Here is a 282,895-nt window from a genome sequence, read left to right on the forward strand (position 1 = left end):
AATCTTTGGTGAGTACCACTGACTTTGAACTCTTGAAGTGCCTTGTTCCAAATGAAGGCAATGGATCACTCATCTGAATGTCTTTGAAGCCAGCTATTTGAAACATTTGACAGGCCTTGCAAATGGTCACTTGCTCAGGGCAATAAACTAATTATTAGAGGCACATATAAAAGGATATTAATTTCACTTGTTATGTGTACTTGTCCCTGTAGTGCAAAGAGAGATCTAATTTTGAAAGAAAGAAAGAAAGAAAGAAGGAAGGAAGGAAGGAAGGAAGGAAGAAAGAAAAAGAAGGAAAGAAAGAAAGGAAGGAAGAAAGAAAGAAAGAAAGAAAGAAAGAAAGAAAGAAAGAAAGAAAGAAAGAAAGAAAGAAAGAAAGAAAGAAAGAAAGAAAGAAAGAAAGAAAGAAAGAAAAGAAAGAAAGGAAGAAAGAAAGAAAGGAAAGAAAGAAAGAAGGAAGAAAAAGGAAGAGGGAGAAAGAGAGAAATCTATTGTAGGCTAAAAGGAATTTATACATTTTTAAGAATGCTGTTTTAAGGATCTGTTCAGTTCGAATTTGATAAATGCATGTTCTGATTGTCTAACTTCCCCATTTCCTAATAGAGAACCACTTGAAATTGTGAGAGATCCCAAATAATGAAGGAAAACAAGTCATGTCCATTTGTCATAGCTCATGCTGGAGACAGGCTAATGAAATTGGCTTGCAAAGTGTCATTTATACTTTGCTCTTAAGGTTATCTAGAGCATTTTATTTCCCTTCATTTTTCTGCCCTTTAAATGTTTTCTAGCACTTTGTCTTGTAAAAATCACCTTTGCAAGTAGTGGCACAATTGAACATAGACTTGTGCTCCCTTGTTTCAGTTCAGAATCCGCCACTCCCCCCCAAACACACACAGTTATTTGGTGACTTTTCCATGATAGATGCATGGCAAGGGGTGCCATCACACAATTATTTTTCTTCTGCAAACTAATGATGTTGTTCATGTCTCTGTCTAAATAAGTGTTTTTGACTTCTCTATTAAAGTGTATTATCTTAAATGGGTTGTCAGTCAGATTATCCTCATTAAGCATTCAAAACTCCAAGTTCATCAGAGAATAGATTCAGAGTGGCTAATGATGTTATAAAGCTGCCAATCCTTATTCATAAGAAAAATTAGCTCTGTGATATCTCAAGAATTTATCTCTTCCTTTTTTCTCCCACAAAACTTACTTGAATTGTGACCCTCCCTATATCTGGAGCAAACAAAAGCCTTCCTCCTCCTCCGTCTCCACCCTCTTCTCTAGCCCCCTTTTCTCCACCACCACACACATAGATTTGCTCTTCCTTCTGCCATTTAAAGCATCAAATTATCTTTTTGGCTTTATCCTCACTCTCATCTTCCTACCAACACCCCCATGACCACTATCAAATTGATGTTCCAACCACATCCCACAGTTACCATGCCCTAAACAGATTTAGTATGCATCCCCTTCCACATCTTCCTGCCCACATCTGCACCTGCTAGATATCTACCAATTGTTCAATAATTTGCTCACATCGTCCACTTTTAGGCAGATCTGCCAAATAGAATTAATCTCCTCTTCCTAGGTTCACTCATTTAACTCTGCTTACACCATTCTGATAGCACACCAAGAGTCTATATGTTTATAATTTTTCAGGTACATACCTTCTCCTCTACCAGAATGTGGGAGACAGAGGCCTGTCATGTCCAACTTTGCTTACCAGGCAACACCTACCTGACACATGGTAGACGTTCCAAGTGTTTGGGGGTTATAATAAAATGCTAGGCAGCCATTCAAAAAAATATATGAAACTATGAACAAGATATAACATTAAAAAGCAAAGGCAGAAAAGTGTTTATACTATGCTGCTATTTATATACAATAAAATCAGACAGGGATAGGTACATAGAAAGATATAAATAGATTGGCCTCTGATATATCTCTCAAAAGATACACATACACACACCAAAAAAAAAATTTTTTTTTAAACTCTGATAACAGTGGTTGCCACTGAGGAGGTGTCAGATACACAGGGTTAGTTGATGGGACAGAGCCTTACTTTCTCCATATCATTTTATACTCTTTGAATTTTATTACTATTGCATGTATTACCTTGTACATAAATTACAAAGTTAACAATTCAATTCAATTAAATCGAAAGTAATAAATGTTTGATTTTAATAGAAACTGAACTGAACAACCCTGAAATTAATAATAAAACCAGCTGGAGTAGTCACATTACCCGTTGCCAATGAGTTCAGCATTCAAAAAGAGAATTTTATTTCTCTAATTATATGGCGATCCAATGCCAAGTTGAATTCATTTCTTTTAATAATAGTAATAACAATGAATATGCTTATAAAATTAATAGATCAGATATAATTTTTATATTGAGAAGAATATCCATGAGTGTTTAAATTCTATCAGATTAGAAAATCAGTTCACTGACAATGTGGGCTCTCAGCAGTCATTCTTTTTACCCAGTATTGGCTTTTTCCCTTTTTTTTTTTTAGGGTCTCACCCATGGCATTTGGAGGTTCCCAGGCTAGGGATCAAATTGAAGCTACAGCTGCCGGCCTACTCCACAGCCACAGCAATGCCAGATCTGAGCTGTGACTGCAAACTACACCACAGCTCACAGCAATGCCAGATCCTTAACCCACTGAGCAAGGCCAGGGATCAAACTGGCAACCTCATGGTTCCTAGTCAGATTCGTTTCTGCTGTGCCACGATGGGAACTCCTTTTTTTTTTTTTTTTTTTCCTTTTTACCCAATATTGTTGTTGAAAAGTGTTGCCAAACAGCAAAAGCTAAAGCATTACAATAAATATATCATTAAATCTTACAACTGTGTAAATTATTTCAGTAAAGACTTCCTGGAAATAGTGCATAGAGGGATAAAAGCTGTCCTGATCAAAGTATGATATAGCCTGAGAAAAGTCTTCCATGAAGAACTGGAGTGTGATATTTGTAACAAACTGGGCTGTGTGGTCAGGTTTGCACAGGTCTATAGAAAAAGTCGACCCTCTTCCAGTTTCCTTCAACCAGAAAAAGCACCCATTCATCATACCAATTCAAAATACCATGGTTCCGTCTTTAGCCACTTCTGTATCTTTCCTTCCCTCATGATCTATTAGCAAATACATGAACATTCAAGGGAAGATCAAAAAAGAATCTACAGCATGCATGGATTGCCCTCTTCACGCTATCTGACGAAAAGACCCTGCTCTAGACCACAAGGTTTCATTGCTTTCATCATTATCATAGCCTCTGGAGCTACAAATGTTACTTGTGGCCATTAAATTATCCTGCCATCTCTAAGATCTCTTTTTAAAGAGTCACCTATGATGTATGAGCAGCAGTGAAACCCCACTCCTGTAGGCTCTCAGTGGAATGTTGGGGGCAGAATGGAGACCCATGTGGCAGCTGCAGATCCTGCAGGATGCTAATGAGAGGCAGGCCACTACTTATTATTAACATATTAGCCCTTCAGGGCACACTGCCAATTTTAATAAGCAACCAATCTGGCAAGTCCGCTCAGCTATGAAAGATCGAGAAACTCAGGAAAAAAATATCCAGCTATACTGTAACACCTCATTTCCAGCAGTGCCAGGAAAAGCACTTTTCATAACAACAAAATTCTTGGGCACCGAAGAATCTTAAGATTAATATAGTGACTAGCAGTAATAATGACTATTATGACTGTTATTACTCTCGACAACCAGTATGGTTATTATAGAGTATATAAACTAAATATTCTACCATAGGATTCATGCTAACAATAATAAACTATCATAATATATTTTGTTCATCATTATATCTCCAAGGACTAGCCTACAATATGGCAGGTGCCTAATATTTGTTGAATCTAATTGATAGATAATATACTAGCTCATTTATAAGAAAAGAGACACTATTTCTTGAAAAGTGATTTCTGGCTCCCATATGATTTTATCTACAGATACCATCACTTACTTGAAAATTACACTATAAAAGGAGACAGTAAAGAAGTCAGAGATGGGATATACCAGAAGAAAGGCTAAAGAGAAGAAATGGCCTCAGAGCAGCTATACAAGGATAGTGGTGAATCACCCTGTCCCTCCTTCCTGCATTCAGTCTTCCCTGAAAAGCATGAGGAGCAGTCATCTCCTTGAAACAAGAAACCTTGTAATATTTAAGCCTCTGACCCTTCTCTTTAGTACCCATCTCCTCTCTGTGTCCTCCGGTCCATGACAGGCTCTGAATTGCTTATAGAAAATATTTGGAACCACTCCTCCAGAATCTGGAAAAGCTGTCAGCAATGCCCTTCAAGTTTCAGGTTCTAATTATACACTGCTTGTTGGCAAGAATATCAGCACTGGCCTTTTGAAGAGCAATTTGGCTATGTACTAGGAAGAGCTCTTGAATAGTGCATCCCATCTGGCCCAATAATTCATCTTCTGGAAAGCCAACCTAAAGAAGTCATCCCAAACACATAAAAGACTTTCTAGTGAAATTTATTCAGACCTCATCTGTAGCAGTGAAAATCTGGATGCAACCTGAATTTCTAACAATGGCAGAATGTTTTATTCCATTCACATGATGAAACATTATACAACCATTAGAGATTATTTATGAAAAAGATTTAATAAAGAGAAATCCTATGTCTTAATTATAAGTGGGAAAATATGTGTATATAGGATGATCTTAACCATATTAAAATGTATGCCTAAAAACAAGGGACTCAATTTCACTAAAGGAAACACAAATAAAAATTACAATGAGATACTATCTTACACCATCAGATCAGCAGAATTAAAGTTTAATAATAGTGTTGATGACGCTGTGGGATAAAGGGAACTGGTACTACACGTTGGCAATATCTAATAAAATTGAAGAATTTCCTCTCCTGGGTATATATCCAAGAGAAACTTATTACATGTACATAAAGAGACAACCATGGAAACTTTATTACTTACAATAGTGAACCATAAAGACAACTTCATCACTGATAAGAGAATGGATGAATAAGTGGTAGTCAAGTCCTATAAAGGGATACTATACAAGAATTAAAATGAAGGAACCAGGGCTACATCAACATAGCTAACTCTCACAAGCATAATATTAAGTATCGAGTACAAATTGCCAAAAAAATAATTACGTAAACCTTAAAACCATATAAAGCAACATTTTACATTACTTAATAATAGATTATATAAAAACGAGAATGCAAAGAGATGCAGCATAACAAATATTTCTTAGAGACAGGGAAAGGGACATTACAGAAAAGTGGTGCTAAGGGAGATTCAAACAAATGGATGAATGTTTTATTTATTTATTTTTTTGGCCCCACCCATGGCACGTGGAAGCTCCCAGGCCGGAGATTGAACACATAACCTCAGCAGTAACCCCTAGCCGCTGCACTGACAACACCAGATCCTTAACACACTGAGCCACAAGGGAACGCCCAAACATTTTATTTCTTAAGCAAGGTGGTGGGTACCTGAGTGTTGGATTTATCTTTTATATTTTTTGTTATATTTTAAAATACTAATGACAATTTTAAAATATGTGAGAAATAAATATATGACATAAAAAAGAAGGGAATTAACCACACCCAAACAATACAATGGCTACCTCTCTATGGTGGAATAGAGATGAGATACTTCTTTCCACTTTTCATTTTTTGCTAGGCAATTATAACCTGGAAAATGTGAAATTTATTCACAAATAAGAAGGCACCAGTCAGAGCCAAGAATTACAGAGACACCTGGTATATAGGGGATGTGGCCAAAGTGACAACAAAAAGGCATATTTTCTGGATCCCCACTGGTGAATCCCTTGCTTTTGAGGAATCCCTATGTTTAGTCAGCTCAGATTGACTGGACTTAGAATACCACAGCCATTTCCCGCAGCTCCTGTCAGCCAATTCAGCTGGTCAAACATACACAGAAGGCCTACAATGCACCTGACACAGTAGAAAAACCTTGTCTGGATGCTTCTCTATGCCTACTCACTCTAAACTCAAAGCTTGGTTCTAACCACTAGCAATATGCCCATGTGCCTTCCAAAACTAACCTGTCCTGAGATGGAATCTAGTGAATCAAGATGTACTTGACTCTACTTAGCGGTGTAGTGCATGTAAGGCACATGAGGGCTCCCTTTCATACCCATCTACTCTGGGCCCTTTTGCAAAACAAATATAAAAATAAGAAGCACCATCTGTTCATCTCCATTGGCATTCATGTTTAGATCTGTCCCTTGATGTCAGTGGGGTATTAAAGTCTCGTACTCTTATTGTATTCCTGTCAGTTTCTCCCTTTAAGTCTATTAAGATTTGTTTCATACATTTAGGTTCTCCTCTATTTGGTGTGTATATGTTAATGAGTATAATATCCTCTTCTTGTATTGATCCCTTTGTTAATACATAATGTCCTTATTTGTCTTCCCTTAGGGCCTTTATTTTTTTTTTTTATTTAACTGTAGTTTATTTAAATATTGTATTAGTTTCAAGTGTCCAGCTTCAGATTCTTTTCCATTATAAGTTATTGCAAGATATTGAATGAAGTTCTACATGCTATGTGGTAAATTCTTATTGTTCATCTATCTTATATAGGTATATGTCTATTAGTCCCACACTCCTAATTTACCCCTCCCCTCCTCTTTCTGCTTTGGTAACCATAATTTTTTTTTTTTTTTTTTGTCTTTTTGCCTTTTTCTAGGGCTGCTCCTGTGGCATGTGAAGGTTCCAAGGCTAGGGGTGTAATCAGAGCTGCAGCCGCCGGCCTATGCCAGAGCCACAGCAACACGGGATCCAAGCCGCATCTGCGACCACAGCTCACGGCAATGCCGGATTCTCAACCCACTGAGCAAGGCCAGGGATTGAACCCGCAACCTCATGGTTCCTAGTCGGATTCGTTTTCCGCTGTGCCATGACGGGAACTCCCAAAATTTGTTTTCTATGTCTGTATATTTCTACTTTGGAAATAATCTGATTTGTATTTTTTTTTTGCACTATCCCTTTAAGTTATATCATATATTTCTCAATCTCCTGCCTGACTTACTTCACTTAATACGATACTCTCTAGGTCCACCCATGTTGCCACAAATGGCAATATTTCATTTTTGTTTTATAGTTGAGAAATATTCCATTATAAATATATACCACATCTTCTTTATTCATTCATCTGTTGATAGACATTTAGATTGCATCCATGTTTTGGCTATTGTGAATAGTGCTGCTATGAATATTTGGGTGCATGTATCTTTTTGAGTTTTCATATTTTCCAGATACATGCGCAGGAGTGGAATTGCTGGATCATCTGGTAGTTCTATTTTTAATTTTGTGAGGAACCTCCCTACTGTTTTCCATAGTAGCTGCACCAATTTAGATGTCCACTAACAGCGTAGGAAGCTTCCCTTTTCTCTCTGTCCTCACCAACACTTGTTATCACTTGCCTTTTTTATAGTAGTCACTCTGTGCTTCTGACCAACTACAGATTGGAACTTCCCATGATCAATTCCTCAGACTTTTCAATGCCAGTCGCAAGTCCAGGTTGTTAGCTGTACTTCTGACTGACTTGTTATAAATCAAAGGTTCCCACCACCCTCTCCTTTGGTAAGATTAATTTGCTAGAATGGCTCAGAGAACTCAGAGAAACATCATTTACTATATCAGTAGTCTATTATAGAAGGATATAACTCAATAACATCCAGATGGAAGATACTGGGGAAAAAAAAAGACAATTTCAGGTTGTTAATACATCTTAAATATCTTCCTTTCCTTTTTACTTGATGCTAACTAGTCTTCAAATGTGGGTTTTTCTACTTCTGAAATAAATGGGCAAAGGATTTAAACAGACATTTCTCCAAGGAGGATACATAAAAATGTCCAATAAGCACATGAAAAGATGCTCAACATTACTAGTCATTAAGGAATGTAATTTCAAACCACAATGAGGTACCAGATGGAAGAGATACATAGGGCTAGGTATGGGGAAAGGGCATGGAGCTTCCATGCCCTCTCATAGTATACCACTCTCCCCAAATCTCCATGTGTTCACCAACCTGAAAGCTCTCCAAACCCTGCCCATTTGAGTTTTTATGGAGGCTTCATTACATAGGCATGATTGATTAAGATCTTGGTCATTATCTATTGATTCAACCTCCAGCCCTCTCCCTTCCCCAGAGGTCAAGGGGTGGGACTGAAAGTTCCAACCCTCTAATTACATGGTTGGTTCTCTCGGCAAACAGCCCTCATCCTTAGGTGCCACCCAAAAGTTGTCTTATTTTTTTTTTTTTTTTTTTTTTTTTTTTTTTTTTTTTTTTTTGTCTTTTGTTGTTGTTGTTGTTGCTATTTCTTGGGCCGCTCCCGCGGCATATGGAGGTTCCCAGGCTAGGGGTTGAATCGGAGCTGTAGCCACCGGCCTACGCCAGAGCCACAGCAACGCGGGATCCGAGCCGCGTCTGCAACCTACACCACAGCTCACGGCAACGCCGGATCGTTAACCCACTGAGCAAGGGCAGGGACCGAACCCGCAACCTCATGGTTCCTAGTCGGATTCGTTAACCACTGCACCACGACGGGAACTCCCCAAAAGTTGTCTTATTAACATAACAAGAAAATCTTTATAGCTCTCACCACTTAGGAAATTCCAAGGATTTTAAGAACTCTGTAGCATAAATAGAGACGAAGACCAAATACATGTTTTTTATTATAAATCACATCACAATGTTCATCAGGGATATTGGCCTGTAGTTTTCTTTTCTTTTGGTATCTTTGTCTGGATTTGGTATCAGGGTAATTTGGGCCTCAGAAAATGAGTTTGGAAGTGTTCCCTCCTCTTCAAGTTTTGTAAGAGTTTGAGAAGGACTGGCATTCAAAAGTTCCATTTTCTCTCTCTCCATAGCTGCTATCTTAATTCAAACCATCATTCTCACCTGAAACTGCAATTGCCCCCTAGCATTCACCACTTCCATGCTTGAACCTCTATTAATTCCTCATATAGAAGCCAGAGGAAATTTTCCAAACACAAATTAGATCATGTCACTCTGTTAAAAATTCTTCAATGGCTTTCCACTGCATTTGGAATACAAGGCAAATGTCTTTATCATGGCCAACGAGGCTCTGTGTGATCCAGTCTCTACCCAGGTCTCCAATCTTCTGCCACTCTGCCAAATGTTTCTTGATTTGAGACAATATATATATATATATATATATATATATGTCTCAAATCAAGACACATGAATTGATTTGAGCAAATATATGTCAACTTTGTTGGGGTCAGCAGAAGGAAGGTAGCATATCATCTATATCACCAACCAAAATAAATGACTATCCTTGTTTTAAAAATCTAACATTTGCATCGCCTTATTTATGCCTCTTGAGTAAAATCTGAAACAAGTAGGCAGATACTATAATTCTCCTTTGACAACTGGAAAACTGAAACTCGCAGGAAAAGTCATAATGCATAAAATAATCATATCTATCTCAACCTAAATGTAAATTAAATGTTAATAGAACTTCAGACTATAACTCATCCTGCAGAGTAATATTAAGTCAGCATCAAATATATTCCCTAAATTGCAAAAGTCTTAGGGACTATAATGTTACATCTCTTATATTCATTTTTAAATAACCTTGTTTTAAATATCTGCATCATTCTCCATCTCTGAAAATTGTGATATTATTACAATTTGGAATATCTCTATGGAGCAAAACTGCATTTGCATTGTCATTATAGCAAAAGAAAGTCTTGAAATACATAAACCACTGATGTTAATAAGGGACTATCTTTAATTTTCTAATGTCAAAAATCTAGTTATGTCTCTTCAACATTTCAAAACAAACTAAAAACTCAGGAGAACAAGTGGGATATTTTTATCAATATAAGGTTTTTTTTGAGTGCTAATATTAATTTAAAAGAGAATTTTTCATTTTATTTGCTCATTTGTTAGTAATCTCTAAGAATGAAGAGAACTAAATTATCCAGAGGTGCTGAAAATACTAATTATATATGCCAACTTGAGGTCAACAAAACCTACTAAACAATGCCTTCTCATTGGAGATAAATTCTTTACACAAACTAATTCTTGCTCAAAATATTTTATAAAGTGGAGCTTCTCTGAATGAGGATAAAAACCCAGAGCTCCACTGGCAGAACCATCCCCTCACTCAAGTTTCTCTAAGAGCCTAAGGTATGTAAGTCCTGCTTTATAATCCACAGATGTTACTGAAATTTTATTTTGGTCTAAATGAAAATAATGAATTTTATAACAAATTTAAGAAGCATCACAATTGCTTTTGTTTTTTTACTCAAAGTATTTTCCTATTTCTATTCTCATTTCAAATTGCCTATTGCTCTCTTTTTCTTTATCTGATTCACTCTACTTTTATTTCTTCCAGACACTGCAGTTGCAGTGACTATAAGTTTTAAATTTCTAAAGCACAAAAGGCAAGGAAAAATACATCTCAAGAGATAGAGTCAGCATTTTCATGTATTAGTATTTTTTTAGAAGCTTTAGATCCAGCAAGTCATAAGACACTGGCCATTGTAAGGTGTAATCAAGCACCATGCTCGGAAGTAACAACAAAAGTCAGTAGATGAAGCCAAATCACCAGTGCTGAAATAAAAACAATAATAGAAAGAGGCGTATGAACACAGATTTCTACAGATTTGAAGATTTTGCTATTTTTACCAACAAATCCAAATGGAAGAGGGTATATCATAACAGAAAAAAATAATAATGCTGTAAGTTTCAAAGGAGACAGGAATAGATATAGCAAGTTCAAGCACAAGAGAAAACCCTTAATTGCATGCCATGTTAACAAAATCACTTAGGGCAGCCTTTCTCTAATGAATGTTTTGTTCTTTTCAGTAAATGCATAATAGTATCCATCCCTTTAAGTCTCACCTGGATGTAGGCCTGCCTCAGGAACCAGCCCAGGGTAAACAGATGTTTTATGTAGCATAGGTCTGGGTCTCCCCATTGCTCAATCCAGTCAGAACCAATACCCCTTTATTAACAAATATTTTGATATGTCTCCTTTAAAGTAAAATTAATTAATAATATAACCTACTTATGTACATATTTCTTGTTTCCAATAATGATGTAAAGAAGAAATAAAGTAATTTCTCAGTTAAGAATAAATATTTCAAAATGTAAATGTTCAGACATCATTAAAGAACTAATGAAGTAATTGGAAGCTTACCACTATAAATAATGAATAAATTTAGTTTAAGAAATATAAAAAAATCCAGAGTGATTTTACATGAGAAACAGAGATAAATAAAATAGGACATATGAAAGGGCAGACATAGAATAAAATCAAGTGTTAGGACAAGTAACAAGAAGTCAAAATGTACCTGTAGGAGCTCCTGTTGTGGCTCAGTGGTAACAAACCTAACTAGTATCCATGAGGATGTGGGTTTGATCCCTTGCCTTGCTCAGTGAGTTAAGGATCTGGCATTGCCATGAGCTGTGGTGTAGGTCACAGACATGACTCAGATCAAATGTTGCTGTGGCTGTGGGGTACTCTGGAAGCTTTAGCTCCCATTTGACCCCTAGACAGGGAACTTCCATATGCCGTGGGTGCAGCCCTAAAAAAAACACCCCAAAAATGCACCTGTAAAAAAAATTTTTAATGCACCTGTATGCAACAAGACAAAAGGAAATAATCAATATGCTATAAATTACAGACTGTGATAATGAAGAACATTAGATATGATATTGTCTTGATTGAGAATATACCTCTACCAGGATTTCCAGATTTTAGAATCTACTTTCAAAGTCTATCAGTTAGAATTACATTCAGCTGCTAGTAACACATCTGAAACAACCTTGACCTGGATATGATAAAGACCCATTTCTCTCTCATAAGAAAAATTCAAGGCTGGAATGATCATCAGGAACCAGGCTCCTTCTGTATATCTGCCACTCCATCTTTAATATATAGCTTTTATCCTCAAAATTGCCTCATGGTTGCAAAGTGTTTACTGTAGTTCCAACCATTAAGTCTATGATCCAGGCATCAGGAAAGAGAAAAGAGCAAGACCCAAAGGTCATACACCCCAACTGATTCAGCCTCCTTTTAAGTACATTTCTGGAAGTCTCATCATAAGGCACCTAAGAAGGACTTAAGGCACCTCTCATGGACAACTACCCTTTACTGCAAGAGAGACTGGAGATACAACGGCATGTCTGTGCACATTTTTACATTCAACAATATAGGAATTTTATTACTAAGAGGAAAAGGGAGGAATTTGGGGGGAAAAATAAAGAAATATTCAAAGATGAATGAACTTTAGTAAGTTCTGTATGTAGACTGCAATATAAGAAAAGGAAGTGAGGATTCTAAGACAGCCTCAAGAAGACAAATAATGAAGATGCATTTTATTTTTCAAGGCTTTTTGACTTGCTTTATGTTTCATTTGAACATGACCAGCTCACACTGCCACTGAAGACAATCTTCCTGTCCAGGGAAAATGGGTGTCCACCCAAAACATACAAATAAAATTCAGCTGAGAACGACACAACTCAAAGGCAAAGCTATGGGTACTTACTGTAATAGGAAAGAAAAATAACCAAAGATAATAGTAAACAGAAAAAATTACACATGCTTCACAGATGAATTCAATACTGGGATTTCTCTGTGATTGTATCAGAAAAAATGGAGATCTGAGAAATTAGTTGATGAATTAGAGTTTTATATATATACACCAAGATTATGGGTACCAGTTTTGTTTTGGTTTGCTGTTTTGTCATTTTTATACTGGCCTTCCTGGCCTCAGTCTCCTCATTCTGCCACAAATTAGTTTCCTAGGCAATGAATCTGGTCACCTCACTTGCCTGCTTCAAAATGTCTGTTGGTTCCCTGTTGATTAAATGATCAAATCCAAATCCAACTTGGCATTAAGACCCCTCACAAGTCCTAGCTGACTTTCTTCATGAGCTGTACAATCTCACATCTGCCAGGTTGAACACCAAGACCTTAGCGGCCTTGCACATGTTATTCATTCTCTTTGCCTCAACATCCTTCCCAGATCCTCATCATCACCTGCCCAACCCCATCTCTCCTCCTGAGTTTGAGGGGTTGCTTCCTTGGGAAAAGTCGTCAGTGGAGTTCCTGTCGTAGTGTGCCGGAAACGAATCCGACTAGGAACCACGAGGTTGAGGGTTTGATCCCTGGCCTCCCTGAGGCATAGGCCAGCAGCAGCAGCTCCGATTAGACCCCTAGCCTGAGAACCTCCATATGCCACAGTTGCGGCCCTAAAAAGACAAAAGACAGGAAAAAAAAAAAAGCCATTAGTGACAAACTCCCTGCCCAGGCAGCTACCGATTCTTTCTACTCTCGTAGCTTTCTTCAGGTCTCTGAAATAGCACCTAAATATCTGTCATATCCCACTTCTTGCTTCCTCTTAACCCCTGTGCCAAGTAAGGTGCCTGGCACACAGTGGGCAGTAGATTACAAAGCAAACATGAAGTTTTCCATATGGCAAATCACTTTCGATCCTGTTCTTAAGAGCTCCAGGAGCATCTCCAAGAGGCCCATTGCCCTCACTCAGGAGGCCCAAGAAGTGGGTAATTAGAGTTCTGTAGCCCATTCCTACAGACTTCTTAATGGAATTCCTATAGAATGATTGGTGTCCTCAGAAAGTAACACTCTGGGAGACACCCCTGAGAGCTACCTGTCAAAAACATTTCCCATGGAAATCTCAAAACAAAAAGTTGGAGGGAGGAGACAACACCAAAATGTTTCCCTTTCTGTTTAATGGATCATCACAGAACAGAAAGATAAACGAGAGAGGAAAAGACAGAGAGCAGGGCAGTGGAAGAACAATAAAAAGAAGAGAGAATGAGCTGTCCTGTGTCAGACTCTGCTGTTTTTTTGCCTATACCTCCTACTACTGCCTCCTCCTTGGGAAATCATCCCAGCCAGTGCCTTGCCCCTTCCCCATTCATCTTTCTATATGGAATTTTCCACTGCTAACCAAAAAAAAAAAAGATGTGATTTTACTAGCATATTTACTGTATCTAGATAAATATCTATCTTATCAATATCAATGCCTATATTACATTAAGTAGTATTTATTTTGTGCTGGCAAATAAGAATAATTCAGGGTTTCTATTGTCTCTGTAACCAGCAACATCCAATAAGGCAATTTAGTTTTCCCTCAAATGCTTTGAAAAATATTCTCAGAATAAGATGGATTATCTTTCTAATGCTTTAAATTTAAATTGTCTGAAGCTTCTTTTCCTTTCTTCATCTACGTACTCTAATGTTTGGCTTCCGCTGATTTTAATCCCAGAGTTAGATCAGCCTGGAGAGTTTCTAATTTCTAGAACTCTCAGTTCTGGCCCGATTCCTGGCCCCTGGGAAATATAATGCAACTTCTGGAATCTTTCTAAATCACACAAGGATTGTTGTGTAAGAACATTTTAGTGATTGGAGTTTATGATTAAGAGCTTTCGAAAGTCTAAATTCTAGTATCTGTTCTTACATTGTCTCCTGGTCAGTTTAGACCTCCCAGTTTTTCCCCGCTTCATATTATAGAAACTAGATCCAAGAACTGATGAGACAAACATTTGCAAATAGATTAGATTATGATCAGAATATTTTAGAGAAAATAGAAATAAATATAAGGGGAGAAAAGAGTTCATGAATTTTTGGCAGTCATTTAGGAATTAACTCAATATTAATTGTGCATCTACAATATGCCAAGTAATTTCACATATGTTCTCCCACTTAATCATTAAAGTAACCTCATGGCATAGGCATTAATTGTCTCCACATTAAAAGAGAAAACTGAGGTGTGGGGGGTTAAATGCCTTGCCCAGGAATCCCACTGCTAGTGAATGTTACAGGATTTGAACTTGGGTTCTTTGACTCCCAGTTCAGCATCCTTTTCACTGCACCACTCTTTTGAAAAGACTAGTACATTGTACAGTTGGAAAATTGTCACCTATTACCTATGATCCACTTTTTAATATGTTTTATTAAAATAAATTCATTTTTATTCTAGTATAAACTCCAAAGATCACCTTGTCCAGAAGAATGAAATTGACAGGTCACCTCTAAGAACCTTCTCAGCAAGAACTGAAAAGGTGGAATTTGTAGAGTTGATACTGTTTTCCCCATCCTTTACAAACAAGAATAAACACCTATCTAATGCAGACTACTCAATGCTGCCTCCTTTTAGACTAAGTGGGGTCCTTTTACCCAGGAAGCTGCTAATATGGCATCAGGCTATTAATGGGAAAAGCATTTACTTTAGATTAAGAACAGTGTAAAGTAGAGTGGGGCCCTCTATGACTGGCTATTAGGGATGTTAATTAAATATTTATAACATCTAAATTAGCATAGTGAAAGCTCAATTCATCAATTTGTTCTGGTCTGTTTGTAAGGGGGAAAAAAATAACTCCAAATGCCCCTGAAGAAAGATGCTACGTGAGTCAATAAGAAGATGACTGAACAATTTATTATGATTGTGGTAAACTTTTATTTTGATTTTATTTAAAGGTACTTGTTGCAGCACCTTACCTTAAAGACCATTTACCACAGTCAATATACTGGAGGGCCATGCATTATTCATTGTTATCCAATAAAAAATTTGCTAAGGTGCTTCAATGCTGAATATCTGATTGATTAATTGATTTCTTGATAGTTACCTCCAAAAAGTAAGGACTAGGTTCAATGTTGAGAAATAGGGCTGGAAGCCAGAAGCCCCAGTTTCCTCCTCTATTACTAACTAGCCTATTGTAGGACCTAGTTTTCCAAGCCTTGAAATGATATCTTCCTAATAGAATTGTTTTCAGGCTTCATGGTTAATAATTGAGAGGAATAGTTGGATCTGCCACTGAAAACTGCTAAGTATGTGGCCGCTTCTCCTTCTCTCTAGTGTAGGGAAGCCAAGAATATTAACACCTAAATGCCCACAGCCTGTGGATGTTTAATGCATGTATTTATGATTCCATTAATTAAAATTATTTTTAAGCTCATTTTATTAGGAGAAAGTCCCCAAAGGGAAAAGCGAACTGTCCAATCTATTTTCAACTGTAGATGAGGCTGGCTGCAATGGAGACTTCATCACCAACACTTATAAATGAAGTTGTAACTGGCCTAAGCTCATCACTACTCACATAAGTTGGGGTAAACAAAATTTGAGGAGGAAAGTTTGGAATTTTGTACAAATCTATTAATTTCCCTGATCATATTTAATGACTGTACTTCTCCAAAACTAAAAATGAAAAAATAAAACTTTACGAAAATCTTTTAGTTTGTTTTGGATATAACGACCTGGGTTTTTTTATTTTTATTTTTTTTCCTATCTTGTAGGTTTTCTTCTCCTATGAAGAAGCGACCCGAAAGACAATTTGACCCCTCTTTATATGGGTGCATCTGATCTCCCTCTTTCTTTCCTCTATCAGAGAAGCTGCCCTTCCCTAGAGGGCGGGCTAGTGTGAAAGGGTTAAAGGTTCTCTGGTCAAAATGACCCAACAGAAGGAGCCCGGCCCAGAGCTGAAATCTAAGTGCTAATGACCGCTGCCCTTCACCCCGCTGCTGTCCACCGGCCGGACCTGAGGCCGGGTGGGGGACGGCACTGGGAGAGGGCACAATGTTCCGCATTTAACATTTGAACTTCTCCTATCCGAGGCAGCAGGCCGTTTTGTCCTGAGGTCGCTGACCCTGGCTCCCCCATCAGCTGCCCTGAAACCTTAATTGAATGACAGATGGTCATCTTCGGGGGCGCCAGAAGCTGCGGGCTGCCAGCCGCGCGGGGGCTGCGGCCTCAGGCCCCAGCGGTCCTGCCCCGGCTCTGCCAGCAAGGGGCGGGCGACAAGGGAGGAGGTGGCCCGCGGGCGCAGCGGGCTCGGTGGGCCTAGGCCAAACGCGCAGCCCCGAGCCCCCTGAGGAAACAAGAGTCCAAGAGGCCGCGCGAGCGAAAAATCGCGTCATCCTAGCGCCCCTCCAGCCTCCCAGGCACAGCGTCCGGCGCAGTGCAGGCCCAAACTAGGGCGGCAGCGGGGGCTGGCCGGAAGCCTTGCCCGGCCTCAGGCCCTGGAAGGCAGCCGGAAGGGGACAAAACTTCTCGCCTTCTACGCCAGAAGGCCCAAATTCCACCAACCAGGGGCCCGGGGCGGGGGCTCGAGGTCTGGAATCCGTGCGGCCTCAGACCAACAGGCCAGCGTGCAAACCCAAGATGCCTATCCCCAGTTCTGGCCTACCCGCCTCGGCCGGCGAGCAGGCCCGAAAAAGGCCGGATACCGCGCTGCACGCCCTGCCACACGCGGCCTGCCCTGGGCAGCCAAGAGCGCCTTTGTGCGAGCGCAATTCCCTGCCTGAGGCGCGCTGGAGTCCCGAAACCACCCCACTGCGGGGAGATTTCAGGGCTCAAGGGGGAAGGATGGGCGCCCCAAAAGGCGCCTTGAGGCACCGCTGTCCAGCCGCGCTGCCTCAGCCGTCCACTCGCGCCCCAGTGTCCTATTTCTTTAAAATAAAAGCTGCAAGCCCTACAATTACTGGGATTACAGTGAGCGGGTATTGATCTGCAGCCGGCATTGTAGGATCAAGCAGGCGGGCGGAGGTAGACATCGCCGCCCCCACCCCCTTGCCTCCGCCTAGTCCTGCAAAATGCTAAAACAAACAAACAAACAAACAAAAACTACCGTTTCTAAATGTTTGATTTCAAACGCACCATCGACACCTGCTGCAAAAGAATGACCGCCCCGTCCTCCTCCCTGCGTGCGCCTCCTCCCCTCCGCCGGTGGGCCTCCCAGGCCTGACCCAACTACACAGCGACCTTAAGCCCTTTTTTTCTCTTCTCTCTCTCTCTCTCTCTTTTTTTTTTTTTTTTTTTTTTTAATTACTGAGAGAAAATATACACATAAGCCAAAAAAAAAAAAAAAATTCCTCCCTGGCAGGCGCGAGCGGGGGGTGTTGAGGAGGCTGGCGAAGGCGGTAATGCAACCCTAATGCACAGATAGCTGACATCAACTTCCGTCAGGCAGCTCCTGGAGATCGAACCTTTCGATTGTAACTGGGACAATTTGCATAGTGATTCCCTTTCAGAGCTTTCCCAGGTCCATAACAAGCCCAGGCAGCTATTCAAATGCAAGTTGCAACCCCAAATGCAATGCAAGGCTAGCCTGATCAAAAAGCCATTCCGGAGCCCAGGAGAAGAGAGACCCGGGCTCTGGATTTCATCCTTCTCTCTTCTTCTTTCTCTTCGGTTCCTGATTTAGCTGGGAGCTGTTTATTTATGGCTGCAAATGTGTGCGTGCGAGAGAGAGGGAGAATTGATCTTTGCCTGGACTTAAAGATGGAGACGAAGGCGCTGGAGGGAATTTGGGTTTGTGCATCTAGCTCAGACCCCAGGCGCCGAAGGGGGCCTTTTGGCACGAAACCCGAGGTTTCTCTTTTTCGCACCCCTCACCTCGCGACCTTGCAGGAATACACGGGCCCCGAAGCGGCCTGGCTGACCCGCCTGCCCGGGGACGGGTTGCTGAGAAAGGCTTCATGGAGGGAGCCATCCCCGTCCCTTTCTTTAAAATGAGCGCAATAAAAGGTATCACCTGCGACGTGTGTGGATTACTTTTTCTTACCGTGCATTGGCGGCGGGGGGCGAGGGGGGGTTACTTATAGATGTAGGGGAGGGGGGACTTAAAGGTTTCGGGGGAGGAGGCAATTAGAAATTAGGCTCCCTCGTTTTCCGGATTCTTTCTCATTTCAAATTATGCAGATTGACTTTCGTTTCCCTCCCTCCTAGGGGGCAAATCCTCAAGCGCGAACCTGATCGCTTGTCACAGAAGCAACTTGCCATGAAATCCGCTAATGCGCCGCGACTCGCCCACCAGGGTAAGCCAGTCTCACAGGCGCGTGCGGGGGTAGTGATGGGGGGTAGGCCCGGGCAGGGGCTCCAGGGGCCCGGCGTCGCTGGTCCATTGCTGGGCCGGTAGCCAAGCTATCAGGGTAGGAGCCGAGGGTGGAGGGCTGCAGCCGCGTCATGGCCGGGGAGCCGAGCAAGGGCGCCCCCCTCCAGCCTGCCCTCACAGCCAAGGCCGCTAACAGGTCCCCCTGGCGAGCTCAAAGTAGCAAATGAGGGCGGGGAGGAGGCCTCCCAAACAGTGTGTAAATATCCGAGCGTGACCAGCGTGGTGGCGGGTACGCGAGTGCGCGTCTGCGGTTTGTGCGCGGTTCTCCCAAGAAGTCGCGAGCGGCGGCAGAACCGCACCTGCATTCGTGCGTGTTATAGAAAAGGAGCTAACTAGAATGACTGACCCACGGAAATCCCCAAATTTCAACTTGTCTACACTTCCCTGGGCTAGTTTCCGCTTTCTAAATCTCCCAGGTTGCTTGGCTGTCTCTCCAAATCAAACCCAAACCTGCTAAAGATGATCACAGGCCACTGTCCTTGCAACACTGACCGTTATCTCAGTGGCAGAACCAGCTCCTCTGATCAGAGAATACAAAGCGGCGGCTAAATTCGTGTCCTTTCTTTTTCTTTCTTTTTTTTTTTTTATTGTAAGAAAATGTAGGCTTCTCAAATCCACAGAAGCAGCAAAACACAAATTTCCCAGTGTTCTTTGTTTATATTTGTTGGTCTGCTGGAAGATGTCTGACCACGAGCTTTTTCGTTGGGCTCACTTCATGCAGAGCACTCCGGATTTTTTTTTTTTTTCGTTTTTTCATCATGTATCTTAAAAAATACATAGAATGCTTTCCGGACCGTTTCGCAATAGATTTCTTAAGGATCAGATATGTAGAGAAGCGTTGGGATTGAAGGGTGAGAAAAGCAGACTGGAAGGTACAAATAAACCCACTGCAAATTGAAAACACACTGAACAGAAGAAATGATTATGAAAGAAGATGAGGGAATTAACTAGTCTAGAAAGACTGGTTTTAAGATCTGAATTTTCCAGATTTAATGACTACACATAACAAATCAAAAGGAATTAAATCTATTCTTTTACTTGTGTTTTCTTGATGCACAACCAGAGAACACAGGCCCACTTGGGTATGTTGGTCAAGTGCACATTTCCAGGCTTTTCAAAGGACAAATCAGCTTTGGGATGCTTTCCTATTTTTTCCATAAACTACAACCATTTTAGTTCTGATGAAAAACAATTTAAAATTTATTTCTGGCTGTAGAAAAAAAAAAGAAAAATTTAAAACTCTGGCAGTAAAATGATTACCGTTTTCTAAGGGGTTAATTTGATGTAAATAACCTACTTGCCTAGGAGCACAGAAGGGAGAACTTAGAGGTCCTGGCAGCAAAAAAAGACTGATGGTGAGTTTTTAGAGTCTGAGAGCCTGGAGAGGCTCTGAATCTAGCTTTGGGTTTGTTGCATCCCTCTTGCTCTCTTAAAACAGTAACTCAAGATGTAAGTAAAAGTGTTTTCATTTTTTATTGATCCCACTAACATCTTTCATTATCCAGCATGTAGCCACAGCAAATTATTGCTCATTTGATACTGAGAATTCTATTGACTATCACTTTCGTTGGAGAGAGAATTCTAACTACTGGGCTGCTCTGTAGTCAGAGCTAAGGCTGAGGACATTCCTCAGCTAAAACCCAAGTAAATTGAGCCCTCTGCCTCCAGGAATTGATGGAGATGTGTTCATTACACTGGGCCACGTGAACATGCATAGAGATCTGCTTTTTATTCTGCCTACCTTGCCCCACTCATGAGAAAGGTCGGCCCCTTTGGAACAGATCTGCCTATTTGGAGGGCTGAGCATTCGTTTGCCTCTCCTGGATCCCTTCTGGAGACCTCCTTCCAGCTCTGGCCAGTGTTAGGACAAGGGAAATGATGCAATGGAAGCCTGCTCTTGTGGTCAATCCTCTGCTCAAAACCACCCCAATTTGGACACCTACAGAAATCATTAACACTCTCCCTAAAACAAACAAAAACCTCCTAAAATATCCAGATATGTGACTTAACTGTCAAGATGTAATTTCCTAAATTAAACTGCCCTCCCGTTCAAGACCCTATGTCATCAGAGAGGGCTAAGTACAGGTAGAGGGAGCTCTGAGTTCCTCATGTGTTCTCTCTTTGGTTGGCAATGGGCGTCCAACTCCGAATGACAGGTGGGGCGACTCCCTTGCTTGAGCCAGTGAATGAGTGAGGAAGAACCCCGAGCCTAGTGAAGGTCTGACCTTTGACCCTACCTAGCAGCTCTGGCACTCAAGAAGAGGCCAGGTTTATTTCCCGTGAAGCTAGAGGCTGAATTTGCCTTCACGCCAAAAGGAGAGAAAGGAGCCCCGGAGCAGCTCTGTACCAGGAGCTACCCAACGCCTCAACCCTGGGGCCGCTTTCTCCCTCCCCAAGGTGGCATTCTCAGCTGCCTGTCGGGACCCACGCGCCCTTGCTGCCTCCCTTCGGGCGTGTCCGTGAAAAGTTCCCGGGTTCGAGGATGCGTCGGCCTGGCACTCCCGGGGCGAAGGAAGACGTCGAGCATGACAGCTTTCCCCATAATAAGTAATTCACCGCAGCTAAACCATAAACCCCCAACCCCAAGACCTTGGAAAATTGGGCATTCTGTGGAGGAGATGCTTTAGTTAGGTTTCATTTCCGCAACCACCAGGAGATAAGCCCTCTGGTTTCCAGAACAAAAGGAGAACCAGCTAACGACTTAAAACAAATGAGTCGGCGCGTGCAGCCGGAGGACAGCTCCAACTCCAAATCGGAAGGCGCCCTTAGGACTCTAAGAGATCTGGCTTGGCCGTTATTTTCCTAAGAGTGCTGAGACCGCGTGAAGCTGCTCGCACTCTCTCGAGGATCGCACTCCACCCTCTCACGCGTTTGGGAGCCACTTTATTCTAGAACAAGGCAGTAATGCTGGGAGAGTGTTCTGCGCACGCTGGGACTCTCACCCAAGAGCGGCAACCTAGAGATGGGAGTAGATTGTAAATCGGCTTTTGAGGGTAGAGGAATTTGGGAGGAGAGTTTAAGCTGAGATTCACATGGTGGACTCTTTCGGTTTTCCTTTTTGTTTTTAATGTAGATAGGCAAACCCCAGCGTTGGTGTAACCAGCGCAAGCGCGCGTCCTATTCCTCAAATGCTCGATCTACCGGCCACACTACAGCCCACAGTGCTTTCTGGAAACCCCATTTTCCTGATTGCAGCCCACACTCTGGAACCTCGCAACCCATCCGGGGTAAGGAGTCAGATCTGGGCCAAGTAGTGGGTCGGACACAGACACAGATACACACACACACACACACACACACACACACACACACACACACACACGGAGGTGGGGGTGGGGGGAGAAAGAGAGAGAGAGAGAAAGGCAGTGCTTCGTTGGATGAGGATCCAGGGTGGCTGGATAGAGATCTGAAAGGCCCTAGCTGGCAGGAGTCTTGCAGCCCTTAAAGCAGCTTAATCCTGATAGTTATTTTGAGAAACAAGACCTGGAACCTAGGTTTGAGCTTAACAGGGCAGTGGCAAGGAATAAATGTCCCAGCATTTATTTGGAATGAGGGACAACTGCCCAGCTGACCTGGTGTTGTGGCAAACTGGACATTAGGAAATGTTTTCTCTTCGCGCACACAGTAGCACACATTTCCTTGGATGGAGAGCTCACCCATGTGCAGGGAGCCTCTGGCTGGGCCAGTGCACCTCCCAACCACTCTTGCCGACTTCTTCAGGTTTTGCCAGGCAAATGAAACAAGAAGAACTGGATCATAAATTATTTTGTTCAGACCTCTGTCTTTTCATGAAAATAAAAGACAATACTTTGTCATTTTTAATCATATAAGCAGACAATAAACCTAATTTTGATATTGATTTTTTCCAGAATCAAGTGATTTTGTGCAGTGTCTGTTGTATTTCCTTTTCAAGGAATGTCCATTTGTTGGTAGATTGTGTGGTTCTAAGACTGAACTATAGCAGGCAGGTGCTTATCTGAAACATGTAGTTGCTTACGGACTTGAAGCCAGATAGCTGAGAAGGGGCTCTTCCTAGGTGGCAGGAAGTTTGGGTTTTGTCTAATTATCTAGATAATTGTTTCAACTGGGTCACCACAGTTGCCCTAGGATAGATTTACCACTCAGTTTATGCTGTTAGGGGTTATGGCCTCAGAGATTCACTCCCCCCCCAAATAAAATCAAATAACAATAAAAACAAACCCAAAATCTTGATGATTTCAGGCACCCTGAGGAGTGTTAGTGAGGAGAGTGCACTCTCCCAGCGGGCCCCAGGAAAGGTGTATGACCCTGAGCTGGCTGGCCTTGGACCACTTGGAAGAAAAGAAGGGAAGGAATGGGGGAGAAAGCTCAGAAAAGAATGAATTGGAGACAGGAAGAAAGGAGAAAAAAAGAAGAGGTGGAGAGAAAAGAAAAAAGGAAGGAAGGGGGAATAGAAATAAAAGAGAAAAGGAGAAGTGAAAGCAACGGTGAAGGAGAGGAAGAAAGGAAAAGAAGGAAAAACAAATTTTAAAATAACTAATAAAAAACAAAATTACCCCGTTCTTGGAAGGGGAACTCTTTGCTTTGGTGGACTACCTGGGACTTTCCCCGCAGCTCCGGGTGATTTCTCCTCCCTCCTGAAACGCAGAACAAATGACAGTCCAATCCCGAAGATTAGAGTCAGTCCACGCAGGGACTGCAGGGACCCATCCACTAGGTCTGCCAATGTCCCCACACTCCCGAGGTGAAAGGCAGAGGTCACCCTCCCCCATTCCCCTGCTTCCAAGGGCATGGGACCCTGGCTGGGGAGACACCTTGGCAATTTTTTGCCCTGAAGAGGGGGATGGAACCTCGAGCCTTCGAGTGATCCTAGGGCTCTGAGCTTTTCCGCCTTTCTCTAGGGTCAGTAGTTAACCTTTTGCTCCCTGGCCCCCTTGCTCCTCCCCCGCCCACCACCACTCAGTGTCCCTCGGCTTGGGAGAGTGGGTCGATACTCCGGACCAGCGTGGGAGAAGGTGCAGCGCACAGGCAGAACTGTATGAAGATGGGGCCCAAACCAGCCCACTCTTTCCGCTCCCAGGCCCAAAAAACCCAGCCTCAATGATCCCTTGCTTGCCCGACGCCGGATGCCAAGACCCAGTTAAGACCCAAGCCTAGTAAGGAACCCAACGAGGCTCACAGGAGGAATGTGGGCATTTTTCCCAGTTTTCCTGCCCTGTCTAGAGCAATTTCTCTTCATTCAAAGTGTCACCACCCCTCAGACACCAGCCACCAGTTTGAATCTGGGGGATTAGAAAGCCTCTGTCAGGTGGGTGGTAGGCAGTAGTGCAGTCAGACTTGTGCTCCCTCAACCCCAAAGCACTTGACTTCTCTCTGGAGCGGGTGCCAACAGAACCAGTGAAGAAATCCGGCCAAAGTCCGTGCTGCCGAACCCTGTTGACTGCCTCACTATGCCCGCCGGGGCAGCAGAAACGAGCCTAGCGCTTGCCCCGTTCCAATAACTTCCAAAAGCCCCTGCAACCGGCGTCCCGGGAGGGCTCTCCCGGTGGGGACGAGGGGAAGGAGGGCGGCAAACCGGAGGCTGCCGAGGCGGGAGGAGAGCCCCCCCACCCCCAACTCCCCGCGGCTTGGGGTTTCGCGGTCTCCTCAGCTGGAGCCGGGGCCGCCAGGAGCCGAGAGCGTTAGGTTCAAATGCATCAAGGCTCTGAAGTCATTTATCCGGTTTCATAAATAATTTTCTTATTACACTTAAGCCCGATTCCTGCCCCCTTCCCATTTTTATTGCGGGGTTTCAGCGGCTAAAAACTTTCTAAGTCGGGCGGGCCGTTGTTTCCCTTTTTCCATCATTAACATCATTAATATAAGCTATCAATAACCCTGTCGTTCGGAGCCGAGTTTCACGGTATTGATCCACGCGGCTATTCATCTCTGCCATGCAAGACACGGAATAATTTTCGCATTACAGTAGCTTGGATTTGCTTTTAATTCATATTTAAAGCTGCAACCGGCTCGGTGGAGCGCTCTGCGAAAGACTAGAGGCGCCTAATTAATAATAAGTTAGAAACGAAGGAAGGCACCGGCGAATAAATAATTAATACAGACATCTATGTCTCTTTGAATATTGCTCCTTTAAAAATTTAGACTTACCAGGACCATACTGTAAGTCTGCAATTTATATTGCAGGGATGATTTAAGAAAGCTATTTTTTTTCCTTGAAATACAATACTAAATTATTTACAGTGTTTTTGCAAACCTAATTTCCTTCATTAGCCAGCTTCTCTGGTTTGTTCCTTCCAGGTGGAAAACACCAAATTTAAAAAATAATCATAATAAACTCCACCAAAGAATCGCTGCTTCGATTAGCTAATGGTGGCAAGAGTGGGGGTGGATTGGCTAGGAGAAGGGTATACCTGGTCTTCAGCACCCTGGGGCCCTTCGGCTAAGAGTTGCCTCATGGAGGAGGGCGGTAGTTGTGGAAAAGGAAAACAACAAAATCCAAAGTCATTGGGCAATGACTCTGGGCATTTTCTGGCCCCAGAAGGGACAAAGTTTTAGGTAAACTTGGAGTCCTCAAGGAGCCTTGGGGGAGGGAGGAGGCTACAATTGAGAGGGTCCCAGGTCCTTCCCCCAACATCCCTAGGGGAAATAATTATAATCTTTAACGAAAGGCAATTAAAAAGCCAGGACTGGATTCCAGGTTAGACAGGAGCTACATTGGGCTAGGAGAGATAAAAAAGTTGAAGTGGCTAGGAGTGACTGAAAATCAGATGAGGTTTTTGTGTGAGAGAGACTAGGATTTGTTTGCAATATTGTTAGCAATATTGATTTTTTTGTTACTTGGATTAATGTATGTTAAACAGGGAAATACAGGCATTAGTCAAGTACATTATAATCATTTATTGTTGAGAGTGATGTATCTCAGGTGAGTGCCAGAGACTCAGGACTGTGAAGCCCCTCTTCTGCACTCCTCAAGCCCAGGTTGCGGCAGTCAGGAGTCCTGGGAGCTGGCATTGTAGAGAGAAGTCAGCCTCAACTCCAGCCCACACTCCCTCTCCACCCCCCCCCCAGTAGAATTTCAGCCATATTTAACCAACCCACAACCCAGGTATGTCAGGCTCAACTTCTGCTGGGTTAAATGATGATCAGAGAAATTGAGAGGTGGGGTGTTATTGACCCCCAAAATTCCTCACTGTGCCCTGCCTACACATCCTATCCAAAGCCTCCTAATCCTGCTTTCAGGTCGCTTTGGCCCTGGTGACCATCCCTACTACCCTCATTGAATATCTCTCCACCTAAGGCTGGGGACTCCCACATCCCAGCATTAGTGGCCTGAGGCTAGGTGGGGAGCACAGTCAGTGTGCCTACATGAATATAGAAACAAGTGTAAACACTGCACCCACACCTTTCAGGCTTGAAAAAAGATAGGAGATGGGGAAGGAAACACCAGGAGCAGCTCTTCACAAGCACCTGGAGACCCTCCTGGCCTGGACCCTGGACCAAGGGTGCTGGCCCAGCCCATGGAAGGGTGCCTCTGAGACAACACAAATCCCCAAATATTGGTCCCTGGTGATGTCCAACTCCCACCCCTGCCGGGCGGGCCATGCTACTTCGCCTGGCGTTGGGGAGGGGGCTCTAAGGCTACACACTACGCTTTTCTTCTCAACACCCCCCCTCCTGCGACAGGGGCTACCTTATTTATGGGGCAAGACACTACGGCACAGGCAGGTCCTACTGCTCGAAGGTGAAGGTTTTTTCCCATAGCCACTGAAGCTAAAGGGCACGTACAGAACTCCTTGGGCCTTGAACAGTTCAGAAGGGGGTTAGGGGGTGAGCTTCAGGGTTAGAGGGCAGGGATCAGAGAAAAGACTTCTAAGCACCTGACAACTCCATAATCCTTCACCTGGACGGCTCTTGGGCCAGAGGGCAGATGTTTGCCCAGAGCCCAAGGGTCCCTCAGTTGGAAGCTGGTTCCCGTGCCAGCCATGGGGGCAAAGGAATGAGGATGCTGATATGGGTAAGGTGGACAAGGCTGTGTAGGCAATAAAGGAAGGAAACACATGGAGAGTGTGAAAGGGAAAGGAGAGGCAAAGTTTGGAAGCGAATAAAGGAGACTCGGCAGGAGAAAACCCGAGGTTCGGCAGCGCAGCCCGGGGTGGAGGCACAGGCAAGCAACGGGGAGCCCAGAATACCGGCGTTTCATTTTTAAATCTTCCAGGTGTCTGCGGGTCAAATAAAGACAAGGGCGCTAACGATTATTCTGTTAAATCTATGGTACTTGACTTCGCAAACACTAATTGATTAGACACCAAAATGATTTGTTTAAAGAGTTTTCCTTCCCGAGTGCAGCTGTTCGCGGACGTTATCCTGCGAGGCTGCGGAGGAGCTCGCCAAGTGGGCCGCGCGCCCGGCCACAGAGGCAACACTCCGCCCAGAGCTGTGGGGGCTGGTTCACGCCCTGCCCGCCTCAGGCTCCGGCTAACACGCAACCTGCGACATCCTTTGTTCCTGTCCTCCAGGTCTGGAGCTTGGTGCACCCACAGATCATCGTGAACCACTTTGCCCTCTGCCCGCCCCTGAGTTGTCCTCACTTCGGGTTGCTTTGACCTGCTTCAGCGCGAGGACCCCATCTCCATTGCCCCAGTCCTTCCCCAGACCTCAGCTCTGGCATTCTCTACCCCGGGACTAACCCAAGGTAGAGTCCCAGAAGGGAGGCACTGGAAGAGCATTAATCACCGCTCCAAATCTGGCAAATTCGTTGCCCCATCCTACCCCGAAGCCCAGATAGGTCTCCTTTGTAATATACTTTAATGATACAAAGATCATTAAAGAGAGAAAAGATCTGCCAAGAGAGAAAATCCACTGAAGAGCTGATGAGAGAATGTCACTTGCCCCAGAATCTAGCTGGCTGGGTCCACAGCAGGGTCATAAAGCCAGTGTCTTTCACCTGGGAGCCTCGGACCCCACTCTAAGGCCTAGGGTATCAGGTCACCCCTTCTTCAGAGTTCTCAGACCTCAGCCAGAGGCCTTGAAGAGCCCAAAGCCCTCACCGAAATTGGCGACTGTTGGAATTAATTTAAGCTCAAGAGAAACTGCCTCTAGATTATCGAATGGTCTAAGAAAGGAAGTAACCAGAGATGTTCAGGGGTCTGAGGTCCTGGAACCACTGCTGTGGCTGCCCTCTGCATCTCCTAGAACCTGGAGTCAGCTGGATTTGTAAAGAGCTGTCAAAAAGCCCTTTACCAGAGCATATTCGCTTTGGTTTTGGAAAGTGTTGGTGGGAGATGGAACAAAGGAGAGTGCAAAACAAAGTAAAAAAATATATATTGTCATAAGCAAAAATCAAAATTTATGTTAAGAAGGAAAACAGTTAACCAAACAGATGACTAAAACCCATATGAAGATTAAAGGTTGATGAAGAGGGATAGAATAGAATAATTGGTTACTATTTCCTTGGGGCCCAGAAGTGGAGAGAAGTCATTGACCTTTTTTTTTTTTTTTTTTTTTTTTTTTTTTTATTGTTGTCAATAGAGAATCACCAGGCTAACCTCCTCTGAACTTTTTTTTTTTTTTTTTTTTTTGGTGTTATATTTTAAGCCAAGAGAAAATTTCTGAATAAAATTTCTGCAAAGGTAGGAAGAAGACAGGAAGTAGAACCTGGCCAGAAGCAAGCACCCAGGACCAAATCCTTTACACATAGTTATCAAGTGCCCTTCTATGCCAGACAGCACAGATACAGTTCTTCACCAAGTGTTTAATTCTAGACTTGCTATATCGGAAATGCTGGTGAGTTCCATAATGAGGCTCTAGCCAAGGAGTCAGCCTCTCCCTAGAGCCCTGGGGAAAATCTGCCCTGACACTCAGGTTTGCTTTTGTGTGGTTAACGAACAGGAAGTAAATAGTTGATGGCTCAGAGGGGATAGAAACCCTTCTGTGGAATGGTCCTGAAAACTGGGACTGGACCATATGTTACATCTGTGACTCACAAAAAAAGAACTAAAGCAGTAACTCTGAATTTGACAGAAGGTTCTCAGAGAACTTTGTGGCCAGCATTTTAATCTCATTCTCTGTTCTAAGCTCTAGCCCACCCAGCAAGGGAAGAATTGTGCTTGCCTGACCACTACCAGCAGCATCCCAACATTTACAAAAAAGATAAGCATTCTGAAATCCTTATTTCCACACTAAAACTATTGTCAGCCACAGGCATCCAGTCCATTGTCTTATTTCACTTTTTCTTAAATGTATACGTGTATGAAATGTGGTAATTGACACTTTTTTTTTCCTTTATGTTCCCTGCAGCTTCTCAAATCTAACCAGCTGACAACAAGTCCTCCCTTCAAACTTCTTGGCTATTATAAGAAACTATACAGCATCCTGTAATTGCATACACTAGATTCATCAAGTAATTTCAAAGGACCCCTCCTTGGACTCTTTAATCTTCCATAGTGCACTTGATAGGTGCAAGGCATTCTGCTAGGCAGTGGAAGAGGGAAGGGAAAAGAAGGACAAAATAATAAATAGTTATTCCATCCCTCTTGTCCCCTACACCTTCATACATGCACATTCACTAACTAGACCTAAGAGGAGCATTCACCCCACCCATCACACCTTGTTAATGATAGGAATGTTTTCTAAGACATTGAGTAAGGATAAAATGTTTCTGAGAAATCACTGCAATTCAGTCAACTATAGGAAAACAAAGGTTAAATAAAAGGCATGAAGAGCCAAGAAAGATTAGGGAGATTTGCAAACTCCTAAACTCCCATTTTCATGAGGAGGAGGCAGCTGAGCTCACTTGATCCCAGCTCTCTTCAGGTAGACTCCAGGGGCTCAGCTGGGAGCCTCACATGAAGGAGGGTTTCCAGGATCAAGTCCCTAATTAGTTACACAAAGAGAAAACCATGAACAATTTGTGCACTTGGTGGTATTTACTTCTTTTTTTCTTTTAACAAATTCCCTTTTGGGAAAAGAGTTGTCATAAGGGCAAATCAATCTTTTGGGGGGAATTAAATGTAGGGGGTAACAGTTTAGCTCAAAGACTGCCTTCTGCTTTAACCCATTGTTTGGTCTCATGAAATCTACATGCTCTATGTTATAAGAAAAGAGAATGAAAACAATAAGGAACCAAGGATTCAGCTTCTCACCAACATATTTTGATCCACTAGGCAGAAAATATGTTTTATGCTTATGTGTGTGTGTGTATGAAGAGATAGATGTAAATACAAGTTTAAATAGAATAATTTTGTTTTCTGAGTTCCTTTATGTCAGTGTATTTTTCCCAAAGACTTTTTATTCTAAGAAGGTTTTAAATTCCTAAATATTCACTATGCAGGTTGATGCTAAGTCCATTGAGGTGGAGCCCCCCCCCCACATTTTCAGGGCATTGTTTGGACAAAATAGGGTGTCTGTGGTGATGAAATCAACCTGGTTAACCACTCTCAGATCATGACTACTTTCAAAGAATTTGGGTAGAGTGAACCCACCAGCCTTGACCTGCTTTGATCATGGTGTTGCTGAGGTTGTGGCAGGGACATGGGCAAAGAGATTGGCCTGCTCATGACTTAGCTGGTGGGAAGTTCCCCCAAGGGTTGGCTGGCCCAAGCTTTTGTTTAATGGACTCAGCTACCACTATCACTACCATCCCACCACCCTGACTTCTCCTAGGATCTGGGAACATTTCCAGCAAAAACACCTTGTGGGCTCCAACCCTGTGCCCCAGGAAAAGAACCTAAGCTCTGAGTTTGGTGCAGTGTAGGCCACACATACTTTGCTCCATATCTGAGCCCAGATACCCAGGCTCTGAGAAGCTGTCCCCCATTGTGACCACCGCTCGCCTGGGGCTGAGGCTTGGCGCTGACCCGGTTGTAACTGCCAAGGGCCGGACAATGAGCACATCTGTCCTTTCTCTGAGGGATGAAAGCACCTAAGCGGACACGCTCTGCCTTTTGTTACGGATTTTTTTTTCTCTTTCTTTTGTAAATGAAAGAAAGCCGGCGGCATGTGGCCACCGGGTGTACGTCCCACGCTGGGGGCCTCCCCACGCGTACCCAACAGGCCTAAGGACCAGGTTCGATTCCGGATTGGTGCTTGATTGTGGGAAGCGAACAATTACGCCCAAAGCTGAATTGATTTTCAAATCTGGAGGCTTCTCACAGGGACGCCGGGAAGAGGGCGTCCCTACGGGCCAAGCAGAGACCGGCGCGCCTAGTCCACCCTGCCGGCGTCAGTTCTTCCCACAAGCAGCGGCCTCTGGGTGCTTTAGCAGTAGGGCCATGAAGAAACCGTAGGAACAGCTCGAGTCTCGGCAGCACCATCAGATACCACGAGTTAATATGGGAACCCACCAGGGCACTCATAAAACACACACGCACACGCACACACACACACACACTCATGCACGAAGCGGCGCGCCACTTTAATTATCAGCTAAGCCCGGGAAGGATCCAGGCGGTGGAGGACTGCGAGGTATGGCCGGTGCCGGGTCTCTTGGCACTAAGTGCTCCTCTTCGCGGAGCTTGGAAGGGTAGGCAGAGAATTACTAGGGATGGATGACAGAGGTTGTCCGGTCAACAGTGGCAAGATTGACCAAGGCCTTTGAGATATTTGCTCCCCTCCCCCCGCAAAAGGCCAAACATCTGAAGATGGGGAGAGCGTGGACTCCTAGAAGCCCTCCCATGAAATAGGCCAGGGTGCAAAGAGTGATGACACAAGCTGAGGCTCCCCAGGCAACCCCAACCGGGAGACAGCGACTGGTAAGAGGGGCGATGGCTCTCTAGGCATAGTGCGCCACCAGGGATGCTAGCCCAGCAAGTGCGGGCGGGGGCTGGGAGGAGAGCCCACACAGGCGAGGGATCCTAGAGTAATCCAAGTTTCCCGGGGTTGCGGTGGCAGTCCCAGGTCGCGCTCTACGTTAGGCACTCGCACGTGCGCGTCGCTCCCTCCGCCCCCGGCTGGGCACCTCTGGTAAGGCCCCCCCCCCGCCCAACTTCATTTGTTAGGGGACGTCACCGGTTGTTGGCTCTGGGACTGAGGGGGCGGGGCCGATCCGTGCGCCTGCGCGCTGCGCCCAGCTGGCGGGAGGGCGGGCCGCGGCGGCTGTGGCGGCGGCGGCGGCGGCGGCGGCGGAACAGCGGCCACAGAGTCTGCAACAGTAACCGAGCCATGGCTGGAGCTGGCCAGCGGTGCGGGCAGGCAGCAGCCGCGGAAGGCGCGCGGGCTGCGTCAGGGGAGCCGGGGGCTTCACAATTCTAAGAAGGAGAGGGGTGAGAGGGGGCCGGGGCGGGTGGGCTGGGGGCACTGAGCTCGCCCAACTGCGCGGATCCTTTTTGGAAATTAATATTTTTTTAAAAAAATAAAAAAAACCGCGGAGGACGCAGAGGGGAAGGTGGGGGCAAGAGGGACGGCGAGACTCACTGAGAGGGAAACAGCCCCACAGTGAGAGGAAAGAAGGAAGGCAACAGTCGCTAGCAGCCGATGTGAAGACCGGACTGCGTGCCCCTTCGCCGCCTCTGCCCGGCCTCATCGATGTTGTGTCCGCAGCCCGCTCGCCGGGATCACGATGAACGCGCAGCTGACCATGGAGGCGATCGGGGAGCTGCACGGGGTGAGCCATGAGCCGGTGCCTGCCCCAGCCGACTTGCTGGGCGGTAGCCCCCACGCGCGAAGCTCTGTGGCGCACCGTGGCAGCCACCTGCCCCCCGCGCACCCACGCTCCATGGGCATGGCGTCCTTGCTGGACGGCGGCGGCGGCAGCGGCGATTACCACCACCACCATCGGGCCCCCGAGCACAGCCTGGCCGGCCCCCTGCACCCCACCATGACCATGGCCTGCGAGACTCCCCCAGGTATGAGCATGCCCACCACCTACACCACCTTAACCCCTCTGCAGCCGCTGCCGCCCATCTCCACCGTCTCGGACAAGTTCCCCCACCATCACCACCATCACCATCATCACCACCACCCGCACCACCACCAGCGCCTGGCAGGCAACGTGAGCGGTAGCTTCACGCTCATGCGGGACGAGCGCGGGCTGGCCTCCATGAATAACCTCTATACCCCCTACCACAAGGACGTGGCCGGCATGGGTCAGAGCCTCTCGCCCCTCTCTGGGTCTGGTCTGGGTGGCATCCACAACTCCCAGCAAGGGCTCCCGCACTATGCCCACCCAGGCGCCGCCATGCCCACCGACAAGATGCTCACCCCCAACGGCTTCGAAGCCCACCACCCGGCCATGCTCGGCCGTCACGGGGAGCAGCACCTCACGCCCACCTCGGCCGGCATGGTTCCCATCAACGGCCTTCCTCCACACCACCCCCACGCCCACCTGAACGCCCAGGGCCACGGGCAACTCTTGGGCACCGCCCGGGAGCCCAACCCTTCGGTAACCGGTGCGCAGGTCAGCAATGGAAGTAATTCAGGGCAAATGGAAGAGATCAATACCAAAGAGGTGGCGCAGCGTATCACCACCGAGCTCAAGCGCTACAGCATCCCACAGGCCATCTTCGCGCAGAGGGTGCTCTGCCGCTCCCAAGGGACCCTCTCAGACCTGCTGCGCAACCCCAAACCCTGGAGCAAACTCAAGTCTGGCCGTGAGACCTTTCGGAGAATGTGGAAGTGGCTGCAGGAGCCGGAGTTCCAGCGCATGTCTGCGCTCCGCTTAGCAGGTGAGCTGGCCAAGGAGCTGGGCACATGGGGGGATAAGGTATTGGGGAAGCTGAAGGCACCTAAGGAGGCAGGGAAAGAGAGAGATCTGTGCATGCTTCACTCCCCGAGAGGGGGTCCCTGGGGCTGGAAGAGCCAGAGCATGGCTTCTGGGAGCAGACATCTTCTTCCAGATTTCAGTGCATTGGGGTGTAGAAGGGTCCAGGAGCTGAGTGGCACTACGTGTCTGATTCTGGGGGCGCATTTGTGCTGGAGATAGCGCAGGAAGCTCTCTCACGACAGGCGAGAAATCCCCGCACCTGGCTAGTCACGGTCTGTGTATCCCTTCTGGGTTGAGCACTCCAGGTTTGGGGAGAGGGAGGCGATGCTTGCGTGGAAATGTGCATAGGTGCTACTAATCAGTATTCCTGGCAAATAACCGGGCGCTGGGTTGAAGCGCGCAGGAGCTGCCCGCAAATATTTGGCTGAACTCGCTGCAGTGACCGCCACCCCCTCCCGGGGTCACTTTAGCGGCGCCGGGTTAGAGTTGGAGGAGCTGGCGGTGGGTACTCTGGGAGTTCCAGCAAAATATTCCAAAGCCGCGCGGCTGTGGGTGTATGGAGCGGACGCTTTGTAAGGGTTAGAACACACTCTGCGTTTGTGACCCGCTGTAGAGAGCGAGGCGGACCGTGTCAAGGTCCAGGTGAGGGCGGCGAAGCAACAAGGGAACTTCCAGCTGAGCCCAGGGACCGCCTTCGCTACCGACTCGCCTAGCACGTCGCATCTTGTTTTATTTCTCTGCATGAATTCTTGTCTGAATCCCCATGCAGGGGGTAGAGTGTGGGGAAAGAAAAAAGTCTGCGAACCGAAGTCTCCAGTGCCCCAAACTCCGAGGCCCTGACATTTCCGAGTTGGGCGGGAAGGTAACGGCGGCGCTGCATAGACACAGCGCTCAGCTCCCCCAGCCTCTCTGGTACTGGGAAGCTCCCAGACTAAGGTACTGGAAAGGTTCTGGCCCGCCGACTGACGGAGGGGACAAATGAGCCCAGCCTGAATCACACTGGGGATTTTAAGCAGATTCGGCGACTCCCTAGAGTGGAGGACAAGCGGAAAGGTAGAGCCAAGGGCAACCCAGGTGTACTCGGTTTGATGATATCCGAGCTGAGTTGATTGACTCCTGAATACATGCAGCCGCCTTCCCGCCACTGTCGTCCACCCCCCACCCTCGCCCCAGCCCCAACCCAATCTCAACTCGGCGCCCTAGACTGAGTCCTGGCAAAGAGAAAGGTAAAAGCCGGAATGAGGGTTTGTTAATTAACTGATCGTTCTCCATTAATTCGTCCCTAGAGAACGAGAGACAGTCAATCCGCTCAGAGCCGGGGGCACTGAGCCGTTTCACAGTCTAAAATCAAAGCGAGAGTCCAGGGTCCCCTCCCCCACCTCGTGCTGGCCAATGAGAAACCAGAGGGAGGCAGGTGCCGGCGTGCCTGCGAGCCTGCGACTCCAAGCCCGCTAAGACCCAAACCACTCCTGGGGTCTGGGTTCCTGTGGCCTCCCTGCCCAAGCGCCGCACTCGCTGAATCTCTTCCTCGCCAGGTTTTCTAGCCCAGCCCCGAGCTTGATGGCTCCAAGCGAAGTCTCCATGCGGACTCTTGCAGCCTGCGCCTAGAAGCCAGGAGAAGCAGGGATAAGGAGACAGCAGGGGAAAGGAAGAGGTTAACGGTGTACCCTCTGGGGCTCCCGCAATTCCACTCTAGCTCTGTGCACGGCCACCAGATCGTGCCCTACCCTAAGGGTTGACTAAGACCCGAAAACAGCTGAAGCTCTAGAAAGGATGGCTGAAACGACTATACCTCTCCCTGGCTGCTCCGCCTCTACCAGCACCCAAGGTAGTCGACACCTTTTCACAAGCCCACACCAGCCTCGAGTTCTGCTGCAGGACACTTTTTACCAGGCAGTGCTCACACAGGCGGGTTAGTAGGGCTAGGGGGATGCAAGGAAGAGGTGCAAATGGAGAGCCCTACCCCAAGGAAGTCCCTCTCCCCCTCCGTGAAGGCACTGGCCCAGGGCTCCAATGACGCTCCTTCCCCAAGGCCTATCAACCCCTGGAAAGACAGACTGACAAATTAGGTTCAGAGACGACTCCCAGAGCCCTAGAAACCTGCTTAGCGCCCTGCCCTATAAGAGCGCCCTCTGACCTCCTCGTGAGGGCAGCCCTAATACTGCAACCTGCACTCGGCGGCATGCGAGCCTGGGCTTAAGCGATCCGGAGGTTATTGAAGGGGCCGCTGCCTGGCACCCAGCAGCCAGTGGCGAATCATGCCCAGCCTTTGGACGGAGGCACGTGGGCTTTTCATCAGAAAAAGAAAAAGAAAAAAGAAAAATTGGAGACTATGCCGGGATATGTGTTTGGCGCCAAAGCCTAAAACCCGGATGGAGCGTCGCCTCTTCCATCTTCCTTTCTTTAACTTCATTAAAGGGGTGGGGCAGGCTGGGATGCGGGCGCGTGCGGAGCCAGTTTGGATCAATTCCATTAGGCAGTAAGGATCGCGACTTATTTTTAAGTCTCTGAACAACAACGAGCAGCCCCATTAACATTTTCATTTAGAAAAAAAAAAAAAAAGTGAGGCCGTTTCCTGAACCTTTCGAATGATCTCGGGTAAGCCCTGACTGCGGGTGACTTAAAATGGATTGCAGGGCATGTTGGCTGCAGCTATGGAACGTTGCCGCCGCCTCCCCATCGCCAGCTCCCGTTCACCGAGGTGCCATTTACAGCTTTGCTTGCTGTGGCACTCAGAGACCCCTCAAACTAGTTTCTACCCCATGCGAGGCAGAACCTTTGAGATCGGTTCCTTCTCTGGGTGGCGGGAGAATGGCTTCTTCCAACCCCTCCCAGTACTCCAGGTTCTAGCAGGCTGTTGTAGAGGGTCAAAACCTTCCTCATATGGCAGCATGTTTGGAGAGATGTTTTCTCTTTACGAAATTACATTGGCTGGTGGAAGACGGGAGACAGAAGGAAATTCTCACCAAATTAACTACCTTTAAAAAAATCAATATACGTTCCCTCAATGTAATACTTGCTGCTGCCCCATTAAAGTGCAGAGCAACCAGGCTTGCGCCGCGTTCTCATCCCAGGTGAGGAGGGTGGGCTGCCGCTGTGTGGGTAGGTGGGTGCATGGTGCCCCGCCTCTGATGTCGGTGTCTATTTAGATGCAAGGAGATTAGTTTCCAATTAAAGATTCCAGGAGGCTCTAGCCACACCAAGGGAGCTGCCAGTGCAGGAAGAGGCTGCTATGCACGCCCACCAGCTGGTGCTGAACCAAAGACTCAGAAGACTGAACAGGCTGCGGCGTCTGGCAGGGGTGATGCTGGGCCACTCCTACCTGTGCTACCTGGAAGCAAAGAACCTCCAGATGGCAGCGCTGGGGAGCCAGGCAGGTCTCTAGCACCTGGGACTGCGCCTCTTTCATGTCTAGGACTTGGCTCCAGAGCTAGCTGGAGAAGAGCCTGGGCCTGGAAGGAAAGGGCCAGAGTGAAAGAGGGGGGGCAGTGACAGTCTGTCCAGGAGGTGACCATGAGAAAGTCTCGCCTGGGCCAACCTGGGCCATGTTTGCCATAAGTGGCCTTGCAGCCTGGTTGATTGATAACTGGCCCCCGCACAAGTCCATTTGCTTTTTGTTAATATTTATCCCAGTGGCTGACATTTCAACTATCCCCTTGCTTTCCTGGGCCACCAGAAGGAGTGTGATGCTGAGACCTGGGAACCCCACTCCCCCAATCATTGAAGACTCTGGACAAGGCCAGGAGAAAAGCCAGGCCTGGGCATGTGGGATATAGGAACTTGAAGGGTTCCTGGGCCAGAGTAGGAGGAGAAGGTGCCAAGCTGACTGGTTTCCCTGCCCCACGCCCCCAAGTTTTGGCCCTGCAGGCCTTGGACAGTGCAGCTGCTCCCAGCCATCTGTAGCCCAGACAAAGAGCCAGTGGGGCGAGGCCTAACTTGACGCCCTCACAGCCCCAGGGCGAGGGGGTCTGTCTGCCCAGGAAGAGCACCACCTCCAAAGCTTTGTGGTATTCTCCCAGCAAGACCTGGAGGCTAAGCAGTTTTCAGGCAGAGGCCTAGGAGTCTAGAGCTCCCCCCCACCACCGCCACCTCAGGCTTAATGGTGACCATGTTCCCAAGGAGTTGGCTAGGGACCCCTCACACACCAGCTGAACTGGTCTCTCTTTGAGGGACAATTCCCAGAAGGCTCTGTGTGGGCTTTCTCACAGCCCATCCCTGACCCCTTGAGGTTGTGGGACAATAGTTCTCTCTTGCAGTCCCCACTGGGGAGCACAAACTACAGGGAGGAGAAGAAAGAGCCTGTGGGGTTAAGTGTGCATGTGGTGCAGACTGAGGCTGATCGTTTGGAGTGGAGGAGACCTGCTGCTGGGGCTTGAGGAGGCCTGACGGTTATTGTATGGTGACGTAGTGTCAGTGCATCGAGCTTGGCTGCCTGAGACAATAAACTCTACTCCCTGTTCCAAGGACGGCTGGCTCTCCTGTCAGCCAGTGTAGCCCTGAGACCTTTAGAAGCGCCTGAAAGGCAAACGGGTCTGCGCAGAGCAACTCTCCTGTCCCTGGGCTGCAGCAGTCCCTAGAGACCCAGCCCTGCCATACTGTTTTGCAACTGGCGCTGGGGACGGTCTATGTCAACAATAGCACGATTGTGTTGTAGCAGCAAAGGGACTCAAAGCCAAGGCTGCGTCTTTCTTTAAGCTTTGGGCGCTCAGCGCGCCGCGTGGAGCTAAACTCCTGACCTCTCTGATGCTCTCCTTTCGGACTCACCTTCCCCCGGTAGCGCGTTGAGTGGTGCTGCAGCAGCTGCGTGCGCCCCCTGCGGGCCACGGGGCCAGGCACTCAAGCAAGCGTAGGTGATTCAACCCGCTGCGGAAAGGAGAGGCTTTGTTTTTAAAACAAAGATGTCCTAGTGATTTTCAAAACGATAACTGTTTTGATAGGAAGAAAGTGTAGAGGAAGAAGAAAAAGATACCTAGTGGATCGATCTTGGCCCTAAACAGTGACTGGGTATCGCCCTGCTAATGAGACAAAAAGTAAACTCCAACTGTAACCTCTCCAAACATGAAGCATATTTGGAATATGTATCCAAATTATACTTTTGCTGGTATGTTTTTTTTTTTTTTTTTTTGAGACTATCAGGGTCATAGTAGAGAAGTCTGAAATCAGAGGTTGGAGCTGGAGGTATAGTGATGGGAGGGTGTATTAGCGTTCCTTTGTTTTGCTGTTTCCCCCTCCAGCTAACTGATGGGAGTTAGAAGGCTGCCCTGAGGCTCTGAGCTTGAAGGTCTTTGTTTGCTCTCTAGTGGGGTGGGTGAAACGGCACTCTTAGGCCTAGAGGCCTGGAGGCCCCGAGCACTGTCAGGACCCTGGACAGGGCCCAGCCAGCGTGTTGCCTAGGTTTTTCTTCTGCCCCTGGAAGCTGGCTAGGACGGCGTTGAAGAGCTGTAGTGAGGAAAGGAGAGGTTTGTGAGAAACTGTGAGACACTGCACAATCAAGTAGTAGAAAAGGTCAAACCTACCCTCCTTGATCAGGTGGTTGATTTTTTCCTCCCTCCTCAGCAGCTTTCTGTGTGCGTCTGAGCGCATGTGCACACCTGCTTATACAATCGGAATTCAAGTCCCTATGGGTGTGACAGGGGTTGGATCATTAAGCTAAAACGTTCAATTCAGTCCCTTTGATCCGTGCTGGGGAAAATCTATAGTCATCTCTAATCTACGAGGTCTTTAAGGAGGTTGTTACATGAGCTGTTTTGATGTCATCATTTCCACATTCCTGGCAGATTCAGCTAATCAAACAGATGCTGTTACCCAAAGTTCTCAGAAGAAAAATTTCTCACAGAGTATATAGGTAAATTTTATTCTTGATTTCCTTGTATGAAAGAAAATCCTCGAGTCTGATGAAGGTGGGTAATTAAAAAGGAGGTTCTCAGGTATCTTGCTCCTCAAAATTTGTGGCTAGGAGCCTTGCCCTTCAAGTAACAGTGCTCAGTGCTCTTTGTCAGCCCCATATTTTGGAATGAACACCAATTTAATATTTTAAGTCAACCAAGGAACTTGGAAGGATTGGATGAGAAACGACTAGTTTCATTTCAGTCCCTGTGAAAAAAGAGTTTCCACATTCTTGGTAAAATTGAATGGTCCCCAAGCTAGGGTAACAAGAGAAGAAGAGTCTTACTGAAGTCCTGGTAGTTAGAGGTAGATTTCCTATAATTCTGGATAAAACAATTCAACACGTATGCATTAAATGCTGTTTTCATTATGCCTCTATTTACATAAGAGGGATAAGCACTTTGGGAAGAAGAAAGCCGCATTATTTCTACATGGAAAATGTCAGCCTCATAGAGCTCAGTAAAAGGAGAAAAACTGATTTCTAATGTGAATGAATTTAGTGCACAATCCTGTCTTCTGTCAATTGATTTTCCCAGATTTTTATTTTAACACAAGTGTGTGAATATCTATGAAGCTTAATCTTCTTCTGAAATGCTAGGATTGCCTTAAATGACTAAATACAGGACAATCTGATTGTTTTGATGCAATCAGATGACTCTATGTTTTATCACAGGGTCTTGATATAGAATCGCCCACATTACGTTCCTTTCAAAAGATGTTACATGATCATAAAGTTGGAACAAATTAGCTTCTATAAATTTTCTTCTCCTTTATGTGAAACAAGTTGATAATAGCTGAGCAGAAGCAGACCCAAAAGTACAACCCATAGATTTGTCTTGGCAAGTGATAAGAAAGTCAACTGATAAAGAAGGAGCTTGTATCCATTGTGTACATTTTATTGGGTCCTATGCTAGGCACATAGATGTTCTCATTTAATACAGTGCCAGTGGCTCCTAAATTTTTCTATGCACTGGAATCATTTAGGGATCCTTTTAAAAAAGTATTCCTGGCTAAAACCTCAAAATTTCTGGTGTAAGTGATATAGGGCATGACCTGGGCATTGGAATTTTTTTAAAAGCTCTTAGGTGATTTTAATGTGCAGCAAAGTTTGGGAGCCCTTAATTTATAAGGTACTTACCATTATTTTCCTTCTTTCTCTGTTCACTGAGGTTTAAGAACTTACTGTGGTAACACAGCTGGAAATCACTGAGGCCCTGATCTCAGCTTTCTCACCTCAAAGGCCAGAACCCCCTTACCCTTCACCCAGTGCCTCGATTACAGGCTCAAGTCCACCAAGTCAGTGGACCCAGAATTTAGAAATGTCTGATACACTGTCATAAACATCAATCTAGAAAGTTTCTGCATAGTAAAGTTCTTAAGATTGGAGAATTCCCTCTGGGATTCTCAAAGAGAGTTGCTTGTGGAAACTTATTTCTTTTTTACTCAAGACTTATAAGAGAGACTCTTTATTGCTCTTTTGAAGAAGCAGCCAGAGGGAATGTGAGGCAGTAACAGAGCTAGATGTGGAACAAAGTCTCTCTATCCATTTGTTCACTTAAACAATTATTGACAGGCAAGACCCATCTCATTAAATGTGTTCTGTGGGTAGGACTGGTCCATTGGGACCCATGCCTGGAGGAGGGCCCAAAGGCCCAAACCTCCCATACTTTCAGGCATTGGTGTTCTGATCTGCACTTGCACAGCAATTACATTTCTTGGCTTCACATCAGTGTCTGTCTTGCTATTCCAAGCTTGCCTGTTACTCATGTTTTAGGACTCTGCACTAAAAAATAATAAATTGACTTAAACTCTGTATGTATGTTGGCAATCATCCAGAGGGAAACTTACAATTTCCCTCAAAGCAAGGGAGGCTTCCAGTTATCCATGTTTCTCATCTCCCTTTGCAAATGCCGCAGGGTACTCAGAATCGACACTTTCTGAAATCGCTGCTTTCGTTTCGCATCTGGTGATGATCTCATAGTCCCAAAGAGAGGTTATCAAAGGAACATAATAAACTATGTGCTTTTCGCTTTCTTTCCTGATGTCTTCTAAAACAAATCAATGGAGGAAATTAAATAAATAAACAAGCGAAGCGCGCCACCTAGTGACCCCCGTGCTCACTGCAGGTGAAGTGCGTGAGAGGAGTGGCTAACGCGATTCAAGTATTGATGGAGTCACAAAAATCGTTCATTAAGGCAATTTAATCTTTGCTATTAAATGTCCTTTCAATTCATTTGGGGTAATTAAGATGCAGTTAAAGTGATTAAATTCTAATTACTTATGCTAGACAAAGACATATTTGTCACACTAATGCGGTTAACTAAGGACTCAGAAAGAAAGTTAACATTTACTTCAAATGATGCAACTGGAAAAATCAGTTCCTCTTTTCATCATTAATCCAGTGAGCTGGGTGATTATGTAATGGCACTACAAGCTCATTAAATAGGGGAAGTGCTGATTAAAATGACTGCTGGGAGGAAAACCTGAACCAGGAGTACCTCCATACCGTGTAGTCAGCATTCCTAGCAAAATTACTAGATGTCCTTTCTTTCCCTCCAAGCCCGCCCCCACCCCAAAGTAATAAACAGCTCCTGAGTTTTATCCTGACATTAAAAGAGGATGCCTCTTGGAAAGCTTTTATTGCCAGCCTGCAGACATTGTTAAAACAAAAGATATTTTCAAATAGCAAAGGGATTCTCAGGGTAGAGAGGAGCAGGCACTTGGGCAAGGGAGGGGAGAAGAGAGAGTCCCTGAAGTAAACAGCTCCAGAATGAAAATTTCTCCTGCAGTCTTTGGAAGCCACTGTCCTTCACACAAACACCTTTCCTATTAAGCTGTCCTTCTCCCCTTCCCAGTTGCAATTTTACTGCCTTTGATGCCTGGGGACAGAGTTATGCTTGTTGTGAACACTCTCAAGAGCGCTAAGTACCTCAGGTGCAAATCGGTCTCACTTTAGAGTTTTTCTACATTTGCATGTAAAGGCTTCTGAGATTATACACCATCAGATTACTGAGGCTATGTTGTCATAATGTCCACAAACATTTCCCAGCCTCTTATGATAGCTTAATTTTGAGTACTCAGAAGAGAAGGATGGATTGAAATTTTATTGCATTTGAATTTTGCCTTCCTTCCAAAATATCTTTCTTATATAAGGCCATGCCTATTATTTGCCCAGGGGGATATTCCAAGGATGAGGATGATCAGTCAGAAAATGGGAGATTATTTTCTCCAGGAGATTGGTGTCTTTTAATACTGTTAAATTTGCCTGTTGAAAACCATAATTGTGGAAATTGCACCTTTCCCCTAGTTATCCTATTGACATTCCATATTACCTCTGTTCATTAGGAAAGAAGCTGAAGTTATCAAATTCATCAGTCATTTAAACAACTACCTTTTAAAAATAAATTGGTGGTTATTTGAATATTTACAGTCATTTTTAATTTAGTAGATTGTGTTATAGCATTTTAAATTACTAAACCAAACATACACATTTTTTAAAAAAAGAACCCTAGTCTAAGAATTGAGAGCCCCAGAGACAGGTTCTTGCACTAATTAGCTCTGAGAACTTGTCAAGTCATTTAACCTTTCTGAGCCTTGGTCTCCTTGAATGTAGAGTGAAGGGTTTGACCTTAGGGTCCTTCTGGATCCCACATTCTGTGATTGATTGCCTTCTGTGATGACTGTGTATCCATGACAGGGTCTCTTATCTCAATCTGGTGTTCTGTCCCAAAGTCAGGATTCAACAAGGTGTAAGGCCCAGGGGCCCATCTCTTGGGCACAGTCTCGGATCAAACTCTCCTGTCAGATGGCCAGGAGGAAACGGCCTGTCCAGTTAGGAGTGCTGAAATCTAGCCAGAAATGCTGCATCTTGAGGTTGCAATTCCTGAATCCTAATAATACAAGTTGTTGGTGAGGATATGGATCATCAAGGATTCAGGCACTGCTTCTGGGAATTTAAATTAGCACCATTGCTTTAAAAGATAATTTTATATTATCTTATAAACCTGAAACTACACCTGAACCAAGTCTATTCCTTGTTATGGAGCCTAAATACTCATAGGTGCTCCTATAGACAAGTACAGGGATGTTTGGGGCAGCACTTCTTCTAAGAGCAAAAAACCAGAAACATCCCCAAGGTCCACTGACAAGGACTGCCAAAATAAATTGTGATGTAGTCATATAATGCTGTAGTATATTGTGATGAAAAGTAATGAGGCACAGCTACACACAACAACATAGTTGATTCTTAGGAACAATGTTGAATTTTAAAAAGAGAGAGCAAGCTATAGAAGATCACACCAGAACAATATCATTTCTACAAGGCTCAAAAGTAAGCAATGCTAAACAACTTACTGTTTAGAGAGACATAAGTAGGCTGTTAGAAACAAAGGTATAACAAACTCAAGTTCCTAAGAATGGTTACCTCTGCTGGGGGGAGGCCGGAAAGAAAAAGAGAGAGTACCCTCATAGCTCTATAGTCAGCTGAAGCTCTAATTCTTGTTGGTTCTAGTCAGGTGCTACCTTCACCGGTGCTCATTTTGTTACTGTGCTTCCTAGACACATTTTATAAGAGGTAAATATTGTTTAATTTTAACACTGGGGAGAAACAAGGTTGGACCAAACAAACCCCAGGACATATGAGTTGTCATTTACCCAGTAGCCTAGCCCTGTGCTAAATGTCAGCCCTCTTAGGAATTATATTTGACTAATTGTGGACAGGGCATAAGATGTGAAGGAGGAAGATTCATCAGATGGGGAAAGAATAGTTCCCTCTTTATTCATTTGAGTACCAGCCTCAGCAGGTTGTGCTCAGTACTAGGGATGGCAGGTACAACAGACTTACCTTTTGGAACTCATAGTCAAGGGGGAGAGAAGAACAAATAGCTGTTTCTTGGTTGCTTTTTTGTGCCAAGAAAGAACAGTTTGGGGTGTGATGAAGGGACACTTTTGAAGATCTAGAAAAAGAACAGGACTTGTTCAGAAATAAAGAAAGAGGTTTTCAGGCAGAGGGAACAAACAATAGAACATGTGGGCTGAAACCTCTTGGCAAAAGATTTCTTGGATCTGCATTATTATATAGCTGGAAGATTTTTTCTTCCGCAGCACAGCTGAGTGACACTACATATATATATATATATTTTTTTTTTTAACTTTTTAGTGTTGTACCCTTGGCATATGGAGATTCCCAGGCTAGGGGTCTAATCGGAGCTACAGCTGCCTGCCTATGCCACAGCCATTATGGGATCTGAGCTGTGCCTGCAGCCTCTACCACAATTCATGGCAACACCAGATCCTTAACCCACTGAGCGAGGTCAGGGATAGAACCCGAAACCCCATGGTTACTAGATGATTTGTTTCTGCTGTGCTATGACAGGAACTCCACAACATCTTCTCATCAATAATAAAAGCGTTCTCCAAGGCTCTAGTTTTTGTAATGGGACAGGATTGACAGAGGGTTTCATATTCCTCTAAGGGAGCAAATCAGGTGATGGAGAGGTGGGGAGAAAATGTATGCTGGTTAAAAAGTATCCCAGGTAGGAGTTTCCGTCGTGGCGCAGTGGTTAACGAATCCGACTAGGAACCATGAGGTTGCGGGTTCGGTCCCTGCCCTTGCTCAGTGGGTTAACGATCCGGCGTTGCCGTGAGCTGTGGTGTAGGTTGCAGACGCGGCTCGGATCCTGCGTTGCTGTGGCTCTGGTGTAGGCCGGTGGCTACAGCTCCAATTCAACCCCTAGCCTGGGAACCTCCATATGCCGCGGGAGCGGCCCAAGAAATAGCAACAACAACAACAAAAGACAAAAAGACAAAAAGACCAAAAAAAAAAAAAAAAAGTCTCCCAGGTAGGAGTTCCTGTTGTGGCTCAGTGGGTTAAGAACCCAACTAGTAACCATGAGAATGCGGGTTTGATCCCTGGCCTCACTCAATGGGATAAGGATCTGGCATTGCTGCAAGCTGCTATGTAGGTCACAGATCTGGTTGAGATCTGGCGTGGCTGTGGCTGTGGTGTAGGCTGACAGCTACAGCTCTGATTTGACCCCTAGCCTGGGAACATCAATTAAAAAAAAAAAAAAGCCTACCAGGTGATTGTAATCTATCTAACTCCATGCTGACAATTAGAATATTGATATTGAGAAGTACTATATATAAAATATATAGACAACACCTTCCATATAGCACAGGGAACTATATTCAATATCTTGTAATAACCTATAATGGAAAAGAATATGAAAAATATAGATATATGTATGTATTACTGAATCACTTTGCTGTACACCTGAAACTAACACAACGTTGTAAATCAACTCTAATAAAAAAAAGGAATATTGATATTGAGAATTTAAGAGCAAATTACTTATATTTTGCCCCTTTATTATTGATATATATCTTTATATAACATATATAAAGATTATATCATGATACAATATTTTACTTTTTATCTCTTTTGAAATCAAAAGTTCACTCAAAAATTCAAGATTCCTATAGGAATAATTGTGTCCATACTCTCTTCCATCTGAAAAATTATCACTGTTCTCTAAGTCCTTTCTATTCAGTGTGCCCCAGGCCAGCAGCAGAACTGGTAAGAAATGCAGACTCTCAGACCTACTGAATCTGAATCTTGACAAGATCCCCAGGAAGCTCTTGTGCACATTCAAATCACCAAGGGTTCTATTACATCATTCAGAAGGTCCGTTTTCCTTCCTTCTCCCACATGCAGGTGGGGCGCCTCCTACAGGGCTAAGTGCTGGGGCTCAAAAGAGGCATGATGTGTCCCTGTGTGGTATCTTGCAGGAGCTCATGGGAGGGTGTGTGCAGGTAAATAAACACTTACAGTGTCGATGAGGACTCAGATAGGTAGGAATACCATTATGTGGTGGCAGGAAGGAAACCGAAAGAAGACTGAAAAGAGAGTACATAGGACCTTGTATATCTGTGCCACACAAGGAGCTGGGGTCTGTGGAAGCAGGAGCTGAAAGAAGTGGTGATGTCTAGCGGACTGAAATTGTCAGACTTATGCATTTGAAAGCAGGCCTAGTGTGAAACAATAGAAGTAGCAGCAGCAGGAGACTAGCTTGGAGGGGTAGCAATAGATGATGTGGGTCTGACTGTATGCCGTTGTCAGCAGAGGTGGAGAAAATGAGCGGGCAAAATTGGAGAGATATTTCTAAAGTAAAATTGAGAAGTCAGTAGAAAGCAAAAAGGAAAGCAGACCTGGCCCCTGTGGTTCTGACTTGGGAAGCTGGGTGCTTGGATACACCTTTAGTCATAGGGAGCCATGTGGATGTAAATATAAAGCTATAACATTTCAGGAGAGCCCATACTCTCAAGCATGTGCTGAAGAGAGGTGGGTTCTCAAGTCACTGCATGGGTTTGAGATGTGAAATCAGGTAGATTGTCTCTGCCTCCTAAGAACACGTCACTTTATGGGGTAACATGATGTTAGCATGATGCTCCTGAGGTGAAGATTGTGGGTTCAGCCCCTTGAGTTTGGCTTTTACTTTCCAGTGTTCATGGGCGGTAATGGGCCCCCTCATTCCAGCCTACTGCCTGGGACTGGGCACAGAGGATCCATGAAGAACCAGTGCAAAGGGCTAGCCCAGATCTCTTCCTGCCAGCTGAGAAACAAAAGTAATCCCCAGTGGCGGTGAGTCAGGCACCTTCTGTCTATAACCAAGGACAATAGGAGAGGAGGGTAAGCATAGATCTGTTGGAGGGACAGACAGGTGTTGGCAAGTCTTGTTAATCACTTTCAAGTCATTTGGGGATGGAAACTAACCATTCTAAGGTCAAGAATATTTACATAAGAAAACAAGTTTTGCTTTTCTCTAATTTAGTTTTCATAGTTTCAATGCCCATGAGACCCCCCTTTTTTTTTTTTTTTTTTTTTTTTTTACGGCTGCACCTGTGGCATTTGAAAGTTCCCAGACTAGGGGTTGAACTGAAGCTGCAACTGAGGCCACAGCCACAGCCACAGCCACATCAGATCCAAGCCAAATCTGTGATTTTCCCCACAGCTTGCAGCAACATCAGATCCTTAACCCACTGAGCAAGGCCAGGGAAGGAACCCACATCCTCACGGAGACAATGTCAGGTTCTTAACCTGCTGAGCCACAGCAGCAAACAGCACCCCCTGATTTTTTTTTTTTTTTTGTCTTTTGTCTTTTTGTTGTTGTTGCTATTTCTTGGGCCGCTCCCGCGGCATATGGAGGTTCCCAGGCTAGGGGTTGAATCGGAGCTGTAGCCACCGGCCTACACCAGAGCCACAGCAACGTGGGATCCGAGCCGCGTCTGCAACCTACACCACAGCTCACGGCAATGCCGGATCGTTAACCCACTGAGCAAGGGCAGGGACCGAACCCGCAACCTCATGGTTCCTAGTTGGATTCGTTAACCACTGCGCCACGACGGGAACTCCCCCCTGATTTTTTTTTAAAGCATTGTTTTTAATAAATGTTTATCTTTGAAAATTTACTGTGTGCACATCATTTTTAAAAGTTGGACATAAAAATGTATACAGAGAAAACCAAGTTTTGCTCCTAACCTATCCCGTAGTCACCCAGCCCCTAGAAGCAACCCCTGTTACCAGTTTCTCATGTATGCTGCAGAAATAGCCTATGGCTTTTCCTCTGTGTGTGTGTGTGTGTGTGTGTATAAATTGTCAAGGGCCCCTTTCATTTCCCAGACAATAACTTTCTAGGGAAAACAGTGAATACCTCTTGCTTCCTTTAATTCTGCTCTTTGACTGACAACTCCTTCCTAGAAATATATTTTCATGCCTAGCAAGGTGCTGTCTGGTGCAATTATCTGAGCAATGAAGGGTGACCACCCTTCTGGGTATATTGAAAACGGTCTTATGTGCTTCATTGGCGGTCCCCTTAATCCAACTCAATGAAGGAAAACTCAATGAATGAATGTAGTTCAAAATTTAAGCTTATAGAAATATATTTTATCTCCCACCCAGCCTCCCTATTTTAAAGTAATACAACATCCAGACACAATTACTATATTACTTTAGAGCACTGCCTTCAACCCAAAGACAGACATTTTTCCCAACTAGTTAACTATTGTACTGTGTATATATAATTTTGGATCAGGCTTTTGTCATCATATAACTTTTTTTTTTTCTTACCATTTGTTGCATACTTATCACGTACAAGCACCTTTTATCTTATTTTTATAATTTACTTTATAATTCCAGTGCTTTTCAAAAATAACTTCTTTGTAAAACTATTACTAGTAATCAAGAAAATAAATAGCGAGAGTCATCTGTAACACCCCCGCCCATGGCAGAGATAACCTTCCTTTTGTGAACATTTTTCCAATCTTTTCTGTTAGTTGATACATACATACTATGTTAAACCTTTTAAATTAAAAATCTCATGTTATTAAATTTGATATAATATTTGAAAATACATAAAAAAATAATGGGGACAATAAAACCCCCTGGTAATTCCATCATCCCTGCCCTCTTCCAACACCTAGGGAATAGCATTTATTCTTTCAGCAGATATGTATAGGTAGGGTGTTTACAGTGTACGAGACAGCAAAGAGGTAAAAGCCTGCCCTTTGCTCCTGGAGCAATCTGTGTCAGAAAACATTCTGTGCATTTTATGTTTTGCAGCTATGTTATAATTCAACCAATGCTCTATTTCTGGACACTAGGTTGGTCCATAAATTCATTGGATAGACGTAAATTTTTATGACTATATAATATTTTAGAAGTATCATAGTTTACATAACCTTCCCAATAACCTTTCTTGTCATTGGACATTTCAATGGTTTCAGGTTTTTTGTTTAGTTTTGTTTTTGCTAGTATTAATCAATGACATGGCAGTTGGCAACACTATACATAAATTTACTGAATATTTATTTTCCTCCTGAAAATAATTTTTCTCTAATTATTAAAGCAATACATGCTTAATGTAGAAACCTTGAAATATATGAAACACTATAAACAGTACTATGGAATCAAATCATCCATAAACCCAGAAACCAGAAATGATACCTATTTATATTGTCAATTTGCTTCCTTTAAGATATATTTAAAATTTTTATTTTCCACAAATTGAACTCATAATTTACTATCAAACGTATTTGTCATTAAATTTTATTCAAAAGCATGATTAAAATTGTATTTAGAGATTTTTTCAACTTTTTCAAAAGATACAAAAATAAAATAGTACAAAGAACATCCATATACCATTTACCCACCAGTTGACCAATTGTTAACATTTTGTCCTATTTGCTTTATCATTTGTGCACCATGCAAACCCTCTCATATGCACAGAATTTTTTTCATGCACCATTTCAGATTACCTTACATACACCATGGCTCCTCACCCTTCTCCCTTTAGAATGTATTTCCAAGAGGAGAGATAGCCCCTTCTGTAGCCAGATAGCTCACTTTTGTCCATAGACCCAGTAATGCTCTTCACAGCATTGTTCTTCAGTACAGGATCCGACCTGGGTTTAAGATGTCGTATCTCCTTTTTTCTTTAATCTTAAACATTTCCACCCTTTTTTTTTTTTTTTTTTTTTTTTTTTACCTTTTATAACATTGACATGTTTGAAGAATACAGTCCCCACTTTTGAAAAAAGGTGTTTCTCATTTTATCTGATGTTTCCCTGTGATGAGATTGAGGTGGTGCTTTCTTGCACAGAAAGCTGATGGGTGAGATATGTCCTCAGGGGAGTACGTCTGGAGGCCCAGAAGTCTGTCTGTCTCTCACTTAACTGCTGAGTTAATTTTGATCACCCGGTTGAGGGGCTGCCTAATTTCGCTACTGTATAATCACTTTCTCTCTCTCTCTCACAACTAATAAGCAATCTGTGGGGAGATACTTTAAAATCATGCAAACATTCTACGCCTCATCAAAATTCCCCATGGATTTAGCATCTATTGATTCTTTCCTGACCTACTCTTTATCATGACGGCTTCAAAATGATTTTCCATCTCCAGTACTCCTCCTTGTTTGACAGTCAGCTCTCAGCTACCTTCTGTGAGCAAAAGTCCCCTCCTCTCTCATTTACTTATTCATTTGTTATTGGTGGAGATTCATGCATTCCTTTTTTCCCAGTGGTTTCTAACTCCATCCTCTACTTACCTATTTTGGTGCTTTAACGGTGTCAGATTTGACCAGTGGGAACCACTTTAATCTGGCTCCGTGTTCTCGTGACCAGTTTCCATCTTCTCCTTTTTCTCTTCGACTTCTTCTGCGTCTGCTTCCACTTCCCCTTCTCCTCCTCCTCCTCCTCCTTCACCCCTCCCCTTCCCCTCCCCCTTTTCCTCCTCCACCTCTCCCCATCCTCCTCCTCCTTCTTCCCATCTTCTCCTTCTTCTTCTTTTTTACTTGCTGTCATAATAAGATGTTCTAAGATCATCTGTTACCTACCCTTTCCCAGGCCTAGAATCTGCCCTTTCTGTGACAAGCCCTGATTCATTCTGGCGGGGAATGGAATTAGAGATTAAGAAGGCCTGGGCACTAGATGTGGTCCTGGCTACTAAGGTGGCTTTTTTTTTTGGACCCCTAAGAAAAAAACAGGAAAAACATACATATATTTACACATGCAAACAGAAATATACATAAGTACTCATACATACATAATATACATGTGCACATAAGCATGCTTACATACTTATTTTTAAAATCACGATTTTAGGAGTTCCCGTCGTGGCGCAGTGGTTAACGAATCCGACTAGGAACCATGAGGTTGCGGGTTCGATCCCTGCCCTTGCTCAGTGGGTCAAGGTTTCGGCGTTGCCGTGGGCTGTGGTGAAGGTTGCAGATGCGGCTCGGATCCTGCGTTGCTGTGGTTCTGGCGTAGGCTGGCAGCTACAGCTCCGATTCGACCCCTAGCCCGGGAACCTCCATATGCCGCGAGAGCGGCCCAAGAAATGGCAAAAAGACGAAAAAAAAAAAAAATCACGAGTTTACTCAAGTACCTCCACATCTAACTGCAATATATCCCCATGGGATTTTTTCCTTGCCCACCCTCATTCTGTAATTTTATGACCCTTCCTCTATAGTGAAAACCCAGCACCCAATAACATATCTACCCCAAATATACAGACACACACACACTTACCCATTTGCTCAATCGTGTAATATATCCAAAATAATTCTAAAATTGTTTCACTCATACCATAAAATAAACAAACATGCTAAAATTTTTTTCTGTAGTTTCCATTTGCAATTCTTTCCCTCTCCATATACCCTAACATCACTTGAGAACTTGTGGAGCTCCCATTGTGGCTCAGTGGATTAAGAAACTGACTAGTATCCAAGAAGATGAGGGTTCAATCCCTGACCTTGTTCAGTGGGTTAAGGATCCGGTGCTTCCATGAGCTGTAGTGTAGGTTGCAGACAAGTCATGGTTCTGTACAGGCTGGCAGCTGATTCAACCACTAGCCTGAGAATTTCCAAATGCCTGGGATGCGGCCCTAAAAAGAAAAAAAAGAAAAGAAAAAATAATTGAAAACTTTTTAGAAATCCTACCGATTCAGAAACTCTGGAGAAGAGCCCAGTCATCTGTGTTCTTACAGGCTCTCAAGTGATTCTAAAGGCATGGTAAAATTTGAGAAGCACAGCCTGAAATATGTAGCACAGGCTTGTGATATGTGGATGGTTGTGTGCCTCTGTGCCCACATGTTGTTATGTAAAATAATACTTTAAAGGAGTTCCCATCGTGGCACAGTGGTTAACAAATCCGACTAGGAACCATGAGGTGGCGGGTTCGGTCCCTGGCCTTGCTCAGTGGGTTAAGGATCCGGCGTGGCCGTGAGCTGTGGTGTAGGTTGCAGACTCAGCTCAGATCCTGCGTTGCTGTGGCTCTGGTATAGGCTGGCGGCTACAGCTCCGTTTGGACCCCTAGCCTGGGAACCTCCATATGCCACGGGAGCGGCCCTAGAAGAGGCAAAAAGACAAAAATAAATAAATAAATAAATAAAATAAAATAATACTTTAAAAATATCTTAAATGTAATTAGCCATTAAACAGGTCCAGTGCAGACTAATCAGGGTCCTTTTGTCAGCATGGGTAGGGAGGAGGGATGTAAAAGAAGCTAAGCCCCCAGTTGTTAGTTTCTGCCCCTGTGCCAGCCTGGTGGATAACCAGGAGGAAAAGGGAGGCATGGTGTGAAGGACCCTCATTTGCCAGAGGGGGTGCTCTCCAGCTCCACAGCTGCTGCCCCTCTGTCCCTCTGCCCCTCTGCCCCTTGGGATTAGGAGGTTCTATCAGTTAATGACAGAACTTCCTCCAACTTTATTCTAGATTACCTGAGAAGCTTCATTAAAATATGTGCTTGTGAATCCCACTTTCTCAGAGAATCTAATTCAATAGGGAAAGGATAGAGTTCTGGAATGTACTTTTTTTTTCTTTTTATGGCCGTACCAGCAGCACATGTAGTGTCCAGGCTAGGGATGAATCAGAGCTGCAGCAGCCCCTGCAACACCATATCCTATGCCTTGGCTTGTAGCAATGCCAGGTCCTTAGCTCTCTGCTCGAGGCCAGGGATTGAACCCAGATCCTCAGAGAGACAGTGTCAGGGTCTAAACCTGCTGAGTCACAGCGGGAACTCCTTGGAATGTACATCTTGAATAAGCCTCTCCTTCATGCTCCCAGATGATGTTGATGTATTTGATCCACACCTTAAAATTCCTACTCTGGACTCTAGACCCTGGTTACTCAGAGTGCCATCCTGGACCAGCAACCAAGCATCACCTCAGAAAGCTTGTTCAATGTGCAGAATCTCAGGCTCTGCCCAGACCTGCTGGATCAGGATCTTCATCTTAACAAGGTGTTCAAATGACTCAAGCTTGTACACTCAATACTGTTTCTCAGTTTTGAGAACCATGGTGTTAGAGTCACCTGGGGACTTTAAAAGGACTTGTGTCTTGGATGTCTCCCCATTTTCTAAGGGGTCAAATCCAACTTATTTATTCAACAAGGATGCAGACTATACTAAAGAAATACTGCGTGGTCTATTCTTTCAGAACTCATGGGCTAGTGAGAAAGATGAGTAGGTAATAGCTCATTGTCTGGGGAACTCTGCGGACATAGGAGACAACATTTTTCCCTGGATGAGAGGGGGGTGGAGAAACCTTAATAGAAAATGAGATGCGGAGTTCCTGTCGTGGTGCAGGAGTTAACGAATCCGACTAGGAACCATAAGGTTGTGGGTTCGATCCCTGGCCTTGCTTAGTGGGTTAAGGATCTGGCATTGCCGTAAGCTGTGGTGTAGGTTCCAGACGAGGCTCAAATCCCTCATTGCTGTGGCTCTGGTGTAGGCTGGCAGCTACAGCTCCGATTAGACCCCTAGCCTGGGAATCTCCATGTGCCACGAGAGCGAGAGCGGCCCTAGAAAAGGCAAAAAGACCAAAAAAAAAAGGAAAGAAAGAAAGAAAGAAAGAAAGAAAGAAAGAAAGAAAGAAAGAAAGAAAGAAAGAAAGAAAGAAAGAAAGAAAAAGAAAAGAAAGAAAAGAAAATGAGATGCTTGTTGTTCCCATCGTGGCTCAGCGATTAGCAAACCCCACTAGCTTCCATGAGGACACGGGTTCGATCCCTGGCCTAGCTCAGTGGGTTAAGGATCTGGCGTTGTGGTGAGCAGTGGTGTAGGTCGCAGATGAGGCTCAGATCTGATGTTGCTGTTCCTGTGGTATAGGTGGGCAGCTACAGCTCCAATTGGACCCCTAGCCTGGGAACTTCCTTATGCCGAGGGTGCAGCCCTAAAAAGACAACAAAAAGAAAATGAGATGCTTGAACTAGGCCTTGATTGCATAGGGAAAAGAAAGAGAAGAAAGTATATTTTGGGTGAGGGAACGGCTGGAGCAAAGGAATAGAGGTGTGAATGTTTATAGTGCATTTAGGACTGACTTCTGAGCAGTGTAGCTCATTGTGGTTGGTGGGTGGGTATCTGTGAAAGCGAGATGGGAACAGTGGTTGGGGTCAGAGGGCTGAGGTTCTTGAATGTCATGATGGAGCAGCCACCAAGGGCTTTCCTCTCAGGCTTTCTGAAGATGCTGGTGAGGCCAATTCTATAATGCATGTGAAACTGACAACACTATGACTTGAACCTAGCCAGAACCCAGATTGGGACTTGAACCCATAGTTTTTAAATTAGAATCACTCACCCAGTGCCTGGACTTACTGAGGTTCAGGGTCTTTGTGTCTCAGCGCAGAATTAATTCAGTGAGGGACAAAGTGATAGGCAAGATAAGACACTTATTAGATAAGACACTTGTGAGAGTTGCAAGCAGGCAGGCAAAGAGGCCCTGCCCTGAGGATTAGGTGGGCTACATTTTTATCATCTAAGGGAAGTGGGAAGTGGGAAAAGACCACCTCGTCCTCTTTTTTGAGTAGTAGCTCCTCCTTTGTATCCAGTAGTTGACCCTGTAAGGTCAAATTAGGACTGTCATGGTGCTTATTCAAATCAACAGAAGGGTGGTACTGAAACTCCTGCCCTTAATCTAAACCTGAATGCAGGCCTCACCCCATCCCCTATCCAATGACCTGAGACATGTCTCGTACCTCCACTAGTCAAGCAAGGCTGCCTCGTTCTGATGGCCCCCCCAACCCACAGTGATCTCTCAAAGCTCCCTAGGCTTCCCCCTCTATCTATCTTCCCTTATTGGGACTTCTACCACTACCTGTGTAACTATCTTACTCCATCCCTATCATATGTGTTGTTGGGAGAATAGCATTTTACAATTGACTCTACAGACAACCCTCCAGAAATGCAAACGAAGAAAACCATTCATTTGAAATTAACTGTGAAAAGTGTCTGATGACTTAGCAGAAAGTCAAAATTATAGGTTATATTTGAAGGAATTCAATTTTATAACTTTCAATTACTGTGACTATTATAAAGTGTTATATATGGCTATTAATTACAGAAATAGGATCAATAAACTAAGACTTACAATTCACAATAGGCCTGCATGAGATAATAATGCATAATAAGCATGTAATTCATCAGGGCTGCCATTTGTTTTGACTGTTTTGCAGAATCACCATCATAACTAGGGCATCAATATCACATATTTCCAGTTATTGGGGCCCAAACTATTGAGGGGCTCTTTAAGATGAGGGAGACTGATGTAATAAAACCCCAACAGATCAGGCATTAACAGAAGTTTAAGAATTTAAAAATCAGAATTCCTGAGCCAGTCTTTCATTAAAGAGCCGCATGACCAGAATTCCCTGGTGGCTTGGTGGGTTAAAGATCTGGCATTGTCACTGCTGTGGCATGGATTTCATCCCCAGCCCAGCAACTTCCTCATGCCGTGGGTGCAGCCAAAAAAAAAAAAAGGAGCCATGTTACCTTTCATTACCTACTGATGGAGCCAGCACAAGGCTGAACTTTTCTTTCCATGGGTTCTTTTGAAGCTGCAATGCAGGGGAAATGCTTGGAGGAGGGAAGGGACAGGTGGTTGTGTTTCTTGCGGTGAGTCTCAAAAAGCTTGGGCTTGTACCCAGGAAAATGTGTATATGTGAGCATAAATAGCCAGTGAGAAGATAATACAAGTATCACAGGGGTATGAAAATGCATTTATTCAACAGGATTCTCAGATCACCTTTCCATCTCAGGTTCAGCATGTACCAGAGGGAACACAGAAGAAATGAGAGAGAACAAAGCTTATGGGGAGAAGAACTAAATCTAGAATCACATGAAAACAGCTGTTTCAGGGGCCATGGACCATGAAAGCTGGTGTGATTTCTCTGATGTCCTTCCAGTCTGTGCCTGAAGAATCTCCAAGAACCACCTTCTCCACACCACCACCCCCTCCACACCATCACCTCTTCCACACCATCACCCCCCCTACGCTGTCACCTGCAGCACACCACCACCAGGCCCTGCCCTGGCTCTGATCCCAGCTCCATCATTTACAGGCCGGGTGACCTTGGGCCAATCCCTTTGAGCCTCAAAGTTTTGATAAACTAGAGATATAATAGCACCTGCTTCCCATTGTTGTTGAAAGACATTGTTAGGTGATACAGGTGTGGGGCTCCATCCCTCCCAGGCCCATCCTTCCTTTGATCGCAAAGTCCAATAACCCTACCTCTTTGGCTATAGCTATGGAGCTTTCCCTAGGGAAGAGAAGTTGATGTAAATATTTTATTCACTGTTTCTAGAAGGCCTCCAGGCAGCAGAGTATGAGAAGGCATGTTTCTGCTCTGGACAGCTCAGTTATAGAAGTAAATGGGGTGAGGGGTGAGGGGTTTGAGTGAATTTTCCAGCCTGAGGTTAATGGAGCAGACCTCTCTTGCTTTAGCTGCTCCTCATCTTTCTTTTCCTTCGGGTTGGCTCAGTTTCCTTCAGCTTCCTCTCAAAGCCAACATCCACATGGAGACAGAGTCCAGTGCTCCTCTGCAGCCCTACTGAAATGAGACTCACTCTGGTCTGTCTCCCAGGGATGCCTGGGTCTTCCCTCCCCTTCACTGCCTTAACTCCCTACATCTCAACTTCATGGCAGCCCACTTTCCTGTGTGGGCCAACTGTGGTCTTTTCGCCCATAGCCAGGCAGTTCTGGCTGGCCAACTGTTCCACTTACCGTGGCTGTGGGTTCCCCCAGGCTCCCCTCACAAGATGCCCCTATTTAATCATGATGTGTCCACCATGCTGCCTCCAAGACATAGTGAAGTTGCAGGTCCCCCAATTAACCAGCTATGTGCCATGAGGCAAGTCACCTAACCTCTCTGACATTCCTTTATCTATAGAAAAAGACATAAAACCATTTCTACCCCACCTGAGTTCTGTGGGGATCACATGGGATGTTTTAATGGAGGTGTTTAACCACCTTAAAGCAAGATAAAGGAATGAGTTATAGTCATCATTCTTGACTTAGAATGTCTGCTCTTTTTGTGTTTTTACTAGGTGTTCCATGCCTGTACCCAGAAGACTTTCCATAGGTGCTTGAGCTACCCACAAACATCACACAGCTAGGTTGTGCCCAACAGTTTGTATCGGCCCCACCCCCTTCTCCTGGGCATCATAGTTCCCAATCAGTGCCAGAGCACCCTCCCTGTGTAAAGGCTACCCTTGGTTATCTCAGTGAGAACTCACTGGAGTTGCTTTTCAAATTATACTTTGTACTATGTCCTCTAAATTTGTCACTTGAAAGCTGCCTTATCCCTCCAACAACTGGAGGCCTGGCTTATAAAAATATGCATAGGACAGCAAAATTACTCAAGGCAAAGCAGGTAACATTATGACCCAGCATTCTGGGAGTTTGAGCTCTAATCCTGAAGCCGTGGGAATTCCCTGGTATCTCAATGGGTTAAGAATCTGGCATTGTCACTGCTGTGGCGTGGATTCGATCCCTGGCCCAGGAACTTTCTCATGCTGTGGGCACAGCCAAAAAAAAAGAGAAATCCTAAAGCTGTGGAGGCCCACCTACCAGCTCTTTGATCACCACAGGGTGGGTCCTGGGCTGTAAAATGGGCTCAGGGACCTGCTGTGTTCACTCCCATGGTTCCCCTATTCTTGTCTTAGTGAAATCTGTTTTATTCACATGCTTTCTCCTCCACATACATGTGCTGTCTTGGAGAGTTTACTTTGAAAACTAGCCCCAGCTGTCAGGAGGGGGCTCAGCAGACATGAACAGCAACCCTCTCCTGTCCACAGTCCAGAGGTGGTTTCTTCTCAGTGGCAAGTGGGGAGTGAGAGTAGAGGCTTACCCTGGAAGTGTGCCCCACAATGTTGTTCTTGAACATGTTTATTAACATATAATTTACATACACATATTTTATTATTTAAAATGTATAAGTAGGAGTTCCCATTGTGGCTCAGCAGGTTAAGAACCCAACATAGCGTCCGTGAGGATGAAGGTTCAGCTCCTGGCTTCGCTCAGTGGGTTAAGGATCAGGAATTGCAGCTCAGATCTAGTGTTGCTATGGCTGTGGCGTAGGCCAGCAGCTGCAGCTCCGATTCGACCCCTAGCGTGGGCACTTCCGTATGCTGCAGGTGCAGCTGTAAAAAGAAAAAAGTGTATAAGTGGTTTTTAGTATACTCACAGAGCTGTGTAGCCATCACCACAATCAATTTTAGAACTTTTTATCTCCTCCCCTAAAAAGGAACCCTAAACCCATTAGCGGTCACCCCCATTTCCCCCACTACCTACTCAGTCATGGGCAACCACCAACTACTTTCCATCCCTATGGTTTTGCCTCTCCTGGCCCAGCTGTTTTTTCATCCTTTTCCTCTACCCCTGAAGCCCCAGGCTCTCCTGAGCAGAATATGCAGGGATGTCCCTGCCAAGTTGGTCAAGAGTCAGGCTAGAACCTCAGGGTGTGCTTTTGCCTTCTCAGTGTACCCTACCGGCCTCTGAGGCACTGGAGCAGCAGAGGAGCTGAGGGAGGGTCCCAGCATTTGCCTGGACCTTCCTCTCTCAAAGCCAGGCTGGACCTCCCCTGCATGACTTGGGACATCACAGGCACTAGGCCCTACAGGTTGCAGTTCTCAACACTGGCCTCTGACTTTACCGGGAGACACTGGGTCTCCATCAGGCGCCCTTTAAAATGCAACAGTCTTTAGATGACAAGGCAGTTTCACTGTGCCCTGGAATCCCAGCCTTCCCCTTACTGCTTCCTGGCCCCGCTCCCGGGCAATCTCGTCAGAACAGCAGACCCTCCGGCAGTTGTGTGGAGGGAGAAAGAATCTGGCCTCAGTGTAAGGACTCTCAGGGTGAAAGCCACGTGTGATTGTTGAATCTGTGAGGCATACAGTCTCCTTCCTCATTCTGTTAGAGTCAGACCACCAAATAAATCTAATTTGAATCACCCACACCTGGTCCTTCCTCAGAGGACTGCATTCCTTTCATCCTGCTTCCTTTTTTTGTTTGTTTGTTTTTGTTTTTTTGGCCACACTTGCAGCATGCAGAAGTTCCCAAGCCAAAAGTTAAACGCATGCCACAGGGGTGACAATGCTGGATCCTTAACCTGCTGAACCACCAGAGAACTCCTCATCCACCTACTTTATTCTGACTTTGAGACCAAAACTGTCCTCTCCTCAGGTTAAATTCCCAAATTTCCTACTAAATGTGATATCTCACTGAGCTGTTGCTAAAATTAAATAAGGTTTCTAAAGTGACAGACCTATGGCTTACCATCCATCTGGCTCCATCCCTATCTTATTCTAGCAGATTCTGTGGGTTCCCTGGAAGTGTGCCAGTCCCTGATTTTCACTTCTCTGTCTCTGCTGCCAGCCACCTCCCCAAAACACACACACTTCTCCACATTCCTCTTTAGAGGAACTAAAATAAGCTAGAATTTTCTAAAGGACCTTTACAAATTGTGATTGCAATTTATAAAGTTCAATTTTCTGAACTTACCTGGGAATATTGTTTACTAAGCTCACCCCTTTCCCAACTCCTCTGCAGGTGCTCTGCTCCAAAGGTCTTCTCTCCCCAGCACCTGCCAGAAGCGAGATGGAGGTGATGGCACAGGAATACTCTGACAAAAGAGGGAGTGTGGCCTGGAGGGGGGGCCCAGCTCTACCTAGAATGAACAGTTCAGCCCTCACACTTCTTCAGGTGCCCGTTTATGATGTAGAAACCAATAGTGCTGCCTGACCTGTACATTCTCCCCCTGGAGTGAGGTTGAAAGCTCTTTATACACATTAAGTTGTAGGGCAGTGCCTAAAAGGGACAATAAGTTATTTAGTCAAATCCCTTCATTATATAATTAAGGAACCTGGACCTAGGATTGGTTAAGGGATTTAACCCAGCCATTCACCTAGTTAATGACAGAGCTAGATCCAAAACCCCAAATTTCTGACAACTAGAGCAATGCTTTTTACAGAAACTTCCTTCCACATAGACTGGGAATATCTAGTACACCTTCATTGTACCTAGCCCCCCTGGTGTACTTTCCATAAGGACATGCCAAAACAAATACTACTGCCCCCCAACAAGACACCCTCCTCTAATCCACGATCTGTTCTATGTGAAGCAACCCACTCTGGGGCAAATATTGCTTCAAGAAACTCAGGAAGCAAGTTAAGGAAATTTTCCTACAATTTTAATGAAAAAGTAGAAACTAGTAAAAATATAAAGTACCTATTCTTTAATGATGCAAAGACCTAGGCGGGTCTTCGGTTGCTGCTATTGTTATTGTTTTAATCTCTAACACTCACAAGATTGGAGCAATTGTGAAGAATGCGAATTTATATTTGATCCACTTCATTCAGATAAACATGGATCTGGACTATTTGCAGATCTGGCTGGTGTCCCTGCAGAGCCATTACCTGATTTTTTTGAGAAGCTGTAAGGATGCAGAAGATGCTATGAACGAGTCAACATAGTGGCTATATATTCTAAAATACAGAGTAAGGATACCCTGGAAAATTTTTAACTGAGATAATATTAGACTTTGGAAACCAGAAGAGCCACTGCAGGGGAGTATTCATTGACTCACGGGGCTTTCAATCCCCCAGGGGCCTTAGAACACAGCCTGCTTATTGAAAGAATGCAGACAAAGAGATCAAGTGATGTGTCCAAGTTTATACCACAAGCTAGAGATAGAGCAAAGCCTCGAGCTTGTGGTGTAAATTCAATGTTTATACTTGCACCTTGACCAAAAAAGAAAGAAAGGATCAGAAAATTAATTTTCAAACATCTGGATCATTTCTTAAGGGCTTATAGTTTTAACAATCACTTCAACATATCTTCTATTATTTAATACTTATTATAATCCTGTGAGGAGAGAAAGCTATTATTCTCTGTTTTCTCAGATGAGTAAACTAAAGCTCCAGAAGGTGAGGAACTTGCCCAAGATCACACATCTGTCAGTGACCACAGAGCTGGGACTTGAGCTTGTGTCCTGCGAGCCCAAGTTCATCTAAGAAGTTGTATTATACATCCATTTGGCCTTATAAATGTCTCCCAGGCCCACATGTCTGTGCCTGTTTATTTGTAGACTAATTCTTGGCAGACTTTTGCATGGTCGATAGGCAGCCCTTTGTGTCATTAAATCAGGAGAATGGATATAAGTTGATAGACCAGTGCTTAGCTGACTGCTAATTCTAGGATGTTGCTATATCCATATTTTATAAAATGTTTTCTTTTTTCTTCTTTTTTTTTTTTCCTTTTTAGGGCCACACCAGCAGCACAAGGAGGTCCCCAGGCTAGGGGTCCAATCAGTGCTACTACAGCTACCAGCTTACGCCACAGCCACAGCAATGCAGGATCCGAGCCACATCTGCAACCTACACCACAGTCCACGTCAAAGCCAGATCCTTAACCCACTGGGGGATTGAACCTGCAACCTCATGGTTCCTAGTTGGATTCATTTCTGCTGGGACACAATGGGAACTCCTAAAATGTTTTCTAAAATAAGCCTTCTTGAATTCTATGTGGTAAAGGACTAGTTTTTTGTTTCTAATTTCCATGTGTCCTGGACCAATAGTTTTGATAATACAATAAAAATATATCACTAGAACAATACTCACAGAATGTTGCAGCAATATCAAATTGCAATAATATTTTCTAGTTGCTTATTCTCAATTTTCTGAACTTGCTTCAGGTCAATACCAATTTATAGACCAGGATGGGTCTGGCAACCTCATTTTGAGAGATGCTTTTCTAAGCAATGCCATTTCTGAGAGAAAATCCCCTGAATAAAGAGTTGCTTAATCAAATAAGTTTGGGAGATCCTATAAGCTAGAAAGTATCAGTGCACATTAGCATATTAAAGGCTCTGAGAAGTCCTGCATTAAAGAAGTTTGTTTAATCATTAGTTAACATGTCCCAAACTGCCTGACCTCACAACTCATTGTTCATGGAATGCCTTTCAACATTCTGCAGAATTCATATTTCTTCTAATACTCTTGGCTCTATATTGCCAAGTATAGAGAACAAAGCAAAGGCCCCAGTCCTGCCCGAAATGAGAGCTTGTCCTTTTACCCACATCCTCATGCATTGTCTTTAAAAAAAAATTCTTTATAATCTTTCATTCTTGTGGTGCGCAAAATCGTGCTTTGCCTTTTACCGTCTTCCATACCTGCTTCCATTTCCCATGTCGTACTGACTATAGGTGACCTCACTCCCAGAGAAGATCGAAATCACTTGAGACAGCCCCACTACACTTTGCCACTGCATCCTGCAAATGTATCGTCACACCTTCATGGGGGTGACTCATGACAAGTCTTCTTCCTCTTTAGTACTACCCTTCACATGCAAGTTGAGTCTTCTTCCTTTTAATCCAGTTCTATGATAACTACCTCTGTATTTTTTTTTTTTTTCGGTCCTTTCTGGGGCCGCACCCACAGCATATAGAGGTTCCAGGCTAGGGGTCCAATCTGGCCTACACCAGAGCCACAGCAACTCAGGATCCAAGCCGCGTCTGCGACCTACGCCATAGCCCATGGCAAGGCCGGATCCTCAACCCACTGAACAAGGCCAGGAATTGAACCTGCAACCTCATGGTTCCTAGTCAGATTCGTTAACCACTGAGCCATGACGGGAACTCCAACTACCTCTATATTTTTTATGAAAACTGTACACCTTAGAGTTCCCGTTGTGGCTCAGTGAGTTAAGAACTTGACATAGTGTCCATGAGGTTGCAGGTTTGATCCCTGGCCTCCCTCCATGGGTTAAGGATCCAATGTTGCCAAAAACTGCAGTGTACATCGCAGACATGGTTCAGAACTGGTGTTGCCCTGATTGTAGTGTAGGTTGGCAGCTGCAGCTCCAGTTCGGCCCCTAGCCCAGGAACTTCCATATGCTGCAAGTGCGGCTGTAAAAACAAACAAACAAACAAAAAAAACAACCAAAAAACCGTACATCCACACAAAAAGTATAACTTTTGCATAAAATACATGCAATGCTGTTTCCTATGTAGCAGTTCCTATTGTCAGTCTCCACTCCTACTCCCTTACATACTCAATCTCTCTCGATTTTGCACACTTGTGTGGATTCTTACAACACCCAATTGGTGGTTTCCTAACCTTATAGTGAGTAATCTCTACCCTGAAATAGATTCCATGGAAATGCCACAGCATCGCTCTCATTCATGTTCTCTTAACAGGTCTCACAATGATAATTCTGTACAAGCTTCCAGAAGCATGGAATTTTGTTTGTGTGGGTTGCTTCAGCTAGCTGCCTTGCTGAGGTTACCCAATGATCACATCTAGTGATACATCTAGTCATAGACACCCCATCTAGTAAATATGTAAGTACTGAGCTCCCCATATGGCCAGGCACTATGCCAAGCATGTCCTGAAGAGACAGATGAGTCGGCTAGTCTCCTTGCTCCAGGAAAATCCCACTTTCCAGGTTTCAACATTTGATGTCTGCAATGCTTGAGAGTTCAGGGCAGGAACTTCTAAACTGCACTTCCCCAGCAGAAGTATTATACAAGACATTAATAGACAGTCTCTACCATATGGGTTTTGGAATTAAATAAATTTGGGAAGCATAAATTTATGTGCTAACACATATTATGCATTTTGAGGAGAAGGTTATATAGAGTAGGTTTTTCTCTTTTTTTTCTTTTTTGTCTTTTGTCCTTCTAGGGCTGCACCCGTGGCATATGGAGGTTTCCAGGCTAGGGGTCTAATTGGAGCTGGTGCTGCCAGCCTATACCAGAGCCACAGCAACACCAGATCTGAGCCATGTCTGCGACCTAAACCACAGCTCACGGCAATGCTGGATCCTTAATCCACTGAGCAAGGCCAGGGATCGAACCAGAAACCTCATAGTCCCTAGTCAGATTTGTTTCTGCTGTGGAACTCCAGAGTAGGTTTTTCTAAATGTACTTACCCTGTAAATCATCTTTTCAAGTAACTCCTATTTGAGACAATATCATGTCTCTTGGTTTGGGAAATGCTGGCTCTGGAGTAGCTTCAGCTCACCCAGTCCTGCCAAATACTAAGGACCACAATAAAGTTATTTAAATATCCTGATTAGGTAGAAAATGGGTATCTCTTTGTAATTTCCCTTAGTTCTGCCTTTGGAATGATAAATAAGTTAAGTCTGCACCTGATGCTCAGCTATTTATTTTTCCATAGGTATGCATTCTTTGTAATTTACCATCTAGAGTCCTAATGGCTTCCCAGTCTATATTCCCAACCCAGACCTCTCCCCTGAGCTCCAGGCCCCATATATCCTGCTGTCTGCTGGACAACCACCTATTGGAGATCTTTAACAGAATGTCCAACAAGCACTTCAAATGCAATTTGTCCCACATAGAAGTGATTACTGCTCTCATAAAACTCTCTTCTCCATCTGCATTCCCTAATGGCCCCATTACTATTATCCAATCAGAAACCTGAGAGAGGATCTGAACTCTATCCTCCCAGCCAGGTCATGGTTATTAATTCCTCTTGATCCTCCCTTCCAAGAAGCTCTTAAATTTGCTCCCTATTTTCCATCTTCAACTGCTATTTTCTAGTTTAGGGTCCTCATTACGCTGGTTTTCTAACTGCTTTCTGTCTTAGCTTAGATTTTTCTGAGAAACAGACTCTGAGTTTCTGAGACTGGCATGCAGGAAGGTTATCCTGGAGAACTATGGGGATTAACCCCTGTTGGGGGACATGAAGGAAGTAAGACCAGGTAGATAGAGATGATGAACTTTGATATAGTTGCAAAACAGCCTCAACCAATCCTATAGGGTGCTCTGGAACTGGATAACCCTTCAGAGTTATTCCAACTTGATGCAATGTGTTGGGACAGGGGAGTCTTAAACTAATATATTCCCACTGTCTTTAGCCTCTACCCTCCATGCCCCCATCCTCTACTCCATCCACTGCTCCTAGATGTAGCCAGTCCTCCACCCCACCCCAGGGTGGCATACCCTTTAAACCAAGGGTAGTTCCCAGGGACCTCACCTGAGAGTCACTAGCCTCCTCTGGTGGGTGCAAGAATGAGTGCCTTAGTCCTGAGGGCAGGTGATGGGTGGAAGGTCAGGGTGAAATACCACAGCATCCTTGTCCCTAACCCTGGGTTAGGGTTAGGGTTAGGGTTAGGGTTAGGGTTAGGGTTAGGGTTAGGGCTTTCCAATTCATCCCCTACACCACCACCAAAGGGTTTTTTCTAATGCCAAATTTAATCACACAACACCCTTACTCAAAACCATAACTACAAATCTCATCTGTACCTGTGAAGGCTTGTCCCCCACAGATTTCCTCCTTGCATGCACTCTTGCCCCACCCCCAATCTCCTCATACTTATCAGTCCTTCATGAATGCTGCTCCCCCTGCTGGAGCGAGTTTTTCCACTTCTCTCACTAGCAAACTCCTGCTCAACACTTAGCTCCTGGCAGCAGCGCCCCTCCTCTGTGACGCCTTTCTTAACATCCTCAAGCAGAGCCAATATCCTGTATGCTCTTTTTATATTTTTGCATTTATTTGCTTATGTAACCTCCTAAGACTGACCTCTTTAAGAAAAAAGCGTGTTATATTTATTTTTGAATGTAACTGAATGAATCAGTCAGCCATGGGCATCAATATTATGTAAAGCTGTGTCTACATGGACTGACTCAAACTAACTAGACTTAGTCTAGCAGAATTTTTTTTTAATTTGATCTAGCCGCCCTGTGAGGGCCATGAGTCCCTGGGGGAGGGACTCTACTTAGGGACTCTCATCTAGTTCAGTATGTATAGCTCAGTGCTCTGAGGGACCTGGGTGTTTAATAAATCTTACCCATTATGTTGACGCCGTCCATCATGGTGGGCAAAGGACATAGCTAGTGATCTACAAGATGTTATAAAATGTACCAGAAGAGCTGACTGGCTTAAAAATCTCTCTTATGACAGAGGTCTCCCCTTGTGTCCATTCTTAAATTCCTATTCTTATATTTCCTAATATTTTGGACCTGTGGTCCCTGGAGTGAGGTAAATGCACGCTGGGGCTTGGGCAAGCTAATGCACCTGTAGAAGAGAATTTCTATGTCTATTTATTGTATTTTACCCCTTTAACAATTTCTATATTTTGCCTATGCTTTATAACATTTGTAATATAGTAGTATGATAACACATCCATATCATTTATAAAGAAATAATATAAAGGGGTGTAATACTCAAAACATGTTTCACTAAGTAGCACATGTTTTAAAAAATTTGGAGACCCCTAGATTGGATTCTGAAAGCTGGAGGTTTCTTCAGCCTTTACCCATTGGCTCTTTAGCTGCTCTGATTGCTGAGCTAATTTGTGCTAATGGGCACCAAAATTCTTTAGGGGAACTCAGGAATCCAAGTTGTGGAGCAACTAGGAATGAAAGGCAGTGGCAAGCAGAAGAGCGGCGCTACCTGGGGAGAGCATAGAGGCTGCTTCTAGCCAGAGCTGGTGAACCATCTGGAAAGGAATTGAGAAGCTGCAATACCAAAGGACAGGAGGGGGAGCAGGAGATAGCAACAGGCAGGGCAGCCAGCTGGAGGCCATATGAAAGAGCAGCAGTCCCTACCTTCACCAGAAAGATGTCCTGTCTGCCTTTCACTGGAGCTGGTGTACCTGTCAGAGCAAATCCAGCCAGATGGGAAGATAGCAATGGCAGCTCCAGAACAACTACCCGGGGCGGTGGAGGGCAGAAGTCTGACTGGAATTAGGGCCCAGGAGCCTTGTCTTACCATTGAATTAGTATAACCAGAGCACTGTTTTTACTTGAGTTGCCTGCTTATTTGGGGATGGCTGCAGGGATTCACCAATGGAGGGGACAGTGAAGGAGAGAGGAGGGAGAAGTTAGCAATTCAACCCTCCTTTGGCAGATGGAAGCCAGTGAGACACATTAGGCTAGAAAGAGGAGTCCAGCATCTGAGATGAGGAGGCCCTGATCCTGCAGCAAACCCTGGAGACGGAAGGGCCAGCCTGGGAAGAGCTCTAGCAGCCAGGAGGCAGCATCATGATACAGACCAAAAGCCATGTGCAGGGAATGCACCCTCTCAGTGGGAGATGAAAGGGAAGAGGGGGACTTCGAGAGCAAGACTTTCGTGAAGAAGAAAAAGGAGGCAGAGGGAGACTCCGAAGGTGAACACGGCTAACGTGACAGGTTTAGTCCAAGTGGGAGGAACCAGGTTTCACCACAGCTCCATAAGTCCTGGTTCCTCCAAAGAACCAGTGGAAGGCCTTTTGAAGTGCATAGCAGGACACTCCATACAGAGTTATCTTATAGATACAGAGTTCCCCAGGAGACAAAAAAAAAGATCATTAGGGGAAAAATACAATTCCTTTTTATTTGGTTTCCAGACACTCAGTTGGGCTCATAGTATTCTACCAGCAGCAGACCATAAATTCTTGGAGCACTACAACCTCTTCTAGGTGATAGAACTTTTCATTTGCAATTTTTTTTTTTTCTTTGCTGGGGCCACACCTGCAGCATATGTAAATTCCAAGGCTAGGGGTCTAATCGGAGCTGTAGCTGCCAGACTACACCAGAGCCACAGTTGGATCTGAGCTGCATCTGCAACCTACACCACAGCTCACAGCAATGCCGGATCCTTAACCCACTGAGCGAGGCCAGGGATCAAACCCTCAACCTCATGGTTCCTAGTCGGACTCGTTAACCACTGAGCCACTATGGGAACTCTGACTTTTCATTTGTAAAGCATTCCAGTTAATATCAATGTTTACATGTACTATTTCATACAGACTTACCACAACCCAGCAAGGTAGCTACTCTTATTTCCACTTTGTAGATAGTGATACAAAAATTCAAACAATAAGTTCATTTAGGAGTTCCTGGCATGGCTCACTGGAAACGAATCTGACTAGTAACAATGAGGATGTAGGTTCGATCCCTGGCCTCGCTGGCATTGCCACGAGCTGTGGTGTAGGTCGCAGACGTGGCTCGGATCTGGCGTTGCTGTGTCAGTGGCGTAGGAGGGCAGCTACAGCTCTGATTGGACTGCTAGCCTGAGAACCTCCATATGCCACAAGTGTGGCCCTAAAAAGATGACAACAACAACAACAACAAAACCAATAAGTTCATTTAGCTAGAATCTAGCATTCTGAAGATGAGGACTCTGAAACCCAGATGGTAGGTTAATTGATTTACCAAAGCAAAATTCCCATATTTGTCAAGGAGAGGACCCAAGCCAGGACTCAGAACCCCACCTCCTCCTCATTCTCCAGGCTTTTGTTAGGCTTCCTTCCCAGCCCATGATGGTGCTAAAAACAGAGGTCAGCAAACAGAAAGTGGCCATGGGGAAGGCCTGTCAGTTTTATGGGCTGTGCCTTTCTATTCTCAATTCTACCAGGCATCCTGTTCTAACACCCTCTGTGTTTCTTTACAGCATGCAAAAGGAAAGAGCAAGAACATGGGAAGGATAGAGGCAACACCCCCAAAAAGCCCAGGTTGGTCTTCACAGATGTCCAGCGTCGAACTCTACATGCAATATTCAAGGAAAATAAACGTCCATCCAAAGAATTGCAAATCACCATTTCCCAGCAGCTGGGGTTGGAGCTGAGCACCGTCAGCAACTTCTTCATGAATGCGAGGAGGAGGAGTCTGGACAAGTGGCAGGACGAGGGCAGCTCCAATTCAGGCAACTCATCTTCTTCATCAAGCACTTGTACCAAAGCATGAAGGAATAACCACAAACTGAAACCTCGGTGGAAAAGCTTTAAATAAAGAAAAAAATTTTTAAAGACCAGGACCTCAAGATAGCAGGTTTATACTTAGAAATATTTGAAGAAAAAAAAAAAGTGTTATTTATAGTCCAAAGAAACCAAAGACTTAGCTCACTGCATTCTGACTTTGTTCGGAGACACACACTTCGGCCAGGCGATGACTTGGCAAGAAAAATTATGAGCGGGAAAACACCACTGGATCGTACACCTTCAGTCCATGATCATCCTCGCTGTGCTTGGCTGTTTCGTGGTTTGGAGCATAGTGATTTTGAGCCATTGAGTGGACATCTTTAAGATCAGACGTTCTCATCTGTTCCACCGCGCCATGAAGGTGTTATGGTGTCTCTGTACTGTGTATGGGTCTGTGCGTGAATATACATATACACCCACCCACACACACACCACCACCACCACCACCACCACCACCACCACCACCACCACCAGTGGTTAGGAACTTAGGCAGGGCTGGTCTTCAGGAAGGGTTGTGCTGTAGGAGTGCAACCAGCATAGTGTGGGGTTGTCTGAGTTCATTGGATTAGGAGTGTGATTTTGCTCGTCTAGCCTAGCGTTTGAACCTGCCAGGTCTGCAACCTAAATGCAGATTCAAACCCAGCAAAGAAATTTGAATGACACCTAAACCAGTGCATTCTCTTTGTTTGTTAAGGAATGTTCAGATATTTTGTAAGAAATGAAACAAGAGTCCATCCATGAAAAAAGAAAATCATCTAGGTACCAAAGAACACACTTAATATTATAGTGCAGGTATTTTATTGCAATGATTTTAATAACCAAAGCTATTTTTACACAAGATACTATGTAAAGTTATACATATGAACTGATCTAGCTGTAATCCACATGCCACGTAGAATCACAACTATTATTTATGACTCTTGAAGCATTTGAAATATTAGTTTTCAGAACTGGCAAGAAAGAATGTAGCTTCAGGGAAGCAATTAATATCACAACGGAGAGGTCCATGCAGGATACATGTTCATCCAGATGGCACACTCCCTTTTGGGACACATAAATGTCACTTAAGTAGACATGTAGACATAATTTCATAATCTGTTCATAGCTGAGAAAACCTGGGGATTCTCCCAAAGCAGGACTCATTTGTAAACTTAGAAAACTAAATTTAACAGGACAGTTAACCAAATTAGAAAATGTGTTCAAAGTCATGATTTTGAGTTAAAGGCCACTGAATAAAGGACCTCCTACTGAGGTTAATTTGACTTATATTTACTTTGAGCATTTGACACCAAATACCTCTTTAAAATATAAATACACAAAATAAGCAGACCAACATTATTATTAAAATGAACTATCCAGTATTTATAATCATCTTGAAAATACAATCAAACTGATTTAATTGCCAATCCTAGACATTTTGTAACATGGACATGAATAAAAATAGCAGGTGTAACCGAGAAATTGTAGAACTGCTTAGAAAAAGCAAGAGTTCTAGTGGAAAACAAGACCTTGGGGAGTTCCTGTCATGGTGCAGCGGAAACAAATCCAACTAGGAACCAAGAGGTTATGGGTTTGATCCCTGGCTTCACTCAGTGGGTTAAGGATCTGGCATTGCCTTGAGCTGTGGTGTAGGTTGCAGATGCGGCTCAGATCCCCACGTTGCTGGGCTGTGGTGTAGGCTGGTGGCTACAGCTCCAATTCGACCGCTACCCTGGGAACCTTCTTATGCTGTGGGTGGGGCCCTAAAAGGCAAAAAAAGGAAAGAAAGAAAGACAGACAGACAGAAAGACAGACCAGCCTTGGGTTCCATAGGTATTAAGCTATTTATTTTACTAAGCATAGCCTCCAAAGCATACTACATTCTTTCTTGCTACTACATTAAGCTGGAAATTCTATAATTCCACTCGCTGAAAGGGACAGATAAAAACTAGACCTGAACTTCCAAATGAAAATTTTAAATTTCTACTTTTCCAAATCATTTAACCAGGGCTCTAGAAATCAAGGCAAAAAAAAAAAATAATATGGTTGTACTGATAGTACCCAAGTGAATAACTTGATTCCCAGAAAAATTCTCTCTGGATTCAATTGAACTGTAACTCATGTAGGTGGATGCCTTTTGTACTAGTAGGTAAAGAACTGGGTACACTTCATCACCACACCTAACTAGAAATCTAAAATTCAATGGTATCTCAACAATAAGTTGTTTGTTGAGATTCCTTAAAATGCTAGAGAAAAAATTAAACTATTTTGACACAAGACCTAACTCCTTAGGATCAAATCTCAGCATCCTGTCCAGGACTCAAAGAGGCAGGCATCTGGGAAGATCAGGCTAACCTGGCAAACCACCTGTCTCCTTCATGTCTGCTGTGGAATGAGAAAAGGAAACCAAGACCTACTCCTCGTTTGATGAAATGGGCATTTGCCTTGATATATTTTGTCTTAGTATTTCTTTTCATCTCACCCCAAATTCCAGCTTTAAATTTTCCCTTCTAAATATGGCACAATTATAGTTCAGCTATTAAAAGAGACCATTTAAATGGCCACCCTTCGAGATTTGCTAAAAGTGTAATCTTGTCAATGACATAAACGAGAAGGAAAAAACTGATGAACTTTTTCTCTCTCTCTCCAGGAAAGGAGGGGGCTGAAGTACAACTATATAATGTATTGATAATTTAGGAGGGAGGAAAGCCTTACTTATTTGAAACATGAGAATTTTAAATGCAGGGAAATTCAAGCTGTGTCTACACACAATCTTACCAAATTCAATACCCCAGGAAAAACAAAAGTTGAATCTAGACAACCATATCTTTTGCTTTGTATTTCCTGTATAGCCCCAGCAGAGTGATCCAACTGTGACTTATATTTTCAACCAATTATTTTGGTACTGTGTAGACACAGTCTCAAAAACTATTACTACGATTTAATATTCCTACCATAATGATTTTTTGAAAAAATAACCAGTGATCCTATTTGCTAACACCAAAGATAAGTTTCATACCAGCATTGAATTTGCACCCATTATGCAATTTCAGGGCCTAGAGATATATTTTCTCATTAACAGATGCACAAATCAGAGCCTGAAAAGCAATTTTTTTACTTGACTGTTTAACTCACAACCTTTGCTTTTTAGAAATCCTAATGGACAAACTCAGCTTCTCACAAGCAATACGTGTTATTACATAATGTAGGACTGATTTTTTTATTGCTTCTGCTTTGACACATAAAATGCTTCCATTCTTGTGTAGTTTAGCATTAATTTATGGCTCAGGTTTCTTAACCTACCACACTCAACAGAGCAGACCCGTGCCATTTGTCCATCCATCATTTCTCAATTCTTTAGCAAAATTCACCTGAAAAGATATCTCACTCTTCTCCTTGTATGCTTGTTTATTCCCAAACTTCAAATAATGTGTTTTGTTTTTCCTTTGTTTGTTTTTTTGATAGAATGGAAGTTAGATTGTTTGGGGTCATAAGTCATTCAGGTCCTCTCGTGACTGGAAGCTTCCCTGAAAGGGGGCCAAGAGAAAGACTGGGAAGTGTGATGTCTGGACACCCTCAAAGCCCAGACATCATTAATTGTTCAGGTAAAAGAATTCTGCATGTCAGGACCTGAGTATTGCAGTCCCTGGATGCAGCTGGAATAGATGCCCCCGAACCAAAGAAAATGTGTGGGGAAATTTAGAAGTTCTAACTGAATATGTCATTCACTCTGCCCCCCAAAAGCATACTTAATTTTCCAAGAAAATAAGTCAAAGTCCTATGCTACTTTTGGACTCATGCCACTCCCATTGCTACCCCAGGCGAACGACCGGTCTTTGCAGGTTAAATGCAAACTTTGCTATACCAAAGAGTCCTAGGACATTTTCACACAAGCTATAAAGGTATTTTCCCTAAGAAAGGTCCTCCCTTCTTTGTACATAAAGGATGAAAACTATGCATTTAGCAAACAAAGAGAAAGCACTTCTCCCTTTCCTATCTAGTTGTTTAGGGTGCATTCAAACACCAGAGGCTCTTTTGAGATGCGATTGGCCTTCTGGATTACTCTTGTGGTGTGGTTAGATTTACAGTACATTCGGTAACTATTTCCTAAATAGTAAGGACAAAGGAGCAGAAGGTAAGAAATAGCTACTTCCAAGTGTAAAAAAAAAAAAAAAAAAAAAAAAAAAAAAAAAAAAAAAAAAAAAGTGTAAAGATCTACTATTTATAGTGTGAACCAAAGACGCTACCTCACTCGATTTCCATTGGTGATTTTAATCACATTGATGATACCAAAGAATACCAAAGATATTTTCATGCACGGCCTTGGTCTGCAGAGGGAACTCTACCCCATCCCCTCTCCCACCTCCTCTCTCCTCCTCACTCTTCACTCAGTGTATAAACTTGTCTTCATTCTTAATAATAATGATACGATAATGATAACAACATTAGGAAATACTACTCTTATTACTGCTAGTTCTACTTGTAAATCTCTAGGCAAACATGTTGCAAACTTTGTAAACTCCTAGGACGAGTGCCTTGCTTGAACCAAAGTGTTAAACCGCTGTTGACCTCTCTCACCTTATACTCTTTGAATACCTCAGCCTCTTAGAAAGGCCACTAATGAAAAAAAAAAAAAGGAATAATTATTCACCGTGGTGCTTTTTCCGTGCAACCATGCAATGAAACTTTCTTTGATACCAAAGGATGACTTCTTTTTCCCAATTTCTTGCTGATAAACCAAAGCTCCTTTTCCTGTTCCCTCTCAAATTCCCCCCCACTTCACCGAGTCCCTTCACCAGGCAGGCCGTGCATCACTTTTACCAATTCCTCCAAATACCTCATAGTAATAAAGTTTTAGGGTTATGTTGTATAGAGAGTCTATGTGATAAGGCAGAACTTACTAGTTTGATAATTGTTAAGGTTACTTTTGAAAAAAAAACTTTATAATTCTTATTTATTTTGTAGTTTGTATGTTTGGGATGTCCCCACCCCCACCCCCACTTCAGTTTGGGGTTTATTTTCTTGGCAGAACTGCTCTGTTGCTCAAGGAAGACTTCATTTCTGGAAATGTTCCCCAGGTGGGTTAAGAGTTGTGTAAAAAATGCAAGAATGAAATAAGAAATGATTTTCGTTTTGATGGTTGCTTATGAAGTTTTTGTGTTTCATAGTAAATTTGTTTCCACAGGGTAAAAAAAGTATATATAATCTCTTTTTTGTGAAACTGGTTCCTATTTTTCTCTATAATGTGCTGTGATTTTTTTCTTAATTTAAATTACATTTTATATGAGCTTATTTAATCACTGTGTTAATTTATGACTGTGTAGTTTTTAAAATGTATATAGTAGAATGGAAATGGCCAAAGCTTTATGTTACAATCTTTTTTGTTTGATGCTAAGATAAGCTGAAAGCAAGAACTTCTCTTAACTGCAGGGTGTATCTTTAGCTTTTCTTAGCAGGCACTTCAGTGTGTGTTGTAAACACTGCCAGGTTCCCCCCCTCAAAAAATCTGTACATGCCAAAATGGGTGTTTCAAGGTAGTCTTTTTTATCACTTAAAAGAAAGGTATTATCCGTGTTCTTCCTTTAATTTATTAAGTTTTTTTTTAAAGATTATTTTGCAGGTTAGACCTGAAATTCCAAAGAATTTGTCTTGTTTCATGTTTCAAAGCACCGGCATTTGTGAGATACTTTGCTACTTTTTTTTTTAAACCATTGGCCCGGGCGTGAGAAGTGAAAAATACAAAAACTCAATGAGACAAGCTAACTTGAATTTGGAAATCCTCTTAAGTTCACCAAGTTTCTGAACTGCTTCAAGGCAGGGCACAGGGCGTGGAGACACAGTTCCTCTGGCAGAACTAAGAGGGTATCATGACCTTTACAGAGGAAGTCAAGGCTCAGGGCCAGCTGAAGGGGCTGACCCAGCCCCTGCCTCTCTAGCCTACCCACGGAAGACGCAAAACACAATGCTGAGTCCTGATTCACAATCAAATTTAAGAAAATATTGCAAGACTGTATATTCTTCCCCACTTTTTTCTTGTAACCTACTACGCACAATTACCCCCTCCCCTACCCCAAACACCCTACCTTCTACCCCCTTCCCAACCAGAGTTGGAAGAATTCTCAAATTTCAGAGTTCCAGGGGTGAATGAACTTCAGACCTATTTTAGTGTGTTTCTTCTCACTCTTTGTCTTCCCATGAGTTTTCTTGTCCACACTAAAGATGGTCCCTGCCCCAGGCTGGTAATCAAGGCTGTTCAGAGACTTGGCCCTGTTTCACATCAGCGCACATGTAGAATTCTCAGCTGACTAGGGCATCCTCAGAAGACCCGGTGCCCACTCTTTTGTTTTATTTTGCTAAAATAAGTTGCTTCAATTACATGGCATAAATCCATAGATGTAAATATCTTTTCTCCCAGTACAAGAATTTTACCTTATTTTCTTTTGCAGGGGTGTTTGGGGTGGGCAAGGAAAGGGAGGGCTTAGTCTTTTGGGTCAAATGTTACATTTTCTTAGAGACTTTTTTATACTCGCTATGTATTTTAAATAGGGCAATAAATCTGGTCTGAGTTGCAGGACCATTCAGTGCTCTGTGGAAAAGCATTGATTAATTCTTTGTTTTTAATACAAATGCTGTGCAGTGAGTTCTAGAAGGCCCAGGAAAACGGTTGAGGGAGGACATTTACCATCAGCAATGAAACGCTGAACAGAGTTGTATTCACAATGTTGTGTTTTCTGTTTTCGTGTCAGTCTCGATTTTTTTTGTGGTATGTTCTGCATTTATTACATAATCATTGTGGGCTCATTTTACATTTGCCGTCTGAACCAAGTGACAAGTATTTTAAAAAAAAAAAATAAACTTAAAACATTGTCTTCCACTTGCTTCGGTAGTTGTCTTCATATCTCCCTGTGTTTCTTGTCCCTTCTGAAGTCAGCCCATCTGTCACTCACTGATACCTGTCCCTTCCCCATCTTCTATTTTCAGTACACCTTTGACCTTAGCTGTAGTTTGAGTGTGACTCAGTTTCCCTGTTCAAGTTAGCTTGATGGTTTATTATGTAAGGAGGGTGCCTAAGACAATCATCAGGTTAAAAAAAATAAATTAAAAAAAAAAAAAAAAAGATCAGTAGAGTAGAAAATCTTCCAAGAGCAGAGGGAGTTCTTCCTTAGCAATGAAAAAAAAAAAAAAAAAAAAAAAAGCTAAATACATAATTAAATAATTAATTTTAAAACCTAACCATGAGGGGCTTAGAAGATTTTTGATAAAAGACAAATGTTGCTGTCATTTTCTTTGTCAATTAGAAAGCAGTGGTAGTTTCTATGTTGCATCTACATTTCAGACTAAATGATTATTGTACCCAGTTATGGTTGTTTGCTAATATTTTGTCTCTCTTTCTCTCTGTCCAATGCTTCTTCTGTATTTTTGTGTGTAGCAACAAAAAGTGTAATGCATTAGGCATTATTCTGGTTTGTTTATGAGTATCTCCTGTACTGCATTAAGGTTTCTTTCTTTTTTTTCAAAGCTTCGCTACTGTTCTCACTTTATGCCGTGCAATATCATCTGCTGTGTTTGCTAAGCAAAAAAGAAAAAAGAAAAAAAGAAAAAAAGCAAGTGATGATGCCATCATGCTTTTCAGTGTTAAAATGTTTCAGCATTTATGTAGTCACCAAAATGTAGTAAATAAAATGTTGGATTTTCCAGCACTTTAAATTTAGACAATTCTTGCCTCCTTTTGTTTTTATTCTCTCTACAATCCTCAGTGAGTACTTGTGATTTTCTTTGGATGAAGGATGAAGTTAAGACAACAGGTTTGAGAACTCAGGCCAGTGCCATGGTTTAAAGAAAAATTAATTAAGTTGGAACAAGAGAAAGAGATGTTCTCTAGTGGAGCAGGAGGATGTTTCTAAATGGAAGTGGGACATTCTATTTGTAGATGTTAGCTATTTATATTAACCTGATTGACTCTCAGAAGAAATTAAAATTATTTTTAGAGAGGATGGCCTTTAAAAGTTCTCTGCAATAAAATAACTTGTGCGTGTGTGTGTGTGTTTGTGTTGTATGTGTGTGGAGCTAGGAAATTGCTAATAGGCTGAGAAATTAGGATCCTCTAGACTGATCAATTAAGATGCCTGGCTCAGGGAAAATGGAAACTGGATTTGGAAGTCCTGCTGTGCTGATTACTAGCTATGTGACTTTGGACAAATAATTTAATTATTTAATGTCCCTAAATCTCAGTTTCCTCATCTGTAAAATGGAGATAAATATCTATATTACAGGGTTGCTGTAAGCATTAGAAATTAAAAGGAAAGCTTAGCACAGTGTCTGGAATATGACAAATCTTTAATAAATCTTAGCTATTTTACAATGATTGGTAAATATCTTAAAAGGCAGATATTTTACAATTTAAGAAAAATGGTAATTTCTAAATCAGGCTTTTGATGTTTTAAATGTAAGAGCAGGGCTATTTTCTTGACATAATTCTAGTAATTACATTATATCCTCCAAAAGAAGGGAGGAAAAAAGCTGTAGAATAAAATGTGAATGGGACCCTCTCTAGTGGTCCAGAGGGTTGACCCTGAAGAGGATCTCCATTTAATTTAATTAATTAATGTATTTATTTTGCCTTTTCATGCTGAACCTGCAGCTTAGGGAGGTTCCCAGGCTAGGGCTTAAATTGGAGCTTTTGCCACTGGCCTACGCCAGAGCTACAGCAATGCCAGATGAGAGTCAAATCTGCAACCTACACTACAGCTCACGGCAATGCCAGATCCTTAACTCACTGAGTGAGGCCAGGGATCAAACCTGAAATCTCATGGTTCCTAGTCGGATTCGTTTCCACTCGCCATGATGGGAACTCTCATTTTATTTATTTTTATTTTTATTTTTATTTTTTAGGGCTGCACCCATGGCATATGGAGTTTCTCAGGCTAGGGGTCGAATCTGAGCTGTAGCCTCCGGCCTATACCACAGCTCACAGCAATGCCAGATCCTTAACCCAGTGAGTGAAGCCAGGGGTCGAACCTGCGTCCTCATGGATACTGCTCCTGTTCGCTAACTCCTGAGCCACAACAGGAACTCCGGGGTCTCCATTTTAATGCCTAAGTACTAGGACACCAGAAAGGAAAAAACAATTATCTGTTGGGTATAATTTGTTGAAAAGGGCAAGTTGCTTTTGAACCTTACAAAGGAGGGGGCACTCCTAGGAGTGTCTCAAACCCCGCCCCCTAAAGGCTTCAACTGGGGAGTCCAGGAGAGTGGTGCTGCTTTGGTAGATTTGGAAAGCTCCACAGGGAAGGCCTAGAGGGACTAGGAATCACTAAGGAAAGAGATATAAACAAGTGCCTGTTGTGCCTCAGTAGTGACAACAGTTAATATCCATGAGAATGCAGGTTCCATCCCTGGACCCACTCAGTGGGTTAAGAGCTGTAGTGTGTCTCACAGGTGTGGCTTGGATCCGGCATTGCTGTGGCTGTGGCTGGCTAGCCTGAGAACTTCCATACACTGCAACTGCAGCCCTAAAAAGAAAAAAAAAAAAGAAGAAAAGCAAAAAAAAAAAAGAAACCCCAGGAGTTCCTGTTGTGGTGCAATGGTTAACGAATCCTACTGGGAACCATGAGGTTGTGGGTTTGATCCCTGGCCTTGCTCAGTGGGTTAAGGATCCGGTGTTGCCGTGAGCTGTGGTGTAGGTTGCAGACGCGGCTCGGATCCCACATTGCTGTGGCTCTGGCGTAGGCTGGCAGCTACAGCTCCAATTAGACCCCTAGCCTGGGAACCTCCATATGCCAGGGGAGTGACCCAAGAAATGGCAAAAAGACAAAAAAAAAAAAAAAAAAAAAAAAAAAAAAAGAAAGCCCAGGAGACGGGAGCCAAAAGAAACATGAAATCCTCCAGATGGGGTCAGTATTTCTCTTCCATTTCATTACAGTGCTGAAAATAGCATATACACCTACTGCCTGCAGATGGCAAACACATAATTATAAAATGTAATTGGTTTCAGTTCCTTCCAAAGCAGTTTTTCCTATTTCTCCTCTCTTGGGCAGGGTCTTCACTTCCGGTGATAACATATGTGAAGAGTATGGTACACTCAATATATGGGTTCATGGGCATGAAGCAGTGATGGGAGAGAATATGACTTGCTCTTTGTCAGTTGTTTAAATTTTACCCCCACCTCCAACCCTCTGATGTGTTACTGAAGCAGTGGGTAATTATTAGTCAAATCCATTTCATCTGCCTTCACTAATCAAGGGCATTTTAATTGTTGCTACAAAAGATTTGCATATCCTCCAAGGGTACATACCCTAAACAATAAGATGTTTGTGGGAGTTGTTTTCTAGCTATGTCTAGTTCAAGCTGAGCTGGTTAAGACTAGATAGGACCACTGACCCTCCAACTGAGTACGTGAGTGTCCATTCAGTGACCTTTGACATCAGAAGACCAAAAACTCCACCTTCAATTGTGTCAAGCACCTTCATTTGCAAAGGTGCTGAGACCTGTAGCTTAGTTACACCTGCACAGAACCACAATTCCGCCAGCTTTTCTCACTTTTCCCCATGCTTCCTACACTCTCCACACCTTAGACTGCCCTGCTTCTTGATTCTTTATCCTTTCAGTACCCTGAGCCCCTTGCTTTTAGGGAATAGGTCTGGAGTTTGTTTTCCAGTCTCCTAGCTTGGCAGTCCTATGAATAAACTCTCTTCTTGCTGCAAATTCTGGCATCTTGGTGCCCCAAGCAAAATGAACTTGGCTCCATACCATGACCGAAAGAAGTCTTCATGACCAGGTAGTTCACGTTCCTCCACTTGAATTTTAGTTAAGTTGCTATGGTCAGGACAAAGTGTTTATTACATCAGCCAGTTTCTTAGAAAACATTAAGCAGGAGTAGTTTTGCCTTTAGCTTCTGTTTAAGGGTTTTTTTGGGTTTGTTTGTTTGTTTTTTATTTGGAGTGGGAGAGACAGGATTAGGTCTCAAAAGCCATGTCTCTAAGACAACAAGAATTTTGGTCATAGGAGATGGCATCCTTTTTCAACCAGCAACCTAAGAAAACAGCTAGTGAAACCAACATCTGGGGAGTGACATCAGCAAGATGGCCAAATAAGTTCCTCACTCATATATCCTCTTCAGCAATTACAGTTTGGCATCCATCCATGGGGAAAAGTGCCTTTGTAGGAGCTCTGGGGTCCAGCACCACACACCAAGGAACCTAGAAGAATCTCTCCCACTTGTGCATTGGGTAATAGGCATATAGATCTTGATTGCAGCTGTGGACCCTGCAGCAGACTATGCGCTGATTCTACCCACTTTTGGCTATGGTCGAGGAGCCCCTGAAGGATACAGTCTTAGATAATTACCCATGGACAGGAGAGCTTTTGTGGAAGTCCAAGGGTCCAGCAGAGAAGTTCCAACACAACATTAGAGCAAAAATAATTGAGATTGAATGCACTAGGAAAGGTAAGAAGAACAGTTTGACTTAAACTGTATTACCCCAAGGTGGCACAGCTTAGGGCCAAGAGAGATTTTCTCAGCCCATGATTTCTGTCAAAAGGGAAAATCAAAGTGTATGAGGGAGAACACATCTTCCCCAGCTGTGTAGGATGCTTCCAAAGAGGTCCATTTCTCTCTCACCCCAACCAGAGTACAGAATTGTGAGCTCACACCTGGGGTACGAAGAGGCTGGGGGAGTGGCAAACAGGACTCTCAGAGGGCACTGAAAATATGAAAGTCCTGGAGTTCCCATCGTGGCACAGTGGTTAACGAATCTGACTAGGAACCATGAGGTTGCAGGTTCGGTCCCTGGCCCTCCTCAGTGGGTTAAGGATCTGGCGTTGCCGTGAGCTGTGGTATAGGTTGCAGACACGGCTCAGATCCCACGTTGCTGTGGCTGTGGTGTAGGCCAGCAGCTGCAGCTCCGATTCGACCCCTAGCCTGGGAACCTCCACATGCCACAGGAGCAGCCCTAGAAAAGGCAAAAAATAAAAATAAAAAATAAATTAAAGTCCTACCAACTATGTCAGACTCCATCAAGAAGCTCAACCATGATCTACTCAGGATGCCTTTCCCACAGATCCCCCAAAATGGCTGTGGGTACCCATAACATTCTTCAAGCTAAAATGAAAGGATGCTAAATGGTAACATGAAAATACACAACACAGTAGAAAAGCTAATTATATTCTCAAATTCAGAATACTATAATATTTAATATGGTGGTAGTTTACCTCTAGACTAACCAATTACCTCTAGTATAAAGGTTAAAAGACAAAGTTATTAGAAATAACTTTAGCTATAATAATTTGTTAATGAATAGACAATATAAAAAGAGATAGATTGTGATATCAGAAATGTAAAAGATGGGGTGTGAAAATAGCTGGGGGCAAATAAGAAGCTGACCAAAAAACTTACAAGGAAAAGCTGGGGAATGACTATATCCATAAAGGGTTTTGAAAAGCTCTTAAGTATTGCTGGGAATCTGGACATCTATTCTTATCAATGTGGGATAATCTCCTAGAGTCAAATTATGAACAGTAATGAAACAGGATGGGTAGAGCAATAATCACATTCACAAAATACCTTCAGGGCAACACGTAGATTAGTGTTTGATTGACTTACTGGAGACCGGAGACCAGAAACATAAAACTGATCATCATAGGAGAGAATAAAGCTACTGAGGAGCAAAGTTTTTATACACTATTGAAATAAAGTTGGTATTAATCATCCTGGACGCAGAGTTCAGCACACCTCCAACTGTTCTACTGGTAGATCCAAAGTCTGCTTATGACTACAACATGTGGAAATACTAAGAGAAAAGTGGGTCGGATGTATGTAATCTGTTCTTCAAAAGTTCAGGGGATAAAATAATATAAGCATATACCTAAGAAATGATAAAACAGAGTTCCCACTGTGGTGCAGGGGGTTAAGGATCTGGTGTTGTGGCAACTGTGGCATTAGGTCACAGCTTAGCCTTGGATTCAATCCCTGACCTGGGAACTTCCACATGCCATGGGTGCAGCCAGGAAAAAAAAAAAAAATGATAAAGCAGATGTAACAAAGTGTTAAACATTGGGGAGTCTGGCTAATAAGTATACAGCAATTCTTTATACAATCCTTTATAACTCTTCTTTAAATTTGAGATTATTTCCAAATAAAATAATCTCAAAGTTCCTGTCATGGCGCAGCAGAAACGAATCTGACTAGAAACTGTGAGGTTGCGGGTTTGATCCCTGGCTTCGCTCAGTGGGTTAAGGATCCGGCATTGCCATGAGCTGTGGTGTAGGTCACAGACATGGCTGGAATCTGATGTTGCTGCAGCTGTGGCATAGGCCAGCAGCTGTAGCTCCAATTTAAACCCTAGCTTGGGAACCTCCATATGTCATAGGTATGGCCCTAAAAAGCAAAAACAGAAACAAAAACAATCCAAAGAATAAAACATTTTCAGATAACTTTACAGGATACCCTTTGTACACAAACATTCATATCACCTTTATTAAAAATAGCCAAAAAATCTCACGTATTCATCAATAGGAAAATGGCTGACAAACCATGCTATAGCTGCACAATGGACTAGTACTCATCACTAAAAAAGGCAAAATAGTGATAGAATATTTTGTTGAGTAAAGTAAGTCACACACCTAAAAAAGAACAGACTGCATGATTCTATTTATGTGATGTTCTAAAATAGATAAAACTAGTCCTTGCTGATAGAAGTCTTATCAGTGGTTCATTCCTGGGGTGTTGATTAGGGAAGGGCATAAGAGAGTTTTCTAGGGGGATAGAAATATCCAGTTTCTTGCTAGGAGTGTGGGTTACAAGAGTGTATGCATTTGTCAAAACTAATTAAGCTATATACTTAATATAGGTGAATTTTACTATGTATAAATTGTATCTCCACAAAAAATAATGATAAAAACTGGCCTATTGAAACATCTTCCTACTGACCTACACACAGATATGCAAACATAAATACAGATATTCAACAATATAGATAAATGGATTTGAACATATATATGCATGTACCTTAGTAACTATACATCTACACACATGTATGTCACACTGTGCTATTCTCTTTCCTTATTGCATAAATGATATTGTATTTTAATTTTTTGTTGGCTACATCTGTTTCTCCTGCAACCCTGTGAGCCTCTTGCTTTTCCATTAGCACCAGCACACTGTATACCTAGGAGGCTTTTAGTACACTTTTGAGGGTTTAATTAAATCCACAATTGCTACCCACAAACAACACACACAGACAAATACACTCACATAAATACATAGTAGATAGGAGTCAGGATCTATAGGTCCCACTTTTGGCTTTTTTGTCTCTATGATCTTCAACAAGGTTCTCAATCCAGTGCTTTGCAGACCAATGTATATAAAATCACCTGGGATTCTTGTTAAAATGAATATTTCAATTCAGTGTCTGAGGTGGGTCCCGAGATTTAACATTTCCAGCTCCCAGGTGATACAAACATTTGATTGCCTCCTAAGATGCTGCCTGACTCAAGGATTTCCTCAGTTCCATAGTGCATAGGGCTGCTACATATAGCCATGCCCACCAGGAGAGGCTGGAAAGACTTTTTCTTCATATGAAGCCTACTTCCATCAGGCCAAGGCATCGGCTACATCCTCTTAGATTTCCTCCTTACATAGGCATTCACTATAAAGAGAAACGAGGGCGTTCCCATCGTGGCTGGGTGATAATGAATCTGACTAGCATCCATGAGGATGCAGGTTTGATTCCTGACCTCTCTCAAAAGGTTAAGGATCCAGTGTTGGAGTGAGCTGTGGTGCAGTTCGCAGAGGTGGCTTGGATCTGGCGTTGCTGTGGTTGTGGTGTAGGCCAGCAGCTGTAGCTCCACTTGCCTGGGAACCTCCATATGCCACAGGTCCAGCCCTAAAAAGACAAAAAAAAAAAAAAAAAAAAAAAGATAAAAGAAAGAAAGATAGTTTAGTTTTTCCCTCAGCAGTGATTTTTAACCAGGGATGATTTTGCACACCATGGCAAACCAGCAAACCAAATTCAGCAAACTATAAAAAGGATGATATGCCATGATTGAGTGGGGTTTATCCTGAGCATGCAAGGTTGATTTAACATCTGAATATCGATTAATGTAATATACCATATTCACACAATAAGGAACAAAATCCACACGAGCATCTTAATGGTCGTGCAAAAGCATTTGATAAAATCCAACACCTTCTCATGATAAAAACTCTCAAGAAGGTAGAAATAGAAGGGAACTTCCTCAACCTAACAAAATGCATCTGTGAAAAACTCATAGCTAACATACTTGATAGCAAAAGACTGAATGTTTTCCTCCTCCTAAGATCAGGGACAAGACAAGGACATACACTATCATCACTTCTATTCAAAATTGTACTAGAGGTTCTAGCTAGAGCAATTAAGGAAGAAAAAGAAATAAAAAGGCATCCAGACTGGAAAGGAAGAAGTAAAACTATATTCACTGATGACATGATTTGTATTTAGAAAATTCTAAAGGATCTACAAAAAATTAGTAGAAGTAATAAGCAAATTCAGCAAGTTTGCAGGGTACAAGGTCATTATACAAAAATCAATTGTATTTCTATGCACTAGCAATGAATAGTCTAAAAATGAAATTAAGAAAAGAGTTCCATTTATATTAACATCAAAAAGAATAAAATACTTAGGAATAAATTTAACAAAAGTGCGAGACTTGTACATTGAAAACTGCAACTCATCATTGAAAGAAATTAAATATGATCTAATTAAAATATGATCTACAAATGGCAGAGCAGATAAGCACATGAAAATATTCTCAGCATCATTTAGTCATTAGGGAAAGGCAAATCTCACCTACAAAGAACTGTTATTTCATGCCCACTAGGATGGCTATAATAAAAAAAGACAATAACACGGAGTTCCTTCATGCCTGAGCGGGTTAAGGGAGCTCCCTGCTTGGTTAGTTTTGTATAGTGTTCTTCAGTTTGTCTAATACTTTCTCATGATTAGATTGAAGAAATATATTTTGGGTGGGGTATTTGATGTTATATGTTTTACTTACAGTGATGCTAATGTTGATCTCATAGTTGTCAGGTTTCTCTGCTATAAAGTTACTATTTTCCCCTTTGGGGAGATACTTTGAGATTTTTGCACACGTCCTATTTCTCCTCATTCTTTCACCTACTGATTTTAGCCTTCACCAGTTGTTGCCTACAACACTTATTACTGAGGCATTTCCTTAAAGGAAATTATCTATTTCCATCTCCCCCTCCATATATTTTAATTGGAATTCTACTATAGGGAAGGGTTGTCCTTTCCTCCCATTTATTTATTTATTCATTTTTGCCTTTATATTACTATGAAATCATGGATATTTATTTTATTATATGGATTATAATCCAATAATCTCATTATTTATTTTATAGTTTCCATTGTCCCACTTGAGGCCTTTGGGAGCTTTCATTAAGTCTGTTCTTGTGCCCTTCGACACGCCTCATTATTTAAAAAATAAACAATTATTGATATGTCACATAAAATTTATCCTTTTATATAATATAATTCAGTGGGGTTTTTTTTTGCATATTCACAGGGTTGTACAACCACCACCAGTATCTAATTTTAGAACATTTTTATCACCCCCCCCAAAGAAATCCCATACCCATTAGTAGTCACTGCCATTTCCCCTTTCCCCTGGGCCCTGGCAACCACTAACCCACTTTCTCTTTCTGTAGACTTACCTGTTCTGGACATTTTATATAAGTAGAATTATACAATATTTGGCCTTTTGTGTCTGGTTTTACCACTTAGTATACCATTTTTTAAGTCTGTCCATGTCATAGCATGTATCAATTCTTTTTATATCTGCATGCTGAATAACAGTTCAATATATGGACATACCACAGGTTGTTTATCCATTTATTCAGTTACTGAATATTTGGGTTCTTCCCACTTTTTGGCTGTTATGATTAATGCTACTATGAGCACTTGTGTAAAGGCTTTCGTGTGAACATATGTCTTCAGTTCTTCTGAATATATACCTACTAATAGAATTGCTGGATCAAATGGTAACTCTATGACTTACAGTTTGAGGAATTGCCAAATTGTTCTCTAAGGAGGGTGTCCTGGAGTTCCTGTTATGGCTCAACAAGTCAAGAACATGACATAGTCTCCATGAGGATGCAGGTTCAATCCCTGGCTTCGCTTAGTGGGGTTAAGGATCTGGCATTGCTGAAAGCTACGGTGTAGGCTATAAATGCTGCTCAGATCTGGTGTTGCTTTGGCTGTGGTGTAGACCGGCAGCTGCAGCTCTGATTCAACCCCTAGCATAGGAACTTCCATATGCTGCAGATACGGCCATATAAGGAAAAAATAAATAAACAAGTAAATAAAGTAAGGATAACAAACTCACCATATGCTAACATGAAACCAAAGTTAAAAAAATTAATTGAGCAGTATCTTCAAGAGAGTTAAGGTCAAGAAAGACTGAAGAATTTTCACTATTGGAGGATACTCAGGAGGCATGACAATGTGAGCTGGATTCTGGACAAGAAAAATATTAGTGGGAAAATACTCAAAATTCAATTGAGGTCTGTAGAGTAGCTTAAAGTATTGTATGAATGTTAATTTCCTGCTTTCAATAATTGCACTATGGTTATGTAAAATGTGTAAATTAGGGGCAGATGGGTAAAGGGTAAACAGAACCCCCTGTACTATTTGTGCAACTCTTCTCCGAGTCTAAAATTATTTCAACATAAAAACTTTTAAATATTTGATTTAAAAAACTATATCCAGATTCAATTTTCTTTGAAAGTAAATTGTGGGCCCCTTTGCTTTATAGGTTGCGAAAGGAATAATGTGAAAGGCAGCAAGCAGCCCAGTGATTTACAACAAAGCACCTTGTCTTGGAAATCCTAGGTTTTAACATTTTCCATGCCACAGTTCTTCCAGTGGGTGGCAGCACTTGACCAGTTTCTCATCAGCAAAACCCAGGAAGAAAGAGGAGATTGAGAAGAGGGAGGTGAAACAATGAGAAATTCTGCACATGGGGATAAAGGTGACATTGTCATTATTTAATGTACAGTCACTATAGGGTGATGCCATTTTTATGGGCACTTAAGTGATGAGGCATGGAGGAAAGAACTTGTAAACAGTGATGTAAGGCTTGGAGGCAAAATAACCTACCCCACCCTATCCCCACCCTTCTCCCACCACAGCCTAGGGCCTCAGGAAGGAGCACTGTTTCCACCAGGTGCCAATGCCACACTCTTGAAAGGATAACAATGGGTGACTTTTGTGAGACTTTTAAAGAATGATACAAAGAAGCTATAAATCATTAATAGTATAAAAGTTTAATAAAATAAGACTGTTATCTAATTTCTTATTGGTTTTTCTGAGAATGGGCAGCCTGGAAAGAACACTCATTTCTCTTTTTTTCTGCTGTCTTCTCTCCCAAACCCAAGAATTTCTCCCATGTAAGTCTAATACCTGACCTCAGTATCTCAGCCATCTTTGGTAGTTGCTGAAACCCAGTCCATCAGGAGATTTATTTAAAAGACCAGAGCCAGGAAGTTCCCGTCATGGCTCAGCAGTAATGAACCTGACTAGTATCCATGAGAATGCAGGTTTGATCCCTGACCTTTCTCAGTGGGTTAAGGATCCAGCGTTGCCATGAGCTGTGGTGTGGGTCACAGACGCAGCTTGGACCTGGTGTTGCTGTAGCTGTGGCATAGGCTGGCAGCTGTAGCTTTGATTAAACCCCTAGCCTGGGAACTTCCATATGCCTCGGATGCAGCATATGGAATATATGGCATATAAGACAAAAAATAAATAAAAATAAAAAATAAAAAACCATAGCCAGCAAGCATCAGAACTTCAAGCCAAGACTTTGAGGAGACCAAGTCCTCCCTCCACAGGGCAGAAACCTGTCCTAAGCCCCTGCCTTTTGTGAAGGAGTTGACTCCAGTGACAGGGAGGGGATGATTTCTGGCCCTGGGCACCAAGGATTCCACAGTGAAGCTGAGTTGTGCCAGCTAAGGTGAACCCTCCCCATAGTAGTTAAGACATAATATGTGTATTTTAATAATGTTATATTCTGGAGTTCCCTTATGGTGCGTTGTCACTGCCGTGGTTTGGGTTGCTGCTGTAGTGCCAGTTCAGTCCCTGGCCAGACATCCACAATGCCCCAGGCATAGCTAAAAACAAATAGAAAAACAAAAACAAAACTTGTGGTTACTGAAGGGGACAGGTGGGTTGAAAGATGGGTTGGGGGTTTGGGATTGGCATATGCACACTATTGTGTATTGAATGGATGGTCATTGGAGACCCACTGTATAGCACAGTGAACTTTACTCAATATTCTGGGATAACCTATATGAAAATGGCTATATGTATGTGTGTAACTGAATCACTTCTCTGTAAGGCAGAAATTAACACATTATAAATCAACTATACTTTAATAAAATTAAAATAAAAAGAATCATTTCCAATAGGAGCTGTTCTTGAGTTTCTGGTCCAGCCCCTGTGGGGGCCACTGAGGGCTGCTATCTCTGCGGACATCTCAAGGTCTAGTCCAAATCAGCCTTGAGGGAGCTGGAGGGCCCAGTACACAGGCGGCTCTTCTCCTCGGCTCCTCCTGAGAAAGGTCAGACATGATCCCATGGTCTGTCTGCTTTGGGTATACTGAAGTCCCACACAACTTGCCTTCCCTCCAACACTGAGTCCCCGAAGTTCACTTTTACCCAGAATACACTGAGGCCCAAAGCACAGGTTACAGTCCCAGACCTTTTGTGCTGCCTTGGAGCCTCTTGCCACATCTGCAGCTGAATGTGACAGGATGTGGGTAAGAGGGCCTGACGACTGTGATGCAAGAATCCCTGGCTTTACATAACACATGGTGCTCTGCTGACCATGCAAAACTTAATACAAGGACTCAACCCCCACAAAGAGGCAACTCAGGAAAGAGCCATGCATGGCTGCAAACACACCCCACTCTCAGTTGCCAAAACACTTGTTTTAACCAGAACGAAAATGAAAATATAGCCCAGCCCTGTTACCCTACCCTCATCTGGTAACCTTCATTTTAAGAACTCCAAGTTCTGGGAGAAACAAACAGAAAACACAGTTTGTTTTTTAACTTCAGTTGACATTAAAAAAAATTTTTTTAAACATAGAGTTGGTTTATAATGTTGTGCCAATTTCTGCTATACAGCAAAGTGACCCAGTTATACATATATATGCATTACTTTTCTTATATTACCTTCCATTAAGGGCTATCCCAAGACTTTTTTTTTTTTTTTTTTTTTTTTTTTTTTGCTGCCCTGTGGCATATGACAGATCCTGGACCAGGGGTAATATCCAAGCCAGAGCTGCAACCTACACCACAGCTATGGCAATGACGGATCCTTAACTCACTGCCCTGGCCCAGGATTGAACTGGTGCCTCCACAGAGAGAAAGCAGAATCATTAACCCACTGCACCACAGACTTTTTTTTTTTTTTTTAATCTTTTTGTCTTTTTAGCACCACACCCGGGGCATATGTAGGTTCCCAAGGTAGGGGTCCAATCGGAGCTGTAGTCACTGGCCTACACCACAGCCACAGCCAACTACGAGAGATCCCAGCCGTGTCTTTGACCCACACCCCAGCTCATGGCAATGCCGGATCCTTAACCCATTGAGCAAGGCAAGGGATCCAACATGCATCCTCATTAATGCTAGTCGGGTTTGTTAACCACTGAGCCAGGACTGGAACTCCCATAGACATCTTTTAAAAATAACTTTTTAGGAAGTTCCTGTTGTGGCACAGTGGAAACAAATCTGACTAGTATCCATGAGGATGTAGGTCCAATCTCTGGCCTCACTCAGTGGGTTAAGGATCTGGCGTTGGCATGAGCTGTGGTGTAGGTTGCAGACATGGCTTGAATCTGGCATTGCTGTGGCTGTGGCACAGGCCAATAGCTGCAGCTCAGATTCAACCCCTAGGCTGGGAACTTCCATAAGCCTAGTGTGTGGCCCCAAGAAGCAAAAAAAAAAAAAAAAAAACCCACAACTTTTATATAATCAGAAGAACAGTTTCACATTTAACCAAAAAAATTAAATTATGTAATTATTTTCCTTAATAGATAATTCCCAGTTAAAATTCAATTTCTCAGGAATCTGAAAAGTAATATATACATAAAAATAAATCACCACGTGCTAACACAACATTGTAAAGCAACTATACTTCAAATAAAATGATAAAATTAAAAAAATTAAATGTCCTTTGTAGTGGATTGTCTAAATTAGGATCCAGTAATAAGATCCCACATTGCACTTGCTTTTGTGTCCCTATTATCTTTTTTTTAATTGATCTTTTTTATCATTTATTTATATATATATTTTTTCTATTGTACAGCATGGTGACTCAGTTACACGTACATGCATACATTCTTTTTTCTCACATTATGTGTTCCATCATAATTGACTACACAGAGTTCCCAGTGCTACACACCAGGATCCCATTGCTAATCCATCCCGAAGGCAACATTCTGCACCTATTTACCCCAAGCTCCCAGTCCCTCCCACTCCCTCCCTTTCCCCCTTGGCAACCACAAGTCTGTTCTCCAAGTCCATGATTTTCTTTTCTGTGGAAAGGTTCATTTGTGCCCTATATTAGATTCCAGATATAAGTGATATCATATGGTATTTGTCTTTCTCTTTCTGAATTACTTCACTCAGTATGAGAGTCTCTAGTTCCATCCATGTTGCTGCAAATGGCATTATGTCATTCTTTTTTATGGCTGAGTAGTATTCATTGTGTATATATACACCACATCTTCTTTATCCAATCATCTATCTGTAGACATTTAGGTTGATTCCATGTCTTGGTTATTGTGAATAGTGCTGCAATGAACATGCGGGTGTATGTGTCTTTTTTAATTAGAGTTTTGTCTGGATATATGCCTATTGTCTTTTGATCTACGGCGTTCCATTTTCTCTGCTACTGACTGACTGGAGCCTGGGGTCAGGTGACCTGAAGAAAGCCTGCCTCCTTGGTGTGTCTGATGACTTCCTCTGGTTGTAGTTTGGCTTGTTTGTTCATCCCTTGACTTTCCTGTAACCTGGAAGTTATATCTAAAAGTTAGAGATTCAGGTTAAACCTGAGTCCATATGTATTTTTATAACGTGCATAGAAAAGCTGAATGGGAAAAATGACAACCATATATTCATAATGTATCATACATATATCAGCTGGTACTGCTCAATTAAGGCACATTTATCTTAATCTCATGAATCACAAAACCTACTTACTTAACCAGTTAATTTTATGGATGGGAGTCTCCTTATAATTCTATCTTTAAAATCTTGAAAGTCAGAAATGTGTGGTCTAAAATGGCATAGAAGAAATTGACATAAAAGAACTCAAGAAACACCCCTGCTTTCTCTTGAGAAATGAATCTGTTTCCAGTTTTTGACTCACAGTCCTACCCTGACCCCACTCCTGGTTCTGGTCCCCATCCAGCCCCGTCTACTTCACACCTGCTCTGCTTGGTCCATACCTCAGCCCTAACCCCATAAGGGACAAATCAAGAGCAGTGATGACAAATCCAGGTTGAAGTTCTACTTTGTTTCTCACAGTTGACAAATGCTCCTAATTTACTCCAAATGCTAAATAATTTCCTGCATTTTATAGAATAAATTATTTGTTCTGTGAGCTTGTGTCTTACAGGAAGGAGTCACCTTAAAGTGGTCTTGACCATTTCTTCTGTTCTAGGAAAGGTGGAGCCTTTGCACCATTCTTAACACAGTCAGCTCTGCCCCCTGTCATGGTGATCATGGGACACTGGGCAGCTGCTGGCAAGGATAAGCTCCTTCCTCAAGTGCTAAGTTACCTCAGAGTAAATCAGGCTGTTAAAAAAAAAGTAAGGGGCCAAAAAAAGGTGGAGGATGAGGCAAGGAGGCAGAATTCTGTGCTCATATGCAGGTAAAAAACAAGGCGGGGGGCAATAAGGGTACATCTATTTACACATCCCTGAATATATATGGGCTATTTCTTTTTTTTTCTTTCTAGGGCCACACCTGCGGCATATGGATGTTCCCAGGCTAGGGGTCAAATTGGAGCAGCAGCTGCTGGCCTACACCACAGCCACAGCAATGCCAGATCTGAGCTGCATCTGTGAGCTATGCCCAACCTGTGCTGCAGCTTGTGGTAAGACCGTATCCTTAACCTGCTGAGCGAGGGCAGGAATGGAATCCGCATCCTCTTGGACACTATGTTGAGTTCATAACCTGCTGAGCTACAAGGGGAACTCCTATATAGGCTATTTCTGGAAGGTTATATAAGAGTCTGATGGGTATAATTGTAGGGAGACTGAGGGTATGGGGTGGGAGGAAGACTAATTTAACTGTATAAGCTTTTGTATTGTTTGAATTTTTTTTTTTTAACATGTGCATGTATGACTTTTTCAACCACAAGTTTTTTGGATGCTTGTTTAATGCATTGATCCATAAGGGAACCATTCTCAGCAGGATTTGCATTTTCACATGTCTTCAGCTAAAGACATCTGTTGACGATAACATTTCAGATGGCTTGTTATCAGGGAAGGGAAGGCATTTTATCCAGAAGAAGGTTTTTCCCAAGGCTTCTGAAATTATGATGACAGCTCAGAATGGGCCCCACCACATTTCTGAGAAAGGGTAGTGGGGTTACGCTTCGCAGAGACAGAATGCCCTGGTTAGTCAGGGGTGGCTGGGCCTATATCACCTCTCTTTACCATCTCTCTCCCCCAGCCAGAGCAGAGAGAGGTATTTTTAACCTTGGTGTTGGCTTACACAGAGGTTCAGGTATTCTCCAGGGCATACTGTGAGACAAGAAAGCTGAGATCTGACACTTAGACTCATTTGCCCTACCTCAATGTGCTGGTTTTATGCACCTTGGAGAATTGGACTGTAAAAGCTGTAATAAGTGAAAACTATTTATTACACCTCCTCCAAAACTGTGGGATATTGTCTTTCTTTTGTTTCTGACACAGAAGTGGAGTGCCAGGATGGGAAGCTATCCAGACCCCCTACCCCAAGGGGAAGGAGATGGAAAAATTACCTCCACATCACCTGCCTTAACTATACCAGGAAGAGAAACCATATGTGGGTCTATTACCAAAGAACAAGAATTACAGGTAGGCCATGTCAGTAGGTCCTCTTCAGAAGGTGGTGTGCATTAGTCATAAGCTCTAATGGCACATGCCTGAGACACATCAAGTCAACAGGAAATTGATCATGGTGTCTATGGGATGAAGACAAAGTTGAAGTGTGTGTGCTACACAGAAAGATTGATGCTTAGGAAATTGGGGGATCATGGATTTTTTTTCTTACCAAATGAGAGAGTGAAGGGATACTGATTTACAGATTTATTAACAAAAGAGGGATGCAGACATATCACTTAGGTAAATATATATCCCTGTAACCCACTGGCAAAGCAAGTGCTGGGCTAGAAAGTAACTTGTCTGGTCCCATTTGGAAATAATCATCCCTTCCCTTAGGAGAAAAGAAGGTAAACTTAAGCAGGTAGTGAGTTTGCTTCAAATAAGAAATAATGGAAGGAGTTTGCTTTGTGGCTCAGTGAGTTAAGAAACTGACCAGTATCCATGAGGATGTGGGTTCGATCTCTAGCCTACCTCAGTGGGTTAAGGATCTGGCGTTGTTGCAAGCTATGGTGTAGGTCACAGATGCAGCTCTGATTCGATCCCTGGCCCAGGAACTTCCATATTCCTTAGTTATGGCCCTAAAAACGGCTGGGGCGGGGGGAGAAAAAGAAATAATGGGAAGTTACAAGCCTATCAAAATTCTGATTACAAGGCTACGTGATCCTTTCATTCCATAGCTTTCCAAAAAATGGAGCACATTGATCAATCTAAATCACACTCTGTCCAGGGGTTTTGTGTTTACACTGGTCTAAGAATAAGGTTGCTCCCAGCCGTCTCTCAGATCACGGTAAACAAAGAATTGGCTGCTCTCATGTCACTGACATAGAATGCTCCCAGTTACTGGTCAGGAAAGGGTAATATACAGTGTTTAACTGACTGTTTTGTTCCAGATTCCAGATTCCAAATGCTTTGGAAGGAGCATTCAGGGAGCCCTCAGGGCTGCATGGGAGGAAGGTCGGTTCCAGATTTTGAAGTCACCTCAAAGAGGTAGCCTTGGTACCCGACTGTTCTCAGCTGTGGCCCCTTGCCAACTTCCTTTGCTGCTTCCCAGCTGTTCATCTCTTTTCTTCATGTTGGTCTTATCTGTTAGCTTTTTAAAAATCAAACTCTAAAACCATGAAATAAAATTGACCACACAGTTATATAACTATTAAGATTTTACATTCCACTTAACATTTTTATTTCTTCAACAATATGAAATGACACAATTGATGGAAGAAACCTAAAATCTTGGAAACTTTAAAACTCAGCATTAATTTACATACTAAGTTCCCATATAGTAAGTGACTTCATGTGGTTATAGTCTAATAACTATTGCTACATAAACTTAACCAAACAATCTTGGTTCTTCTGTCTCACTTCTTAATTGGAAGAGGAATCTGGAAATTGTTGCCAAATAAGCTGCATGAGTCACAACAGGTGACTGTATTTTCCTTTCTGGTGTGAGGCAGTGCAAGATAAATTTAGTTTCTATTATTTGTGTTGTTTCTCAGGAAGAGCAGGACTTGCGAAACAATTTAGGGTTACTGATCTGATCCACTTCAATGTTCATTTCCTTCAGGGTTGTTTCTAAGAAAATAACGGAAGGTCTTTTCATTAACTCCTCGAAGACTCTCTGTGAATCAGGCCTCAAATGTGATCTTTATGTGGTTAAAACATATTTGGATCATTTAATATCCAAAATCATTCCTATGGTTAATGTAGTCTGTTCAAATAATAATTCACAGGGTTTTTTTTTTTTTTTTTTTTTTTTTTTTGGCCTCACCCACAGCATGTGGAAGTTCCTGGGCCAGGGATAGAACCAACACTACAGCTGTAACCAGAGCCACAGAAGTGTCAACACCAGATCCTTAATCTGCTGAGCCATGAGGGAACTCCCAGCTCACAGATTTTTGACCCTTTGCTTCTCATTTTCTATTCACTCATTTCATAAACATGAAATCAGCCCCTTCAGTGTCTGGGATTGCCTTATGAACTGTGGGACAGAATTGGCCTCTGATTTCAAGGAAATAGTTGGTGGCTAATTCTAAGGTAGCACAAATGGCAATAAATCATGTGTGTATAAATGCTAAGAGTTTAAGGTGGTGGTGGTGGTAGTGGGGTGATTCCTATGGGAGATGACTCTCAAAGCTGTAGGAGAAAGAACAGTGAAGTTGGTACTTAAGAAAACAATAGCATTTGAGGAGTTCCCGTCGTGGCTCAGTAGTTAACAAATCTGACTAGGAACCATGAGGTTGCAGGTTCAGTCCCTGGCCTTGCTCAGTGGGTTAACGATCCGGTGTTGCCGTGAGCTGTGGTGTAGGTTGCAGACGCAGCTCGGATCCCGCGTTGCTGTGGCTCTGGTGTAGGCCGGTGGCTGCAGCTCCAATTCGACCCCTAGCCTGGGAACTTCCATATGCAGCAGGAGCAGCCCTAGAAAAGGCAAAAAGACAAAAAAAAAAAAAAAGAAAACAATAGTATTTGAGGCACTGCTGGCCACAGGGCAGACTGGATACTCTGAATAGAACCTCCAACAAAACAACTAGACCTGCAAAGAAATACACTGAGATTGTAGGAAGTAAGGGAAATTTCCCTGGAGCAGAGATTAAAAGGCTGGCTGAAACCAGAGTGGTGAATAAAAAGCAGGGAGGAAAACTGCAGTTACCCCAAGGGCAAATCCTCATGAAGACACTGCAAAGCCTGTGTTGGTCTTTTGCTCAGGCTGCCATAACAAAAGACCACAGATTGGGGGTGGGTGGGGTAGGAGGGCACTAAAACAACAGGAATTTCTGTTTCACAATCCTGGAAGTTAGAAGTCCAACATCTAGGTGCTGGCAGGGTTGGGTTCTCCAGAGGTCTCTCTCCTTGGCCTAAAGATTGTCGCCCTCTTGCTGCCTCTTCACACAATCCCTGTGCTCAGGTCTTTCTAAGGCCTCTTCTGGTAATGACACTGGTCATATTGGATTAGGACTCCATCCTAACTGTCTATTTTAATTTTTTCAAGTCCTTATCTTCTAGTATGGTTACACACCGAGGTACTGAGAATTGGGACTTAGGTACTGAGAACATAGGAATTAGGGAGGAGGAGGGAGGCACACTTCAGCCCTTAACAGAGTCTAAGCCTTTGGTCATGACTCCAGACTAAGCCAAGAATTCTGGAAGTGTTCAAAAGGTCTCAGTAGGTAGTGACCCCTGCATGCAGGTTACATGAAAATTTCCTTTGAAGAAAGTAACCCAATCTTAGATCTTAAGGGTCCTTGTAGATTAATAGCAAACACATATGCACTCATTACCAAAGCTCAGTAAGAAAAAAAGGCACCATCAGTGAGCAGAAAAGGCAACAAAATTAGAGCCACCCAAAACTTTAAATATTAGTGTCACTGAAGATTCAATGAACTATCAAGTTAAGAAGGAAAAAAGAAGAGAATTTTATTTGAGTCAACCTGAGGATTATAACCCAAGAAACAGAGTCTCAGTGCCACCTGTCAAAAGTCGAATGTATAATCATATACTTTTTTGAGACAAATGATTATCCATTAAAATGACATACTGATATTTTACATAAATTTCCCCAGGATACGTAGGGCTGGTGAGCACACACAAAGCAAGCACTGAGTCACCATGACCCCCTACAGAGCTGGGAAAGCACACTATTCTTTTAAGAAGACATTGCTAGCCTTAGAAGAAAGACTAAAAAATTGATCTTTACGGTCCAGCAGGCACTCCCATCTTTGAGGAGCTCTGGCTAATGTGTAATGCAGGTGCCCACTGCACCTGAGGGAGGGAGGAGGTCCAAACAAACACAAAGAAAATTTTATGTTTAATTTTTTTCTTGACCTGCCTTAAAATATAAATTTTATTTCATCACTGGAATTATCAAAAAAAAGACTATATGATCATAATATATGAATAATAAAGTTCGAATCACAGAAATGGAAAAAAGAGATGGTAAAAATGATGGGTTTGATTGGAAAAAGATCTGTTTAAAATACAAACTACAGGAGTTCTCATTGTGGTGCAGCGGAAATGAATACAACTAGGAAACATGAGGTTGCAGGTTTGATCCCTGGCCTCGCTCAGTGGGTTAAGGATCCCGTGTTGTTGTGGCTGTGGTATGGGCCGGTGGCTACAGCACCAATTAGATCCCTAGCCTGGGAACCTCCATATGCCTCAGATGTGGCCCTAAAAAGATAAATAAATAAATAAATAAATATCTTAAGAAATTAACCAAAGTGTAGCACAGAGAGAAAAGACATAGGAAAAAGACAATGTTTAGCAAATGTCTAAACAGTCTCAGAAGGAGAAAGAGAGAAGGCAAAAGAGGCAGTATTTAAAGAGATCATTGCTGAGTATTTTCCAGAATGATGAAAGACAAGAATTCACAGATAAAGAACAGTCTATACCAAGGAAGGTAAATTTCTTAAAAATCTAAACTTAATTGTATTCTGCAGAACACCAAAAACAAAGAAAATGTCTTTTCTCAGAGAGAAAGGCAGATCACCTACAAATGCACAGTTATTGGAATGAGAGTGGATAGTGAAATAATACTTTCAAAGTTGGAGAAAAAAAACAGCTGACAACCTAAGATCCTATATCCAGCAAAACCATTTTCTAAGAACAATAATGAAATGAAGGTATTTTCTGATAAACATAACTGGAATTTGGAGTTCTTATTGTGGCTCAGTAGGTTAAGAACCTAACTAGTATCCATGAGGATGAGGGTTCCATCACTGGCCTCACTCAGTGGCTTTTGGATCCAGTGTAGGCCAGCAGCTGCAGCTCTGATTCAATCCTTAGTCTAGGAACTTCCATATGCCACAAGTGCAGCTCCAGAAAGGGAAAAGAAAACAAACAAACAAACAAACAAAAAGCCAAAACCATGCAACTGGAATTTGCCACCAAAAAACAGGCATGAAGGGAATTTCTAAAGGATTTTTACTTTGGGTTCCCCCGAGATTATACCCTGATTAGAGTGCAAGTAGTTTGAGAAGGGATCCCAGGAAATACTTGTAGGCAAGTGAGGAAGTAAGAGAGGAAAGAAAAGGAAACCAGAAAATGTGCATCATCATGCAGGTCACCACCATGGGTGATAGGAACTTCATCCCACTGAGGGTCCCTGGGGCCATCATAGGAAGTGTCCCAGTTGTCGAAGAGCAAGAGAGCTGGGCCATCCACCAACTTCCTTCAGACTTCATTTGAAGGCTGCTCCTCAGAGGCGTTGCTTGCCTGCACACTCTTGCCTGAACCTGGCAGGAGGAGCAGGGCTGTAGCAGCCAGACGGAGCCCTTAAGCCACTCTTGAGTGTTGGAAATAGGCCTGGCAGAGCTTGGAAATGATAAGTGTTAAGGGGATATGAAGGGCCACCTGCAAAGCCCCACTCCCCATGTACTGCAGGAAAACTGGAAAGTGTTTGTGGATGGAGAATGTCTGGTGTGTTATAAGGATGAGTCAATAAGCTGGCAGCCATGTAGGTACATCCAAACATACACTATTAGAATAACATAATTATTAGGATCTAATTCGTAGTCCAACACAAAATGAAACAGAGAATAACTACAATATTAGATACTAGCATCTTTTTAAAAATAAATTTTATTGGAATAAATTGACTTACAAAGTTGTGTTTGCATCTTTTAAACTAGAGTCTGCATTATGGGCAACAAATTAAAAGCTAGGCTCCATTAGGTCCTAAAAGAATACAATTTGGCCATCAGATTGGTATAAGGAGGATAAAGGTATGTCATAGGGGGTTGCCTGATGGAAGAGTAGCTTGAAGGGAAGCTTGAAGCACCGTAAGCTTCCAGAAATGGCAAGCTTGGCAGGAGTGGAGGGATGCTGGTGGGGTAAGGCTGGAGAAGTGGGTCAAGGGGAGGACAGCTGGAGAAAAATCTTCAAAACCTAACATTTTATCCTGTAGGCCAGCATAATTTTTTTTTTAATCACATTAAAATGTTTTGGAGTTCCCGTCATGGCTCAGTTGTTAACGAATCCGACTAGGAACCATGAGGTTGTCGGTTCGGCCCCTGCCCTTGCACCTGTGAAGACGAGGGTTTGATCCCTGGCCTTGCTCAGTGGGTTAAGGATCCGGCGTTGCCATGAGCTGTGGTGTTGAAGATGCAGCTCGGATCCTGTGTTGCTGTGGCTGTGGTATAGGCCAGTGGCTACAGCTCCAATTAGACCCCTAGGCTGGGAATCTCCATATGCTGAGGGAGCAGCCCTAGATAAAGGCAAAAAAAGACCAAAAAATAAATAAATAAATAAATAAAATAAAATAAAATAAAATGTTTTAAGCTTGTACTCCTATACATAACGTTTGTACTCTCTACTAATATGAACATTATAAAACATATACTCAAAATTTTCCTAATGAAGTAGATTAGTTAGATAAGCATTTTAAAAATAATCTTTAATATTTGCTTTTCCTAAACAATAAGCAATAAGATGGGCTATGATTCATTATTTTGGAAATCGTGACATATGGAAGATGGGAGTATTTTGACATTGGGTTTTAGTGGCTGTCATGACTGATAAAAGACCCCTTATGCAATTAAAGTGGGCCCAAAGGAAGACAGGTGCTTATAAATCATGATAATTTTGTTTTCAGTCCCACCTACCCATGATGCCATGATGCAAGCATTTTTGTTGAAATTCGACTAGGAAATTTCCATGTTCTCTGATTTCAATCAATGGTAATAGCATACTAATCAGAAGGGGCTGATTTATAGTTTCATTTTGTTTTTTTAAAAAGAGTCCAAACCCTGTTGAAAATCTTCATCAGGACAGTTTTTTAAGCCGGCTCTGCCAGAAGGACTCTGCAGCTATATGGATAGGATTAAGGACCTCCAGTCAATAGGAAGGTGTGGAAAGGAGGGATCTGAGGACAAATGTGGCAGGAGTTGGTGACAGCATTTGGAAGGAGACTGACATGAATGTGCGTGTTTCACTTAACACCCGAAGCTTTACTTCAGGTATTAACACAGGAAATAACGATTTTAAACTCATTATTATTACTGCTAATAGCAGAAAAAGTGTGAGATGCCATGTGGTTAATATCACAGACTTTGGAACTAAGGGATAAGGTCCTCAGCATTGTCATTTACTGGCTTGAGTGACCTTGGGCAAAATACTTAACTGGTCTGTGCCACAGTTTCCTCAACTGTAAAATGAGTATAAAAAGCCTATCTTGGGTTGTTATGAGAACTGAATTCATTAATATATTTAAATCACTTAGAGTAGTGCCTGGTATATAATTAACACTACATGAATACTTACTATTTTACTTTCAATTATGAATTAAACTCCAACTATGTACCAGCATCCATGCATTATATCTGCCAGTCTGGTCTAAGTTTGGTCTCTGATTAAATGTTATCTGGCCTATTTTCAAACGATTTCCTGTTGCTGGTCTTGGCTATCTATTAAGATTTTATACTTTAATATGTGTAATACATATATTTTCTTACTCAGAATTTTAAAACTATTCTTTGCTTTCATTTCACAGCCAATTCTGGGGTGCTTTTTTGGGGGGGAGGCCTTTTTAGGGCCGCACCTGCAGCATATAGAGGTTCCCAGGCTAGAGGTCAAATCAGAACTGTAGCTGCCCTCCTACGCCACAGCCACAGCAACGTGAGATCTGTGCCGTGTCTGCAACCTACATCACAGTTCACGGCAACACCAGATCCTTAACCCACTGAGGGACTGAACCTGTGTCTTCATGGATTCTAGTCGGGTTCTTTTACTGCTGAGCCATGGTGGGAACTCCTCCCAAATCTAGGGCTTTCTAGTCTGATAACTTAGAGGGTCAAAATTCTGGAAAAGAAATTGAGTCTTATAATAAATATTCCTTTTTTTTATTTGCTCTTATGTTTGTTTCAGGGTGTTTGTTACATTATTATAGTTTGATTGATTTCCCTCTGGATAAGGTCAAATCCCCTGGAATGTTTGATGTCATTATTTAGAGATAAAGCAGGTATTATGTATTTATTAAAAGTGATTCAGAAACCAGGAGGCATACTTTCATATATTTTGCCTCAAAAGTCTTACTGGCATGCTTCCATAGTTGAATTTGAATGCTGTTTTAAATTAACCTTTTATACAGTGATCAATAGTTGGTAGGATTTGCTCCAAATATTGAAGCTGCAATGTTCCTTTATATTTACAGATGTAAATTTAAGTAAGTCTTCACGTTGTCATTATATTTAGAGATGGCACACCATAAGTGGGGACATAAATCTACATGGTGACAAGCCAGTAGATACACCAACCAGTGGATCCATCACTCCGGGAACATGGGGTTGGCCAATCCTTGAACTGAACCATTGATTGTCCTGACCCTGTCACGCAACTGTCTTTAGTAGCTTTGCCTTCTAGGATTCTCATTTGGAGCTTATGCAGATCTTCTCTCTTTCCTCTCCCCAAAGCCCTGGGAGAGAGAGAGACAGCTCATGCCTCCCCAATTTCCCTCTCAGATACCCAGAGCCATTGGTGCAGTCACTAACCTTCTCACTCATTCTTTTTGCCAGCATTATCACTGTCAGTCATGGAGTCAGGAATTTCCGTCTTCCCCACTGAACCAGTTATTATTTTTTAATTAATGTATAGTTGATTTATGATGTTGTTAGTTTCAGGTGTACTGCAAAGTGATTCAGTTATACATGTATATATCTCTTCTCTTTCAGATTCTTCTCCATCACAGGTTATTACAAGATACTGAATATAGTTCCCTGTGCTATATAGTAGGTCCTTGTTGTTTATTTATTTTATATACAGCAGTGTTTCTGTTAATCCCAAATTCCCAATTTATCTCCTCCCACCCCCACTATTCCCTTAGGTAGCCCTAAGTTTGTTTTCTCTGTCTGTGTGTTTTGTAAATAACTTCATTTGTATCTTTTTTTAGGTACATAAATGATTATCATGATATTTGTATTTCTCTGACTTACTTCACTTAGTGTGATAATCTCTAGGTTCACAAATGTTGCTATGAATGGCATTATTTCATTTTTTATGGCTGAGTAATATTCCATCGTGTATATTATACCACATCTTGTTCATCCATTCCTCTGTCAATGGACATTTAGGTTGCTTCCATGTCTTGGCTATTGTAAATAGCACTGCAGTGAACTTTGGGATGCATGTATCTTTTCAAATTAGAGTTTTAATCAGATATCACTATTGAAGGGAGAGAGGGAGGCAAAGAATTTCAAATCAGAGGGGGACAGGATGCAAGTTTCCAAATTAAACTTAATGTAGGAGCTATAGACATGACACATTAAACAGCTATTTCGTTCCTTCCCAACTTTATATCAACACTGAAGGCCTTTTAGATTATTAAAGGTAGCTAACTATCTCAGAGCACTGCTTCTCAGTCTATGTGGCCCCGCGATCTTCAACACCCAAAATGGGGTGAAATGGAATCACAGGGCCATTATGCCTTCCAGCAAACTCCAGTGTCCATACTCACACAATGTGCAGGCAAATAAACATGTGACCCTCCATGTCATCAGTGCAGCAAAATTGTGTGCTCAATATGATTCTGGGTGTTGAGAAAATACCATAATGCATGAGATTCTTTCCTGCCCTGAAGAAAAGTACACTCTTAGTAGAGAACCAAGACTAGCAATAGGAAATAATTTGAAAATAGTGAGAGAGAACATTTAATGAGAAATCATAACTTAAATCAGAGAAATGAAAATGGTAGATACTACAGTGCATCCTGGGGTATGTGGCCTGGGGAGAAGCGCTTACTCTTTCTGGACCTCAGTTTCCTTGTTGATTATTGTTTTGTTTTGTTTTTAGGTAAGGATAATACTAATTCCTTCCTATCTTTTTTTTTTTTTTTTTTTTTGTCTTTTTTGCCATTTCTTGGGCTGCTTCTGTGGCATGCGGACGTTCCCAGGCTAGGGTTCGAATTGGAGCTCTAGCCACTGGCCTACACCAGAGCCACAGCAACACGGGATCCGAGCCGCATCTGCGACCTACACCACAGCTCACAGCAACGCCGGATCATTAACCCACTGAGCAACGGCAGGGATCGAACCCGCAACCTCATGGTTCTTAGTCGGATTCGTTAACCACTGAGCCATGACGGGAAGTCCCCTATCTTTTTTTTAATAACTCAATGAATTTTATTACATTTATAGTTGTACGACAGTCATCACAACCAAATTTTATAGCATTTCCATCCCGAGAACTCCTTCCTATCTTTTGAATGATCCTGGGATGCACAAAGGTAACACAGTATGTGTCAGCACTTTGAAAAATTCTTCAGACTCTTTCAATGTAGGGCTTTATTATTATTGCTATGATCTTTATCATTGTGGTTATTAATATAATAGTTGGAGTTCAGAGAAAGGAAGGGTCCTAGTATTCAGGGAAGTCTGCTCAGAGAAGGAAGTATCTGAAAACCTGAGCCAGTGTGGAAGGATGTGCAGAATCCAGAAGAGGCACTGACGCCTGGTGTGTGGGGAGGGAGAAAAGCTGGAGCAGACACAAGGAGACAGTGTGAAGTATATGAGCTGTCTAATCAGGTACCCATTTGACTGAGCAGAGGGATTCCCGAGGGGAGAAACACAGCACATATTTGGATGGATAAGGAGACAGACCCAGGTTAGACTTTACCATCACAGTAGAGCGTGAGTCCTGCAGCTACAAAGGGAGATGTTGGCATTTCCTTTGTTTAAGACTAGGAATTTGCTTAGAAAAAGCAGAGTACATTCTTCAGTTCAAATGCCCAGAGAGTTAAAATGTTTCATTCTATTAGCCTTCTCAAACACTGTCCTGTTCTCCCAAGTGAGTGTATCCTTTTCCTGCAGCTTTGGTTGTTTCCAGCCCAGGCTTTAGCGAATAAGTACCTCAGAACTACTGGCTGAATTGAATCCATGCCACTTGTATGGTCTTCCATCATCACTATTCCTGTTGCCCTCCAGTTCCTTTAAGTTACTGATGACCTCATTCTATGCCAGCCAATTCTATGCCAACCTCATTCTATGGTCATTTCTTTGTCTTCATCCTTCTTGACCTCTGCTGACTCTGTGCCTGGTCCTTACTCATCCCATGTGTTCACAGAAGGCTGTATTGTCTGCTCAGCACTGGGAACAATTCCATCCCTGATTCCCAGGCAAACAGCTTCAGAATTCTGCCTAAAATTTAAACCACTGAGGTATCTATATCTATAAACCGGTGTTTTCCTTTAAAACACAAATGCATCAAAGGTGGCTAAGGAGGGCTAAGATTCACACCTCATCGTTAATCGTTTTAATTAATTTATTTTTCTCCTCCTGCCTACCTATGAGCTGCGCTTGAAGGAATGAAGGAATGCTTGTTTTGACAAGTTTGGAAGGGAGGAAAGGTCATCTTGAAGACCAGGGAATCATATGGAAGCAGAACTGATGAGCAGATTGTAGGTACCAAAGAGGAACCTAAACTTCATACTTTTTCAAAACTCCATCTTGCCTGTGCAAATACATCCAGGTTCCCCTCCCCCACCCCCAATCCAGGCATTTCTCCCGACAGTCTCAGAAGAGAGAGGCGGCTTCCAATAAAAAGAAAGGTAGGAGTTCCCGTCGTGGCGCAGTGGTTAACGAATCCGACTAGGAACCATGAGGTTGCGGGTTCGGTCCCTGCCCTTGCTCAGTGGGTTAACGGTTAACGATCCGGCGTTGCCGTGAGCTGTGGTGTAGGTTGCAGACACGGCTCGGATCCTGCGTTGCTGTGGCTCTGGTGTAGGCCTGGGGCTACAGCTCCGATTCAACCCCTAGCCTGGGAACCTCCATATGCCGCGGGAGCGGCCCAAGAAATAGCAACAACAACAACAAAAGACAAAAAGACAAAAAAAAAAAAAAAAAAAAAAAAAGAAAGGTAAATGACTTTCTTCCCTCGAACCAGTCCCCTGGGATTCTCAGGAGGAAATCCTTGGCTACTTCTCAAGATTGGTCTCAGCATTTCAGTTGCAAATGCTTGAACTGCAAATTACATCTGCCTCCCACCCCCACCCTGCTCATCCACCCATGAGCAACAGTGAGTGAATGTCACCCAGTTCTGTCCTGACTAAAACTTGGGCTCACTTAAAAATATGACTTTCAGGACCTAGTTGTTCTGAAACACTCTCTTGAGAGGATAAGACAGAGTCACTTGATAACCAAAGGGAACAGGTTTCTCCTTCCCATGTTCCATTGTTGACCCCTAAGAGAGTAACTTGTGTCCACACTTTGTCCTCTCAGGGAGTAAGAAAGCTGCTCCCAGCTCTGCCCTTTGGGGAGGAGTGACTGATGTGATGGGGCAGATGGGGGTAAACATCACACTGCTTGCTTGCTCTCTCTGGCTGAGACCTGCCTATACATTCTCCTCTCTGACATTATTCTCACAAGGCAGGAAGAGTTGAGTGGGAGACTGGGGCCTGTTCTCTGAGGCCAATGTCTCCTGGGGCCTCCTCTCTGAGTCTGATAGGGAGTGGGGGCAGAAACTCCCTTTCCAGCACTGGCAGGTCAAGTGTGCTCTGCAGAAGCAGCTCTTGACACCCACAGGTAGAGCTGAAGGCCCTACCTCTGCCACAGGTGCGAGCTGTGGTCTCCAGTCCAGCTTCAGCATTGGTAAATGTGCGGCTTTATGCCCACTAGACTTGTGTGCCTATTTCTCTGCTGATTCAGAGCCTGTAGGAGGAAGAATATGATTGACCAGCATTCCTAAGATGTCAAGGACACCTGAAGAAGAAGTGTTTAGCAAAGAATTCTGCTCCCTCTCTTCTCAGTTCCCTCTGAAGAACAAACATCTATTCAGATGCATTTTCTTACCAATCTTGCCCCCACCCTCACCTCCACCCCCAGCCTTCACCTTCCCCTACCCCCTTTCAGACCTGGTGTTTGTCAAATGTGTTCCAATGGGCTGCTGGAGAACTCCTAAAGTTGGAAATGAGGACCTAGTCACTCACAAGTTATTTCCTGTTCCACTCCCTTCCAGTGTTCTACAGACTCTGATTTGGGACACACCATGGATCACCAGGATGTGCGGAATTCTCTAAGAGCCTTTTTTTTTTTTTGCTTTTTTAGGGCGTCACCTGGAGCATATGGAAGTTCCCAGGTTAGGGGTCCAACCGGAGCTGTAGCCAAAGGCCTTACGCCACAGCCACAGCAATGCCAGATCTGAGCCACATCCGTGACCTACACCGAAGCTCATGGCATGCCATATCCTTAACCCACTGAGCAAGGCCAGGGATTGAACCTGTGTCTTCATGGTTACTAGCTGGATTTGTTTCTGCTGAGCCATTATGGGAACTCCAAGAGTGGGCCATTTTAAAAACCCTTATTATCCTCTAGGAGAAAAATCACTGTGGGAATACCTTTTTTTTTTTTTTTTTTTTTTTAATATTAGTGTGACCTTTCTTTTTTTTTCTTTCTTTCTTTTTTTCTTTTTTTCTTTTTTTTTTTTTTTTTTTTTTGGTCTTTTTGCCTTTTCTAGGGCTGCTCCCATGGCATATGGAGGTTCCCAGGCTAGGGGTCGAATCAGAGCTGTAGTCACCGGCCTACACCAGAGCCACAGCAACTCAGGATCCAAGCCGCGTCTGCGACCTACACCACCGCTCACGGCAATGCTGGATCCTTAACCCACTGAGCAAGGCCAGGGATCGAACCCGCAACCTCATGGTTCCTAGTCAGATTTGTTAACCACTGAGCCACGATGGGAACTCCTAGTGGGACCTTTCATAACACTAAATATTTTTATCTTTCAAGCAAACCTTTGATGGATTACTTTCAAAGAAAGACACATTTTGTGTTTCTCATACTACAAGTGGGTTTAGAACAATAACTCTAGAATACAATCACATTGTCAGAGTTATCTGGCACAAACCATTACTGCAATGTCTCATAAAAGCGATGGAATGAAAAAAATGGCCATTGTTTTTATAACTGGCATGTTGGCTAGCTAGCTGTCATGGCTATATTCCAGTTAGAATAATTATATTCCATCTACATATTTTCTGCCTATAATTCAGTGGGACTGACCAGCAGTGGACTTTAAAAATTAGTAATAAAGCAGTTTCAATAGCCCTGTCTTGCACCTGATCAAATTCTAAGCTATAAAGGCTATAGAATGAAGATTATTTGCATGATTTAAGGTAGCATAATATATAAATAGAAATCACACATTTTCCTAAAGTATGTTGCTCTAAAATACTGCTGTTAATAAACATTTCTAAATAAAAGTATTCTTACACCTGATACTTGGGGCAAGAGCTTACATTTCTGCACTATTTTGAATGCATATGAATGAGTAGAAATTCTGGTTGAAAATATTTGAGAAAGGGTGTTGCTCAGTCACAAAGCAAATCATATATGCTAACAAAAATCTGAGATTTCCTAAATCAGAGGGTACCCCTCAGCCCTGCCAATAACCCAGGATTGAACATTTGACATCTGTTGCCTTCTTTCTTTCTTGTTCTCCCATATCTTGGTAGTTTCTAAGAACTTGGAAATCTTCCCTGTGTAATCTTCCCAACTGCACTCTCATTTTCATTCCTTTGGTCACAGCCTTTTTACCTTCACCGTGACTTTTGTAAGAGTCTTCTAACTGCAGTGCTGTTCTTATTCCCAGGTAAGAGGTGCCCTTGCCCTGGTCCTCCTCTGGTTGTACCCTTCTTTAGAACTGAGGGATATGCCACTTAGAGTCCAAGCCCCTGCCTCTAGGTTACTATCAGAATGCTATTACTTGGATCCTGGAATTTCTTGTCCAAATAGTCCTAAGCCTGCTTCCAGAGCCTGTGGAGGCTTTTTCCTGGCATCTATTCTCCCAGCTATAAATGTTGCAATCAGTGTGCACAGTTTGGGTCTAAAAGGTGGTCTCTTGAAAGAGGCGTGGATGTATAGTTTGGACATGGAAGAGGTTGTCAGAGAGCTGGATGGTCAGGGGAAGGGGAGGGAGTGGGAGCTCGGCATGGGCTGGGAACCAGGGTCAGCTCTCTTTGTGATGCCGCATTTTGAGAATTTAAAATTCAAACCTGGCTCTTCAGATTGTTATGAATGTGTATTTGTCAAGGTAGGAGGATAAAACATAATTTATTTAATAATTGGTCAGTTTATCTGCAACTTTTAAATATTTTGACATAAAGTATATGGATCTGTTTGTACTCAGCTTTATCAGCATTAATAACAGGCTGGCCTAACTGGTCTCCCTATATCCAGAATTTTTTAAGACATTGTATCCTCCAGCTGCAGAGCATAATGGGGAGGCATAACAGGCATGTTAGATTTTATGTCTCAGGATCTTTGGAAATGTTCTTGGAGGTTTTGCTATCAATTATTCATTTTGTGTCATTTACAAAGAGAGAAAGAGAAAGCAGTTAGTTTAGATGATTAACTGCATTGGTGAGTCCATAAACATATCAAACCAATCCAGTTACTAAGGAGTCCTGGGAAGCTACCCATGAGCAGAGGGCAAGTAAACCAGTCCACCCACTGTATTTGCATAAGCCTCTATGCAATACTTTACCTCATTTGACCCCATCAGGCACCTCGGGGACTGTATCAGTCCCACTTGGAGATGAGAAAACAGGTTCAGAGAAGGTGAGTTAGTAAGTTGCCTAAAATCACACAGCTAATAAACGGCAGAGTCTCCTAAGCCCTGATTTCAAACTCTTGCTTGTAAGGGGCACAGGATCCAGACTTATTCTAAGACATACAGATACACATTTTATATTTGGAAAAAGTCCCTAGGAAGGTACATTTGGCTTCTAGTTCAGTTTGGCACCAACAGATGTTTCTTGGGGAAGCCAGCCAACAGAGGTAGGCCTCAGTTTCCATCTTTGAGATAAAGGAGTTAAAGCAGATAATCGCTAAGGTTTCTTCCTGCTCTGTGGTTCTTTTACAATCTATACCCCAGATTGCTTTTCACATTTGTGAAAGCAGCCCTGAAACTGAGGCGACATGGTTGTGTTATATTAATGTGTATCAAATGGCTCCAAGTGTCCTCCAGCCCCCCGGGTTAATCAGATCAGCTGGCACCAGTTTAATCAGAAGTTGAAAATGAACATGGGGGACAAAATGACAAACCAACAGTACTTTTTTTGTTGCTGTTTCCAAGCACTTTTAGGGACAAGATCACAGGGCCGTATTTCCACAGTGTACTAGCTCCAAGGGATATTAATAGGATCTCCTGGAAAAAAGAGTGTTTGCTCACTGTGTTACACAATGTCAAACAGGTTTCTTTTGTGGAGATCCTTTAATACTTTCTTAGATTATTAGTTATTGTTAGTTATTAATATCCAGAAAGAAGATTTCTCATCTCTGGGAACTAGTCCTCAGAACAGAGTTTTGGAAAATATCTCTCTCAAGCATTTGGGATCTACAGATTTTTTTCCAGCACCTCAGAATTTATCCCCAAAGCAAAGTATAGTTTTTGCTGACAGCTGTACATACTAAATGTGATATAAGATGATGAGGCTATTTGTTTGTTTTCTGAGTAAACTAAATGCAGGAATTTACCTGTCTATGCAGCAGTTCTTTAAGTACTCCCTGGGATACGATATCTTTTTTTTTTTTTTTTTTTTTGGTCTTTTTGTCATTTCTAGGGCCGCTCCCATGGCATATGGAGGTTCCCAGGCTAGGGGTCGAATCGGAGCTGTAGCCCCAGGCCTACACCAGAGCCACAGCAACGCAGGATCCGAGCCGTGTCTGCAACCTACACCACAGCTCACGGCAACGCCGGATCGTTAACCGTTAACCCACTGAGCAAGGGCAGGGACCGAACCCGCAACCTCATGGTTCCTAGTCGGATTCGTTAACCACTGCGCCACGACGGGAACTCCGGATACGATATCTTAATGCAACAACCAACAAAACCCACCATGGTCACCGGTTGTTTTAAAAATTGCTGGTTGTTTTAAAAATTCAAGAAGTGGTCCCCCTTTTTTTTTTTTTCTTTTTCTTTTTCGGGCTGTACCTATGGCATATAGAAGTTCCCAGGCTAGGGGTTAAATTAGAGCTGCAGCTGCCGGCCTATGCCACAGCCGTAGCAATGCTGGATCTGAGTTGCCTCTGTGACCTATGCCACAGTGCCAGATCCTTAACCCACTGAACAAGGCCAGGGATCAAACCTACATCCTCTTGGATACTAGTTAGATTCTTAACCCACTGAGCCACATGGGGAACTCCCAAAACTGGTCTTTTGAACATGAATTCTGGACAGAATGTGATGCGCAGAAGGAAATTATTTATTATTATTTATAGTCATATTCATTTTTGAATCTAAAAACAGCTTCATTCTTCAATATTTTTTGTCAAACCTAACTCCTAATTACTTTGAGCTATCTTTGCTTTGTTTGTCTTTTTAGTGCTGCACGCACGGCTTATGGAGGTTCCCAGGCTAGGGGTTGAATCGGAGCTGTAGCTGCTGGCCTATGCCACAGCAACAGCAATACCAGATCTGAGCTGCACCTTTGACCTACACCACACCTCACAGCAATGCTGGATCTTTAACCCACTGAGCAAGTCCAGGGATTGAACCTGCATCCTTATGAATATTAGATATGTTTCCACTGAGCCATGACAGGAACTCCGAGCTATTTTTGAGGTCAAATCCACCACTGTGGCAGATTGTATGTTCCAAAGACACCTACAATAATCCCATCCCACATGCTTTTCTTGCCATGGGACCTTGAGCTGGATCATAAAAATGCTGTGTACTTCTGCCTTGATCTCTAGAGAAAAACATGCCCCTGCAGAGACCACGCCGAGAGGACACGTGAGGCGTGCCTAGCCAATGGCCCACATCAACTGCCAGACATGTGAGTGACAATGTTTCCATTTGATTCCAACCTTCAGCCATTGAATCACCTAGGCCTTCTTCCCAGCTGAAGACAGAATCACAAAGTCGAACTGTCCTGTCTACCCAGTCAGAATCCCTAACCCACAGAATCCATAAGTATAATAAAATTGGCATCTCAGATGTAACCAACACAGATCAAATATATGCAGAAAAAAATTCCATAGAATTCCAAAAAGCAAAACTTGAATTTGCCCCATGGTGGCAACTATTTACATGGTATTTACATTGTTGTAGGTATTATAAGTAATATAGAGATGATTTAAAGTATACAGAGGATGTGTGTAGGTTATATGCAAGTACTGTGCCACATTATATGAGACTTGAGCATCCATGGATTTTGGTATCCTCAATTCAACCCCTTTGGATAATGAGGGACAACTCTATTTTAGGTATCTAAGTTTCAGGGTGGTTTGTTAGGCAGTAACAGTAACTAAATAATTCCCAATGGATAAAATTTGTTCCTGCTGAGGAAATTCAAGAGAACATACTAAAAAACTTTTACTTTATAAATCTTTAGCATTTGATATTTATAATCTTATCATCTTGGATCCCTTTGTATTGAAGATTTTTGGACTGGTACTCATATCACCAGCATTTTAGCATTTGAATTTCCCCAAATTATAGTTCATTTAACAGAACACTTCCAGGGGGAATACTAAAACTCTTAGCATGTCCCAGTCAATGTCTAGAAGCAGGGCTCATAAATCAAAAAACTTCAGGGGCCTGACAGGTAAAAGAAATGAGCAAGGGGAGATATGGGAGCCTGGGGGAAACTAGAGGGTTCCAACAAAATTATTGGTTGTGACTTCTCCTAAAGGAGAAAGTGCAAAGGTCCTGAGGCAGAACTTGTTTGGCTTGTTTAAGGGGTATGGTACCTTGAGAACATGGTATAGCTGGAGCATAGTGGAAGATGGTCACAGGGTAGAGGATAAAGCTGAGATGCTGGCAGGGGCAGAGGAGGGAGAATCTTTTTGTAGGTCGTAAAAGAGATTATTGATTTTAGGAGCTGCAGGATAGCAAGCTGTTAACTAAAGTCAAAGGATCTTATGGGCCCAGGCCTGTCCCTCATGGACCTAAAATAACGTATAGAAACACTTACAACAGGAACAGAAACTTTGCTAGTTACAGCTGCAATCTCCCAGATGCTAACTCTCACACCAGGCCTCTGAACTTTAGGACACCTGACCTCGATGCTGCCTATCTTTGAGATCAGCTGTTAGCAATATAACTTCCTCACACTAGAAATTTGGAGTTCTGAGTTCTTGTGGAGCAGATATCAATGACAGAATTGTCATTATCATTATAGCAATAAGACACATCCCGAGCTGCTTTCCTGTAGGTTGGAAGAATCAGACTGAAACAGTGGGAATTAGGCCTTAACCACAAAGCTATGTGGGGCTAGTAGGCTGTGACCATCTAAGAGCCAGAGCTCCCAGCTTCTCTGATGAACTTCCCTCTGGTTTCCCCTCCCACAGACTCCGCCCTCTGCCTATTTACATCTGAAGCAGGCACCTAGGCGGCTGTTACTCACTCCAGACGCCAAGATCCTCATCTTATCTTCTGTGGCAGGGAACACTCTGGCCTCTGTGAACAAGACCAAGTAGGTATGTGTCTGGAGAAAGTGGGGAGTGTGAACGGGGATGGGTGTAAACAGATTAGAGATGAGGAGCTGTGGGGGTGAAGCGGTTGAAGAGACTAGGCAAGATGAAGGGATTTGTAATCAATGAGATGAGTTATCTGAGCTATTCAAAGGAGATAAAGTGGAAATTGGGCGCAAATCTTTGGAAGGGTGGAAAGGATCTGAATATATTTTTTGTTAAAAGGGCAAAGGGAAAAATAATCTGTAACGTCGTTTTGTAATTTGTAGCTTAGTCCTTTTGGGGAGACAGCAGAATTTGAGCTTTGGGGCAAAGTTCCACAAATACGTGAAACTATTTTGTGAACTTCTCATTCAATAGTAACCACTCTACTACGTAAAGGCCAATAATTTTGCAATGATAGATGACCAGCAGGAGCCATGCAAGTTAATAAACACTGGGAAAAGGGGCTCTGGGCCAGTTACCGTGCCAAATGTGAAATTTCAAAATCGTCAATCATAGGATTTGGGAGCTAAAAGGGAATTTGACTCCCTCTAATCTAGAGCGGGCAAAACCAACCATACTTCCCTGGCTATGTTTTATATATGAAGGGGTTCAGGCAGGGCCTGCTGTGGCCATTGGCCCAGTCTTCATGACCTCTTAAGGTTCGCCTTGGATCAGCCAGCTTGAGGAACTGTGGTACCTGGTCAGGGCCCTGGAGGATTTGAGTCTGTGACCACTGGTCAGCCAAGAAACCTCATTTTACCAGACAGGAAGGGAGAAGTCTCTCATAACCTGTGAGTGAAACAATTAACTCCCCATGAACAATGGAGTGAATGAGGGGGTGAATGAGTTAAGGTAGGAGGCTCGAGGAGAATTTGTTCAGGCCCGTTAGAATAGAAAAAAAAAAATTGTATAATTTTTGGCGTTCTCATCATGGCCCAGCAGAAACGAATCTGACTAGGAACCATGAGGTTTTTGGGTTCTATCCCTGGCCTCGCTCAGTGGGTTAAGGATCTGGCGTTGCCATGAGCTGTGGTGTAGGTCATAGACGCGGTTCGGATCTGGCTTTGCTGAAGGCTGGCGGCTACAGCTCTGATTCGACCCCTAGCTTGGGAACCTCCATATGCTGTGGGTTCGGCCCTAAAAAAAAAAAAAAAAAAAGGCAAAAAAGAAGTTTTACAATTTTAGATCGGTGCTGTATTATTTTTTTCCTAGAGCAGTTCAACAGAAACTCTCTTCAATTCCAACAATTTTATGAGGTAGATTTTACAAATAAAACTATTCCCACTTTACAGATTAAAAATGGAGGCAAAGTGCTTTAATTTAACACTGATATCTTGATTCACAAAATCCTCCAAAACCGGCAATGTGTTATAAAGTCCGTCTGATAAGCAGGCTTCATAAATCATGAAAGCAGGAAACTCAGCATCCTGCAGTTTAATAGCAGTGACTCCATCAAGTGTTTTTGTTCCTGGGACTCCTAGGATAAGCTTTCCAGCAAATTATAAAGGTAGTCAAGACCTCTCCTTTCCTCTTTTCCCCCTTCTCTTTACATCCCAGAAACTTCTTTTTCATTTTCTTAATACGTCTCTTTTCCAAAACAAGAAAATCTATTCCTAGTTTTTTCTTAGTCCTTTAAAATTGTGGATTGTACCGATTCATAAACTGATTACATTGTAGCATGAGTGCATTTCCATGTTTGTGCTACTCTGGCCAGTTATTTGCATTTGAAGACTTTATTGCTCTCAGTTTAAAGGATTAAGACTCCTGTGAGATGTTTACTTTGGGTGAAGGGTGGGAATCAGGAAGGGACTCTCACTCTCAAGTCTCTGAAACTGTACCTGATTTTCCTTTCAGAAACAGAATGAAAGTCCCCTTCCTCCCTTCTCTCCCTTTTCTGAGAAAGAAGAGTTGGGGCATGCGAATGACAGGAAAAGGTGCTGGTTGGAGAGTCATAGTTCCCCCAAAGCTGCTGAACAGGACCCCATCTTCACTGTGAGGGATTAACCTTTCCGCCTTTTTTTTTTTTCATGTTTCGCTTTCTCTTATTTACTACTGTCCTAAATTAATATTCACTAGAATTTTCCCAGAGTAACTATGCTTCTTTCTTTTTTTCTTTCTTTGTTCTTTCCCTCCCTCCTTCCTCAGCCACAGCAAATGATCTGAGCTGAGTCTTCGATTTACATAACAGCTCACGGCAACCTGGATCCTTAACCGATTGAGCAAGGCCAGGGATTGAACCTGAGTCCTCATGGATGCTAGTGGGGTTCGTTAACCGCTGAGCCACGACAGGAACTCCTACACTCCTTTCTTCAAGTTCTAGAAAACATCCTTAAGTCTCCTGTGGTTCCACTCTGTGCTGCCAAGGTTTCTGTGACAAAGAGATAGTGTAGATAAGGGACTAGGACTTTCCTGGCTATCCAAAGCACAACTGCTCTCAGGGGCTCATGTACCAAAGGCAATGAATTTAACAATAACCAATACACTTGTATTAAGCATTTATTTACTGAAACATTGTAAGCATAGTACAGAGAACTCCTGTGCACCCTATACCCAGATTCACCAGTTTTTTTAACATTTGCCACATTTGTTGTATCATTCTTTCTCTTCTTTCCCTCCTTCACGCAGCCCTGCTACTGCTTTACTATTTTTCTTTTTTTGAGCCATTGAGAACAGGTGGCAAATAGCATGCTCCTTCAGTGTGTATTTCCTAAGAACAGGGGTATTCTTTTACATAACCACAATATAGTTGACACATTCCAGAAATTTAATATTGATAAAATAATTTTATTTAATATACAGTCTATATTCGAGTCTTGTCCATTGTCCAAATAATATTTCTCCCACCATATAAGATCTTATCATGTTTCTAGCCTCCTTTAATCTGGAATAGTTCCTCAGTCTGTTTTTTTTTTGTTTTTTTGTTTTTTTGTTTTTTGTCTTTTGTCTTTTTGTTGTTGTTGTTGCTATTTCTTGGGCCGCTCCCGCAGCATATGGAGGTTCCCAGGCTAGGGGTTGAATCGGAGCTGTAGCCGCCAGCCTACGCCAGAGCCACAGCAACTCGGGATCCGAGCCGCGTCTGCAACCTACACCACAGCTCACGGCAACACCGGATCGTTAACCCACTGAGCAAGGGCAGGGACCGAACCCACAACCTCATGGTTCCTAGTCGGATTCGTTAACCACTGCGCCACGACGGGAACTCCTAGTTCTTCCTTTTTAAAGTTATGGTAAAATATAATATACAATTTATCATCTTAACCATTTTTAAGTATATAATTTAGTAGTGTTACATACATTCACATTGTTGTGCAACCATCACCCTCATCCATCTCCATAAGTCTGTCATCTTATAAAACTGAAACCCAATAACTATTAAATAACAACACCCTTTTCTCCTCCCCTGAGTCCCTGGTAACCACCACTATACTCTGTCTTTATGATTTTTGTCTACTGTAGTTCCTCTTAGTGGAATCATATGGTATTTACTTTTTGTGACTAGCTTATTTAACTCAGCATAATATCATCAAGGTTGTTTCATATTGCAGAATTTCTTTCCTTTTTAAAGCTGAGTACTAGTCCACTGTGTGTATGTGTGTACCATATTTTGCTTATCTGTTCACCCATTGATGGATACTTGCATTGCTTCCAAGTTTTAGCTATTGTGAATAATACTGTTATTTTCCAGACTTTGGTTTCAATTCTTTTGAGTATACACTCAGGAGTATAATTGCTAGGAGATCCCATGTGTCTCAGAGGTAATGAATCTGACTAGCATCCATGAGGACACAGGTTTGATCCCTGGCCTCACTCAGTGAGTTAAAGATCCAGCGTTGCTATGAGCTGTGGTGTAGGTTGCAGACACAGCTCAGATCCTCTGTTGCTGTGGCTGTGGCATAGGCTGGCAGCTGCAGCTCTGATTTGACCCCTAGTCTGGGAACTTCCCTAGGTTGTGTGCGTGGCCCTAAAAAGACCAAAAAAAAAAAAAAAAAAAAAAAGTGGAATTGCTAAATCATACGGTAATTCTATTTTTATTTGTTTGAGAAACTGGGATAGTGCTTTTTACAGGGGCTAAGCCATTTTACCTTCCCGCCAACAGTGCACAAGTTTCCAATTTTTCTACATCTTCACCAAAACCTGTTGTTCTTTCTCTCTTTTTATGGCTGCACCTGTGGCATTTGGAAGTTCCTGGGCTAGGGATGGAATCTGAGCTGCAGCTGTAACCTACCCCCCACCTGCAGCAATGCTAAATCCTTTAACCCACTGTATTGGGCCAGGGATCAAACCCACGTCTCTGCCGTGACCTGAGCCACTGCAGTTGGATTCTTAACCCTCTGTGCCACAGGGGGAATGCCTGCTTTCTCTTTTTTTGATAGCAGTCATCCTAATGGGTGTGAGGTGATATCTTGTAGTTTCGATTTGCATTTCCCTAATTATTTTTGACATTGAGCATCTTTTCATGTGCTTATAGGCCATTTGCGTATCTTTGGAGAAATGTCCATTAAGGTCTTTGCCTGTTTTTGAACTGGGTTGTTTGATTTTTTTATTCTTGTTGAGTTTTAGGAATTTTCTATATATTTGGGATATTAATCTGTTATCAGATATATGGTTTACAAATATTTTCTCCTACTCTGTGGGTTGCCTTTTTACTCTTTAGGTAGTATCTTTTGATACACGAAATTTTAAAAATTTTCATGAAGTCCAGTTTCTCTGTTTTTTCTTTTGGAACCTGTGTCTTTGGTGTCAAAATCTTAAATGTTCTGAATCTGATTGGTACAGTTAATGAGTGCACATTGTGCCATTCTCACTATGTATATAGAATTTTTTCTGCCTCTTTCGCCCTTCTGGGTTCCTGACCTGCTTCGCCCACTCTGGGTCATCACTCTCTGGTGACAAGGTCTGTCTCCCCACTTGGTTTTGAAGTGAAGGAACAGCCTGGGCTCTCTGTTGCCACCTTGTCCTCATCATCACCCAGCACAGTGTGTCAAATAGATGAACCTCTGGGAGTTCCCGTCATGGCTCAGTGGTTAGCAAACCTGACTAGCATCCATGAGGACTTGGGTTCCATCCCTGGCTTCGTTCAGTGGGTTAAGGATCTAGTGTTGCCGTGAGCTATGGTGTAGGTCGCCGATGACTCAGATCCTGCGTGGCTGTGGCTGTGGCTGTGGCCAGTGGCTACAGCTCTGATTGGACCCCTAGCCTGGCAACCTCCATATGCCATGGGTGTGGCCTTTAAAAGACAAAAAAGACCAAAAAAAAAAGATGAACCTGTGAAGAGTACATTCATTGTGTAGAGACGTCATCATGTCAGTTTAAAAGAAAATACTAAAAGTTGTGTATCAGCTTTCTACATTGGACCAGACTTAGGATAACTGCATTTTATTATTAATAGCTGTGATTAGTAGTAACAACACCAAATAAAAACTTCATCATGACAAGCCATGAAATTATTTGCTTTTCTCTAAATCCTCTGACCCTTCAGTCATACTCCCTCCACTCATGCTCCCCCTCCAGTCATATTCTTTCCATCTCTCCTCCATTTCTAGCTCTTCATCAATTACTCTTTCCTCTCCTCCTTAAGTGGAAGATTTAAACAACATAATGAACCAACAAGATCTAACAGACTTACATGGAACACTCTGTCCAACAACAGCAGAACACACATCCTTGTCAAGTGCACAGGGGACATCTTTCACAGTAGATGAGATGTAAGGCTGCAATTCATGTCTCAATAAATTTAAAATTTAGATATCATGCAAAGTATCTTCTTTGACTACAAATTCTTCCTTCCTTTCTTTCTTTGTCTTTTTAGGGCCGCACTTGTGGCATATGGAGGTTCCCAGGCTAGGCGTCAAATCAGAGCGGTAGCTGCCAGCCTGCTCCACAGCCACAGCAACTTGGGATTTGAGCCACATCTGCGACTTACTCTACAGCTCACTGGCAATGCTGGATCCTTAACCCACTAAGTGAGGCCGGGAATCAAATCTGCGTCCTCTTGGATGCTAGTCAGATTCGTTTCTACTGAGCCATGTATTTTGTCTTTTCTTTAATTGAATCTGGGTTTTGAATCACAGTTAGAAGTCCTTTCTCTATGCCCATATTGCAGTGAAATTCACCCATGTTTTCTTCTTGTATTACTATGTTTTCATTTGTACATTTAGATTCCTGATCCATTTAAAGTTTATTCTTGTATATGTTGTGAAGAAAGGATCTATCATATTTTTCTAAATGGCTTTCCAGTTATATTAAAATATCAAAAGTCCTCTTTTTTCCTTCAGTGATTTGAAAAGTCATCTTTATCATTCACTATATTTCCATATGGACTTGGAACTATTCTGGATTTTTCCTTTTATTCCTTTGGTCACTCTAATTCATGTGCCAGCATCATGTTGTTTTAAGAATAGGGGCTTTTTTGTATGTTTTACTTTTCTGGTAGGACTAGTTCCTTCACTTTTCCCCCACAATAAGTCTCCTTTTCAGATTTTTCTAGCTATTGTTGTGTATTTACTTTTCTATCTGAACTTCAGTTTCAACCTGTCTAGCTTGTGGGGTAGAGGATGGAGGAGTTTGTTAGTAATTTTATTGGGATCATGTTAAATTGATAAGTTAGGAAAAATATATTTTGATGACTATTAGATATTCTAACCATGAGCAAAGGAAATATTTCCTTTTGATAAAGTTTTCTTTTGTTAAACAAGATATGTTTGAGGTAAGTATATTTAAGAAAATCTGGGAGTCCCAATGTGGAAGAGTGGCTTAGGTTACTGCAGAGGTGTGGGGTTCAATCCCTGGCCAGGCACAGGGGTTAAAGGATCCAGCATTGCCATAGCTGTGGCATAGGTCATAGCTGCAGCTCACATTTAATCCCTGGCCTAGGAACCTCCACATGCCATGGGTGCAGCCATTAAAAACAAGGAAACAAACAAACAAACATAACTGAATCAGAATCACTTCCATCAGACAGATTAAAAAACAAGAAATCTATCTTGCTTTCTTTCCAACAGAGGTACGTGGCAATTTAAAAACGATAGAGGAGTTCCTGTTGTGGCACAGCAGAAACAAATCCGATTAGTATCCATGAGGATGAGGGTTTGATCCCCAGCCTCATACCTGAGGCCCAAAAACAATAGAAACACGCTGCTCTATTACCTTTAATTGTGTTCAGGAGCTGTAGGCATCTTAGTCTGCAGCATTCAAGTTTCTTATGTGCCATTTCCTTGGGTATGATCTAGGTAAATATCTAGGTAGTAAGTCTAATAATAATAGACTTATTACCTAATTAAATAAGTCTAATTACTCTAAGACTGTTTTTTTTCTTTTTAAAGGGATCTTGGATCTGAACGCTATCGACTCCCTTTCTCCCAAAAGACATAAGCTCAAACATTTTAAATATGGGAAGAGAGAGCAGAGATTCTGTGAGGCTGATTCTTAGATGCTAGTTTTGAACGCTCGCACTATGGATTATATATTATAAGCTTACACCTAAACCTGGTAGGCAGTATTCAGCGTCAGTCATTGACATTAATTCATATTACTCATGCTCTCCCATTTCTCCTGAGGGATTTGTAGTTCAACATAATTTGGTTCTGAGCAGAGTTTAATTTGGTATGTAAAACCCAAGAAGATCACAATGCTGTTCTTGTGAAAGTAGTAAGATAGTAAGTACCTACCTTCTTCCTTAACTGGCTGTTAATCTAAGCTATGCTAAGAATCTAAACTTTAGGATTTATACAGTGAGAATAAAGTACTTGATGCCACATCCATACATATTCTGAGCATTAAGGAAGAGAGGGTGAAATCTGGGGAGCCCCTTGTCTAGGTTTAATCTCTTTCAGGTTTGGAAATCCCACTCTAGAGTGGACTATTCTAGCAGTCCCAGGTGAGATGGCAAATAACAATAGTTGCTGTCACTAGCATCCTTCAGATTCTCACAGATACTAAATCTAAGTGCTACAGTAGAGGCAAGAGTAAGACAGCTGTAGAATCTGGGTCATGGTGGTCCTCTAGAGGCTAACCTAGGGACATTTCCACTTGATAGCACATATTAAGGACTTGGACAGAATGCCTGATGGGGAGATGAAGCTGGAAAGGGAGATAGGCAGGGACAGATGGGCAAAGGACTTTTTTTTTTCTTTTTAGGGCTGCACCTGCTGCATATGGAGATTCCTAGGCTAGGAATCTAATTGGAGCTACAGCTGCTAGCCTACGCCACAGCCACAGCAATGCCAGATCTGAGCCGCATCTGTGACCTACACCACAGCTCAAGGCAACACTGGATCTTTAACCCACTGAACTAGGCCAGGGATCAAACCTGAAATCTCATGGTTCCTAGTTGGATTCACTTCTGCTATGCCACGATGGAAAATCCTTTTAAACTTTTTTTTTTAATGCCCACACCTGCAGGCTAGGGATCGAATTGGAGCTGCAGTTGCAGCCTACACCACAGCCATAGCAGCACTGGATTTGAGCCTCATCTGTGACCTATGCCATAGCTTATGGCAATGCTGGGTCTTTAACCCACTGAGTGAGGCCATGGATCAGACCCATATCCTCTTGGACACTGTGTCAGGTTCTTAACCCATTGAGCCACATGGGAATTCCAAAAAGGCCTTATATATTACCAGACAATTTCATTTTTTTTTTTTCTGGCCATGCCCAAGGCACATGGAAGTTCCTGGGCCAGGGACTGAACATGCGCCACAGCAGCAACCCAAGTTGCTGTGTTGACAATGCCAGATCCTTAACCTGCTGCACCACAAGGGAATTCCCCAGGCAGTTTTAATTTTATTCTGAGTCAAAGGGAACCACTTAAATGGAAAGACATGATCAGACCTGCTTTGGGGGGTGAATCACTCTAGCTGTTCTAGAGTGGAACTGGGGCTGGAGAGGACCTCTGAGGCAAGAAAACTCATTTGGATGCAACATTGAGGGCCTTAAAGGGCAGTGGCAGGTGTGAGTTAGGACTGAAAGGATTTGGGGGTTGCACTAGGAGGACCTGTAGGAGAAAATGTCCTGATAAAAAGGTAGAAAGGAGAGACCCCAGCCATGATGACTAAGCAAAGTCCAGCCAACTGCCCCAACCACCCCTTCCCCACACATCTGCTTCTGTAAACTTGCTTCCGCATCTACTGCCTTGCCTGACCTCACTCCAGTCCGCCAAGCATGGACCCAGAAGAACTAGCCCATAAAAGCCTTGTGAAACCCTTCTTTGGGGCTCAGACTCCAGAGAGTGATCTCCTCTGAGCCTGCTGGCATAATAAACCTGAGTTCTCCAATTCTCCAGTGCTCACTTGGTTTCTCGCCGGGTAAGAGAGCTGATACACTAAAGCCACAGAGCTGCTGGAGCTGGTACACTATAGCCACAGGGTGGTCGCTAGAGCTGATACACTGCAGCCGTGGGGCTGCTGGGCAGCTGCAGTAACATTGTCACCTAGGATGGCTGGGGGTGTTGGACCTCGGAGATCACACCCTGTGAGTTCCATTCTCCCTAGCCAAATGATCTCCCTCAGGGACATTTTTCCGTCTCAAGCCTGACTGCAAAAGGAATAAAATGTTCTTCATTCCCAAGTGCCATCAGGGTGAAGGCACAGACAAGAAAGAAAAAATGGGACTTATAGGTGTTCCCGAATGGCAAGGTGGTAGTCATATTGTAATATGAAAATATATCAGGTCAACACACTATATACCTGAAATTCATACAATGTTATATGTAAGCTATATCTCAATAAGAACTTAAAACATGACATGTTCTGACGGTTAGGAGGCCAGCATTGTCACTGTATTCGGTGATTTCTGAGCCACATTCTCATTGATACAATGCTGGGGCCTGTTTGTGCTAACAGTGCATTTGGGTAGTTTGCTTTTGCTTTCAAAATACTTCTGTTTTCATTCTCTTTTTTACTCATCCAAGAATAACTTTCTTATTTTTTCCACTGGGTCAACTGCCAGTTTGTTTTGGACCATATTAAAACCATTTTCCAAATGGTTTTTGCCATGGTTTAAGTTTCCCAAAACACTACCACTTCTGCAGTTTTGACCAATTTTATTTATTTTACTTAGTGAGTAATAACATACATATAGCAAATATATAAAGTGCACTCATAAGCATATAGTTTGAATTTTTACATATGTATATCTGAAGAACCACCCTTGAGTAAACTATAGACTATTTCCTGCACCTTATGAAATTCTCTTGTACACTTTTCACATTTTTCCCTGAAGGATTAATCACTATTCTGACTTCTGGAAACTTCTTTTAGTTTTGCTTGTTCTTAAACTGCATATAAATGGAGTCACATACTAGAACTCTTGTGTCTGGCTTCTTTCACACAACATAGTATCTGTGAGATTTCTCTATCTTGTGTTGCAGCCATTTTTTTTTTTTAATTGTGGGTAGTATTCCATTACCTAAATTATCACAATTTATCTGTGATGAATATGTTGTCTGATTTTTTGGATATTATGAATAAAGCTGCTCTGAATATAATGTACAAATGAGAGGGCATATGGATTTTTTTCTTGTGGGGATAAAAAGTAGAATCTCCCATATGAAGGTTTAGGAACTGCCATAGGCTTCTGCCAGGCAGTGGGTTTGGAAATCACTGAATTACATGGGACGCGCATGTATGACACTGCACTCTGTCATTGTGCGCCATCTTCAGTGATACTGTTCTGTATTGTTGATGCTCTTAAGTATATATGTTGATCTTCCTTTTTTTTTTATCTGTGATGAATATGTTGTCTGATTTTTTGGATATTATGAATAAAGCTGCTCTGAATATAATGTACAAATGAGAGGGCATATGGATTTTTTTCTTGTGGGGATAAAAAGTAGAATTGCTGTATCATATTTAATTCTAATTGAAACTAACTGATGATTTTCCAAAGAGATTGTACTATTTTGCAACTGCCACCAGCAATATATGGGACTTATATCCTTGAAAACACTTGATATTGTCAGTCTTCTAATTCTTGGCCTTTCTGGGGAGGAAAGAGTGGTCTCTAATTGTGCTTTTAATTTGCATTCCCTGATGAGTCATATAAATCCCTATTGAAATTTATTTCTCATTTATTGCCCATTTAGAATCCTCATTGTTCAAGTTTCTGTTCAAGTCTTGTGCCCACTTTGTGGGTTGAATTGGTTATCTTTTTCTGATTGCTTTGTAGGAGTCTTTTTTTTTTTTAAGGTGGCTCTGAATCCTTTGTCAGATATATGCATTGCAAATATCTTCTCTTGTGACTTGCAAGCAAATTTATTTATAAGCAAATGGAATTATATGATTAGAATGGTAGTTTTAATCTTTTTAACCTTTTTTGCCCTTGAACCCGTTTGCAAGTATGCCTAAGAAGCCTATAAACTCCTAATGTAATAATTTTAAATGAATAAATTAAAATACTTAAGAATTAAAAGGAATCTGGGGTTCCTGTCATGGTGCAGTGGAAACGAATCCAACTAGGAACCATGAGGTTGCAGGTTTGATCCCTGGCCTCGATCAGTGGGTTAAGGATCCGGTGTTGCCCTGAGCTGTGGTGTAGGGTCGCAGGGTTCCACATTGCTGTGTCTGTGGTGTAGGCTGGCAGCTACAGCTCCAATTCAACCCCTAGCTTGGGAACCTCCATAGGCTATGGGTGCGGCCCTGAAAAGCCAAAAAAAAAAAAAAAAGAATTAAAGGAATCTAATAATGTTGAAATACAAAATATTTAAATACATATTTTTTTGGCTGTGTCCATAGCATGTGGAAGTTCCTGTACTAGGGATCATATTCATGCCACAGTAGTGATCCAACTGCTGCAGTGACAACACTGAATACTTAACCTGCTGCAAAATGTTTCTTGCTTATGATGTTTGCTCCATGATTGGTACATAAAAAAGATCTAGCAGTAGATCTAATAATGATCATAATTTCAAAGTAAAAATGACTGTAAATAATATCTTGAGATAGATGTTTTGACTTGAATGTACTGTGAAAATATCTGTAATTTCTATTGATGAGAGTCATGGGTTCTATCACTATTATGCTTTGTTGCTTACATTTATAATTGAAAGAAATACTACATTTCAGCTAGATATTAGTGAAAATTAAAATGTTCTTTTCTCACAAAGTTCCAAGGCAGGAACTTTGCCTTATACACGTGAAAACTCTATGTGTGTATCCCAGATGAAGATTGCCTGTGGACAGAGGATGCCCCAGGTGAAAGGATAGATTAGAAGAAGGCATGAGCTGGTGGCAGGGAGGCCATGTCAATGGTCCAGACACATTTGAATGAAGGCTGTGGTAGTGGGGTTGAGGGCAGTGGCTGGTACTCAGAAACAGAATTGATGTGTTTGTGTTGGGAGTAGGTGCGGAAATGCCTGGTGAAACAGGAGAAAGTCCTGACCAGAGTTCACTGAGGCTCTGAGTTTAGGTAAGAGGGTTGTCGCGGTCCCAAGCCACACTAGCCCTTACCTGGATTATAGTAATAGCCTAGTAACTGGCTCGCAGTGTCTGTCCTTAACCACTGTATATAGTCTGATTTCAACAGAGCAGTCAAAGTGGACTTTTAAAACATAAGATTACACAATGTTTCTGTTCAAAGCCCTGCAACAAGCCTCAGTGCCCCATAAGATCTGGACCTCTGTCCTCTCTCCAACTTGTCTTCGGCTGTCTCCACCACCCCTCTCCCTCCCTCCCCCATTCACTGGTTTTCTGCTGCAGTTGCTCTTTTCAAACATACAAGGGAAAGTTTCTGCCTCGGGCCTTTGCACTGACTCTTCTTCAGTCTGGAACAGTCTTCCTTTAGGTAGCCACATGCTAACTCCCTTAACTCCAAGTTTAGGGCAAACCTCTTCAAGGGAGGTTTGCTAAGCTCCCTTAACGTCCTTCAAATCACAGCAATGAAGCCCACTCTGATGATATTTCACTCTATTTGAAATAGCCTGCCCATAACTGAGCAGGACCCCATGGGGCCTTCCTGGGATAGAGCCCTCCCCCATATTCTCTTCTTTAGCTCCTCTCTGAAGTACCTAGATAGTTGTATTTGATGCATATTTCCTGAGTTTTTCAGATGCTAAAACCCCTCACCAAATGGAAGGAATTAACTGCTTGATTATCATGAACACTTAGCTCCCAGACCTACTGGTGCCGAAGGATTGATAAATGTTAACTCTTGTGACACCACCTTGTTACCTCATCATCAACCAATTAGAGAATTGTATAGGAGCTGATCACAGAGCCTAGGACGCCCCTCCCTTACATGGCCCTTAAAAATGCTTTGCCAAACCCTTCAGGGAGTTTGGGATTTCTGAGCATGAGCCACCCTTTCTCTTTGTATAACATACTTTGCTTTACCACAACCCAGTGTGGTATAGCCCAGTGGCTATAGCTCTGATCTGGCCCCTAGCCTGGGAACTTCCATATGCTACAGGTATGGCCCTAACCAAAAAAAAAAAAAAAAAAAAAGTTAAAAAAAAATGTACTCTGTTGGAGGTTTGAGTGTGAAATACAAAGAGACTGACGTGAAAAGTTGCAAAATTCTACGGTATATTTTTGACAAAAATGTATCAAAGTGGTCACATTATATAGTACACATAATTTAGAGAACTCACCTAGGGTCTTTGAACAAAAGAAAGGAGAGCTAGGTAGAAAGAGAAGAAAATGATTTAACTAGTTCAGGCACTCCTATCTGCCATTCCCCTCAATTAATACCATTTTCTATGTGAGCCGGAGAAGCGAGAAGGCTTGAAGCGACAATTCCATTACTTGGTATTAGTTTTCACAAGCTCTTTGTGTAAGCATTTCACTGTGTCAAGAGTAATTCGAGTGTTTCATGTAAACCTTTGTACTCAGTTTGCCAAATTCCATTTAAAAATCTTTTAGAGATTTTGATTGAGGTTGTGTTTAATTTATAGACTGAGAAATCTTTGTATTTGTTTTCTTTCTTTTTTTCTTTTTTTTTTTTTTTTTTTGTCTTTTTGCCTTTTTCTAGGGCCGCTCTCTCACAGCATATGGAGATTCCCAAGCTAGGGGTCCAGTCGGAGCTGTAGCCACTGGCCTACGCCAGAGCCACAGTAACGCGGGATTCGAGCAGGGTCTGCAATGCCAGATCCTTAACCCCCTGAGCAAGGGCAGGGATCGAACCCACAACTTCATGGTTCCTAGTCAGATTCGTTAACCCCTGCGCCACGACGGGAACTCCTATTTTCATTTTTATTTTATGGGTAATTTGTAGTGATTATAGGAAAGCCAGAAAATACATACCATAAACATAAAGAAGATAAAAATCACCTATATAGATTGATAGATTGGGTAATCTTATCTTTAAACACTGAGTCTTCCTATCCAGAAACATGGTCTGTCTTTCCAGCTACTTAAGCCTTTTTTTGTTTGTTTTTTCGTTCTGTTTAGGGCTGCAACTGTAGCATATGGAAGTTCTCAGGCTAGGGGTCAAATTGGAGCTACAGCTGCTGGCCTACACTACAGCCACAACAACATCGGATTTGAGCTGCATCTGTGACCTAACACCACAGCTCAGGACCACATAGGAGCCTTAACCCACTGAGCGAGGCCAGGGATCAAACCCACTTCCTCATGGATACTAGTTGGATTTGTTTCCGCTGCGCCACAATGGGAATTCCCTGTTATCTTTTTTTAGAACTAGATCTTTGACTATTCTATTTCTTAGATGATGATTAGACTAGTCAAGTCCTCTACCAATTTTTGGTTCCATATTATGGCTTAAATATAATTATCCACTTCATATTAACTTTACAATTAATTATATAAATTATAAAATTATATAAATTAGAGTTCCCTTTGTGGCTCAATGGTAATGAATCTGACTGTTATCCATGAGGATGCAGATTTGATCCTTGGTCCTGCTTAGTGGGTTAAAGATCTGGCATTGCGGTTTGCAGACATGGCTTGGATCTGATAAGCAGGTAGGCTGACAACTGCAGCTCCCATTGGACCCCTAAACTGGGAACTTCCATGTGCTGCAGGTGCAGCCCTACAAAAAAAAAAAATAATTAATTAAAAAATAAATCAAATTGTATAAATAAAACTTTTGGCAATTAAATTATCTTCTGTAGCTGTAATTACGTCATCTCTTGAATTTCTCACATTGTCTGTGTTCACTGTTTGGAGGGCTGCAGATTGTTTAAACCACAGCCTATTGAAGACAAAGAGGTAATTTCCATAGAGGAACCATAATGACTAGACTAAGTCTTATGTAGCAATTAGAAGTTCAGGGGTATAGGGATTTGAGTATCTTAGAAGATAAACATGAAAAAGTTTCAGTGGTAAAATATAACTAAGAGCATTTCAATCCATTGATGCACCAAGTAAAATAATGGAGTCTGAGAACCTATGAAGACCTTAACAGTTTTCTCCTCTCTGCTCTCATTGGGCCATCTTATCTCCACTGAGAAAGACATTCACTCTTAATTTTAGTCAGTCTAAGAAATACAGCATTAAAATTTTTTGCTTGACTATTGAGTTACCAGCAGGATGCATCAACGTCAATTCCTTGACATTTCAATTTCACCAAGCACCAGATTCCATCTTCTCCATTTTTCTTCAATCTAGTTTAATGAATCACCTATATCTTTATTTTCAGCCTTGTTATCTTGGGCAATCCATGCCATTAATTTTCAGTTTATCTTTTACTTAGGACGAAGAAAAATGTTCAGCCTTTTTACCTCAGGATTCACTTTCATTTAGAGGTGGCACATTGCCACTGTTGGAAAATGTTGGCATATAAATATCATCACTTTATTCTCTTCAGTTGATTTTTACAATCCTCTTCTTGCTACTCCGCTTCTGGCTCTACTGCCCAGGTGAAATTCTAGTTAATAGCTTATAGTTTTGTTAACCCTGATTTCTGTTGTTTGCTTTGTTTCAAATATGGTTAATCTTAGAAAGCTCCAAACTAAATGTTATTTGGATATAAATGTGGGTATCCTTAGACTAAAGTATTAACACAAGTATTAACACCATACCCTTATCAATGTAATATATTTAGAAAACCATTAATTTAAAGCAAAAGAAAGCAAATGTAGATTACAAGCTTCTGAGACATATTAAATTCAGTTTGTCCATAAAGTATGTATATATTAAGACCCAAGTAATCTAAGTGTTCCGGCCTAGATCATAGCACTGTACAGGCAGGAGTCATGTCAGTCTTGTTTACTACCAAATTCTTAATGCTGGTACACGACTGGTTACATAGTAAGTAATCAGTACATATTGCTGATTGAGTAGTTTTAATTGACATATGTAGGGACCCTAATTCAATATATATATATATTTTTTTTGTCTTTTTGCGTTTTCTTGAGCCACTCCCACGGCATATGGAGGTTCCTAGGCTAGGGGTCTAACGGGAGCTCTAGCCACCGGCCTACGCCAGAGCCACAGCAACGCGGGATCCGAGCCACGTCTGCGACCTACACCACAGCTCACGGCAACGCCAGATCCTTAAGCCACTAAGCAAGGCCAGGGATTGAACCCGCAACCTCGTGGTTCCTAGTTGGATTCGTTAACCACTGCGCCACGACGGGAACTCCCTAATTCAATAATTTATCTTAACATTTTCACTCATGATTGAAAGCAATGTAAAACTATGTTAGATGTTTTCAAGTTTCAAGTATCAGAGATCTTCACATTGCCTTTGTTATAGAGGTTTATTGTAAAGATTCATGGAACTGTAAAAGGAGAACTCCCCCCCCACAGAATCTCAACACATATTCAGCTGGTTAATCATTTCCATCCTTTGGGACTGGCAGCACCTCTAGCAGCCTAATTGCAGCTCTTGGCTTAATAATACTTAATGCTTTTTTAGGAGTTCCTGCCATGGCTCAGCGGTAAGAAACCCAACTATCCCAAGTATCCATGAGGATGCCAGTTTGATCCCTGACCTCTGTCAATGGGTTAAGGATCCGGCATTGCCATGATCTGTGGTGTAGATCACATACAAGCTCAGATCCTGTGTTGCTGTGGCTGTGGCATAGGCCCATGGATACAGCTCTGATTTGACCCCTATCCTCTGAACTTCCATATGCTGCAGGTGTGGCCCTAAAAAGACACACGCACAAAAGAATACTTAATGCTCTTTTAGAATTGTGTGTCTGTTGCCGCCTTTTCCATTGCTCACCATGAAGGTGGCCTCTGGGTTTGCTCAGCTGCTACTAATTTTACATGTTTGGAATAACATCACTACCCTCCCACCACCACCATCATAATGATTATGATTAGCCAGTCACTAGCCAATATAATGGTTCTCCAGCTGGGCTTAGAATCTAACACTGAGCCACTTTGCAGACCACATGCCAACTTATATAGGATTGTCTTCAGGTAAGATTTGATCCTTAGTTCAGTCACCTGTGGTCAAAAAGTATAGGGTCACATGGCAAAAAGGATGTCACAAATAAGGCAGGTATCCTGAGGCACTTGCATGGCCTAGTATTATCTCACTATTAAAAGCAGTAACTAGGGCCTGTCTAACTATCCAATATCTAACTATCCAAACAGCCCTGCTGGTTTGTTTTTGTTGATTTTTTTGACCATGACTGCAGCATGTAGAAGTTCCTAGGCCAGGGATCGAACCTGCATCACAGCTGTGACCAGAGCTGCTACAATGACAACACCAGATCCTTAACCTACTGAGCCACATAGGACCTCCACATTGGTCTTATTTTATATTTGTTTTACTACGTATTTGCTGTGTGGATTCCATTAACTAGACATGCCATCAATACCCAGTTATGTTGTGTTCTGATGAAGAGAAAGAAATGAGCCATGATTTCCTGAGAGAAAAATAGCAAGTACATAGCACACTGAAGAGACATTCAAAATATGGGCACTTATGAATAAGAACTGGGGAGGGTGTTTTTATTTTTTTGTTTTTCATATGTGACATTCCTATAAATCATAAAACATTTCTGAAGTACCTTGCTCTCACAAAAGCAATTTCTGTGAAATCTCTGCATGTTGGATTTTGCTGGTACACTTCATGAAATCATAGATAACGGTCTTTCTGGGATATAGCACAAATGATGTTGAATTCCCAAAATATAGGCTGATAGTAAATCTATCAGCTATTCTTAGAATTATGCCACACAGACCTGGTGTGAAGTAGTGATCTGCCCTGGCATGCTGAATTTCTCAGTTATGGGTTATTTTCTGAATACGTAAATGGTTCATTTGGGCCCAGGCTACTGCTGTCAATTTGTAAAAATTGTTCCTTCTTTTAAGGGTGACATGATTGTTAAAAGAATATTTCTCAGTCCTTACCTTTTTTTTTTTTTTTTTTTCTTTTTTTCTTTTTATGGACTGCACCTGCAACACATGGAACTTCCTGGGCTAGAAATTGAATCGGAGCTACAGCTGCTGACCTATGCCACAGCCACAGCCACAGCAATGCCAGATCAGAGCCGCGTCTGCAACCTACACCACAGCTCATGGCAATGCAGGATCCTTAACTCACTGAGTGAGGCTAGGGATCAAACCCACATCCTCATGGATACTAGTTGGTTCGTAACCCACTGAGCCACAACGGGAACTCTCTGTCTTTACCGTATTTGACTTCTCCACAACAGTCAACATTTATGAGCACCTTTCCTTCTTATACCCGTGATAGCTGCTGCTGCTTCTAGGGAGTAGCCACCATTTGGATGATGATGGTTTCTGAGTAAGATACATCTGTAGGACACCTCATCCCCAAGCTTCAGGATAGAATTTTCCTCTGCTTTCATAATGTCTGTCTAGATCATTACAGGTTTTTCAAACTTAATGTATCTAAACCAAATATGTTATACCCTGTTCCCCAACTCCTACCCCACACCTCAGTGGCCAATCTGATTTTCTCCTGTGTTTCCTATCTAAGAAGTATGTGGTGGTACACCAACTACTCCAAGCCAGGGTAGGGTAGAGTGGTGAGGGCAGGAATGCTGACCTCTCTCTTTGCCTGCAACCAATCACCACCAAATTCTGTACCTAAACCTCTCTCTAGTCTGTTTTCTCTACTCCTTATCCACTGCCATTCAGTTAGGTCTGAAAGCTCTGGGAGTTGAATCATTGGAATAGCTTTTTTGGTCACCACTTCTTTCCAATCTCCATCTTCCACTGTACTGCTGAAGCCATCTTTTTGAAACAATCTGATTACCTATTTATTACAGTCCTTTATAGTTTTCTGTCATCCACAAGATAAAATCCAAGTTCATTACAATGGCTGTATTGGTTTGCTAATGCCTCAATAATGCTGTGTAATAAACCACTCCAAACCTTACCGACTTGTATACTCATGGATATATAGGTTGACTGTGGTAGTTCTGCTAATCAAAGCTGGGATTGATCTATGTGTCATGTGAGGCAGCTAAAGTTCATTCCACTTGTCTCTGATCTTCCACGTACCAGCAGGTTAGCCTTGGTATCTGGTTTTCATGGTAATGGCAGAGATACAAGAGAGCAAACAGCCAAGGCCTGATAAGGTCTAGCTCAAAACTATAACATTAGCCTCATTCTATTCATCGAAGCAAGTCACATGGCTGAACCAGGAACTGGGAAATATATTCTGACCTATTACTGGGAAAGACTGCTGGTTATAAGGGAAAAGCATGGATTTGGGGAGGGATGAAGAACTGGGGCCAATACCAAAAAGGAGGGGGAGAACCTAAGATTGTACCTATCACTTGCATTTAACTTCCTTGAATCTGACCTTCTAATATGGCTCCCTAAATAAAATATGTTCTGTCATGCCTTGATAACATGCTGGAGTGGCATGTTAGGAACAACTCCCCCTTCTCCATCCCACTCCATTATGCCTGTCTGATGATGACCCCTTCATTCTCCAAAACATAGCTAATATGTTCCTTTTTAGCAACCCTTTGTCCTAGAGGGGAGGGACTTTCCTTCTTTGTGCCACATGTTTTCCTTAGGCATAATTTCTTTGGTATCAAACAAATTGCAGTTGTTTATTTACATTGCTACCTCCTTTTAGATTAACAAAGCTTTTTGAGGGTAAGTACTTGCTTTTCTGGCCTCTGTCTCTCTAGGGTCCAATAAAGTTTTTGGCATGTGAAGTTCAACGAAAGCTGAATTGAATTAAACTTATGTTAGGCAGAAATGACATTTTGGAGGTAAAGATGAATTACACTGAGTTGCAAGTACAAAATTTTGCCTGTGCAATTTGGAATAAGAAGGCAGCTAATGTTCTGTTCTCTCTGAAGAATGGCTGTATGAAATTATTGAGATATACACAGCAGGCAAACAAAGGAATCACTTCTAGAATTCTTTTTATGCTGCATTGAGCTTTTGGGTTCTGACAGAAGCAGTAGAAATTTGATTTATTAAAAATAAATTGCAGATTATTCTATCATGCTCTGTTACAGGTGAAAAAATTAGTTTCAATTATGAGTTGTCCCATTTGTGAAAAGGAGTTAGGGATTTTCCGCATTATTTTTGTACAGTCTTATAAAACTTTTTTTTTCTTTCTTAAATACCTAATAGCATTTTAACATAAAGAAAGATTGTTTCTTTCAAACCTTTTTTGAGGGATAAGACTATGCTCAAAATTATTTTCTGAAATAGCTGATCATGTACTTTATCATATATGTTTTGAAACTGAGATCACTGCTATTCTTTATACTGTATTCAAGTCAAATGTCTTTTTTTTTTTTTTTTTTTTTTTTTTTTTTACTATGTAGAGCACTGTTGTAGAATTCTCATTAGGATGCAATGAACTGATATATTCTGATGGAAAGATTTAAAGGATCAGTAACTTGATTTATAATAGCCTTAATATCTCTACCAACTCATGGAGAGCTTAACTATTCAGTCAGATATACTTATCACTGCTTCTGAAAATAGCTGACACTGTTTGGGGGTAAGGTAGTTAGTTCTGTGTGTGATCCTTTCACAGACATGAAAGGAAAAATACTGTCTATGAAAACTCTACCAAATTTAATGTGTGTTTGTACTCGTCATTTACTACTGTGTCTACTACCTCTAATGTGTACTCTGACTATTTTTGAGGTGCAGTCAAGTCTCATTAGGATGCATAGAACTTTTGATAGAATGAGGGCAAGCAGTAACTTCCCTTGGCCCTACATTTGAACTGCTAGAAGGCATCATTTGGTTGGGGAGCATAGATTTTCGAATGTCTTTTGTGTTGTTGCCGCTAAGCCACTAAGTCCTAGAGCAGTGTTGTCTAATGGAAGTATTGTATGAGCTACATATGAAACTTTACATTTTCCAGTAGCCACATTAAAAAAATTTAAGAAAGCTCATCTATCCAATATGATCAATATCTTAAAAGTATTAATAAGACATTTTACATTCTTTTTTTTACACTAAGTCTTTGAAATCTAGTGTCTATTTGACACTTTCAGCACGTTTCAGCTTGGATGCTAAATTTTCATTAGAAATAATTGATTTATATTTACGTTTCCTACAATTTGCCGCTGGAGAAAGTAGATTCACACATCCAGGTGGTTCCAAATATACTTAATTTTCTGTCTTTTTTTATGGCTTTACTTTTTTTTCCTTTTTTGATTAAATTTTTAATTTTTTTCTATTATAGTGGATTTAAAATGCAAACATGCTTAATTTTCTAACAGTGGAATCAGTCATTAAGTTTATGTTTAAATTAATTAAAATGGGAGATTCAATTTCTCAGTTTCACTAGTAACATTACAGGTGCTTAATGGTCACATGTGACCAGTGGCTAGTGCATTAGCTGGAGCAGTTTTAGAGAATAGTGTTGGCCTCAGGTCTTGAGTAATTCTTGAGGCTTTCTGCCCAGGCTGGTGCTAGTCAACACAAGGAAAACAAAGGAACCTGAGGTCATAGTTCATCTCTGCCCATAAAAAGATAAAATATATATATGATTTTAATATCATAAATTAAACATAAATTCAGAGAAAAGACAGATGGGTGTGTCTGAGTGTGGGCTTTAGAAGGCATTGTAAGGTATGATTTTTGGCCCTGAAAGTCTACAGGGCTTAGATAGGAATTGGGGAGGGACATTATGTGGGGGAAATGACAAAAGCCCGTAGCAGGAGGGTACAGAGTTTAGGTGGAAAATCAAGCCATATGGGACCAATACTAGGTGTTGGTTAAGACCTAAGCGCCACAGTCACCTCCTTGGATTTAAATCCTGGCTCTGCTACTTCCTAATTGCTTGACCTTTGGCACATTATTTAATTCCCTTTTCCTCTCTATTGGGTTATAAAATGAGGATAATAATACTTCATGGGAACATTGTGAGGATTAAATGAACTAATACTTATAAATCACTGAGATAGTGCTTACTACTTAAGCACTTAGGAAATGTTAGCTGCTGTTGTTAACTGAGTGTAACAAAGAGTATGTAACAAAACATAGCCATTTTATTTACATTTATTTTTATTATTTTTTATTTATTTTTATTTTTTGGCGGCACTCATCCAGGGATTGAACACAAGCCACAGCAGTGATAATATGGGATACTTAACCATTAGATCACCAGGAAGCTCCTTTACCTATTTTATTTAGAACATATATCTCAAAGCATTGAACTTAAGTTTATATAAACCAATTTACATTCCAAATGTGCAACATTTTCTATGTTTCTGAGTCTTAGTTTCCCCATTTGAAAATTTATTTATTTAATAATTTAACCTACTTTGTAATGTTGCAATGGAAATTAAGTGAGCCGATTTAGGAAGTCAGCTTCTTCTACTTATTAACTAAGCCTTGGGAAATTTACCTCAGCGCCTCAATATCACCCTCTTAGGATCAAATGTATAATATATATGAAGTGCTGAACACACTTAGTCACAAAAATGAGCAATTATTTTTAACTTTTGAAAAGATCTTAAGTCTTGATGACTCAAGACTACCAGCAGCTCAGCAAAACTTCAGATTAAAGGTTTCCATGGCTTGAAGTTTAGAGGCTTTTGACTTTCTAACTACTACAGTCACTTCTGCAGGAAGGAACAAAGAAAGAATCATTTTTCACTTCCTTATACCTGTGGTTATAGAAGGTAGACAAACAGGAGTCTCAAAAAAAGACAAACCAGCCAACCGATTTAAAAGAAGGTAGAGGGTTGTTTACATGAACCAATACCTTAGCAATGGCTCCATGATCTTTCTCCCTTGGGAAGAAATGAACTGTAATGAATATAAGTGAACAATCAGAAACAATTTAGATATAGGAAAGATAGCTTGACTTTCATCTTGTTGCTTCAAGAACTGAAAGTACAGTTTGATTTTTTTTAACTTAATGTAGAAGATTTATCTATACATTATAATTAATTCTATTAGTCATTTATTTCCACAGTGATGAAACAGATCTACCAATCACTATATTTAAAAATAGTGTATTTTCATGTGGTGATTCTCAACTACTTATTTGTGATCATAAAGTTGTTCTTTTATGACACTAGAGAGATTTTCTACATATTTCCAACTGATTTACTGTAATTTTTACAGAATTAAAGATCTTGATTTGGTGACCGTTCAGAACCTGGAAGTTTTAGAAAACTTGCAGTATCAGCAATGCAACTTTCATGCCAAGAAAAAATTATGTTAATATTTTTTGCTAGAGTTTTGTATTAGTTTCCTAGGGCTGCAGTAACAGAATATAACATGCTTGTGTGGCTTAAAACAGGAGGTTTATCCTCTCATAGTTCTGAAGATGAAAACGACAAAATCAAGGTTTTGGCAGGGCCATGTTCCCTCCGAAGTCTCTGGAGAAGACTCCTTCCTTGCCTCTTACTAGATTTTGTGGCTCCAGGCAATCTTTTGCATTCTTTGGCTTGCAGCTGGATCATTCCAATCTCTGTTGCCTGGTCACATGGCCATCTTCCCTGTGTCTCTGACTTCAAATCTCTCTCACTTTATAAGGACACTTATAATTGGATTTAGGGCCCACCCCAATCCAACATGACTTCATCTTAACTTGATTACATCTGCAAAGACCCTAATTCCAAATAAGGCCACATTCACAGGTATAATGGTTAGCACATCAACCTATCATTTTGTAAGGTACAATTCAATCCACAATAAATTCCCACTATTAGAAGACAATACCAAAATTTAATGAAAACTTATCTTTCATGTATGAAATTTGTGCCACCCATTGGTTTCTTAACTCTCTAGCTTTACCCCACTAGGGAGAAAATGTCAACTAGTATTAAGGGTACAGTTTGTGGGCATATACAAGAAAATTTAATTGGTGAATACATAGGTTGACATGTTTAGAGTGACTACTCTGGGCCAGGTCCTATGCATGGTGTTAGGGATAGAAGAAGAAACAGGCACCATTCCCTGCTTTAGTGGAGCTCTTTCTGGTAGCCTGGACTGGTTCCATGACCTTGGTAACAGTAACAGTCCTGTACTAATAAAGTTAGCAAAGCAGTTATCCTCATCACCTTAATCAGTAAAAGAACTATAGAGACTTCCATTAAACACATAATTTTGTTATCCACTGCCCATCTCAGCAAAGCCTATCAAGGGTAAGGGGATTACCTCCTTGCTTAAGACAAGCTAACTTTTTTGAGATTAATTACTCGTAAGTCATTGGGGAAAGCAAAATGGAGAGAAAATTGGATGGAAAAGGGGTAAGGTTCCCGAGAGCTGTTTTGACTTGCTTGCTTCACCCACCTTCACCCCTCGTCAAGCAGGAACCAGAGATGTTTGTTTTGCTTGGGTGCTCTAAGGTGCAAACACATTTATCACGAACACTTAAGAGTTCCCATGGTAGTAGGTCCTTATTTCCAGCTGCTCTGGATATGTTTTATACAGTTATAGGATACTTTTGGAATTAGAAAGGAAACAGATTATTTACTGAGTCCCAACACCTCATTTTTATAGGTTTAAAAAGGCTATAAAATGTGACAACCAGGGCCTTCGTGGCTCAGCAGGTTAAGGATCTATTGTTATCACTGCTGTGGCTATGGTTATAGCTGTGGTAAGTTCAGTCCCTGGCTGGGAACTTCCGCATGCCAAGGGTGCATCCAAAAAATAAATAAATAAGAATGTGACAACCTAGGCTATGCAATTGTAGCAATCAGTGCTATAAGCTTCATGAGGATAATGACCCTGTTTTTGGTGACTTTTGTATTCTCAGAGAGTAGCATATGCTTAGCAGATAGTGAGTGCTCCATAAATGTGTGCTGAGTGAAACAATAATTTGAAAAATGAATGAATGAGTCAAAAATACACCTCTTTGAAATCCTTTTCCCACTGCCATAACAATCTCCAATTGTTAAACAGATTTAAGATGCTCAATAAAAGCTAGTTTAAAGAATGTTCACACATCAGCATATATCCATGTGCTGTTAAAACTTGTTTAAAAAGAGAATTCTTTAGTCTGTGTTCCAGATTATCCAATATTCTCAGCTTCTACTCTGAACTTTTTTAGGACTGTACCCATGACATATGGAGAGGTTCCCAGTCTAGGGGTCTAATCAGAGCTATTGCTACTGGCCTAAGCCAGAGCCTCAGCAATGCCCAGATCTGAGCTGCTTCTGTGACCTACCCCACAGCTTATGACAACGCTGGATCCTTAACCCACTGAGCAAGGCCAGGGATCAAACCAGCAACCTTATGGTTCCTAGTCAGATTCGGAGCCACGACGGGAACTCCATTTAATTGTTCTTTCTGTATCCCATTACCAAGGTTAATTGAGAAGCAATTGTAGAACAAATAAAAACTTCAGTTGGTAAAAGAAACTACATAATATAATATTCAGTAGTATCAGAGTCAGATTCACTGGGAGTTAACTTTTGTAGCCATTCCATAGATTAAGGAACTGTTGCCATTTGTCAGAATTTTTATCTTCATGATGCTAGAACATTTCCCATGAAAATGAATGTTATCCTCCTGAATGTTCTGTCCTGTTTTTATTAGTTACAATCTTAAAGGTTTTAATTACAATTACACATGTATTTTACTGTACACATGAAAACATCCAGATAATATTATTATAATAGAAACTTCATGTGTTTGATGAATTTGAGGCCTTAAAGTAGGCAATCTCAATCTTATAATTTCCAAAACCTTTTCTGATGTAGAAGTAAACATACTCATTGTAAAATTTTGGAAACCTCAGAAGAGTACAAATACTAAATCATCTTTAGACCTACCCTAGTATCTTCCTGTTGTGATTATTGTATGCAAAGTTATTTCCATCCAAAAAAAAAGCTTTTTCTAATGAAACCAAAGAGGATTGCAAATTTTGTACTTCTCTCTGTTTTGAGCTCACAACTCCATCTGTACTTTGTCTATAAACTGAGTAGTTAATAGCTTCAGCCCTTGTTGGGATTGCTTTTTCTAATTACAGCAGATCCTTCTCATCTGTTTGTGTTGAAGTGATGACACAACATCCCAACACGAAATGTCATCATATCACATCATTATAGCACAACAACAAAATTACATCTCCCCGACAATAACACAGTGTCAAAAGTATCCTCCTGCCATGAGTCAGTGTTTTAGAGGTTATAAAAGTTATTTTTAGCACAGCGAATGTCTCAGGAGCTTGGGTTCCAAATCCTACTAAAACTCCTAGTGATCTGAAAAAAAATCCAGGGGGGAAGGGGGCTTCTTTTTCTTAAAGTCACCAACCCCTGAAGCATATGGCTGCCTACTCTCCTGTCCTGGCCACATTAGACCCGGCTTCCACTGCGTGCTGCAAGCCACTCGGGGCTGGGTCGCAACTCTAAGCCAGCATCCCATGTGGAGGAGGTGGAGGAGACTATAATTATCCTCCACGTCTGGGGCAGGCCCTCGAATGACAGCTCCCCAGTTACTCTGTGCTCTAATAGCTCAGCTTAGATTCCTGGTCCCAGACGCGCAGCAGCCGGCACGGAGCTCAGGCGGGAGGTGAGAGCTGCCGAACCGCCCGGCGCCTCTCTGGCCTCCTGGGCTCGCTGGCCCCTTGCAGCCCGCAGCACCTGCGTGGAAACCCAGGCTGCGGGTTAGAGCCCCTGGGCGCGCTGGGCGTTGCCATAACAACTGGGCGCCCAACACGAAGGCCGCCGGGGAGGAAGTGACGAGCGGTGGGTTGGCTGTTGTTGGGACACGTGATCCGGGCAGTGTTTTGACAGGGCAAACAGCGGAGAAAGAACTGGGCGAGCGAGAGGGGACTGGAAGCTGGGGCGCTAAAGCTAGAGACAGCGGGCGGGCGAGGAGCTGGCAGAGGCGCGGGCCGAGCGGGCCGAGCGAGCCGGCCGGGGCGACGGGCGGGCGAAGCCCGGAGGCCGCGGGGCTCGGGTGCAAGTCGGGCAGGGCTTGGGGTTGAGTGCCCAGAGCGGAACGAGGCGGCGGCCGAGGAGGGGTGGATGGCCACAGGGGCGCCGGGGAGCCGCGTCGGGCTTGTCGTCTCGGGCCCCCATGGTCCCCTAACGCAGCCCAGGGGGCCGCTGCGCGCCACACTCCGCTCTCGCCGGCCCTGCACCTCTCGGAGCCTCGCGTCTGAGGTGGGGAGTGTGATGTGAACCCCTGGACGAGCGGCGGAAAAGAAGTGCCAAGAGGAGGGATTGGGACGGAGAGGAGAGCGAGTTAGTCAGCAGAGGTCGTCCGAGGGAGCCATGAAAACAACTCTCCGGCTGGGAGAAGGGCCGGCGCGGCGCTCGGGGCTGCGGAGCTGAAGGAAATCCCGGGCCGCGGCGGGACGGAAGGGGCCGGCACCAGCAGGCTGTGCGGAGCCCGGGCGAGTGCCCGGCTGTAAACACCGTCCCAGGACGACCTCAGCCGAGACACAGAGGGCCGGGGGGTGGCAGGGGCCACCTGGGACTGCCCAGTAGCGTTCGTTTGGGACTAGGGGCTGGGCGCGAGGAGATGACTCGCGTTTCTTTCTGATCCTCTCATTGTGTAAACTTGGCCGCGGTTTCGGCAGGAAGACTAGCCAGAGGGTAATTACACAGGTGAGGCCCCGCGGGACGGGCAGAGCTCAGGGCGAAGCGCTAGGGGTCTCGAAGAATTTTCTGCGCCCAGTCATCGGTTCGGATCATTTCTACACCAGCCACTGCGGAGGTGCCACAGTTCCCAGCGGCGTTCTTTACAAAGGGGTTAGTTAGCTTGTGTTGCTTGAATCTGTTTTTTTTTTTTTTTTTTTTTTTTTTCTTCCTTGCCTGTACCTCCAGGTTATAAATAGATCTTCCTTTTGGTTCAGAAACACGGTGTCAAAGAAGGACACTTTGGCCTGGAGAGCACAGGGGCGGGGAAGAGAGGTGCTTGGTCCGGAGGAGATGGGGGAGGCGGTGCGGAGAGAGTTTTGCTTTTTTCAGACCTGCGGATGGTGCTGTCACTACAGTTAGTGCCAGGAAGAGGCCTGTTAGCAGTAGTTTTCTTGCTAGATCGAGTGTTAGGGCAGGACCAGATTAATTTTAATTTGATCTCTTTTAGCATTTTTGAAAACGGAGCAGTAGCCACAAAATCCACGGCGAGCCTGTTGAAAGAACCCACACATTTATTTCACAGCACCTGGGTGGAAATTGGTGTGAAAATGAAGCCAGACCGAGGTAAATTATTTAAGTAGGCTTAAAAAAAAATGTGCCCCATTTTAGAAGCGTTAACCTAATTTTACAGCAGGATCAACTCTGAATTGCCTGTGATTACTTGTTTCTGCTACAGATTCCAGCTGGTAAGGTCTGGAGGAGGGCACATGGAAGAGAGAGTAAGGAACTAGATGGGAGACAACATTCTTCAAAAGTGCTTGCAAAGTATTAGTTTCAAGAGCGAATTCAATCCAGAATGAAATGAAATTGTCAAGAATAGCATTTGTATCTGTTGCCACAATACTTATCATTTTAGAGTTACATTACTCATTTTTAGGTAAAGTTAATCTAACTTCGATTTTAAAGAAATTTACAAGCCTTTTCAACTTGAGAATTTGAAATTGATAAATTGAGGAAATTTAAGAAATTTGTTTGAGGTAGCAAATATTTGTCACTGGCGATTTTTGTGCTTTAGGCAAACTCTGAAAGCTTACAAAGTACTCTAGGACTTTATTTAGTATATCAGTGTGTGGATAGGGCTACTGCAATCCCTATATAATAAGTACTGTAAATATGTCATTTCCTTTCTAAACCTATATTTTCAGGACATGTGGGAATAATGTATACACTGTGTTTTTCAAGGACCTCAAAATAATTGAAAACTCATTTATCAATCTAATTTTGATTAATGGCAAGGACTAACTTTATATTTTCATATATGGGTAGTTAGGGGTGAAGGCTTGTCAGTCATATGGGAATTTGATTCCAAGGAACATTGTAGGAAGAGGATTAATGTATTTGTTAGGGAGTTAGACTAGATGACAGAGGTCCTTCCAAATCTGAGAGTTTTGGGATTGGAAATGTTAATTTATCCTTATGAATTAGATGCTCATTTTAAAAATGATATGTATTAAACTGGTTATTTCTTCCAAGTGAATTGGATACATTTTCTTTCCTAGTTAAAATACTTTTGGTAGTATTGTCTTAAAATGTACTAGAAAGAGGTGGAAAAAGCCATACTTAGTTTAAATGGCTTAAATTAGTTTGAAGGGTTTAGTTGTTTCTTATAATCAGCTTTGGGAGCTCAATTTTGGCTCAGGGGAAACAAACCCAACTAATATCCATGAGGACGCTGGTTCAATCCCTGGCCCTGCTCAGTGGGTTAAAGATTCCATGTTGCCCAGAGCTGTGGTGTAGGTTGCAGACGTGGCTCAGATTTAGTATTGCTGTGGCTCTGGCCTAGGCTGTCAGCTATAGCTCTGATTAGACCCCTAGCCTAGAAACTTCCATATGCTGCGGGTACAACCCTAAGCAATAAATACATAAATAAACTAAAAATTAAAATGAGCTTTGTTGCTTTACACATTAGCAAGTATATTGCTATAAGCAGATTGTGTAGAAGTCCAAGTTTAGACTTTTAGATTACATCAGTGACTTTGGAAAGATGGCATCAAAGTCAGTAATTACATCTCAGAATAAACAAGCAAAAAAAAAATCAAAGTTACTATTTGTGGGTTTTTGTTTTTGTTTTTTTTTTTGTCTTTTGTCTTTTGTCCTTTTTAGGGCCGCACCTGAGGCATATGGACTCCCAGGCTAGGGGTCTAATCAGAGCTGTTGCTGCTGGCCTACGCCAGAGCCACAGCAACTTGGGATCCGAGGTGGGTCTGCAACCTACACCACAGCTCACAGCAATGCTGGATCCTTAACCCACTGAGCAAGGCCAGGGATCGAACCTGAAACCTCATGGTTCCTAGTTGTACTCGTTTCTGCTATGCCACAACAGGAACTCCTGTGGTTTTTTTTTTTTTTTTTTTTTTTAAATTGTTGTTGTTATTGTTAAAAGTTACTTTAAAGTCCTTTAAGATCCTAAATTTAAAAAATAATATTTGCACACAATTTCTACTTTAGCCAAAATTAGCACTAAACAAGATAAAATATTATATATTGATATAGGTTACTTGGAGAAGTAAATAAATTTATGCATCGACTCCTGAAGAAGTGACTTTAATGTTAAAATTGTAGCTTTTTCTTTAGAAGTATGATGTAAAAATGAGGGGATCGCAAATTTAGTACTGTGACTATATTTTGTAATAATGTATGAATCTTTAGGCCCATGGCTTTCTTTGACCAGGAACTAGAGTAAGTAATATCTTTTACTTTGCAAAGTAGTATAGAAATACTGAAATAAAGTTTTCACAAAGCACACTTACCCTTACTATGTGCAATGTGGTCTTGTATTTTCTCTTCTATTTCCATTCTTTTTCTTTTTTTGGAAGGGGACCGCAAATGCTGCATATGGAAGTTCTCAGGCTAGCGGTTCAATCAGTTGAATTGGAGCTACAGCTGCCGGCCTATACCACAGCCATAGCAATGCCAGATCCAAGCTGTGTCTACGACCTACACCGCAGCTTGAAGCAACACTGAATCCTTAACCCACTGAGCAGGGCCAGGGATCCAACCCTCAACCTCTTGGATATTGGTCAGGTTTGTTTCCCCGAGCCACAATGGCAACTCATATTTCTATTTTTTGTTTATTTATTTATTTTTGTCTTTTTGCCATTTCTTGGGCCGCTCCCGCGGCATATGGAGGTTCCCAGGCTAGGGGTCGAATCGGAGCTGCAGCCACCGGCCTACACCAGAGCCACAGCAATGCAGGATCCAAGCCACGTCTGCGACCTACACCACAGCTCACGGCAATGCCAGATCCTTAACCCACTGAGCAAGGCTAGGGATCGAACCTGCAACCTCATGGTTCCTAGTCGGATTCATTAACCACTGTGCCATGACGGGGACTCCTATTTCTATTTTTAAATCACTGATATAACCCATTGAATTGATTTCTTGACCTGTGATTGGCAAGGCACAATTATGGGCAACACTTAGCTAGCTAAACAACAGTAATACTTCACTTTCTCTACATTAGTGTCTAAGAAGCTATTCTGTATGAGTTAATTTTCTGTATAACTGAAACTTTACTCTTTAAATGCCAGAAATATTTTCAGTTGTAATTCTGTTATGTGGGCAGATCTCTAAAATAGTAATGCTTCCTTGCCCTTAAAAAATAATATAAAAATTGAAAAAATATACATAGTTTAATCTTTACTTGATGATTAAGGGGTATTGCTATGAATTTCAACTTTGTACTTTGTAGTAATCTAGAAATGCCCTAAAAGAGATTTTTTTTTTTTTTTTTTTTTTTGCCTCTAGCTTAAACCATGTTAGCCTATTTTTTTTTTTTTTTTCTTCTTTTTAGGGGCACACCTGCAGCATATGGAAGTTCCCAGGCTAGGGTTTGAACCAAAGCTACAGCTGCCAGCCTACACCACAGCTCATAGCAGCGCTGGATCCTTAACCCACTGAGTGAGGCCAGGGATCAGACCCGTATCCACATGGATCCTAGACAGGTTCGTTAACCGCTGAGCCATGAAGGAAATTCCCCAGCTTATTTTTTTTTAAATCTTATTATTATTTTTTTTGTCTTTTTAATTTTTTTTAGGGCCACACCCACTGCATATGGAGGTTCCCAGGCTAGGGGTTGAATTGGAGCTGCAGCTGCCAGTCTATGCCACAGCAATGTGGGACCTGAGCCACATCTGCGACCTACACCACAGCTCACTGCAAGGACAGATCCCAGATCCTTAACCCACTAAGGAAGGCCAGGGACCGAACCCGTGTCCTCATGGATGCTAGTTGTTTTCGTTAACCACTGAGCCATGACGGGAATTCCTAAGATCTGATTTTTGAATTCTTAGGCTGTCAATAGTCTTTGTTTTTAGTATGCTTATTCTTGCCTGCTTTTAATTTTACTACTTTTAGTTTCCGGGTTAAAGAGCTAGATAACCACGCTTAACACTCAGTTTTCTAGAAAATGAGAGTAAATAGGAAAACCTTCATATATTCATTCAGAATCTGAGAAAGTATATGAATTCTGGTGTAGAAACTGAGATATTAGCTTAGTGGAATACAATTGTGCTTCTGAACATTTCTAAATAGGAGCCTCTTATCCTCCATGATTGCATGTAGTGGTTGGTTGGCTAGTCGAACAAGTCAGTTTAAGTGAGGAATCAGAAAAAATATCAGCTTTAATTGTATTACCTGTCTTTTGATGTAAGCTCTAGGCCCTTTTTGGGGGTGAAATTGGGTCTGTTTTTCAGAGTTAGATGTGATCATTCTTTTGTAAACCACACCAAAAATGTATACCTAAGTTTTCTGGTTTTGATTTCTTTAAAGTGGAATAAGACTTTGCAAAGAAATCTGAGGGTGGAATATTTGACATTTTAAAAACATTAAATTCTTTTTTAATGTTTCACACAATTTTATAGATGCTGTGTACACCAGGAATTATAAGAATATTTGTGTAGTCAATAGGACTTTGTTTTAGGGGGGAGAGGGAATATGTGTTCATCATAGTTAGATTCATTAAAATAAGCTCTTTCCAAAGCATTCAACATGGTTTCACAGAAATAACCTTTTTTTTTTTTGCATTCATTTTATTGATTTATATAGTATTTAAAGAAGTTCATTATTACAGAGTGGCAGAAGCAGATTTGGGAATAAACACCAGATGCTAGTTAAGCGTATAACTTAACTGGTAGGGGGTAGAGATATGCAGGCAACTGGAAAGTAACTTATTAGCTGCTAGGTCTCTCAGTTTGCTGTTTTGGAAGATATGGAAAACATTGGACAGTCTTGCTAGTTGGTTAAGTGAAAGGAGAGTTCCCATTGTACTTTCAAATAAGATATTACTATATAGCACAATGGCTACATTTCATGGCAGCCAATAGGATTCCACAGTAGTCTGAGGTAATTTTTTTCTTCTTTTTTCTTTTCCTTTTTCAAGCAGTTATATAACACTACTTGGCAATGCTGCCAAAGATGAGTCTTTGAAGTTATCATTAGCACAGATTTTGGAATCAGATTTGTATTTGTATCCTTGTTCCATTACTTACTAGCTGTGTAATCTTCATCAAATTACTTAATTCCCGAGTCTCAGGTTCTTTATCTGTAAAAGGAGAATATTTCCAACTTCTCATAGTTGTGAGAATAAAATATCATACTGGTTGGCACATAGTAGATTTTAATAAATATTTATCATGTTAAGACATTACATATGCTTATATGTTGGTCAGTTATAAAGTATATTCAACAGAGGTAAGGAAATAATCAAATGTGCCATAACATAATAGTATCTTGGTTTTTTTGTCTTTTTTTTCTAGGGCCATACTGGTGGCATATGGAAGTTCCCAAGCTAGGGGGTCTAAATGGAGCTGCAGTTGCTGGCCTGTGCCACAACCACAGCAACAGGGGATCCAAGCTGCGTCTGCGACCTACATCACAGCTCACGGCAATGCCGGATCCTTAACCCACTGAGCCAGGGATTGAACCCACATCCTCATGGATCCTAGTCGGGGTCGTTAACCACTGAGCCACAAAGGGAACTCCTGCATTTATAGTCTGCAACATACTAAGGCTCAAGCAGATTTAATAGGTTTTTAATATTTAGTTATCTGAGAAAATATAAAAGCTACAAAAAGATGCTTGACATAGGTGTAATTTAATTCATTTCTTATTACAATTATATCTTAATTTCTATATGTAGAGAGTGGCATGGGTTGACTGAGCCTCCTGGGATTTTATTTTATTTTATTTTTTGGTTGCACTTGCAGCATATGGAAGTTCCTAGGCCAGAGATCAAATTTGAGTTGCAGCAGCAACCTACACCACAGCTGTGGTAACACCAGTCCCTAACTTGCTGCACTCTGGGAATATGTTTTTGAATGGTGTTTAATTCTGACTTGAGCTGGTCAGCTGGGGAATTTAAACCATGTTATGCCCCCCACCTTGTACTCAAGGATGTAAAGTTTGGATCTAATCCTAGTTAGGTATTGAATGCCCAGTGTTTCAAGAGAGGTGTAAAGTATGGGCTTTGCATAGAAGCAATTAAAACATTTAATAATTATTTTTGTTATAAATATATGGTATTTCTAATTTTGTATATTTTTGAATGCATGATGTGTTTTTTCCTTAAAATTTGTTTATTTTTTTCTCATTTTTAAAATTATAGTTGATTTAGAATGTTGTGTCAAATGTATTTATCTACATATTCTTTCGCTATACCATTCCACCAATAGGTTAGCATACATTGTAAAACATGCAACAAGAAAAAGTCAAGTATAAAGAAAAATTACATGCAGTTGTAAGGATACCTCCCCACCTTGGCGGATGGTCATGCCTCAGCCCTCAGGTGTATGCAGTTCCTCGGCAGAGACAGTGCTCCAGAAACCTGAGTTTTCAGGCTAATGCTTTGGACAACAAATGCCTCTGCAGACGGACTACACAGAGGGTCTGTGTAGAATTTCCCGGTGACAGGGCCCTGGCTTAAAATTTATTAAAAATAATAGAATATAAACTTATGTTTTGATTTCAAAAGTCCCAAAGATTTCAGAAGTCCTAAGTTTTCATGGTATTGTACAAAAATTAAAGCATAATAAATTAAAATCAATCAATCAAAATCTTTTTAATTTAAAAGATAAATGTCAATTTTCTATGCTTTATACTTTGGTTAGAAAAGTTTTTTTCCTCAGAAATTTCTTTTTTTTTTTTTCCACTCTTCTGGCTTCTCCATGGCATATGGAGTTCCCAGGCCTGGGGTCACATCTGAGCCACAGCTGTGACCTATGCTGCAACTGCGGCAGCAATGAATCCTTGAATCCGCTGTGCCAGGCCTGGGATCCACCTTGTGTCTTGGCACTGCAGAGTTGACACCAATCCCATTGAACCACAGTGGGAACTCCTCATCAGACATTTCTAAGAATGTTATCTGAGCTTATCAACTGTTATGAAAGGTTAAGGCTTATAACATCTAGTAAATCATCAATACATTAATAATTTAATTTTTTTAATGGCCCAATACACAGTATATGGAAGTTCTTGGGCCAGGAATTGAATCTGAGCTGCTGCTGCAACCTACACCACAACTGTGGCGAGGCCACATCCTTTAATCCTGTGTGCAAGGCCGGGGATCAAACCACCTCCTCTGCAGAGGCCTGGGCTACTATGGTTGGATTCTTAATGCACTACACCACAGTGAGAACTTCAATACATTAATAATTTAAACATACTGTGTTTCAATTCACACTTGAACACATAGGTTATTTATTATTCTTAATTAAAAACTATTATTGTAAAATCTATTCCACAAGTAAAATACCAAACAATTTGATATTTTGAAATTAAAACTGAGAAGAATGTTGTCTTAGTTTTTTCCCTCTGCTATAGGTTGAATATCTGTGTGCCCCCAAAATCTACGTGTTGAAACCTTAAGCACCAAGATGATGGTAGCAGGAGATGGGGGCCTTTAGTAAGTGATTAGGTCATGAGGGCGAAGACCTCAGGAATATCATTAGTGTCCTTATGAAAGAGACCCAAGAAAGGTCCCTTACCCTTTCACCATCTGAGGTTGTAATGAAAAGACAGCTATCTATTGAGGAAGCTGGTCCTTAGCAGACACCCAAATCTTCTAGTGTCTTGATCTTGGACTTTCCAGTCTCCATACTGCAAGAAATAAATTTCTGTTGTTATTAAGCCACCTAGTTTATGGCATTTTGTTACAGAAGAGTGAATGGACTAAGACCTCCCTCCTCTGTTCTCTTTTTGATTATATTACAAATTTAGGCTTTAGCCTTAGTATTGCAGTAGCTTATGAACTTACCTAGAATATAAAGCAAACCATTTTAATCTCAAATAATTCTTTCTGGACAGCTGAAATAGGAGGAAAGAGTAAAGACTGGAAAAAATTAGCATGAGAGTTAGATGCATTGCTTGCTTGCTAAGAATAGTTATTGTTAGCTAATGTAAATCAAACAATAGAAATGACAGATATTGGAGGAAAAGAAAAGAAGTGTTGACTGGATTAAATAGAGCAGCCTTCTGCTAAACTCCCCTGGTGGAGGTGGTGGTACTAATAACAGCTAACTTCTATGTACTATGTGCCAGGCACTGTTCCAAGTTGTGTTTGTGTGTGTATATGCACACACCATGCATATATATGACTCATTTAATCATCACAGTAGTTTAAGGAATTAGATCCTGTTGTTATTTCCATTTTATAGACAAGTGAAACCAAGTCACAGGGAGAGATTTGGTAGCTTACCCAAGGTACACAGCTAATAAGAGGGCTATCCCGTATTTGAAGTAAGCTTGAGTACATGCTCTAGACCCTCTGACTGGTAGGAGCAAGTTACATTAAAATTTATGAGATAGTGGGACCAAACTGGTTTAAAAATAAGCTTGAGGAAAATGGAAAACAGATTGGCTGAGTATTATGATCTTGGAAAACTATGTATCTTATTTTTGGCTCACCTTCTCCATTTTTTTAATGGTGGAAGTGATAGTACCTTACCTTATTTTGAGGATTACATAAGTTAGTGTATGTAATGTGCTTAGAAATATGGCCGGCATAGAGTAAGCATTCAAATGTGAACTGCTCTTGTTACTGTTGGATGTGTTCTAATTAAGAAGTCAGTCATTTAGGGAAAGCTGGGGAGCACAAAAGAAAGGGGCTAATTCAGCTGTACGTGTTTTGTATATTCACTGTGATCTCAAGTCAAAAAATGACTACTGTTGGTCTTTCACCCATTTACATTGATGGATCTTGACACATCAGTAGCTGTCAAATAATTGCTGGCTTGATAACAACTTCTAAGATTTGGATACTAAAGGGATTGACACAGAGGTTCCCTATGTTTTTGCCTGTCATCCAGTAAGAAGGAAATGATTCAGTGGACAGAACATTGTCGTTTCTTTGAAGGATGAGAAAAAAGATAATTGGAAGGCAGAATTGTGAGGCTAATGTGTACATAGGGAGAATGACTCAAAAGCTGATTTCCTTTTCAAAAAGTGAAGAAACTCATGGGGCCTGAGTAGTCTACATTGTGAATAGGCATGGAAAAAAATGTTAAATGTAGAATATTTATATTCATTTATTCTTTTGCCCTTCTTAACTTTGCATCTAATTATGGTAATGTTTTCCCCCCATTTAAGGCTGAGTGTTTTAAAGACTAAAGGAATGTAAAACTTAGAATTCTAACTTAACACTGACTTTTTTTTTTTTTTTTTTTTTTAATGAGAAAGCAAAATCAAAAAGTCCTGGGAAACAGTATTTCTTTCTCAGTTGGGTAAACCAAAGTCAGTTTGTCAGTTAATTCTGTCTTTGCTCAAATGAGTAAAGATCTGACATGAATTGTGTAAGACTTTCATAATAAACTGAAACAGGTTGGACTGGTAAAAATGCCAGTAGCTAGAGAAAATATTAGACATTAATCCATGTGTAATACAAAGACAGACCTAGTAATAACCTAAGTTGAGATTTCTATGTAAAAGAAACTAATCCAGTAAAATGATAATAAGCCCTATTGTATTTTTTCCCTTTGTTCAGCATGCCCAGTCCTATTGGCCACTTTTAGGTTTTTGATTACCATTCACCTCCTTGTGTGCACTATTTCTTCTGCCTGAAAAACCTTTCTCCCCAATCATCACATGGGTAGATCATTCTTCTGATCTTGGCTTAAATATCACTTTTCAGAGGATCATTCTCTGTCTTAAGTGCTCAGTTAATTTTAGCTGCTATTATTATTTATTAAATTAGTATCCTCTGTTGTTTTGTGCCTCAGCAGTCTGTTTCCTTTATAGCATTTAACTACATTTTGTAACTTTTTTCTTTGTTTATTGTCTGTCTCTGCAACTAGATTTTAAGTTCCCTGAGGTCAGGAACCTTGTCTTTTGTTCATAGCTGTGTTTCCATCACCTGGCACAAAACCTCATACATGTTAGGTATATATCAGGTACTTAATATATACTTGTTGAAAGAATGAATGAATCACTTGTATATCCCAATATTTATAGAGCAAAAAGGAATAGAAACAGATGATTAGCATTTATTTTTTAATGATACCAACTGAAATTCTCCTATTTTAGGGATTTGTTTGCTTTATTGACTGTTGGGCTATTACAACTTTATACCTAGTTTTTTGTTGTTGTTGTTGTTGGTTTTTTTTGGGTTTCATTTTCTTTTGTTTTGGCTGCATCCATGTTATGTAGATGTTCCCAGGCCAGGGATCAAACCTGTGCCATAGCAGTGGCATTGCCAGATCCTTAACCTGCTGAGCCACCAAGGAAGTTCTATACCTAATTTTTAAAAAATAGATTTACTGAGTTCCCTGGTGGCCTAGCACCTAAGGATCTGCTATTGTCACTGCTATGGCACGCGTTCAATCTCTGGCCTGGGCGTGGCCAAAAAATGTGTGTGTGTGTGTGTGTGTGTGTGTGTGTGTGTATTTGCCCATAACTTAACTTAAAGGAGGTTGTGTTTTATTTATTTTATTAAAGTATAGTTGATTTACAAAGTTGTGCCAATTTCTTTTTCTTTTCTTTTTTACTTTTGGCTGCCCCAAGGTAAGTGGAGTTCCCAGGCCAGGGATCAGATCCGAGCCACAGTTAGGATCTTAAGCCACAGCCACAGCAACTCTGGATCCTTAACCCAGTCTACTGGGCTGGGGATTGAACCTGCGACCCAGAGCTCCCAAGGTGCTGCTTATCCCATTGTGCCCACAGTGGGAACCCCTATTGTGCCAATTTCTGCTGTACAGCAAAGTGACCCAGTCATACACATACATATATATTCCCCCTCCTATATTATCTTCCATCATGGTCCATCCCAAGAGACTGGACATAGTTCCTTGTGCTATACGGTAGGACCTCACTGCTCATCCACTTTAAGTGTAATAGTTTGCATCTACTAACCCCATAGTCCCAGTCCATTCGACCCTTTCCCCCTTGGCAACCACAAATGTTTTCTCTAGGTCTGTGAGTCTGTTTCTGCTTTGTGCCATAGGTTCATTTGTGCCATATTTTAGATTCTACATACGAGTGATATCATAAAGTATTTGCCCTTCTCTTTCTGACTTTATTTAGTATGAAAATCTCTATTGCATCCATGTTGTAATGGCTGAGTAGTGTTCCGCTGTATATATGTACCACATCTTCTTAATCCATTTATCTGTTGATGGACATTTAGGTTGCTTCCATGTTTTGGCTGTTGTGAATAGTGCTACTATGAACAAATGGTGCATGTATCTTTTTGAATTGTAGTTTTGTCCAGATATATCCCCAGGAGTGGGATTGCTGGATAATATGGTAGTTTATATTTAGTTTTCTGAGGTACTGAGAGGTACTGCATACTGTTTTCCACAGTGGTTGTACCAATTTACATTCCCACCAACAGTGTAGGAGGGTTCCTTTTCTTCAAACCCTCTCCAGTATTTGTTATTTGTAGACTTTCTACTGATGGCCATTCTGACTAGTGTGAGGTGGTACCTCATTGTAGCTTTGATTTACATTTCTCTAATAGTGATGTTGAACACTTTTTTTCATGTGCCTACTGGCCATCTATATATCTTTTTTGGAGAAATGTCTGTCTAGGTCTTCCGTTTTGTTTTGTTTTTTCTAGGTCCCCTCCCGCGGCATGTGGAGGTTCCCAGGCTAGGGGGTCTAATCGGAGCTGTAGCTGCTGGCCTACGCCACAGCCACAGCCACAGACACAGCAACGTGGGATCCGAGCCAAGTATGTGACCTACACCACAGCTCTCGGCAACGCCAGATCCTTAACTCACTGAGTGAGGCCAGGGATCGAACCTACAACCTCATGGTTCCTAGTTGGGTTTGTTAACCACTGCGCCACGACGGGAATTCCTGGCTAGGTCTTCTGGGTTTGGGTTGTTTGGCATTTGTTGTTGTTGAGTTGTATGAGCTGTTTGTATATTGTAGAGATTAAGCCCTTGCTGGTTTCATTGTTTACAACTATTTTCTCCCATTCTGTAGGTTGTCTTTTTTTTTGTTTGTTTTGTTTTTTGTTTTTTGCCTTTTTTTTTTTTTAAATGATTTCCTTTGCTTTGTAAAAGCTTGTAAATTTGCTTAGGTCCCATTTGTTTATTTTTGTTTTTATTTCTGTTACCTTTGGAGACTATCCTAAGAAAACATTTGTATGGTTTATGTCAAATAATGTTTTGCCTATGTTCTCTTCTAGGAGTTTTATGGTATCATGTCTTATGTTTAAGCCGTGTCTTATCTTTAAGCCATTTTAAGTTTATTTTTGTGCATGGTGTATAAGGGTGTGTTCTAGTTTCATTGATTTATGTGTGCCATTCTAGTTTTCCCAGAACCAGTTGCTGAAGAGACTTTTTCCCATTTTATATTCTTGCTTCCTTTGTTAAAGATTAATTGACCGTAGGTGTCTGGATTTATTTCTGGGTTCTCTATTCTGTTCCATAGATTCATGTGTTTGTTTTTGTAGCAATACCACACTGTTTTGATTATTGTAGCTTTGTAGTATTCACTGAAGTCTGGGAGAGTTATGCATCCTGCTTTGGTTTTTTTTCCTCAAGATTGCTTTGGTAATTCTGGGTCTTTTATGGTTCCATATAAATTTTTGGATTATTTGTTCTAGTTCTGTGAAAAATGTCATGGGTAATTTAATAGAGATCACATTAAATCTATAGATTTGCTTTGTGTAGTATGGCCATTTTAACAATATTAATTCTTCCACGAGCATGGGATATCTTTCCATTTCTTTGAATCCTCTTTAATTTCCTTGATTAATGTTTCATAGTTCTCAGTATATAGATCTTTCATCAGTTTGGTCACGTTTATTCCTAGGTGTTTAATTTTTTTGATGTGATTTTAAAAGGTATTTTTTTAATATGCCTTTTGTAATATTTCATTGTTAGAAATGAAACCAATTTCTGCATGTTAATCTTGTATCCTGCTACTTTGCTGAATTCATTGATCAGTTTGAATAGTTATGTGTGAAGTCCTTAGGGTTTCTATATACGGTAACATGTCATCTTCTATATGGTAACAATTTTACCTCTTCCAATTTGGAAACCTTTGATTTCTTTTTTCTTTCTTTCTTTTTTTTTTGGTCTGACTTCTGTGGCTAGGACTTCCAATACCATGTTGAATAAAAGTGATAAGAATGGGCATCCTTTTTTTGTTCTAGGTTTTAGTGGGAAGGCTTTCAGCTTTTCTCCATTGAATATTATATTGGCTGTGGGTTGTCATAAATGGCTTTGATTATGTTGAGATATGTTCCCTCTATACCCACTTTGGTAGTATTTTATCATAAATGGATGTTGGATTTGAGAGTTATGTTTTTAAATTTATTAAATCTCACTGAATTGAAATAAAATACTGTAAAATAACCAAGGAGTAGGCAAAAGCTTGTATAAATGGCCACCAGTTTATATACATCTACTTAATAAATGATCCACTCACAAACATTTGCTGGTAGCGCTTTGCTCTCCATCCACCATGCTGAATTTGTTCCTGTTGCTTTTTCTTTGAAAAAGAGAGAGATTAAATTGATTGGTGAACTTCAGATTTATGAGTATAAGTAAGATAAACACTCAAAGGATTTAGGGTTTAGATTTGGGGTCCATTCTGTTACTTATAGGTTCTATGACTTGGGTCTTCCAAACCTGTTTTCTCATCTGTAAAATGTCCTGGGCTCAAAGTGTTGCTTCTGAGTTTCAGGTAAGACAATGTGCCAAAAACTTTATATGAGGTATGAAATCCTGTATATGTTGACTGGTTTTCCCAATGGACAGGATCATCTGTATAGGTGAGGAAAGGCCAGGTGCTCTCAAGCATATCTTAGGTGGGGTCACTGTCTAAAAATATCTGTTCACACCGTGCCTGGTTTTTGCTGTTTTGAAAGTTTCTCCTTGTTATCCTGACTGAAAGTACACTCACTAGAGATACCACTTAGATTAATAAATGCATATTTAATTACAAATTTTTGAGGAGTATTGAAATGATGGTCATATTTTGTTATAAAATTAGCTCAACTAGATCCTTTTCAGCAATATGCCATAAAGGAAGATTTAAGACCCTAAGGCTTTAAGGTCAAACCTAGATCATAATTCTAACTTTAGCACTTGTCAGCAAAATGACCTTGAGCAAATTACATAACCAGTCAGAACTTCAATTCTTTTTATTTTAATACCATCAACTTTAAGGATTGTGGGAGAGATGAACTGAGAATTTGTGGCTTAGTACCTAGTATGTGCCTGGCACAGGATAGGGATTGTGAAGTGTTTTACTTGCAAGGATATGCAACTTAGATCAGCTGCGCATAGGAAATGTGTGTTTGGGTGCTGTATAGTGAAAGCTAGTTATAAAAGGCATAGGATCAATAGACCGTTATTGTTTGTTGCTTTGATCTTTGTATTCTGGAGTATACAATTAGAGGAATTGAAAACCAGCACTGAAGTACACACCTGTAATGTGCATGCAAGGGAGATGGAAAGTAGGTAATTGGAGCACACTACCTATTTCTGGGTGATCATACACCATTAGGAGCATTTAGAACAGTGTTAGGGCAAAGAGGTTGGGGTGGGAGTGAACACTAGAAGGAGGCTGATAGAAATTATTAGAATGGTCAAATGGTGCCCCAAATTGCTTTTTTCTTAATTTCAGAATATTACCTAGGATTGATTCAGTGCTTGGAGCATGGCCCTTCTACTTCTGTGACCCTGAATGTAGACTTGTTCCATGATGCTACAAGTAAGGGCCTAATTATTATAGGTCAAGAAAACTTTGGTAGGCTAGCCAGGGTATCTAGTCATAACTTATTATTTGTAATTATTTTTTGTTTATTTCTTTGTATATACAAATAATGATATTTATTCAAAGTATGACCATTATTTGGACTTTAAAACTTAACCTTTTTGAGAGTATAAGCAGTTTATAATTAGAAATTAACATTTTGCGATCCGGCGTTGCCGTGAGCTGTGGTGTAGGTTGCAGATGCGGCTCGGATCCCGCGTTGCTGTGGCTCTGGCGTAGGCTGGTGGCTATGGCTCCGATTCGACCCCTAGCCTGGGAACCTCCATATGCTGCAGGGGCGGCCCAAGAAATAGCAAAAAGGCAAAAAGGCAAAAAAAAAAAAAATTAACATTTTAAATTAATATGAATTTTTTATTTTTTATTTTCCCACTTTTAAACTTACATATTCTTTTTTTTTTTTCTGCTTTTTAGGGCTGTGCTTGTGACATATGGGAATTTTCAGGCTAGGGGTCCAATTGGAGCTACAGCTGCCACCTTAAGCCACAGCCAAAGCAACATGGGATCCAAGCCACGTCTTTGACCTACACCACAGCTCACGGCAATGCCAGGTTCCTGACCCACTGATCAAGGCCAGGGATGGAATCCAAGTCCTCATGCATACTGGTCGAATTCATTTCCGCTGTACCACAATGGGAACTCCCTAAACTTATATATTCTTTTTTTTTTTTTTTTCTTTTTTGCCTTTTCTAGGGCTGCACCGGTGGCACATGGAGGTTATCAGGCTAGGGGTCGAATCGGAACTGCAGCCACCGGCCTATGCCAGAGCCATAGCAACGCGGGATCCGAGCCGCGTTGGCAACCTACACCATAGCTCACAGCAATGCGGGATCCTTAACCCACTGAGCAAGGGCAGGGATCGAACCCACAACCTCATGGTTCCTAGTCAGATTCGTTAACCGCTGAGCCATGACGGGAACTCCTAAACTTATGTATTCTTGAATGGAATTAAATTTGTTTACAATAGGTAAAATCAGGCCATTTATAAAACTTTATCCTGCTCTCTAGAGAATTCTTTTACATTTTTTAACCAAATCAGCCATTTTTTGGTAAAAAGATATTAAGATTTGTTGCATTATCTAGTGAGTCTTTTCTACTTAGATTTATAATGGTAAGAGAATATGTAACTTTAGCACTAAATATTGGCAAATTGCTTTTAAGGCTTTGATCTTAAAAACAACTTTAGGTTAAAGCTCTATATTATGTTTGGTATACTTCACAATATTTTGACATACAAAAAACTTTTTTTTTTTTTCTTTCTAGGGCCATACCCATGGCAAATGGAATTTCCCAGGCTAGGGGTTGAATTGGAGCTGCAGCTGCTGGCCTACACCACAGCCATGGCAATGTGGGATCCTAGCCATATCTGCAACCTACATCACAGCTCATGGCAAGACTGGAACCTTAACCCACTGAGAGAGGCCAGGGATTGAACCTGCATCCTCATGAATACTAGTTTGAGCCACAACAGGAACTCCCCAGAAACTTTTTTTTTTTTTTTTGTCTTTTTAGGGCTACATCTGTGGTATATGGAGGTTCCCAGGCTAGGGGCTGAATTGGAGCTGCACTTGCTGGCCTACACTATAGCCACAGCAATGCCAGATCTGAGCTGTGTCTGACCTATACCACAGCACACAGCAACGCCGGATCCTTAACTCACTGAGCAAGGCCAGGGATCGAACCCGCGTCCTCATGGGTGTTAGTCAGGTTCATTACTACTGTGTTACCATGGGAACTCACCATATACAAACATTTTTTAATATACAAAAGAATTGGCTGTAGGATTTTGTTAATCTTTCCCACATTGCTTGCTCTATAATTTAGTTTACATCTGATTTTTAAAAGTTTCAAACCCACAGGGAAAGTTGAAATCATACAATTAACAACCAAATACCTTTTCATAGATTGTGAACATTTTACCACTTTTGTTTCATCTCTCTTAAGTGATAGGTAGGTAGATTAGGCATAGAGACATGGGAACTTTTTTGTTTTGTTTTGTGTTTATAATTTAAGGGTAAGCTGCAGCCAACATGACTCTTCAACCCTGTGTACTTCTGCATGGAACTGGCTAGTAACCACATGTGAGAACTGTTGTTCTTCCCATCTCTGCATCAAGTTGGTGCTTGAAGTCAGCAATTGCAGCAATGTTTACACATGGAAATTGGCAATGCTACAAACCAAGGTTTCTTTCTCCTCTGCAGAGCCAGTTGTTAAACATTTACCATCATACCGCTGTGTATATCTCTTAAAAATAAGAACATTTTCCTAAATATCTACAATACAATTATCATACCCAAGAAATCTAACATTAACACAATGCTAATACCTAATATACCATAGATATTTCTCTGGTTGTCCCAGTATTGTTTTTTGTCATATTACATTTTAAGGAAATAAGTTGCTTCCTGTTACAGAAGAGGAATTAGACCCTAATGTTGGATAACATTTAGAAGGATTTTAGAGCACCCATAAAAATATGTAAAGGTAGAAGTGAGTAAAGTGATTGGCTTTTTGAAAAAAAAAATTGGATCATGTAAATAGGATAGTTAATTCATATTTTAGCAGACTTTTCCTTATTTTATTTAGCTTTTCAAAAAGCATTACTTGGACTAGGTAGATTTAAGACGAAAATGAGTATTAGTGAAATTCCAAGACTTTTTCTATTGAAAATAATTATATTTTGAATTATTTTTGAATTGGGAAGAACTCCAAACTCCATTTTTAATCCTGAAGCCTTTGCTACCTCTCTGACCTCATTTCTTGGTACTCTTCTAAGGTTCCCTGGACTCCAGGCACATCGATCTTACTTGGGGACATTGACACCATGGGGACTTGGAATTTGCTCTTGCCTTTTGGAATACAGGTCTCATAACTCTGTGTTTTACTTCATTTGACTTTCTGTTCAGTTGTCACCTCCTCAAAGAAGCCTTCCCTGACCATCCTATAAAAAGAGTACAGCTCTTTTTTTCTCTCGACACTGTGTTACTCTTCATAGTCATTATTAATGCTTGACCTGATGATCTATGTTTATTTATTTGCTTTTTGTTTTTCTCCCAATAGAAATGTTAACTTCATGAGGGCAGGGACTCAGTTTGTTTACTGCTATGTTTCCCCATGTGTGAACTGGTGCCTGGCATTTAGTAGCAGTTCAATAAATATTTATCATTAAGTGAATGCTTGCATGCATTTTAATATCTTTGTGGTGTAGCATAAATTTTTTTGCATTATTTTTCTGTGATTTGTTAATTTTGTAGCTGTAAGAATTAACCCCTATAGTGTCAGTTTTTATTTCTTTTTTTTTTTTTTTTTTTTTTGCTATTTCTTTGGGCCACTCCCACAGCATATGGAGGTTCCCAGGCTAGGGGTCGAATCGGAGCTGTAGCCACCAGCCTATGCCAGAGCCACAGCAATGCAGGATCTGAGCCGCATCTGCAATCTACACCACAGCTCATGGCAACGCTAGATCCTTAACCCACTGAGCAAGGGCAGGGACCGAACCCGCAACCTCATGTTTCCTAGTCGGATTCGTTAACCACTGCGCCATGATGGGAACTCCGTCAGTTTTTATTTCTGAATGAGAATATTCCTGCTTCTTTAAGGTCATTGGGAGGATCAAATGAGATTACACACACATAATGCAAGATATTTGATAACTGAATATGTGATAAAAGTAATATCTACTATTAGAGTTCATAAGTTTTCATTAATTTCTGCTGAGGTTATTAATTTCAGGGCCTAGCCTCTCTGCTGGAGAGATAGCAACTATATTGACCCTTAAAAATGGTATGATTTAGACAGATGAAAATTTACAGAGATTGAGAGGGGGAGGTTTGGGAGATAGGACATGATGAGCAATTAAGGTGTTCAAAGGATAGCAGATAGGCTTATGTGAATTGGATGGGTTACTTAGGAATAGGGGAAGAATAGGGTTTTGGCTGCCAAGTGAAGGACGTTGAGCTTCATTTATTTGTTAGTTAGGCACTATTAAGTAGTTTGATATGATTAAAGAACTTTTTGGAAGAATAATTTGACAGTACATTTCTATTATTTCACTATAAACCATTTCACTATTATTTCACTATAAACCATTTCACTATTATTTCACTATAAATTATTAAGTAGTTTGGTATGATTAAAGAACTTTTTGGAAGAATAATTTACAGTACATTTCTATTATTTCACTATATAAACCAATATAGAGATATTATTAAATATCTGACAGTTAAAATCTGTTATTTTTATTTTTATTTTTATTTTTTAACAGCCGCACCTGCAGTACATGGGAATTCCTGGGCTAGGGTCAACTAGGAGCTGCAGCTGCTGGCCTACACCACAGCTACAGCAAACCTACACTGCAACCTATACTACAGCTTGTGGCAGTGCCAGATCCTTAACCCACTGGGTGGGACCAGGGATCGAACCCACATCCTCATGGAGACTATGTCACATTCTTAACCCATTAAGCCACAAGGGGAACTCCACTATTTGTTTTCAAGTAGGTCTGTGTTAGAACAAAAAAAGGGGAGAAAAACCAAATGAAGTTGGAGATTCCTTCTCTCATTCCAGACAACTGCTGGTAAAAAATTAATGAACTCTATAGGATTAGAAGCCCTTGTACCTTCCAATTTCATGTGAGCTCTAAGAGGAGATCCCCACAGTACTGATAAGGTTTTTTAGCTGTGTTAAGGAGAAAATGGACATATATCTTCTCCCCATCCAAACAAATAAACACTTTTCACACCAAAGCTTCAAGAAAAAAAATCTTGGTTATAGGAAGGGTTTGTTTAGCAATGGATTGTGGTAGAAAGAACACAGCAGGAAATCTTAAATTACATCATTCATAACTCCCTTCTTAAAAATTGTTTCTCTGGGCTTGTGTGTTCTTAAGTTAGTATATGCACTTTTCAGAAGTTGGGAAAAGGAATATGCTTATGCCTTTGAGGAGTATGTTCAAACCTTAGTAATTATTGTATTGATTAAATGCTGGTCCTGGAGACATATTTCTGTAGCCCAGGGTATAGCAACCCTGGCCTGTGCTTTTTCTTGTAGCTTCTGTTGCAGAGTTCAGGTATGTGCCAGGGGAGTGAATAACTCACAGTGAAAAAAAATCATTGGGTTACATCCTGGTATAGGTTAAATTCCTTTATGAAGAGCTCAGGACATGAAAATGCTTTTGTTTTTCTGAAATTACTCTAAAAGTTATGCTACTGATAGAAATTAGATTTGGAAAGGTCCTTTTTCATTTTTATAGTTGGAAAAACATAAGGCCTAGAGAAAATGAGTAACCTAACTACAAAAGTAAAACTTAAATTACCTGCTAGCCAGTTGAGTATTTTCTATATTACAGTACCTCTAGCAAGAGTACAGTTCTGACAGCAGAAACAAAGACTAGGTGACTATAATTTAACACTCTTCTTCTAGTAAGGTATACATACATACTTTAAAAAGAAAGTCAAATAATAATAGACTCAAAGTGAAAAAAAATTCATCTTTGAAATTAGGATACTAAAAAGAGAAGAAATATAAAGATATTAGAGATAATGAAAGTCAAGAAATAATGTAAGCTTATTATTAAGAAATGTAGGGGAAATCTGGCTTTAGTTTTATCATGTGAAAAACAGGGCTTGTGATAGTACCTAAATAAAGGACTGTCATAATGGTTAAATGAGGTACTCCATGTAAAGTGCTTAGAATAGTATTTGATCCTGAAGAAATAGTCAATAAATGTTACTTCTTATTGTTAATGTATTAATATTTTTTAAACAAGTGAGATAAATACATGTCTTAAGTGCTCAGAAGGAAATATACAAAGGTTAAGGCCAGGCGTCTTAGGGCAGATCAAAGAGCCCTTTGGTTGGGATGATTAGTTAAGGTGCCTCTGAGAAAGTGCGGTGTGAGGCAAGAATAGGAAGGAGCCAGCTGTGTGAGGAGTGAGGGGAAGAATACTACAGGCCAAGAGAGTAGTATGTGCAAAGGTCTTGAATTTAGAAAGAGCCTGGCATGCTCTTGGAAATGAAAGAAGACTAGGGTACATACCACAGTTTGGGCTTCCTTCACTTGCTCATTTTAGACTGTCTCCTTCGCTAGGGTATTTGTTCTCCAAGGACAAGACAGCATCTGACTTCTTCCCTGCACTATCCCTCACGCCTGTTATGGTGCTTGGCATGGAGCTAGCATTTATTAGATGCTTGAAAAAACATTCAAGTACCGTTTGCATTCTTAATCACCATAAATGTTTTGATGGTGTACAATGAATCTTTTTTCCCCTTCCCTTCAGATAAGAAAGTGAGGATGTAGTGAGTTGCATATGGTAACTTTGGTATGTGTTTTAAAAAAAGGATGTTTGAAAAACCTGACACATAGTTGTAAAGTATTTCAGATATCATAAAATATCATAATTTTTATATTTTGACTAATAGCAGTGAATTTCATGGAATAAAAAATTTACATTAAAAATTAAAGTAATTTGAGTTAACCATTTTATATATCTATTTTTAACCATGAAGTTCAGATTTTCTTGGGGGATAAGACAGATTAAATGCTACCTGAGATGGTCGTGGTTTATGACTTGTTGTCCCTGTGTCCAGTCTTATTTTACAGTTGTCTCATTTCACTCTATATGTGTCATTGTTTGGACAGAGAATTTTATGTTCACCCTAATTATTAGCCATTTTGCTTTCCTGCTAGTAAACTCAAATTGTGTCTTCCATTAACTTGTGTTATATTCCCTATTTAAATAGCTTCAATATAGCTTGAGGTAGACTGTTTGCCCCAGATGTGTTCTGTAGGATACTGCATCTGATATTTTATAATTTATGTGGACTCTTGTCATAAATCAGATAGATGACATGGAATGCTTGCTTTGCTTTAGTTCTAAACACTTGGACTCTTTCATAAATTCCTAATTTCTAAAATGTTTCTACCAAAATGCACATATTTTAACAAAATTTTCTTTTATTCAAGGTCATCTGAATTCTTATAAACAGCACCTTTTATGGTAAATATTCAATTAGTGATTACATAGTATATGGGTAAAGCGACATCATATTTAGAATTTACTGTTAAATACAGTATAACCTTGGACGGTTGGATTCCTTTCCTTTTCTTCTCCTAAAACAAATATTCATTGAACACCTGTCATGTGCCTGGCATATATGTGCTGGAAATACAATGATGAGCAAGAACTAACATGACCTTTGCCCTCTGGAACTTGCAGCAAATGTAGTCTTTCCTGACTTTTTTTCCCGAGTCAACAGACAGCTCAGGACTGGAGGTTACCTTGTGCTGTTCTACCCTTTTCTATTTGTGATGTTCTCAAATATTTTGGCTTTGAGTATAGGGTGTGTTTGTATGTGTTGGTTGTGCTAGTTTTTTTTTTTTTTTTTTTTTTTTTTTTGAGAATGAGGAATGGAAAATTATACTCAGGAAGTGCAGGTTTCAACTGAGGCACTCAGTTCCTGAGGCCTTATTGATTTCTCCTCTAAGGCAGTGCAGCTAAAACCTTCCTTGTCTAAAAGGTTGGAAACCATTGAGGTATTCAAAGTACAAGCCCTGGCTTGCTGGGAGGAATAATTGTGTAAACTGAAATTGTGTTGAAAATGGAGAGCTTTGATAGATTCACTGTAGCATTTGTGTGAGGAAAAAGCAAACTGTCTCCTACTACACAAAAAGGCATAGTCAGTAGTTACAGAATTCATGTATTCTGGTTGTAAATCTCTAGGAACTACTTCATTCTCAAACAAGGTAAAACTTTATATCAGCTGTTAATATGTGCTTCCAAAGTCCGTGTTGGTTGAATGTGATACAGTAGAACCAAACACCTATTTGAGAAAATTAAAGGAGGTGGTGGTAACTGAGAGGCAGTATCAGATAGAGCAGTAGGTTATAATATTTTGTGACTCACAATTACAAAGACAGTTGAACAAAGCGTTCCCTCCTCCCAAACCAAAGTCATCACTCAACCTTGCTTAAGCAGTAATGGTTGATCTTTTCTTTTTCCTGCTTTCAAGAGAAAATGATAGTCTCAATCCCTTAAACTAATTTCATAACACATTTAATCTTGCAGATTGTTTTAGCATTTAGAAGAACTAGAAAGATCTGAGTTCAAGTTCTGGTTTTGTCACCTGCTCCCTGAGCTTCAGTTTCCTCATTGGTTAAAACTGAGATAATAATAGTACTCATTTTATAGGTTTGTTGTAATGATATAATCTAAGTAAAATAGTTGTGTGAGGCACAATATAATCATAAAACATATAAGCAGTGGCTATTTTTATTCTCTCCAAAGTTTGTTAGCTTAGGAAATTGGGAGTGGTAAAAATGGAGAATACTATTCAGAAGAAAATTAATTCAGTTTTAGATATATTAGATTGCAATGTTACAGGTAGCTGCAAAAGTTTAGTCATATCATTTGGAAACAAGACTATATGAAATAGCCTGAAATGAGCAAATTTTAAAAATGCAAGCAGAGTATTAAAGCTTTGAGGACTTAAATGTGTGTTAATTTTCAATATTCCACATAACTGTCTTTTTTTACTAGATTTTCCTCCGAAATTTAAAATGTAGAATCTGTCATTTGTATGACTATTGGCATAATTCGCAGAGGTTATGACATCTATCAGTGATAACTAGTTGTGAGAAAAAAACAAACAACCCAGGATTTGGGATTAAATCTGGGTTAGGTAATTCAACCAGGTATCTATCAGCTGCCTTAATCTCAGTAATTCTGTTTTTTCAATCTACAAAATATTCTTGTTTCTCAAAGTTGTGATTGTCAAAGGGAAAACTAAGTGGAAGATACATTATCTCCATGGAAATACTTTTACTAAAACATTTTATCGGAATAAAAAAAATTTAAAAAATCAAAAAAATTTTTGATTGGCTCTGGATTTTTTTTGGGGGGGGGCTCTTTTTGTCTTTGCTAAGGCTGCACCTGTGGCACATGGAGGTTCCCAGGCTAGGGGTGGAATCGGAGCTGTAGCCACCAGCCTACACCACAGCCATAGCAACGTGGGATCCAAACTGTGTCTGTGACCTACACCTCAGTTCATGGCAACACCAGATCTTTAACCCACTGATTGAGGCCAGGGATTGAACCCGCAACCTCATGGTTCCCAGTCGAATTCGTTAGCCACTGAGCTATGACGGGAACTCCTGGTTCTGGATTTTTAGGACTGAATCAAACATACCATTCTTTATGATAGCAGGATATTAACAGCGTCCCAGACTATGTCTTTAAATAAATACGGGTGTAAGTGAAGGAGAACCCATATGCATCCTGGCAAATATTTTATGTAATAATGATGATATTACTTTATAAAGCAAGTACTATAGGACATTAAAAATGAATTCTTGGAGTTCCTGTTGTGGCGCAGTGGTTAACGAGTCCGACTAGGAACCATGAGGTTGCGGGTTTGATTCCTGGCCTCGTTCAGAGTGGGTTAAGGATCTGGTGTTGCTGAGAGCAGTGGTGTAGGTTGCAAACGCTGCTCGGATCCCATGTTGTTGTGGCTGTGGTGTAGGCCGGTGGCTACAGCTCTGATTAGACCCCTAGCCTGGGAACCTCCATATGCCACAGGAAGCAGCCCTAGAAAAGACAGAAAGACAAAAAAATAATAAATAAAATAAAAAAATAAAGAATTCTTATACTTGATCTTGATACTTATTAAATCTAATTGTATAAGATATTATTGGAGTGTCCAGTAGCTTAGATTATAAATAACCCCAGTTCTAGCTCATTTTAAACAATGTAGTATGAATGATGCCAAAAAAAAGGCCAGAACATTTTCTTCTCTCTAACTTCTTAGATTTTGTAAACAAAGCTCTGCTCCTGGAACTAATCTAGGTCATCATAACCCAAAATCTTTTGAAAGATGAAAATCACCATTAAATCTCTTAGGTACTTTTAAATATTATAATCGTAGGAAGTGTTTTAGCTCTTAAAAACACAGTATGTTTGGATTGTTTAGCCACTTGGCTTATTTGTACCATGTCATAATGAATACAAATCACTGGATAAACATTTCAGCAACAATGATCACTAGAAATTTCCATGCGAGTGGAAATTAATGTAATTTTTATGGCTTAATTTATCCCAGTACTGACCTAACATCATAATTTTTGAATAAAGAGTCTGATTTAATGGGAAAAACAATAAATTTCCCTAATTTCCAAAACTGTTAATAATGTTAAATTTAGCTTTGTTTAGTTATTCTTGCAGATGAGTTAGTGAGCTGTGAAATGTGTTGTTAAGGTGACATTATTTAAGAAACTTAAAAAATATCTTTGTTATAAAAATCTTTCTTTGGGATTCAAGATTTAAATTTTATCCCCATTGTTTATTAATATGAGATGTTACTAATGTATTGCCCTTTATTTGTTGGTATGTTTGTGTATATATGCATTTGCATTCGCCGTTTAGTAACATCTTAAAGACCTGATGTTGACAAAAGAAAAGAGGAAACTTAAATTGTTTGAGAGCCGAGAACTGGGCTAGATGGTTAACTCTAAAGTGTAAGAAATTATTATTCCCACTTTATAGATGAAGTAATAGATCAAATAATTTGATAGCACAGCTTGTTAAATGGAAAGAACTTGAACCCTAGACTGACTGGCTCTTCTCCACTATGTCTTGCTGCTTTAAGGGATCTTTTCAGTAATGAGGTTGAATTTTATGCAAATGTGTTTACACTGTAATCCCCTAGAAGACTGGCCACCAGGAATGAAAATATCCTATTAGTGTAGCACATTGCTGTTTTCAAAATAATTGAATCTTGTCCTTTTTGATCCTTACAGCATACCAATAGGCAGGCCAAAAAAAAAAAAAAAAGATTCATGACTTAGAAATGAGCCATTTCAAAGAAGGGCTTAAGATCACAAAACTGATTATAGAGAGGTTAGACTGGAACCCAGATCTGTGGTTCCTGATTCAGTGTTCTTTTCTACTTCCTTTACTTTCTCTGGATCAGATCAGGAAGTAATGAAGTTTTACAGATTGAATCTTTTATTGTGTCCTCATATAGTAATCACATTATAGCTATAGCTTGTATTATAAGTAGTGTATAAATGATAATTCTGAGGTGCAATGGGGCTGTATTGGTGATGATTAAATGAATAATAATAGAAACTGTTAACTTGAGATTTCTGTATTTAAATTTCATTTTCATGTGATGCCATGTTTATCTTATGGAAATGTAATTATGAAAGGAATTGCTAACAGCATGCATATTAGATTTAGGAAAACCTACGTCCTGGCTTTGCCCAGTTACTTCTGGTTACTTGGACAAGTTACAAGCTGGTTTCCTCATCTGTGAGAATACCACAGAGTCAGAGAAGATGGGCATTTAAAGAAAAGAGCACCATGCCTGGCCCATGGGCCTAGGTGTAGAGTAGCTATGTAATAATTATTTTTGAAGGGCTCTTTTTTTCTTCTAGGAATATTTCTTTTTGTTTAAAAAGTGTCCAAGCTAGCATGGTTATCTCTAAGGTATCTTGAAAGTAGATGGTTCCCAATTATTTCTGCTAACAGAGGACACAGATGACCTGAAACAGTTGATATTTCAAATTTTTCCATTTTATATTTGGAATATGTAGCTTTAAAAAAAATTATGGAGGTGTTCCCACTGTGGCACAGTGGGTTAAGGATCTGGCATTGTTACTCTGGCTCGGGATAATGCTGTGGCACGGGTTTAATCCCTGGTCCAGGAATTTCCACGTGTCAAAAAAACAAAAAAATAAAAAACTCTTATGGAAGACCTGCTTTCCTATCTATTTCCTTACATTAGTATAATATAAGTAATTTATATTTCTTGAACTGGTCCATTTGGAGGGCACAATTATGACCATGTTAGGTTGGGGTGCTAGGGAAAAGAGGTTTTTTCACAGTTGAGGGTTGAGAATTGAGAACCTGAGACTAGCACTTAGTATAGTATTTTATATTGTTCAGATTCTTTTTTTTTTTTTTTTGTCTTTTTGCTATTTCTTGGGCCGCTCCCGCGGCATATGGAGGTTCCCAGGCTAGGGGTCGAATTGGAGCTGTAGCCACCGGCCTATGCCAGGGCCACAGCAACGCAGGATCCGAGCTGTGTCTGCAACCTACACCACAGTTCACTGCAATGCCGGATCGTTAACTCACTGAGCAAGGGCAGGGATCGAACCCGCAACCTCATGGTTCTTAGTCGGATTCGTTAACCACTGCGCCACGACGGGAACTCCTGTTCAGATTCTTAATTTGTAGACTGTTGAAATCATTTATAGTTTTGGGTACCAAAACCAGGGAAAAAAGCAAGTATTCTTCAGAATTACATAAAGGGCCATTTTGAAATTTATTAGAAAAGTGGTAGCACAGAGGAATCATTCAGCTAAATAAATCTCTTGGCTTGATTTTACTTTTTAAGGTGGCATGTCTCTTAGAGTTCATTTTATTCACTTATAATCGCATGTTTCTGACCAAATGTAATGTTTTCGATAAGTTCTCTTTGCATATGTTAATCATTTGTTTTAGATTATAGATATAGGCTATCATTAGCCTCTTACTAAAAAGTTTAAGAATTATAACTGAAAGGAAGTATTCTAAAACAGTTTAGAGATTATATTTTTTTTTCAAAGATATGGAAGAATTTTGGAGGAGTTCCTGTCGTGGCTCAGCGGTTAACGAATCCGACTAGGAACAATGAGGTTGCGGGTTCGATCCCTGACCTCGCTCAGTGGGTTAACGATTCGGCGTTGCGGTGAGGTGTGGTGTGGGTTGCAGATGAGACTTGGTTCCTGCGTTGCTGTGGCTGTGGTGTAGGCCGGCAGCTACAGCTCCGATTAGACCCATAGCCTGGGAACCTCCATATGCTGCGGGAGCGGCCCCAGAAAAGGCAAAAAGACAAAAAAAAAAAAAAAGATATGGAAGAATTTTGAATTTATTAAAAATGTATTTGCTTTTACTTCAAGTTGTATGACTTGAGTAAATCAACATTTAGAGCTGATTTTCTCATTGAACAATGCAGATAATGATAATTGTTCTATTTACATCCAGTGGTTGTGAAATCAAATAAAATAGTATGTGGAATATTAATCAAGCATGGTGCTAGGTAAGCAGTAATGTAGACAGACATAGTACCTCCTTTTAAAGCACTTTTAGTATAGTGGAGGAGAATGTCACACTAGTCATTTTGTTAACAGCTATTTAACCTTCTATGAGCTTAAATTCTAAGAAAAAAGTACAAGGATCCTGGGCCTAGTCTTGGCTCAGGTAAAGCTGCCCTGGAAAAGAGAAATTTAAAGGAGATATCAATTGAAGGGGTGTAGGAGACCACTTCTAGCAAAGGGAGTAATATTGCAAAGTCTCAAAGTTTTGAAGAAACCGAAAAACAAATAAACAAAAACAAGTCTGCTGGCAAAGAGCACCTTTTGCCTTCACTATAGTCCTGTGAGTTAATAGATAAGAAAACTGAGGCTCAGAGTAGATAATTTGTATAGGGTCTTACTGTTTGTAAAGGGCAGATTCATCTTTTGAACATAGGTTGTTCAGCCTGACTCTAAAATCTTTATTTTCTCTTCCTATGTCATTCTTTCTCTCAGCCGCTTTCCCTAAGAGGTTACTGTGCTCCCAAACACATCTTCTCTTGTTATTTCTCAGAGGGTTTAATAGCTCTCCCTTTGGCTAATTGTGGAACCATCATTCAGATTCTTCCTTTATACCAGGTTAATAAGAAGAGATACTCATACAGGGTATATCTCTTGGTTATATTCTGTAGAACTCTAGGGATCCTGAAAGCTTTTTCAGGGGTAGGAATTTGGTGGATTACAGGGCTGATAAGAAACTGCGGTGTTGTTTGTAGCCTCTCATTTAAAAATAGCCTCGTGGTGCTCATGGGGTGCTTCAGTAGTGCCAACATTTCCATCAGCCTTTGCTCCCTACTCTCAGGACACTCCAGATAAACAAAGATCTGAATTATAAACAGTATGCTTCTGCTATAGCCTCCGCCTACTCCCACAAACCCGTCCTGTATAGAAATCCCAATGCAACCACTAATAATGCATTTTACTGGAAGAATGAAATGGGTTAAAAAGGTTCCATTGCTTTAAAAGTTTGAAAAACACTATCCTAGTTTATATGATATTCAAGGGAACTCTTTCCTAAATGAGGAATTTTTCTGATCCTTAGTATCTGTTTGTTTATCTCCTCTGCCTGCATTGACACCTCCAAACATCTTTGTAAGTTTGGAGGGATTTTTGTTTTTGCTCTTAAAGCTTCTGGAAATAGTGTAGACTGGTACATCGGAGTCCAGTACTTGAAACCTAGTGGAAAAGAAAACAAAACAAGAAACTCCTATGCCTTCCTATCTCAGAAAATTTTATGATAGAGGAAATAAATTAATTCAGGTTCAATGTCATTATTGTTTTATGTAAGAAGAGACATTTTAATGGAGATAACCTAGTTAAATCTTTTATTGTCAGAGTTTATTAAGCAGTTTTCCTTTTAAAATATTTTTCTAAGCAATCTGTTAAACTCAGTTTTTCTTGACCTCTTAAAAGGCACTACATAAACGGGGGCGGGGGGCGGCACTATTTTTAGGCCCTGTCTAATACTCACTATCTAACTGGTGGTGCTTTTCTTGGAATTTGTGAAGATTGTTGTAAAGTAACATAGTTCTAGGTAGATGGAGGTTGATGTTTTATTCTAATTGTTGTAAAGTTTTGTATTGTTTGTTTTCAGAGGGTTTCACTTGGTAGAGGCTGATTTACTTGCAGTGCGAAGTAATAAATGATTCCCTCCACCACCCCTCTTTGTCCTCAGTTTTATGTGAAACACTGAGGTAAATGTTTACCCTATGACTTTTTCTTTTAAAAGCACCCAGAGACGTACGTTTTAGGGGCTTATGCTGGAGTACTTTGTCATTATCGTTCTATTGATCTTTCCTTTCACGTTGCCTAAACACAGCTGAGTTGGTAAGAGGAGCAAAGACAACAAGACAGTGCTGCCAAGTAGACAGGAAGCTGTAGTGGACCTAGCGAGCAGGGGCGGCAGAGCACACCCTCCGTCCAATCAGCTGTGAGTGCTGTTGCTATGTGCGCTCTTACTCTGCTGCCTTTGTGAAAAACCTTACACAGAGGGAAGCGGAATCAGCACCCACTGCTCAACATTTGTTTTAACCACTGCAGACATCTGGATCCCTCAGTTACTGACTGTATAGCTACTGACAGCCAGGAGGCAACTTCTTTTATACAAGGATTCCAATATGGTTTTCAGTGGAAACAAAGGGCTTCACAGAGAAGGTGTGTAATGAAGTGTTTTTTAACGGCTTTATTTTTAAGCTTCCAATTTTCTGTAGCTGTTTACCAGTTATAGGGTTTGCTTTGCGTGGATTTTTAATAAATAGGTCTGGGAAAATGATCTCACTTTGAAAAACATTGAACTTAGGGAATTTTCTTTAGCTTCATATTGCCCGTTTTCTTTGAACAGCATTGCTTAAAAGATTATTAAAATGCTGATCTGAACAATGAGTAGGGAGAAAAGAAACCAAAATACAATGTGCTTAACTTAATGGGGGAAAATATGATAAAAACGAGGAAACGGGGAAAAGGATGAAGGTTAGACAGAAGTATTAACTGTACTTGTGGACAGGAGGTTTTTTTTTTTAAAGAAAAATGTGAAGGAGAATGTATTTAATATATTACATATTTTTATGAAAATGAAATTCATTTTTTCTGATTTGACAGAATTTGACAGAGATTGTCAGAATTTAGCTTAGTGAGAATTTTGACATAGTTTTGACATGCTATCTTTCTGTGAGGAATTTCTGAAGATGCTACTGCAGATTGTGTAACCTCTTAATTATTTGATCCGTTGACTAGTTCTTCTCAGTTCAGATAAAGGATAAATAGTATAATCCAACCTCAAAGACAGTGGCGTGTTCTATTAAATATCCATATAGAAAATTGAAAAAATAAAGGATTTTGAAGACAAACTAGAAATGTTTAAGATAGTATTTTTAAAGTAAGCCTCTTAAATGTAGTAATTCCAGATCTGGCATAGTTAATACTGCAAATATAGTAAAGCCTTATTAAATTAAACCTCACTAATTCAGTATTTGTGATAATTGAACAGAATAATGGTTACAGTTTGTTTTTATAAAATCTAGAAAAAAACAGTTTAACTGATTATAGGAAAGTTTTAAAATATCCTAAACAAGTTTCTACATAATTTCAAATACTATGAAATTATACTTTACATTGTTGATTGTTTTAAATTAATTAAAGCAGAACAGAATACTAATCAGTATATTGCCCATCTATGAACAATCTTCTTTTGCTTGTCCATTTTCACCTGGTTATGTAAGTGGCTCCGTTTTAATTCACTAGGTGATTTATGTCTGAAGAAAATTAGTACAGTATAAATTCCAAGCCTTATTTCTTATCTCTTCAAATGATATATTTTGGAACAGGATTGGTTTTGATGTTGTTGCTGTTCTCTTCAAGAAGTACTTGTCATTAGGAAAGGTTAGTATTATTTGCTAAGTGAGAAGTATTTCTTTTCTTGAAAAAAAACTCAAAATATATTTCTTGCTTTTGTGCCCATTACTGACCATTTTAAATGATACATATGTATTTATATTACATTAAAGACTTCAAATAGTAAATGCAAATTTACAAAATATATTGTCTTTAAACATTAGAAAAGTATTTTATGTGAACCTCTGTGTGGCTGAACTTTAAAAGACTCGGGCATTTCTTAGTTTTTTCACTTTGTTAGCTGTAGCCCCAAACTTGATCTTGATGGGAGTTATAAAAATTACAGCAAAATGAAGAAAGCTATTATATTCTTTGGACTTGGTGGCCTTCATAATATAAAACACTCATTTGCAGAAGAGGAGCTGGGAGGGGGGCAGGGATAGGAGGCAGGGGTATTTTGAGAGGACCCAAGTTCATCAAACATAGATTTGATCACATGGAAGTCAATCCTAGTTATTTCCATTTTGAGTTATTACTCTAATTATTCACTTCACTTTATTTTTTAGTTGCAGAACCACGAAAACCAAATTTTTGCTTGGTTTACAAACCTTTTTCTCCTTGCTTTATTTCTTAAGAATTAACAGATTTTTCAAGAGCAGAATGATTTCATTCATATGCTTCAAAAATAAAGGAACACAATATTGGCAAATTTGGATTGTCACACAAGGCTTTACCATTGCGTTGCAGGAGGAATAGTTTTGGTGGAATTCCAGATTTTATTTCTGAGCGCAGTACCTAAAGATCGTTCTTGTATGTCTTATACATCTGAAAATTCCTGTTCAATACAGAGCCTCAGGGTAATAACTGAATTTTTAAATCTGGTCAAGGCTAGTGACATTGCTAGCATATTATGACTCTTGGAATTTATCTATAATTTGATAATAGAATTTTAGTTGTCTTATTCTGTGTCACATCTTTAAATTGGCTATACTTTTTGTACTTGTGAGTAGAAAAATACTTCACTTCTCAAAAATAATTTTTTTGTCTTAGTAACTTGATAAAGAATAGCAAATAGAAGTTCTAATATTTTTCAATGCACTGATTGCTGTAACTGATTCTATTTTAAATAAATGTTTTGTTTATTTTGAAATTACCAGGCAATAAACTGTAAATAGTATCTCATTTACAGTTCTTTAAAAAAATCTGTAATTTAAAATTTCAGGCTGGGAAAGGATAACAATCTGAGTATTTCTTTTTCTTTATGTCCTTTGAGAAATCTTTTTTTTTTTTTAATCATTCCTATGGCAAGTATTATCCCAAACGTTTGATTCGTACATGTATGCTCTAAGTGCTATATGACACAATGTTTCTTTGACTCTTCTTTGGAGAAATTGCACTACTTGTTCATATTCTGAATCCAAAAAAAAAATTTGATTATTATTGGCAGCTGAGCAGAGGAGTTTAGTCTTGACAACTTTTTATCAGGCATTTTCATGTAGCCACGGTGTTGTTGCATAATCTATACTGCTTTTGCAAGGTATAGTAAATCTTTTTTTTTTTTAATCTTCAGATGTCCTTGTATCTAAAATCAAAGACCCCAGTTTTAAAAAGCATAGTTATTTGCAGTATTGCTTGACTCTGATTATATAATTTTTTTGTGGTGAGTCTGAGTTATAAGTAGTAGCATGATGGCTGTTACTTGAGAAACTGGAAATATCGCTTTGTTCTTTCTTCGTTGGTCTCAATTTTACTCATTCAGAGATTTCTGAACATCAAAGGATTTGAATTATAAGGTTTATATGATAAGCACAGGGCATTAAAATTATAAATTACAGGAAGAAGTCAAGATATGGTAGAAAAAATAATCGGGCCCTAGTGGTCATACATAGGTGGGTCTCAGATTTTGCTGTAAGGTTCTTGTCATCCAGAGTGTGAAAGGGAAACTGCCAGTTATTTATAATCCCTGTTATTTATATAACATTTTATTGCTAAATATTGGCCATTCTCTTTTAAATTATCATACATTTTTAAATTCTGAGATTTTTTTAGTATTATTTAAGTATAGTTTTTTAGACTTTTCCTCTAAGTTTTACATTTACAGATATCTCAGTTTTTTGAGATACTTCATGACAAAGAAAGTCATGAAACTGGGGATTTGGGCTGAAGAAAGGGCAGGGCTGATAGGGAAGTACATGACTAAACCTGTGAAGAAAGATAATAGTCAATAATGGTAAGGAAGTAATGAGAATATGGAAAGATGAAGAAGAAGAGGTAGAAAAAAGTTGTTCTGTTTGAGGTAGTGTTATTTTGGTGTATGTGTGTGTACACACACACCATGTGTGCATACAAGTGCCCACAAGTGCTGGTTTGACTGGCTAGAGTTGCTAAATCCTCAGAGATTTGTTTACTGGGAAGTAACTTGTTTCTGATTTTTTAATTCCTCAGTTAGGATTGGGCTAAGGGTGACCTTATATTTACACTCATTAATGACAAGGCACAAGACAACTTTCTGGGAGCCAGAAATTAAATATTATCACATACATGATGATTGTAACTTTTGAAATATAAGAACTTAAGAGAATAAAAATCTAGTGGTATAGGGCTAAATTTTGAAAACTCAAACTTCTAAGTGAAAATGTTTAGAAAATGTTCTTCTGTCATCTTAATAAGTATACAAAATTTCAGGTTCTTTTCAGCTTACCACAGTATTTATTGCTTTGGGCAGTGATAATTTTATGCTGTGTTGGGGGAGAGACTTAATCTTTGTTTCCATCGTGGTTTTCATTTTTTCATCAAGATTTTGTGATTCTCACATAAACATATTTAGTCTTGCAATTTGCTGAAGATAAAGCTTAGCTTATTGAGAATTAGAGAACAAACAAATTAAAGACAATCTCTTGCAAGTATACTCCATTTTTTCACTGTCAGTGCATTCAGTGATACTGCCCAAGTGGCTTTTGCATTAGGTCCATTGACTTCTTTACATCTGATAAAAGAGTAGTTATGAGAACCTTTTTAAAAATAAGTATCTTGGTTTTACCTGATTGCATTTCATTGGTGCATTTGTTTTGGGTAGTGCATACTTACCTTAAATCACTTTTCTGAAAAATATCCACACAGAAAAAGAACAAAAAGATTGTTCTGTATCACTGTTTCTCATTTGGGGATACTGACCCATTTGAGAATCTGCTGAAAAATATCAGCCCTCTTTTTAGGGGAAAAAAAAATGCATCTGTGTATATACATAATTTTGTGAAAAATATCCAGAAGTTCATAAATTCTCTAAAGAAATCTTGTTAAACATAACTTGGTTTTAGTCTGAAAATAAGAGCATTAATTCTAGAGAACTGAGACTTTAAAAATACCATATAAGGACTTCAGGATATGTATGCAAGCAAAATGTTAAGTAGTGAGCATGGGACATTATTTTATAGCTTCTGAGGAGAGGGAAAATGTTCTAACTTGTGCTTCATATGTTAGTACTCTTGCGAATGGATTCATCCTGGGGAATACCCATATTCCTGTGCTGACTTCTATATTCTGGATGGGTTTCTGATACAGAACCTAGTACAAGAGGACCAGGCCTGGAATGCAGTATCTAGGTTCTGGACCTACGTACTCTCTAAATTGTAAACTGAGATTAGAGGAGACCTAGAAGATACCTTCTTTGGCCTTACACTTTAACCTGGACTCTCTTCCAGAAATCAGTCTGCATTAGAGATGACAGGTCCACTGCAGTGGAAGTTAACTGGTTCCATCTTGTGCAAGAGAAGTGAGCCGAACTGATCTTACTGTAGATGTTCAGAGTTTCTCAACTCGTAGTTAAAAACAACTCTCTATCCATTTTCTACTTCTGCTGGAGTTTTAGGGTTCACACATACCAAGACACACTCAGTGGAAAATATGAATATTGAGAATACTTAGAAGTAGGAGTCATGCATGTGGTAGAGGGGAGGAGGTTGAAAGGACAGAGTGTATTTTTTGGGACCAGCCTATGTTGTAACCATATTCCCATGAGGTAAAAATGTAAGAAAGACTAAATTAGGTTAAGCTTGAGGATAATTTTGGAAAGTTATGTGCCAGTTATCTGGTATTAGTAAAGCTGGAATGAAACAAAACAGCACCAGAGTAGTGGATTGTTGCTTTTTTATCGCAGAGTCATCTTTTGAGTGTATAAATTAAATCTAGAACTTGTGGTTTTGAAAGATGGGCTTTGTTTCCTTTTGTGACAGTGTCTTCTCAATTTTTTGTCCCATGGTTCTTTCTGCGTGTGGTATGGAGTAATAACACCCATATAATCAGAAATATTCCCACAAAGTACAGTGGAAAGGACAGTGTTTTCTACTTGAGGATTTTCAGGCCCTGAAACAGTGGTGAATTAGGCTTAATGGTTTACACAGTGCACAGACAAGTTAAATAAGGTTAGTTCAGATAAGAAGGAAATCAATAAAATCTGTAGAGCTCTAACTTTGTGCCCATGCATCTATGGTGCGTGGCTAAAAGCACAATTCTGGCAGCTTCAACCTTAAGGAGGCAGAACAAAAGGACACCAGTAAATTTCCTCAATAACATTGACTAGTTCTAGTTTTTTCATTTTAAATATCAAGTTTTCCAGAAGCTCTCTAACATCTAATATTGAGTTCCCACCTAAGCATTTCCACAGCACCGTAATCTACCCCTGTTATCAAACATCACCCTGAATTAGACTTAGGTGAACGTACTCAATAAGACTGTCCCCCCCTTGAAGGCAGAACCAGCTCATTCTCTCATGCCTTCTGGAGAACTGGATTTCACTTGAATTTTTTGTGAAATTCAAGCTACTTTTTCCATTCGTACTTTCCAGCCCAGCAGTCACTGGATTGGTATGATGAATTCTCTGTTATCCCTAAAAGACTTACACGACCTAGAAATTCCATTAACCAATATGGAAACTAGAACTCACAAAATGCTCTCTTTTTTATTTATTTTATTATTATTATTATTATTTTGCCTTTTCTTGAGCCGTTCCCGCCGCATATGGAGGTTCCCAGGCTAGGGGTCGAGTCGGAGCTGTAGTCACTGGCCTACGCCAGAGCCACAGCAACGCGGGATCTGAGCCACGTCTGCAACCTACACCACAGCTCATGGCAACGCCGGATCCTTAACCCATTGAGCAAGGCCAGAGATTGAACCCACAACCTCATGGTTCCTAGTCAGATTCGTTAACCACTGTGCCACGACAGGAACTCCAAGTGCTTTCTTTAAAAAAAAAAAAAAAAAAAGTAAATATTTTGCCCTGGGCTAGAGATTTGCTGATTACCTAATGCAATTTCATTATTTTTTAATGTGGCTTTTATTTTTTCCATTGTAGTTGATTTACAGTGTTCTGTCAATTCCTATTGTACAGAAAAGTGACCCAGTCATATAATCTTGTTATTTTAAAAACAAGTATTTCCTTGTCCCATTTAAGAGAATTATATTTGATAAGGGCATCTAAAAAAAAAATTACAAAGGAGTTCCCTTTGTGGCTCAGTGGTTAATGAATCGGACTAGGAACAATGAGGTTGCGGGTTTGATCCCTGGCTTCGTTCGCTCAGTGGGTTAGGGATCCAGCATTGCCGTGAGCTGTGGTGTAGGTCGAAGAAGTGGCTTGGATCCCATGTTGCTGTGGCTATGGCGTAGGCCAGTGGCTACAGCTCCGACTGGACCCCTAGCCTGGGAACCTCCATATGCTGCGGGAGTGGCCCTAGAAAAGGCAAAAAGACAAACATACACACACACACAAAACCTCACAAAAACTGTATTTCAGTGCAAAATACCAAGTCCAAGAGAAGAACAAAATAATTATCTGGAAAGAGTCACAGCAAGCCTTTATCATTTTAACCAGAAATAAGCTGAAATAGGAAGAAAACAAACTATGATAGAACATTAACTATTCATTATCTCCACAAGCATTTGAGAACTTGTTCATGCCAAGTGCTATGATGGGCAACTGTAGAAAAGTTGGTCCCTGTTCTCATGGAGATTAGAGAAGAGAGGCAAATAGTGGTTTATTTTTATTTGTCCTATGTTTCAGGAAGGAAAAAAGCATAAGGTACAATGAGCTCTTCTCCTAAAAAGAATAAAACATCATGGAGAGTGTAGTAGAAGCAGGTGAACTGGGGTAAGACCTAATGAAGAATTGTGTTTAAGCTGAGATAGAGATTATCACATTATTTCAGACTCTGTTCTTTTAATCTGTAGAACTTTGATCAAGTGGTAACATCACATTTTTTAACTTCTTAAAGAGATTGTTAGAAAATGCAATTTTAAAAAACCCCATGCAGAAGAGCAACAATTAATTTCGAATGAACTTAATAGAAGGCTCTTGATGAAGAAAATTTTAAAACTTTTCCAAAGAATGTTTGTGAAGGCTTATATAAATGGTGAGAGTTGAACCTTTAAAATGCAGTTTTTTAAAAGTTGAAGTGAGTTTTGAGTCACTAACTATAATTTGGGGGACTCATTGATAAATTAGTGAGGTATCAAGACTGGAAAAGCAGTAAGAATGTTAGGAGAGTTGGAGTGCTCTCCTAATACACAAAGGATGAATGACCTTACCACAGAGTTTTTCCATGGCGTGGCTTTAAGGATATTGGCATAGTTGGAGAGGATTAAAACAACTGAGATGTCCCTGTGAGGCTTGCCAGGAGGGGGAGTGCTGGAAAGGAAACCTAGTAATTTAGTGGAATGCAGAGCGGGCTGGGGTATCTTGAGGTGGCTCTAGGACAGAATAAGTACATCAGGTGGACCAGACCATTGGATACATAAAGGACAGTAATGAGAGAAGAGGTTAAAAAGAGGTAGGTAGGGTGCTTTTTCATCTCATCTCTCCTTACTCCCTTTTATGCATCCAATGCTCTGGTCAAAGTGGGAATGGTGGGGGGTCAGATAAGGGACGTTGTTTATAGAAGCAGTCAGACTTTACCACTGATGGCTTATTGGAGACGGGAGAAAGGGAGGAGGCATAGATAATTCTAAGATTTCAAGTCACAAAGCAAAAACAGCTGTAGTTGGGACAAGTTTTGTACTCTGACTAGCACTCCCATGATTATTTTTAGTTTGTGGTAGACTAGAAGTACCAAGATCAGTCTGTGCTTGTGGGCAACGTGGTACTGACAATAAATGGGATGGTAGTATTTTATAACTCCAAAAATTGGCACATGTAGAATCAAATATTATTTAAACTGGAAGGAGCCATCTAGTTTCACCTTCCTTCATTTTACAAGTGAGTTTACTGAGGATCACAGAGTTTAATTGACTTTTCCCAAAGTCTTGGAGCTAGTCATGACAAAGTTGAAATTAGGATCCAGACCTTTTGGCTTCTAGTATAACATTTTTCATACTTTTTGCAAGTTACTATAATTTTTTTTCATTTGTTTTCTGTTTTATTGAGAGAGCTTTCAATTTCAAGGTCTATTACAAATATAAATGTTGGTATTAAGATTTGTTTTAGTTTTCCAAATTTAGGTAAAAGAGTTAAATATGAAATTAAAGTAGAGTGGCAAGTTTATTTTCTAATCAGATGATTTTGGAATAATATAACAAATAATTGCTTGATCATAATAGCTGTGCTCAATTGATGATTGTTCTAATTGTGTATATATTGGCTGAACTAAAACCAGTTTAATCTGGTTTCAAGGAAATATTCTATATTTGGCTGATTGACGTTGATGATAATGACCACAGAGTCAGCCAATAAAACATTAATTAAAGCATTACATTAGCATTAAATCCCACTGCTTGATCATTATCTTTATCAAAGGATACTGTCTTTGGGAGAGTTACACATTTTAAAGGGGAACTAGAGCAGTATGAAACTGTCTTTGAGGAAAAAAATTAGAAAAAAAGTACTGTTTCTGTTCCTACCAAACTTATGTGTATGGCAAGGTGATGTCTTTACAATAGCCATTTACAACTTAACTGTAATTTCCGTCCTAAATAATTGATCCCCCCACATTTGTGCAAAGATTAGTGAATGAATCTGCTTGAACAAGTAAATGGTTACAAGGGTAGCATTGTCTGCCTACTTTAACTGGTTGAATCACTGAAGGAACCAGTGGGTATTCTTTCCTGGTTATTACATCATCTCATTTTCTTTTTGGCAAGCTATCATTCTCATTGACTTCTGGTCCATTGCCCCCTTTTTTAGAATTGGCAGTTTTCCACTTTTGTGGAACATAGTCTCTACCCTCCCCATCATTGTTCCTTCAAATGATAGATAAGCTTCTCAGGCTGATTGAAGTGGGATCAGTGGGAAGAGGGGGGAAAACCCGCAGAGAATGTAGCTGGGCTATTCACACAGGGCCTGAAGTCAAATAGTTTTCAGGGTAGTAGTTGTGGTTCCCTAAGATTGTTCCTTAGACTTGTGAGAGTCTAACTTCAATTTTTCATTTGTCTGTGGCAAAGACGAAGCCTTTCTTAAGAGAGACTCCTTTTCTGTGATTATGACTGTCAATTTTTTGCTTTTAAATGCTTTTTCTTTTATGAAATGATGTTAAAAGTAAAAGATAGGTAGTACTTTCTTTTCTCCTTTTTTTCCATGCTTTCTTTAAGAAGGGAAATATTTAACATTTTTCAGGAGCTATGGAGGTCTTGTTTTAGCAAACTTTTGCAAGCTTATTTTAATTTTTTATATTGTCATTGATACAGATCAGACCTTTATATAAGTTTATACATTGTAAATAAAAAGTAAAAAGTCATAAATATAAGATTGTATATGTTGCTGTTTAGCTTAATGGATTTATCTTTTTTTTTTTTTTTTTTGGTCTTTTTGCCATTTCTAGGGCCGCTCCCGCCTAATATGGAGGTTCCTAGGCTAGGGGTCAAATCAGAGCTGCAGCCGCCAGCCTATACCACAGCCACAGCAACTTGGGATCCGAGCTGTGTCTGCGACCTACACCACTGTTCACCGCAATGCCGGATCCTTAACCCACTGAGCAAGGCCAGGGATCAAACCCGAAACCTCATGGTTCCTAGTAGGATTCGTTAACCACTGAGCCACGACGGGAACTCCTATTTTTCTTAATAATACAATTATTTTGGAGTTCTCTCGTGGCCTAGCAGTTAAAGGCTTCAGTGTTGCCACTGCTGTGTCTTGGGTTTGATCCCTGGCCCAGGAACTTCTGCATGCCAGAGGCATGGCCAAATAATAATAATAATAATAACAATAACAATAACAATAGTAACAATAATAATAATAATACAGTTATTTTAAAGGCTATGGGGATATTCCATCATGTTGACATAATACCACTCAAACCATTTTCCATAGATAATTTTTTTTCTTTTTTAGCTGCACTGCGGCATATGGAGTTTCCAGCCAGGGATCAGATTTGAGGCCCATTGCAACCTAAGCCACAGTTCTGTCAACACTGGATTCTTAACCCACTTTGCCCAGCTGGGGATCGAACCTGTGTCCTAGCACTCGTAAGATGCCACTGATCTCATTGCACCACAGCAGGAACTCCTCCATAGATAATTTTTTAAAATTCTTTTTAAGTTTACCTTTTTTTTTTTTTTTTTTTTGCTTTTTAGGGCTGCACTCGTAGCATATGGAGGCTCCCAGGCTAGGGGTCCAATTGGAGCTACAGCTGCTGGCCTGTGCCACAGCCATAGCAATGCCAGATCTGAGCTGCATCTGCCACCTACACCATAGCTCACGGAAGCACCTGATCCTTAGCCCACAGAGTGAGTCCAGGGATCGAACCTGTATCCTCATGGAGACTAATCAGGTTCGTGACCTGCTGAGTCATAACAGGAAGGCTATTTTTAACTAAAAATAAATAACAGGTGAAAAAATGAGATGTTCTTCAACAGTTATTACCCAGAGGTTTTTTTTGTTTATTTTTAAAAATTTCTTCAGCATTCATGGGGCATCATAAATTAAGTAAAAGTTGACATTTCCTTGAGGGATTATAAAATTGAAATGACTTTATAAAACTTCTCAACCTGATAATGAATATCAATGAGAAATCTACACCTAATATACTTAGTGGTGAAATACTGAACACTTTCTTGCAAGATTAGAAAGAAGGTGCTCACTCTAGATACTTGTATACCACATTGTATACCTAGCCATTGCAATAAGGTAAGAAAAAGAAATAGAAGCAAAAAGATTGGAACAAAAGAAATGAAAGCTCTTTACAGTGATATGATTATTAGAAAATCCTGATATGTAGCTATAGGAATGAGTGAACTAGCCTCTAGTCTTCAAGGAACTCAAAGGTATATTAGCTTTAATAGCAATAGTATCATAAGAAATACATGCCTGAGAGAGTAAGGGAGGTTTCACCTCTGCCTCTGCTGAGTGAATTTTAAACTGGTTCTGAAAAAGTAAGAGTTTGGGAGTTCCCTGGGTAGCCTAGTGGTTAAAGACTCAAGAGTTGTCACTGCTGTGGTTCAGGTTACTGTTGTGGCTCTGGTTTGATCCCCAGCCCAGAAACTTCTGCATGCTGTGGGTGCAGCCAAAAATTAAAAAATAAAAAAAATTAAAAATTGAGGGTTTGGACTTTAAATTGTAAGAAATAGGAACTTAAGCCATCTTAGTCACATCCATATTTTAGGTAGAATTCTAACAAAGGAGAAGTGTGGGAAACAATATACAGGGAGACCAGTCACAGAGCTATTGTAATTATCCATGCAAGAGATGATGGCCGTGGTAGTATAGGTAGGGGCCATAGACTGAGGAAGAAAGTGGCTAGAACTATTTAGGAGGTGTAGTTTATGGGATTCAGGTGCCATATTTTTGGCTTGGGCAGTTGAGGATGGATAATGTTAGACTATATAGGGAACTCAAGAGAAAGAGCAAATTTAGAGTTGGAGGTGCATAGGTAGTATGGATGATTAGGATATAATGTTGGACTTAGTGAATTCTACATGTATTTATCATTTTTTTCTTTCCCCTTATTCCTCATTCTTTTCACTCTTATTTTTCTTCTCTTGCCCCCACTTTGACTTCATTAAATGCCATGCCATAAACAGAAGAATTTTTTTTTTCTTTCTTTCCTCACTTCTGATCATAACATTATGTAAGATGGTTGGATAGTTATCATTGTTATATAGAGTCACAGTACTAATCACCATTTCTCCTTCTGAGTTGAAGTTGTACATATTTGCACGTGATTGATAGTAGAGTGAGAAATAAAGTATCACTTTATTAAACTAGGCATGCACCCTATTGTTCTTCAAGTGCAAGGATTCTAGAAACCCCTTTATGCCTGGCATTTTCACTCCCTCTTTTATTAATTGAAAACATCTAGGCTCTAAGCACAGGCTCCAGCATGCCTTATCTAGAAATCTGGAGCTAAGCACAGGACCACTTCCTCTTGAGTTTCAGGAAATAACAGGAAATATGGAACCAGATTCCTGGCTTTTAGCCTTGGTGAATTAGCCAAATTGCACTGCCATAAGAAAATACCGTGGACTAGGTGGCTTAATCAACAGAATTCATTTTCTCACAGTGAGGCTGGGAAGTATTACAGTCAAGGTGTGAGCTGATTTGGTTTCTGGTAAGGCTTCACTTCTTGGCTTGTGCTTATATGGTTTTCTTTGGTGCATGTGCAGGGGTGGTGGTAGGGGGACAGGAAGAGAGGGAGAGAGTTGTCTTTTCCTCTTCCTGTAAGGTCACCAATCCTGTTGGTTTAGAACCCCACTTTGATGACCTCATTTAACCTTAATTGCCTTCTAAAAGCCATCTCTCTTAATGCAGTCATATTGGAGCTTAGGGCTTCAACTTATGAGGCTGGCGGATACAAATCAGTCTCTAAACTTGGAAACCTCAATTCAGAGTAAAGAGGTGGTCCAATGACTATTAAAATCAAGCCAGTTAGGGAAGTCCCATTGTGACTCAGTGGTAACAAACCCAACTAGTATCCATGAGGATGAAGGTTTGATCCCTGGCCTTGCTCAGTGGGTTAAGGATCTGGCATTGCCATGAGCTGTGGTATAGGTTACAGATGCAGCTCACATCCCATGTTACTATGTCTATGCTATAGGCCATCAGCTGCAGCTCTGATTTGACCCCTAGCCTGGGAACTTCCATATGCTGCAGATAAGGCCCTAAAAAAGCAAAATACAAAAAAAAAAAAAAAAAAAAAATCACAGTAGTTCCTTACTTTCCAAATATTTAGAGATTTTGAAGATATTTTTATTTTATTGACTTATGATTTAATTCTATCATGGTTGGAGAATATACTCTAAAATTTTTAAGACTTGTTTTGTGGCCCAGGATAGGGTCTATCTTAAGTATACAAAAAAGTCTATGTATACCTAGTAAAGATGTGTATTCTGCTTTTGTTGAGTAGCATGTTCTATAAATGCCACTTAGGTCAAATTGATGGTACTGTTCAAGTTTTTTACATTCTTACTGATTTTCTGTTACTTGTTCTAATTGATTATTGTAAAAGGGGATGTTGAAATCTCCAAAAATAATTGTGGATATATCTGTTTCTCCTTATAGTTCTATCAGTTTTTGCTTTATAATATTTGAAGTGGTTTTCTTAGGTGCATAAACATTTAGGGCTATTATACTGTCTTGATGGACTGGCCTCATTATCACTTGCAAGATCTTTTGCTCTGGAATCTATTTCATCTGATTGCTGTATCCACTCCAGCTTTCTTTTGGCTAGTGTTAGCACTAATTTTTAGCTTATTTGTGTCTTTATGTTAAAAATGGTCTTCTTATAGGTAGTATACAATTGTGTCTTGCTTTTTATACCAGTCTTAAAATCTCTGCTTTTTAATTACACCATTCACGTTTTAGGTTTTTGTTGATATGGATGGGATTAAGTCTTTCATCTTACTGTTTGCTTTCTATTTGTCCCATCTGGTATTTGTTCTATTATCCTTTTTCTGTATTCTTTTGGATTGAGGGTTTTTTAATAATTCCATTTTATCTCCTTTGTTAACTTATTATTTTGTCTTTTTAGGGCCGCACCTGTGGCACATGCAAGTTCCCAGGCTAGGAGTCAAATTAGAGCTGTAACTGATGGCCTACATCACAGCCATAGCAACATGGAATCTGAGCCACGTCTGCAACCTACACCACAGCTCATGGATTGAACCCGCATCCTTATGGATACTAGTTGGGTTCATTACTGCTGAGCCATGATGGAACTCCAGTTAACTTGTTAATTATAATCAGGTTTGTGGGGGCTTTTTGTTTGTTTTTTTCACTAGTTTCTTTAAAATATGCAGTTATGATCCTTAACTTGTCAAAGTTTACCTTCAGATACTTCAAGGTTTCCTTTTAATAATCAATTCTATTTAAAAGCGATTTATGGAGTTCCTGTCATGGCGTATCTGAAAAGAATCCAACCAAAGGAACCATGAGGTTGCAGGTTTGATCCCTGGCCTTGCTCAGTGGGTTAAAGATCTGGCGTTGCCATGAGCTATGGTTAGGCTGCAGATGCAGCTCGGATCTGTGTTGCTGTGGCTGTGGTGTAGGCCGGCAGCTGTAGCTCAGATTAGACCCCTAGCCTGGGAACCTTCACATGCTGTGGGTGCAGCCCTAAAAAGACAAAAAGACCAAAAAAAAAGGTGATTTAAAAATGAAGAATAATGATGTGCAGCAGAAATTGGCATAACATTATAAGTCAACTATAATTTTAAAAATTAAAACAAAGAATAAATTATTTTTCATTTACCTATATATGTATGGTCTCTAGTTCTCTTTCTGCAGATCCAGATTTCCAAATGGTATCATTTTCTTTCTGACAGATGGATTTCCTTTAATATTTTTGGTAGGTCTATTGGTGATAAACTTTTTTTCAGCTTTTCTGTGTTTAGAAAATCATTCTGCCTTAGTTTTTTCCCAAGAATTTCAGGTTAACAATTTTTTTCTTTCACTTCTCTCTTTCTCCTGAGCTCTTTCTGTGTGCTGCTCTCTCCTGTCTGGTACTTGGCCCTGTGACTCTAGCTACCTAACCTCCCTTTCCCTTAGTTCTTTTGTCCTAGAGTCAGAGACTTCTGAACTCTGTCTGGCTTCTCCTTTCCCTTGCTTCAGCCTGGAAAATTACTCCAGGCATTAAGGTTGTGCAGTTGTAGCTCTCACCTGTTTATTTCCCTCCCAGAGATCTCTGTGTGACAATCTGTTGTCAGTGTCAGGAAAAAGTTGTTGTGGTGGTTTAGATGTGTGGGTAAATCAAGTCCCTACTATTCTATTTCCACTGGAAAGACTCCAGTTGACTACCAAAATAAAATCAGTCATGTTAGCCCTCCCACTGGCCTTTTGGAAGAATTCATAAAATGGATGAATACAAAAATTAGTCTTTTCTCTCCAGTATATCCTTTGGCAGGAAGATAAGGATTGTGGTAAAGTCCTGCTCTCCCTGTGTGCAGAGACCCAATCCAAGTAAAGGAGAGAAGTTCCAGAGTTCCTGCTGTGGCACAGTGGGTTAAGGATCTGGTATTGTCTCTGAGAGGGCGCAGGTTCAATGCCAGGTCCAGGAACCTCCATATGCCATGGGTGTGGCTGAAAAGAAAAAAAAAAAATTGCATTAAAAAAAAAAGTTTCTTCCTCCCTTAATGTTTATCATTACAATTGTATAAATGAAGAAATTAAGTGACATGTCTGACCTTGCCCAGGATTGTCCTCATTGGATCTTACTGTCTTACTTTGTGAAGTAAAGTCTGATTCTACAGTGAATATTTTACTTATTGCTTTACAAAATAGATATTAAAGGTCAATTTTATTTTCAAATCTTTACATGAATTTTAATTTTTTCTTCAGCCATCAGTTATAGTGTATATAACATCATTTCATTTCTGAAAATGGGAGGATTTTGTGATTTATGACATTCCTTGAATCAAATATATTATGAAGGAAATATACCATGAAATCAATAATTTCTTAATTTAGCTTCTGGTCCTTTGCATGAAAACTTTATTAAGAATGTCTTATGGGGAGTTCCCGTCGTGGCGCAGTGGTTAACGAATCCGACTAGGAACCATGAGGTTGCGGGTTCGATCCCTGGCCTTGCTCAGTGGGTTAAGGATCTGGCATTGCCATGAGCTGTGGTATAGGTTGCAGACGCGACTCAGATCCCACATTGCTGTGGCTCTAGCATAGGCCAGCACCTACAGCTTCGATTAGACCCCTAGCCTGGGAACCTCCATATCCCGTGGGTGCAGCCCTAGAAAAGGCAAATAGACCAAAAAAAAAAAAAAAAAAAAAAAACACAAAAACAAACAAACAAAAAGAATACTCTTATCTCCACACAAATGACTGTCCTTGAATTGGTAAGGAGCCAGGAGGGGAATGTGGCTTTGTGTAATTGGAAATTCGAATTGTTGAGGAAAAGGAGATGTTTTGCTATGGCAGCCCATTATAGTCCTCTGGGAAGAGAGTTGCCTTGCAGAATTGTATGAAGTAAAGTTTTACCTTCCTTGGCTTCTGATGAATGCTATTTACTTTTTGTACCTAGAAAATATCTATTATGAAAAATCCAATAAGTAGTTGCATAAATTAGATTGAGGTTTTTTAAGTGAACTCACAAATTTGTTTTATTACTATAAAGAGTTGTTTCTTTTGTGTTGTGTGTTTGTAACACTTTTAGTTAAAATTATTTTAATGGAAGATATGTAAATAGTAATCATAAATGACATTGCTTCATTAGTCAAGCCTTTACTCTGTAGTATAATCATATGACAAGTTTAAATAACATAAAATACCTGCCTTTTAAAAAGTTTTGTTGGAGTACCTGTTGTGGCGTAGCAGAAATGAATCCAACTAGTATCCGTGAGGATGTGGGTTTGATCCTTGGCCTTGCTCAGTAGGTCTGGGATCTGGCATTGTCATGAGCTATGGGGTAGGTCACAGACCTAGCTTGGATCTGGCATTGCTGTGGCGTAGACTAGCAGCTGTAGCTGCGATTTGACCCCTAGCCTGGAAACCTCCTTATGCTGCAGATGTGGCCTTATAAAAACAAAAACAAAAGAAGAAAAAAAATGAAAAATTTTATTGTAGTCTACAACAGTGTTTTTAAAAATTACATAGCATTGTATTTTTTGTTACTGCCATTTAATAGTTATGGTAAACAAATTCAAATTGGTGGGTAATTCCTCTTTTATATTATGGAATATTTGCAAAGGTGGGGAAAGGGTACTTATTTTATTACTTGATTATAAGTAACTTGGAGAACATAGGAATTCATTCCTGAATTTTTGGGTACACAGCCTTGTCATAGCTCATATCAAAGGAGCACCTTCTGTGCTTACAGAATTCTTGTAGGTACTTTTTTAGTCTTAGAACTAGCACTATTTCAGAGTTCTCACTGTGGCACAATGGGATTGGCAACATCTTGAGAGCACTGGGATGCAGGTTTGATCCCCACCCAGCATAGTGGGTCAAGAATCTGGCATTGCCACAGCTGTGGCTTAGGCCACAACTGTGGCTTGGACATGGCCTGGGAACTCCATATGCTGCAGGGCTGTCAAAAAGGAAAAAAAGGAAAAAAGAACTAGCACTATTTGGCTTCCTTCCCTCCCTTTCTGGCTTCTGGCCTTGGCATGCAGAAACTTGATGTGGGATCTTGGTTGCTAGACCAGGGATTGAACCTGGGCCACAGTGGTGAAAATGCCAAGTCCTAACCACTAGACTACCACAGAACTCCCTCTTTGGCTTTTAGCATTATTTAGATCCTTATTTCAAGAAGCTCAAAGGGCTTTAGAAAATATTGTTGATCTTAAAATACTAAGGCTGATTGAATGAATATCATATTGATTTTTTCACAATCATTAAATTTTGTGTAGGATGATTGAGTGAATATCATATTGACTTTTTTCACAATCATTAAATTTTGTGTATGTATATAAAAATTGAAAAACACTAGTTCTGAGCTCTATAGAATTCAACAAATATAAGCAGCTTTAGAAAAATTAAAGAAACATTTTAGAGCACTGAAAATAATTGAAAGTCCTAATTTCTACAAAATCACTAAGCCTGCCTTTCTTTTGTTCATTTCCATTGGTTATACTAGTTGTGTTGATTATTAATGATAGGGGATTAGTGATTAGGGAATTAGCCAAGGCTTTTCCTTTGGTTTCTTTGAGATTTAGTGTGAAGATGTTTGCACCACCTGACCCTCAAAATTACCTACTTTTAGCATTTTAGAGAGTACACTAACTGGCTATCAAGTTGCTATTTAGGAAATAAATTCTCGTGACATACTGACAATTGAGGCCCAGAAACATACATGAATATAATCATTTTAGTGGTGTGTGTGAAAAACCCTTTATTAGAATGTCAGTGTGAATAAGTTAAGTTCTATTTTTAAAAAGCGTAGTAAAATAAAAGTTTTTTTTTTGTTTTTTGTCTTTTTAGGGCTATACCTGCAACATATGTCGATTCCCAGTCTTGGGGTCGAATCAGAGCTGTAGCCACTGTTCTGTACCACAACCACAGCAATGCCAGATCCCAGCTGTATCTGCGACCTATACCATAGCTTACGGCAACACCAGATCCTTAACCCACTGAGCAAGGCCAGGGATCAAACCTGTGTCCTCATGGTTACTAGTCAGATTCGTTTCCACTGAGCCATGAAGGAAATTCCCTGAAATAAAAGTTAAAGAGCTTCTTTTGCATTGCCTGATGTCCTGACTGCCTTCAATCTGACATTTGTTATAGAGCTAATAATCTGAGCTCACTTTTCCTATCATACCTGAATCCTACAATTGTTCATACTTCAACAAAGATCTCAAGTTGATCTACAACTGCCACAGCTTGTTAGTTAGTTAAATAATGACACTTAACAACTCTGTCTTCTTGCTTATGTATTCATTGAGCTTCTCCCATATGCCAGACACTATCCTAGGCACTGGTAATAGAATGATGGATGTATTAGACCTGACTCCTGCATGCCTAGAGTTTATATTCTGGTTAGATACTAACATTAGAGTTACTACTAACATGTGGAATTCATGAGAGGATTTCCCTCTGCATCTGCTTCCCAGCTGACTTGAAATTTAACTGAAGTTGGGGGCTAGAAAAAATTTGGCAGGTTTTCAAATTCTCCACTGGAAAATATACATTTTGTAACAGTGTACTCCTTAAGTTAAGCCTTTTAGCCCCTGCTTCCCTTCCCTGTTTGATTTTCCAACTCCTTCACACCTCTTACTTTGCCGCTTTCAAAGTGTCAGGTTTAGTTGGCACATAGCAGTCTCTATCAGGTGTAATAGGTATTGAGGAAACAATCCTGAGGTAGGTAAGCACCTCATGTCTCAGTGGCAAAAAATAGATTCAGAGTGGTTGCATGGACAGAGAAACAAAATTCTGTCAAGATTGCAGAATAGTAGCTATGTAAACTGGTAAGTCCAGTTAGAATTCACAGGAAGACAGAGATTGGGAATTAGACATCAAGATGTTTTACAGTGGAGTTCCTGTTGTAGCTCAGTGATTAACAAATCTGACTAGGAACCATGAGGTTGTGGGTTCGATCCCTGGCGTTGCATGAGCTGTGGCGTAGGTCACAGATGTGGCTCGGATCCCGAGTTGCTATGGCTCTGGCGTAGGCCAGCGGCTACAGCTCCCATTAGACCCCTAGCCTGGAAACCTCCATATGCCGTGGGAGAGGCCCTAGAAAAGACAGAAAAGACAAAAAAAATAAAAAAATAAAAATAAATAAGATAAGAATGACCTTGATGCTAAACCCAACAAATACCTGAGGCTGAGTCTCCATCCATGATTTACCTTGTGTCAGAACTGGAATTGAATTAAGTGGGGTTAGAGTTTAGATAGGCACAATGGATGAGACATGGACATAAGTCCTCAAATTTTTAACATTTTACGTACACAGGAGATCTTGGTTTAAGGCCTCTCTTTACCATTATGTTGCTCTGTGTGTCTGAGCTGTCACTTTACTTCTCTCAAGCCCAGTTTCTTCGTTCATAGATTAATGAAATACATGTTCTTGAAGGTTCTTTTGAGGAGTTTAATTCCTGAATTCTATACAGAAACCAAGATGTACTCCCCCCGCCCCTCCGTAACTTATCCCCTTATCCCTTTTGCCCACAAAAGCTACTTACTTTTCTTTGATGATAAACAGATGAACACTTTTGCCAGGCATTATAAGGGTAATATTTCTAAGTGGGATATCCTCTTGGCTTTTTCTGGAACCACATAGTCTAGGCTTTTTCCATGATATCTACATTGAGAGAGTTTTAAACAAGGGAGACATAAGGAAATAAAGTAATAGGTGTCCACATTCCTTTAATATCAGGAATCATTAAAGATACGTCTGTCTGAGGAACTTTCTAGGATCTATGTTCTGAGTTGGAAGGGTAGCCTCTACCCTAAAAATGTCATTTTTTGTGTGAAATGCAAAATAAGGATAAACTTCCATAATTGAAAATTACTAAGAACTATTGCTAGTGGAAGGAGGATGTTTCTCTGCTTATCGATAATGTGTGTGACCTTGGGCAAATGATATTACAAATTTAGTTTTTCATTTGTAAAATAAGAAAAAGACCTATGTCACTGCATTTATTTTTATTTTAAATTTAAGAAACAGTATGGTGCTCACTATGTGCCAGGCAGTATTCTAAAAATTTTACAAATAACAACTCAGGTCAATACTATTAATAGAAGGTCAATATTATTATTATCCCCACTTAGTAGATTTAAAAAACACACAAACTATAGCAAAAAGAGTTTGTATCACTTGTAAGAAGCCAAACAACTAGCAAGTAGCAGAACTGGTTGCCTGACCTCAGTGTTTTGATATTCTTAACTATTATTTTATGCTACATCATGAGAATTAAAATGAGGAAGCACTTGATAAAACACTCCACAATTGAAGATGATAGTGATCATCTTTGTTGAAGTGAATGTTTGGATTATGTGACAATTAAAATTTATAGCCAATTTTCAAAGAGCTAGCTTATTATAAAAAAACATGACTTAGTTTTTCAGAGGGAACCTCAGAATATTCATTGCTTTAATCATAATCTTGAATCTTGATGGCTACTGTACAGTGTAGATGTACAGCAGAAATATGTGGTTGAATTTAAACAAACCACACAAAAGTCCAGAAAGTTGCTTTTAAAAGTTAGTCCAGGGGAGTTCCCGTCGTGGTGCAGTGGTTAACGAATCCGACTAGGAACCATGAGGTTGCAGGTTCGGTCCCTGCCCTTGCTCAGTGGGTTAACGATCCGGCGTTGCCGTGAGCTGTGGTGTAGGTTGCAGACGCGGCTCGGATCCGGCGTTGCTGTGGCTCTGGCGTAGGCCGGTGGCCACAGCTCCGATTGGACCCCTAGCCTGGGAATCTCCATATGCCGCGGGAGCGGCCCAAGAAATAGCAAAAAGACAAAAAGAAAAAAATAAATAAATAAAAAAAAATAAAAGTTAGTCCATGGTAAGTTTGTTTACAGATCCCTTGCCTTTTTCATAGTAGAGTGCTGAGGATTGTTAAAAAAAAAAAAAAAAAAGAAGAAGAAGAAGAAAGTTCCTGTTGTGGTTCTGTGGTAATGAGCCTGACTTGTATCCATGAGGTCGAGGGTTTGCTCCCTGGCCTTGCTCAGTGGGTTAAGGATCCGGCCTTGCCGTGAGCTGTGGTGTAGGTCGAAGACATGGCTTGGATCCCACATGGCTGTGGCTGAGGCATAGGCCGGCAGCTCTAGCTCCAGTTCAACCCCATAGCCTTGGAACTTATATGTACCGCAGGTACAGCCCTGAAAAAACCACCACCAACAAAAAAATTTCAGTGTATGTAGAACTTAACCCATTAGAAGACAAATATCCATGAAATATTATGAGTATTTTTTATAAATGGATGAGTTGGTGTAATGGGAAGTGTCTTCGGTTTGAGAGAAGGTTGACTAAAGTTACTGGTACAGTCCGTCCGTGGAACAGAGTGAAACTTAACCAGTTGGATATGAAATTTATGACCTTAGGATTGTGCGCCAGTACCCTGACGTAACCATTCACAGCATATGTGGCTTACGTAAGTTCTGGGGAAGAGTACAAAGTAAGTGAAAGATAAATGTGGAAATGAGATAGGAAAGGACTCTTTTGTAAGAAAAATGGAGCCAGAAAATCTCTTCAGAAAGCTTGGGATTGGTAGAAAAGAGAGGAGAGAAGAACTTAATAGGTAAAAAAGAATAGTGGCACTAGGCGGGAAATGGATAGAGCATACTATAGAGATCAGTTGGGTAGAACAGAGAGACCAGGTAGGGAGCAGTGAAAAATGAGAATAGGAGCCAGAGGTGGTGAAGTTGCACCTCAGTGTGTAACTTCAAGAGGTAGTTGTTCACATCAGAACGTGGCAATGCGCAGCCAGAGTAGCTGGCTCTGTATGGTGGCCCTGGCCCTAAGGTCAGGCTTAGGAATTTACACTGGGTTCAGTAGGTGGTTAGTGAGCTGGTAAAATAAACAAACAGAAAATACTTTGAGCTGAAAGGAATGTGATGGAATGACTTTTTAGGAAGATTAATCTGCATCAGGGTGCATGATGAATAAGAAAGGGCCTGAGTTCTAGACCACAGCTAGGAGACTGGTGTCATAATTTACGTGTAAAGTGGTAAGAACCTAACTTGGTAACTGTTTTGAGGTTAAAAAGGAAGGTTTAATTTCAAGAGAAATTTGAAAACAAATTAGTAAAATTCAGTGACTAGATTTTAGGACTATAAAGCGGGAGAATCTCCTGCCCCTATACCATAGTCTTAGAAGGGAACTTTTTTTATTCTCTCTTGGGTCTTGGAGATAATCTTGTGGGAGTGATGACCTTGTGTGTTTAATACCTATATTGTGATACATGAATTACCATTGTGTTAAGAGAGGACTTGGAAAGTATGCTTTTGTATTTATTATCTGTACTCTTCAGAATAATTGACAATGTGTGTCACATCTGTCTAATCTTCCATCATCACCATCTACTGAGACCGCTTTTGTCAAAGTCACCAAAGACTTCCTTATTGTCAAATGCAATGGTCATTTTTTGGTTCATATTTTATTAAACCTCACTAGTATTTCAGACCATTGTCCACGCCCTCCATGAAACATTTTTTTTCCTCTCAGCTTCCATGATATCATACTTGACAGTTCCTTTTGTTGGTTCATTATCTTCTACCAGATCTCTGCTTGTCAGAATGCCCCAGAGCCCTTATCTTGAATACCCTCTATATGTTTCTAGGTAATTCTTGCCTCTAAATACTATCCAAATGCCAATGATTCCCCAGACTATACCCCCATCCTTGGAAAATCCAACCTGCTAACCACTAGTATACCTACTCTGATTCTTTATCCTCTATTTTGTTATCAACATAGCAGTCAGGGCAATCATTTAAAAATGTAAATTGGGGAGTTCCCAATGTGGCTCAGTGGGTTAAGAACCCAACTAATACCCTTGAGGATGCAGGTTCAACCACTGGCGTCGCTCAATGGGTTAAAGGATGTAGTGTTGCTGCAAGCTGCACTGTAGGTCACAGACACTGCTCAGATCTGGCATTGCTGTGGCTATGGCTCTGGTGTAGGCTGACAGCTGCAGCTCCTATTTGATCCCTGGCCTGGGAACTTCCACATGTGATGACTGGATCACTTTGCTATACAGCAGAAATTGACAGAACATTGCAAATCAACTATAATAGAAAAAATAAAAATCTAAATAAATAAATAAGTAAACTTTATTTCCTACTACTTTCCCTCTGTGCTATTGCCTTTCCAGCATCACTTACCTTCTTTTAGTTCCTGTGACATTACCCCTCTAGTCTCACTTTAGACCCTGTGCTCAGAATGCTCATCCCCCTAATTTTTGAATGGCTTGTTCCTTGTTCATATCTCAGGTTAAATGTCATCTGTCCAGAAAAGCCTTCCGTGAACAGTCAGTATAAAGCATTCATGTAGTTACTCTCAGTTTTTTCAGTTATGGAAGTTCTGTTGTGGTTCAGCAGAAACAAATCTGACTAGTATCCATGAGGATGAGGGTTCGATCCTTGGCCTCGCTTAGTGGGTCAGGGATATGGTGTTGCCATAAGCTGTGGTGTAGGTTGCAGATACGGCTAGGATCCCATGTTGCTGTGGCTGTTGCATAGGCCAGCAGCTACAGCTCCAATTTGACTTCTAATCTGGGAACTTCCATATGCCTCAGATGCGGCCCTAAAAAACAAAAAATAAAGTTTTTTCGTAATTATGGTATAGCACTTAGCACCATCTTAATACCTCCATACTGGTTGTATCAACTGAGAGTCCATTTCTCTGAGCATAGTCTCTTGCACTAGTTCTTAACACCTATTTTTTTTCAGATTCATCCATTAATTTCTCATATTATCAGTTTGAGATACTAGTTCTTACCTAATTATTATTATTGTTGTTGTTGTTGTTTTTTTATGGCTGCACATGCAGCATATGGAGGTTCCCAGGCTAGGGGTCTAATTGGAGCTGTAGTGGCCGGCCTACATCACAGCCACAGAAACACAGGGTCCGAGCCACCTGTGACCTACACCACAGTTCATGGCAACGCTAGGTCCTTAACCTGCTGAGCAAGGCCAGGGATCAAACCAGCAACCTCATGGTTCCTAGTCGGATTCGTTAACCACTGAGCCACGACAGGAACTCCTTGCCTAATTATTTTTAAAGTTAATTTTTAAAGAGAAAAAAGAAAGCAAAGCAAAGCAGATAAGTGTTTCTAATTTTTCAACATCAGAACTAGTATTCTGTTACCCATGTATGTCTTCACAAATTTTTCTAAGTAACTAGACTATGACCTATGTAGCAGAAGTTTTACAAAACAATAACTCTAATTAACTAAAATATATGACACTATGTAATGCTTTTGTTTACATGTTATTTTTCAGTTAGTAGGCTTTATCGTTTATCAAATGCTGGTCAGAGAACAGTAATTTATTTAAAATTTAGTTTATGTGTTTGCTTTATAGGACTTAATACTTTGTTGCACATATGTATATATTTCTATGCATATGTGCACTGTGCACATGTGACTCCACAAACAAATGATTATAACATTCTCTTCAAAGTTGTGTTTTCACTTAGGTTGTGAATAATCTTTCCTTGTCAAAAGTAGATCTATGTCATTATTTTAGTTAAAACTGTACCAAAGTATATTTAACCAGTCCCTCTTTGTTGGGCATTTAGATTACAATTTTTTGATTAGTACAAACATTTATATAAATACCTTTCAACATTCAGCTCTGTGTACTTGTTCTACTATTTTGTTGGCATAAATTCATAGTAGGAGAATTTTAAATCATATTACCAGATTATCAACCATAAGGTTGAAAAGACATGATTTTTAGAGAAATTTTATCAATCCTCCAAGTTACTCTTATGCTTCTCTTCCCATTTCATTCCATATATGAGGGATATGAAATTTGCCTTGGCAAGTTTAGAAGTAAATTGAGTAGCATATACAGTAGCACAGTGATTAGAAAGACATTATTCCATTTCCTTTAGACAGAACTTTGAAGTATCCTAGGTTTTTGTTTTAAGTCAAGGATCCAGAGACACCATCATGAAATGTTTACGTTGAGTACCAGTTCAGAGGGGCTCCTGGTTAGGAGAAGGAAATAGTGGTTCTGGTGTCTCCCCTGGGTTTTCTCTGAACTCCTTCTGAAGAGCAGAGATTCATAGATACTCAAGGTTGAAAGAACCACTGCAAGTCTAATTCAGCTGCCACTTGACAGCTAAATCCCTTCAACCACATCCCTGACAATTATCTGTCTGTCCCTGAATCCCTGGTGATAAAGAATGTACTTAACCAGGTTGGTCCATTTCACCTATAAGTCATTCTGATTGTTCAAAGTTTTCCCAGTAGCCAAATTATTTACCTCTTCTGTTGGACAGAACAGATGAAGAATTTTAATAAGATGGCTGAACTCCAGAGCCGGAAGGTTGTGCCACTGAAAAAGCAGCCAGTCAGGTCATAGCTGAGGAACTTCCATATGCCTCTGGTGCAGCCATATAAAAAGAATGGTGATAATAGTTTCCACCTTCTAGAACTGCTTTGAGAATTAAATGAGTTAATGTATGGGAAGCTGTGAAAAGTGGCAATGCCTGACAGTGTTTCTAAGTGTTGGCTGTTACCTCATATGTTGCAAATAGTTATTTTAGGGAAATTTTTCTGAATGGTCTTAAAATACCAGCTCAATCAAGATGGCCCTCAAGGCTCCTTTTCCTGATAAGCCTTCCTGAGGCTAGAAATAGGTACTCCTCATCATCCCCTTCAAGGCTATTCACAATTTGGCTCCAGTCCTGCCTTTTCTACACTTTCTTCAATTGAATACTCCACTTAAGTTGAACTTTGTCTCTCACCTACCACTTTTGCAAAATTTTACCACAGTTATCTGAACTTCTTTGGAAATTATTTTATGCTTTAGTGTTCTATTTGTTTTTAAAATCATCTCTGAATCACATCAGTGCAATGAAATCATTGCAATACTGGCCTGTACCTCCTGCTGGATAATTATAAAATGTCTTCCTCTGAAACAACTACTGCTGTGTAGCAAAGTCAGAGAAGGAACCTGTGGCTGTGAGTGTCCACATCATAGAATTAGGGCTGTAAGAATAAGGAACTGATTAAAGAAGGGAGAAAGTCCGAGAAAGGGAGACACATGCATTTGGATCTGCTACTTTTTCTAATTTTTAATAACAGTATTAAAACATCTTACCTAAAAATATGCAACCTAATGAGACATTTTTACATTTTGGCTATTGGTGAAGTCTTGTTTGGGGAAACTATTGTATTTGATATCCAAAAATATAATTATCTGAAGCATTATAAATGTATTCCTAAATCTTAAATATTTTAAAGTTTGTATAAAAACAATTTTATGCCATAATTTTAATCAATTTTGTCTTAATTAAAATTTGGAATTATCTGGAGTTCCAGTCATGGCTCAGTGGTTAACGAATTCGACTAGGAACCATGAGGCTGCGGGTTTAATCCCTGGCCTTGCTCAGTGGTTTCGATCCCTTGCCTTGTTGCCGTGAGCTGTGGTGTAGGTTGCAGACGCGGCTCGGATCCTGAGTTGCTGTGGCTCTGGTGTAGGCTGATTCAACCCCTAGCCTGGGAACCTCCGTATTCCATGGGAGCGGCCCAAGAAATTAAAGAAAAAAAAAAAAAATTGGAATTATCTATCATTACCTGACTTCTGTGTACCTTGTGAATTAAGAGTTTATTGTATTTTAATTGCCTCATTTTTATACTCTTTTCATTCTTGGTTAGTGAATATGCTTGAATATGGGCTATGACATTAGTTATTTTAGGCATAAAAAATGAATTATCAAGAGTACATTAAAGCAAAGATCCATATTTCTTTTTTTTAATACTAGATACTCTAGATGAATATTTTGAATATGATGCAGAGGAGTTCTTGGTCTCTTTGGCCTTGTTAATAACAGAAGGACGAACACCTGAATGTTCCGTTAAAGGTCGGACAGAAAGTTTCCATTGCCCTCCAGCACAGTCCTGTTACCCAGTAACTGCTAAACATGAATGTAGTGACAAGCTGGCTCAGGTGAGTAGTGTGTGTTGAATGCTTTTTATCTATCTTTTATATAAACTAGTTTAAATTCTGTCATTGCCTTTGTTATATCACAATTATAATGTTCACATTTAAGTGTAAAATTGGTTACAGCATTGCTAATCCTGAACCACAGCTAATAACTTTATTGTCAGCAAGGCTCTTAAAGACACAGTAAGTAGCTTTTCCATCCATCAGTAGGCAGGTGGGCAGCCAGTTTTATATCTACCTCCACACACACCAGATCTAAGATTATCTTTGGTATTGTGAATTAGCTTTCTTTATTTTTAGTCTCAGCTCTGGTTCATTGACTTTGTCTTCTTGTTTATTTGGTAGATTGATGTTCATAGTTATTTTTGCCACATTTATCAGCTTTCCTCTTATATCCCTCCCCTTTTTAATGGGAGGATTCTTTTTACTGTCATTAGTGTTTTTGTATACTTTACAAAAATATTTTTTGGTATATATAATTTACTGTAAGGATTTCTTTCCCAGTTAGTTTTTTAAATATAGTCCAAAATTTTAAACTTCTAAAATCTTGTCTCTTTGAGTGTTTAATTAAGATGAATTTATAATATTTTGCTCTTAGAGTGAATCTTTCTTCTGTAAGTAATGATGGTGTAATTAACAAACTAGGAAAGGCTGGACCATCTTGAGGCCTGTCAGACATTGTGCATGGCAGTTTTTTTTTTTTCCACAAAAAAGAGAGCAAGGAATCCTCCCCCAAGAAAATTTGCATCATAATTGTTGTTCACCACTAATCCCTGCACTCTAGAGCTCCTGGTGCTGATGCATTATTTAATGAGGAAACCTAAACAGAAAGACCTGAGCAAAGCCCTGCAGTAGGTGGCTCATTTTTCTCCCCTCCCCACTTAGCATTTTTACTTACAATTTTTTTTTTATTGAAGTGCAGTTGGTTTAATAAGTGACTCATTTTCATACTGATGTCTGCTTTACAGTTATGCTTTTCTTTTTTTTATAATTTTTTTTTACAATTATGCTTTTCAAATTTAAATACAAAATTGAATGGTCTATTAAACCATTTTTCTTATCTGCATCTTCTCTTTAAGTGTCGTCAAGCCAGACGAACTAGGTCTGAGGTGGCATTGTTGTGGAAGAATAACCTTCCAATCATGGTGGAAGTGATGCTACTACCAGACTGCTGCTACAGTGACGATGGACCCACCACAGAAGGAATTGACCTAAATGATCCGGCAATTAAGCAAGATGCATTATTATTAGAAAGATGGATATTGGAGCCGGTTCCTCGACAGTAAGTTGTTAAACTGAGTTGAAGTTGTCCTTGGTAAATCCAGTTTTCCATTACTTTCTATAAATTATTTAAGAGTATAGGATATCTTTGAATCCCTCTATGTAGTAAAATTTGCATATTTAGTACTTATGTGACTTCAGGTGACACTAGTAAATGCACTCCTGTACTCTTGAAAGCACATATCCTGAGTGACATGTTTATTTCAGTTTCTGTCTTTCTAAAATTCAGTCACTTTGTACTTGCTGATATTTAGATGATGCTTTTTTATTACTTCCCTTAGGAGTGGTGATCGATTTATTGAAGAAAAGACTCTTCTATTGGCTGTCCGCTCATTTGTGTTTTTTTCTCAATTAAGTGCTTGGCTGAGTGTTTCTCATGGTGCTATTCCACGAAATATTCTTTACAGGTAGGTCTAGGGCATAAAAAAGGACACTGTGTATTTAGCTGCAGAGGTTAGGTACTGAATGATACTTTACCTTTTAAGCAGTTTATTTCCTTCACTTCTAAATGTAAGTGAACAAAATTTACCGAAGTTTTTCCTCAAAACAAGTTAGAGAAATTTAGGTGTGAATCAATACGAATTTTGCTTCTTGGGTTAAATTTGGTATAGAATAGTTTACAGAGAACTTTTAACCTTACTATAGAGAACCCACAGTGAATAAGTTCCACCATTATAAATAAAGTAGAAAAACTTTTTGGGCTGCTGAATTTCCATAATGATAGACTTACTTAATTTTTGGATCTTGAAATCTATAAACACACAGGCTCCTGAACAACTGCTTAATTGTCTTTTTAGGCAGGAGGCCCTGAGATAAAGAATACATTTTAATCACCTTGCACAGTAGAATTAGCACAATCTATTTATTTAGTAGTAAATGCAAAATCCTTTTTTTTTCTATTTGGACAACTAATTTTAAGTTAAAATATTCTTGAGCTTTGTGCTTTAGTAGAATACTGTTCTGAAAAAGATCATCTTTATTCTAAACATAATCTTTTGTTTAGTTTTTGTTGGTTTTATCAGAATGACATGCATGGTAAGTAGGTAAAAGTAGAATCTCAATAGTAGTTAATGTAAACAGTAAGTATGTGACTTAAAATTTTTAAAAACAGTATATAATAATGATAGAAGTTTTATAACTTATTGATGCCATTTTTTTTTTTTTTCTGTGTGATTCTAGAATCAGTGCTGCCGATGTAGACTTGCAGTGGAATTTTTCACAGACTCCAATTGAACACGTGTTTCCTGTTCCCAATGTTTCTCACAATGTGGCCTTGAAAGTCAGCGTTCAGTCCTTGCCCAGACAATCTAATTATCCGGTTTTGACTTGTAGTATTCACACTAATATTGGCCTTTATGAGAAAAGAATTCAAGAAAATGAACTTAAAACCCATCAGCACCGAAGTTCTACTGAAGAACAATGTAGTATAAACAGTTCATATCATCTGTGTAGCAAACAAACTTGGACCGTGGCACCCAAAAGTGTATTATTACATGCAAAAAATGGGACAACTTCAGAATATACTACAGCTGTCAAAAATGTCAAGTTATATCCAGGCACTGGCAATAAATCTGACTATGGAACATCTCAAGGCAATATTCTGGGCTTCAGGGGTACGGGAGATAAAAAGTCACATGAAACATCAATGAGAACTTTAAAATCATTTTCAGTGATTGATTCCAGTGTCTCTAGCCACCAGAGTTCCTGGCAGTCAGTTGGTGAAACTAATCCCTTAATAGGTTCTTTAATTCAGGAGCGACAAGAAGTTATTGCAAGAATAGCTCAGCATTTGATTCATTGTGACTCAAGCACTTCACATATTTCAGGACATCCCCTTAATACACAAGAATCTAGTTCACTTAATTCAAAACTTTTCCAGGTTTCACAAGAAAATGAAAATGTGAGAAAATGTAAAGATACTTTCTCCATTTCTTTTGGTAGTCCAGAGCTTACCTCCTCAGAAGACATCAATGAGGGGAAAATTCGAGTAAAACCAGAAACTCCTCGAAGTGATGGGTGCATTTCTAACGGTCTTCATACTCGTCATTCTGTTGGTGAGACTAATCCTTTGATAAGCTCTTTACTCCAGGAGCGGCAAGATGTCATTGCAAGGATTGCTCAGCACTTGGAGCATATTGATCCAACGGCATCTCATGTGCCCCGGCAGTCATTCAATACGCAGGACTCTAGCTTGCTTCCTTCTAAAGTGTTTAGGAGTTCTTACGAAGACAAAAATTTGTTGAAGAAAAACAAGGATGATGCCTCTATTTCCATTTCTAATACAAAATTTTCTTTGTTAGATGACATCAGTGAAGGGAAAAACTTAATACCTAATAAATATTTTAGCTTTTTAAAATGCAATAGTAAGGTCAAGACTTCTTTGAAACCTCAAACAGGAAGAAATTTGTGTCAGGAAAATCCTACGGAAATCCAAAGTACATTTCAAGAGACACAGAACAAAGCCACTTGTTTAATAACTCCCTCAGATATGTCTCATTGCAAAGAAAATAATTTAGATTTGACAATCAGATTGGAAAACACATTTTCTGACTGTCAATTTAAGGAGCAAGAAATTAATGGTGAAATTGATAAACAGTATTCAAATTGTAACACTGTTGATAAACAGATTTGCACAAATAAGTATGAGGACAAAATAATAACAAATGAAAATTGTGATCCAGAGTCTATTAATAATCACCAACTTGATAATTCAAAAAATAATGACTCGAAAGTAAAAGTTACTGTGTCTGGGTACTTGAACAAACGTGAAAAAGAGTGCTCAAATAAAGACTCAAAAAAGCCTAAACCATGTGAACAAAGTACACAACTCAATAGTATAGAAAATTATCTCCATAAAGATAGTGAAGGTTTCAAATGCAAAAAGCCAGACCAGTTAAAAAATGAACAGAATAAGAAAGAAGATCCAATTGATGAAAAATCTCAAAACTGTCAGAGAAAGAATATAAAAGACTGTTTGTCTACCTGTGAACGACTGAAAAATACAGAGGTGTTGGTAGGTAGTATCTATTATTTCAAATATAGTTCTCAAACATTTGTTATCAATTTCCTTTTCAGGAGATCTAATTATAAAGGCCGAATGTGCCCATTTTATCTTTAGAACCCACAATCTGGGGAATTCTCTTGTGGTGTATTGGGCTAATGATGCAGCATTGTCACTGCAGCACCTGGGGTCACTGCTTTGGCACAGGTTTGATCTCTGGCCTGGGAACTTCTCTAGACCACAAGTGCATCTAAAAAAGAGAGAAATGGAGTTCCTGCTGTGGCATAATGGGATTGGCAGCCTCTTGGGAAAGCTGGGATGTAGATTCAATCCCTCACCTGGCACAGTGGGTTGAAGGATCTGGCATTGCCACAGCTGCAGCATAGGTAGCGACTGCAGCTTGGATCTGATTCCTGGCCCGGAACCTCCATATGCTGTGGAGCAGCCAATAAATAAATGAATGAATGAATGAATGTATGTATATATGTATGTATGTATGTATGTATGTATGTATGTAAATTTGGAGTTCCCATTGTGACTCAGTGGTAACAAACCCAGCTATTATCCATGAGGATGGAACTTTGGTCCCTGGCTTCCCTCAGTGGGTTAAGGATTAACATTGCTTAAAGCTGTGATTGATGCAGCACAGCTGTGGCTAAGATTCAGTCCCTGGCCTGGGAACTTCCATATGGCTGGGGAAAAAATTCTTTTAAATAACCCCACCACTTAAGAGCAAATGCTAGGTAAATTCTTCCTGTTGCCCCCTTTTAAAATTTCATTGCAATGAACAGTTTCTGGAGAGTAAATAAGAGTCAGAAATGGAACTTGTATAATTAATTTATTTTTTATTTTTTTGTCTTTTCTAGGGCCGCACTCGCGGCATATGAAAGTTTCCAGGCTAGGGGTCTAGTCGGAGCTGTAGCCGAGGGCCTTTGCCAGACCCTCAGCAATGCAGGATCTGAGCCATGTCTGTGAACTACACCACAGCTCATGGCAACACTGGATCCTTAACCCACTGATCGAGGCCAGGGATCAAACCTGCAACCTCATGGTTCCTAGTCGGACTCGTTAACCACTGAGCCACGACGGGAACTCCTGTATCATTAGTTTAATGTATTGTTTGTTAGCAGCTTTGACCTAGTATAAGCAGTGTGCCCACTGTGTTATGCTACTGCTCAGCTATGGATTTTAGGAATATATACGGTGAAATCACTGGGCTGTCAAAATACCTAGGTTCTAGTCCTGACAATTTTTTCCTTGTGTGAAGCTGAATAAATAACAACTTCTAAAATTCTCATTTGCCTTGATTTTAAAATAAGAAAGATGAATCTCATTTGCTTACTGTTGTGGTGACAATCAATAATAGATTTTAAAATATTTTGTAAGCTTTTAATGCACTATATATATCTAAGATATTTAATTTATTTTTATTTATTTCCACCAGACCACTTTAGAAAATTTTTATTAGGCTTAAATTTCCTTTATTTCTCCAAGAAATATCATAAACTCATATCTCCATTAAATAGAAAACTATGTAACTGCCTTGATCCAAATCTGAATGACCTCGATTCATCTTTATCATACAAATTAGTTTTGCTGGGCATTTAGAGTCTTAAAATTATGCCATGTTTCCAACAACTTATATTTTTCAACAGAAGATCTCATCTTTCTAACACATGAGTTTAATTAAATGGCAGTTTCCAATTTCCTAAAACTATAATTGTCTCAAGAATCTACCTCCCTTTACCTTAAGAATATTAACCTTTCATGTTCCTTTCTGGCACCTAATGGGGAGGCCTATATTGACCGTGGTATTTTTCAAGCCACTAAGATTTTCTTTTTCTTGTTCTTATTTTATTATTATTATTTTGGCTACATCCATGGCATGTAGAAGTTCCTGGGCCAGGGGTTGAACTCCTGCCACAGCTGTAACCAGAGCCACAGCAGTGACAGTGCCACATCCTTAACCACTGAGCCACAAGAGAACCCCTGGTGCACTTATTTAAAATATAATTATGCAACATTTACTATCTGCCTTGGCACTCTTCTGAATGTTTTATACATGTTAGCTTACTTAATCCTTTCACTACACTATGAAGTTAGGTGCTGCTACAAACTCTAGTTTACAAATGAGTTCTCCAGGCCTGGAGAGGTTAAGTAACTTGCCCAAGGTCATAAAACTAGTAAATGGAAGAGCCAGGACCCCAATTAGTCTTTTCTGATTTTTATTCATGTGTTTTTGCGAATTTCTGATTTCTGGGTATAAGCTTGCCTAAATTCTTAAGAATTAGTTTATGTCCTATATTACTTCAAAAGCATGATACTGTGACTGTGTTAAGTATATTTTTAAATTCACATTTATTACATTTTTGTATCATTCTCTACCAAATTATGTCCTCTGAGAATGACTCTTGCTTTTGGCATAGTTTTCTATTTTACAATATGTTTTTTTCCCCACAAATTAGAAGAATTGAATATTAGCTTACTAGGTGCTGAGTATTTATAACTATGACTATGTTGATAAGGCAGTTGTTTTTGGACATACTTTATTTAGAATATTTGAATTTATTCAGCATCTTAAGAAAAACTCTTAAAACACTGATTTCTGATTAAAGTGTATGTATGTCTGTGTATAGATAGATATACAGGTCATTAATCTTACCACCAATGATATAGTACTTCAGTACATATTAAGAATAAATCTAAAACAAAAAATTTAAATATTACCACTAAAATCTAATTATATTCCTAGCAGAGAACGGTACCATTTAAACATTCAAGTGTCTGGCAGAAACATAATTTTCATTCTTTGGATGGAACCTCAACCAGAGCCTTTCATCCTCGAACTGGATTGCCTCTTCTTTCAAGTCCTGTAAGTACTTTTATTTCATGTTTAGAATAAGATCATTCAGTGATTTAGATTATTTTGTCCAAATTTTAATTGAAAAATATTTAAACACCTTCAAAATAGATTTCTAATTGGAAAACATTTTATTTTTTCATACATTTACTAGGTAGGTGTTAATGTGGAAAAAGGCAGAAAAATGAATAAAAATGAGCTTTATTTTGTTAGGATTATAAAATTTCTCTGAAATTCTTTTGTCTAACATATTTATTCTCACTAAATATAAGGAAATACTTGGTGTCAAGTGGATTTTCTATAAATAGATTGCATCATAGTGCTGGGCTGGTTGACACCATCAGCTGGATCATCTGGGAATCAAATTTGTGGCTGTCTTTGACTTGGGATCCATGTAGTTAATTGTCTTATTTACAAATTGTCTTATTTACAAATAGATTTACGAATAGATTTATAGATCTGAGTGTGATGGCTAAGAGCCTTGTTTTTAGAGTCACATTGTCTTCACCCTCACTGTGTGGCATTAGGTGAGTAATATTATCCCTCTGAGCCTCAGTTTCCTCATCTATAAAAGGAGAGTAGTCATGTCTCCCTAGTGTTGGGAGGATGATTAGTATCATTCCTGACATGTGGTAAGCATTTGGTAGTTAGTTGCTAGAGCTACCATTTCAGTTAAACCAAAGGTAAGCAGTCAATATCTCAGCAAACTAAAAACATATTTATTTTGTTATTGACATAAGATAACTTTTGTTGTTCTATATATGTTTTTAAAGTAAATTCGAAACATACAATATCTGGCATATGTTCAAAAAATTATTCTTAAATAAGAGATCTAGATTTAAATTTGTAACTTGGACCTTAAGTGTTTATTTTAGAAAAGTTCAATTCCAAACAGCTTAAAATACTACTCCCCCCACCAAATAGACTAAAATAAAATAACCCTCAATATTTGACCTACCTATGAGGTGCTTTCAAAATGCCCAAGTGATCAGGAAAAAACTAATCAGCATCAGGCTGATATAAAAAGCCCTACAGACTTTTCTGTTCAGTATGGTGGACTGAATTGATACAAGAAGACCCTTCTTCCTTCCCAAAAATGGAAGTCTTGGATAAAACATAACACAACTTCTAAATACATAATGTAGTGTAAAAGCGAGAAAGATAAATCTCCAAATACTAACTTGGGGCAAATTACAGCCTTCTAGGATATCTAAACCTAATATAATGCTAGGGTTTAATGCCCCCACTGGAACAGGAGTCAGGGCTGCACTGATCATAGCTGGGACCTAAAACCAAACTCCATAAAGCCAGAAATAGGGGAGGACTGCCATTCTAGAAATGGAAGAGGAGGGGAAAAAATCACCTATTTACTTAAGGGTGCAACTGGGAGGTACAGAGTAGGTGGGAAAAGCAACCTCAAAGCCACCCATGGGTAGGGGTTCTGCATTTGTGCTGTCGATAAGGAAACATGAAAACTATACCACTCTATAACCCATGGCACCAAGGATTTATTTTCAAGCAAGATAACCCTTACCAAAGATGATCTCAGAGGAATTAAAATTACAAAGCACCTTAAAAGAATCAGCAAGAGCAAGTGGGAGAATTCATATTTAGGAATCCTGTTATCAGAACAATTTCAAAGAAAAATAAAAAATAATTCTGTTTAAAATGTTCCAAGAGATAAATGAAGATAAAGATAGGGAATTAAGATGAGAGACTACGTGAATTGGAAAAGTAGATATTATAATTGTAAAAAATGTAATGAAGTGTACATGCACATGCACATACACATACAGATAGATTAAATGGTGGGCTGGAGTCAGCTGAAGAGAGAACTAATCAATGCATAGCCACATACTAAGAAAGCACCTAGGCGTTCCTGTTGTGGCTCATTGGAAACGAATCTGACTAGTATCCATGAGGATGTGGGTTTGATCCCTGGCCTCGCTCTGTGGGTGGAGAATCCAGCGTTGCCAGTGAACTCTGGTGTAGGCTGCAGATACAGCTCAGAGCCTGCATTGCTGTGGCTGTGGTGTAGGCTGGTAGCTGTAGCTCCAATTTGACCCCTGGCCTGGGAACTTCCATATGCTGCAGGTGTGGCCCTAAAACGAAAAAAACAAACAAACAAAAAAAACAAAAAACAAAAAAGGAAAAGAAAGCACCTAAAGTACAGAAGGGAAGATAGATGGTAAAATATGAAAGAACCCTGAAGGATAAAATAAGATGTTCAATATAAGCTTTGTAGAAATTCCAAAAGGAAGACTGGACAGAATAAGGAAAATGCAATATTAGAAGAAATGAAAGTTGGGGTTCCTGCTGGCACAGTGAGTTAAGAATTAACTGCAGTGGCTCAGGTCACTGTAGGGGCTCAAGTTCAATCCTCAACCCACTGCAGTATTTTAAGGGATCCAGTGTTGCTGCACCTGAGGCCTAGCTTGCAGCCCCAGCTCTGATCTGATCCCTGGCCTGAGAACTTCTATATTTCTTTTCTGTGGCAAAGAAAGAGAGGGAGGAAGGAAGGAAGGAAGGAAAACTTTGTAGAAGTGAAGACATGAGAATTTGGATTGAAAATTTCATACTAAATTCTGACTACAAAATATAGTGTGGTGTATTTGTACAACTCTCAAAAATAATTGCGATTGTTTAGACTTTCAGTATCATATGTTTCTTAGTCACAATTTAGACCAAATGTAATGATAATTTTATAAACAAATCTGTCTAACTTGTGTGTTTTGTATGATTTGACCTTTAATTTAGACTTAGGTCTCTCATTTTTAGGATATTTTGAGCTAGTTTGTGGTTTGTTTTAAGTGTAATCTGATATACAATAGAGGTTGAAAATCCAGAGTGGTATTTTTCAAGCCTGTTCTCTATGAAGCCCCAGCCAGGGTTCTTAAAAATCTGCACTGGGGGTAGGGATGGGTAAAAGAACAGCAGAATTGTCAGGACCCCATGTTCCCATTACCATTTAATTCTTTTTTCCCCTTTTTATTGTAAAACTAAATCATTCATTCCTACCCCCCATACAGAAGTACTTAAGGTAACAAAGTAAAAGTCTTATATTATTTATTATGAGTCCATGTAAGATTTAGGAAAAAAACTGGTTCTGGTTCTTAAAAAATAAACCAAGTAAAGGTGGTTTAATTAAACATTCTTTTTTCCAAACCAGTTAATAAAATGAGCACATGGGACAATATGTAATAAAGAGCATGATTTTAAGCAGCTGTTAGGGGAGAAATTTTATTTTTTTAAGATATGCTTTCATTTGAAAATTGTTCTATCAATTCAAGAAAGAATTTATTGTTTTTAAAATTTTTTTTCAAGAGAAAAAAATTATTTTAACCCTAGGTTCCTCAAAGAAAGACACAGTCAGGTTGCTTTGATCTGGATTCTTCATTACTACATCTGAAAAGCTTATCATCTAAAAGGTATTTTCTTAAAATTCATTTGTGTATAAGAAAGTATTATACCAAATTCTGGCCTTTCACAATAAATAATATTGACTCTGAAAATTAAAATTTTTTAGGAATCTAATTTTTCAGTTTATCATTTTAAGGTGATTTCACAAGCATAGTTACTAAGGATGAGTAATGAGAAATTAAAATGATGAGTAGCTACTATATAATGGTCATGATGATAGACAAACATTTACAATGGTTTTTAATATTTAAGTGGGTTTGTATATTTCTGGTCATTCACCTCCTCCTTTGCAAAAAGGCTTTGGCAATTTGTTCCAGGTTGACAAATAATACTCTCATTATGGTCTTTAGTCACATAATTTTGCCTTTGTATTGTAATTTTAAACTGAAAGCGAAGATTGATATAGAAGACTGCACTATAGTATTATGTATTTCCGGTGGATGCCACTATGTAATATGTTATAAATCCCACCTTGAAACCTAGGAGATATAGATATATGTATATAGATATGTATATATATATCTATCTATATATATATATATATACATAGATTTTTTTTTTTTTTTTGTCTTTTTGTCTTTCTAGGGCTGCACTCGTGGCCTATGGAGGTTCCCAGGCTAGGGGTCCATTCAGAGCTGTAGCTTCTGGCCTATGCCACAGCCACAGCCACAGCCACGAGATCCGAGCCGCATCTGCGACTTACACCACAGTTCACGGCAACACCGGATCCTTAACCCACTGAGCAAAGCCAGGGATCGAACCTGAAACCTCATGGTTCCTAGTTGGATTCGTTTCTACTGCACTGTGAAAGGAAACTCTGATATATTCTTTATTAAGTATAACAAAGTTTACAAAATCTAATCAGGAATTTAAAGCTAGATATTTCATGTCTCGAAATTTGGTTACATTAATTTTTTATTATGGTAGTTTAAGTTAAATTGATCAGATCCTCTTAATTTAATTTTGTACAAAAGTAAACTAAAAAATATTATAGTTAATGTTTCTATTTGCTGATTTGTTCTTTTTCTTAAAAACAGTTCTCGACCATGTTTAAACATTGAAGATGATCCAGATATTCATGAAAAACCACTTCTGAGTTCTAGTGCTCCACCTATAACAAGTCTTAGTCTCTTAGGAAATTTTGAGGTAATGTTTTTTGAAACTATTTTAAGAGTTGAAGTTTCTTAACCCAGACCCATGGTGTCATATATGTCATTTGCTTGTGAAAAGGAAATAAATGGACTGTATTTTTCTAAAGGCTTGAAATCACCTTCTTTTCTTTCCTTTCTTTTCCCTTTCCTTTTCATGAGAAGTGAAATTGGGAGTATTGTTGGCAGTGACATCTTTGAATTGGGTAGCTGGAGGAGAAGATGGAGGACTTAGGTGAAATCAGGTAATGGAGCTATCCATTACTCTAGCTGGAAGATAGACTTGGCCATACATCCTTAACTGGTAAAACTGGCTTTGGGGCCCAGGAAGGATGATGGAGTGCTGTATTTGCAACTTCTCTGTAAATCTAAATTTAATAAGATTATTTTGTAAAAAATAAAGTGATTAAAGGTCTCTGAAACATGTTCTGCTTTATTTAATATGAATATTCTACTTAGGATCAAGGATATTGGGGGTTTAGATGTCTTTAGTTAGAAAATAATCTTTTTAAGCATGAGCCTGTAAATGACTTTGTTTTGTTTTGTCTTTTTAGGGCCACACCCACAGCATATGGAAGTTCTCAAGCTAGGGGTTGAATTGGAGGAGCCGTAGCCACTGGCCTATGCCACAGCTATAACACTAGATCCCAGCTGCATTTTTGACCTACTCTACAGCTCACAGCAATGCTGTATCCTTAACCCACTGAATGAGGCCAGTGATCAAACCCACACCCTCATGGATACTACTTGTGTTCTTAACTTGCTGAACCACTATAGGAACTCCTGTAAATAACATTTTAGAAGTTATTCTAATGGGTGAGTTTTTTAAAGGAAAATAATTAAAAATCTGTGGGTTTTTTTGTTTGTTTTTTGTCTTTTTAGGGTTGCACTTGCAGCATATGGAGGTTCCCAGGGTAGGAGTCAAATCAGCTGTCACCTCTGGCCTACACCACAGCTGTAGCAATGTAAGATTTGAGCCACGTCTGCAACCTATACCACAGCTCATGGCAACACGGGATCCTTAACCCACTGATCGAGGCCAGGGATAGAACCTGCATCCTCATGGATGGTATTCAGATCATTTCCACTGAGCCACAATGGGAACTCCTAAAAATTTGTATTTTTAATTTAAATAGCTTTACTGGTCTTGTGGTGGTTTGATATATTAACAGTATGTTTTATTTAAAACAGTATTTTAATTTTGAGGCTTATCTTTCAAAGTTTTAGTGGAAATAAAAATATTTTATGGTAAGTTTGATCTCTTCTCCAGGTCACTTTCAAGGTTTAGAGATGTTGAACTCTATTCTTTATTGATTTTAAAATTGCATAAGACCATTATGAGGGTCAGGTGCTCTGCTGCTTTTGTATTACAAGAAAATTTACAGCAAGTAAAAGAGGTGTTTGAATGGCTGATATGTGAAAACTTCAGGAAAGGAAAGACGCTTAAAAGATCAGTACACTGTTCTTTTCACAGGATTCTGTTTGTGCAGATATGCATACATTGTTAGGTGATTTAAGTAGAAAAATTCAATAAAGTTGAGACTGTTTAACCCACAGATCCTCTTTAATTTATAATAAATCTGATCTTTCAACAGTAAATGGCAAAATATATTTATTCTACTAAGTGAATTTGGCCCTCCATGGCAATAAAAAAAAGGAGAGATGATAGACGAATTACTAAACTGACGCTTTGGTTTTGTTTTATGAAACAGGGCAAAGCCTTTATCATGTAATGCTGTTAATGAGAATTGTAATGTTTTGGCATTATTTGTGGGGCTTCAGGTGGGGCTTTAGTATAAAAACACATTGACCCTGAGTAACACCCAAGTAGAAGGCTGTCTATCTGATTTCTGTGGCTAGTTATTAACTTTTCTTGCTACCATTTAGAGTTTTCTACTACATAAACCTTGTCCTCATCCATTTATCTCACCTGACCTGTGATTTTTCTTCTATCAGTTCAGTCTAGCACAATACTCACAACCATTCAAAATGGGTTATTTTTACCACATGAGGGAATCCGAGTGATTACTATCACTATAATAAAATAGCTCCAACTTTCTAGAATTTTATATAGATAGAGTCACTTTGTATTGACTCTTTAGGGTTGGGATTTCATTCAATCACCATCATTATTTCGAGATTATCCATGTTGTTCTGTTCATCAAAAATTCATTTCTCTTTATTGTCATTATATGGCTATTCAGTTTGTTTACTCATTGACCTGATTCTAGAAAACTTGGTCATTCCCAGGTTTTGGCTATTACAAATAAAGCTGCCATGAATATCTCTGTATGAATTTTTGTGTGGACATAAGTTTTCATTTTACTGGGGTAGCATGGTAGGTGTATGTTTAACTTTTTTAAGAAGCTGCTAAACTGTTGTCCAAAGTAGTTATACTATTTTTAATTTCTATTAGTAGTGGTTTGAGAGTTCTAGTCCCCCCAGATCTTTTCCAGTGTTTGCAATGATCCATCTTTTTTTTTTTTTTTTTTGTCTTTTTTGTTGTTGTTGTTGTTGTTGTTGTTGCTATTTCTTGGGCCACTCCCGCGGCATATGGAGGTTCCCAGGCTAGGGGTTGAATCGGAGCTGTAGCCACCAGCCTACACCAGAGCCACAGCAGCGCGGGATCCGAGCCGCGTCTGTGACCTACACCATAGCTCACAGCAACGCCGGATCGTTAACCCACTGAGCAAGGGCAGGGACCGAACCCGCAACCTCATGGTTCCTAGTCGGATTCGTTAGCCACTGCGCCACGACAGGAACTCCGATCCATCTTTTAAATTTCAGATGTTCTAGTTGGTTTGCAGTGTTATCGTATTGTGGCTTTAATGTGAGTTTTTCTAGATAACTAATACTAAAGTACTAATACTCAAGAGCCTCTTTTCTGTATTTTTTCTTTTAGCTTTGCATTCCCAAATAAGCACATATATTTTCCAAATATTTTCTCCAAATCTGAACTTAGATTTACAATTTTATTACATTACTTTTTTTTCTTTTTCTTTTCTTTTTTTCTTTTTAGGGCTGCACCTGTGGCATATGGAAGTTCCCAGGCTACGGGTCTAATTGGAGCTGCAGCTGCCATACTTCACCACAGCCACAGCAACTCTGAATCTGAGCCATATCTGTGACCTACACCACAGCTTATGGCAACACCAGATCCTTTACTCACTGAGTGAGGCCAGGGATCAAAGTTGCATCCTCATGGATACTAGTCAGATTCTTAACCCACTGAGCCACATGAGGACTCCTATTACAGTACGCCTTGAAGAACAAAAGATTTTAACTTTGTTGATATCCAAATTATTTTATTAACCTTGATTTTGATGTTATATCTAAAAAACTTTGCCTAACCCAAGGCTTCTCAACCTTGGCACTCTTGACATTTGATAAGGATAATACTTTGTTATGGAATATGTCTCATAAATTGGAATATGTTTAACAAAATCTTTGCCCCCACCCACTCTAGTAGCAACCCCCCAAGTTGTAGCAACCAGAAATGTCTTTAATTTTGACATATTCCCATTGTTGAGAACCAGTGGCCTAACCTAAGGTCACAAAAATTTTTGTCTGCATTTCTTCTAGAAGTTTTGTTGTTTTAGCTTTAAAATTTAGATCTATATTTTGAGTTAATTTTTATATATGATATGAAGTGTGCAGTCAAGTTCATTTTTATATGAATGTCCAGTTATTTTAGTCTTAACATCAGGTAATGTGAGTCCTCTAACATATTGTTGTTTCTCAGAATTGCTTTAACTATTCTAGTGCCTTTCTTCCTTATATAATTTTTTTTTTTTTTTTTTTTTTTTTGCTATTTCTTGGGCCGCTCCCACAGCATATGGAGGTTCCCAGGCTAGGGGTCTAATCAGAGCTGTAGCCACCAGCCTACACCAGAGCCACAGCAACGCGGGATCCGAGCTTGTCTGCAGCCTACACCGCAGCTCACGGCAACGCCAGATTGTTAACCTACTGAGCAAGGGCAGGGACCGAACCCACAACCTCATGGTTCCTAGTCGGATTCGTTAACCACTGCGCCACAACAGGAACTCCCCTTATATAAATTTTAGAATTAGCTTGTCTTTTTCTACAAAACAGCCTGCTGAGATTTTGTTTGGATTGCACTGATATAGATCAATTTGTCAAAAAATTACATCCTAAGAATATTAAATCTTTTGATATATGAACATCATATTTAGCTATTTATTTAGCTATTCTTTGATTTCTTTCATCAGTGTTTCATATTTTCTAGAATACAGATATTGGGTGTATTTATGTAGATTTATATCTAACTATTTCATGTTTTCTGATAATATAAATTATACTTAAAAAATTTAATTTCCAGTTCTTCATTTGTACATATTAAAATATGTGATTTTATATGAATGTGTATGTGTGTATACACACACACATATGTACATGTTTAAATATGTGTATAAATATATGTAATCGCTTATGACCTTGCTGAACTTGCTTATTAATTTTATTGATTTGGCAGGGGGGATTTTGTACGTAGATTGCCAGATTATCTACAAATTGGGACAGTTTTATTTCTTTGTAATTTGTATGCCTTTTATTTCCTTTATCATTTTTGCACTGAATAAGGCCTAGCATGCATGCTAGTATATTATTTTAAAGTCATAAAAATCTCAATAATGTCAAAGACTAATATGGGCCATTGGCCTTACCCATAAGCATTTTTGTATGTGCTCTTTCTATAAAAATTTCATACATATTTAGGATATTTTTCTTATTTAAGAAACATTTATTCCGTACCATTAGAGATGAAATAACTAATTAGAAGGTGTTGCATTTGTTCAGAGAAGAGCTTGTAGGAATGTGAACCTGGATAGTGGTATTGGGCTAGAGAGCTGAGGCTGTGAAACAGAGGGGGCACATCAGCAGGATATAAACTGGATTGATTGCAGGGCAGGAGGGAGATACAGAAGGTTGGTTGTGACATAGGTTTCTTGATCTTATCTTTTAGACAATGGGGTTTGAGAATTGCTTATGTCACTTTCAAATTTAGGTTTATGAAGACTTAGAGTGTTCCTTTTCAAAGAATTACTGAATCAAAGGAATGCTACTCACATTTTATGATATAGGCATATATGTGCTGATATATGTATAAAAAAGAGCTTGTGAAAGGTTTAACATATTTCTCATACCTGAACAGATAAACACTAAATTATTAAATGTGATCATCTCAGCAAGTGAGCATGGGAGAGATGGATAAACAGCTTCTATTTATGTATTTTAAGCTTTTTTCCAATGTGTATATATTGTTTTTAAATTATACTGAATAGCAAAACATATGTCACATAACAATTTTTAAGAAGTAATTGTTTTTCTTTTTTTATTTTATTTTTTAAATTATTTCCCCAATACAATTTTTTTTTGACTGTACAGCATGGTGACCCAGTTACACATATATGTATACATTCTATTTTCTCACATTATCATGCTCCATCATAAGTGACTAGACATAGTTCCCAGTGCTATACAGCAGGATCTCATTGCTAATCCGTTCCAAAGGCAATAGTTTGCATCCATTAATCCCAAGCTCCCAATCTACCCCACTCTCTCCCCTTCCCCCTTGGCAACCACAAGTCTGTTCTCCAAGTCCATGATTTTCTTTTCTGTGGAAAGGTTCATTTGTGTCCCATATTAGATTCCAGATATAAGTGATATTATGTGGTATTTGTCTTTCTCTTTCTGACTTACTTCACTCAGTATGAAAATCTCTGGTTCCATCCATGTTGCTGCAGATGGCATTATTTTTTTATGGCTGAATAGTATTCATTGTGTATATATACCACATCTTCCGAATCCAGTCATCTGTTGATGGACATTTGGGTTGTTTCCATGCCTTGGCTATTGTGAAGAATGCTGCAATGAACATGCGAGTACATGTGTCTTTTTCAAGGAAAGTTTTGTCCGGATATATGCCCAAGAGTGGGATTGCTGGGTCATATGGTAGTCCTATGTATAGATTTCTAAGGTATCACCATAATGTTCTCCATAGTGGTTGCACCAGCTTGCATGCCTACCAACAGTGCAGGAGGGTTCCCTTTCCTCCACACCCCCTCCAGCATTTGTTATTTGTGGACTTACTAATAATGGCCATTCTGACTGGTGTGAGGTGGTATCTTGTGGTAGTTTTGATTTACATTTCTCTAATAATCAGGAGTGTTGAGCATTTTTTCATGTGCTTGTAAACAGCCATCTGTACATCTTCCTTGGAAAAATGTCTATTCAGGTCTTTTGCCTATTTTTCGATTGTGTTGTTGGCGTTTTTGCTGTTGAGTTGTCTAAGTTGCTTGCATATTCTAGAGATTAAGCCCTTGTCAGTTGCATCATTTGAAACTATATTTTCCAATTCTGTAAGATGTCTTTTTGTTTTCTTTTTAGTTTCCTTCGTTGTGCAAAATCTTTTCAGTTTGATTAGATCCCATGGGTTTATTTTGGCTTTTATTTCTGTTGCTTTGTGAGACTGACCTGAGAAAATATTCATAAGGTTGATGTCACAGAATGATTTGCCTATGTTCTCTTCCAGGAGTTTGATGATGTCTTGTCTTATATTTAAGTCTTTCAGCCATTTTGAGTTTATTTTTGTGCATGGTGTGAGGGTGTGTTCTAGTTTCATTGATTTTCATGCAGCTGTCCAGGTTTCCTAGAGGTATTTGCTGAAAAGACTGTCTTTATCGTATTTTATGTTCTTGCCTCCTTTGTCCAAGATTAATTGACCGTAGGTATCTGGGTTTATTTCTGGGTTCTCTCTTCTGTTCCATTGGTCTGTCTGTCTGTTTTGGTACCAGTACTATACTGTCTTGATGACTGTGGCTTTGTGCCTGAAGTCTGGGAGAATTATGTCTCCTGCTTGGTTTTTGTTCCTCAGAATTGCTTTGGCAATTTTGGGTCTTTTGTAGTTCCATATAAGGTTTTGGATTGTTTGTTCTAGTTCTGTGAAAAATGTTATGGGTAATTTGATAGGGATTGCATTGAATGTGTAGATTGCTTTGGGTAGTATGGCCATTTTTACAATATTAATTTTTCCACCCCAGGAGCATGGAATATCTTTCCATTTCTTTACATCTTCTTTAATTTCCTTATTAGTTCTCGGCATATAAGTCCTTTACTTCCTTGGTCCGATGTATTCCCAGGTATTTGATTTTTGGGGGTGCAATTTTAAAAGGTATTGTATTTTTTTATTTGTTTTCTAATATTTCATTGTCAGTATACAGAAATGTGACTGATTTCTGAATGTTAATCTTATAGCCTGCTACTTTGCTGAATTTGTTGATCAGATGAAGTAATTTTGGGGTTGAGTCTTTAGGGTTTTCTATATATAGTATCATGTCATCTGCATACAGTGACAGTTTTACCTCTTCCTACTTGGATGCCTTTTATTTCTTTTGTTTGTCTGCTGTGTCTAGGACTTCCAATACTACGTTGAATAACAGTGGTGAGAGTGGGCATCCCTGTCTTGTTCCAGATTTTAGTGGGAAGCCTTTCAGCTTTTCTCTATTGAATACTGTATTTGCTGTGAGTTTGTCATAAATGGCTTTAATTATGTTAAGGAATGTTCTTTCTATACCCACTTTGGTAAGTGTTTTGATCATGAATCGATGTTGGACTTTGTCAAATGTTTTTTCTGCATCTTTTGACATGATCATGTGGTTTTTTACTTTTGTTAAATGGTGTATGACATTGATTGATTTGCTTATGTTGAACCATCCTTGTGCACCTGGGATGAATCCCACCTGATTGTGGTGTGTGATCTTTTTGATATGTTGTTGGATTCAGATGGCTAAAATTTTGCTGAGAATTTTTGTGTCTATATTCATCAAAGATATTGGCCTATAGTTTTCTTTTTTGGTGGTATCTTTGTCTGGTTTTGGAATTAGGGTGATGGTGGCATCATAGAATGTTTTTGGGAGTGTTCCTCCTTCAACCTTTTGGAAAAGTTTAAGGAGGATGGGTATAAGTTCCTCTTTGTATGTTTGGTAGAATTCACTGTGAAGCCGTCTGGCCCTGGACTTTTATTTATAGGGAATGTTTTTATGACATATTCAATTTCATTTCTAGTGATTGGTCTGTTCAGTTGATCTGTTTGTTCTTGATTCAGTTTTGGCAGGCTGTAAGTCTCTAGAAAGTTAGTTGTCCATTTCTTCTAGGTTGTCAAATTTATTGGCATATAGTTGTTTATAGTATTCTCATATGGTTTTTTTTCTCTTCTTTTTTGACTTTCTATTTCATTGATTTCCTCTTTGACCTTTATGATTTCCTTCCTTCTGCTGACTTTAGGGTTTTTTTGTTTTTCTTTTTCTAATTCATTTAGGTGGTGGGTTAAGTTGTTGATTTTAGATTTTTCTTCTTTTTCGAGAAAGGCCTGTATTGCTGTGAACTTCCTTCTGAGCACTGTTTTTGCGGCATCCCATAGATTTTGAGTCTTTGTGTCTTCATTATCATTTGTCTCCAGGTATTTTTAAATTTCCCTTTTGATTTCCTCATTGACCCATTGGTTTTTTAGTAGCATGTTGTTTAGTCTCCATGTAGTAGGTTTTTTCTCATTTCTTTTCCTATGGTTGATTTCTAGTTTTATGCCATTGTGGTCATAGAAGATACTAGAGATAATTTCTTTGTTTTTTTTTTTTGTTGTTTTTTGTTTTTGTTTTTTTGTCTTTTTGCCATTTCTTGGGCTGCTCCCGCAGCATATGGAGGTTTCCAGGCTAGGGGTCGAATCGGAGATGTAGCCACTGGCCTGCGCCAGAGCCACAGCAACATGGGATCCGAGCCACTTCTGTAACCTACACCACAGCTCCCAGCAACACCGGATCCTTAACCCACTGAGCAAGGCCAGGGATTGAACCCGCAACCTCGTGGTTCCTCGTCAGATTTGTTAACCACTGAGCCACAATGGGAACTCCACTTGAGATAATTTCTATACTCTTAAATTTGTTGAGGTTAGCTTTGTGCCCCAATATGTAATCAATTCTTGAGAATGTTCCATGTGCACTTGAGAAGAATGTGTATTCTGATTTTTTTGGTTGTAATGTCCTGAAAATGTCGATTAAGTCCAACTTTTCTGTTGTTTCCTTTAGAATCTCTGTTGCTTTATTAATTTTCTGTCTAGAGGATCTGTCCATTGATGTCAGTGGGGTATATAAGTCTCCTACTATGATTGTGTTCCCATCAATTTCTCCTTTTATGTCTGTTAGTATTTGTTGCCGGTATCTGGGTGCTCCTATATTAGGGGCATAGATATTGACTTTTGTAATATCCTCTTCTTGAATGGATCCTTTAACCATGAAATAGTGTCCTTCTTTGTCTTTCTTTATGGCCTTCATTTTAACATCTTTTTTGTCTGATATGAGTATTGCTACTCCTGCTTTCCTGTCTGGTCCATTGGCAGGAAATATCTTTTCCCATCCCCTCACTTTCAATCTATATGTATCCTTTGATCTAAGGTGAGTTTCTTGTAGGCAGCAGATTGAAGGTTTTTGCTTTTTTATCCAATCTGCCACTCTGTCTTTGGATTGGAGCATTCAGTCCATTGACATTTAAGGTGATTATTGATAGATATTTATTTATTGCCATTTTAAGCCTTGTTTTCCAGTTGACTTATGTTTCTCTTTTCTTTTTTTGGTTGGATGGTTTCCACTTATTTTATACTTGAGTATTTTTCTTTTCAGTTTTTGTGAATGTAATGTTCAGTTTTTATTTGTGGTTGTCCTGTTTTCTAAGTATATTCATACCTTCCTATATCTGCTTACTTTAGCCTGATATTCACATAGGCTCAAACACATCATTAAGATAAAAAAAAAGCATCTATTTTTTCTTATTTCCCTTACCCACATTGCGTGATTTTGATGTCTTTTTTTTTTTTTTTAATTAACATCTTCATGTTTGGATCTGTATGCTGGCTTATTTAAATGACTGCTTTCCAACTGTGATTTCCTCCATCCTAGTTCTTCCTTTTTTTTTTTTTTTTTTTTTTTAACCTTCGAGAAGCCCTTTCAGTATTTCTTTTAGAATGGGTTTTGTATTGCTGTACTCTTTCAGCTTTTGTTTGTTGGAGAAATTCTTTCTTTCCCCTTCTATTTTAAATGATATTCTTGCTGGATAGAATATTCTAGGTTGCAGATTTTTTCTTTTCAGCAGTTTAAATATATCTTGCCGACTCCCTTCTGGCCTATAGTGTTATTTTAGAGAAATCAGCTGATAGCCTCATTGGGATTCCCTTATAATTAACACTTTGCCTTTCTCTTGCTGCCTTTAGAATCTTCTCTTTAACTTTTACCATTTTTATTATAATATGTCTTGGTGTGGGCCTGTTTGGTTTCAACTTATTTGGGGCCCTCTGTTTTGTAAGTACTTGGCATTCTCTTTTGATGGAATTTCTTTAGATGTCATGTTAACAAGTTTTCAACTGCTTCTCTGTGGCTAGCACCAGGAATATACTCTGTAAGAAATAAGGAGTTCCCGTCGTGGCGCAGTGGTTAACGAATCCGACTAGGAACCATGAGGTTGCGGGTTCGGTCCCTGCCCTTGCTCAGTGGGTTAACGATCCGGCGTTGCTGTGAGCTGTGGTGTAGGTTGCAGACGCAGCTCGGATCCCACGTTGCTGTGGCTCTGGCGTAAGGCTGGAGACTACAGCTCCGATTGGACCCCTAGCCTGGGAACCTCCATATGCCGCGGGAGCGGCCCAAGAAACAGCAAAAAGACAAAAAAAAAAAAAAAAAAAAAAAAAAAAAGAAAGAAAATTATTGCTTTGGTCAAGCATATTTTTCTTTACAGAGATAAGAATGGCAAATTAGCAGTTCCTGTTGTGGCTTGGGGTTAATGAATCCAGCTAATATCCAAGAGGTTTCAGGTTTGATCCCTGGCCTTACTCAGTGGATTAAGGATCCACCATGCCATGACCTGTGGTGTAGGTTGTAGACATGGCTTGGATCCCATGTTGCTGTGGCTGTGGCAAAGGCTGTAGCTGCAATTTGATCCCTAGCCTGAGAACTTCCATTTGCCACAGGTGCAGCCCTAAAAAAAAAAAAAAGGAAGAAGAAGAAGAAGAAAAAGAAAGAAAAACAAATTAAGCAATTAGGCCTAAGTAATGGTGAAGTTCAAGGATAGTTTACTGTCAGTGTTTATAGTGAGGAGGCCAAATTTTTTAGGGTGATAGATGATTGAGGTGGGAGGGGGTTAATTTCAGGTCAAATGAACATTCAGAATGTGAGAGCATGGCAAGGGCACAACCACTTTTCTAGTCCAGAAAGCACAGTAATATATTTCTTTAAATAGGAAGAATTATGTTCTCTTTCAAATTTTATTTCTTAAAAATTCTTTTATTTTGTCTTCCAGGAATCTGTCTTGAACTATCGTTTAGATCCTCTCGGCATTGTTGATGGTTTTACTGCCGAGGTAGGGGCAAGTGGTGTTTTCTGCCCCACTCATTTGACTCTTCCAGTTGAAGTGTCATTCTACAGTGTTTCTGATGATAATGCTCCCTCTCCTTATATGGCAAGTATTTTTAAATTGTCTTTTTCTGCTGAAATCAACCAACTAAATGACAAATGCCTTCACTTTTAAAGAGATTTAGTACTGCTCTGGTGCAATGATTGAAAACACAAAGCATTTCCTAAGAGAATTGAAGGCTGATTAAGAGACTAAAATAGCAAAAGATCACCTCACAACTTTTTCTGAGAAAGCTGTAATGACACACGTCCCCTATCTCATTTGAAGAAGATTTTGAGAATTTACTTGTTTTGTGTAATTTAAAAAAATGATAAAAGTTTGGTTAGTGACACTGTAATTCCATATCTTGCTGAGTTGACACAGTTCTCAAGTGCTTAGTATATACTCTAGTGTACCTGTGTTGCCTTCACTGTGGTCGTCCTCTCAGTAGAGTTCAAGTAAAGATATGGTGATCTAAGGCATCTGTGAGGCCCTTTCACCCCCTTTCTCCTGTTTGGCTTATCTTTGGACCATTCTTTTTCCAATCCTAGGTTTCTTTAGAATACTCACTATTTCTGACTCCATGCTAATGTTTTAGTAGAGAGTAAAATAGCAAAGGGGAATAACAGCACAGTTTTGAGCCTTAAGATCCTATAATTTTACATTTTCCACTTTTTATTTCAGTGGATTTGAGGGTAAATTAAGCCTACAGCTGCAAAAATGACACCAAGTTCTGGTATATGATTACCATCAGCCCTTTTCTGAAAGTCAAGGGCTAGCAGTGCAAGTTGGAAGAAGTTTGCAGTGATGCCATCAGATATGGAGTCAGATCTGGGTTTTTATGTTACTTCTTACTTTGAGAAATACAAATTGCAGTAAGCATAGAAATGTACAGCTCAGGTCTTGCTACTTGAATTTCCTAGCTTATCACCTGCCCAATCCTTTTCTGATATCCCTTTCCTACTGTCTAGGTTTTCAAGGGCATTAGTAACATTTTTTTGTTATTGTTGTTATTTATAATAGCTATGAAAAGGGAATTCTACATAATTGGAAGGCAGCTATGCTCACCACTATACCACCAGTGCTGCATGAATTCTGTGTAACTGAGAAACAACAGAGTAGTTATAGTTTTTTAGGGACCTAAATATAGACCACTCATTATTGGCCTAATTTGTTCAAGGAAGGTTATTTAGACTTACTTTATTCTAAGAGTGAAAATTTGGAGTTCCTGTCATGGATCAGTGGTTAATGAACCCAACTAGTATCCATGAGGATATGGGTTTGATCCCTGGCCTCATTCAGTGGGTTAAGAATCCGGTGTTGCCATGAGCTGTGGTGTAGGTCGCAGATGCGGCTCAGATCCCACATTGCTGTGGCTTTGGTGTAGACTGGCAGCTGTAGCTCTGATTCATCCCCTAGCCTGGGAACCTCCATATGCCATGGGTGCGACCCTAAACAGGAAAAAAAAGTGAAAATTTTAGTCAAGCATCAGTGTTTCATACTTTGAAAGCAAAAGTATAGTAGCGTGTAATCATTTATTCGGTTTTCTCAATAATATTTACATTTGTGAGTCATAATCATAAGATGAATAACAATGGTTATTATAAAAAAGAGACTCAATTCTTATAAATCTGCCCAGTTATCATATGTACCATTTGGCATTCATTTACCGCTTTCCAGTAAAAAATTTTTAGTGCCTCCAGAATATAGAAAAATATTTATTGCCAAGGGAACAAAGCAACAAATATTTTTACTTATTGAAATTATACCTAAATATGACATATTGTGGTAATATGTGTACAGATATAGGTATGGCTATATATATGAATTTATAAGGAAGAGAGAGAGAAAAAATGTACAAGATTGTTAACATCATTTTTCTCTGGATGGTAAAACTACAAGTTACTTTGCCCTAGTTTCTTTCTTTCTTTTTTTTTTTTAATTTTACTGGAATATAGTTGATGTACAGCATTGTATTAGTTTCAGATATACAGCAAAGTGAATCAGTTACACATATACGTATATTCATTCTTTTTTTACATATAGGTTGTTACAGAACATTGACTAAACCTCCCTGTGCTATACAGTAGGTCCCTTTTAGTTATCTATTTTATATATAGTAGTTTGTATGTTTTAATCCTATCCTCCCAATTTATCCCTCTCTCTTGCCGCACAGTCTCCCCTTTGGTAACCATAAGTTTGATTTTGAAATCTGTGAGTTTGTTTCTGTTTTATAAATAAGTTCTTTTGTATCATTTTAAAAAGTTAGATCCCACATATAAGTGATATTATATGATATTTGTCTTTCTTTATCTGACTTACTTCACTTAGTATGATAATTTCTAGGTCCATCCATGTTGCTCCAAATGGGGTTATTTCCCTTTTTATGGTTATAACCATTGTATACATGTACCACATCTTCTTCGTCCATTCCTCTGTTGATGGACATTTAGGTCGCTTCCATGTCTTGGCTATTGGAAATGGTGCTACAGTGAACACTGGGATGCATGTATCTTTTCAGATTATGGTTTTCTCCACATATATTGCCCAGAGTGGGTGGGATTGCTAGATCATATGGCAGTTCCAAATTTAAGTTTTTAAGGAATATCCATACTATTCTCCATTGTTGTTGCACCAAGTTACATTCCCACTAGCAGTGTAGGAGGGTTTCCTTTCCTCCACATCCTCTCTGGCATTTTTTATTTGTAGACTTTTTAATAATGGCCATTCTGACTGATGTGAGGCGATACCTAATTATACTTCTGATTTGCATTTCTCTAATAATTAATGATGGTAAACATTTTTTCTTGTGCCTATTGGCCATTTGTACTTCTTTGGAGAAATGTATATTTAAGTCTTTTGCCCATTTTCCAATTGGGTTGTTTGTTTTTTTCCTGTTGTGTGAGTTATTATTTGTAGACTTTTTGATTCAGAATAATTTTGAAAAAAATAACTGATATTTTGGATAATTAATAAAATGGAAAATATCATTGAGATAAGCTCATTGTCAGAAAAAAATGTGTATCATACTAGAATGCTTACAATATTAGAATATAGCTATGAAAATGCACATTTTGCTTTACTAGGACATCAAGAATTCTCATCAGTTTCACACATTCTGTTGACACAGAGAATGGGAAGATAAGGTCTAAAATAATGTAACCTGTCATTGGTATACCAGAGTCCCTGATGACCAGTAAGATAAGTTAGAAATAAGATAAAAGTGAATTGGTTGAAAGTCAGCTCAAAAAATATGTTTGAATGAAATTCATGAGCAAGAGGTAATTTTTTTTTTCTTTTTTTTTTCTTTTTAGGGCCATACCCGCAGCATATGGAGTTTCTCAGGCTAGGGGTCGAATCAGTAGCTGTAGCTGTTGGCCTACACCACAGCTCATGGCAATGCTGGATCCTTAACCCACTGAGTGAGGCCAGGGATCAAACCTGAATCCTCATGGATGCTAGTCAGATTTGTTTCTGCTAAGCCACATAGGAACTCCACAAGAGGTAATTTGAACTATGATTTAAAATAGCAAATAACATTAATCCTTAAGGTTCGGTGAATCTAAAAAATGAAGGATTAAGAAATAAAGGATTTACCACTCTGTCTCCAGAACATACACACAAATGGTCACAGATTTTGAATAAAAACTGAGGAGTTTAAATCAGGTCATCAACCCCTTAAGATTATCTTACTTACTTTTTTCTAACATTCTTTAATAAATTTTCCATGCATAAAAAATATGTAATTTATTTTTACTCATTAGGAATGGATTCCCTTTGCAGATGACCCAGTACAAATTTTAGACCATATATCTTTCCTACTGTAAATTAATAAAATTAATCTTGTTTTTTAGGGAATCTTACTTATATTTTGGTAGTTTTGTCTATTTTCAAAGGACTGAATGGAGTTCCCTTGTGGTGCAGTGGGGTAAGGATCCAGCATTGTCACTGTAACAGCCCAGGACACTGCTGTGGCATGAGTTCAATCCTTGGCCCGGGAACTTCCATAGGCATGTGACACCCCCCCCCCCGGATAAAAAGAAAGGACTTGATATTTTGATAATACACACCACTGGAGCTGAGACACACCAAACTCCCATATGTTATTCTAATAACTTTGGATCTCTCAAAACAAATTTTACAAATGACACACAAATGTAAAATTTTAGCACAGAGAATTCTGTTTTTATGGTACAGAGATAGTACAGGGCTTTTCATTAAATAATTCCTATAAGATTAGCTCAAAGCCATATAATAGCTCTATCCAATCAGATGTCAAAGGTAAAAATGTTGTCCAAATGTTATGTAATATGACGGCATTTCACAGTTTGGAAACTGTCGCATGGTGGAACCAGGCAAAAAGGTCGAAAGCAAATTTGCTGGTGGCAAATTCATGGTATGTCTTGTATTATGATCATATTAACAACACCGTATATTTTCTCCTGTGTATAATTGATCAAATTAAGATGAACCTCTTTCAGAATCCCCTTGGTGGTGCAATGTGTTAAAGAATCTGGTGGTGGTGTTGCTGCTGTAGCTTGGATCACAGCCATGGTGGAGGTTCAATCCCTGGCCCCAGAACTTAGGCATGTCACAAGTGCAGCCAAAAAAAAAAAGATATACCTCCTTCAGTTTTACTTAGCTATATGCATATTTGAGAAGTTTTTGTATAAGAGTTTGGCCAGATTTAGTTCATCTTAATCCTCCTATTCCATCCTAAAATACCAGAAGGAAATGTGTTTTTCTTTATGTTAAATATAATAACTTTCTCAGTGGAAATATTAATATGCCAACCAATTAAAATGATGAAATTATTAAAATAACAATAAGTTCATTAATACTAATAAAACTCTAAATACATTCCCAACCTCTTTTTAAAATTCCTAACTTGAGCATTCCCTTGTGGCTCAGTGGGTTAAGGATCCGGCATTGTCATTGCTATGGCTCTGGTTAGAGCTTTGGCGAGAGTTCAGTCACTGGCCCAGGAACTTCCACATGCCACAAACATAGCTGAAAACAAAAAATTTTTTTAATTAAAAAATTCAGGACTTGCCAATGCCTAGGATTTAATCAACTATACCTGTGTCATGAAGCCTTCATAAAATTCCAAAGGAAAGGGTTTTATAGAGCTTCCAGGTGGGTGAAGCAGAATGCCTCCATGTGCCACTGTCCTGGGTTCCAGACTCCAAAACCCTGACAGAAGTTCCTTTGTTCAGGACCTTGCCTTGTGTATCTTTTCATCTGGCTCTTGGTTCAAATCCTTTTAATATCTGTCCATAATAAACCAGTCATCTGGAGATGGAATTAAGATGGCCAAGAATAGAAGAACTGGAGGGAGCTCACCTTCTCTCATAAAAAAAACAAAATTACAACCAAATGCTGAACAGCCTTCAGCCAAATGGACTGGAAACTTTCAAAAAGATCCTGCTCCAGAAGACATAGAGGAAGCCACATCAAGAGGTAGGAGGGGCAATTACACCATGTAGCCAACCCCATACCTGCCGGGTGGGCAGCCCACAGACTGAAAAGTGACTGTGTCACAGGGACTCACCTATAGGAGTGAGAGACCTGAGCTCCACATCGGGTGCCCATGCCTGGGGATCTGCCATTGGGAGAAAGAGCCCCCGAAGCATCTGGCATTGAAGGCCAGTGGGGCCTTCCATAGGAATTTGGATTGGAACTGACTGCAATTCTTGGAGGATCTCCTGGGAAAACACTGGGTGACTGTGACTCATTGTGGGGGAAAGACATTGTAGGCAAAGGTCTTGGGAATACTTGTCAGTGTATGTTCCTCTAGAGGTGGCCATTGTGGGAAAACCTGGCCCCACCCATCAGCACTGAGAAGCCCCAGGCCAAACAATAAACCTGATGGGATCACAGCCCCACCTATCAGTAAACAGGCTACCTAAAGAACCCCCAGGCACACAGCCACCTCTAATCTCACCCAGACCCAAAGCCCCACCCACCAGAGGGATAGGAATCAGCCCCACTTACCAGTGGCCAGGCACCAGTCCCTCCCATCAGGAAGCTTATAGCAAGCTTTCCTACCAACCTCAGCCACAAGGGGGCCAGACACCAGAGGTAAGAGAGGGTGCAACTATATTGTCTGCAAAAAGGATACCATACCAAAACCCTATAAAAATGAAAAGACAGAGAACTATAACTTAGATAAGGGAGAAAGAAAAACCACAGAAATACAGCTAAGTTATCTAGAGATTATCAGCCTCCAGGAAAAAGACTTCAAACTAATGATGCTGAAGATGATGCAAGACACTGAAAATAAACCGGAGGCAAAGATAGATAATTTACAGCAAACATTGAGCAAAGAAATACAAGATTTAAAACTCAAGCAAGCAGAGATGCAAAGTACAATAACTGAAATAAAAACTTCATTAGAAGCAACCAATAGCAGGAGTTCCCGTCGTGGCGCAGTGGTTAACGAATCCGACTAGGAACCATGAGGTTGCGGGTTCGGTCCCTGCCCTTGCTCAGTGGGTTAACGATCCGGTGTTGCTGTGAGCTGTGGTGTAGGTTGCAGACGCGGCTCGGATCCCGCGTTGCTGTGGCTCTGGCATAGGCCAGCAGCTGTAGCTCACATTCAATCCCTAGCCTGGGAACCTCCATATGCCGCGGGAGCGGCCCAAGAAATAGCAACAATAACAACAACAAAAAAAAAAAAAGACAAAAAAGACAAAAAAAAAAAAAAAAAAAAAGAAGCAACCAATAGCAGAATACAGGAGGCAGAAGAACAAATGAGCGAGGTGGAGGACAGACTAGTGAAATCATGGATGCGAAACAGAAAAGAGAAAAAAAATTGAAAAGAAAGAAGACAGTCTCAGAGAACTCTGAGACAGTGTTAAATGCACCTACATCCATACTATAGGGGTGTCAGAAGGAGAAAAGAGAGAGAAGGGGACAGAAAAAATATTCAAAGAGATAATAGCCGAAAACTTCTCTAACATGGGAAGGGAACCACTCACTCAAATCCAGGAAGCACAGTGAGTACCATATAAAATAAACCCAGGGACGAACATCCTGAGACATGTATTAATCAAACTGACCAAAATTAAAAACAAAGAGAAAATATTGATAACAGCTAGGGAAGAGAAACAAATTATATACAAGGGAACCCCGATAAGGTTATTAGCAAAATTTTCAGCAGAAACTCTGCAGGTCAGAAGGGAGTGGCATGATATACTTAACAGGATGAAAGGAAAAAACCTCCAACCAAGATTCCTTCACCCAGCAAGCCTCTCAATCAGATTTGAAGGAGAAATCAAAAGCTTCACAGATAAGCAAAAGCTAACAGAATTCAGCAACACTAAACCAGCTCTACAGCAAATACTAAAAGAACTTCTCTAGGCAGAAAAGAAAAGGCAGAAACTGGAAACAAGAATACCACAAATGACAAGGCTCACCAGTAAAGGTATATATACAGTAAAGGTAGGAAATCATCCACACACAAATAGGCCACCAAAATCAGGAATCATGAGAAGAGGAGGGTACAAATGCAAGACACTGGAGATGCACTTGCAATTAAGAGACCAACAACTTAAAACAATCTCATACGTATATATAGACTCCTATATCAAAACTTCAGAGTAACTGCAAACTAAAAATCTGCGACTGATACACAAACAAATAAGAAAAATCAACTGAAATACAACACTAAAGATAGTCATCAAACCAGAAGAGGAGAGAACAAGAGAAGAAGGTAAGAAAAAAGAGCAACAAAACCAAACCCAAAACAGTTAATAAAATGGCAATAAGAACATACATGTCAATAATTACCATAAATGTAAATGGATTAAATACCCCAACCAAAAGACACAGACTGGCTGAATGGAAACAAAAAACAAGATCCATGTATATGCTGTCTTCAAGAGACCTGCTTCACTTTTAGGGACACACACAAATCGAAAGTGAGAGGATGGAAGAAAATATTCTATGCAAACAGAAATCAAAAGAAACAGAAATTAGGAATCAAAATAGGAAACAAGAATCAAAACAAACAGGAATCAAAAGCAATACACATATCACACAAAATAGACCTTAAAATAAATAATTTTTTTTTTTGGTCTTTTTGCCATTTCTTGGGCTGCTCCCATGGCATATTGGAGGTTCCCACGCTAGGGGTCAAATTGGAGCCATAGCTGTTGGCCTACACCAGAGCCACAGCAACGCAGGATCCAAGCCGCGTCTGCAACCTACACCACAGCTCACAGCAATGCTGGATCCTTAACCCAATGAGCAAGGCCAGGGATCGAACCACAACCTCATGGTTATTAGTCGGATTCGTTAACCACTGAGCCACGATGGGAACTCCCAAAATAAAGAATATTTTAAGAGACAAGTAAGGACATTACATAATTATCAAAAGATCAATCCAAGAAGAAGATAGAACAATTGTAAATATATATGCACCCAACATAGGGTCATCCCAATATATAAGGCAAATGCTAACAACCTTAAAAGGAGAAATAGACAATAACACAGAAATCAACTTTAATAACACCCCACTCACAGCAGTGGACAGATCATCCAGACAGAAAATTAACAAGGAAACATAGGCCCTAAATGATGCACTAGACCAGATGGACTTAATAGATATTTATAGGACATTCCATCCAAAAGCAACATACACATTCTTCTCAAGTGCACATAGAACATTCTCTAGGATAGATCACATCCTGGGCCACAAATCAAGCATTGGTAACTTTAAGAAGATTAAAATCATATCAAGCATCTTTTCCGACCTCAATACTATAAGACTAGAAATATACTACAAGATGGAGTTCCCATTTTGGCGCAGTGGTTAACGAATCCGACTAGGAACCATGAGGTTGCGGATTCGATCCCTGGCCTTGCTCAGTGGGTTAACGATCCGGCGTTGCCTTGAGCTGTGGCATAGGTTGCAGACGCGGCTTGGATCCTGTGTTGCTGTGGCTCTGGGGTAGGCTGGCAGCTACAGCTCCGATTCGACCCCTAGCCTGGGAACCTCCACATGCCATGGGAGCGGCCCATGAAATGGCAAAAAGACAAAAAAACAAAAAACAAAAAAAAAGAAAGAAATCAACTACAAGAAAAAAAGGGCCAAAAAAGTACAAACACATGGAGAAAAACAATATGCTACTAAACAACCAATGGATCACTGAAGAAATCAAGAGGAATTTTAAAAATACCTAGAGGCAAATAACAACACAGATACAACACTCAAAAACCTAGGGGATGCAGCAAAAGCAGTTCTAAGAGGGAAGTTTATAGCAATACAAGCATATCTCAGGAAAAATGAAAAAGCTCAAATAAACAACCTAACTTTACATGTAAAGCATCTAGAAAGTGAAGAACAGACAAGAACCAAAGTTAGCAGAAGGAAAGAAATAAAGATCAGAGCAGAGGAGTTCCTGTTGTAGCACAGTGGAAACGAATCCAACTAGGAACCATGAGGTTGTGGGTTCGATCCCTGGCCTTGATCAGTGGGATAAGGATCTGGTGTTGCCGTGAGCTGTGGTGTAGGTTGCAGACGTGGCTCGGATCCAGTGTTGCTGTGGCTCTGGTGTAGGCCAGCAGCTGTAGCTCCAATTTGATCCCTATCCTGGGAACCTCCATATGCCCTGGTTGTGGCCCTAAAAAGAAAAAAGAAAAAAGAAGGTCAGAGCAGAAATAAATGAAATGCAAATGAAGAAAACCATAGAAAAGATCAATGAAACTAAAAACTGGTTCTTTGAAAAGACCAACAAAATTGATATACCCTTAGCCAGACTTATCAAGAAAAAAAAGAGAGAGGGCTCAAATCAATAAAATTAGAAATGAAAAAGGAGAAGTAACAACGGACATCTCAGAAATACAAAGGATCATAAGAGACTACTACATGCAACTGTATGCCAATAAAATGGAAAAAACTAGAGGAAATTGACAAATTATTAGAAAAGTACGCTCTTATGAGATTAAACCAAGACAAAATAGAAAAGATGAACAGACCAATCACAAGTACTGAAATTGAAACTGTGATTTAAAAACTTCCAACAAACCAAAGTCCAGGACCAGATGGCTTCACAGGCAAATTCTATCACACATTTAGAGAAGAGCTAATACCTATCCTTCTGAAACTATTCCAAAAAATTGCAGAGGAAGGAACACTCCCAAACTCATTCTGTGAGGCCACCATCGCCCTGATACCAAAACCAGACAAAGACTCCACAAAAAAGAAAGAAAACTATAGTCCAATTTCACTGATGAACATCAATGCAGAAATCCTCAACAAAATACTAGCAAACCGAATCCAACAATACATTAAAAGGATTGTACATCATGATCAAGTGGGATTTATCCCAGGGATGCAAGGATTCTTCAATATCCACAAATCAATCAATGTGATACACCACATTAACAAACTGAAGAACAAAAACCATATGATCCTCTCAATAGATGCAGAAAAAGCCTTTGACAAAATCCAACACCCATTTCTGATAAAAACTCTTCAGAAAGTGGGCATAGAGGGAATCTACCTCAACATAATAAAGGCCATCTATGACAAACCCACAGCTAACATCATTCTCAGTGGTGAAAAGCTGAAAGAATTCCCACTAAGATCAGGAACAAGACAAGGATGTCTGCTCTTGCCACCACTATTCAACATAGTTTTGGAAGTCCTAGCCACAGCATTCAGAGAAGTAAAAGAAATAAAAGGGGGAGTTCCCGTCGTGGCGCAGTGGTTAACGAATCCGACTAGGAACCATGAGGTTGCGGGTTCAGTCCCTGCCCTTGCTCAGTGGGTTAAGGATCCGGCGTTGCCGTGAGCTGTGGTGTAGGTTGCAGACGCGGCTCGGATCCTGCGTTGCTGTGGCTCTGGCGTAGGCCGGTGGCTACAGCTCCGATTCAACCCCTAGCCTGGGAACCTCCATATGCCGCGGGAGCGGCCCAAGAGATAGCAACAACAAAAGACAAAAAGACAAAAGACAAAAAAAAAAGAAATAAAAGGAATCCAAATTGGAAAGGAAGAAGTAAAGCTATCACTGTTTGCAGATGATGTGATACTCTACCTAGAGAATCCTAAAGACTACCAGAAAACTGTTAAAGAGTTCATCCATGAATTCGGCCAAGTCACAGGATACAAAATTAATGCACAGAAATTGACAGCATTTCTATATACTAACAAAGAGCAGAAAGACAAATTAGGGAAACAATCCCGTTTACCATCACATCCAAAAGAATAAAATCCCTAGGAATAAACCTACCTAAAGAGACAAAAGTCCTATACTCTGAAAACTATAAGATGCTGATGAAAGAAAGATGACACAAACAGATGGCAAGACATGCCATGCTCTTGGACTGGAAGAGTCAATATTACCAAAATGACTATACTACCTAAGGCAATCTACAGATTCCATGCAGTCCCTGTTAAATTACCAAGGACATTTTCACAGAACTCGAACAAAATATTTTAAAGTTTGTTTGGAAGCATAAAAGACCCAGAATAGCCAAAGCCATCCTGAGGAAGAAAAATGGAGCTGGAAGAATCAGGCTCCCTGGCTTCAGACTATACTACAAAGCTATAGTCATCAAAACCATATGGTACTGGCAGAAAGAAAGAAAATATAGATCAGTGGAACAGGATAGAAAGCCCAGAACTGAACCCACGCACCTACAGCCAACTAATCTATGACAACAGAGGCAAGAATGTACAAAGAAAAGACAGCCTCTTCAATAAGTGGTGCCAGAAAAGCTGGACAGTCACATGAAAAAGAATGAAATTGGAACACTTCCTAACACCATACACAAAAACAAACTCAAAATGGATTAAAGACCTAAATATAAGACCAGATGCTATAAAACTCTTAGAGGAAAACATAGTCAAACACTCTCTGACCTTAACTACAGCAATATCTTCTCAGATCCACTTCCCGAAGTAATGACAATAAAAACAAAAATAAACAAATGTGACCTAATCAAACTTAAAAGTTTCTGCACAGCAAAGGAAACTCTAAACAAACCAAAAAGACAACCCACAATGGGAGAAAATCTTTGCAAATGAAACGACTAACAAGGGAATAATCTCCAAAATTTATGAACACCTTCTGCAACTCAATACCAAAAAAACAAACAACCTCACCAATAAATGGGCAGAAGATCTAAACAGACCATTCTCCAAAGAAGACATACCAGTGGCCAAAAAACACACGAAAAGATGTTCAGTATCACTCGTTATTAGAGAAATGCAAATCAAAACCACTATGAGGTACCATTTTACACTGGCCAGAATGGCCATCATCAAAACGTCCACAAGCAGTAAGTGCTGGAGAGGGTGTTGGGAAAAGGGAACCCTATTACACTGTTGGTGGGAATGTAAATTGGTTCAACCACTGTGGAAAACAGCATTCCTCAGAAAAATAAAGATAGAATTACCATTTGATCCAGCCATCCCACTCCTGGGCACTTATCCAGAGAAAACCATGATTCAAAAAGATGCATGTACTCCAGTGTTCATTGCAGCATTGTGTACAGTAGCCAAGACATGGAAACAACCTAAATGCCCATTGATAGAGAAGTGGATAAAGAAGATGTGGTACACATACACAATGGAATATTACTCAGTCATTAAAAGGGAAGAAATAAAGGCATTTGCAGCAACATGGATGGACCTAGAAATTATTATGCTATGTGAAGTCAGTCATACAGTGAGACACCAATATCATATGCTATCACTTACATGTAGAATCTAAAAAAAGGACAAATGAACTTCTTTGCAGAATAGGTACTAACTCAAAGACTTTGAAAAACTTAAGTTTTCCAAATGAGTTATAGGTTGGGAGTCAGGGGATGCAATGGGGGTTTGGGATAGAAATGATGTATAATTGATATGTGATGATCATTGTACAACTATAAATGTAATAAAATTCATTGAGTAATTTAAAAAAAATTAATGGGATAATTTGAATTGTTAGGTGAGCAGTTTTCGGGATAATTTGCTTTGATAGGTAAGCAGTTTTGTTTTCAATTATGATATCACTTTTATCTGGAATCTTATATATGACACATATTAACCTTTCCACTGAAAAGAAAATCATGGACTTGGAGAACAGACTTGTGGTTGCCAAGGGGGATCGAGAGGGAGTGGGATGTTTTAATAAACTAGAACTAATATTTTTACAGGAAAAAAAAATTGGGGGGAGTTCCTGTGGAGTACACCAGAACTGAATCCAACTAGGAACCATGAGGTTGTGGGTTCTATCCCTGGCCTGACTCAGTGGGTTAAAGATCTGCCATTACCATGAGCTGTGGTGTAGGTAGCAGACACGGACTCAGATCCTATGTTGCGGTGGCTGTGGTGTAGGCCAGCAGCTGCATCTCCGATTTGACGCCTAGCCTGGGAATCCCCATATGCTGTGGGTGTGGCCCTAAATAGATAAAAGACAAAAAAAAAATTTTGTAACTTGACACTGCCAATACTGGTCTTATGTTGCTTAGAAATTATTGTTGTGAAGTGTTGCCCTGGGAGTTCCCTTTGTGGCTCAGCAGGTTAAGAATCTGGATAGTTTCCATAAGGTTGCAGGTTTTATCACTGGCCTCGCTCTGTGGGTTAAAGGATCTGGCATTGCCATGAGCTGCAGTTGTGGCTCAGATATGGTGTTGCTATGGCTGTGGTGTAGGTTGGCAGCTGCAGCTCCAGTTGGACCCCTAGCCTGGGAACTTCCATATGCCATGGGTGTGGCCCTAAAATGACAAAAATAAAGTGTTGCCTTAAACTTTGAGTTTTTTTTTTTAATCTACATTTTTTTATTTATAAATTGATTTAGTTACTCTTGCCATTTTTTAAAAACTATTAGAATTTTATGTATTAAAGGAAATAAGTATAGGCTTGTTAGTATATTTTTGCCTCTTCAGTTTTCCTGTATGTATCTAAAGGAAGATGGCAAGGAAGAACAATAATGTATTGCCCATAGCAATGTGATTAGAAAAGCAGCTGTTACACAGGGAACTATATTCAGTATCCTGTGATAAACATAATGGAAAAGAATATGAAAAAGAGTGTATATGTGAGTGTGTGTGTGTATGTGTACACACACATATGTGTATGTATCTCTGAATCACTTTGCTGTACACCTGAAACTAATGCAGCATTGTAAATCAGCTATAGTTCAATAAGATTTTTTTCAAAGGTAGCTATTATTTAGATATATTTTGCTTTTTCTTTATGGAACTAGGAAGAAAAGGAGCATTATATACCATAGCATTTTTTTCATGTAGTGAAGATTGTAAGAGAGAAATTGTTAAAGGTTCATTGCTACTTTGATTAGGGATGCAGTTTGTTGATACACTGTTTTTATGCTTTAAATGCCATGTTATAAATCAAATTTGTTAAGAACCCCATATGTCTTTTCAGTGCCTGTTTCCATGAACATTTCCTATTATTAATATGTTAATTTAATAATCTGATTTTCAAGTGCTGCTCACTTCGAGATTAGGTATTCATGTATTGGAGTCTGGCCCTCTATTTTACCTTTTTTTCTGCTACTCTTTACCCCTCATCCCATCCCTTACCCCTGGTCTGTCTTTCAAACCCAACAGAGATGTTACCTGATGAGATAGTCCTGTTTTATATTGAATTTTACATAAGGTTGACAGTTTTGTCAGGTAAGGAATAAAATGACAGACTAAGAATTGTAGAGCTTGGGGAGTTTCTTTCATAGCACAGTGGAAGCGAATCCAACTAGAATCCACAAGGATGCTGGTTCCATCCCTGGCCTCACTCAGTGAGTTAAGGATCCATGAGCTGTGGTATAGTTTGTAGACGCGGCTTGGATCCCATGTTGCTGTTGCTGTGGCTGTGGTATAGGCCAGCAGCTGTAGCTTCAATTCGACCACTAGCCTGGAAACCTCCATATGTTGTGGGTGTGGCCCTAAAAAGAAAAAAAAAAAAAGAATTGTAGAGCTTGCAAGTTATTTTAACTACTCAAAAGAAAACTATTCACCCAGTTAAAACAAATGAATCAGCATTTGTTTCTTAAAGTAATCTATAAATTAACAGAGTTCCTGTCGTGTGGCAGTGGAAATGAATCTGACTAGGAACCATGAGGTCGTGGGTTCAATCCCTGGCCTCGCTCAGTGGGTTAAGGATATGGCGTTGCCGTGAGCTGTGGTGTAGGTCGCACACATGGCTCAGAACTGGCATTGCTGTGGCCATGACATAGGCCATCGGCAACAGCTCTGATTAGACCCCTAGCCTGGGAACCTCCATATACCACGGGTGCGGCCCTCAAAAGACAGAAAAAAAAAAATTAATCTATGAATTAAGTATCATAGTCACCATCTGTAGTCATTTGGTCATGCTCACACATTCAATCTCAGGAATGATTAGTACATCTTTCTCAGAAAACTACTTTGTATAATACAATAGTACCTCTCAAACTTTAAGGTACATCTAGGGGATCTTGTTAAAGTATAGATTTGATTTGAATTCTGCCTTTCCAACGAGTTCACAGGTGATGCTGATAATGTTGTCTAGTCAGAAATCCATACATGTATATAACAACTCAACTTACTAACTGAAAAACTGACCTCATTTTTAAGCAAGACCTAATCAGGATCATTCTTCATTCTTGACTTTTTATATGTCCAAAGATAATAAATTATTTTGTTTTTTCATTTCTTTCCTCCTACATGATAGAAGAGAATAATCCTGTCATCTCCTTTATTTCCTTTTTAGTTTTAAGGAACTCCTCACTTTTGTATCTTATATCTTAATAGAAATTTCAACCAGTATGGTCATTGATGTTATGTATTGTTTATTGCAACATCTCCAGGAAGAACAGTGAATTTTTTTCTTACTGGTGGGATCCTCACTATTTCATATTTGTAGAGTGTGCCTCTATTAGAGTCAATGTGAATGTTTTTCCATACAAATACAATTCCGAAATATTAGTAATTATATGATTTATTATTCTTGTTTTAATTATTAGTGTGTCTGTGTGTATGAATATATGCATCAGTTTGTACTCAATTTGTCTTCTTTTATTTCAAGGGTGTGATTACTTTAGAGTCCCTTGGTAAAAGGGGTTATCGAGTACCTCCTTCAGGAACAATACAAGTGGTATGTGTTTTATAGCCTACAATTGCAATAATCATTCTCTCACATACATATAGAACTTAGCCCTTTCTCCTGCTACTGCTGCTGCAACAACTTTGGTAAGTAACAGTGGGGCTGCAGCTTTGTTTGGAGTTTACCTGCTCTGCCTCAGGAATGACCATTTGGGGACCTCCATAAAAGGAAAACATTAATAAAGCTAATCAAGGTGAATGCTTTAGAAAAGTAGTATATAACAGTTAACTTAAATAGTACTATTTTTAATATAATTATAATTTAGCATTACTCATGCCTTCTATTTAATAAACTAGCTTGAGATTGACCTTTATAAAAGGAGACCCCCAAATATTAGTATTGCTTTGGCAGGAAAACTTGGGAAGCAATTATCCCTAGTGTAATCATTTCCAAAATTGACTTAATGAGACGGTTACACAAAGCAGAAGTCCAGTCTGACAGATGTCAGGGTGAAAAACGTACCTTTCCTTTTGGTCTAGGTGTTGATCTAGTTTTGGCTCAGGTAAACTTTACTAGCCTAGAGCAATAATTTTTCTTCATCCTGGGTCTAGGGTTCTCAAAAGAGTAATTTTACATCAAGGCCAGTTTGTGACTGAATTCATCTACAAGTCAGACTCACAATAATCCTGTAAGCCCAGAAGTCTGTTACAGTGTTGGCTCCTTGCAATGAGTCTAGCTGATATTTGCCAACAGTACCTCAATAAAGCAGAATTTTTTTTAAGTGTAACTGAGTGCCTCATACTCAGGATCTGATCTAATTCAGCAAGCCTTTTTACATCCTTTGGCTTCAGTGTGATAAGTGCTTTAAGAGAGCACTTCTTCTCAACACCATTGTTCTAGTACAGCAAAGAGTCTGTACATTTGTTTATTTCATATCACATAGGAATGAAATGTAGTACTAAGCAATATTTATGTGTATATATATATATATATTGCAATACATGTATAAATTTTATTGAGGAAAAATCACTGCATTTTGAGTAAGATTTTATGTTGAATGGATTTCTTAAACTAAAAGAGTGATCATCTTCTGATCTCTTGCCTCTGGCTATGTAGCTCTTGTGAAAGTGTGAGTCACTGGAAAGCTAGCTGTCATTTGTCATAATAATGAGGCATAAACCCAGAGGCAGCACATTTACCCTTGTTTGAAGACTGCCAACTCTACTGGCTATTTTAAATCTGAAATTTGGGTATGTCTTTCATTCCTTATATAAGTTTAATTATGTATAAACATGGCTTGAACTCCTCTCTTGCTAATTGTTGTAGTTGTTAAATGTTTTAGCCTTAATCTTAAGACTCACTAGATTTCAAAAGTTGGATCATAATATTGATATATTTCTCATTTTGATTCAGTGAGTGATGTCCAGTGCCACGGATGAGCTTCTGAAAGCATGGGCACCAAGTTACCTATTGATGTGTTGGTAATTTGGTTAAAGTCAAATCACCAGCTTGGAATTTTGTTTAAAAATTAGTACTTTAAAAAATAATACTCCTTCAGTTATTAATGGCCAAGTATCAGTTGAATTTAATTTTGGTTATGATACTGATGATAATAAAAAAAAAATCTAGTGTCACTGCAGCTTTTGGAATGAATCCAACTGTGAGAACATGAAGTATTTATTACTTAGCCTACTTTGTAGCTAATAACAATGAACTTTATTTTCTAAACTTGGAAAAATTTCCAAAAAGGAAAATGTCTCTTTTTTGAGAACATATTTTAAATTTTATAATTACCCAATGTACCCCAAACACCAAAGTCTAATTTTACCAAGCTTCTATTTAAAAAAAAAATTCTATTTATTCACTGTTAAAATGTGAGGAAAACTAAAATTCTATTTTGAGTATTTTACATTGGATATATTTTAATGAAGTTAATGTTTAAAATAATTGAACTGGAATGTTTTAATCCAATGAAGGTACATTTTGCTTAATCTAGTAGAACTATTTCTTAAAATAGGAACAAGATTGAAAGTTATATATTTTCAATTATTAATATGAGATTTGTAACTAAAGATTTTGATTTGTTACAGGATATTATATTACTGTGGATAACAAATTAAATTGGAACTTTTTAAAAATATTGAATATAATTTCATAAACTTTTGAAATTTTATCAACTTTATTCCCCCAAACTGAATTATATCCACTAGGATTAAATTATTATTAAAAAGCCTATTTTATTACTGACACAATCATTTTGAGTCAAATCAACAAATCACTGTTTTTAAAGAATAATTTCTATATTGTTTCTTCAGACCTTATTTAATCCTAATAAGACTGTGGTGAAGATGTTTGTTGTGATATATGACCTACGAGATATGCCAGCCAATCATCAGACATTCCTCCGACAAAGAACTTTTTCTGTACCTGTTAAACAAGAGATGAAGAGAAGTGTTAATAACGAGAATATCCGGCATACAGAAGAACGGTTATTACGCTACCTCATACATCTGAGGTAATGTTTCAAATGAATGTGAAAATATATTACTTTAGAAGAAAACTCAAATTTTTAGTTTAGTTTTTAACAACTGTCACTCTAGGAGTTCCCATCGAGGCTCAGTGGTTAACGAATCCAACTAGTATTCATCATGAGGGTGCGGGTTTGATCCCTGGCCTTGCTAAGTGGGTTAAGGATCTGGCATTGCTGTGATGTAGGTTGCAGACGTGGCTCAGATCCTTGGTGGCATAGGCCAGCAGCTGTAGCTCAGATTATACCTCTAGCCTGGGAACCTCCATATGCTGTGGGTTTGGCTCCAAAAGACAAAAACAGACAAAAAACCTGTCACTCTAACTAGTGCTCCTTGGAATTTACTTACCTTGGACAGTGTTTGTGAAATGCCAAGATGCAGAAAACACATAGCATATCTTTTTGCAGTCAGTATTATTTGTTGAGTTAGGGGAGTTTTCATTTATAGCTGTGTAATGTGAAATATTTTATAGCAAAACAGATGATGTATCTTGGGGCGGTGAAACACAGTTTTCTAAACTAGCGTTGTCCAGTAAAATTGTAATATGAGCCATATATGTAGTTCTGTATTTTCTAGTGGCCACATGATAAAAAAGTAATAAGAAACAAAGGATTGGAGTTCCTGTTGTGGCTCAGTGGGTTAAGTACCTGACTGGTATCCATGAGGGTGTGGGTTAGATCCCTGCCCTCACTCAGTAGGTTAAGGATCTGGCGTTACCACAAGCTGTGGCATAGGCTGCAGATGCAGCTTGGATCCTGCCATTGCTATAGCTGTGGTGTAGGTTGGCAGCTGCAGCTCCAATTGGACCCCTAGCCTGGGAACTTCCATATGCTGCCATTGTGGCCCTAAAAAGCAAAAAAGAAAAATGAAAAAAAGAAGAAAGAAAGAAAGAAAAACTTCAGAGAGAATGAGTGAACATGTCAGAGGTGGGCTTTAATATATACAACTGACCACCAGATTTTTCAGCAAATTTAGGAATAAAATCTACAAGCCCAGAGTGTTTCTGCTACACAAGGGGAAAACTAGAGAAATTAGCCCTAAAGGGTATGTTTGACTATCTGCCAGATAAGTGTATATGATAAAGCTTCCACCCCTCCCTTATTATGCAGATATTAGCAGAGGATAGAAACAGTTCCATATACAGCTTTGAAAACCGTTTTCATTTCACTGCTAATTTTCTGCTTAATTTTTAATGATGATTAGGCTTTAGTTAGCTAGCCACTACTGATGATAACAAATCCTCTCTCATCCTGTGCTTGTCCTCAAAATTTGATAATTTTCTGTGCTAACTTTCCAAGTGTGGAAATCATTCTAATGTACTCAAAATTGTAGGAGAGCAAGTTGTGTGAGTTTGGTCATTCTGTTTAGCTAAAAGGTGCCCAAAAGTGGTATAATTGACTGATGTAAACTAAAACTGAATGCTGTAGAGAAAGGTGCATGTGCTGTGGTGCGAGGGGTGTAGGGTGAGATTGTATGTGAAACCCAGACTTACGGAAAGAAGCACTTCTGTCATTGTAGGAGGGGAAGGAGTATGGAATGTTTAGGGAATAGTGGGGGAGAGGTCCTTAAATAGCAGTATGTGCTTTGGCAATTATAAGACTTTAAAGAGGAACTATTAATATTGTAGCAAGAGTAATTCTTTCTGCTTCCAGTATTTAATTACTTAGGTTTGTTTGATTTAAACACTAATTCTCTGAAATGATGGATTCTTTTGTTGTTTCTTTGTTTAGGTTCCAGAGTTCTAAATCTGGAAAGATCTACCTCCATAGAGATGTACGGCTCCTGTTCTCTAGAAAGTCAATGGAAGTTGATAGTGGTGCTGCATATGAACTCAAATCGTACACTGAATCGCCAACAAACCCTCAGTTTTCACCAAGATGTTAATAAGGCGTGACAATTTAAAGTATTTGCTCAGTACCCAAATTTGAAAGTAAAAATTAGCCTAGAAAGGAGTGTATCAAATTAATGAGCAGGAGAGTAGATCCTTTCCTGTTATCCTGGACCAGTTTTTATTAAAGGATTTCTGGAATGAGATCCACATATTCCAAGCAGACTGGAAACACTCATGTCCGAATCCTTTTTGTACTGTTGAAACCACTTCATTGGACATGTTGCAATAGCAAAGCCCCTACCCCACCAGTTAGGTTAGTGTTTACACGTTTTATTTCTCAGTTATTTAATATTTAATGTTTTCCTTAATACTCAAGTGATGTTTGTCTCTAGTGTTCTAATGTAGCACAAATCCTGTGTAAAATCATACTATGTATTTTTGACATTAATGTTGAAATTGGAAATATATGCACAAGTCTTTTAATTTTGTGTGATGGGTTTTAAGTGCTATTCATTTAAGTTATTGAAAATGAGAATGAAATGTTGAGCTTCTTTAAGATTAACGCACTATGCAAGCATGTGTACTTTTTATATCTCCCAGGTTTAGTTTTTACAATACCCCATCTAGGTTGCTGTCTCACACAGTAATCCTTTCACATGCTGTATTGGCAGTGCAGTGCGGACTAGGCTGCTTCACACTCCCTTTGCAAGTTCAGATCATCATGCGATTCATATTCCTTCTAGAATCCCTTATCCCCAGAACAGCTCTATTTTTTCCTTAGTCACTACTACAGAGGCTTTACATTAAATTACTGTCTCATGCTAGATAATTTTTGCAAATTGTTAAAAGAATATGTATTTGAAAACAAATTAGTATTTATATTGTAAATATATGAAAAAAACAAAGAAATGTGTATTTGACTTTTATTTTTAGATGAGATATATATGTGATTGAGTGAATATCTGGTACCCATCAGATAGTTTCTGTTCTGGCTTTACAGCTGACAAGAGGAAAGAGAAGATGTCTTGAGCCTTGTTCCAGTTTATCCCTTTCTCATTCAAGGTCACATGGAAGGCATTTAGCAACTGGGGAAACCATCGAGTAAGGGAACTTGCGTGCATCAAAAGTCTTCCACCTATCCCTCTCAGAAAGAAGAGTGTTTTGTTTTGTTTTGTTATTTTATTGTATTGTACTTTATTGGCTGCCCCTGTGGCATGCAGAAGTTCCACAGGGGCAGGATCAAACCTGCACCACATTAGCTAGTGACAGCACTGGATCCTTAACCTGCTGAGGCACCAGGGAACTCCAAGAGTAGTTTTAGATCTTTGTACAGGGACAGTAGGCAAAAGCAGATCAGATAACAAGGCACAAGTACTTTCACAGACAAAGCTGGGAATGGAGGTTAGAAAATATGTACATTCAAGTAGGCCAGACCCAGAGACCTGTGAGTTTAGAAGCAGCCGAGCAGTCTGGAATTTGGGAGATAAGAAGGTCTTTATGTGGGGGCTCAGCTAATGAATAAGCCTATACACGAGAATCTGGACTGGACATGACTATGTGGCTGTAGGCTGTGGGATGATCAGTAAGAAGCCTATTATAAATTTCATTTTAAAATATCAGCTTAAAGAGCTATTTATCCTCCATAAAACTAAAAAATAGGAGTTCCCGTCGTGGCGCAGTGGTTAACGAATCCGAATCCGACTAGGATCCATGAGGTTGCGGGTTCAATCCCTGGCCTCGCTCAGTGGGTTAAGGATCCAGTGTTGCCATAAGCTGTGGTGTAGGTTGCAGACGCGGCTCGGATCCCGCGTTGCTGTGGCTCTGGCGTAGGCCCGTGGCTACAGCTCCAATTCAACCCCAACAACAACAACAACAAAAGACAAAAAAGACAAAAAAGTCAAAAAAAAAAAAAAACTAAAAAATATAAAAATTTTCAGTGGCACAAATTTATAAAGGTTTGTTCTAAATCTTCAGGTGTGTGGAAACAACATGGGATTAGGACCCAAGTGGTTTGGATTATAGTCCTAGATCTAATGACATATGATGGTACTGACTCTAGAAGTCCTTTCTGCATCTGTGTGATTGAGAAAATGGGGTGAGAGCAGTTCCCATCGTAGCTCAGCGGAAATGAATCTGACTAGTATCCATGAGGACACGGGATCCATCACTGTGGGTTAAGGATCTGGCATTGCTGTGAGCTGTGGTGTAGCTCGGATCCTGTTTTGCTGTGACTGTGGTAGAGGCTAGCAGCTATGGCTCCAATTCGACCCCTAGCCTGGGAACTTCCATGTGCCACAGGTATGGCCCTAAAAAAGACCAAAAAAGAGAAAATGGGGTGTACCATTAATGCGACTTCCCTTCTTAAATGCTATCATCTAATTATTGGGAAAAGTATTTCAATACATGTATCCAGACTTTTTATACATTTGACAAATGTCTACATTGATATATATATATATATATATATTTTTTTTTCTTTTTATCTCTTTAGGGCCACCTGCAGCAAATGAAGGTTCCCAGGCTAGGGGTTGAATCAGAGCTGCAGCCACCGTCCTACGTCACAGCCACATATGATCCAAGCCATGTCTGCAACCTACACCACAGCTCACGACACCGGATCCTTAACCCACTGATCGAGGCCTAGGATCAAACCTGTGTCCTCATGGATGCCAGTTGGGTTTGTTAACCACTGAGCCATGACAGGAACTCCCAACATTGATAATTTTATATAAAACTTGGAAAATACCAAGTAGTTAAAACAGCAAGATACACTTTTTTTTAGTTAAAAAAAAATAGGGAGTTCCCATTGTGACTCAGCAGGTTAAGAACCTGATATTATCCATGAGGATGCGGGTTCAACCCCTGGCTTTGCTCATGACTGTGACTGTGGTGTAGGCCAGCAGCTATATCTCCTATTCAACCCCTAGCCCAGGAACTTCCATATGCCACAAGTGTGGCCCTAAAAAGAAAAAAAAATTGTTTTTGCTGTTTAAACCTTTCTAGTGACCCCAAAATTAGTGATGTACATGTACGCAGGTGTCTTTTTATAAGGATACCACACTGCAGTCTTTCCAGATTTTTTTCTAGTACCTGGTTTTCTACCTTTCTAGGCATTTTAAAGAAAATGTCAAGAAAATGATTGAAGCATCTGGATGCATCTTGTGCTCTTCTTAGCAAGTTTGTGTAAGAGAAACAAGTGCTGACATTTTGTCCCTCTACTTCTTAGGGCCTTTTTGGTTGGTGCTGTTTTTCCCGGTGAGGTATGGTCACTCATCACCTGTCTGCTCTCACTTGGCCTGGCACTATCTCTATCATAATGGTTCTTTTTCCTTCTTTTGTCATAGGCCGAGACATTACCACACTTCCTTTGTGACTTCTCTTTGTACTCACAGATTATGTCATTACTTTGAGAGTTGGCATACAGGTAAAGATCCAGCAGACAACCAACACTGCTCCCCGTGGTAGATAATAGAGATCTCCTCATGTTCTGCAGGCTTACTTGGCAATTTTGCAGACTAACAAAATGAGTGATGACTTCCTTTAAAAAGGAACTCTAGGACACAAATAATCTGCAAAAAGTCTTTGGAGATTTTCTTATCAGATGAGAATGAAAAATACTATAAGCGATAACAGTGGGGACTGGCTGGAAGGCACCCAACAAAAAGTTCCCTACTTCTGACATTTTATCCCATCTGGTCTCTCTCATTTCTGGAGGTTCAAGAAAGGAAGCATTTTCTCCTTCAAAAACATCATCCTTGTGATCTCCACTTTTCTCTAGTCAATTTTGCAACTACAGCAGTGATTTGCTTTTAATTTTAATTTATGCACTACATGTTTACTATAAAAAATTTTATACTACATAATAATATAAAGTAAATGTGAAAGTCCCTTCCTCTGTCTGTCCTTCTAGCTTTCACTTTACAGGGGTGGTGACTGTTAAAATTCTATTTTTTTTTTTATTTAAAAAAATTTTTTTTCTTCAGAAGCAATTTTCCCTCACAACATAAAAGCAAGATCCCGGGAGTTCCTGTTGTGGCACAGTGGAAGCGAATCCGACTAGGATGCAGGTTCTATCCCTGACCTAGCTCAGTGGGTTAAGGATCCAGCGTTGCTGTGAGCTGTGGTGTAGGTCACAGACGTGGCTGGGATCCTGCATTGCTGTGGCTGTGGTGTAGGCTGGCGGCTACAGCTCCGACTTGACCCCTAGCCTGGGAACCTCCATATGCCAAGGATGCGGCCCTAAAAAACAAAAAAGCAAGATCCCATTCAAAAATAGCCAATATTAATACAGATTAATGTTGTTGCTGTTTGTTGTTTAGGGATGTGGGTAGGGAAAGAAAAGACTTCAAAATCTAGGACAATGAAGATTACAGTTTACCTTCAATTTTTTTTTATTACTCAATGACTTTTATTACATTTATAGTTTTACAACAATCATCACAACCAAATTTTATAGCATTTCTATCCCCAACCCTCCTAGTACATCCCCCCACCTCCCAACCCATCTCCTTTGGTAGCCATAAGTTTTTCAAAGTCTGTGAGTTAGTGTCTTTTCTGCAAAGAAGTTCATTGTGTCCTTTTTTTAGATAAAATTTTAGGAGTTCCCGTCATGGCGCAGTGGCTAACGAATCCGACTAGGAACCATGAGGTTGCAGGTTCGATCCCTGCCCTTGCTCAGTGGGTTAACGATCCGGCGTTGCCATGAGCTGTGGTGTAGATTGCAGACGCGGCTCGGATCCGGCGTTGCTGTGGCTCTGGCGTAGGCCGGTGGCCACAGCTCCGATTGGACCCCTAGCCTGGGAACCTCCATATGCCGCGGGAGCAGCCCAAGAAATAGCAAAAAGACAAAAAAAAAAAAAAAAAAAAAAGAAATAGATAAAATTTTAGTATGTGACACCCCATATGGTTTCTAAGACCTAGGAACACAGCATCAGTCTAGTTGGGAGTTAGGTTGTTTTTTGTTTTGCTTTGTCTTTTTAGGGCCGCACCCATGGCATATGGTGGTTCCCAGGCTAGGGGTCAAATCAGAGCTGTAGCTGCTGGCCTGCACCACAGCAACGTGGGATCTGAGTTGCATCTGTGAATTATACCTCAGCTCACGGCAATGCCAGATCCTTAACCCACTGAGCGAGGCCAGGGATCAAATCTGGGTCCTTATGGATACTAGTCAGATTCGTTTCTGCTGAGCCATGACAGGAGCTCCAGGAAGTAGGTTTTTCATCATGGTAGGAAATCACTCTCAATCCCTAAGACTATCTCTATGTGGCACTGGAACTAGCCCATTCTACTCCATCATGGGTTGTCTGTAAGAGATGTATATCTTCATCTTAAACACCAGGAGGAGGCAGGGAACATGTGAATGCCTACGGTGTGCTAGGCACTGGAAGCAATTTATGTTATTTAACACCTAAAGTCATAACTCAGAAAGTACAGTCTACAATGAAAGAAAAAGGAAGCTTGAAGTATTTGCCCAAGGTCACATGGTCAGTAAATTGAAGAGCTAGAATTAAAGATTCAAATCTCAAAATTTATGTCTTTTCCACTCTACTATAGTGGCATTTCGCCCCTTTTTTTCTTTTTTGTCTTCTACTAGTAATTGTGGTCTGGCATTAAAATATACTTTTCATCGATATTCTTGGCAAAAAAAGTTTTGTGATGAGATATAAGCACAATGTCTATTCATCATTGGGGTGGGGAGGGGAAGATTTTGAATAAAATAAAACATTTAGGAAGGAATGTCCTTAAGCAACTCAGAGGCCATTTGACTTAAAATACTGTCAGGAGGCATGTAAATACAGTTATGGTGAGTTTTAGAAATATGTTGTGGCAAATATTTGATGAGATTAAATGTTTCAAGGATTGAAAATCTCTTTCAGACCCCACTGTTTATCATTCTTTTTAATTCATTCAAAAATTTCCTATTCAGGAGTTCTGGTCATGACTCAGCAGAAACGAATCTGACTCGCATCCATGAGGATGCAGTTTCGATCCCTGACCTTGCTTCCTGGATTAAGGATCCAGGGTTGCTGTGAGCTGTGGTGTAGGTCACACATGCAGCTCGGATCCCACATTGCTGAGGCTGTGGCATAGGCCGGAGGCCACAGCTCCGATTTGACCCCTAGCCTGGGAACCTCCATATGCCATGGATGAGGCCCCCCCAAAAAAAACAAAAAACAAAACAAACAAACAATTCTATTCAAAACTTTCCAGTTCATAAAAAATTCTCTTGTCTCACTTAATCCCTAGAGAATTCCTCCACTTTCTAAGTTCCACTTCCAACACTCAAGTTGTTGAAACTTTTTACAGTTATCTGACCTCCTTATTCAGGTAATATTCCCTGAATTTTGTTCACAGACATCATTTTTACTCAGAGTTTTTGGCATACTGTATCTCACTTGGTTTCCCTGAGTTGATCGTCCAGTTTCTGCTTTTCATTAAAAATGCTTTCTGTTCTCAGAAAGACAAATATGTCCTTCACTAATATGTGGAATCTAAAAAAAAAAATGATACAATGTGTTTTGTAAATGAATCTTATTTACAAAACTAACAAAATCACAGACATAGAAAACAAATTTATGTTTGCCAAAGGGGAAGGGGAGGAGGGATAAATTAGGAGCTTGGGGTTAAAAGATACACACTACCTGGGAGTTTCCGTCATGGCTTGGTGGTTAACGAATCTGACTAGGAACCATGAGGTTGCAGGTTCTATCCCTGGCCTTGCCTAGTAGGTTAGGGATACGGTGGCGTTACCGTGACCTGTAGTGTGCATTGCAGATATGGCTCAGATCCATCCTTGCTGTGGCTCTGGTGTAAGCTGGCGGCTACATCTCCAATTACTCCACTAGCCTGGGAACTTCCATGTGCCTCGGGTATAGCCCCAGAAAAAAAAAATTAATTTAAAAAAAATAGAAAATACACACTAACGGAATTGCCATTGTGGCTCAGTGTATTAAGAACCCAACATAGTGTCTGCAAGGATTCGGGTTCGATCTTTGGTGTCACTCAGTGGGTTAAGGGTCCAGCATGCCGTGAGCTGCAGTGTAGGCCGCACATGCGGCTCAGATCTGGCACTGCTGTGGCTGTGGTGTCGAGCGGCAGCTGCAGCTCCAATTGGACCCATAGCCTGGGAACTTCATATGCCATGTGTGTGGCCCTAAAAAGCCAAAAAAAAAAAAAGAAAAACAACAACACACACACTACCATATATAAAATAGATAAACAACAAGGATCTACTGAATGGCACAGGGAACTATATTCATTATCTTGTAATAACCTATAATGGAAAAGAATTTGAAAAAGAATATATATATATATATGTATATTATGAATCTGAATCACTTTGCTCTACACTGAGACTAACATAACATTGTAAATCAACTATATTTCAATTTTTAAAAGTGTATTCTGCAGGAACAACTGACAGAAGATAACTGAGGTGATGCCTTTGAAGGGACAACAACTGACAGAAGATAACTGAGGTGATGCCTCTGAAGGGATGCCTTTGTATATTATGAATCTGAATCACTTTGCTCTACACTGAGACTAACATAACATTGTAAATCAACTATATTTCAATTTTTAAAAGTGTATTCTGCAGGAACAACTGACAGAAGATAACTGAGGTGATGCCTTTGAAGGAACAACTGACAGAAGATAACTGAGGTGATGCCTTTGAAGGTGATGCCTTTCAATTTTTAAAAGTGTATTCTGCAGGGACAACTGACAGAAGATAACTGAGGTGATGCCTTTGTGCATTTTCATCTTTGAATTCTTCTGTGTTTGTCCAAGAAAACTTTTTTTTTTTTTTTTTTTTTGTCTTTTTGCCATTTCTTGGGCCGCTCCTGCCGCAAATGGAGTTTCCCAGGCTAGGGGTCTAATCAGAGTTGTGGCCACCGGCCTGTGCCAGAGCCATAGTAACGCAGGATCCGAGCCATGTCTGCAACCTACACCACAGCTCACAGCCACGCCGGATCCTTAACCCACTGAGCAAGGCCAGGGATCGAACCTGCGACCTCATGGTTCCTAGTCAGATTTGTTAACCACTGCGCCACGACGGGAACTCCAAAGAAAACTTCTTTATGATCCCACCTACGAAGCAAAAACTAGCAAAGGCATGGGAACACACGGTTTTACTTGGTGCCTATGTTGCAGTCTGGTTGTGATTTATGTTCTAAAACTTGGTGCTAAATAATATTTGTAGTTAGTGGAAGTGCCTCTACAAGCTGATATTTTAAGTCTTGTGTTCCCATTTGTATGATCTGTTAAAATGAGAGCTTTTTACCTACCTAAAATATGATACTTGAAATAAAACAAAACAGAATGTATTCTGTTCTTGGTATTTCCTGTAGTATAAGCAAGGATGGAAGCAGATTTCCTCTCAGCTCTTTGAGGAATGGGTGACATCTCATTTCCTTTATTCTCTCCTACAATCTCTTGAGCTAGGGCACCTAAACCTCAAAAAGACCACTGCTATTTGAAAAACTTTTATATACCTACCAAGTTCCAAATCTGAAAACTATTTTGTGCATACATGCATTAGAATCACCAGGGGGAGCTTTGGTTAAACATCAGTTTCTAGAATTTGCCCCAGTCTTAATGAGAATCTGTCATTAGAGTTTCTTCTCAGTGATTCTAATCCCTGTAGCTAGTTTAATTAATTAAAATTAAATAAATTTTAAAATTCACTTCCTCAGTTGTGCTAGTAACATTTCAATTGCTCATTATTTGTATATGGCTAGTGGCTACTGCATTGGAAAGCACTGATAGAGAATATTTCCATCCTCACAGAAAGTTCTATTGAACAGCACTGTTCAGAATACATAAATGGCAGCTGAAGCTATGAGAGTAGAAATGATTTCTCAAGAGAGGATAAAACCAGAAGGGAGGGGGATCTAAAGAAGTGTTAGAACCCTCCCGTTAAAAGGCAAGTAAAGACTCAAAGGAGACTAAGAAGGAATGATCAGAGAAGCAGGAGAGAGTGACAGAGTAGTATCCTAGACATCAAAGGAAGAAAGTTTTGAGAAATAGAGCATTTGTGATCACTGCGTAATTTCAAGCATTAAGGTACATGGTTGATGTTACTTGAGAAAGAAGGCTTCTCAGACAGTCCCCAGAATGGGACATTGGTCTTTATGAGTTCTCCACTGATTAAAATCTTTCTCCCAGAAATTCAAACATGCCCTCATTTGAGTGACTATCTTTTATTATTTATTTATTTTATTTTGCTTTTTAGGGCCATACCTGTGGCATATGGAGGTTCCCAGGCTGGGGTGGAATCAGAGCTGTAGCTACCGGCCTATGCCACAGCTACAGCAATGTCATATCCAAGATGTGTCTGTGACCCACACCACAGCTCATGGCAACGCCAGATCCTTAACCCACTGAGCGAGGCCAGGGATCGAACCCGAATCCTCATGGATACTAGTTAGGTTCTTAACCCACTGAGCCACAATAGGAACTCCTGAGTGTGACTATCTTTTAAGAATAGATTTTCTTTAAGGTTACATATACTGTATGTGTGTCTATCAGATTTTAGTTCACAGATATATGATATAGGATTTAAGCCAGAACGTCAGTTCATTAATAAAAATAAAACTGTTAGGGAGTTCCCATTGTGGCTCAGTGGAAACGAATCTGACTAGCATCCATGAGGACACAGGATCGATCCCTGCCTTGCTCAGTGGGTTATGGATTGGGAGTTGCCGTGAGCTGTGGTATAGGTTGCAGATGAGGCCTGGATCCCATGTTGCTGTGGCATAGGCCAGCAGCTGCAGCTCTGATTCAACCCCAGCCTGGGAACCTCCATATGCTTTGGGTGCGGCCCTAAAAAAAGACAAAACAAAAAACAAAAAAAACCTGTTAGATGCTTCAGTTAGTCTATCTAGGGCATTCTCCTTTCTCCCTGCAGGTTTGCATAAAGGAAAGGCAAATTTTCAGTAGGTTACTTTGTATGAAATGAGAACAAATATTTAATTGGTCTTATAAAAATTTCTCTGCTGCCCAGCCTAAGTCACTCTGAAAGGATATCCTGGTCAAAGAGTCTCAGTCTCTTGAACTCTTGTATTTTAAATATTTTGTTGCCTGACAAATGCCTTCTTTTCCTTCTCCAAAAGGAGTGCACTTTTTGTTTTCTAAGTTGCAATTCTTCCTGACTGAGATTCTACCCAGGACACCCTGGTTGAATTTTGATGGTTTCCAAATTTCCCCAGAATTGCATCCACACTATCTGTTGCTTTTTACTAGTTTAACTCTTAGAGGGCAATCCAAGTTTCTCCAAGTTTCTGAGATATACTTAATTGGAACCACCATGTATTGCCAGTAGCTATTCACAGGACAAACAGAATAACGATTAAATGTGAAGCCAACGGATTTGGCAATTGAGAAAGTCATTGGAAGAGTCTGGTGCCAGCCGTTTCAGTAACGTTGTGGGAGTGGACCCCGGAGAGTTGACAAATGAATGGAAGCTGAATTCCTTCATCAGATATTTATTGACTGGTTAGGAATTGCTGGGCTCTTGGAACAAAATATAAGTAAATATGGACGAGGTCCCTGTTCCAAGGTGGCTTATCGGACAGGAAAAGTGACATCAATAAAGTAGTCACAACAAATACTGTCTAATGATAGATAACACTGTGGATTGTTGAGGAACTATACAGAGATGTGAGAACACTTAAAAGATGGGTATTACTTAGAAAAGGGGCTCAGGAACCGCCTGAGACGATGACGTAGGACTGGGGATGTGAAAGATAAAGAAGGTTAAATAAGCGAAGCGGAGTGGGGAGAGACTTGGGGAGCACAAAGCTTTGGGCCGCCCAGAAGAAAGTCTGTGTAGCCGCAACGGGAAAGCGAGGAGGAGAACGGTACTAGACTAGTTCGGGAAAGCTGGAGTCCAAAGACAGAGCTGGCAGGCAAAGGCGGTGAGAAGCGGCTCCACTTAAGAACTACAACTCCCTGGAAGCAGTTGGCGGGCGGAAGTGAGGTGAGGCGCGAGCCGCGACCTTTGAAGGAAAGAAGGAAGTGCTTGGGAGTCGCAGAGCCGGAGAAGCGGGGTAAGGTAGGCACCGGAGCGGTGCGGGAGGGGCGGCGGGGCGGCGGGGTGGCGGGCCGCAGTGGCTGCCCGGCAGGCGCAGCCGGGCTGCGTGTCGTCATAAGGTGGCGGCCATTTTTGCGGGCGGAGGCTGCCCGGGTGGGCGCTTGGGGAACGGGGCCGGCGGGCCTGAGGCGGCGCAGCGGCCGGGCGGCCTCGGCCACCCGGTAATCACTTCTTTTCCCGGTGTCTCGTCCGCAGAGGGAGCAGGATGTCCGCGGAAGTCCCCGAGGCAGCCTCCGCGGAGGAGCAGAAGGTGAGTGTGCGCGGGGAGCGGACCCTGGGGCCCAGAAGGCCCAAGGCGGTCGATGTCCAGGGCGGGTCTGGCGGCGGCCTGCTCCGACCATGAGCGGAGGGGCGCGGCCGGTGTGCCCACCCCCCGTGTCTGGGAAGGTCAGACACGCCCGGCCCCGGCGCCCGCAGGAGCTTTGGTAGTTAGCGCCGACGTGGTGCGAGTTGGAATGTTCTCCTTGTCCTGGCTGAAATGTGCCTTTCTCCTGGGGTGTGTCCCATTTTTCCTTAATCCCTCCACTGAATGTGAGCACCCGGGACTCGGTCCTTAACGCTGCGCCCAGGTTTTTCCGGCCTGCACTTGGGTCAGGAACCTTATTTTTTACTCCAAGAACTAACTCTCCAACTACTTGTATTGTCTTCGTGCTCTTAACTCCTGAGGCGGTACCTCGTGTTTGGGCGCTGAGTTAGACCTGGGTTGGAATTTCATGTCCAGTCTTTCATTGTTGGCGGTGTAGCCCTGGTCAGCTGCTAAGCTCTTCTGGCCTCAGCCCTTTCGTTTGTAAAGTAAGAAAAATAGCCCTTGTTTGATAGGGTCGTTTTGAGGCTTGAATGAGGTGAGGAACTTAGAGCTTTGGAGCAGCGTGTGCTCAGAAATGTGAGCCACAGCTGTTCTCATTATGGTACTTGGAAAAAAAATCGAAAGGTTGAAATTAAAAATTTTTTTTACTAACCGTTCATGTCTTTCGTGGAGACAGCGGAACATACTGTAAACTCACTTATAATAACTTGCTGATGTAAGGAGATAGGCCACGGATCAGCATGAGTCATATTACGAATATAAAGGCTTTATAATTGTCTAGGCTAGTGTTCTCTTCCACCGTAATTATTTCTGCTGCCCTGCCTTCCTGGGTACTTGGGGCTGGTCTCCAAAGGTCCATTGTATCGTCTTTCCTAAATTGTTTATGGTGAACTCACCACCAACACTTTAAAAAAATTTTTTAATGAAATTTTACTGAAATTTAATGAAATTTTAATTTATAGTTGATTTACAATGTTGTGTTTCAGGTGTATAGCAAAGTGAATCGGCTATACATATCTATATGTCCATTATTTTTCAGATTCTTTACCCGTATAGGTTATTATAGAATATTGAGTAGAGTTACCTGTGTTATACAGTAGGTCCTTGTTATTCACTTTATATGTAGTAGTCCACTTTCTTAAAGAATCAGAATTATTATCATAAATAAGATTTGTTCTGATACTTGGATTTTGTAAGGGTTTCTGGTTAAGGTTACACCCATGTTCTTAACTAGGCTGGAAATTTGGTTAGTGGTCTAAATCCACTCCATGTGTTCTTTACCATGTTAACTTTTCCTGAATTGAATGGTTCTATTAGGATATTACTTGTAAAGTTTCTGGAGAAAAAAGCAATAGCATAAATAGTAGGCCAAGTCACTACATTATTTGGAAATATTCCATAGAAGCTATGTTGGATATCTTTTGCACTTTGCTGAAAAGCGAACTTTGGGGGCAGTGTGTGTGTGTGTGTGCGTGTGTGTAATTTAAGGATTACAGGCATAACTAATAAGTATTATGTATTATAAAGTATTTATCATAGGGTTCATTATACCTTAGGATTTAGGAACCCAGGAAAAACAACAAATTCAGGTCTGTGGTGTCTTGTCCTAAACACTAAAATGGATCTCAGTTTTCACTTCTGATGTACAATAATGTGCTATGTAACTTTTCCTTACAAGGTTTGTTAGTATGTTGCCAAAGCATAGAGTCTTGACTTCTGCATTGTAAATGCTTTCACTAGGGACAGCCTAATACTTTATTTCTCAAGATGAAGTCTATCTGGAGTGTTTTCTCTGAGTGTCTACATTAAAAATTTATTTCAAGTACTTTGATTTTAAGGCTGCTGTCATCAATACCACAGTGAGTTAGTAATATTATGTCCCTTCTTGAATTAAGGATTGGCTGTAGGTGTTAAATGCCTGTAGCATAGATACCCATCCCTAAACATGAGGAAAATGTGCACAGTCACTTCTCTGTTCCTGTGGGCCAAATCACCTGTTTTCTTCTGTTTGGAAGAATAGTTAGATGACCTAAAAAAAATTAGATTATTGTCTCTGTACCCAATTGACCTTTCAGTTAAAGCCATAATATTCAGCTAAAATGTTTTTATAGTTTTATGGTGCATTAGCCTATTGCCTCTGAAAAGGTAAGGTTAAGAGATGAGCCCAGAATGGAGTAAGAGCTAAGTCACTGTTTATATTTACCTAGTGTGCACCCTTAAAACTGTATAGGCCCACAATTTTTTATTAGATATTGCCAATGTAAAAATAAGTATGAACTCCTATTTCTTAGACCACTCTAAAATTAAAACAAACTGGAGTTCCCTAGTGGATTAGTAGATTAAGGATCTGGCATTGTCAGTGTCGTGGCACTGGTTTGATCCCTTCTGGGAACTTCCTGCAGGCATGGCCAAACAAAACAAAACAAAACCCTAAACTCATAAAACTAAATCAAACTAAATACAAACAAAAAACAGTCTAAATTTTTTAATTTGGGAGTTCCCATTGTGGTGCAGCAGATCTGACTATTATCCATGAGGGTGTGGGTTTGATCCCTAGCCTTGCTCAGTGGGTTCAGGATCCATGAGCTGCTGTATAGGTCGCAGACACCGCCTGGATCTGGAGTTGTTGTGGCTTGGGCTGTGGCATTGGCCAACAGCTATGGCTCTGACTCGACCCCTATCCTGGGAACTTCCATGTGTGGCAGTGCCGCTCTAAAAAGCAAAAAAAACAAACTATGGCATGGTATTTTGCTGAAACTAGATTTCCAATGTATTGAGAATACAGTAGCAATTTTTAAAGTGCAAGAGCTTTTTGAGTATAGCAAGTTAACACTCCCCTAGGCCATATGATGACTCAGTTCTCCCTTTTATTTTTTAATTTTTTTAATTTTTTACTTTTTTGTCCTTTTAGGGCCACACCCAGGGCATGTGGAAGTTCCAGGCTATGGATTTAATCAGACCTGTGGCTGCCAGGCTACGCCACAGCAACGCCAGGTCTAAGCGGTGCCTGCAACATTCACCACAGCTCACAGCAGTGCTGGATCCTTAACCTACTGAGTGAGGCCGGGGATTGAACTTGTGTCCTTATGGATCTTGGTCGGGTTCTTTATCACTGAGCCACCACCGGAACTCCTAGTTCTCCCATTTTAAGAGTGAACCCTCTGGTCATTTAACTCTAGCATCTTAGGTACATCATTTACATTTGAAATTCAGCTCTGTTCTTTTCTTTTTATCCTGGATAAACGGAGTCGTGCTCCTGTCTTAATCGTCATGAATGAGAGCTCAGAGGCGCAGAAGTACCACAGCACTGTTTAGATATAACATGGCAATTCAGATGCCCTAGAATATACTTATGTTTTTCTTTTAAACTATCACTGAATTAAAAACAGCATTTTAACAGAGACCTCATGGATCCATCATCCACTTTGAATAACACTAAGCTGAGACATGCATGCATTCTGATCCTGGGAAGACTCAAAACACATAGTTCTGTTTTCACTGTGAGCATCTTAAGCAACAAACCTCCTTTGTTTATGTTTTCTCTCATGGCATCTAACATAGTACCTGGCATTATTCAGAAAATGTTGGTTGAATAAATTTTACTCCAAACTTGTAGGTTGAATCCATTGCCAAAGCACTAATTTTTTTTTAGCATATGGAGGTTTCCAGGCTAGGGGTCCATTCGGAGCTACAGCTGCCAGCCTACACCAGAGCCACAGCAATGCCAGATATGAGCAACATCTGTGACCTAAACCACGGCTCACGGCAACTCTGGATCCTTAACCCACTGAATAAGGCCAGGGATTGAACCTGTGTCCTCATGGATGCTAGTCGGGTTCGTTAACTGTTGAGCCACAGTGGGAACTCCCAAAGCACTATTTTGGTAAAAATGGCAATGCTAGTACAGAACTTTTTATTTTTGTTTGTATTTATTTTTTATCTTTTTGCCTTTTCTAGGGCTGCTCCCACGGCATATGGAGGTTCCCAGGTAGGGGTCTTATTGGAAATGTAGACGCCAGAGCCACAGCAACGCGGGATCCGAGCCGCATCTGCAACCTACACCACAGCTCACAGCAACGCCGGATCCTCAACGCACTGAGCAAGGCCAGGGATTGAACCCGCAACCTCATGGTTCCTAGTCCTAGTTGGATTTGTTAACCACTGCGCCACGATGGGAACTCCTAGTACTGAACTTTTTAAAAAGAGAAAGGTGGTCCATGATAATAACTTAAAAACCTTAGCTTAGACCCTTATTAAGTCTGAATAAAAGTATGGGATGTTTATATGTGTGTGTGTGTGTGTGTGTGTGTGTGTGTATAAACACACACTCATACATATATATAGTTATATATATTTAGTTTTGTATGTATAGTGTCTTAGTTTTTTTTTAAAAAAAGATCTTAGAAACAGGTTTTCTTTTGGGGGAGCGTGAAGAGAAAAAAATAGCTTTATTGCTTTGCCAGGCAAAGGAGGGTTAGAGCAGGCTAACCTCTTAAAGACTGCTCCCTTTAGGAGAGACTGGGAGGTGGGTTTATATTTTTGGGTGTGAAAAATGGAGCTGAAGATAAGGATCAAGGTAGAAGCAAGCTTGCATTGTTTTCAAAGCTGGTGTTCAGTGGTCTAATGATCTTCTTTCTGGAATAAAGAATGTTTCTTTAACACCTTCCAATTGTTGAGGCTTCTAGTTCTCAGCCAAAGCATTAACAAGGAAAGACTCTTTAACAGGAGCTACGAGGGAACTCCCTGAGAGCTTTCTTGAAGATACCAGCCAACCCTGCTAAATTCATCAGACCTGGTTTCCATCAGGCCTCCTTACCGTGGCGCCGTACTGGAAAGAGAGGCTCATCTTGTGTCTGGACTCACTGAAGTTCAGGTTCTTCATTTCTCCATACAGAAGGAATTTAGCAAGAGATAAAGTGATAGGCAAGAAATAGATTTATTAAGATAAGACACTAGTGAGAGACATAAGCAGACAGGCATTTTTTCTCTGCCAGAAAAAGGTTTTCTAGAGATTTTATTATAAGATTCATCAAATTAAGTTAGTAAGTTGTCTTGGGAGAGGCTAACTCAAGTAGAGCTCTCAACGTAAATATTTTTGTCAGTTTAGAAGATAGGCTTGGTGCTTTTGTGAGTAGTAGAAGAGGAAGAGAACTGTTATTTAAATTACTTCATTGTGTCATCAGTAAAGAATGAGTAGGGGAGTTCCCATCAAGGTTCAGAGGAAACCAATCTGACTAGTATCCTTGAGGATGTAGATTCTATCCCTGGCCTTACTCAGTGGGTTGAGGATCCCCCGTTGCCAGTAAGCTGTGGTGTAGGTTGAAGACTCCACTGGGATCCTGCATTATGGCTGTGGTGTAGGCCAGCACCTACAGCTTGGGATTTGACCATAGCCAGGGAACCTCCATATGCTGCTGGTGTGGCCCTAAAAAAGACAAAAGAAAAAAAAGTGAATAAAAAATGGTTTCCCATTTTCCCAGTTTTTAAAAAAATTGCAGTTAACATTGGCATTTCCTAGGATTGTTTTAACAGTACCTTTGGTAACCAAAAAGCTCATGATATTTTCATTTTGGAGTACAATTTAGTAGTCTGGTTTCTGTGCAGCTATTGATTCTTAGGAATCTAGAGATAAACTTCAGAAAAGTTTTAAAATGTCTCTTTTTGCTATCTCAGCAGTTTCCTGTACTATAGTGTTTTAGAGTTGCCTCTCATTGAGCAATACTCTAATACTTAACAACTTCTATTCCTGTACTTGTGTCTGCTGTAACAAAAAATACTTCAAGGATCAGCTGATGGTGAAGCTATCAAATGTTTTTTCTGAACTTTTAAAAAAACAGTTGGAATATATTTGTTCATTCAGCAGACTTTTATTGAATATACATTAAATGCCAGACGCTGGGCAAACAACAAGGACTTAATAGTACTATAGAATTTTTCCATAGAGGTTGATAGCAGTACCTTCCTGACAATATCCCAAAGGATTTGTTGGCTTTTGTTACTCTTTTCTACATATTCATCAATCAATGCATCAGTGAACGTGTTGCTGAGCAAATAGAGGAGGTTTCTTAGAGTAGTCAGATTTTTGTATTGCTGGTATTGCTGTATAACTTCCCTACTGAAGGCCAAAAAGTGGTAGCAATCATTCAGACTTACTATCAAGTCTATGACAGACTATGAAATAATCCTTAATTATTTGCATATCATCTGTGTGTGTGTGTGTGTGTGTGTGTTTTTATACCTTATATCCCACCTACTTACAGTAAGGATAGCTAATATATTTAAATAGAATAGTTCTCAAAAATGCAAGTGCCTCACATTAATAAATATTAGGCCATTTGCTGATTGTAGATTATACAACAAAGATTATTTGGGGGCATATGTTACTTGTCAAGAGAATAACTATCATTTAAAATATTGTTTCTGAGTTTTTGGGTTTCGTGGTTGGGGAGGTTGTACATCATAAGCATATGTCTCTGTTGTGATATCCTGGGTTTCTGCTTTCCTAATGGGTAACCTAGAGTAAAAGGTCCAAAATTCTAATGATACTTCTCCCCTCTTCCCAAAGGTATTATCAGCCTAGAAACCATTTAGCTAAATGAAGCCAGCATCTATATCTAAAAAGTAAATAAAATTTCTATGTAACACAAAAGCTTCTTGGAGAGTTAAGTTTTGAAACTAGATTTGAGGGTTTTTTTTTTAATCTTTTCAGGGCTGCATCCGCAGCATATGGAGGTTCCCAGGCTAGCGGTCGATTTGGAGCTTCAGCTGCTGGCCTGTCCCACAGCCACAGCAACATGGGATCTGAGCTGAGGTTGCGGGTTTGATCCCTGGCCTTGCTCAGTGGGTTAAGGATCTGGCGTTGTGAGCTGTGGTGTAGGTTGCAGACGCGGCTCCGATCCCGCATTGCTGTGGCTCTGGCATGGGCCGGTGGCTGCAGCTCTGATTAGATCCCTAACCTGGTAACCTCCATATGCCGTGGGAGCAGCCCAAGAAATGGCAAAGAGACAAAAAAAAAAAAAAAAGAAGTCCTTTGAAGGATGATCAGAAATATGCAGTCACACCAAATTTTGTGTCTTCCTTTGTATTTTTTTATTGACTATAGGGGTAAATTGCTTATTTTATCTGATTTTTTTTTGTCTTTTTTTTTTTGCTATTTCTTTAATTTAAAAATAAAATTTTATTTTATTTTCTATTTTTTATTTTTTTTGCCTTTTTGTCTTTTTAGGGCCGCACTAGTGGCATATGGAGGTTCCCAGGCTAGGGGTCGAATCAGAGCTGTAGTCACTGGCCTACGCCAGAGCCACAGCAACGTGGGATCTGAGCCGCGTCTGCAACCTACACCACAGCTCACAGCAACACCGGATCCTTAACCCACTGAGCAAGGGCAGGGACCGAACCCGCAACCTTATGGTTCCTAGTCGGATTCACTAACCACTGCGCCACGATGGGAACTCCTTATTTTATCTGATTTTATTAGTTAGTGTCCTGTTCTGGAGAATCAGCACTTTGGATAATTTCAAACAGAAAGGGGTAGGATTTGGGGGACTAGGTTATAAATTTTTTTTTTTTTTTTTTTGTCTCTTTTGTTGTTGTTGTTGTTGTTGTTGTTGCTATTTCTTGGGCCGCTCCCGCGGCATATGGAGGTTCCCAGGCTAGGGGTTGAATCGGAGCTGTAGCCACCGGCCTACGCCAGAGCCACAGCAACGCGGGATCCGAGCCGCGTCTGCAACCTACACCACAGCTCACGGCAACGCCGGATCGTTAACCCACTGAGCAAGGGCAGGGACCGAACCCGCAACCTCATGGTTCCTAGTCGGATTCGTTAACCACTGCGCCACGACGGGAACTCCTTTTTTTTTTTTTTTTTGTCTCTTTTGTTGTTGTTATTGTTGTTGTTGTTGTTGTTGTTGTAGGTTATAAATTATTAAAAAGGATAGATAGCTAAAGGGGGAAATTTTGTTTCCAGAGGTGAGAAATTGCAAAAGGCCTTTGACCCTATAAGCTCAAAAGCCTGGATGTCCACCAACGTTTTAATACCAGTACAAATTTGCTTGTGGAGTATTAACAACTCATTGGGTGGTAGACTGTGTTCCATAGACATTCAGCTCACATTTATCCTTCTCTAAACATTTCTCTGAATCACTACAGTTAGAAGCCTAAAAGTACATTTCCCAGAGTGAATTCCTATAAGGTTCTGCTAATGGCGCTGACACCAGATTAAAAAATATGGGAGAAAGAATCCACTCTGTTTCTGATGATGCCACCAATAATGTGCAGACAAAAGTAGCTCCTGTGAGCTCCTGCAGAAGGGTATTAAACACATGATCAAGGGTTATTGTAGCAGCTACATGAGAGGATGCTGTGCTCAGAATAGTGGTCATTCTTATAGGGTCAAAGGCTATTGTGAACAGTGCTGCAATATGAACAGAGGGGTGCATGTATCTTTTTCATTGAATGCTTTGTCTGGATATATGCCCAGGAGTGGGATTGCTGGATTGTATATTAGTTCTATATTTAGTTTTCTGAGGTACCTCCATACTGTTTTTTCCATAGTGGTTGTACCAATTTACGTTCCCACCAACAGTATTGTAGGAGGATTCCCTTTCCTCCACACCCTCTCCAGCGTTGTTATTTGTAGACAGTCTGACTGGTGTGAGGTGGTACCTTGATTTGCATTTCTCTAATAATTAGTGATATTGAGCATCTTTTCATGTGCCTGTTGGTCATCTGTATGTCTTTGGAGAAATGTCTATTTAAGTCTTCTGCCTCTTTTTCAATAGTGTGTGTGTGTTTCTGTTGAGTTGTGTGGGTTGTTTGTATATTTTGGAGATTAAGCTCTTGTCAGTTGCATCATTTGCAACTATTTTCTCCCATTCCTTAAATTGTCTTTTTTTTTTTTTTTTTTTTTTTTTTAATGGTTTCCTTTGCTGTGCCAGTTTGATTAGGTGCCATTGATTTATTTTTATCTTCTTCTGCTTTGGAAGACTGACCTAAGAAAACATTTGTATGGTTGATATCAGAGAATGTTTTGCCTATGTTCTCTTCTAGGAGTTTGATGGTGTTTGTCTTAATAAGTTTAAGTCTTTAAGCCATCTTGAGTTTATTTTTATGTAGAATGAGGGTGTGTTCTAGTTTCATTGATCTACATGCAGCTATCCAGTTTTCCCAGCACCACTTGCTGAAGAGACTTTTTCACATTTTATATTCTTGCTTCCTTTGTTGAAGGTTAATTCACCCTAAGAATGTTTTTTATGATCCATTAAAAGTACAGTAGATGTCTTAATGGTATTGACTACATTTTAAAAATGCAGCCTTAGTTATATTTTTTCCCCTTTTGATGTTAAATGCAGCTGAAATTCTAAATCTAATTAAAAGTTGCAACTAACAGGAACTTGCCATTGTGCTATGTATTTGGCAAGAAAGTTAAAGAATTAATTTGTCTTTCTAGGACACATTATAAATTTATTGTAAATCTAAATGATATTTTCAGCTGTAGGTGCTTCTTTGCCCAAAATATTTTTCCATAGTAAACTGTTTCAATTTAATTGAGTTCAATTAATTGAGTTTCAATTCAGAGTTCCCTGACGGCCTAACAGGTTAAGGTTCTGGTGTCACTGCTTGTTGTTCTGGTTCCCACTGTAGCACAGGCTTGATCCCTGGCCCTGGAAATTATGCATGCCACAAGTGTGACCAAAAAAAAATTGAACTGTTTGATTTAATTGGATATTATATATAAATATAAGCATGAATACATTCCTTATTAAGAAAATAAGGGAATAAGATAAGATGGTGTGTTGTGTACAACTTTTCCCCTCATATATAAAATGCATAATATAGGGGATGGAGTTCCCATCGTGGCTCAGCAGTTAGTGAACCCAACTAGCACCTGTGAAGACGAGGGTTTGATCCCTGGCCTTGCTCAGTGGGTTAACGATCCGGTGTTGCTCTGAGCTGTGGTGTAGGTCGCAGACGCAGCTCTGATCCCGAGTTGCCATGATTGTGGTGTAGGCTGGCAGCTGCAGCTCTGATTTTCCCCCTGGCCTGGGAACCTCCATATGCTGTGGGTGTGGCCCTAAATAAAGAAATAAATAGATAAATAATAAAAATAGGGGAAACCTGCAGAAATAGTAGAACTAGTGAAAGTTACTAACCCATACTAGAGATTTTAAGGAGTGAATCTTAGATACAAAGAACTGATCATTCAAGTCAAACAAAGAAATGGAGGGTTCTCTTCCCAGCCCCAAGAAAGCTGGATGGTCTTAGTGGAAATGTAGGACTTTGTTAAGATCCTTTAATTTGAAGGTACTGGAGCTGAGAGGCTGTAATCAGATTGAATTCCTTTTCAACCAATGTCCAAGTTTAACATCAGCAAATTTAAAAAATAGCTGTACAGGGGAACCCAAGAGTAGACCCCTCCCAATTCCACTTTTCAATTATAGCATTACAGATACCCTGGGGGTATGGTAGGGAAGAACAGCTGCTGTGGTGACCCAGCCCACTTAGACAACTGGAAAATTTACATTATTTTTTTAGCTTTTCTACACTGTAGTCATATCTTATAAAGTGGTTAGCTTCTAAAATTAGTAAGGCAAAAATCACATATAACTAAAATCACGCTTGAAAAATCCCACTGAAGTCATGATTCCTATGGAGATTGTCCTATCAATTCTTGGCAGGTGAGGTAGTAGTCACTTTTTTGTCTAGTTAGAATAGATGGCTGGGCTAATCTGCAGTTGATTACCAGCTAAGATAGTTGACTTGTGTTGTAGGGGCTGAGTTATTTTTTTTTTCTTTATTTATTTTTCTTTTTTTTTTTGTCTTTTTGCCTTTTCTAGGGCCGCTTCCCGAGGCACATGGAAGTTCCCAGGCTAGGGGTCCAATTGGAGCTGTAGCTGCCGGCCTACACCACAGCAACAGCAATGCGGGATCCGAGCCGCGTCTGTGACCTACACCACAGCTCACGGCAACGCCGGATCCTTAACCCACTGAGCAAGGGCAGGGACCGAACCCGCAACCTCATGGTTCCTAGTCGGACTCGTTAACCACTGCGCCACAATGGGAACTCCCGGGGCTGAGTTTTTAAACACTGGAATGATAAGCAATATGTTTATCATACTGTTTATACTTACACTCTGAAAGGTACATAGTCAGGGATTGAGACCACCATGTGATGAATTTGCAGCACACACCTGACATTTGACCCCTCCTGAGGGCATACCCTTTTTGAATGGAATGACTGGCAGAATCACTGATACTATTTAGAATCTCTCTTTGGCTGAGCATACATAGTTGAATTTCTTATACATCAAGTGAGAAAATGATGTGACCACTGTAAAAAAGGTGAAAATTGAGGAGTTCCCATCGTGGCGCAGTGGTTAACGAATGTGACTAGGAACCACGAGGTTGCGGGTTCAATCCCTGGCCTTACTCAGTGGGTTAAGGATCTGGCGTTGCCGTGAGCTGTGGTGTAGGTTGTAGACACAGCTCGGATCCCGAGTTGCTGTGGCTGTGGTGTAGGCCGGCGGCGGCTACAGCTCCGATTCGACCCCTAGCCTGGGAACCTCCATATGCCGCAGGAGTGGCCCAAGAAATGCCAAAATAGACCAAAAAAAAAAAGATGAAAATTGAAATATATAGAGACATGGAAATGCAGCATTAAAAGAGGATAGTAGGACATCTGAAGTAGAAGGGAGAATACACATAAAAGAAGCCCCATAGAAAAGTGTATTTGACAGAAGCAGCTTTATTCTCAAAATCCTCCAAGGCAAAAAATGAGAAGACATTATAACACAAAAGGAAGATGTTCAAGATAAAAGGTTAACAATCCATAAGGTAAATAAAGTTAATTATAAAACATATATGAACACACTTTTGAAGAAGATATACGCAAAAATTATCTGAAGTTGTTTCTTCAGTTCCAGTTATTACTTGGTGCTGTATAATAGCAGTAGACTTGGCATTTATAGATAACATTTCTGCTTTTTGCCTATCATAAGTAATCAGAAAGAATTTAGTTATGCAGAGGTATGTGATTTTTGCTGAGCTCTCTGCAGAAATGAGTCCATTAGGTAGAAAATATGCCTTGCCATTTCCAAGCCTCCCCTCTTTAGGCAGCTCTGTTTTTCTTGATTCTGCACTACTTTGCATGAAGTGATAAACACTGCTTCCTTATAAAAATACCACTCTTGGGAAGAAAGTAGACTCCATCAAGACTGGTTTTAAAAGTAGATCGCCGCTGTTGCCCCGCGCCTTGAACAACGTAGGGGAGAGTTGCACTGACATGAAGTGCGAGTACGACCCATGCACTGACCTCTTCAAATGCTACCAGCAATGTGTTCAGAAAGCAATAAAGGAGAAGGAAATTCCCATTGAAGGACTGGAGTTCATGGGCCATGGCAAAGAAAAGCCTGAAAGCTCTTCTTGACCTTGACAGTCACCTTGAAAATGGACTCCTCAAATCAGGAAATTGAAGACCCTGGATTGTGTCAATTAAAGTGGTGAAGATAGCAGATCTATTTGATGAGTTTAGGAGGGAGGAGTTTCCTTCCTGATATTTTTCTTTCACTTGTAAAAGATGATGAATCATCACTCTTTGTTTAGATTTCTGGCTTTGGCATCTCACCAGGAACTCATGTGCTAAATGATGGGATTATTTGGGATTATGGTTGCAATACCTGTCTGGGATCAGTTTTAAATATATCTTGTATGTAAATGTAGTTAAGATTGTCTGGACGATCATGGTTGCCTTATCTCTTGAGTTAGGCTGTAAAGGACTTTATATATGTACACCGTACTGGGGTAATTTTTCATGGAAGCAATTGGTTATAATCTCTTTTCTCTCAGGGAGCTGATGCTCTGGAAAGGGTTCTCAGCAGTTTTATTTTTGGTATAGTAATTTAACTGAAGATTGCTGGTGGGCTGGGTTATCAAAGAAGCCAGCTTTTAACAGTTCCCTGCCTTAATAAGAGGTGTCAGATCTCCTATTAAGATGTGAAAGCTTCAAGAATGCTGCTGTGAACACCATTTTCAGAGCCCAAGGTATGGTTCAGGAATTAAGATGCTTGGAGAAGCTATGGAGGGAGATCCTAAATTGCAAAGCTTTGCTCTTGACAGCTTTCAACTTAAATCTGTAAATCTGTGTATTAAGTCAACCTGTGTATCAAAAATGCCAAAATGCTGCATCTGGTTAAATGGAGGAAGAAAAGTTTGCTTTATTTGCCTTGTTTACCCACACTGCCCTGTAATACCTGTAATCATGAAGATGTAGTAAGTTGTAATATTCATTTCTACCAAAAAACAAAAACAAAACAAAACAAAAATAAAAAAATAAAAGTAAATGGGCTTAGGATAGTGACAGGCCTTGGTCAGAAAGCATGTTTTTGATACATTAAAGAATAGAATCTTTGGCATGAACAGTGTTCGTTATTAAATATAGGGAGAAATTAGGCAGTAAAATACAGATGTAAAGATGGATGAAGATAATATTCCTCTCCTTTAAAAATAAAAAGGTCTTCATTTAGTTATTCAAGGAAAATATGATGGTAAGTTAACAGGAGGTCAGAAAGATTTCTTTTTTTTTTTTTTTTTTTTTTTTTTTTTTTTTTTTTTTTTTTTTTTTTTTTTTGTCTTTTTGCTATTTCTTTGGCCGCTCCTGCGGCATATGGAGGTTCCCAGGCTAGGGGTTGAATCGGAGCTGTAGCCACCGGCCTACGCCAGAGCCACAGCAACGTGGGATCCGAGCCGCGTCTGCAACCTACACCACAGCTCGCGGCAACGCCAGATCGTTAACCCACTGAGCAAGGGCAGGGACCGAACCCGCAACCTCATGGTTCCTAGTCGGATTCGTTAACCACTGCACCACGATGGGAACTCCAGATTTCTTATTTTTAACAGTATTAATTTATGATGGTTCTCTAAATACAGGCAAAGAGCTGATGCGTTCCATAGAAGGTGACTAACTATAAATGTATCATACATGACTGGAAAGTAATGGCAAGCAAGACTTCAGAGCTGAGCTCTTGATATTTTTATCCAGTGTGTGGGGTGTTACACATGCATCATAGCTATAATAGAGCTATCACATGGATCATTTGAAAAACAAGGCAGAGATGTCTTAAAAGCCTCTGTGCTTGATTTCTTAGTCAGATGCTGCATTTTTTGGCATTCGACAACTAAAGTCAGAGTCCAGATATTTAAAAGGTGGAATTATCTAAAATAACTGAATTATAATTTTAAAGTGATTAATATAAAATTATTTTAGGAAATGGAAGATAAAGTGACTAGTCCAGAGAAAGCTGAAGAAGCAAAATTAAAAGCGAGGTATCCTCATCTGGGACAAAAGCCTGGAGGTTCAGATTTCTTAAGAAAACGATTGCAGAAAGGGGTAAGTTCTTATGTATAATCTTCAAATGCTTAAGCCCTAAGAACTCAGTGTGCCTATAGAGGTTGAAGTGGATGGAATGAGTGTCTCTGTATATAGTTCTGTGCCTTATCACCAGATGTGTGTGTGTGTGTGCTTATGTGTGCATTTATATGTGTATACATTGGCTATAGTTACATAGATTATTTTCTCAAATCAAATTGCAAAAGGATTTTTTTTCTAGCTTTATTGAGTTAAAATTGACATATTATGTAAGTTTAAGAGTGTTGGGTGTGATGATTTGTTACATGTACACATTGCTAAATGCTTACCATAATAAGGTTAGCTAGCACATTTTTTACCTTGCATGATTGCCATTTTCTTGTTATGGTGAGTACTTTAAGACTCTATTCTCATAGCGGTTTTCAAATATACAATCCAGTATTCTAAACTGTAATTACCATGTTGTACCAAGTCTCATTTCTAAATGGTCCCATCAGGAGTGGTTTTACTATGAAATAAATTACATAATCTTTAATTATTTGGATTTGGGATTTGACTGATTATTAGTGTTTAGGAAAATTTTTTTCCTTTGCTAATTCAATGTTTGGGCTGTTGTCTCATTTTTCTTTAGCTTCAACTATTTATGACTTTTTAGTATCTTCAAGTTAGAATTTATATACATTGTATCTTAGAGTTGGTCTTATAGATGTAAATAGCTGTCAATAAGAAAAATACCACTTGAAAAAAGAGAAGAAAAAAAGAAATTTTAAAAAATTGTCACTCGAATCAAGAAATAATTATATAGAATTTGAGAAAGGAACTCTTGAAGAATTCTGTTCTACCCAAATGTCAATGATAAAACACTTCTATATTGGGGAAATGAAGTCTTATATTCAGCTATATAATTTCTTACAATGTTGAAAGAGTTTGATTTTTTAAAAATTTCTGCATCACGGGGTTTAGTTTTCTGTTGTAACAGCAAACTGGCAAATTTTGTTAGTATCTTTAAACAGTTTCTTCTTAATTTGGGAGGGTTGGTTAGATATCCTTTTATATTAGATCCCTTTCTGTTTGGTTGCACTTGTTATTTATTTGGATACCTATTTTTAGGTTTTTAACAATATAATATGTGGTGGGATATCAAGCTGCAGTCTGGCCCATATTTTTTCATATTTGTGAAGTCCCAAGAAAACTGAGGGCCCAGTTTCAAGAAACATGACCTTAAAATTAAATACTGTCACTTTGATGATCAATTAGTGTCAGTGCAATTGTGAATACTGATGTAAGTGTGGCCCTTAAATTGAGGTGGGAGAAGCACTTTACAAGAGAGTCATCTAGATGATGCAGAATGTGTTTGTTAGTTTTTAAATTTTTTTCACTTAAAACCCCACAATTTAAGAGTTATTAAAGACACGTAATATTGCCTTTTTGAACTGTTTCTTTTCTAATATGAGAAACATTAATCTAGTTCATTCCTCTCCCTAGAGCAGTTGTAATTATTAAGCATTGGTTTTTCTCTAGTCCCACTAACTAAATTTAATTCCTTTCTGCAAGTAAAGTAGCCTAATCTGTAGTTAAGTCAGATCCCCTTATGATGAACCTTTGGTTGCTATAAAATAGGTATCATTAGAAACTGACTTTATTACATTGGAGAAAATCTGCCTAAAATTTGCACTGTGTGTTGAATTTCTCACTTAGTGCTTTTGACTCTAAAAAATTTGGCAGGCCGCTTTCTCTTTTAGAGGCTACTAAGCTTCAGCAGTAGCTCTCTAATATAATACAGTATGTCAGAAGGTTCTGAGATTTTTTTCCACTACACTGATTTTAAAATGTGGAGAAAGGAACTTCTATAACACATTCAATAATGAAAAGCTGAGCTCCTAAAAAACAAAACAAAACAAAACAGGGAGAAAGGCCTGGTCCAAGTTTCCTACTCAATGTGTTACATGTATAATGACACATTAAAAGCACTTTCTAACTAGATCTTTTGGCTTTCGGCCAAATGCTTATCAAAGAATAGTCCCTGAAGGGAGGCAGCCAGTCAGACCTTTTCCCAGGCCACTCAACAATCTTAAACTAGGTTGTAAATTCCTGGCTACTTGATTGAACCACTTGAAGTATCCCTGAAGAAAATACATTTTTTCCCTTTTGTCCTTTGTCAAGGCTCTCATCTTATATCTGGATTGTTCTCTCTGGCCTGCACTATAGGCAGAGGTTAGGTTCCCCTTCTTTGAGTAACTATAGCATTTGTATACTTAAAATAGTACAATAATGGATTTACTTGGATGTTGTCTATCTGTACCTCTATAATTCACACAGTGCCTCATGTGTAGTAGAGCCTGCACTCAGTAAAGGTAGACTAGACATGAGAGGTGGAAGTGGAACTCAGGCAAATTCATCTGTTTTTACTCTGAAACAGATTAGCTCGTGTAGATATCTATATAAGGCTGATCTTTAGCTCCACAATTTGTTTTAGTGATAAAGTATGTGGTTGTTACCTTGTTAATCTTTCCAACTAAAAAAGCAATTGTACTTAAAAATGTGTCTTAGGTGAAAAATGGTGGTGCAGGGTAGGGATGTGTATTTTAGTGGTAATTTAATTTCTAATAAAAGACTTAACTGACATTACAGGGTCACATCTACATCTTTTTTTTTTTTTTTTTTGGCCTTTTTAGCTATTTCTTGGCCTGCTCCCGCGGCATATGGAGGTTCCCAGGCTAGGGGTCTAATCGGAGCTGTAGCCACTGGCCCATGCCAGAGCCACAGCAACGCGGATCCGAGCCGCGTCTGCAACCTACACCACAGCTCACAGCAACGCGGGATCGTTAACCCACTGAGCAAGGGCAGGGACCAAACCCGCAACCTCATGGTTCCTAGTCGGATTCGTTAACCACTGCTCCACGACGGGAACTCCCACATCTACATCTTAAACCAGTGTAATTGCATATGAAAGCTTTTAAACTCTAGTCTAACTTGTGTGTTTTGTTTTTTTTTTTTTTTCTTTCCTGTAGCAAAAATATTTTGATTCTGGGGATTATAACATGGCTAAAGCAAAAATGAAGAACAAGCAACTTCCTACTGCAGCCCCGGATAAGACAGAGGTCACTGGTGACCACATTCCCACTCCACAGGACCTTCCTCAGCGGAAACCATCTCTTGTTGCTAGCAAGCTAGCTGGCTGATTAAAAGAGCTGAACTGCATGAATCTTCTAATTCCCATTACTTCTCCTTAATATGTTACTTCTCTGCTTTTTATTTCTTTTCATTCACTAAGTCATTTTAGAGTGACGGCTTTGCAGGTAGCGGTAGTGTGTGCTACTATTGTAAAGGAATATACATGTGTAGAGTTTTGATTAGTTTAACAGTGCACTGATGAGAAGAACATGTTAGAGCAACATAAAGTAATCTACTTGAAAATAATTGTATATATTACTTAACTCTTAGTGTAAGGCTGGTTCCAACAAGTAACAAGCAAGTTTTACAGTTTTAATGTTTTGGCTTTAATTCATCTGAAGTATAGCTTTGTATGTTACTCTATTTAATATAACCTCTGTAGTATGATTTCTTCTGTATTTTCCTTTTGGATTTTGTAAAACAGACGTTTAAGACCACAAGTTAGAAGAAGGTCACATATTTCAAACACAAATAGATGGGGCTCCAAAAGATTTGTATCCTTTGCTTGAACTTGAATGGCCTTAAATCTGTTACAGCTTTAACAATAGAATTTTACTTGGGCAATATTTGCCCATTCTGGTGTAACTTACGTGATTCTCAAGCTTAACAGCTGCTGTTGAAGCTAGCATTCTTACTCAGTTCTGTAGTGTTAGAAGACCTTTTGTTGTTGAAGATGTGAATGAAGTGTGCATGTGCATCGACTGTTGAATTCACTTGTGTGCCATTTTTGTAAATACAATATTTTGCACAACCTCTCACAAATGTCTGTATTAATTTTACATATTAAAAAGTAGATGAAGGGAGTCCTGTGGTGCAGCAGGTTAAGGATCCGACATTGTCACTGCAGTGGCTCGGGTTCAGTTCCTGGTCTTGGAACTTCCAGCTGCCATGGGCACAGCCAAAAAAAAAAAAGTAGATGATGTGCCAACCAGAAGCACAAGAGTTCCTACACAAAACTGTATGTCATTAGAGCTTTTGTATAGTAAGAATAGTTTGCAATCTTTGGGTTATGGACTACCAAACTGAAATCTTTGCTCATTCTGCCATAGACTTTAGCTTTTTGATTCATTATTAATATCCATCACATTCGGTGGCCTTGTGCAAATACGATATGTTGCTTAAGCATATCTTTTGTCCTATGCAGAACATTTCTTTTGACCTTTATGAAAATTACAATTCATGTAATTTATATAAACTTTTTAAATGTAGAAACTTTATTTGCGTAGTCAATTTTGGGGACACTAGAATAAAATACTTTGCCTCCTGTGGCCCCTTCCTTCTTTTTTTCATGCTTCTTTGATTCACATTTTGTTGGGCTGTGCTATTCAGTCTATTCAGAGCATAGGGGCGTCTATATCTTTACTGTTGAAATTTGCTGAGTGCTGTATTTTCTAACACAGTAATGATATATTCCTTACAATTTCTCAGCTGTTAATTAACCACTCTTAATCCTATATTATTACTAATATTTGACAATTGTTTAAATAAAAGGAACTTCATAATGAAACAAATACTTGAGAAGACTGGCCCAGGAACCTATGTCAGGATGAGCTGAATTTTAAGTAATTATAATGAGCTGAGTGGATTAGGCTTGTGACAGAGTAATTTACATGATAGGTGGAACATATTCATTATTTAGTTATTTTGCCTCTATACATGACATTTAATAAAATATAATTTAATTTTACTTGTGGTTCATCTAGTTAGTAAGAACTTAGTAATTAGCAGACATTACTGGGACAGATTTACTACTCTTGTAGGAGCCCTTTCCATAAGTTGTGATGCTGTAGCCTGATGATGAGGATCCGTAACCTGAGATGATAGTACTTTTTTCTTCATCTTTGATTTGTGCAGGGCCTCCCCTCTTTTAGATCTAGACATCTTTTCTGAATCTTGGCTCCATTTGTATACCTGATTTTCTATGCCCCCAAATAACTAGGGGGTGCCTTGAGCATTGCACCTGCACTTAAAGGCTGCCTAACACTCTGAGAAAAGCTTGCTGAATATCTTCCTGCTCCACCCATCCCGAAAGGTAGAAAACAAAATCAGTAATGTTAATTTGTTATTATAAAATGGATTAGTTATATATAAATACATTTGTAATGGGAGTAAGTTCGTTAGTCTAAAGTATATTTAATCATTATACAATTGACTTAGGAAATACCCAAAGTCAAATTTCTTTAATGACAGTTTGCAAGCTATCACCATTAAATTCAGATGATTAGGAGTTCCCGTCGTGGCGCAGTGGTTAACGAATCCGACTAGGAACCATGAGGTTGCGGGTTCGGTCCCTGCCCTTGCTCAGTGGGTTAACGATCCGGCGTTGCCGTGAGCTGTGGTGTAGGTTGCAGACGCGGCTCGGATCCCGCGTTGCTGTGGCTCTGGCGTAGGCAGGTGGCTACAGCTCCGATTAGACCCCTAGCCTGGGAACCTCCATATGCCGCGGGAGCGGCCCAAGAAATAGCAACAACAACAACAACAACAGCAAAAAGACAAAAGACAAAAAAAAAAAAAAAAAAAAAAAAAAATAAATTCAGATGATTAATGTGAAAGATCAAACCATGTTATTCTTGATTATGGTAGGACTCCTACAGTGTTTTGCAAGAAGTGATGTAATCTCTGCCTGAGTTTTAGTTTGTAAAATATGATGTAATATTTAACCTACCTCAAAACTTGTTGAGGATCTGTGAAATACTAAGTGCCCAAAATAAAATGTTGATTGTCTTTTTACTAAAGGCAAATTTCCTCTTTAAACCAACCTGCCTTCTGTAATGTCACAGTGGTTAAAATCTCAGGATCTTTGATCAGGAAAGACCTGCCATTTAGCCATAGGTATAACATGTAGGTGTAATTGCTTAGCTTCCATTATTGGTGCTTGGGATAGGCATTTTACATTTTCCTTTTTTTTCTTTTTTCTTTTGGCTTTTTAGGGCTTCACCCATGGCATATGGAGGTTTTCCAGGCTAGAGGTCTAATCAGAGTTACAGTTGCCAGTCTACACCACAGCCACAGCAACGCCAGATCCAAGCCACGACTGCGACCTTCACCACAGTTAATGCCAACGCCGGATTCTTAACCCACTGAGCAAGGACAAGGATCAAACCTATCTCATGTTTTCTAGTCAGATTTGTTTCTGTGCCTCGACAGGAACTCCAGGTTTTACATTTTTCTTATTTTTGTTCTGCTTCAAAATCTCAGTTTATTGAAGTCATATTTGCAGGCTGTTTCACCATTTTTTGAATGAAGATTGACTGGATGAGCTTAAACATTTCTATTATTTGAGAATTGTGGTTTGAGAAATGGCCAATTTTAATCATTGTCTTTTTTATTATAAATTAATGCTGGAGTAAACTGAAGTTGAGGATAGCTAAAGTGTGAAATTACCTGTTTCATGTCCATTAGCCCTTATTTGATAGTAATTTTGAGAAACATTTTTTTTCTAGGCTTATTTACATGTTTTATTATGGTCAGATACATAAAGGAGTTTATTTTAGAATCTCTTTAGCAGAAACATTTCATTTTTAAAGGCTACATCTGACTAAAACGATTTATAGTTATTGGCATGTTGGAATAGTAGGGATTGCTGGATTGCTTTGATGACCTGGAAGGAGCATGTTTGAAGTTTATTTACAGGTTTTTCTTGTGCTACTCATCTAAAAATAAGTCTTAACTATTCATCAAGGTCTTGTTATTTCACTTGGGGTTTGTTGCGTTTTTTTACTTGATGTAACAAAACATACCTCTGAATATTTGTTGATACTTTTTACTAAATCAAACATGTATTCTTTCTCAGTCCAAATTAGTGAAGGTTTATCAATGCTGAAACATAATCTCTACTTAAATTGTGCTCTAAACTTGGTGTTTGGTGATCCAGGAGCAGGTAGCCTATAGGAAGAGCATGGATGGGTGGCAACTAAAGCAGTTTCTGTGGTGGCCTTTTCACATTCCCCCTAATTCAGACACATTTCTTTCATTTTTCATTTTCCTTTTTCACCTCATCTTTTTCACCTTCACTTATGCCCTCCCCCAGCATCCCTGCTTATTCCTTAAGTTCCCAATGGTATTTAGGGCTGATGATTTACCAACCCTTTAATATTGTTCCTGAGATACCACAGTTCAGGATCCATTTTAAATTTTCTAAAGCACTGTCCTAATCTGGATAGTAACAAATTTGAGCCACTGTCTCACTCTGCAATTCAGCATGCACTGCCAGTCATCCCCCATATCCCTTTTGCCCCGACACCACACTACACCTTGTAAAATTGGAATTAAGGCTCATTCTGGGATTGTTAATCTAAGGGTAAAAACACTGATTTTAATACTGTTTAACTAATTTCTGCCTTTAAAAGTAGGTAGTCCTATGGGTTTTATTTTGCAAATCACTGATGGTCATGTGAACCAATAATTATATTTGTATTATGTTACTTATCAGAAGCGTTTGAAAGAAAAATCTAAGTTCTTTGATATGCCCTCAAATCTGTTAACTGCATCTCTTAATGTAGTGCAATAGGACACTCACCTGTATTAAAAGGGCCATGAGTAAATGCATTCTTTTGTTGAACATGTCTATAGATTTGGCAGTTAACGCTGAAATTTGTCAGATAGCCCTTCCAAAATTATACTTGTGAAATACACACAAAAATAAATTGATCCACTTAATTTTTATTGATATATTTGCAATTTTTGTCTCATTTAAGTTTTTTTTTCAGTGTTGATCCCTTTAGATTTACCTACCACATGCAGAAAGAATCTGACTGTTGTCTAAATTTTGTTTTAATTTAAATATGTGTTTATGAGATTTTAGCAGTCTAAATTATATTTGTAAAGGCTTTGTAATTAAAGTAATATGAAATATTTGCAGATTGTGAATCTTCTCCATCTTATGTATAAAACACTCTAGTACAATACTATCAGAAATGGATGAGACAAGCTTATATTCTGAGAAATATATATACAGTTGACCTTTGAACAACATGGGGTTAGGGGCACCAACCCTAGTTGAAAAATTTGCATGTAACTTATATCCTGTCTCCCATATCTGCTGTTCTACATCCACAGATTCAGCCAACCTTGGATCACGTAGAATTGCAGTTCATATTTAGTGAAAATAGAGGAATGCATTATGCTATGTAGGAGATAAACGGAATGAGTGGTAAACTGGAAATTTTAAAGGTAAAGGTAGTTTTGAGAGTGGTTGCTGTAGGCATAGGTGGAGGGAAAGGGAGGAGGAAGAGCATTTTGGGTAGAGAGAATGTTCTCTTCAAATAGACAAGGAGTTGGGGAAATGTGGCTCTGTATAAGGAAGTTTGGTTGGAAATCATGGCACGTGAAGGAACTCTTGATTTTTCTCTGTAGCGCTGTCCTTTCCTTCAGGCTTCAACTCAGTAAATGATAACTACTGTGCATTTACTTACCCACTCCAGTACTCAAACCAACCTTGGAAGTTTTCCTTTATTACTCAGAGTCTTGACCAACATCCACCAAAATATACTGAATTCCTCTTCACTGTTGGCATCTTACCCCGAGCCAATATTTCTTACCTGAACAACTGCTTCAGTTCCTAACACGACTTTCTGCTCCTGCTCCCTTGTGCATGCTGCACCCTCAACCATTCCCCTTGCCCCATCCCACTTCCATTCTTAAATCATATATACAAGATCCTTCTTGCCCTTGTTCAACACATTTCTTTTTCATTAAACACTTCCCCTGGTCCCTAGCTTGGCTGGCTTTTTTTTTTTTTTTTTTTTCATTCTGATCTCAGCTCAAATTTAACTTCTTAGAGGAAGTCGTAATTTGTGATTGTATCCCTAGCACCTAGAAACAGCTTATACATACTCAAATGCTTGTTGAACGAATGAAGTGAAATGGAATTAGAATATGGGGTTGGAAATTGAGAAGCCATGTTAAGGATATGGAAGCGGAGAGATGATGCTCAATTCTCTGTCTCAGTCACGTCTAGCCTCCCCTTCATTGCAGTAGGCCTTTATACTCTTGTTTCTCTGAGGAGAAATGTCAAAAGAGCGTTCTCATAAGCCCCACATCACTGGAACTGTTGTTTCTGATTTTCCATAGCAAGAATGTATTAAGTGTTCATGCTTCTCTGCTCTTGCTTGTGATCATAATCTTGCAAGCGTTCTGCATTTCTGAGGCTCTCCTGTCCCATTACCAATAATGGGCTGATTAGTATCTTGTAGACTTTCACTTTCCTGCAACTATACAATCTAGTAATGACTGTCAGTAAATGTAAGTTGTTTGACTTAACTGCAGAAATTATCACTGCAGAGCAGCTGTATTTTTAGGATAAAAATCAGAAGCAGCCACACCAGTGGGCAACTTTCTGGCAGGCCATACTTAGAAGTTACAGAACACAAACCTTTCACATCTTCTTTAATTCACAGCTGCTTTAACATCACTATTATGAGAAGCCCCAGTCACTATGGATGTGCCTGCTAAAAGACTAAAAATATTTTAAATTGGCTCTACCCTCATGACCTAATGACCTCCCAAAGGCCCCCACCTCCTACTATTAATACCTTAGGGTTAGGATTTCAACATAGGAATTTGGGGGTAAGGGGCATAAAGATTCAGTCCATTGCATGGAGTATATGGGAACTCTATTATCTTTGCTATTTTTCTATTAATCTAAAACTTCTAAGAGAAAAAAAGGTTATTAAAGAACATAAGAGGGATTTCCCTTGTGGCACAGTGGGTTAAGGATTTGGCATCACTGCAGTAGCTCAGGTCACTCCTGCGGATGGGTTCTATCCCTGGCCTGGGAACAATGTCTCAGGTGCATCCACAAAAACAAGACAAACAGGAGTTCCCTTCCTGGCTCAGCCTCAGCAGTTAACGAACCCGACTAGGACCCATGAGGATGCTGGTTTGATCCCTGGCCTCGCTCAGTGGGTTAAGGATCCAGTGTTGCTGTGAGCTGTGGTGTGGGTCACGGACGCCGCTCAGTTCCCATGTTGCTGTGGCTGTGGTGTAGGCAGGCAGCTGTAGCTCCGATTCAACCCTGAGCCTGGGAACTTCCATATGCCACAAGCGTGGCCCTGAAAAAAACAAAAAATAGACAAGACAACAAAACCAAAAGAGAAGACTCACATCGGCTAAGTGGCTTGCCTTGGGTTAGAACTGGAACTAGCCATTCCCCTCTCCCCCCACCCCCACCCCGCGGAGTTTCCGTCACTACCACATGGAAGGGAGGTATGTGCCAGTGGTTGCTGAAGGTACAGAATGACCGGCTAATAAGTAATTTATTTTGCTGTGCCTGTGCCATGTGGTAGCTCCCAGGCCAGGGATCAAATACGTACTATATGGAGTTCCTGTCATGGCTCAGCAGAAATGAATCCAACAAAGAACCATGAGGTTGCGGGTTCAATCCCTGGCCTTGCTCAGTGGGTTAAGGATCCAGTGTTGCTGTGAGCTGTGATGTAGGTCACAGACCCAGCTCAGATCTGGTGTTGCTGTGGCTCTGTCGTAGGCTGGCAGCACAGCTCCAATTAGACCCCTAGCCTGGAAACCTCCACATGCTGCGGGTGTAGCCCTCAAAAGACAAAAGACAAAAAACAAAACAACAACACTGCAGCAGTGACCCGATCCACTGCAGTGACAATGGCAGATCATTAACCTGCTGTGCGGCAAAGGAACTCCAGTTTCTTAAAATCAAGTAATTCACGAAAATCAAGGCAATATAAAGCAGGTGAGTGCTATGGATTTGGGCAGAAAGTATTTCAAGATCTAGATCAGGTGATAGAAGGAATCAAGGGACTTCCCACTGTGGCTCAGCAGTAACGAATCTGACTAGTATCCATGAGGATGCAGGTTTGATCCCTGGCCTCACTCAGTATGTCGGGGATCTGCTGTTGCCATGAGATGTGGTATAGGTTGCAGACACGGCAGCTAAGATCCCACATTGCTGTGGCTGTGGCGTAGGCCAGCAGCTGTAGATCTGGATTCCACCCCTAGCATGGGATCTTCCATATCCCTCAGGTATGGCCCTAAAAAGAAAAAAAAGAAAAAAAAAAAAAAAAGAAGAAGGAATCAGAGACCATAAAGCCAGGACCATAGAGAGATGCAGCAGCGGCTCCAATAGCAGGTGGTCAGCACATGGGCTAGAAAACTGGGAACAAAGGGCCAGAGATCAGAGATATTTTAGGAAACACAAGATTAGAATCTAGAATTAGAGTAATAGGTACTGGGAACAGAAATAATTGTACCTTTTGAGTTAAGTACTGTCCTTTTTATCCTCCTTGCCTGGGGAGACTTAAAGTGTGGCTAGGCCTAAAGTGAGACGGAGCTAGGATAACTGGCTGGTAGGGAAGGGGTGGGGATCCTGATGCCTGTCTTCCATCTTTCAAGTCTTTTAGGTCAGTCTTACTATATAACTTACTATATAACTTTGGTTTTTGTGCTGCATACCTAGTCTAGTTCCCTCAGGCTCTTCCTTTACATATCTTTCCATGATAAATGACTCCCTCCTCCAATACATCACCATTTGGATCTTTTAACAAGTTTTATGTGGTTCCCACCCAAATGTCACTTCTGCTCATACCTAGTCCTCTGAAACATTAACTATTAGGATATGTAAATGCCAATTAATGTACTATAACCAGTAACAGTGCATTGCTTCTGGCTCTAGAATTGGGCAAGTCTTACAGAATTAGAATTAGAATTACTACTTTATATGCCCATGTAGATGGACTGGCTCTTTCCCTGCCTCTGCAGCCACTCTTTGTAGTGAGCGTCCCCAAGCCAGGGACTATATTTCATTCATCTTCCATTTTACTGTCTTCACTGCTGTCACATGATAATCTCTTAATAGATTTTTAAAAATTTGAATAAAGCAATGACCACTCTGTTAAAAATTGGTGTTTAGTTTTTTTTTGTTTTTTTTTGTCTTAGTTTTACTCCATTGGCCACTGTTATGTGTTGAATTGTGTTCCTCTAGAAGATGATAAACTCCAAACCCCACTACCTGTGTGAGAATTTATTTGGAAATAGGGTCTTTGCAAATGATCAAGTTAAGATGAAGTCATTAGGGTAGACCCTAATCCAATATGATTATGTCCTTAGAAAAAGGGGAATTTAGGAGTTCCTGAGTGGCTCAGTGGGTTAAGGATCCAGTGTTGTCACTGTAGCAGCTCAGGTTACTGCTGTGGTGCAGGTTCAGTCCCTGGCCTGGGAACCGAGTGCAAACCCTGCCCCCCCCCAAAAAAAGTAGAGGGATTTGGACATGGAAACAGGCATGCACACAAGGATAACAGCATGTGTAGATGAAGACAGATTGGGGTGACATAGCAAAAGTCAAGGATCACCAAAGATGCTAGCAAAACTTTAGGATGTAGGAGAGAGGTATGGAATAGATTTTCCCTCCCAGATCCCAAAAGGAACTAACCCTGCCATATCTTGATCTGGGATGTCTAGCCTCCAGATTGTACAGTGCGATCGTACAGTGTCTAAAACACCCAGTTCGTGGTACTTTATAATGGTCCTGGCAAACTAATACACTTACAACCTTTACCTTCTAATTTTATAACTGTCTATCTTCCTGACTAGAATGTAAGTTCCAGGGGGTCAGGGATTTTATCTGTTTTGTTTACTCTTGAATTCACAACATGTAGAATAGTTTGTGGGATGATGCAGCTCTCAGTATTTGTTGAAAAGAGTAATATTCTTTGGAAGAAAGGGATTTTTCACAAGAACTTGGATGCTTTTTATTTGAAAACGACCTATATGAAAATGCTCCCCCTTTGGAGTTCCCATCGTGGCGCAGCAGAAACAATCCGACTAGGAACCATGAGGTTGCACGTTTGATCCCTGGTCTCACTCAGTGGGTTAAGGATCCGACATTGCCATGAGCTGTGGTGTAAGTCTCAGACTCGGCTTGGATCTGGCACTGCTGTGGCTCTGGCGCAGGGATCTGAGCTTGGATTGACCTCTAGCCTGGGAACCTCCATATGCCACAGGTGCAGCCCTAAAAGGACAAAAAAAGAAAGAAAATGTTCCCCTTATAAAGAAGTAATTGAAAATTTTATCAATTTAAAATAAAAATGTCCTCTGGCTACCTTTGGAAAGAGGGGAATCTTAAACACTCAGAAGTTGTTCCTATTGCTGGTTTCCCTAGTTCACTAATGTCAGTGCTTGGGACTCTGAATATGCATGGTTAAAGTAGGTGGGTCAGCCATCAAGGCCTCCAGATTGCTTCCTCCACCTTTTCTTTTTTGGCCCCCCTTGGCATATGGAGTTCCTGGGTTAGGGATCAGATTTGAGAGCTGCAGCTGCAACCTGAACCACAGATGAGGCAATACTAGATCACTTAACCCACTGTGTGGGCCGGGAATTGAACATGCAGACTGGCGCCGAAGAGACACGGCAATCCAGTTGCACCATAGCAGGAACTCTTTCCTCCAGCTTTTAAGTCCACTCTTCTGAATGATCCAGGGTATCTCAATACCTGGCTTCTACTATGGGCTCAAATATTTCAGTGGTTGAATGCATGCATTTAGGAATTAGAAGACACTGATTTCAGTCTCTCTCTCTTTTTTTTAAAATGATTTTTCTTTTTTCTTTTTTTGCTTTTTAGAGCCACACCTGGAGCACATGGAAGTTCCCAGTCTAGGGGTCAAATCGGAACTACAGCTGCTGGCACATGCCGTAGTAATTCAGGATCTGAGCCTCCTCTGTAACCTACACTACAGCTCACGGCGACAATGGATCCTTAACCCACTGAGCAAGGCCAGTGATCAAACCTGCATCCTTGTGGATTCTAGGTGGATTCATTTCCACAGTACCCTGAAGGAAATGCCCTTATTTTTTCCATAATAGTTAATTTACAGTGTTCTGTCAATTTCTACTGTACAGCAAAGTGACCCAGTCATACATATATATATATTTTTTTCTCTTACATTATCCTCCATCATATTCCATCACAAGTGACTAGATATAGTACCCTGTGCTGTACAGCAGGATCTCATTGCTTATCCACTAATTTCAGTTTCTTTTTTCCCCCATCATTAGGGAAAAACAAAATAAACCAAAAAACCCACTCACACCTATAACATCCTTTTGCTTTTTTAGTTTTTTTCCCAGTTTAGGGGAAGAAAAAGTTTGCCTCCACCCTCCCAGGGCCTGTAGCTGGGTCTGAAAATTTAATGGACAAAAGCAGATTAACAGGAGAAAAACATACTTATTTATATTGTTTTACATGATATGAGAGTCTTCATAAGGTAATGAAGACCCAAAGAAATGGCAAAACCCACTAGCTTTTATTTTATTTTATTTTTATTTATTTATTTATTTATTTTTTAAGTGGTAGAATTTTCTTTATTCGCAGACAATATGATTGAGCACCTACTAGCTTTTATACTGGGTTGAACAAAGAGAAGCAACTGGAAAAGTGACTTAACAACATGGGGAGGCTAAAGGAAGATAATTATTTTAACAAGGTCTGCTTGTATAGAATTCTCTTGTCTCAACTTCTTGTCCTTGATGATAAGAATGTTACTTTCCTTCTGGTATTAGGGAGGACATCTCTTTTGGCTGAGCCCATGGCATGCGGAAGTTTCCACACCAGGGGTTGAACCCTTACTACAGCAGTGACTGGAGCTGCTGTGGTAACCATGCCAGATCCTTAACCCTCTGTGCCATGAGAAAAACCCAGGGAGAACATCTTTCATACAGGAATTTCATCTTCTGCTTTTAAGAAAAAGAAGGAAGTGTTTTTCTTGTACTTGATATTTTCAAGTGCCCCCAACTCAAAATAGTCAATATGCCAAAGCAGTATACCCCATGGTGACACACGCCCTGAACCCCTTCTCAGCATACTCAGCATTTCTCAACAG

General features: G+C 40.2%; 3 protein-coding genes and 1 long non-coding RNA gene across 24 annotated transcripts; all 4 read left to right on the forward strand.

The window, feature by feature from the left end:
* LOC102167050 lies at nt 17,906-22,780 on the forward strand. The gene is made up of 3 exons (XR_300973.3): nt 17,906-18,547; nt 18,749-18,837; nt 19,331-22,780. It is a non-coding gene; the product is annotated as an uncharacterized LOC102167050 (long non-coding RNA).
* On the forward strand, nt 31,954-76,694 carry ONECUT1 (one cut homeobox 1). Of its 3 annotated transcripts, XM_005659590.3 has the most exons (3): nt 31,954-33,553; nt 46,981-47,119; nt 68,698-68,857. In XM_005659590.3, exons 1-3 carry the CDS (start codon nt 32,449-32,451, stop codon nt 68,732-68,734), a joined length of 1,281 nt encoding a protein of 426 aa, XP_005659647.1. In that variant the 5' UTR covers nt 31,954-32,448; the 3' UTR covers nt 68,735-68,857. The 3 variants fall into 3 exon arrangements, with proteins under 3 accessions (XP_005659647.1, XP_001929026.1, XP_020950808.1); XM_001928991.5 differs by lacking the exon at nt 46,981-47,119 and having other exon boundaries at nt 68,698-76,694; XM_021095149.1 differs by lacking the exons at nt 46,981-47,119; nt 68,698-68,857 and adding an exon at nt 56,061-58,259.
* On the forward strand, nt 112,416-243,026 carry FAM214A (family with sequence similarity 214 member A). Of its 16 annotated transcripts, XR_002344858.1 has the most exons (14): nt 139,623-140,532; nt 140,870-140,985; nt 198,380-198,564; nt 199,641-199,843; nt 200,124-200,249; nt 201,022-202,855; nt 205,596-205,715; nt 209,052-209,131; nt 210,161-210,269; nt 221,627-221,785; nt 237,741-237,904; nt 238,875-239,008; nt 240,074-240,273; nt 242,017-243,026. XR_002344858.1 is itself a non-coding variant. In XM_021095179.1 (13 exons), the coding sequence occupies exons 2-13, from the start codon at nt 140,970-140,972 to the stop codon at nt 242,168-242,170; spliced, it is 3,255 nt and encodes a 1,084-aa protein (XP_020950838.1). In that variant the 5' UTR covers nt 112,416-112,529; nt 140,870-140,969; the 3' UTR covers nt 242,171-243,022. The 16 variants fall into 16 exon arrangements, 7 of the variants coding, with proteins under 7 accessions (XP_020950838.1, XP_005659650.1, XP_020950847.1 ...); XM_021095179.1 differs by lacking the exons at nt 139,623-140,532; nt 238,875-239,008 and adding an exon at nt 112,416-112,529 and having other exon boundaries at nt 237,741-237,809; nt 242,017-243,022; XM_005659593.3 differs by lacking the exon at nt 238,875-239,008 and having other exon boundaries at nt 139,549-140,532; nt 237,741-237,809; nt 242,017-243,022.
* On the forward strand, nt 252,872-275,723 carry ARPP19 (cAMP regulated phosphoprotein 19). 4 transcript variants are annotated; one of them, XM_005659589.3, is made up of 4 exons: nt 252,872-253,165; nt 253,405-253,459; nt 267,777-267,899; nt 270,890-275,723. In XM_005659589.3, the coding sequence occupies exons 2-4, from the start codon at nt 253,415-253,417 to the stop codon at nt 271,058-271,060; spliced, it is 339 nt and encodes a 112-aa protein (XP_005659646.1). In that variant the 5' UTR covers nt 252,872-253,165; nt 253,405-253,414; the 3' UTR covers nt 271,061-275,723.

Source organism: Sus scrofa, chromosome 1 (assembly GCF_000003025.6).
Source record: "Sus scrofa isolate TJ Tabasco breed Duroc chromosome 1, Sscrofa11.1, whole genome shotgun sequence".
Classification (NCBI taxonomy): Eukaryota; Metazoa; Chordata; class Mammalia; order Artiodactyla; family Suidae; genus Sus; species Sus scrofa.

What these genes read in the sequence shown, in the direction of transcription:
- ONECUT1 (XM_001928991.5), top strand. Translation starts at nt 32,449, where the DNA reads ATGAACGCGCAGCTGACCATGGAGGCGATCGGGGAGCTGCACGGGGTG. An exon ending in GTCTGCGCTCCGCTTAGCAG is followed by an intron (nt 33,554 to 68,697) that starts GTGAGCTGGCCA and finishes GTTTCTTTACAG; the next exon opens with CATGCAAAAGGAAAGAGCAA.
- FAM214A (XM_005659591.3), top strand. Translation starts at nt 170,868, where the DNA reads ATGGTTTTCAGTGGAAACAAAGGGCTTCACAGAGAAG. An exon ending in CAAAGGGCTTCACAGAGAAG is followed by an intron (nt 170,905 to 198,379) that starts GTGTGTAATGAA and finishes TTTTAATACTAG; the next exon opens with ATACTCTAGATGAATATTTT. An exon ending in CGCTACCTCATACATCTGAG is followed by an intron (nt 240,274 to 242,016) that starts GTAATGTTTCAA and finishes TTCTTTGTTTAG; the next exon opens with GTTCCAGAGTTCTAAATCTG.
- ARPP19 (XM_005659589.3), top strand. Translation starts at nt 253,415, where the DNA reads ATGTCCGCGGAAGTCCCCGAGGCAGCCTCCGCGGAGGAGCAGAAG. An exon ending in CCTCCGCGGAGGAGCAGAAG is followed by an intron (nt 253,460 to 267,776) that starts GTGAGTGTGCGC and finishes AAATTATTTTAG; the next exon opens with GAAATGGAAGATAAAGTGAC. An exon ending in GAAAACGATTGCAGAAAGGG is followed by an intron (nt 267,900 to 270,889) that starts GTAAGTTCTTAT and finishes TCTTTCCTGTAG; the next exon opens with CAAAAATATTTTGATTCTGG.